General features: G+C 36.8%; 5 protein-coding genes and 2 pseudogenes across 7 annotated transcripts; 6 read left to right on the forward strand and 1 right to left on the reverse strand.

Annotated features, from left to right (window-relative positions):
- Window positions 1-13, forward strand: part of LOC109109300 — a 27365-nt pseudogene extending 27352 nt beyond the window's left edge.
- A 9378-nt stretch (window positions 14-9391) lies between these two features.
- On the forward strand, window positions 9392-128236 carry LOC109109287 (A-kinase anchor protein SPHKAP). 3 transcript variants are annotated; one of them, XM_042774826.1, is made up of 13 exons: window positions 9392-9733; window positions 58289-58379; window positions 84871-84973; window positions 88789-88899; window positions 105592-105651; window positions 106006-106143; window positions 106240-106498; window positions 107868-111219; window positions 112039-112215; window positions 121036-121119; window positions 121540-121586; window positions 126164-126324; window positions 128019-128236. In XM_042774826.1, the coding sequence occupies exons 2-13, from the start codon at window positions 58336-58338 to the stop codon at window positions 128172-128174; spliced, it is 4692 nt and encodes a 1563-aa protein (XP_042630760.1). In that variant the 5' UTR covers window positions 9392-9733; window positions 58289-58335; the 3' UTR covers window positions 128175-128236. The 3 variants fall into 3 exon arrangements, with proteins under 3 accessions (XP_042630760.1, XP_042630759.1, XP_042630761.1); XM_042774825.1 differs by having other exon boundaries at window positions 9393-9733; window positions 126140-126324; XM_042774827.1 differs by lacking the exon at window positions 112039-112215 and having other exon boundaries at window positions 9394-9733; window positions 126140-126324.
- Window positions 128237-130263: 2027 nt separating this feature from the next.
- Window positions 130264-138509, reverse strand: LOC109109684 (annotated as a pseudogene).
- Window positions 138510-139689: 1180 nt separating this feature from the next.
- On the forward strand, window positions 139690-143286 carry LOC109109685 (thiamine transporter 2-like). Its single transcript, XM_019122770.2, has 5 exons — window positions 139690-140036; window positions 140470-141235; window positions 141860-142052; window positions 142179-142320; window positions 143076-143286. The coding sequence occupies exons 1-5, from the start codon at window positions 139890-139892 to the stop codon at window positions 143274-143276; spliced, it is 1449 nt and encodes a 482-aa protein (XP_018978315.2). The 5' UTR covers window positions 139690-139889; the 3' UTR covers window positions 143277-143286.
- Window positions 143287-144358: 1072 nt separating this feature from the next.
- LOC109109294 (interferon regulatory factor 2-binding protein 1-like) lies at window positions 144359-148264 on the forward strand. The gene is made up of 2 exons (XM_042774828.1): window positions 144359-146492; window positions 146908-148264. Exon 1 carries the CDS (start codon window positions 144620-144622, stop codon window positions 146477-146479), a length of 1860 nt encoding a protein of 619 aa, XP_042630762.1. The 5' UTR covers window positions 144359-144619; the 3' UTR covers window positions 146480-146492; window positions 146908-148264.
- A 3704-nt stretch (window positions 148265-151968) lies between these two features.
- LOC109109296 (hepatocyte nuclear factor 3-gamma-like) lies at window positions 151969-156328 on the forward strand. The gene is made up of 2 exons (XM_042774829.1): window positions 151969-152460; window positions 153251-156328. Exons 1-2 carry the CDS (start codon window positions 152389-152391, stop codon window positions 154493-154495), a joined length of 1317 nt encoding a protein of 438 aa, XP_042630763.1. The 5' UTR covers window positions 151969-152388; the 3' UTR covers window positions 154496-156328.
- Window positions 156329-184122: 27794 nt separating this feature from the next.
- LOC109071219 (5'-3' exonuclease PLD3-like) lies at window positions 184123-193693 on the forward strand. Its single transcript, XM_042774830.1, has 12 exons — window positions 184123-184276; window positions 186412-186478; window positions 186659-186710; window positions 188492-188658; window positions 188816-188996; window positions 189080-189197; window positions 189301-189428; window positions 190221-190418; window positions 190570-190709; window positions 191760-191922; window positions 192429-192528; window positions 192622-193693. The coding sequence occupies exons 2-12, from the start codon at window positions 186453-186455 to the stop codon at window positions 192807-192809; spliced, it is 1461 nt and encodes a 486-aa protein (XP_042630764.1). The 5' UTR covers window positions 184123-184276; window positions 186412-186452; the 3' UTR covers window positions 192810-193693.
- The last annotated feature ends 9044 nt before the right edge of the window (window positions 193694-202737 follow it).

Genomic DNA, 202737 nt, shown 5'->3' on the forward strand with positions numbered 1-202737 from the left:
TTTACCAAGCTAAGTTGTGTCTTTTTTATTTACATATATTATCAAAATGCTTCACATTAACGCTTTTTGTCCACTATAAATCAACTGAAAGATTTGCCGCTACTTACGCTTCCATTCTCATGCAGTAGGTGGCGTCAGAGTCCCACAAAACTTGTTTTAATATTCTAGCACTCTTTTTCTCTTCATCTTGTACCTCTAGATGGCACTGCAGTATTGAAGAGTGTGAATGAAATGTGGTATAGCAATCATTTAATCATTCAAATGAATAAAAATATATATATTAATTTGCTTATTTCTGCTGACAGGACTCTTGTGAAGGTGCTGCTGGTGTCAAATAAAAATTGATCGTTCAAAAATGAAAAGCAAAATTGTTACTGAAGGATAATTATAGAATGAGGCTTGAGGCAAGAATCTGACCTTGACAAGACCCTGATGCAGAGCCGGTGATTGTGTGCACAGTCCTGCGTGTAGCAGTAATTGGTAAAAAAATTGGGACCAAAAATTATTCAGGCACTTTGACCTGATCATGTTTTGCTTAAGTGTTATCTGATTTCATCAAGATGAATTTATTGCTGTACCATTTTCTAAACTATAGCGAATAAACTGTGATAATGTGTGACAGGTTGAAGGTGTCTGAATACATTTTGGTTTGACTGTATATATAGCCATATACAATGCCACAAATATGTCAGTTTCTCTAAAATTTTTCAGTGCTTTGGGATTCACTCAATTTTCAAGGAAAATGGTTTTGAATGCATTCAAATACTTTGAATCATTTTTGATTCATTAATAGGAACTGGCTGGGAGTCATTTGTTCATGGAATCTGATTACAGTAGTTTCACTGCATGAATTTTATTCCTTAAAACTCTGACTTTCATTAGAAATCTGAGTCTGGTTGAGCTTTTAATGTTTTTGATTCATTAAAAAGAACTGGCTCAAAGGAGTCATTTTTTAGGGAATACAAACTATGTTAGTTGTACTGTATGATTTTTATTCATTAAAACTTACGTCAATTAATAGTAATTTGCTCGGGGAATCTGACTATACTCTTGTTAAGCTGGATGTCTTTGATTCACTACAAAGAACCGGCTCGTATGAGTCATTTGTTTTTGGAATGTGACTTGGTTAAATTACTAAAAAGAACCGGCTTATAACATTCATTCGTTCATGAATCTAACTATGGTTGAACTGTATGTTTTTGATTTACTAAAAAGAGGCGGCTCATAAGAGTCATTCATCTGGGAATCATTTTGATTCACTAAAAAGAACTGACTCATTCTATAAAGAATCGACTCTGTCTTTTGTTTGGGAATCGGATAACAATAGCCGCACTATAACAATAGCTGTGAAAGAAGAAAACACATTCCAAAATTCCTTTCTTTTTTAAAAATGGAATCATTTCTGGAAAAGCACCTCAGTGTTGAGCAGGGCATGATGGTATTAGTCAAAACAAGCTGTAAATCAGTGGCAGACATCTGCACCATCCGCCCAGCTGATCCGAGGCCGCTGGTGATTCTTGTCAGATTAAACAGTAGCATCTCAGCATATCTACCATCTCTAATGAGCTTTTAGAAAGCAGCAAAGGTTGAATCCTGATATCTGAAAGAAAAAAAAGGGATCAAGAGAATCCCCCTGCCCAGTTCATCTGTATGAACACTGCTGGATCTCCTATCATACCATCAGCCTCAGCAGTGGAGCACTATGACCTGTATCACAACCTCAGAGTCAAAGCGAATGTGTCCATTGCTGATCTGTGAGCAGTGTGAGGTGGTGTTATCAGCACCCCATTCACTTTAATCCCCATACAAACTCATATCAGAGAGAGAGGTGCATTGTGGGTAATGAAATGCTATGTAGCGTTATCAAAGGATTTTAATGCAATAATTAAATGCTAAAAAAACACAAATACCAAATTTATGTATTTTCCTGCATCCTTTTCTTCATGCAATTCAGAATGGCAGCGCAGCTGAAAGGTTTGTTGGAGCTGCGCTCTCTACTGTACAGACATGAATTTACATTTCAGCCTGAGGCTTATTCATTTCAATTTTGGCATGAAAGGGCTTTTCACATTTGCCAAAAATCTAACTTTTTATATGAAAAACAAACAAGCAAGCCCAGCCCACTGTAAGGCATTACTTTCCGTAAAAATTAAGTAATTAGTTGTTTTTTTATGGAGTAACGCCATATTGTGATGCATTACTTTTAAAAGTAACTTTCCCCATAATGGATGTTAGACCTGAGAACAGGAGAAGAAGTTTCTTTTGAAAGCAATTCACATCAAGTTTTGTTCTTTACATGTTTCTTCCACACATTTCAATGCTTGAAGCCATCTGTGCATATTTCAAAAACTCTCATCGCATCCTTGTGCACACAAACAGAGCAAGTGTATTTGCTTAAATTAATTCGGCACATCATCTGACCCTCAGCACCTTACATATGTATTACCTGCCTCCTCTGAAGTCAAGTATAAAATCCCTGCGTGCCCTTGGAACATCGTTTTGAATGTCAGATTCTGATTTCAAATGCATTAATACATTCCTATGAGAAACAAAGCGACAGTGTTGCTGAGAATATAGAGAACTGCACTTGACTAGAACAGACTCATAAATAATTATGTGGTTAGAATATGATTCAGAGTCCAACAAAACAAATTTGTCTTCAGATGCTCAAGCTCACTTGACCTTGAGTTTATAATGCAATGCTAATATATGCAAAGAAAGTGGGATCTTTATTCCGGTGGGAGTCCACCTGACCTTACACTGTGGCCACGTGATCAAGCTTACCACTGACTTTACACTATTCTTTATTTTAAAAGTGACAATGCACATTAATTAACACGAGCACTCATTCCATCATGTAAAGGTTTGAGATTTAGCCATACAGACTCATTTTCACCTGCAGTCCCTCAATATGTCAATATATAACTGTAGTATACCTGCAAATGATGCCTTAGTCATCTGTTCCTAATCTACATTCTGTTGTGAACCCAGTAGCCTTACTTTAAAAACACTTCAGGTTTGTATTGATTTTTCTCATTGTGTGTACCTGAGATCAGAGGAGATGTGGACTTTGATTCTTGTTCTTGATTTATGACTATGAAGGCTATCTTCAGATCCGACGTGTTTAGTCTGTGTAGAGATGACATGGGTGGGCAGTGCATAGATGTTAGGTAAGTTTCTGAAGATATTTTTTCATAAATGTGTGACCATATTCATTACTCACAGAAAGCCTCTGATATTGTTTAGAAGTCACCTCTAAGATAAATACAGAATGTGCGGCAAATTAAAACGACATGATTCTCTAGAGATTAATAAGATATGTTTGTATGGAGTTTTTTTTAACTAGGTAAATATGAATTAGTTTTAAACTTCTAGAAACTGCATGTTTATATATATTAATTGATTTGTTATGTTTTATATCTATCTATCTATCTATCTATCTATCTATCTATCTATCTATCTATCTATCTATCTATCTATCTATCTATTTATTTATTTTTTTCACTTCACAAGGCATTAATTGATGGACTGGAGTGGTGTGGATTTCTTCTGGATTATTGTGATGTTTTTATCAGCTGTTTGGACTCTCATTCTGACGGCACCCATTCACTGCAGAGCAAGTGATGTAATGCTAAGTTTCTCAAAATCTGTTACTATGAAGAAACAAACTCATATACATCTTGGATGGCCTGAGGGTGAGTAATTTTTCATTTTGGGTGAATTATTCCTTTTAAATGAAACAAACTGCCGTTTTATGAGATTTTCCTCTTGGGTCCATGACCTGGAATATGTTCAAGACCCCCGTTGTATTAATATACAAAGCACATATTAACATTAACACCTTAATAAATCACTTTACAGTGACGAAAGCTATTGCTATTTAAAACAAGGATGTTTCAAAAAGAAAACTAACTAATCATTTACCATGTAATTTCTTTAAAATATCTGATATGTACAGAACCCTTTTCCATAGTTTTTCTATATGTAAACTTGTGCTAGACAGCTATGTTTGACCTTAGCATGTGTGTCTTTTGCAGCGTCTCACGCGTAAAAATGCGACACTCGAGTTCAACTTTTCAAAAAGCATCTCAACACCTTGTGTTTGTTCATTACACTGTCATGCGTCTCTATTTTTATCGCAAAATCACATTCTGTGTGAATGGATCCTAAGTCATCTAGAAAATAGAAAATAAAAAAGTAATCATGCCTCGTCTAATCCCAGCAGATTGTGCTTTTTAGTGCAGACTTCTGTTGAAAACACAAAAGGCTAATTAAGCTGTGACCCTGATAGGATGCTTTCAGTGATGTGATGCAGTGAAGGTTTCTTTTCAAGGACACTATGAATGGCCTTTTCCTTTCACATGGAATCAAATTACTAGCAGAAATAATAGGGGTGCCTTAAAGCGATAGCTGATTGGTAAACACTTGAAAGAGTCATGTTATGCTAGCCTTTGTGTTCATTGGTATTAGTGTGAGCTTAAGGTTACAAAACTTTTCTTGTTTTTTTACTTTCTGTGTGCGAATTTGGAAACACTCAGTTGACCTTTTTATGTGATTACAGCACAACTGACATTTCAATCTCACAGACCCTTAGTTCATTATAAACCACCAGGGATAAGCACTCACACCTGGCATCAAGTCATGCAAAAAACCAAACAAACAAAAGAAAAATGTAAGTGGTGTCTCGGGACTACTGTGTGGTTTGAATTTGTATGTACTGCACATGATCTCAGTTAGGGTGACTATGAAAGCCTGTTTCCATCACAGAAACAAGGGAAAAATAATAATAATAATAAATCAGACATTTTTTCTAACAATTTTAAAGAAAAAGTCAGATTTATGAAATACAAACTCAGAATTCTGACTTGTAGTTATGAGTATACATCTTGCAATTGTTTTTGTTTTCGCCATGGAATTAAAAATAAATAAGGTAATTGTGATTTTTTTTAAAATTTAATCTCACTCACAATTCTACTTTATATCGCCTGTGCAAACATAAATATTTACATTTACATTTATGCATTTAGCAGACGCTTTTATCCAAAGCGACTTACAGTTCATTCAGGCTATACATTTGTTTACTTAATGTGTTCCCTGGGAATCAAACCCACAACCTTTTGCACTGCTAATGCAATGCTCTACCACTGAGCCACAGGAAATAAACGTAGGTGTTATAGAACCACATTTTATGTGAAAAAAAAAAATAATAATAATAAAAGCAGAGGTTAAATGTAAAGATGTAGATAGAGGCACCCACTGTAAATGTGTCTTTGGTTGACAGAGATTAACAGGGCAGACTCTGATCTTCACAGCCCACTGAGACAGAAAAACATCTGCTGAATCATGCACACAGTCACTGACATATTCACTCATAGATACACACCTACAGATGACATCAGTGACCTTTTACTCTGAGAGCAGACGAAAGCACACACTCACCGTGTACTACACTTCCTCTGTCCCTCCAGATTATCCATTCTCAAAGCTTCACTGAGCATCTGAGTTGTTCTCCATCGCTGGGGCTTCAGCTGCTTCATTCTGAGAAACAGCACGGCAGAAAAGAGCGAAACAAATTACAATTCTTTGACGAGAACCTTACTTTTCCACATGTTTCTCCGTTCTTCGCAGAGCGTCCTGAAAATATTGTGTTTGATAACAAAATTCTAAAGACATTGTTGGTAAAAGGAAATCGTACTTTTGCTTCACTGCCACAGACGTCATTGTAATTCCCACAGGATGCAGTGTGAGGAGTGGAGATTTTAAACCATTTGCTAGCATTTAAGCACCGAACCCTACTTTTAATCAATCTTCTTAATCAATTGTTATGAAATTGTAAACAACAAAGGGTCAACAACAGTTTGAGTGAAAAGTTATGAACATGAATTTCAGATGGCTTTGTGCCTGTTTTGCTTTAACAGCTCTTGAGCATGAGCTCCATGTCAGCTAACAAAATAAACATGAAATAACAAACCTTAAAAAATAACAGATATACCTTGTGAATTTTAGGACATGACACAAACTTGACAGGTAAGACAGAATATGTCCTCTGTTTTAGATCAGAATTACCTTGTGAATTTTAGGACATGAAGTGAACATTTATCTGGTCAGTTAGCGATTCAGTCTGAATCATACAAACATTCACTTTCAATCGTTTTTTCTCACTTTGTAAAACAATAACACGGCGAGCTAAAGGAGTGCTGAATGAAATGACTATTCACCAACAAAGCCTTCAAACCAAACCTTCAAGCGTTACATCGTTTGCCAGCACTGGACTTTCTTTTGAAGTGTCAACACCTGCACGTATTTTTACTGTTTCCATTACAGAATTTTGAGAGAAAAAAAAAATCTTCAAAATTGTTGAATATGAATATATGGTTTCTTTATTATGTTTTTTAGTCAATACACAAACTTGACAGGTAAGACTGGTTATGTCTTCTGTTTTTGTTTATTTTTTTTTATGGCATTACTTTATATTATATGGTTTTTTGTTCACAAACTTGACAGGTAAGACTGTTGGACCTTTTAAAAAGTGTCAAATATGTTATTTTTATTGTTTGTAAAAAATCTTTTCTTTATTTTGTTGATTTTGAATGAAGTGTTTTTGGAGTTTTGAGATGGTTTGGGGCTTGTTTGAGGTGAAGTGTTCACAGAGTTTGGAGCTGACTGCAGGTGATCGTTTCACTAGATAAACTTCAGGCTGGGACCCTTTTAGGCTGAATTTTGGAAGTAGAAGTCCAGAGAAATCCTAAAATGTTATGCTCAAAAAAACATAATTTCTTTACAACTGAAGAAAGAAAGACATGGACATCTTTGATGACAAGGGGGTGAGTAAATTATCTGTAACTTTTTTGTTCTGGAAGTCAACTACTCCTTTAAGAACAGTGGTCAAGAACAGAAACGCAGGAACACTCGGGTACAATTGAATTTCTTTGTTACTCTCCCGAACTTGATTAACAATGTTTGTGTGTTTATGTCTGGCTTTCAGAACTACCAGACGGGCTCCAGGCACTGCTTCTAATCTTACTGACCGGACTGTCCATCACTGAACTCTGTGTGTGTGTGTGTGTGTGTGTGTGTGTGTGTGTGTTTTTGTTTGTTTGTGTGTGTGTGTGTGTGTGTGTGTGTGTGTGTGTGTGTGTGTGTGTGTGTGTGTGGTTAACTAAGAAAAAAACAAACAAACAAAAAAACATTCTCGGTCATCATTTGTGTTTTATGTGATATAAAACCAGGGTTTTCCAGCTTAAAAAAAGAACTAAAGAGTACCATATAAGTGTGAAAATACAGAAATTTAATCTAAACTGGTATCTTTAAACATGTTGTACCAGGTTTGACATTAGTGTCAAACATCATTGATTCTTGCACGCTTTGAGTTGTGATTGATTGCAGTGTGCCAGGTTTGAATATGGAAATGTAATTTAATTGCTACAATGAATGGAAAAATTTCTGCATATACTGTATATGCATATAAATGTGGAAAAGGGCAGCTTTGTTTTTGTTTTGCGTTCTATTGAAGAAAGCATGCCATGTGGTTTTGGAACAACATGAGGGTGAGTGAATGATGAAAGAATTTTCATTTTTTGCTGTTTGGCGCATTCAGCCTACAATGAAAACATTTACGACTTCAGTAATAAGCATGAGAGCGGAAAATATAAGTATTTTATGAGAGGTTGGATAAGAAATATCCTTCATGCTGCATCACAGCCAAAAGATGGTTGTTAGTAAGCAATTTGTAAACTTCCCCCTAAAATCTCGCACTGTGACAGCGTAAGCAACCGTACACTGCAAGATTAACTCATTACCAAAGATTTCAGTTTGTGTCGGGACTATCTGTTTGGTCAGCCAATAGCAGATGATTTGGTTAACATTTTTTGAAAGCAATGTGGAACTGTACCGCACCATTTTTTTCAGCTGCCTTGATTCCAGAAGTATTTTTTCATTTTCGATTATCACAGAATTGCTGTATCATGATATTATCAGTATTGTGAGCTATGTATTCCTCTGTTTTAAACCATTTCCTTCCATGATTTTAGAGTTCAATGACTGATGTATTTTGTAAAGCATGAGGATTTCAACATGGACTGAAATAGACTGTATGGCCAGTGTCTGCTTGTGAGAGATAAAATACACAGTTTTTCAGTTGAATCTGGTGAATGGATTGTAGAGGAAGAGGTTATGTTGGTATGAAGAGGAGACAGACTGACAGAAAGAGAAACTAAATGGATAAATGAATGGCCTCCCATTGGGACTGGTTTTCCTTTAGGAGAAATTCAGCTGTGTAGAGATTGAAAGACAGCTTGAGTTTTGTGTGTGTTTGTATTTGTGAGTGTGTGTTGGAAAGGTCAGGTGATTCATTTCACACCTGAACGATGCCATTAGCGGAGGGAAAGGTCTTTTCATTCGGCCGCGGACATGAGATCCTTCCCATCAGCCCCTTTATATGCCTGATAACCAGCTAAAAAAAGACATCACTGACGCTGCTTGATGTTGAACGATGGTCTGGTTTAAATATTGTATTCTTACACAGAATATATGGTTTCTTTGGCCCCTTCCCAGTGCCTTGTGTTTATGCGTGAATGTGCATCTGATAGATGAACAAACCTTGACAGGTGCTGAGGCGAAATAATGAATGTTTTCAATAACTGTCAAGATGTGTTTTCTCTTTTTCTCCTCATCCCCCAGTGTTTCTTTCCATTTGTCCCTCGCTCATTCTTAATTTCTCTGCACCTTTTCATAAAGATTTTTATTGATCAGAGCAGAAAAACCTCTTGATAAACAATATTAACCTTAGCTTGTTTGTGCTTTTATGTGGATGTGCTTGTGACACATGCGGATGAATCTTGTATCTGTTGGAACAAATGAACGGCAGGCATGTAATCACATGACCTCACGCTCAAATCTTTGACTTGCTTAAGCCCTGCTTTGCTCGCTATTGATATCACTTCGGTTTTTCACACCCTCTGCGAATCACGTTCAGGAAACCTACGACTTTTACAAACCACAATCATCACCGAGTCAGTTAAAGTGGGTTAAGATGTGTGTGTGTGAGCTGTCCAGCGTATTGATTGTGTATGAGGTCTTGAGTTTGTTTTGCCTGCTCATAATGATGGCAGTGTCAAGGACGTTTGTAGCTAAGAGCTTCAAACTGTGTCCTACTTTGACACTCTAATCCACTTATACAAGTATATGTGAGTGTGAGTGCTCTTTTCTGTGTGGAAGGGGAGTGTTTAGGATGAGGTTAATATGTAGTTGATGTTTATTGCATAATATGATATAATTTGCACTGTGTGTGTGTGTGTGTTGAGCTGAAACATTAGTCTTTCATTCCCTGTGGAGTCCCGGCTGCTAAGCAGCCACTCTCTCACCTCCTCAAAGGGATTAGATCTGCATTACACACACACACACACACACACACACACACACATAACCGCATCGTAACCAAAGCACAACACATGCCGCAATGACAAGAAAACTGATGATTTGCATGCATAACAATTAAAAAAGACATTAATTATGTCAACAGTACCGCCGTGAGACGTAGTTAACACACTATATGCTGCACATGCACACAAACACACTGCAGTAAGAGCACAACCTTTGCTTAAAAACAATGACAGAGAGAGAGTGAAGAAGAAGGAGAGAGGAGGAGAAGACGAAAGCAAATGATCCTGGAGGACTTGAAGGAAAATACACTCGGTTCGTCCCGGTGAGCTGAAGAGAAAGAGTTCGGTTTGATGTAAGTGACAGTCTGGTTCTGCTCATTACCTGCTGCTAGGTGTGTGTGGGAGTTTATTTACAGTCCTTGTGTTTCATTGAGAGATTTTTATGGGGAGGTTTGTCAGAGAATTTTGTGTGACAATGCAGAAGTGTGTGTGTATTGTGAGTCAGTCTGAATAGTGTGACTGAAGTATTGTGTTGGCATTGTTCAGTAATACTGGATTTCCTCAACCAGGATTCTTTAAATTATTGACTTCAGATTCATAAGGCCTTCATGTGCCGTGATGATACAGTTACCATATCTTGTGTGTGTTTAGTTCATAATAGCTTTCAGAACAAAAGCTTTGCATTGTTTTCATAAGGATTGTAGCTCTTTGACCAGCCATGCTGTTTATGCACACACAAATTGTTTGAAAAATGGCCATTGTCTGTACGGTCCCAAAAAGGATTTGGAGACTTAGAACTATATATGAATGTGATTTGCATGAGATTTGTTTTTGGAAAACATGAATACTTTTATTAAAGGGGTCATTGGATGCCCGTTTGATATAAGTAGATTTTTTTAATATATAATATATATTATAACATACTTTGGTTAAAATTTCTCTATGGTAGTGTAAAAAACACCCTTTTAACCCTGTCAAAATGAGCTCTGTTTTCAGTAAGCCGTTCATGTTCATGTAACCCATGTTGCTTTAAATGCTAATGAGCTCTGCTGACCCCGGCCCTCTCTTCTGTGGGGTTAACGAGTAGTACTGTTTACTTTAGCCACAAAACTTGCTAACTAGCGCATTATTAGTTAAGGCGATTTGCAAAGATTCATAATTGCATTCATATTGCATACTCACTTCTTCTGTAGATAAAGCTCAATCATGAATGATTCACGCGAACAAGATGCATTTAAGCAGATCGGGATCGGTGCATTTCCTTCAAAAACGAAAGTAACGTTAATCCTTTGAGTATTGATCCGCTCAGATGTTGGGAGTCGATCCACCATTTCACATTTACAGCTCTGCGTGTTTGCAGCAGGTGTCGATTTGTTAATCTGAGACATTCTTGTCGACACAATGGCGGACAGCTCACAGCTCACTCAGGGCAGGTCTAAGGTAAAACAGACTTGTCAATCAACTATTGTGGGAGGGGCCTGTGCAGAACTACGTCACTCTGACAGGAATCTCAGAACAGCCTGATTTGAGAAAGGGGATTTTAAAATAGGGATTAAAAAAAAAAGAAAAAACCTGGGTGGATTTTTATCATTATAGGATGGATATTTACACACACTTCCAACACACATTTATGTTCAAACAACAACAAAAGTGAATTTTGCATCTGATGACCCCTTTAAGAATGCATTAAATTAAACACAAACGCAAAAATGTTACAAAAGATTTCTATTTCAAATAAATGCTGTTCTTTTGAATTTTTAAATATTAAATTTCATTTTTAATTCTCTTAATTTATTTTTTAATCTGTTGATGGTTGAAATGACATCTATCAAGAAATTAAGTCAATTAATTTTGTCAAATTAAGTCCGTAAAAAAGAATAGGAGGAAAAATTGTGTTATTTCTGATTTAATTCCCCTTGTTTTCTGGGCTGTTTACATTCACCTCAAAACCAACAGATGCCATACAGTTTTTATCCACACAAAGTAAGTCAAAGTCATCTGTTAGAGCTTCAGTGACCATCGCTGTACTTATTCAGACCTATGCATGCTAGCTTTAACTTACACGAGCCGACATACTGACAGCAGTACCAACAGTGTGTGTGATGTCAGATTGGCAGAGTGTGTGACTCGTCTTGGATGTGTTTTCTTTATTTTGATGTGCCCTTTCTGCTGTAATACCCTAACTCCAGGGCTAACAGGATTAGCCTTATAGCTTTACACTGACCTGACTCACTCATCTGGCAATGGAGCAAATACTAATTCTTCATATATGCTTTCTCTCAAACCTGCTTATATTGATATCAGGAGGAAAGAATATTACATTCACATCACATTATATTCTGTACTAATGAATATAATTTATGTTGCGATGAGATAAACTTGAGTCTCATGAATTAAAAACCACAACTGAGATCTCTCATTTGTTTCTCAGAAAGCAATGCCTCATTGGAAATGGAAAAGGCTGTTTATTTCCGTAATCTGATGTATTTCTAAATGAAATGAGAAACAATGAAAGGTGTTCTGCTATCTATAAAAGCTCTGTTTTGTTATTGTAGTTCAACATTTATCCCATATTTTTCGGACAAATGTCTAAGTTGCTAAAATGAAATAAGTCAAAACTCAATTATTGCAGTCTCCTGAGCAGCACAGACCTTCCAGCAATGCAGTTTTTCCCCATCTGGGTTCAGACATTTTTATATTGGGGGAAAAAGTGTGTGTGTGTGTGTGTGTGTGTGTGTGTGTGTGTGTGTGTGTGTGTGTGTGTGTGTGTGTGTGTGTGTGTGTGTGTGTGTGTGTGTGTGTGTGTGTGTGTGTGTGTGGATGAGAGAGATGAGAGTGTTGAGTTCAGATGAAGCTCAGTGAATGAATGGGAGATTGATCAAAGGGAAGTGCAACATAGCGAAAAATCTGGATATAATTGAGAGCAAAATAAAGGTCAAACAGAAAAATCTAATTTTGGGGTCCAATTGTTACTGTAGGTTTATAAAAGTAAAGATTATTACATTTCTTTGTGTTGGAAGTATTTTGAGACAGATAACAGATACATTGAATTTCAGGAGAACATGCTTTTCTCTGCTGTCATAAATCCAAACTATAAGATCCAGACAAATGCAGAAACACCTGCTGGACATTGTTCAGTATCTCCAGTGTCTCGCGACTGTGATGGTCCAGTAAAATGAAGAGGAAGGGAGTAGTAAATACAGAATATCAGTTATTCTTTAGAATGAGGTTCCATTTGTTAACTTTAGTTAACATGAACTAGCTATGTTTCACCATCACCATGTTTTTATGCATTTTGATGTACCTCCTCAGAAACAAGTGATGGAAACGTCAAATTTCGGAAAAAAAGAAAAAAAAAAAAAAAAAGAAAAAGAAAAATCCCTTAATTTGCAAAAAAGTTTTTTCGCTCAGTTGAGGTGGTTTTTCACTTGTACGAATAATGAGAGATGGAAATGCATTTGCCGAAAAAATTGCTCCATGCACATCAAAAAAGTAATGTGACTTTGTGTTATGGGACGGCATAACCTGACTAACCAGCGAACCGATATAGTTGCACAGCATCTGAAATGTTATGTCATTCTTAAATGCCAGAGAAAAGTCTGCTGTTAAAGTATTTCTGTATAATTGCCTCCCAGATCTGTCTTACACGACTGCGTTCCCAAACAGCTGCATCCACACCTGAAAGCAATGACCGCATTTATTGTTTCGTCTGCTTGCTCTGTGATGCAAGTTATTTATTATATATGAAAAATATTTTATTCAGTGGCTTCTCCTACTTTTCTTAGTGATATTTAGTGCCAGTTTATCAGGAATTGGCGTTTTTGTTCTCTTTGACTCGCTGGATGGAAATGCTTATTCGCAAATGTTTCCAGTTTTGCGCATAAGTTAAATTCACAACTTTGGATGGAAACCCAGCTAATGAAAAATATGTCTAAAGCATTTATAATTCTCAGTTAGTTTCAACATTAGTACATTATTCAAATCAAAGTTGTAATTGTTAAAGTTATGGATTTGAGCTAACATGAACTAGCATTTAATAGTTGTATTTCACATTAACATTAATCAAAGATCCATCCTGTATTTCTCATTCTTATTTAAAGTGGTAAAAGCATGGTAAGTGTCCTACTGTGCTTCAACTTCAAATATGACAGTAAAACTTCAGTTACTGTGGTAAAAGCATGGTAAATATAAATATATACTACAAATACAACTTACGTCTTTGAACCTGATATGAATGTGATCAGCTGATCGAAGATCTATGGCAGATAGTGTTTAATCACTCTAGTTGTCAGGTGTGTTCACTTAGTTTAATGCAATGAGATGCAAAGACAGCTTCAGATGACAGATATAATACAGTGAATAAACATAAAGGAGCTAATCTGATTAATAAAGAAGACAGTATAGATTTTATAACAAACATTAAGACAGCATATTTATGACTACTCACCCAACGTGTTTACAAAGAATTCACCCATACAAAACCATTACTGAAATGTGCATTTTTGGTCATTTCTGCAACTCAAAATTTTTGGCAAAAAAATAATTATTTTGTTTTCAGCTGAAATGTTTGGTTTCTGAAATTATGGTGCATCACTGATATCAATATTACTAGCATCAAAGTGGCAGATTGGGCAAGTGTGGCTGATTGGGTGTGTAAGTATGGTTGTTTTTTTTTAAAAGTATGGTTGTTTTTGCCATTTGCCACTTGACAGCAGAGCTCCGGTCAAGGGAAAACCACATCCACTTACTCCACAACTATTATGTATTTTTGTTATATTGAATATTTGTGTGTGTGCCAGTGTCTGTTTGAAAGAGACAGACAGAGTGTTTTGTGAGAGCACAGAGAGGCTAATCCTGTTATCTAGAGAGAGGGGAGCAGGCTATGATTTCTGTTGTGCTATTTGAGAGCTTTTAACTACACATCTCAAGCCCCGCTATTGGTTTACTCTAATGGAATCTCTTTCTCCAAAGGCTTGGTTTTCTTTTACATTAAGTTTGTGTGTGCATTCGCTTTCCAAATGGCCATTTCACAGAGGTAAGGTTCAGAAATAACCCTCATTAATATTGCACCGCTAAACACAAAATGTGCTATAAAATATGTGGGCAGATTTAAAGGGCAAAAGCCTGCCGTGCCAAGCGAGTCAGTTTGCGTGCCTGTGCCAATAGGAGGTGCTTTTCCTGCCGGGTGTCGTGATGGCGACACTGCATTGTGGGGTTTGTGGTCACCATGGTACTGCGAGGCAGTTAGACAAGATAATTACTGAGCAGTGAGCACACTCAGAGGGTTGAAACAATCGACCAATCAGAACGGCCAAAAGATCCCCCATGCCAGTAATTTTCTCTAACAAAAAGAGTTTTTCCCTCCCACACTTTGTTTTCAAGTTGGATTGTTTTTTTGTTTTGTGTGTGTGTGCGTGTTTGTGTGTCTTTATTGTCTTGTAAAATGGGTCATTCTGAGTCTGTATTTTCCTGTTTTGCATAACCAGTGGAATAAAGATAGCCATACGGGCTTTGTAAAGTCATGAGGGTGAGCAAATTTTAGAAGAATTTCAACTGACAAAGCTTGAAATATTTAAGATAATAATTTTAATAAGATTTTTTATTTTATTTTTATGTTTCTCTTACACTCAGCAGTGTTGCATTTGTTTGATAAAAAATACAGTAAAAGCAATAATATTGTGAAATATTATTATTACAAAAAATGCTGTTTTCAATAGACTTTAGAATGTAATTTATTCCTGTGATGCAAAGCTGAATTTTCAGCACCATTACTCCAGTCTTCATTGTCACATGATCCTTCAGAAATCATTCCAATTATTTCAATGTATTATTGGTGCTCAATTATTAATAAAAAAGTTTTTTTTTTTTTTGTTTTTTTTTGGTAATTGGCAGTGCTGAAAACTGTCTGTTTGTTTTTTATCTCCAGGATTCTTTGATGAATAAAAAGTTCAAAAGAGCAACATTTATTTGAAATAGAATTCTCTTATAACATACGTGTGTGTGTGTGTGTGTGTGTGTGTGTGTGTGTGTGTGTGTGTGTGTATGTATGTATATATATATATATATATCACAGTTTACACAAAAATATTAGGCAGCATTGATATCAATGTTTTCAAAATTCAAAATCAGAAATGTTTCTTGAGTTTCTTGAGCTGATTTCAGCATATTAGAATGATTATTAGCATATTAGAATATTAGAATGATTATCAGCATATTAGAATGATTTCTGAAGAATCATGTGACACTGAAGACTGGAGTAATCATGCTGAAAATTCAACTTTGCATCACTGAAATAAAATATATTTTAAATATATCCAAATAGAAAACAACATTGTGATATTTCGTAATATTACTGTTTTATTATTATTATTATTATTAAATAAATGCAGCCTTTGTAAACATAAAAGCCTTCTTTAAAAAACATTAAAAAAAATAAATCCTAATTATTCCAAACTTTTGACCAATAGTGTATGTATCAACTTTTTCGTAATTATGGATTGTGAGCAGAGATAAGGGTGAGAACAGTCAGTGAGTGGAGCGAGTGAAAGTCACAAGCTACTGGATTACTGTGCATGTGTTCGATAGGACGAGAGAGAGGCCGGTGGTGGCAGACCCGTAGAGGCGTCTTATCATCTGTACACAGATGGCCCGTCCAGTCCAACTATCCTCTGTCTCTTCTCGTTTCATCAGTTAGCACCTCTACTCTTCATCCACTGTTTCTCTCCTCTCTCACCCCTCTCCTCTTCTTTACTATGTCCTCTGCAGATAAAAACAACCTGAATTAGCTTCGTCTAAAGCTTGGGACTAGAGGGGATCGACACTGTCAATCTAAAAAGTAGCATACAGTAAGTTTCACAAAAAGTGGTTTGCAATGTATTTAAAATCATATGATAAAATCTACTGTAAGTCACAAATCTAATTTGCATCCACAGCCATTAAATGTCGTCTTTAAAATATGCTGTGTCAGACATGTTCCATCTACCACCATATAGCCAACATATTTGAAAGAATGCATAAGCAAATGAGGTTTGAAAGTAACAACAAATGAGAGCTACAGCGAATAACGACTTGATATAAACCTGTCATCTGAAAATTTGCAAATTAAATGGTCCATTAAGATACATTTATAGTATTTTATTTGTCCTTTTGAGCTGCACTCATCCCCTCCTACTTATATTATATGGAAAACATGGTCAGAATGTTCTTTCACATTTTTCTTATTTCGGTATTTCACAAAAATAAAGTCAGTCATATGGTTTTAGAATTAATGGTTGACAAATATCGGCAAGGCTGAAAATTTGGGCTTTTTTAATCATCAGCATTAGTAAGTTTTTCAGTTTGGCCAATGTGTTGGAAGCAAATTACATTTAGTTCGACAATGCACAGGACTTTTATTTTGACAGTGCTCCCAATTTCCATCTTCATTAGTTTACAGTCTCAGTAAATTATTAAACAAAACTGTTAAATAAAGAACTTAAATGGTATATGAAATAGTATTAAAGTGTTTGGTTTTCTGTTATTAGTAATAATAAATTAATGAATGATTACATTTTAAATGAGTAAATAATGTCAGAAGGTTCATTCTTGGGTGACCTGTACCTTTAAGAGGGTGAAAGGAAGGAAGAGAGCAGGAGAAAGATTGAGAGCTATCAGCCTGTTCAGACTAAAGATATAAGGAGATCTGTTTTTCATTTGATAACATGAAAAATGGAGCTCTAGGTTTGTACTCCTTCTCTCTTTATTGTCCTGCTCAGAGCATGTCTTCATGCTTTACTGCGTCCAATCACGAAACAGGGGTGCTCACCCCTCTGTGAGGTCCTTACATCTGTTCTCTGTCCAGCTGGCTTTTCTGTGCCCCTTAATAGCCAAAGAGCCACCTAAATGCAGGTCAGTTGTGGCACAAAAGGGCAGTCTCAGGCTCAGACAGCATGACAGCACACCACCCACAGACCCTTCACAGCTGATGCCTGCTGCACAATGGAATGGCAAGCACTTTAATTTGGCAAGCTCTAATCTGATTGGCTGACTTTGCGCAGGTTTGTATTAGTTTGCCAGGAAACATCTAATAAAGTTGTGTTTTCAAGCTACAGTACTAATGAGCACTTTGGTGAAATATTCTATCCTATCCTATCATATCTTATTACATTACATTACTACGTACATTACCAGCCAAAAATTTGAAGTCAGTAAGGTTTTTAGTGTTTTTGAGACTCTTGTGCTTATGTTTTAACATGTAATTTATTCCTGTGACGTAAAGCTGATTTTTTTAGCATCATTACTCCAGACTTCAATGTCACATGATCCTTCAGAAACCATTCTAATATTCTGATTTGTTGCACAGGAAACATTTTGTATAATTATAAGTGTTGAAAACAGTTGTGCTGTAAACCATGCTCATTTGTTAAGTGTTCTTGTGTTGTTTTATTCATATGGTACTCAATACAGTAAATAAACCAAATAAACTGCAGACTGGACCAGACTTTATTGTCCAAAGTCTGGCTGCTCAGGGTGCATTCAGAAAAGATGCAGTGATGTCAGCATGTCAGAATAGTTAATTCACTCTTTCCAGTTATAATAGGATTGAGCGTGTAAGCCTGCTGCAACGTATGAGAAAATAGATTTGTGTGTTCATCCTATAAGCCAGAGTATGTTAAAGCCAATGCCAAGGTTCACAATATCATTTTCAACTACCTAGCAAACATCTGGACTAGAGACACAAAATATTGTTTTTTCATTTCATCGGCCTCAATTGCTCATTTCGCCTACGGGTCGAATTAAAACATTTGTGAGCAGTGGTTATAATAAATGACATATTTTTGGGGATTAAGCCCAGTTTTTCTAGTGGCAGGATTCGCGAGATACCCACAGCTTGTGGTATCCGGAGTCTGGCTGCATTTGCACACAGAGTCAGGAAAAATCATATCTTTTTAATCCTTCATTCAATTCAGAAACACATACTCGCAGCTCAATTTCATGGGTTTGGAGAACAAGAATGGCTGCTGCTTAGCCTTACTGATTCATGTAGAGCAGTTCACAGCAGGAAAAATAGAGAGACAACTGAAATTAAACATGTATAATAAATGGTTATGATAAGCGGCAACTCTCTCTCTCTCATGGTGTGTGGTGTGTCTCCTGGTGTGTGAATAGAGCTCCTCTTATGTGTTGAGAATAAAGTACAAGGTAAAGCAATTTCATTTCATTTTGTCTTACAAACCACAAAATGTGCTTCATAAATAAAATCATTCAATTTAGACTGCCTCAATCTTTCCTCATTATTGCACCAATGAAAGTAACTTTTAAAGAAATGGGTTACCTGAAAAAGAACATTCTGTCATTGTGCATGTTTATTTTTAAACCAGAGTTTTTCTTCCGTGGGACACAAAATTAGATCTTTTCCATACAGTGAAAGCAGATTTTGGACCATTTACTTAAAGGGATAGTTCACCAGAAAATGAAAAAATACCCCATAATTTACTCACCATTATAGGTATATATGACTTTCTTCTTTCAGGTATTACAATTGGTGTTATATTAAAAAAATGCCCTAGCTCTTCCAAGCTTTATAATGGCAGTGAATGGTGTTCGAGATTTTGAAGCCCAAAAATTCATTCATAATGCATAAATTCATCCATCCATCATAAAAGTACTTCACACGGCTCCGAGGGATTAATGAAGGCCTTCTGAAGTGATGCTTTGTGTGAGAAAAATATCCATATCTGAAACTTTATAAACCATAATTTCTAACAAAATGAGGATCTGTAAAGAGAAATGTTGGAGGATTTCGATGTAAGCCAAGAGGAGACTGGCTTTCTTTTGCTGTTAAAAAAAACTTGGTTCTCACGTGACTAGCTTCACCTATGTACCTACGTCATCCGCTGGAACACACTCTCTCGTGAACGAGTGTACAACAGTTAGCAGAATCTAGAGATTACAGTTTCTAAAGTTTTTAATGTGGATATTTTCTCACATATATATATATATATATATATATATATATATATATATATATGTTTTCCAACATTTTTATTTGTTTTACTAGGCTTTTCAGGAAGGCGAGCTTTAAAGAAATGGAAACTAAAAGAGAGGCTGCATCCAAAATCGAATTTTCTCTAAATAGGTACTTCTTGTGAACAAGTAATTACTTAATGACCATTAAAAAAAGTATGTCATGTTCTCATTGTCATGCACCATTTGCATTGTGTCACTGCTCTGTTCACATACTGTACTAAGTATATGATTTTGGATGCAGCCAAAGTGTTTCAGGCAGAGGGTGAACAGAAGTGCTGCAGCAATGTACAATATGAGAAAAATATGTTTTTTGAACTTTAAATCAGGTAAATGTATTCTAGTGAACCCCAAAAATAAAATTAGGAGCCTATAAATGAGTATAATATGGAACTTCAAAACAAAAAATTAAGAACCACTTTGTAAAAAATACTTGCATTTAAATACAAGCACAGTGACTGGCTGAATAAACAGGAGAAGGATATAACAAATAAGCAGAAAACAGAACGAGAGTGAAAACAGTGGAATCAGCAGGTGTGAAAGACATTAAAAGCTCATAAGCTTTGAATTGGGAATTTATGGAGCAGAAAGTGAAGTTTAAGAGAAGTGGGCCATCCAATGCACAGCATATGTTCATCATAACTTCATCCTGTTGCTCTATTTTCACATTCTCAATGTATGCTTATCTGATAAAAACAGCCACTGAAAAAAAAAAGGTGAAATAGACAAGTGTGCCATCTTGTTATCTGTATCATTTTTTGAAATTGAAATGCTCTTTACCATTTCTTGCCTTTTCCTAGCAGAGCTATTTCAGTGTTTGTGTTATTAAGTGAAAGGATGGTAGTTAGCATACGCCCATTAATATTCAGCAGCAGAGACCGACTGAGTGACACAGGCCACAGCAATTTCAGTTTCCGTAGAGCTCATCTCAAATGGCCTCAAACCACTGTGCGTGTGTTCATGCACAGAGTGTATTTCACATTTTTGGAGGAAACGTAAGGGCATCTAAAATGTCACTGGTGGAGGGAATGAAAGCTAGCTTTTCTCTGGTTTTACCAGCATGAGATATGAGAATGCTCTTTTACCTGTGAGAGAAGGTTTTGGCTCCTTTTTTCAAAAAAGCAAAAATTCATTATTAAAGCAGAACAGATCGCCAGGAGTCCTTTGGTGTGATGCTGTCTTTTGAACTTTAAGGAAGTAGTTCAGAGTCAATACAGCAGGTGGTGGTGTTCAATTCTGTCTTATAGTGTGTATCCTGCTGTCTTTGATGTAATTATACTGTAATTCTGGTCTATAGAAAGCAAATCAGATCCTTTGGAAGATATTTTGATATGTAATTGAGTGCCTTCCCTTTAGATCTTCATTACGGTAGGATGGGGTTTTCCATTTATGTGGAAACTTTAATTATTTGGCTTTCTTTCACTCTTTGTGTATGTTTGTGTGACTGAGAGATAGGGGAGTTAAACGAGACAGGTGGAGAGGTGAGATCCAATCAATGGCATTTAATTAGAAAGGTATCTGTTGAGAGTGACGTTATAGATCAGACATCTACTGGCGATGCAGATATCAGTGTCACTATGGATACCGACGTTCCCACGGTAGCACGGCCATAAGCCGAGAGAGTCATTGTGGTCAAGTGTTGACTTTCATGCTTGTTTCCATTGATCTGAACACAAGCAGGCCAGTTCAAGCACTTTCACACTCAGACAAAAACAAGGTCACAAAATGACACCGGATGGAAAATGTTACTGCTCTGAGGTGATGTCGCATTTATACAGCTCATTTAAAGTCAGTGCGAAACTTCATTCACAACATTCTGCTTTGTAATCTGGTTTTTCCCAGTCAGTCAGCAAGAAATTGTACCATAGGTTTTGATTTTATCCACAAGGAACCAATTGGATTGGGAGTTTGGTAAACTAAAATAGTTATATTTGGATATTAATTAACATCAAAATCTGAATAGTCTAATGGGTTGTCTTTCAGAGGAAGAGCAGGTTATTACATTTTGATCAAAGATAACAGAAAACTTCTCTTTGTTTTTCTGTAAAGAATCTGATTATGCGCAGTGAGACCAAGAGTGTGTATTAAAGGGGTCATTTGATGCAATTTCAAGTTTTCTTTTCTCTTCGGAGTGTTACAAGCTGTTCGTGCATAGATAAGATCCCTAAAGTTGCAAAGACTAAAGTCTCAAACCCAAAAAGATATTCTTTATAAAAGTACTCAGACTCGTCCGCGCTCTCCTAAATTGCCTTGTTTAAAAACACCCCCACATGTCTACGTCACTGTGTGGGAAGATTTGCATAACACCACCCAAATGTTCACGCAAAGAAAGAAGGCATAACTTTGATTCTCGCTGTAGAATTGTTGTTGCCGCCATGTCATGGAGATGCTGTGTGTTTCGTTGTGAAAGCAAAACTACTTTTTTTGGCCATCCAAAAGAGGACACAACTAGAAATCAGTGGTAGCAGTTTATTTTACAGTCCTGTTCCTCATGTACATACTATGTCCTTATTATAGTAATTACAATAACTATGTAATACCTAAGTACTAACCCTGAACCTACCCCTAAACCTAACCCTACCCCATGTAGTTACCTTGTATTACCAGAACTTTCTTAGATAAATACACTGTAAGTACACTATAAGTACATGTAAGTACGCGTACTGTAAAATAAAGTGCAACCAAATCAGTGTTTAAGTTGTATTTACAACACTGTTCCAGAACAGTTCAACCCAAATATTCAGATGTGTGCAGCGCATTTTACGGAGGACTGTTTGCTGAACCTGAGAAAGCTGTGCACAAAGGCTGTTTCTATAAAGTTGGGCAATTCCAACTTTGCAAGGACATTCTGGCACTTCTGACTCACAGTCTGTAAGTACATTTTCATATTTAAAGAATTTACCACTGATGATTCAAACACAAGTTTTAAGCAGTGTAGAATAGCACTTGTTGTTTGTCATTTTCTCCAATCACAAATGGTTTTATGTTTACGCTGTTCGATACACAATGCAACTCGTAAAAAGACATTATAAGTCATTATAATCAGTAATTATGTCCCCACTGGATGCAACAAATGCCTCGTTTACAATGGGTTTTATTTGTTTTTTTTCTCGTCACGCCGGGACACGGCATCACAGTATGGTAAAGGGTGTAACATTTCCACCACATGCTTGAGGTATTCTGCCAATCACAACGCACTGGATAACTAGCCAATCAGCGTTATCCAGAATGATGAGCTTTGTAAAAATCGATGCGTTTCAGAAAGCCGGGGCATGGAGGAGCAACAATAATGTACAGTACGAAGAAAATCATGTGTTTTAAACCACATAAATACATTGCATTACACCAAATATACAAAATAATGTTCTTTTTAGCAACATCATATGACCCCTTTAAGCAAGAAAACTGTCAATTTTAGAGTTTTGTGTCGACTTTAATGGAAATCTCAAGAGTATTACCATCTTTAAAACTAAAATTAAGACTAAAACTGTTAAAGGTGACATCGAATGCCCCTTTTCCAGAAGTTGGTATGATTCTTTAGGGTCTTCATTAGTTTTTAGTTTAGTTTATTCCTCAACAGTCATGTAAAACAACACCTTTTTACCTTGTCGAAAACAGCTCTGTTCACAGCGACCTGCTTCAGTGCATGTCTCTTTAAATGCTAATGAGCTCTGCTCACTATCTTGTCCCTTGTTCAGAAAGCATTCTGGAGTAAAATGATTCACACAGACATAAACGAATTTAGATGTATTTGGTGCCACATTACCATCAAAAATAAAACTAATCCACTGCGTCCTCAGTGGCTCTGATGCCAAGAGAAAACAAAAACTCTTATGTTCACTTTTACATCCAACTACAAAACTGTTTAGGTTATTTGGGGTTTGACAAAAAACTGGAGTAAATGAATTCTTGTCATTGTAGGATTCTTGTCACTGCTAAGACACATTTATATGCAAACACCATGTAAAAGTGAATTTTGCATCCAATGTTCCCTTTGAAAAAAAAAAAAAACATGTTCGTTACTTGAAAAAAATAAATGTTAACAGAAAATTTATAAAAAAAAAAAAAAAAAATTTTTTTATATATATATATATATATATATATATATATATATATATATATATATATATATATATATATATATATATATATATATATATATATATATATATATATATACAGTGCCCACCATAAGTATTGGAACAGTAAAGACAAAATTGCTTTCTCTGCTCTGAAGTCAAGATATTTGTCACAGAATGTCACATTTTATTATTAGGTCTTTCTACACATACATGTTTTACCAAATAAAAAGGACAGCACTTTTAGAGTTCATCCCACTATTTGATGTGAGCATAAGTATTGGAACAGTTGGATTTAAAAGATTAAAAGCTAATATTTAGTTGCAGATCCCTTGCATGCAATCAGAGCAGTGAGTCTGCAACCCATAGACATCACCAGACTCTTGGTCTTATGCTTTGAAATGTTTTTCCCCAGCCTTTAAAGCAGCCAATTCCAACTGTTGCTTGTTTTGGGGAGTTTCTGTCTTTAGTCTCCTCTTCATCTGGTGAAATTAATATTCAATCTGATTTAAATCTGGAGATTGATTTGGGCAATCTAAGACTTTACATTTCTTTGCCCTGATAAATTCCTTGACTGAACTGGCAGGGTGTTTTGGGTCATTGTCCTGATCTAATATTAAGTGCTTTCTAATGAGTTTGGTGGCATTTTCTTTAATATTTGTAGCCAAGATGATTTTGTACCCTTCCAAATTCATTCTGCTACTGCCATCATACATTAAGTCATCATTAAAATGAAGAGGTCCTGTTCTAGAGACAGCCATGCATGCCCATGCCATGACACCATCTCCACCAAGCTTTACAGATGAGGTTCAGATGAGCTTAGGATCATTTGCAGTTCCCTTTTTTCTCCACACTTTTGTTTTCCAATCACTTAGATAAAGGTTAACCTTTGTCTCATCTGTCCATCAACTCAGTTCCAAAACTCTACTGGCTCACATTTGTGAAGAATCTTGCCTTTCTATTTTTGGTGCTGATCAGAGGTTTGCATCTTGCTGTATATCTTCTGTAATTCTGTGTCAAATTCTCCTGCAGACTGTAGATTGACAGAGCATCACCCCAGCTTTCTGGAGGTTGTATTTTAGGGTTCGTTTTCATAGCTTTTATGATTTGTCTGTCATCAACTGCTGTTGTTTTTCTCAGCCGATCAGGTCATCGTTGGTTGCTGATGTCGCAGGTAGTTTCCAAACTTTTGATTTCTCCATGCCCTTTGTTTTTCCTATAGTTCTAATTGACTTCCTCTTTTCTTTTAGCATCCAAATTGCTTGCTTTTTTTTCAGAGTCGGCATCCTCGTCTTCATACTGGTTTGTGTGTCATCATCGAATGCAAGACTTAGAATGCAGAAGCAATGGATATAACTTATAAGACACATTCCCAGCTTTTAATATCTGAAGAATTAATGCAACAGGACACAGCTGAACACTTAGAAAGACCTGTGAGGCAACTGTTCCTATACTAATGCTCACATCAGATAGGGACATGAAACTCTAAAAGTGCTGATCTCCTTAGCTGGAAAAATATCTTTGTTGAATCACCCGATAATAAACTGTGACATTCTGTAGTTTTGTCTCATATTCATCTTTTAATTAAACTTATTTTATTTTAACTAGTTGCCAAGACATAATTTCTTATTTATTCTTAGTTTAACTTGAAGCACTAAAACATCTAAAACTTAAACAGAAATAAAAACTAGTCAGAACTATAAAGTACTATTTTTAAAAAACAAAAACTAATGAAAATGACAAAAACACAACAAAATTAATACAACTTTACCTAAAAGTAACAAGAAAATGGATAATATGAAAATACTAATATTACTAAAAACCATAGTTATAGTAAAACTATAATTATTATTCACAATGTCTTCAAATCAAACCAGTCTTTTAGTGAGTGAGTGACGTGACATACAGCCAAGTATGGTGACCCATACTCGGAATTCGTACTCTGCATTTAACCCATCCAAAGTGCACACATGAACACACACCAAGAGCAGTGGGCTGCGGTGCCCGGGGAGCAGTTGGAGGTTCTGTGCCTTGCTCAAGGGCACCTCAGTCGTGGTATTGCCGACCCCGAGACTCGAACCCACAACCTTAGGGTTAGGAGTCAAACTCTCTAACCATTAGGCCATGACTTCATCAGTTATACTAAAATAACTCTATAAACTGAAATACTTATTATTATTTATTATTTAATATTTATTATTAGATATTAAACAAATTTCTTAAGAGATATAATAAAATAGATATGGAAATATGATAAACGTTGGCATTTAGTATGTTTGCATAATGTTCATAGCACAGATAATTTGGTTTTGGAATAATCTGGAAAAAATCTGTGAATTGTAATGACTTATAGGTTGGTTTAAGCTATGTTTTTATTTATTAATCTATTTATTTTGAGACATTGTTGAGCTCTGAGTAGCTGTTCAAGTCTTAATTTGCTCTCGATTTTATCTCATTGAACAAACACCTGAAATTAAAGAGATCTTATTTGTGATTTTTACTTTCCTACAGGCAGACCTTCTTAGACCTAAAATGACATACTGACAAGTGAGATAAATGAATGCAGGAAAAGATTGATGGATAGAGTGAGATGTCTGAAAGCAGTGAAATGAAGGAGTAATAATTGCGGGCAAAAACTGGGCGCTAAAAAGCAGGAAGAGGGAGTCCTCTGCGTGTCCTTGTAGTGATATCAGGAGATGGATGAGGGTTAATCAGGGCTCAATAATGAGACATTATTAAGTAATTGAGTCTCACTGATTGACTGAGACCATGGCCTTCTCCATCACCATTATAATCTCTGTCTCAGTCTCTCTCTCACCTGTCTCGCCTTCCTCATTTTGTTTCCCATTCTTCCTGCAATTATACAACAAACTACATCCAGGGGTAATGAGATGTGTAAGTGCAGCCCTCACAAATTTCAGAATTGGAATTCTTTGAAAGCATATTGGAAGTGTGTGTATACATATATATTAGTTCAATTTCAAATCATCTGCAGTACCCACTGCTTTCTCATCTCTCCACCTTGAACCTCAAGAATGGTATTTTTAGAGATTCTGATTCTGATTCTGAATGTCTATTGCATGGCATCTTCTTGTCAAAAACAGCAGTTTATCTCTGAAACAGCTTCATAAAGGCCTTAAATGTGATAGGCTAATATTTAAAACGCAACTTACAGTACATCACATATTTTTCACATTAATTTCTGTAGGTCATCCGTATGTTGGTGATTTTAGAATTTCTATATCGTTTTTGGCTCTGGAATAATAATTCTGATCTTTGTTGACTGCAAACGGTCAATTGGACTTTCTAGTGAAATGCAAAGTAATAAATAGTTGAATAATTTAATTTAAAAATAAAGGCATACACAATGTTAATAATATATAATATATTTATTGCGCAGTGTGAGATTCATTGGTAACAGAACTTTGTGAGATTGTGATGAACAAAGAGTAACAGCTTTTTAGTAGTTATGAGTACCCTTTGTGAGCTTTCTAGGCAATCGATTTAAAACGTAGAACTTTTTTTTTCAGCCACACACGTTGAAAAGTTTTGGGAATGACGTCTGCATATTTTTGCGGGATTCTCTCTTGAAGTAGCAGTGTTTGACATGGTGATAACCATAGCAATAGACGGGACAAAATATATGAAAATGTGCATAAAGACTAGCACACTGTCACGATTTGCTACTGTGCGGGAACATGGAGCCCAGGAGATCAGGAGTACTAAACCAAGGAATTTATTCATATAATGGGAATCACACATAGCACAAGGAGTTGACATAAACAATACCGGACCTAGAAACAGGGAACTGAACACTCTTTAAATACACAGACATTAGGAGCTACCGACTAGACACACCTGGATTCAATCAAAACAAACGGGGAACACCTGGAATGAAATCAACACAATGGGGAACATCAAGGACCAAATAAGGGCATTGAAACATTTGGGAAGCAGAACACAGACAAAAAAAAAGGAACAGAGTCTGACATAATGCCCCCCTCCAGAAGGTGTGTCCTCACGCCATATAACATCCAATGGGGAGGGTGGGTGGGCACTCTGGAGGTCCCTCTAGCAGACACGGAACCTGTTTGGGGCGCCATGGTGGATTTGGGGACTCGGGAGGCCATGGCGGATCTGGATCTTGGGGCTGGAGCCGACACTGGAGTGAGCTCTGGGGCTGGAGCCGACACTGGCGTGAGCTCTGGGGCTGGAGCCGACACTGGCGTGAGCTCTGGGGCTGGAGCCGACACTGGAGCGAGCTCTTTGGGGCTGGAGCCGACACTGGAGCGAGCTCTGGGGCTGGAGCCGACACTGGCACGAGCTCTGGGGCTGGAGCCGACACTGGAGCGAGCTCTGGGGCTGGAGCCGACACTGGCGCGAGCTCTGGGGCTGGAGCCGACACTGGCGTGAGCTCTGGGGCTGGAGCCGACACTGGAGCGAGCTCTGGGGCTGGAGCCGACACTGGAGCGAGCTCTTTGGGCTGGAGCCGACACTGGCGTGAGCTCTGGGGCTGGAGCCGACACTGGAGCGAGCTCTTTGGGCTGGAGCCGACACTGGAGCGAGCTCTGGGGCTGGAGCCGACACTGGCGCGAGCTCTGGGGCTGGAGCCGACACTGGAGCGAGCTCTGGGGCTGGAGCCGACACTGGCGCGAGCTCTGGGGCTGGAGCCGACACTGGCGTGAGCTCTGGGGCTGGAGCCGACACTGGAGCGAGCTCTTTGGGCTGGAGCCGACACTGGCGTGAGCTCTGGGGCTGGAGCCGACACTGGAGCGAGCTCTTTGGGCTGGAGCCGACACTGGAGCAAGCTCTGGGGCTGGAGCCGACACTGGAGCGAGCTCTGGGGCTGGAGCCGACACTGGAGCGAGCTCTTGATGGTGCTCTAGAAGGCACTTATGAGGAGCGGGCACTGGAGTGAGCTGGCAGACTTGCCACATTAACGTCCGGTGGACTTGCCACATTAACGTCCGGCGGGCTTGACTGTGGAACCGCCGGCTGACTTGACTCGGGAACTGCCAGCGTTTCTGGGCTCAGGACAGAGATGGTGCTGGGAGGAGATGGGTGGTCGGAACATTTGGCTGGGTATGTGGAGGTTCCTGGCGAAGGGTGAGCTGGTGAGGCTCGGTGGTTTTCTGGAGGGACTGGATGAGGATCGTTTGGAATTTTTTCTACCTCAAGATTAACCACATTTAAATAAAGGACATGATTAACCAGATCGATCAGGGGAAAACTACTAGTGGGAAGGTCGCAACCGATTATGTCATCATCCAGCCCCAACCAAATAACAGACACAGAGTACAGAGTCGATCCAGCTCACCTGGTTGGAAAGCACTAGTTTTCAGAATAGCAAACAGTGGACATGGATTGAAAAATAATAAGCATAAATCGAAAATTTTATAACAAAATAAAAATATGAACACAAAAACAGAGAAATATATATATATATATATGAATATATTATATATATATATATATATATATATATATATATATATATAATATATATATATAAATATATATATATATATATATATATATATATATATATTAACCAAGGAAAACATGATTTTGTGTGCAAGTTGGGAAATTGCAAGTGTTTTTGCATGCATCTTTTGAAGTATTTTTATATCCGTTTATGTTTATACACTTCATATGTTACTTTATACTCCATAAAACTTTAAAGATACAATAATACTGTTATAAAATATGTATAAGAATGGTTACATTGTTTTGTCAAAGGGAAATAAAAATATTTCCTAATACTGGTGCCGATATGATGGCCTTTAATGACTTGTTTAGTATTTATTTGTCTGTCCATCAGTTCCTTGTAGGAAAAAACCCCTTGTGTGTTTGTCGCAGAGTTTTTAATGACACTACTGCCATATTCTTAAGAGTGTGTGTTGTTGATCATTTGCTGTTCTCCATTCTTAAGGAACACTCACTTTTAAATTGCTTATGCATGTGCACACACACTTTTATCTTGGTGTCTCTGTCAAATATGCAGACATTGGACATCAGCTGACCTTTAACCCTCCAGTTTAGTAACTCTTCAGTGGCATAGCTGTCAGAAAACAATACTACTGAGGAATTTTAAAATCCAGAAATAACATTTCAGATCAGGCCGAATCAAAAATACATTGACATGAGAAAGTAATATTTTGATATGAAATAGAAGAAAGAAATAAGATCCAATTTCTGAAAAATGAGAAGTGTAAATAAAAAAGTGTTCTGTCTGAGTTGGATGGAACATAAATATATTTTCATTTCAATATAGTTAGTATTTTCATATTTCATAGTATTCATCATCTCTCTGACTGATTGCTGTTTTGGCCAGCAGAACAGAAAATGTGTTTAACTTATTTTTCTTTTATTCAGCACTGCCTACATAACTTCTGCTCTACTGATAATCAGGCTGGATTTTGTTTTCTCAGTGTTTAGACTCTGGAAAATGTATCCATTTAATTTTATTTATTTATTTTGTCACAATTAATTTCTTTAATTTTTTTCACTAAGTCCCAATGCAACAGAATCTAGGCTCTGAGCACATTTATGCTTTTACAAATTTTTAATTGTTTTTGAAGGTCTGATGAATTTGTTATGTTTCAACAGTGTTGAATATGTAAATTTCACTAATTTGTCTAATTGTAATTTTGGGGTTGTATTAAAGTCATAATTATAGACTCAATTTTGTCAATTAGCAGAAGCACACATGCACTTTAGGGACATGACTCAGTTGACATTTGATTGACAAGAACATTTATAACAGAATTAGATCAATTAGCTTGACTGAGGTGACAGTAAAACTGAACAGGCCTGTATGAATGTCACTCCCTGTTCATCTCTGATTATTAGTGCTCTAATATTTTTATGAACATATTTATCTTGTGTCATGATTTTAAAATTTCTTCATAATAGTTTGAAGCTCCCAAAAGCTCTTCTTTCCTTGTCAAGATAATTATAGTTGGTGCAGTGTTTTAAGACTGATCTTCCATGCTTTCCCAACTAGTATCTCTGAAATCTGGTTATTGCTGGGATTGAATCACAGGTCTTGTCCAGATTGACTTCCACAAAAACTTTCCCTTGATTTCAGTTTAACATCAGATTAGAACAGGGATAGATTGCTTTACTGGATATGATAAGTGTTTAATAAGCTACAAGATCTAATACAGTCTTCTATAACAATGCTTGTGAATGGAAATTGTTTTGCATATTGGAGATTCATTTGAGAAAATTGACACAAGGAATATTTTAGTAACAGTATGATATTTGAGTCAGAACGGCAGTTACACAAATGCTTTTTTTCTCCCCCTAGCAGGGGTTTTGTAGGTTGGTTTCCAACACCTATAAACTAATAGTATTTAATGATTTTTTTGCCCTGTATAATTGATTCCCAGTTCAGAGTTATATTGGTGGTTTAATGGCAGGTTCCATTGTGACAACTGACCTCATTCCCTGGTGTTGTCACAAAAGGCCAGCATGTGTTCAATGTACTGTATCATTTTCTTGTGCTATAAAGGTGGAAATTTTCAATAGGGTTTTTTTTTTTTTTTTTTTTGTAGAAAATCTTTAATGAATGTGTTTATACAGAAATTGACTTTCAAAAATGGAGTAAAAATTGTGACATCTAGCCCAGTTACAAATGCAGTAATCAGGTTTTGATTGATTTTGTGTGAAATGTCGGATAGAAAGTGTAGTTTTTCTGTTATTAAGGGCTTTTTCATGTTCCCTTTGATTTTCTCAGTGTTGGATTTATTCCACTTGATGTTGGAAATGAAATCAACAGCCTGAGAGAGGGGCCCTGGCTTGGTTTAATAAGTTTTTTTAATGAAGGTAAACTTTAGAAATGGTCGGAAACTTGAAGCTGATGTCTTTCTGTAAGCTTTATTAGAGCTTGACCACTGTGTGGAACATTAGCCTTCTGCATTGCTTCCACATTTGAAATAGTCAGTCTGTATCTTTAGAGTCTCCTGTGCTACTGTTATCAATTACACAGTGACCTTTTCCTGGTTTGTTAACTAGGTGATCGGTGTTGTTACTTTGAAGAATATTTGATGTAAATCGAAGCCATAATGATTAATGTGTTACTAAGGCCTCTCTTGTCAATGTAATTGATTTATTTTCCTGTTCAGTCATTTGTCCCTACACACAGAGACTTTCCTTTTACTTTGAATCTTTCTTCTCACTTTAACTTATCAAAACGCTTGTCTTGGAGCATTCAAATTAGGTATTGAGATCCATAAATTATAGACCTAGGGTTGGGCTATATACCGGTAGACACGGTAGAGATTTTAGACTATAGTCTCTATGAGAGTTACACGCTCACATGATATTGCTGTGCTGGTTGGTCACGAAAACTTATCGTTTGCTGTTTTTAAACATTGTGGTTTTAAGCCGTTGAAACACAATTACCAGTTATTTTTGCCACTTTATAGGCCTTGAACTTGTATGTATCAATATGCCCATCTTTGCAAGTATCCTTGAACACAATAGGTCTTAAGTGAAAGCAAACAGCTGAGAAAGAAAATGTGTAGCAGTATATCAGATCCGGGCAGCTCTTAAAGTGATAGCAGTCTAATGTTCCCGCTGTCTGTCGTTCATGTTTATCAAACAACAAAATAAAGAAAATCTCTTTCTGCTCTTGACTAAATCACTTTTGTAACTTTAATATGAAGAAATATATATTTAATTTACACAGTGAAGAATATGGAGGTTTTTATTTTTTGTGAAGTGACAGTGTTTTTATACATTTGATTACTTTATACAATGTATGTAGCATTTCTTATTTATTTGTTCTACTGTAGTCTTTTTTTCTATTGGTAGTAATTTGTTTCTTATTCGGTTCTTATCACTGACTGTTTACTTGTCTTCGGTGAGCTTGAGTTTTATTATTATTATTATTTAGGCTAGTATTATTTTTAATATTTAATATTATTATTATTATTTAAGTCAGGGCTCTGACTGGGCCATTCAAGAACAGTCACAGAGTTGTTGTGAAGCCACTCCTTCGTGTATATATATATATATATATATATATATATATATATATATATATATATATATATATATATATATATATATATATATATATATATATATTGATATTGACTCTGGTGACAAGAATTATGAAATTTCTATGGTATCAAAAACATTGATATCATAAAGACCTTATTTAAAATAAAAATAACGAGGCTATATTGTGATTTATATTGTTACCGTGAAATAAAATTACGCATATCGTAACCTAAGATTTTGGTCATATTGCCCAATCCTATATAGACCTTCTTCAGAGTAGCACCACATTTATGCTGCCTTCACATGTCATCTGAAATTATCGTAAATATGAGTTTCCTAATCAGAAATTGGACATGAACTCCTTCTAATTTCGTATTTATGACTGGGAAACTCTGAGATAATTTTGATATAAGTTGGGCAGGCTGTAAACTTTATGGCAGAGGGGAGACTGATTGCTATAATGACAGTTGTTTTTTATTAGTTTTTTTAGCAGCTGCATTGCCTTGTCTTGTCGTTTAATTTGTGCTATGTGTTTTATGTTTATTAAAGTATCATGCTGTTAGCAATACATCTGTTTATTAAGTATAAACTCCACCAGTTTCTGGGACTCAGATCCCAAAAGTAAAAACAAACAGTGCTAATAAACACTCGCAATATGCTGTAACACTACTGAAAAAATCATGATCCTAACCTTTATCTCCATACAGAAGTCTCAGTTGGCCAGACAGTGATTCATTTTTTATGAACTGTCAAAATATTGGTGCCCAGAATGCCACGAGCCTGGAGACTGTAGTGTAGAGTGAGTTTTACCTTAAATGTCTGCTATAATTGTGCTTATAAATGGCTGTTGAGATATTATTCACATTTAAAATAGCAGAGGCTTGTGCACTTCATGTGTGAAAAACTATTTGTGTGGCATGTGGAGTTCATGTCTTTGAATGGTGTTCCAAATCAGTATTTTTTAGTTTGTTTCATTTATTATGTGTTCTTGATAGTGGCAAACCGCTTCTGTTTTAAATCACTTGAAGATTATGTAATCGGATGTGTTTTTATGCTGATAATAGGTTGTTCCAGCAATTTGTCATCGTTGCTGATTAATCGGCAAAAACGGTCAACCTCTAGTTCTTGAATGCTGGCTTGGAAGGTACAGTAGCTGCCCATGAAGACAACAGGTTTTTAGAATAGATCTATTATGTTCTTGGCAGTCACCTTTTGGCATGTTTCCACAATTTGGCCATCTAAAATTGAGACACTGTGTACCCTGAAAAATATGTAGAGCAGTTAGTGTATTTTTATCCCTCTGTGCTGTGTACATTTGTCATCTAAATCCTGATATTCATCTGAGAATATCTTTTAAAGGTGATTAAGGTTGTTTTGCCCATTACTGACTCGCTTCTGCTTTGGGCATTTACAAAAGTACCAGGCCCAGACAGCCTCCAGTCTTTCAACTCCTTTAAAGGGATATTTTAAACACTGAAAATATAGCCTACTTTTTTGTGTTACACAGAAGAAAGTTAGTCATACAGTTTTGGAACTCTGTGGCAGTTTTGTAGTAAATGATGACAGAATTTTAATTTTGGGGTGAACTGTCCCTTTAAGGAGAAAAGTGAGGTGTTTGGGGAACAAAGCGCACCTCAGGCACAGAATTGCATTATTGGTGTTGGAGTGCGTTGCTGCAGAGCCAAGAGCAAGAAGGGTTTTTTTTTTAAGCCCTTATGTGGTAAGATAATTAATGATGACAGGAGTTATTATTGGATAATAACAAAAAAGGGCAAAACCCACACCTGTTCTTGAAGGGCAGGATTGATGATCACAGATTTAGCCTGACCATAGCAGAACATGTCTCTCCACAGACTGTTCAATGCACAGCCAATATTTCCCTTGCTGCTAAGCAGCTTGGAAGTAAATTAAGTGTTTGGAAATGTGTATGCCTTTGCCATCAGCGATGGAAGCCTTTGCTCTTTATGCTTTCAAACCTTTACAGCCGTCTACTGATTCAGAACAGCAGCAAATATTCTTTGCTCTATCTCTCATACTTGAGCACACACACACATAGCGTAGAGTGGCTCAGACAGCATGGCCAAAAAATGCTTCTGTGGAAGATGCAACAGTAAAGCAAGGAAAGGTTATATATGAGGACTGGGAGATGGAGGAGAGTTCGGGACTTTTTTGCCATCATAAGCACCCTCGGGAGTACAGGTTTTATGCAGTGTCTCTCTCTCTCTCTCTGTGTGTGTGTGTGTGTACGTACTTAACCATATTTTGGGGACAAATTTGTACTCAAAACTGAGCTAAACCTGACAAAATCTACAAAAACCTCCCCTTGGGGACGTCCTCATTTGTAAAACTGGTATAATTTGTAAAAATGCAGAAAGTTTTCTGTAAGGGGTAGGTTTAGGTGTAGGGCCCTGTTTGACCTCTGTTTGAAAACCTCTTATTTATCCCTATATTTTATCCCTAATTTACTGCTGTTTCTAATCTAATTTACATGATTTTCTTAGGTTCCAGTAATTAACTGGAAATCTCACACAGGTCTGTGAACATTTCAATTTATCGACTGGTTAAATAGGCCTAGTATGATATATAAAAGTGTGAAATGTGGGTTTAAAGAGGGATGGATAAAAAGAGAAGAAACAGGACAGAAAAAACATAAGCAGATTGGAGTGAAGACTACCCAATCTTCCCTTGGGAGCAGATGTCTTCCCGCCCGGTCTCTCACTCTTCTCGTCCTCGTGAGTAATTGCTGTATTTCTGATGTGAAGCCACTGCCACTGTCCTGTTCTCCTTCCTCTTTCTCCTTCCATTTTTCTGCAGTGTGTATTGTACTGTATATCATTTGGTCCTCTCTCGTTCTCTCTGTTCTGATGTTAATCAAACGCTTGAGTCTGCTTCAATAATAATTGGCTGTAATTGCACAGTGTCTAATTCACAGACCGTGAGGCTTCATCTGCATGGTGATTACTCCAATTTCTGAAAGTAAAACATTGATTCCTTCTGTCAGCTGCTTTGTGTGTTAAAAAAGATGACTCCTCTGTGTGATCATGGAAATATGGTCAGATAGCAATTATTTTCCTTTATAGAAATGTGGACATATTAAGTCCAGAAGTCTTGTAAACCAAATTCTAAGGGATCATCACATGTTCTACACAGAGAAGGTGAGCAAATTTAAGATGAATGGGGATTTTAAATAAAAAGAAAAATAATAATAATAATAATAATATTGAAAATAATTATTTTAATAATAGATAGAAAAAAATCTAATTTATTAATTATGCACACTTCAAATGATTTTCTCAGTCTGTATTTGAGTCTTGTTTTCCAGTACAAATATCTAAACATTCTTTAGTCAAGATAAATTTATCTGAGAAATAAAATGACATTAGTTTTTTTTTTTTTTTTTTTTTTTTTTTGAAAAAGCTATTAAAGTTAAGTGAGTTTATGGTTAAAACAAGAAAGTTCTGGGATAAGAAAAACGTAATTCAAGGGGAAAACAAGTTTTTATTTTTATCCCATTGGCAGATATTTTTATGGACAAATGCATTTACTTTTGAGAAGTGGACTAAATCAAACTCACAAAGTATGTTGATTTTCAAAATAACACACAAATCAGTTCCCATCTGTGTCAGTTTGGAACTGGATTTTCAGTTTGGTCATGTCCACTGAAAATGTTCCTAATCCCAGTGCAAGTTGAGTTAAGTAACACTTTGTACAAAAAAATAAAATAATTTTAAAATCATAAAAACCTTTTTTTTTTGATGATTGTTGGTAAGTCGACGGTAGCCATTGACTTTTTTTGTCGCCATATTATGGAAGTCAGTGGCTTCCTTCAACTGTTTGTTACCCACATTATTCACAATATATTTTACAAACAGAAGAAAGAAACTAATACAGGTTTGGAACAACTTAAATTATGACAAATTTCATTTTTTGTCATTATGAGCTATCCCTTTAAGTTGTGGCAAAATAATGTTTTTTTCATTGGCTTATTCCAATTAACCTGATTAAACAAACAGCATGTTATTGTATGTGTATTTGTCACCTTTTGAAGATTCCTCAGAATCAGTCTCTTTCACTTGGGATGCTTCCTATGTAGGGGTAGGGCTGCAAAGGGGTGGAAGATTTCCGGTAAATTTAAAAAAAAAAGGGAAACTTTCCAAAAATCCCTGGAACATTCCAATAAAAAAAAAAAAAATCCTGAAAAGTTTCCAAAATTTACTGGAAATTTTCCACATTTTTGCAACCCTAGTAGGGAGTGTGGGTTTGAACATCTTTCTCTTAACTGGATGTTTTTATATGCTTTCTGAATTGGCTGTTAGCGTCCTGTAAATCATTATTCAGTCTGGTCGGGATCTTAAAAAGGAGAGCTGTTAAAAGTGTTATCTTCTACCCATCTATCGTGGTGGATTTGTTTTTCTGCGTCCTGCCGTTTCTGGTCCCTCAGCTTCCTGTCTCATATGGACGACATTTAAGGCTATTTTCGCTAAGTTACTGTCGCTAAATGTTCCCTCTGCATCTAAAAAGCTATTTTATCAGCATGGCATTTGAGTCTTCCTGTTTGTACTTTTGGGCTTTTACCTCAGCTATTGTAAACATCTCTGCTCTGTAAATGTAGTAGTTATGTTGTGCTGTAGACATCAGTTTATTTTGTTTATGTGTGAGAGAGACTGCTTTATGTATGTGTATAAAAAAAATTCTCCTGACACCATCTCCATCATGTGTAGAAAAGCCTCATGCAGTAATTAGCAGTCGTTCGCGCTCTCATTAGCTGCAGAATCAAACCCTCATGCCTTTATCGAGGCTTTGTTTTCTCATTAAAAACGAGCTGCCTCATATTGAGCTGTATGTTGAGAAACAGTCATAAAGGTCATCATCAGGAGCAGTTAGTCAGTCGTATTGATGTGGTGTTAAAAGACGTCATACTGTAAGCTTAAAAACAAAGTACATTCAAAACTACTCAGATGTCTTAAGTTCACTTTTTATTATTTTATTATTATTTTCAAATTAATGTATCAATTTGGCATAAAAATCCCAGTTTTAAATAAATATTCCAATTTAAGCTTTTGTTTTTTTTTCATTTGTTTTTTTTTTGTGTCTAGTGTTTGTTTGTTATTATTTAGAAATGAAATAGGGGATATTTTTTTTTTTTTAATTTGAGTTGTATCTTGTTTGTCTTTTTTATTTTTTATTTATATTTTCTGTATAATGATTTTTGGTTTTTTAATGGTTTTCAAATGGATTTCTTGAATGCTCCTCCTTTTTGCTGTTGGTTGGACAGACAAATAGTCCCGCCCCCAAACTCACACCATTGGTTGATCCAGTATTGCTGTGTCAAGCAAACTGAGATTCTCAAACTAGCATAACCGCATGTATTTCTATCCTTCATGGTATCTTTTGCACTTGCATCTCCAACTAAGATCTATACGCCTTAATTCCATGAAAATATTTGGCATGTTTTGACAGACATTTGCACAGCTTTTTCCAGCTATGTTGGATTCATGATTGCAGAATGACACTCAGTGTTGAACTGTCCTGACATATTCATGCCTAAACATTCAGACTCTACCTCATTTCTGGTTAATAAACAAGCTGTTTAGCATGCAGGGAATGGTGAAGTGAAAATGCACATTTGATTTCCGCATCTTGCTAAAAAGATCATGTATAATGAACATGTGCAGTCAGAGACTTTCACAGCTGAGCTTTATCAGAACTGAAGGGAGCACCGTGTGTGTGTGTCACGTTTCAAACCTCACATGGACTTCTCTTTGTAATTAGTATGCGAGCACATTGATCTTTTGGGGTCTTGTGGTTCATATGAAAAAATCTCCTTGAATCATTCAAACAGTGAATCTCTCAAAAGAAGTACATGTATAAACCAAGAGATTGGATTTTAGACTGCAATTTTTTACCGCTTATTCTCTCTGTGGGTGTCTCCATCTGTTACACACTCTCAGCCGATCCATCATGCCTGTATATACGTATGCTAAAAGAGCAGCTGAGGTACGGCGTGTCTTAATCAGAGTTTCTCATTAAATATTAGACACATGCTTCACACATTTGGATACACATGGCTGTTTCTTTCCATCAGAGAAGAGCTGCAGATCAAAGACAGAGCTGCAAACCCTACAGCATCTCTGTGCAAGGGCTGCTAATATTTATAGTATTTATAGACCACATCTAAGCACTGCACGTTAAGAATCAGCTTGCTCCCAAATAAAACAAGCTTACTCCTGCCAGCCAAGCATAGTACACACATGCTTTTTTAAATCCCAAAAGCATTCATATCCACACACACACGCACACACTCAATGTACCCAACACCTCTGAATCACTAAACACATTGCCACCTTGTAGTTTGTACGCCGACTGTGACTCAGTCATCCAAAAATAGCCCAGACTCAACGGATGTTACACTTTCCTCTATTTTTGCCCTCAATCCTACTCAGTGAATAACTACATTGCAAGATCCTTTTTTTTCCTTTATGAAATAAAAATGTTCAAAATAGCACCCTTAATGCTATTTTAAAACAGCCAACCTCAAGCAAGTCTCTGCACAATACAAATACAATAATACATCGATATGTTAAAAATAAAATAACAAAATAAAATAAAAATGTTGGTGTTATTATATCGATTTGTATTCTATCGATTATTAATAGTGGGTCATTAATAGTAGTTTATTTTATGGCATGGTACCATCAGAATTTAATTGAACGGAATTGAACCTGTTTTAAAGAAATGAACTTGGATTCAGAGGATTTAAAAAATTCAGAACCATTTCTAAATGGCAGGGGCTGACTATGTTAAAATAGTTAAAATAGCAGGATTTTCTGCTTTTTATACTACTTATTGCAAAAAGTGGCAATAGTGGCAATTACCAATTATCCTCAGTATTATAGTACATTATAAAACAGTATGCAATAATAACTTTCTGAGTGTAAATTTTAATTTTAATTCAAATTTTTAAATGGATGCCACCTTATTGGGACAATAAAGCCAATGCTTTATTTACAACTTTTTGATTATTTACTTCATTTTCATTGAAAATAAATGCTTTTCTGATGTGATTTGACATTTGAAAAAGGAGAAAAAACGTTTGCCAAAATTATTTTGTGAATATTTGTTTATTTTTTATTGAATAGTAACAGTGACAGTGACTAGACATGCAGGCAGGTATGGTGACCCATACTTAGAATTCATGCTCTGCATTTAACCCATCCAAAGTGCACACACACAGCAGTGAACACACACAACACACACAGCAGTTGAACACACATCCGGAGCAGTGGGCAGCCAATTATGCTGCGTCGCCCGGGTAGCAGTTGGGGGATCAGTGCCTTGCTCAAGGGCACCTCAGTCGTGGTATTGCCGGCCGAAGACTCGAACCCACAACCTTAGGGTTAGGAGTCAAAATCTCTAACCACTAGGCCACGACTTGAGTTTGATGACTGTATACAGTTACTATTTTTTCTATGAGTTTGACTGAGGTAAAGGGATGTTTGACAAATAATTTCCTACAAATAAATGAGGATAAGATCGAGTTTATTAAATTTGGGAAGAGACTCCCTGAAAAAGAACTGGTTGAGAGCTATGGTCTATTGTCAAACAACATGCATGGTTTTGTGAAGAACTTACTGTAGGAACAATTTTTGACTGTGATATCCGCTTTAATCGCCAAGTAAACAGTGTTGTGAAAGCATCTCTTTTTTCAGTTGAGGAAGTTATCTAAATTGAAACCTATCCTTTCTACCAAGGATCTGGAACTTGTTATAAAAGCTTTCATTTTCACAAGATTGGATTATTGCAATGCTTTTATTTAGCTCAATTTTTATAACTTATTTTTATTTTGTATTAATTTATATATTTCTCTGTTTTTTTTTTTTTAAATTCCACAAACAAATTGAATGCTTGGACAAAGTGGTCTCCTATAGTTCAAGTAAAGTCCATTAAGGTTTGCAGTTATAAACTAGTCCTTTCTAAATCACAGAAAACAAACTGATATTCATAAACATACTGAAATAAAAGAATGTGAAAAGAGAACAGAAGGAGCAGCAGAAGAGAGATAGAATCGATCTCGGTCCAACTACAGACCAAACAATCGAACCATGTGTGAAAACAGCCTGACTCACTGACATCCAGACACTCAGAACAGATGATCTTTGCCTCTGAGAGCCATTTATCCCTGTAACTAGCACACATTTTACTATTATGTTTACAGACACTTCAGTAGTGCAGTTATAATGTGTTTATTTATGTCTTATTATAGTGTAATAGATGGATGTTCGTCTGCATGATGGATTGAGCTGTCAGAACTATACACTTTATCCACAGATGCATAAATATCGCTCATATACACACATATATATCTCTATAGATATCAATCATTGGGGTATATTCAGCACACAGGTTTGAAGATTGTCATCTGACAGCTGAATTTACTGCTCTGTCAGACTGGCCATCAATCAGGAAGCTACAGCTGTCCGCATATGTTTGCATCTCTGTGGCTCAATGTGTGTGTGTGTGTGTGTGTGTGTGTGTGTGTGTGTGTGTGTGTGTGTGTGTGTGTGTGTGTGTGTGTGTGTGTGTGTGTGTGTGTGTGTGTGTGTGTGTGTGTGTGTGTGTGTGTGTGTGTGTGTGTGTGTGTGTGTGTGTGTGTGTGTGTGTGTGTGTGTGTGTGCAGGTGAAAACTGGATTTTGATTTTCCTTATAGGTCACATTCTCCCTCCTCTTATTATATTTATCGACATACTGATACTGACTGGAAGAAAGAGAAGACCAGAAGAAAAAAAGGAAACTCTGCTCCTAAACTTGATAAAATGCTTTGATTTTACATTGTGCCCCTGAAAGGTTTATGAAATGTAGATGTTTAAGTATAGCTGCATGATTTCAAGCATGCCATTTTCCCATTAAAACTCTCCTGTTTATACCTTATATGCTACTTTGTTTCCTATTCTCTCCTTTCCTTTTTCCTTTCTTCTTTAAGTATCTTATGGTCCATCCATCCGTCCTCAAATACAAATACATTCACGCAATTAAGCAGGCTTTGGGCTGAAATTAACTTCCCTTTCATGATCACAACTGTGCAATCTCCTCTGATTTACTCTGCATGACCAAAAGCTCTGTGATGAAAGAGGCAAACAAGCTCACGGATGTGCACTTGTGTAAATGTGAGGTCAGAAGTGCACTTGAGTCAGAACAGGCTGTATCTGTCACGAGCCATTTATGTTCTGAGAGACCAAATAAATGTAGGGAACATATTGTGAAGTAATTCTCCTTCTTAAAATTATACTTTGCTTTATGACACAAAAGCTGCTTATTATGTTCTTACCAGGGAGGCGAATTAAATTTTGATTTTTTTTATAATAGATCAGTCGATGATGAAAGGCAGTCTGACCTGAAAATAATCCCTGATGATTTGTGTGGAAAAGTCACACAAAACATTAAAAGTAGCTGATTTATTTGAACAAAGTAAAATGAATTAGAAATAGAAACAAAACAGCAGACCGTAGAAAACTTTGTCAGCCAGATTCTGGCTATAGTCTTCTTTGTATTTTTATTTCTAAATACTTTATGCAAAGTACATGTATAGAATATTCAAATGTGAAAGAAGTATGAAACTCTAATATGCATAATAGAAATATGTTTCAATGTGACAAACATACATCATTTAAATATGATAATAAGACATTATGAACATAAACATTTTCAGAGACTTACTGGTGTTCTAAAATAGCTGAATTACTGATTCTGATAGTTCTTGTCTTGTGGCTTTCAAAACCTTTGAAACAATTGGCTCAAAAACCTAAAAATAAGCTGAAGTTGTTTTTCAAACAAATATTGAGTATCTTTTAGAAGAAAATACTATTTCAGTTTTTCTACTTAAAAATGTAATGTTTAATTCAGTGTTGCTTATCATTTCTTTGCAGTTGTTTGTAAAATTTACTGGCAATTTCTGAGAGAAAATTAAAGCTACACCATTTTTTTCTTTGTGTGCATGGTCCAAATAAATAAATGTTAGGGTAATAATTAATGATTTTAATCAACTTTAAATTGTTTTTAAAAATTGGCACAAACTTTTGCAGAATTTAAATCTGTCTACAAAACTTATTCCTGAAAGTTAAGCCTGAATACAAACAATTTTACACACATGTAGTGCAAAACGGCAACAAACTCCCTCATGTTTTTATGTAATAGTGCAGCTATAAATGCCATAAAAAATGCTCTTTAACTAAAACCCACCAGTTAAATATAATAACAGTAGTTTGCTTATTTATACTGGGGTCTGTCTTCTTGTCTCCAGAGCATTGCATGAAATTTCTTTTTATTATTTTTGTTTCCTCCAGAGGATTGCACAACAGTTGCATGATTCTAATAAACTCAGTCTTGCTGGGATGATGATTGGCGGTGTGCAGTTTGTCAGCCATTAAAATGGCAGGCATACAGGTGGAAGGCAAGCGGTTTGTCTGCCGATTCATTTGTAATGATGTTGACTGCATTTAGATTACTTTGAACATTCAGGGTCTCGGATGAATTTACTGATCCAGACACTGGTTCATCTCAGACCCCACAGCATACAGCGAAGAGCTCAGCTGATTCGCTAAGAGTCAGTCCTCTCACAGATGTTAGGCTTGGGTGAGTGTGAGTCAGGTCTCCAGGGAAGCTGAAGCTATTTCAGGCAGTGGACTGGAGCTCATGCCTGCTGCTTACATGGAAATGAAACTCACCTGGGTTATTATTATGTGTGTGAGCATGGAGGACAGACAGTCAGGTGGCTGTTTAGCAGGGTTAAACTGAGCTTTTGATCATCGGCTATAGCAGAGGGAGACCTCTCATCTTCATTTGGCCATTTCAGTGTTTTCCAAGCCATTAAAAGTGAGTTCTGCTCCGCATTAGCCATTGGGAGTATCTAGTGTTTTAAACAGCCAACCGGTTGCTCTTACACAAGAGTTAATGAGAGTCTCCAATTAAGAGCATGTTGACATCAGACAACTTGCTCTGTGCTTTTTAACACTGACATTTTTATTAGATTACATTTATAGACCCACTGCCTATTTGCTGACCACCTGATGCATATTGCACACAAAAATAAAAAAAAATCCCCAGTTTAAAAGCTTCCAGGAGAGCTTTGAAGAATAACTAATCATTGGATCTCCCAACATTTGTCAGGTTAGTGGCATCAAATCTTTAAAAGATATTCTTTTCTGACATGGTTTACACTCAGCAAGTAAACTTAGATTTCTGTAAATTCCGTTTTGTTTGTGTGTCTTTTCCTCTGTTTTTTCCTGTGCAAACAATTGGAAGACTGATGAATCATGTTTTTTTTCTATTGCACTATAATCTGTTTCAACCCACCAACATGTAACAACTGAACTGTGGTTGGTGGTTTAAAACGGCCATCATACAGTATCTCGCTGTCTAAGTGGGTAGTTACTGGCCACAGTAAGCTGCAATATGAAGCTACCAGACTTTGGATCAAAGATATATGAGCATATAGTCATCGAGAAGAAAAAAAGGCAAAGAGTTTATATCATATTATTTATAAAAGCAAGCTATCTGTGGAATGGCAAAGTTTTGCAAAAAATAAAATAAATAAATAAATAAATAAATAAATAATAAATTTAAAAAAATACACTACTGTTTACAGGTTTTAGGTAAGTAAGAGGTTTCGGAATTCTCACTAAGTTTGGATTCATTTGGTCAAAAATACAGTAAAAACTGTAATATTAGGAAAACATAACATAGCTGTGTATGTAAATATATTGTAAAATGTTTCATTGTAAAATTTATTTCTGTGATCAAAGCTGAATTTTCAGCATCATTACTCCATTACTACATGATCCTTCAGAAATCATTCTGATTCGCTGCTCAAGAAACATTTCTGATTATTCTAACATTAGTTATTGCACTGTGAACTGAGATGAACTAACAATGAATGACTGTATTTTCATTAACTAACATTAATAAAGATGAATAAATACTGAATTAAATGTATTGTTCATTGTTTGTTCATGTTAGTTAATACATGTACTGACATTAACTAATGAATCCTTATTGTAAAGTCTTACCGAAATATTGTTCTTTTGGAACATCATAAATGTCTTTTCTGTCACTTTTTTAATCCATTTAATTAAATGTGCCTTTAAAAAAACATTTACTGACTCCAAAATTTTGAACAGTAGTGTGGGTTAGTAGGTTTTTTAGAAGAATTTTTAAGTTTCATCAAGATATGCTTTCAGAAGAAGTGCCTTTATACTGACTTGCCATGTATGGTTACTAGGTCAGTACTCTGGGTTAAGACAAGGATGGAGAAGATTCTGGATGAAGCTAGTCTTGTCGTGATGGGTCAGGAGATCTTATAAAATCCAAAATGATCAAGTGCGTTGGTCAACCACCTAAACCAGCTTGGACCAGTTGTAAACAGTCTATATTCAGTATTTGACCCTGGAGCACAAAACCAGTCTTAAGTTGCTGGGGTATATTTGTAGCAATAGCCAAAAATACATTGTATGGGTAAAAATTTTAAAAAAATTTCTTTTATGCCAAAAAATCATTAGGATAAGTAAAGTTCGTGTTCCATGAAGATATTTTGTCAATTTCCTACTGTAAACATATTAAAACTTAATTTTTGATTAGTAATATGCATTGTTAAGAACTTAATTTAACTTTAAAGGCGATGTTCTCAGTATTTAAATTTTATTCTTATTTTTTTGCACCCTCAGATTCCAAATTTTAACATAGTTGTATCTCAGCTAAATATTGTCCTATCATAACAAACCATACATCAAAGGAAAGCTTATTTGTTCAGCTTTCAGATATTGTCCCCTTGTGGTCCAGGGTCATATAACCAATATACTGACTGGAGCAGAGTCATAACATTAAATAAAGGAGGTTATCTGAGATAGCTATTATTGCATGTTTTACGGAACAATTTACATGAACTCACCAACACACCCTCACAGATCAGAGAGAGTGAGAGGAAGTCAACCCTGATATGTAAACATGTCATTAGCATCGTGTGGCTCGCCCTGCTGGTTGTCAGACCAGACAGCACAAAGGTGTGTGTTTGTGTGTGTGTGTGTGTGATGCAGCTGGGTTTTAATGGAAGCTGACAAATTAATCTTGGTCTGGCGGCAAAGTCTTGACCCATACAAGATCTCTCTGAAGTGTCTCTGAAGTAAAAGATATGAATGACCTTAGACACTTAAAGTAAACATTAATCACATGAGTGTGCCTGAATATCTTCTGTTTATTCTATCCTTTCAAACATACACTCATACATTTGTTCTGACCTTAACATTTCTTGCTTCTCTATCAGTTTTCAAGCTGAAAATATTCAAGTACAGTTCAAAGAATATTCTGAGTATGAAGAGGATAGGAGGGGATAAAAGCGGCAGTGAAAGAAAAGTACAGCACTTAAAATAGCATGCAAGATTTGGTGCGTGTGTGTTTTGTCTTTAAAGGAGGGTCCTTGTCTGCTTTTAAAGGGATATGGTACACTATGGACTGCCACTGCGGTGGAGCAATTAAGAGTGCTCTAATGAATGTTAACGAGTCTAACGAGGCTTAACGAAGGCCAGGGTTTTGGACCCCTGCTGCAGAGCTTGTCAAAACAGGCCCGTGTGGGCAGTCAAGCAGTCAGCTAATGAGCAAACACAATAATAAGTTAATCAATCCAACAAAAACTACACTGAAGAAACGGACAAATATGAGAAACTGAATATACCTGAATGTGTGCGACAAACTCCAAGATGGTGGATGAGAGAAATGTTTATTTTAAAGAATTTTTGTCATTGTTGTTTGATTATGCTAACAAATGCTACCTAAAAATCGTACATGCTGATGCTGATCATTAAAAGGTCCCAAATATCGACTGACAAGTTTTTTTTTTTTTATTATTATTATTGATTTTTTAGTTTGACAGAGGCGAGAAAGCCAGAATCTTCCCCATCTTCAATGCCCTTGGCTTTGCTATATGTACAGAATAATTGACAATGGGCTGTTGAATTATTAGAATATGTGGTGATGGACATCTCAGGTGTGCATTATTTTCTAATAATTCAATAGACCAGAGTCAATTATTCTGCTTATACTGTGGTCTATCTATTGTTCTATCATTCTATTGTTCTGTCTGTCTGTCTGTCTGTCTGTCATTCAATCATTCTATTGTTCTATCGTTCTATGTGTCTGTCTGTCTATCTATCTATCTATCTATCTATCTATCTATCTATCTGTCTGTCTATCTATCTATCTATCTATCTATCTATCTGTCTGTCTGTCTGTCTGTCTGTCTGTCTATCATTCTATCGTTCTATCTATCGTTCTGTCTGTCTGACTGTCTGTCTATCTATCTATGTATTTATCTATCTGTCTGTCTATCTATCTATCTATTGTTCTATCATTCTATTGTTCTGTCTGTCTGTCTATCAATCATTCTATCGTTATATCTATCTATCTATCTAACTATCTATCTGTCTGTCTGTCTGTCTGTCTGTCTATTTGTCTATCTATCTATCTATCTATTGTTCTGTCTGTCTGTCTATCTATCTATCTATCTATCTATTGTTCTATCATTCTATTGTTCTATCATTCTATCTGTCTGTCTGTCTATTGTTATATCTATCTACCTATCTATCTATCTATCTATCTATCTATCTATCTATCTATCTATCTATCTCTCTATCTGTCTGTCTGTCTGTCTGTCTGTCTGTCTGTCTGTTTATCAATCATTCTATCGTTATATCTATCTAACTATCTGTCTGTCTGTTTGTCTATCTATTATTCTATCGTTCTGTCTATCATTCTGTCTGTCTGTCTGTCTATGTATGTATGTATCTATCTATCGATCTATCTATCTATTGTTCTATCATTCTATTGTTCTGTCTGTCTGTCTATCTATCTATCTGTCGTCTGTCTATCATTCAATCGTTCTATCGTTCTATCGTTCTATCTGTATATCTTTCTGTCTAAAGAGCAGAGCTGTATAATATGAAGGTGAAGCAGCATCAGAAGCTGGTTTGATGTAAGGAAAATTGTGTAGGGGGTTGTAGGAGACTAAGAAAGCACAATAACGCTTACATTTACCCAAGGCAAAAAAAAAAAAAAAAAAAGGAGGAATGGAGGAGGATCAAAGTCAAAGGATTCAACAACAACTAGTCTAAGTTCATAAGAAGAGCGAGAGGGCTGAAACTCAGATGAAGAGTAGTTTTCTCTGATAGTGAATGCTCAGATTCCACAGTTTGGCTTAATACTGTACTGCATATGTCAAAGTCTTAATAGAGCAAGTCTGGAAAGTGTAAAGAGGTTCATAACCACTTCAAAACAACAAGACAAATGTGGTCAGAGCAGATTTAGCTTCTTCTGCATAAGACAGAATTTTGTATTGATTGCTTTCCACATACCCAAGTTTAAACCTGAGATCTTATGTGTGTATGTGATCATTTTAGTGTTTGTATTCTTGTCTAGCTGTTCAAAAGGTCATGGATTTTTCAAAATATAGGTCTCGAGCCAAGAAAGGTCATGTTCTAGTAGCCCACGGCACATACACTCACACACACACACACACACTGGCACAAATATACATAATCAATGTAATATAATATAATATAATAATGATTTTTTTTTTCATCAGAAACTGTCATATAAGCACACCCTTCCTCTATCATAACACAACCTGACATTTAACATAACGCCTTCACCTAATAACTGCCTGCTGCTCTTGTGACCAACCGTTTTGCCACAGAGCACATGCTTGAGATAAGAGCAGAGGATGATGGAACATGTGTGTAATGTTCCCCACACACACACACACACACACACACACACACACACACACACACACACACATACACACACAGGACACACACACACAGGACACACATACACACACACAGGACAGGACATATCGCTTCCGCTGACCGAACACACCTGCTGTTTGGCCTGTGAGTCATACAGGAACAAGAAATTATGGAACAGGTCTCCCCTGTCCCATCTGCCTCTCTGGAGGACTGCTGTGTGGATCAAAATTGCATTAACACCTCCACTTACTGTCCCTCCTTCCTCCTGTGTTCACAGTAGCTTGTGACCATACTGCTCTTACTATGTCAGGCTAGTTAATATTGTAGCTACGCTTACTGTGGTTAGTAATGTGCATTGTACTAAGTTAGCAATATACAGTAATTTTACCATGGAATTATGTTTTTATGGGCACACAGCGTCCCTTGCTTATTTTTATAAGGTAGCAACAGCAAAATGACAGTGTTACATTAATTGATAAATAAATAAAAATATATTAAATATATATTAAAAAATACATGATATATTGTTTTTGCCCCCATTTTTTATGAGCTGAACTCAAAGATCTAAGACTTTTTCTATGTACACAAAAGGCCTATTTCTCTCAAATATTGTTCATAAATCTGTCTAAATCTGTGTTAGTGAGCACTTCTCCTTTGCTGAGATAATCCATCCACCTCACAGGTGTGGCATATCAAGATGCTTATTAGACAGCATGATTATTGCACAGGTGTGCCTTAGGCTGGTCACAATAAAAGGCCACTCTAAAATGTGCAGTTTTATCACACAGCACACTGCCACAGATCACAAGTTTTGGGGGAGTGTGCAGTTGGCATGCTGACTGCTGTTGCCCGTGAATTGAATGTTCATTTCTCTACCATAAGCTGTCTCCAAACGCGTTTCAGAGAATTTGGCAGTACATCCAACCGGCCTCAGAACCGCAGACCATGTGTTACCACACCAGCCCAGGACCTCCACATCCAGCATCTTCACCTCCAAGATCATCTGAGACCAACCACCCGGACAGCTGCTGCAAGAATCAGATTGCATAACCAAAGAATTTCTGCACAAACTGTCAGAAACAGAAGCAGGGAAGCTCATCTGCATGCTCGTCATCCTCACCTCATTGGAGAGGTGTTGTCTTCACGGATGAATCCCAGTTTTCACTGTACAGGGCAGATGGCAGACAGCGTGTATGGTGTTGTGTGTGAGCAGTTTGCTGTTGTCAACGTTGTGGATCGAGTGGCCCATGGTGGCGGTGGGGTTATGGTGTGGGCCGGCATAATGGACAGCGAACACAGGTGCATTTTATTGATGGCATTTTGAATTCTCAGAGATACCGTGACAAGATCCTGAGGCCCATTGTTGTGGCATTCATCCACGACCATCACCTCATGTTGCAGCATGATAATGCACAGCCCCATGTTGCAAGGATCTGTACACAATTCCTGGAAGCTGAAAAGATCCCAGTTCTTGCATGGCCAGCATACTCACCGGACATGTCACCCATTGAGCATGTTTGGGATGCTCTGGATTAGGGCTATGATGGTCGTCTTGCCGGTGGCAGTAGACAACCACGGTGGCAACCGACCACTGAGGTGACGTGGTTGTCTACTGCCACCGGCAGTAGTGCACGTGACGTCACACACTCTATAAGAAGCATAATAAGTTTTGTATACAAGTGTAATAACAGTAATAGTTGCAAATTGTTTTATTTAGACTACGTCTATGGTAATTCACAAATTACCTCAAACGCCATACACAGCATTTCCTTTAGATTGGCAGGTGTGAACGCAGGAAAATACAGTTTATGTATTCAGCAAATTAATTTTAACCAAATCGCCGGTCTGGAGCCATCTCCATTCATGTCACCCATCCGTGTTTGTACAAGTTCCCATGATCGCAGACGCCTGTCTGGTCAGGTGTGGCGAGGCTTTCTCCAAACTGACTAAATACAAACGAGACAGCGATAAATGAAATATAACTGTTAGATTATATTATGCTCTCTGCCAGATGTTTCTACGCCTCTCTACAATCCCTCCTCCCTTCTTACTCCTTTTCTTCTGTCTTGCTCCCTACTCCCTTCTGTGTTCTCTTGCTCTACCTCAATGTATGCGCACACATGTATATTTCCTCATGAGTTCAGATGTTCAGACCAGGACGGGGGCTATAGGCCCGAAGGTTATTGAGTTCGGTCTGTCCTTCTGCTCAGAGTTGAGGTATCCTTGGCCAAGTGTGCTCCTAATATGTCCAGAACTTCCTGGCCATTCTTTCATTTTATATAACGTATATTTCTTGGCTTATGTACCACACATGTAATCCATATCTCATTGGATAAACCACTACACCACCCCTTGCAATGCAACTATATTATGTGTGGATTTAATAATAAACGGGGAAGAAGTTTATGAGCAGACTAAAAGGCTTCATGTTCATTTACTTCTTTCCATGAGCTCATGCAAGGACTGAGAATGGTCAGACGGCATCGAAAGATAAAGACAGAATTATGTGTTATTTAACAGTTAACAAGAAATGTGGGAATGATTCCTATTTCAAAGAGAGCGCGTGCAGACAAGGAGTTAATGCTCCACTTGCTTGGCGGCGGAACAGTGAACCGTGTCTACACCGGACTCGACATCGCTGCATCGCAACAGGTTGAGTCTGTCTAGTGTCTACACATGACATTTGAACCCTGTGTCAGTACCTCATAAATAGGACGAGGCAGTTTACTGTTGGGTATTTGTCATGTCGTGTTGTGCTGCATCCAATGTAGCATCACTTGTTATAATGAGTTCTATAGTATTTTGTTGCGCCGCGCCACTCGCGTCCGGTAGACAGGGTGTATTTAACTTTCTTATTTAGGCAACTTTCTTGTTTAACTGTATTATTTCTTTTATATTTATTTTAGTGTTTTGCAGGCTGCGTATTCACTGACGGAAGTGCTAAAATAAACAAGAGCTGACCAGTTGAATCGGGTGTGTGTTAGATGAGTGAGTCAGTGCTGGGCTGCTCCAGGACAGTTTTGAAAACCATTTCAGAGACATGTAGTTTATTTTGCGCTTTGATATGAAAGAATACAGGCTACAGCCAGATATTTTATGTGCGTGCAATTGAAGAGCACGCGATGCAAGGACAGTAGCCTACCGTTTCTGCACTCGTTTGAAAGTGGAGTGTGCGTCTGAAACGTCTCCCATTCACAGTCATTCTGCGACTGAATAAATGCACTTCTTGTCAAGAGAAAAAGTGACAGAATCAGCATTTGTACAGGCGATTAACTCTTTCAGTTTAACGTTTAAATTAATATGTAATTTAATATTATATATTATTATATATTATATAATAATAATATATATCAACACCACGTCACCAGTGGTAGTTGGTCCCATTACCGACGCGGTGGTAAAAATCTGCCACGGTCACAGCCAGGGGTGGCGTTTCCGTATGGCAGGGTGTGGAAGTTGCCATACCCCCAGTCAGGTGTGCCATAAAAAATTATCCAGACTTTATATTTCTATTATAATTTGTTATTATTTTAAATCAGAGGGTTTTACAAATATTTAACCAATGATAAGTATTAAAAAAAGCTTGCCATTGGATCCTCAAGCTCTCAGCGAAACCTCGTAACGTTACCCCGCCTCCACTTTTTCGCAATGCAAGGGTAAATAACTGAAGTTGTTTGAATAGTACAGCATTTTCTTCACTCAAACACTATGTCTGTAAAGGCTAATGTTTTTGTGTGTTTGAAGACCAGAGAAGCAGGTTATTTCCCATCTAGCCCATATACTTTTGTATGTTTTAAATATTCTGTGCATAAGCGGTTAATCGTTTATATTATAAGATTTTGGCCAAGTGTATTAAACAACAAGAAAAACTAAGTGCCCATATAGCATCATAAATGTCATATAACCTGTAAAAGTTGATGAAAGCGTATAATGCGATGCACTTGCCTCAGATGCGGCTGTTCTATTGACAGACAAAACACAGCTCTTCTCATTTGCCTGCTAAAAACCTTGTCAACTCCATTTGAGGTTGTTTTCCATATAATGTTAAGTGCAAGTGTCTGATACATTTTAATATTGTTTTAGGTGTGTTGTACCAACACTGATGACACAGAGCTGTTTAATTACTGACTTTTGTGCTTTTTCATTTTTATTTCCCGTATTTCAGTAGTGTGCCATGGAATTGTTTGCGCTTAATCATCTATATCACCCCCCGCGCCATACCCTATGGTTTTGAGAAACACCGCCACTGGTCACAGCCCTATTCTGGATCGACATATACGACAGCGTGTTCCAGTTCCTGCCAATATCCAGCAACTTCACACAGCCATTGAAGAGGATTGGACCAGCATTCCACAGGCCACAATTAACAACTTAATCAACTCTATGCAAGGAGATGTGTTGCAAATGGGGCAAAAAAAATGGGGGCAAAAACAACACACATTTTCAAATAAATGTGTGCTTATCAATATTTATATATGACTAAATCTGTTTATCTTACCAAGCTATCATGTCTCTTCAAGTGACTTCAGTTAAACTGTTGGATTCAGATGGACTATGAGTGAACTGTGCGTGAACTATCACTTTAAGGATACATATTGTAAACACAGCATCTTACATTTTCTAAAACTGTCGATTTGACCATCTTTAAAGAGTTGAGATCAATAATTCAATCTTCAGATCTTTCACGTCTGTGAAACTGGCAAATACACACACACACACACACACACACATGCATATAGCAGATCACTGAATTCAGTCCTGAATTCAGCGCGCACACACACACACACACACACACACACACACACACACACACACACACACTCACACACACACACACACACACACACACACACACACATACATTGGCTTCTGCAATCAAGCAGACAGTAGATACACATACTCCTTTTATGTGTCAGATCCAAGTAAACAAAGTGCACACACTTGCATGCACAACATAAAATATTTAATGTGTGAGGCTGTGGATTTTCAAAGGTTATGAAACTGATATCCAGACCCTCCAGAGAAATGCTACTCTTTTTTTGCCAGCTTTCAGCATGTATCTTTAGTTTTATGGGATTTTTTTTATTATTTTTTTATTTTTTCTGAGGTTTGAGGATATCAGCTGGAGATATCATGTCTCAGCTGTTAAACTGTCCGATTGATTTTTTTCAGGAAGATGTGTTTTTTCATGTCGAGATTTTCGTTCATCTTCGATTTCTTAAAAGCGGCACTAGAAAAAAGCCTATGGCTTCAGATGCTGCTTTGCTAAAGTGTTTCTTTGAACACAGAAAAATGAGCAATCAATGGAATGAAAGAACATCATTCAGTGTGCATGTGTACAATATATTTCACTCCTTGATTATTCTGTCATGTAATATGTCTGTGAACATATGTATGCATGTGCTAGTGTGTAATTGCTCTCCGCACATTGTCATGCTGTTGGCTCTAATAATCCCTGTGGTTTCACTGCTATTCAGACTGAGAGTAATTGTAATCATTAATGAGTTCATTACATGTGGTCACTTCTGCAGACCAAATCGTCTTTTTGCTGTGGTGAATGTTGTTATAAAACAAGCCTGCTTTTTTAAATGACACACACACACACTTACACTTGCATCAGCTGAGCGCTCCATCTCTTCTCCCGGCAGATTCTTCTTATCTGTTTTTCGTGACTCAAATCTCCTCTCTTTATATATGTACTTCTGATGCTGTTGCTGTGTGCCTCAGTTATAATTAGAGTTGCTTGGCAAAGCTCTTTTCCAAATCTCTAACCCTAAGTACTGAGCTTGTTGAGGAGATGAGTGGTATAAGTGATCTGATTTAAGATATTTAGCTTGGCAGATAATAAAACGGGTGAAAAAAAAAAAAAAGCCATACTGTAGATTTATGGTCCTGTGTGGCCCAATCTGGAGATCAGAAACTTGCAGGAAGTAAACACCTAGCAACCATTCAGAATGCCCTAGAATCTGCAGAGCAGCGCATTTATAAAATATTCTGAAGACCTTAGCAACTGCATAACAGCCACACTTAATATCCTAACATCCTTAACAGCTGCATAGCAACGCCCTGGCAACCATGTAGAACTTTAAATCCTTGAAAACCACCCTCAACATATTAGCATCTTTAGTAACTGCATGGAAATGCCCTGGCAACCACACACAACATATTATCATCCTTAGCAGCTGCCTAGCAACACCTTGACAACTGCATAGTAACATCCTGACAACTATCCTTGAAACTGCATAGCAATTCCCTGGCAATGATCTACAACATCCTAGCATCCTTAGAAACCATAAAGTAACACCTTGACAACCACCCACAACATCTTAGCATACAACATCCTTACTGTCCTTAGCAACTGGTAACAATCACCCACATCATCCTTGAGACCTTAAAAACAACATAGCAACACCCTGGAAACAACCCACAACATCCTAATGTCCTTAGTGCAAAGCAATACCCTGGAAACCACCCACAACATTATAGCATCCTTAGAAACCACATAGCAACACCTTGACAACTACCCACAACATCTCAGCATCCTTAGCAGCTGCATAGCAACACCCTGGCAACCACCCCAAACATCCTAGCTCCTTAGCAACTGAATAACAATCCCCTGGCAAAGATCCTAACATCTTAGCATCCTTAGAAGTTGCATAGCCACATCTAGCAACCACCTACAACATCTTACCATCCATAGAAACTGCATAGCACTGCTTTAGCAACCTCCCACAGGTTTATAGCATCCTTAGAAAATACATAACAACACCCTCATAACCACTAAAACATTTTAGCTCCTTAGCTACTGACTAGCAACCACCTCTAACATAACATAAGTAAAAAAAAAAAAAAAAAAAAAAAAAAAAAAAAAAAAAAACCTCCAATGCTTGAAAACCACCCTCATTATCCTGCCTCCTTAGAAACTGCATAGCACTGCATCATAGCATCCATAGTAACTGCATCACAACACTCTGGCAACCACCCCCAACATCCTAACATCCTTAGCAACTGCATAGCAACATTCTGGCAACTATCCACACATTATTTTATCCTAAGCAACTGCATGGGTATTTTGTAAGAATACACACAGTTATTACACTCGGTACACTTCATAATCAGTCAAATTCACACTATAAAACTCTTCCAGTAAGAGTTTATCATTATGTAAGTGTGTATAAGAAAGCCAATGGTTCATACTGTTCTATTACAGTAAATTTCTAAACTTTGAAACTTTTTAAGTGTGTGTGTGTGTGTGTATTAACAGAAACAAACGTGTGTGTGTGTGAGAGAGAGAGTGAGAGAGAGAGAGAGAGAGAGAGAGAGAGAGAGAGAGAATGAATGTGAGAGCTGGGGAGGTGAGATAAATGCTGTTGGTAATGCTGCATAATGCCATTCAGCTCCATGCCTTGGGCAGTCAGGGAGAGAATGTGGGGAAAAAAAAAAATATCATTACCATTTCATTGCAATTTGTTTGAGCATGTATACTGAAACAGCAACTATGGAGAATATGACTGCGCTGAATGAAATTAACACTGAAGAAAATATGTAGCATGTGTTGTGCGTCTTTAGTTGTGTGACATTGTGCACCTGTAAGTTGTGTTATGCTTTACGCCACATTCAGCAGATTTAGCTGCTTATCTGTACTTCACTAGAGTGTGAACAGTAAAATCAATATTTCACCCATCTTTCCGTCAGCTTAAGATGGATAGAGGCACTCTGGGCTTCAAGCACACTCAGTGCACACACACACACGCACACGCGTCAGTGATTGAAGTGTAGCAGGCTAATGGATTATACACTGTGTCTCTAGACTGGGCTTTAATGAACAATGAATATTATCACTTTCCAGTTCTGTCCATCATGCTCTCTCTTTGTCTTCCCCTCAGATAAACACCGTTGCTGTTGTCGGAAAAGCGACTCAGGTGTTCAAAAGAGAAAAAAACATTAATTCAAAACTGTGCTAGATCTGTCTGTCACAAACTGCCTGAACCATTCCTAATTACCCAGAGTGCTTTGCAGGATGATACAGTTTGAAGATAAGGGTATGTTTCAGTCAGCTTAGTAGTAAGTTCACTATCCGAGGAGTCAGACATTTTAAACCTGTCTTTTTATCAGAGTCATCACTGTGCACTGAGGCGTTCACTCCCTAGAAATTTCCAAAATGCACCACAGCAAATGAGAGGCGGCTGATCACCATAATTCTTCTTTTTCCAAAACAGTATAATTTCTTAAGTTATTAGATGATGAATGCAAGTGTAATTATATGACAAAGCCTTGTTTTTTGTCTTTAAAAGAAATATGTTATTTTAAATATTACATTTGAATAATATTACAATAATTGTTATTTTTATATAGTTATACTAATAAAACAATCGGTGATGTGCTTTTAGCTCGAGGGAGGGAGGGAATGCAAATGCTTGGTTTTTGTGGTGTTAAAATACTCATAAATTTTAGTACACACACATAAAGTGGGGGCGTTTGTGAAGGTATGTGTTTTCTGCTGAAGTTGAGATGAATCCATTCTCACTATGCTGTAAAGCAGCAGTGCAGCACCTGTCATATGACGCCAGGGAAAGCACAGCGCTTAGCGGGGGCCATCTGTTTCACACGCACAACACTCTCTCACATCCAAACCCACCAGTTCACACATACACAACGCAGAGCACAGCCTCGCTTCATGAGAGATGACCCCATTACACTGGACACTTTTAGGAGTTTGAACGTTTATTTGTGGATCAGTAGAGAAAAAATGGATCTTTTTTCCCACAGTACACTGTAAATATGACTTTTCGTTTTACCAGAAAATACTGTTTCAGTCTCTCAAGTTCAAAACATCACATTTAATTCACTGTTACTTGCAGATTTTTTGTGATGCATTGATTAATTGTGATTTCTGAGGGAAAATTGTCTTCACCAGAATTGTTTTAGTGTACAGTGGCCCTAAAAAGTATTGAGTCTGTTGAATGTCAAAGAACAACATTAGGTAAATAGACTGCTTGAGGTCTTAGATAACAAAAAATATTTATTTGAAAGAAACATAGTGCAAGCACACGTATCAAGCCCAACATTTGATAAATAGATGATTTTTAGGTTTTAAATGTTAGTGAAACATGTTCAAGACTCGGTCGGTCACCTGTGTAATTAAAACAAAGATCATTGTAGGTTTACAAAAAATACTATTTTAGTCTTTCTAGTTCAAGATTTCACGTTTTATATGTTACTTGCCGCTTCTTTGTAATTATTTGTGAAATTTATAAAAATAATTCTGAGTGAAAAAGTCCTACAGCTATCTTTTTTCTTTTTTTTATATATATATATATATATACAAATACACATCATAGAGCAGTCATTTATTAACACAGTTATTGGTTTATTATTTGTTGGTCCCTTTGGTTATGAAGTTCCAGCATTTATTAGGGCTATATGATGAATCGTATTTTAATCATGATCATGGTTTCATTTTATTTTGCCATTTGCTTTATCTTGCATTGGTAACAAGTTTCCACACACTTTAATGGTGCAGTTGCCAGATTTCAAGAGGTTAAATAATCCCCTAATCAGAGTTTATTTTTTTTAGTTATTTTTTTTTTTCCCATAAATGTATACATTTTCTGCCCAGTGCTTTAACTAATACACCCAACCTGGCAAACGTGCAAAAAAAAAAAAAAAAGTGTAATGCAGCCAGTCTGTTTTCTTTTTACATGGACATTCATGCAAACTATGAGAGTTGATGTTTTCTTGCAAAAAAAAAGAAAGTCAATAATTGTGATTAATAATTTTTCTTTTATATTTTTGAGCAAAATAATTGTGATCAACTGTTTACCCATTATTATGCAGGCCTAGTATGCTAATAAAACAAATGCTTGAATTATTGACAACTGAATATAATTATCAGCATTGCATATTAAGTTTTAAATTGCCATTAAATGCCATCAGAGACCCCAGAAAGAGGTAAAACTCTCACAGTGAACAATTCATTCTGTGTAATATCTTCCTTTTTTTTCTTTTTCATTCTTTTCAGATCAACCCACATCCTAACCACCACTAAAGACGAGAAGAGAGGCAAACATGCTGGCTAACCTGCTCAATGTCCTCCAAAACTTCACAGAGAGGTACATTCATGATAAATGTTCTTTTTATGTTCAAGATGCTTATGTTACAGTATATAAAAGTGTGCTCAAGGTGCATACTCACACTGGAATAATCCTTAATGAGTGTTTATGATTGTTTCTGTGTAACATTGCTCCCGTTTTGCCTCTTAATCTTTTCTTAATGTTTATTAGACCACGATAAATTGACTGCTCTGCTAGAAAGCTGGATTATATTCCTCTTTGTGCCATTAGGAAATAGTGGCAGCAAGGCGAGTCTACAGAGGATTAGACTCTTTGAGTCACTGTTATAATCAAGTGAATAATCTCCTTCCCTACTGTTCCCGTAAACATGTTCTCATTCACAGAGTGTAGATATTAGTGTATTTTAATGCCTGCTAAAAGGCTTTGGCTGTAAAAAGCAATTTCTGCGCTAGATTAATCTCAGCTATCTGTTTCTGGGTTCTGTGCTGATCATTACTTTATCCGGTTTTTGGATGTTTGTGTGAGCTCACACTGATTTGAACTAGCAAATTTAATCACATAAAACCCTCATTGGATCTGTCTGCTTCATGCCTTTCATGCCTTTAAAAAGCACAAGCTACATTAAGAAATTTGTAACACATTTAGATTAACTCTCATGTTTGGGGACTGATAGACCCCAATACCCATGTGATAACTCAAAGTGTCAGGTTGATGGCTTTATGACTTTTCCTAATCTTAGAGGAACTTATTATATTAAAAAACCTTAATAACATCCATGAAACATCCTCTGTTAAAATGTTGCGTTCATTCTGTCTGGGATTTTAGAGATTTTCATGATTTTCCATATATTGCAGAAATACACCACTGACAATTTTAGAATTGTGTTTTTACTATACATTTTTGCTGGGGGTCAGTTTGCCTGTCATACATATGTGTTTTTAATATTGCCGGTAGTACAGTAAGTGTGTATGTGTGTGTATATACACAAAATGAGACCAAACACCATGGAAATTAATGGGTTATTGCAGTTGTTACACTTACATGACTTTCTATATTCTGTGGATAAAAAAAAAAAAAAAAGTTAATATTTTGAAAAATGTTTATGCTTTTTTCCCATACAAGAAACCATACACTGACGATGGGCTGTTAGATAGATAGATAGATAGATAGATAGATAGATAGATAGATAGATAGATAGATAGATAGATAGATAGATAGATAGATAGATAGATAGATAGATAGATAGATAGATAGATAGATGAGCAGAATAAACATTAAAAAATTCAAAAACATTATAACATCTGACAGATCCCAAACTTTTGACAGGTATATATGTATAATTCTTTATGGGGTCTCTGATACTAGTCAGGAAGTCATTTGCAAACAAACAAGATGGAGAAATTATGTTTGAAAGTTACTTTGGTACATACCCTGGTTGATTTTCTATTCAGTCACATACAGTATTACAGTAATCATAACCCATATGCTGTGTTGTTCCCCTCCATACCTTAAGGGGGCAGTCAAGCTGTTTTTATGCTGCCACCCCTCATGGTAGAGGCATAATAGCAGAGTGGGTGCAGAGAGAGAGAGAGATGAGAATGGAAAGGCCAGCACTTCTGTGTGCCGCAGAGATACGCCATAGACAGCGGCGGGTGGGGGACTGACTGGGTGCTGAGTGTGCAGGTGTAAAAGGACAAGTTGTTTTTTTATCGTATATGCCAGTGTGTTTGTGTATGTAACTGCAGCCTTCAGTTTGAGAGATGGCTGCAATTAAATAAATATTGTCATTGTGAAGTAGGGTGGGTGGGTGTCAGATTGTTTTGTAAGAGAATATTATTCCTGTAATCAAGCATAAGACAAATGTCATGAGTTCTGTCTCTAAATGCCATTTTATGAAGTAATTTCTGTTGCCTCATCAGAAGTGTTTGTATGTTGGGGAATGATGAGATCACTTATGTTGTTGCAAACTTGTAAGACTTTCTATATTCTGTGTCACAAAAAGTACATACTTTTCTATCTATCTATCTATCTATCTATCTATCTATCTATCTATCTATCTATCTATCTATCTATCTATCAAATCTCACACACATATGGTCAAAAGTTTGGAAGAATTAGTTTTTTTTTTTTTGTTTGTTTGTTTTACCAAATATGAATATATATTTATATCATACAGTCTTTTAAAATTCTTCTTTGTTTTCCACAAAAAAAAAAAAAAAAAAAAACAAAAAAAAACAGTTTTAGAACAGCATGAGAGTTGTAAATGATGAGAATTTAAATGAAGGCTCTACTATTTCACACACAACACAATGAAGGTCCTGAAGGTTGCAAGAGTTTGTGAATGGGATGCGAAGGACTAAATATAAGTGTGTGTGTGTGTGTGTGTGTGTGTGTGTGTGTGTGTGTGTGTATTGATAATTAATGAGGGTCAGGGGGGATCTTCACTCTGATTGGGGTCAGAGAGGTAATGAAGAGATGCTGTCATTAGTGTGTGCTCATGAATATGAGTGTTTGGAGGACTTTGTGCATGTATGTAATCAGCCTTCTGTCCGCTGCGTTACCTCAGTCACATGTCCATGTGTGGAGGGGGTCAGGAAGTGAATCTGCATAATGTGGCAAATAAATCCACACTGAGTGAGCATAATTAGGCTACACTCTGTTGTATACTTGAGCTAAAGTTTGAGAGTCTGTGTCGAGAGTCCATAGGTGTGTATTAATGAAAGTGTATAAAAAGCTGTATCCAAAATTGCTTCCTAGCCCATATAAAGTGCATTATATATTGACCATTTTGCTGTGTTGTAGTGTTTTTAATTGCTATATTTTTCTGTAGTGTTTATATATTCTTTTTTTTATTGCAGTTTGTAGAAACTGCTTTGAATTTTACCTTTTTTGTGGCATACCATCCTGCGGCGACCCTGCTGTTTGTACAACAAGTGCTTATTTGATTATGGGATGCTGTTTTTTGCTCTATACCATCCAGCCATGTTTGAGACTCCAGCAGATGTGTATCTGAGATCATCAGACCTGATTACAACAAACAAATGGAGCCCGCAGGACTCGCCAAATCCCCCTCTCACTTTTCCTCTTCTCCTCCTCCTTTGTCATTTTTTGCCCTCACCATGTAGGCTTGAAGCTAGTCTTTGTGTTTTCCATTTTATTTGTGATGTTATGTGTTTATTGATTGGCCAGTAGCGTCTAGACCTGAATTGATTGAGGTCTTTTATGTCTCCATAGTGGGGTTATATTGGAGCAGCATGACTGGTAATGATATTAGCTGGGGTTTAGGTTTGCGGACACTCCCACGCATACAAGCAAACACAAAGAAAAGTCAACTCTTGCTCATGATGCCCCAACAAGAGCTTTGGCAGGAGGCAGGAGACAGTCTGATGTCTGGCAGGTCCTGCAGAGGTCGGTTGTGTTGGCCTACGCTGACTGTTGATTCATATTTTGAGTGGTCTGCTGGCCTGATTCCTGGTCAACAGATAGAGTTTGGAGAGGATAAAGATGCTCTGAGAGATCATTAATGTTAAGCAAAAGTATTTGTAATCTTTCTTCAAAATGTAATAACTTAGTCTACCAACTTTCTTTTTTCAAGGATGTAACTTGAGGCCAAGCAAAACTTAATAGTCGCAACATAGGCTCATTGTAAAAACTGTGCCATTACCAAAATTTTTGCAAAACTCTAAAAAACTTACCTATACATACAATTCACTACAGTTTCCAGCTGAATCAACACTTGTGGCAGTAAAAAAAAAAATCACATACCACTCCAAATGTTTGGCTTTTCAGATGAAGTAAACTTGCTTGGTAGCACACCTTTGCAACTTTTGAAGTGGATGCACATTAAACCTGAAGGCACCTTCTGCGTTTTTGTCTCAAATCTACTCCATGTTTGTTGTTCCTCTTCACAGTGCTGATTCTTCCTCTCCTCCCTCACTTTCTCTCACTCTCTGTTTCTCGTTCTCTCTCTGGTCAGCAAGATAAACTCATGAAACTCAGTTTGAATTTTAATCCGCAACAGTAATGCTTGGATGCTTTTCTAGCAGTCGAGCTTTGGCGTGTAAAGAAAGAGAGAGACATAGAGCAGGGACTGTAACTGTCAACCATGCAAAGTGAGCACAATAGGCATTGTGTAAGCAGTTTCACACAAAACACACAATGGTAAACCCCAACACAAATAAACAACAACAAGGAGATGAAAAGAGCTTATGAAGAAGAGGTTCCAGCAGATTAAATCTATTGCTTCTTTCATATTGGTTTCCTGGCTTATTTTTTGTAATCATTTTGAGTTGTGGTCTGGATAACGTCATGCTGCCGGATCACCAGGTAAAGAGTTTTCTCTACTGGCAGAGCAACCTGCATGCGATTTTAATAAATGATAGAGGCCCCTAAAGCCCAGGATCAGGCCAACGAGGGACATGTGCGTGGAGGAAGTAAAGGCAATGTGGGTACAGTAGAAATTGATGAGCTATTTTTAGACTCTCTCCTGCTTGGCCCTGTGTGACATCTGCAGGTCCTTGTCTGTTAACATCAGTGCTCTCAACTTATGAGACAAGACATCAGCTGATATATTAGAAGAGAGAAATACTGCTCTTACAAGTGCACCAAGTCATGTTTTCCTCATTAAGACACATTTTACACAAAACTCAAGTTGACGGCAGCCATTGACTTTCAGTATGAAAAAAATACTATGGAAGTCAATGGCTACGGTCAACTGTTTAGTTGCCAACATTTTTTCAAATGTCTTCTTTTGTGTTCAGCATCAGAAAGAAACTCATAAAGGTTTGGAACAACATGAGGGTGAGTAAATTATGACAGAATTTTCATTATTGGGTGAACTATAGATATACTGTATATTTACTTGAAATGCAAAATAAAGATACTGTAGTTGAAGACTTGTTTTCTGAGAATTCCAGACTGTTAAGTAAGGTAAAGCTAAACACAAGAATAAATACCTGTCAATAACTTATGTAAACTTGTTTTCGTTGATTTTTTTTTGAGTTTATACATTGGCAGATATTCTTGTTTTAATCATGAACTCACTTCCTTTTGATCAGTTTCTCAGAAAAAAAAAAAAAAAAAAAAAAAGATTTCTTACCTTGGTATTTGGTGCTAATGTATCTTGATTTAAGAAACTTTAGACATTTGCATTGGAAAACAAGAAAAACATATTGAGGAATAAAAAAATATTTTTTGCATTCTTGTTTTAAGTTTTTTGTAAAAAGAGTTAATGGAGATCTGCTGAATGTTGTATTTTGTTGCTAATGCAGCTCAAATTCTGCTACTTAGACAGTTAAATTCAGAGAACATACTGGCATATTCTGTTCCCAGTGTTCAAATGTTCTTTTTAAAAGTCTGAAATTGACCTTTATAAAACCTGATGTGCGCTCACATGAGATGAAGGTTCCAGTTCTATCAGTTGTTAAAAGCATTAAAACACCATATTTTTTCATTGCAGTTCCTATGGAGGCCATTTGTGCCATGACAGAAACTAAATCTCTCACTTTCCCCTCTCTGTTTCTGCTCTTTTGATTCCTGTTACCTGCTGTTTCCATTGCAGGGTTTAATTTATAATTGATTTAAAAGGCGGTCATACATAATTCATTTCTGTTTGCTAATGAGGCCTAAAAGAAATTGACAGATCTAGTTGAGTATTACTTTTCTGCTGGCACACAGTTAATTGACACTCTCAGTGAATATCAGCTCAGGTCTGAACCCTGTTTTATTATTGATAAGAATTGATCAACTTTGATACAGACACCCACGGACAAGTTTGTGTGATGGCAACTTCGGCATAACAGAGTATTGCATTATTGTGGTCAAACATAAGCCCTCTCACTCTCTCTTCCTCTCTCTCTCTCAAGTTAAGCAATAACAACTTTCATTAAGAGTTTATGACAATATTTGGGTGAATGTCAGTAGCAGGTTGATTATTTTACAGTGAGTTGACGTTCATTTAGTGAATTGGTTCTTGGAGAGGTGATGAGAAATTTTCCATTACATATTAAAATTGATCATCTGCTATAGAAAATTGATCTACTACTATAGAATTCAATGTTGATCGACTATTAACATACTGTGAGGGAATAAGGCAGAAGAAACTGCTATTTCTAAATACTAGAACAACTAAAATGCCAAAGCATGTTGTGTTTTGCACCGGCCACACTGCATATCCTTCCAGAGCATCCCAACATTAGGAAAGAGAGCCTGAAGTTTATTTTTAACAAGGTCCCCAATCGTTTCAGCCCGACCTTAACGGATTGCGCAGCACATTTCAGCGCCGATTGTTTTGGGAACCTGTCACAGTGTAATGTAGGCTTTGCATTGGAATGTCTCTTATGAGAGCCATTATTGCCTCTGCAAGAGTCATTAGCACACTATATGTGATGCATTAAAAGACATACGTAGTTGCTTGAGCTCTGTGATGTCCATAAAGGACACTCCATTGATTTCCATCATTCCCTTATTACCTTACGTCAGAGAGGGACGGTTGTTGCAGCATGGGGCAGTGCAAACTATACTTGATCCAACAGCAAACCCACTGTGTGAGAACAGCAATGTGCAATTTGTATAAAGTGATTGGAGAGGTCCAGCACACAGAGAAGTAATGTCTTTCATTTTACTGAGAGATCAAGATATGACATCTTGATTAAAAATGATGGGCTCAAAAAATTAAGGCAAGACACTGCATGTGTCCCCAGTGGGTTGATTACATTAAAAATAGCAAATAAAAAAATTATATTAGTTTTCTGAAATGTTTAAATATGCACATGAGACATATGCAAATATGCACATTTCCAGAACAGAAATCTGAATATTGGATAAAGCCTGGTTCAAAATTCTTGTTTAATTTTGTTGACATATTAAGTTAAAGGTTTTTACAGAGGTGATTTTATCACTGCGTAAATAAGAAAATAATAGCCAGGTTTACGAATAAAATGTTGTTTCTTAATGGGATGAGTTTTTTTGTTATTTAGCATTAAGTTTTTTGGTAATTTATGGTTACTCTGAAGTGTGTGTGTTCTGTAGTGATTGGGTTCCGTAAGGATGATATTACATAAAAATGATAAAGAATCACAATAATCATCAGTTAACATCTTGTGAAGCCAAAAGCCTCATTACGATATTTTAACTTCAAACCGTCACTTTTGGTCAAAATATGAGTCTGTAATCCATAACAAGCTTCCTGCAGTGAAATGGTCCATCCTCTCTTGGCCTCTCACATCAAAATCCACCATATTTGTTTAAAACAGTTTTAGACTCTTTTCGCTTGTAAACGGTGTATGATCTGTGTATACTGTATTTTTCTTCTGATTCAGATGAGATTAATTTATCACTGGAGAAAGCAATATTATGGATAAAGGACTTGTATTTTAGCCGGAGGTAATGGTTTAGGTTAAAAAAAGATACAAACATTTGACTTTACAATACATTAACTGATGCACTGGAGTGGCGTGGATTACTTGTAGGTTACTGTGTTGTTTTTATCTGCTGTTTAGACCCATTCCCATTCACTGCAGAGGATCCACTGATAAGCATTTGATGTAATGCTAAATTTCTCCAAATCTGTCCAATGAAGAAACAAACTCAGGCCTGAGAGTGGGGACCCATTAAAAATTAACCATATGCATGGATAAACTGTTCATCAAATACATGCATTTAGAAAATAGACGGGGTGAAAATAAAATTCATGCTGATTTTAAACCTTGAAGCGTGTTTTTGTTTTAATAGTATGCAGTCTCTCTGTCTTCCTGTGGAACACTGATATAGGTGTGGGTGTGCAGTCTGTGCCAGTGTAATCTAGTGCTTTCTCACACTGGCCAGCAGGACCACAGGAGCTGGCATCTCATAACCGTTTTCATGCCAACTAGTAAAGCATTTAGTATATTTTACTATAGACATAAAAAAAGACTAAAGCAAAAAAATGTATAGACAATCGTTGATATTTAGTTCAAACTGTGGTCCCTGGTGATTCATAAAATGCAAGTCAAGGGCTGGTAATCTGAAAAACAAAAAAGCAGCATATACCCATAGCTCCTGACGAAACATTGAGGTCTTAATATGAAGCAAAATGATAGGTCTGTGCAAGAAACTGAACTCTGTTTATTACTTGCAATCCAGAGCCTCTGGAGTGATGTCTGGTTCGCGAATGAATCATTCTTTAGAACCAGTTATTTTCAGTGAACTGAATCAAGCTGTTTGTACCAAACCGTCCGAAACAGTTTACAAGATCTACAAGTTTCTCGCTTTCAGAAGCTGACAGTAACTCAGACTGGAAACGAGCCAAAATACCGGCGTATATGATCCTCTGATGCTGGTTCCTCCAGTTCCTCCAAAAGTCAAAGAACTGAGCAAACGGTTCTGACTTGGACTGAAGATCGATGAGCTGCTGATATGCGCGTGTATGAACTGAGCACCTTAATGAAATGGGCAAAATTAAAGTTTTTATGGTTTCAGTTTATGTAAAAAACTGAGCTGATGAAGATTAGTTTATTACTGTTTTAAACATGTAAAATATCCACATTTCCAACCATCATTGGGTATTTTAATAATATAATTGTGTATGTGTTATGTTTTTAAGTAAATGAACTGGTGAATCAGTTATTTAAACCAGTTTTATTGAAACGAACCAGTTTGAAAAGAATCAGATTTCCCTGTTTGCCAGAGGCTCTGGATTACAGGTAATAATGTTATAAAAAATGTTCACTTTCTTGCACAGACCCATTGTTTCGCTTCATAAGGCCTCAATACCTCGTCAGGAACCAAAGGAATTAATTTTGTGTTCCTTGATAGGCTTTTTAGTTTTATTTTATGCAGACTTCCATTTTATGAATTACTAAGGTTCCAGCTAAAAACCTTCTTTAAGTTTCTGCTGAGGAATGGATGGCCTGAGGGCGAGTAAATTAACAGCAAGTTTTCATTTTTGGGTGAACTATCCTTTTGTCTTTTAAACCCCAACTTAGCAGGCCAAAAGTTGACAGCGACAAGGAACACAGGCCAGATTTTTTAGAACAGAAATGAGCATAAGTTGTTTATGAGAAATGTATTCTGTAACATAACATTTGATGTGTACGATTTCATTTGAAAACATAAGACATGTTCCCGCTGTTGTGTCAGCCTCGTGGCGTTGTTTTTAGTCCCATTCTAATGATGTGCATTTCAGTCCTATTTCCACAGATCATTAGAATCGCTTCTATATTCCAGGAATGATTGTGGCCGTCTGTGCACCATTATTATAAACAGCAAATTATGCCTCTTTTGTATATGATAATGTCCTCTGATATGCCACTCAGCTATGTCTCAGCTCTAATCCTGATCCATAATTGTTGCATGTATTGCCCTGCCATGCAGGTCGACTGGCATTAAGGAGCGTTAATTGAATCGAGGAAACCAAACACCTGGTATTCCATTTGGTCTGCATGTTAATTAAGGAACATAATTAAGTTGTCTGAAGCATCCGTTGGACTAATTACAAACCTGAGTAATCCCTCTCGTTTGGATGACTACACACACACAAAACAAACAAATACACAAACATTAAGAGATATAGGAAATAACAGATATAAATAATATATATATATATATATATATATATATATATATATATATCTATATATATATATATATATATAAAATATATAATATATATATATATATATATATATATATATATATATATATATATATATAATGTATATATATTTCATTCATTCATGAATTCATGATATAGAACCTGCATATTCCTAAGAAACAAACACCTTTATATATACAGTATATATATATATATAATATATATATATATATATATATATATATATATATATATATATATATATATACTGTATATATAAAGGTGTTTGTTTCTTAGCAATATGCAGGTTCTATATCATGAATTCATGAATGAATGAAAAGGAATGGAGATTTAAAGGACCTGACACAACGCATATTGTTATGCCATATCTGAATGTAAATTATATTTGAGAGCTATAGAGGAGGGAGAGATTTTAAGTGAATAAGTATTAAAGTTTGGGTCTGATCTTCACACAAATGTATTATATGGATCTGCTGTTGATATATTATGACAGTATTTACCGCGTGATATTTATATTGTAGTATGTTGTAGATGGTTAAGAGTGCATATTTTATCTCCCTCATCTTTATGAATGAGTGGATAGAAGTAAAGCACAGGCATTTTTAAATAAGTGTATTTCAGACTTGTTTATAACTAAAAGTCTTGTATAATGTTTAGGAAAGTCATACGGGTTTGTGGCAACATAATGACAGAATTTTAATTTTCGGATGATCTATTCTTTAAGACAATGGGACTTCATCTGTACTGAGAGACAAGGAGTTAGTGACAGACAGGGGAGGATGTTGAGAGAAATGTCAAGTGATGATGAGTGATAGGAAAAGGTTGGAAGTGGAGGAGATTATAATCATAGACAATGGACAGTGAATAAAGATGTAAAACGCACCATGCCAGACAGACATGACGGGTAAGTGATGCTCAGAGAGAGAAGATCTTGGCACAGCAGAATACTGGTCTGAATGGTGACGCTCTCTCACCAGTGGTCTGGAAACACAATCTGTCAGCACAAACTTTCCACCATCGCAAACTCATAAATGCACACGTGATGTTATCATTATGAATACCCTCTTCAAACATGCACACTCTTGGAAAAAAAAATAATTGGTGGAGATTTGTTTAAAAAAAAAACTCACTTTTTGCTAGTAAATTCATTTACATTAATTACAAAGAAATGGCAAGTAAGACATTTAGTTAAATGTGAAATTTTGAAGTATAAAGACTGAAATACACTAAAAAATTTGGTGTAGAAAAAATGTGATTAAATTATACAAATAATCAAATAATTAAAAAGAAACGGAAGAAACAAATTGAGTTAAATGTGACATTTTAATGTAGAAAGACTAAAACAAACAGAATTTTGATGTAGAAACTATTTTTACAGAAATTGGTAGTAAATATTGCAAATAATTTCAAAGAAATGGCAAATAACACGTTTAAATACTGAAATATTATAAAAGAAGCTTTATTTTAACTTTTACAGTATAGGATTTTCTTGTAAAACATACTGCAGTAATCTTTATTTTATTTACAAATTCATTTTTAAAGTGTAGTATTTTTAAAATATATATATATACTTTAATAATTTTTTTTTTTTTTTTTTTTAACTTTTTACAGTTAATGTGTACCTGTGGTATTAGTAGTTTATTTTACAAGTAGTTTCTTTGGAGAATTTATTATTATTATTTTTTTAAGTAGTATTTTCTTGTAAAACATGCAAAACAAAAAATATTTAATCTTCATTTTTATTTACAAAAAAATTTTTCTACAGTGCAATATCACAAAAATTTGTGTAAGATTTGCTTTGAAACTATTTTCACTTAGAAATTGCTAGTAAATTTCACAAATACTTATGAAGAAACTGCAAGTAACACATTAAATAAAATATGACATTTTGAAGAAGAAAGTCTCAAATATGGTTTAAAAATACGGTCTTGTAATTTTCATTTGAAAATTTAAGGTGATAATTAAAAATAGTGTGTATATTTTATTAAAGAAATTGTGGTTCAGTGTTGTATAGAAACTAATAAAACCAAAGAGTTATGTTTTCCTAATTTTTTAAGGAAATTTAAGTAATTTTGAGGAACTTAAGCTGATAAAATTAAGGAAGAAAGGCTACCTATTTATTTTAGGAGAATTAGCTCAATTATCAAGTTTCATTTTGGTGGTGATTGTTAGTTCCCAGCATGCTTTGCATATGGCTAGATATGGAATAATGTCCTAACTGTCTAGCTGTATACAGACTTTTAATTGTACAAGATAACTCAAAATCAAATATAAACAGGCCATACTCAATCACAGACTATGATAATCAACTTAAAATAAATGAGCACATTTCACTAATAATATTTAATTCATTGCATCATAGATTAAATAATTTAGATTTTACATGATTTATTCAGGTAAATTTAATTAAAGAAACCAAGCCTTAAAAACTATTCAAAAATATTATGTTTAATATTGTCACCATATTTTAGTATATTATATAGTACTATAGTACACAATATTTTCAAGTAGATAGCACAACACAATTTTTACAGTGTTCTTTAAAAAAAAAAATCATTTCAATTTTTTTTTTTTTTACAATGTAATATTTTCTTGTAAAACATACTCCAATAATCTTATTTACAACTTCAAAAATCATTTTCAACAGAGCTATCTCACAAGAGCAACTCCCACAAACGTGTTTGCGTTAAAAAGAAAGCAGTGGGGTGTGATTATCATAATCAGCGATGCAGGTTTTAACCATGTGAATTATGAGAGGTAGCTGATGTGCAGGGGACACAGATGCACTTATAAATCCCCACGATTAGAATAACAGCAGCCAGAGTCTCAGTAATTATACTGATCAACTATCCCATTAACGCTAATTACACCCACGTGGGCCAAACCCTGTGTGCCTCCTCCAATAACTCTGCTATTTGTGCGATTACTCTATTGGAGAGCGTGCGGCGGCGTGTGCTGGATGTACTCTTGACAAAGGGCACTCGCTGTCTTTGATGATGTGATAAAAGGCCCTGCTTAGCTGTCTGTGGGATTAGGTGGAAATATCTGTCAATTTAATTTCGTTCTCCAGCTGTATCGTAATCCACACACACACACACACACACACCACTGCATCTCCTGCATCTGTAAACACACTTTGCCCTGACTCATATGCATCCCTCCTAATTAGATGACAGACTCCTGTCTTTACGGCATTAAGATAACACCGGGAATTAGCATATCATTAAGTGACACATGAAATTTGCATGTGATTTGCATAATTCTAATGCGGGCAGTTGTGTGTGCGCTTGTCATAAAACAGCACACATCTGTGTATACGTCACACGGCCTGCCCTTTCCCAAGAGCCCCTGGGCCCTGTGGGTCATGCCACCTATATCCCATAAATATCTCAGTCGGTGTCACATCCCGTCTTCCTCATGTCCTCCTCCTCCGTCTCTTCCCCTATACGGCTGTACTTGTGTTTCTTTTCTTCTGTCTCTGTGTACAGTGGATACTCTCGGTTGATTTCCATAGACCTCTATCTCGCTCTCTTCTAAGTTTCTCGTTTTCACTTATTTCATCAAAGCAGGCTCCTTCACAGTCTTTCGTTTTGGGAAAAGGCTCAAGTGCTTCTCATCTTTGTCTTGACTGATTTCCTGAGGTTTTTAGGCTGAAGCTGTTTAGTGTTCTTTTGCTGTCTGTGTTATTTCGCTCCTCGCTTCATCATCTACACAACATCGTGGCGAAAGTCTTGATAGCACTTTTTAATGTCCAGTCCAATACTTTTTCATGATCCTATACCAGTACTGTTTTTGATTTAGATTAGAATATAAATACCTCATTAACTTGCTAACTGCAGAAGTTAGCCTGTGTGTGTGTGTGTGTGTGTGTGTGTGTGTGTGTGTGTGTGTGTGTGTGTGTGTGTGTGTGTGTGTGTGTGTGTGTGTTTGTGTTTGTGTGTGTGTGTGTGCATACTACTAGAAGTCTCTTATGCTGCTCAAGGCTGCATTTATTTTGATCAAAATTAGAAACAGTAATATTGCGAAATATTATTACAATTTTAAGTAGCTGTTTTCTATTTTAATTTATTTTAAAATGTAATTTATTTCTGTGATCAAAGCTGAATTTTCAGCATCATTACTCCAGTCTTTAGTGTCACATGATTCTTCAGAAATCATTCTAATATGCTGATTTGCTGCTCAGGAACATTTCTTATTATTATCAATGCTGAAAACAGTTTTGCTTCTTAATATTTTTGTGGAAACAGTGATACATTATTATTCAAAAATAAAAAAGAAGAAGAAGAAGAAATAAATGAATACTCTTGTTCATCATGCACACATTAGATACAACATTTCAATGAACAGTGATTCCAGTGAAAATCTTAAACACAACAAACAAACAAAAAAAAGAAAGAAAAGAAGGCGTATGAGTGTAGACATCTTAGTGCTACGTCTGGTAAAATCTTATTTTAAAATCTCAAATTACTAATTACTAATTGTGTACAAGAGTTTCAGTGTTCTTAAAATCTTATACATATTGTTTCTATTTATACACACTACAAGCAGTGTTCCTTTGGAATGTAAATCACAGATTCTTAAACAGAAAAGCAGAAATAATATACAGGCCAAACATTTATCATCACATGTTTGTGAAAAACAGAAAAGTTCTAATGCATAACGACACAAAAGCGCTTATGTGCATGATGATGTGCTTTAAAGCAACATCACTGTTTTGAGTCACAGGTGAGTGTTGCTTCAAAATGGAAAGTTTTGAGCACAAAATGTGACGTGACTGCTGCAGCGGAAGGGAGAGCTTCTGTGAATATAAATATGATGTTCCTCAAATAAAGCTATCAAATGTTTTCAGTTAATCTGGAATATAGAGCCCTAAAACATTTATGGTGCTCTTATAATACTTTGTTGTACTATATGAGCTTAATAGTAACAACCATAATGTAGAGTATCAGACTTCTATTGGCCCTGTCTGGCTGATATCCGATTTGACAAAAAAAAGGTCTATATCATACCAGTATAATAATGAGCATTGGTGCATACCTACTGAAATTTCTACTTAATGAGACAGAGAAATTGATAAAGAATGTAAACAAGATGAGCAGGATTGTGTGTCCATGTTGTAACCCTCAGGCCGGCTCTCTCTGCTCTCATCAAAGTCACAGTGACAGCTGTCAGTTGCCATCATGAGCCCAGCAGGGACAGTTCTAGATAATGCATGTTAAACAGACGGGCGAGAGAGAGAGAGACGTCAAAGTCACGCCCCCTGCTGCCTGTACCACAACGCCGGTTTAGCTGGCTTGCCAGGCAAGTTTCAGTTTAGTTTGCACAAATCCTGGGTTTTAGGTACCATGAAAGTGGCTTGGCTTTTAGCAGCATTCATTGCTATAGTAACCTCCTCCAGGGCAGGTTACTGTATGTTCTGGGTAAGAGATCTCAAACTGAAATAGGACCAATCAGATGTGAGCAATGTGACACATATCTGATGCAAAAAAGTCACTTCCCCAGTTTCTCTTCCTCCAAATTAAAGGTCACTACATAGTAAAAAATACTATCATTATAGCAATTTTAGTTTAACAGTTATTGTAAAGCATTTATTTTAAATGAATATTAATATATACAGATCATATGTAATATACATAAGCTGTAAAATCAATAGATAATACTTTAAAAAATGACTATATGCGACCTTACATGTTTGAGTCACTTTCGCTAAACTATATAAACTAACTTGACAAGTTTCACTTGTGACTGCACTGATAGAGCAAGATCATTTCTTTTATTTGACCTCTTTCATGGACAAGTACTTTCATGTAAATGCATTTAAATTCCTCATATTCTTCAATCTCTTAACCTTTAGCAAAAGAGTTTTGAATTTCACTGGGTCTGTTGCCAGAAATGAATCACACTTGCTCTGTGTTGCAAGGCATGAGATTGGCTGTTCGCCACTGATGTCACACATTCATGTGCACATTCTCCTCAAACTCAGGATCAAAGCCTGAGTTGACAAAGAAAGCTGATGATCAGCATCATGGTACCAACAAACCAAGACTGGAGTGGTTTGGTTTTTTCAACTCAAAACTAATCCTGTAACTCTGAAGTTGTTCAACTACCATCATAGTACAGGCCCCTGATGCATGTCAGTGCTGTATCAGTGTTTGGCCAATAACACTCTTATCAGTCATTAAATAAGCAGTAAATCAAACCAGATGTGTTCAGAATAATGTCAGTAGAGGCTTTGATAAAACATCTGCTGCTTGTATGCCTTCTGCGTAATTTATATTAGAGAATAAAACTGTCACCAATAATGTCATAATAGCACATCCCTAATGAGACAGATTTTCCGGCAGCTTTTTTTGCAGAGTATAAGAATAGTTCACCCAAAAATAAAAAAATCTTCTGAATATTTACCACAATATAGATTAGTTTGTTTCTTCGTGGGTTTTTTCATGTGTGCCGTCAGAATGAGAGTCCAAACAACTGATATGTAAAAACATTTCTTATTATCAGTGTTGAAAACAGTTGTGCTGCTTAATATTTTTTTATTTTTTTTTATTTTTTTGTGGAAACTTATTGTTTTGAACTTACTGTAATATTCATCAAAGAGTACTGAAAAAAAGTATCATGGTTTCCAAAAAAAAGGTAAGCATCAAAAACATCATTGACAATAATAAAAACCATAATAAATAACTGAACACCAATAAAAATCAAATTAGAATGATTTCTTATGGATCATGTGGCACTGAAGACTGGAGTAATGATGCTGAAAATTCAGCTTTACCGTCACTGGAATAAATTACATTTTAAAATATATTGAAATAGAAAAAGGTTAAATGTTAAAAATAGTTCATGATATCTCTAAATTTTTCATCAAACAAATGCAGCCTTGGTGATCATAAGAGACTTTATGAGACTTTCAAAAATATTGAAAAATCTTACTACAAATGTTTGATCATATGTACAGTGCCCATTTTCCTCAAGCTGATATGATTCTTTAGGGCAGGGGTGTCAAACTCAATTCCTGGAGGGCCGGAGCCCTGCAGAGTTTAGATTCAACCCTAATTAAACATGCCTGATCCAACTAATCAAGTCCTTAGGCTTATTTGAAAACTACGTGGTATGTGTGTTAGAGCAGGGTTGGAACAAAACTCTGCAGGGCTCCAGCCCTCCACGAATTGATTTTGACACCTCTGCTTTAGGGTCTTAATTGAAAGTCTGTAACATAGTTTGGTTAAAATTTCTCAATGGTAGTGTAAAACAACACCTTTTTTACCCTGTCAAAAACAGCTCTTTTCAAAGCAAGCCATTTTGTAGTATTTTCCTTTAAATGCAAATGAGCTCTGCTGACCCCGCCCCTCTCTTCTGAGCAGCTCTCAGAGAGACTGTTTACTTTAGCAGCATTCATCAAAACTTGCTAATTAGCATTACTAGGAAAGGCAATTTGCAAAGATTCATTAAAAAACCTTAAACTCAATTATGAAGGTTGATTTGGATTTAGAATGATTCTTGTGAAATTTGTCTTATTTTTGTTGATCGGGGCACATTCCCTTCAAAAACAAACGTAATCCACTACGTATTCAGCGACAGCGGAGTAAATGACGACTGCTATGTTCATTACTACATCCAGGCCCGGTTTCAGAACCAAATCACTGAGGGTGCTTCTGAAAATTGGGAGGGTGCTCACAAATAATATTAATCCTAATTTTTAACTGTATGAAAATAGTATCACCAAATAGGGCTTAATTTCAACGATGTGCAATCTAACATAATAGAGTATGTCCATCACACTGTGATAGGTTAGACTACTGTATGTGCATTTAGACTGCACGTTTTGCTGTGTGAGAGCAAGATATAGAGGTAAAGTTCTCCTCCCCTGTATTTTTTTTTTTTTTTTTATATACCATATAGTTTAGCAATATCACAGGTAGGGTGCTGGTTTTCCCCCAAATATCAGCACGACTGCAAATGTAATGATGATTTTATACTGCGTTTGAATAAACAAGAAGATAATATAAGTAACTTACAGACACAATAGGCTACTTCCTTTTTTGTTCTATTTCGTCAACGAAAATAGTTCCAAACAAAGCCACAGCAGAACTGCTTTGCCTCTCTAAGCAAAATTACCACTAAATTGGACAAAAATGCCCCTGCACAAACAAATTAAATCTATTACGTCTGTTGCTAACAAAGTGTAAATGAATAGAAAGTGTTAATTTTAGGCGCTTTTACAGTGTTGAGCATTATAACCAATACCACACGATTCTGTTGAGCTTAGGAATGCAGTAGCCAATCAGAGGCGTTCAGATGAGTGTGAAAACTGAAACTCATCAGCTTTGTTGAATGTGTGTGCGTTCTCTGACTGAATTCCGCAAATTCTCTCATCATAAACAAAAAGCACAGATGTACATACAATGTAAGTAAGGGATTCATTTCGCAGTGTAGACAGCTTCAGTGATTATAACGATAGTTTTGTTTTATGAGAGTGCAATAGATCAAAGTTAGTGATAATGTCATTTCTGTACATAATTTATTCGCCGTTTGAGTAACCGTGGGAAGGAAACATTATCAATTTCTAATGTTGTAATTAAATGGTAATCACATTAAATACAAATTCAGTCCCATTATACATATTTTACATGACACCCATGTCTGGTTCTTGCCTAAAAAGACAAGTTTATGATGTTTGTATTTAATAGATTTGGCTGCGTTTCGCCTTACACTGGAGTTGGTTCACCCTGCATGCATGAAAGCATGATGAAAATAATATAATTTGAAAGATCGTGTTCATGCATTAATTTTGCAAATTTGTGTATGTGTGTGCAGCTGTCTGTGTGTTTATTGATGGTGAAAATTAATACGCTATTAATCATTTTATCTGAGGGTGATTTCACTATTGTTTGGGGGTGCTTAGCACCCTCAAGCACCCCCGTAGAACCGGGTCTGACTACATCCAACAACAGAACACCTCAATCATTTAGGAGACATTCTCGTCTACATCTGCTCCAGCGGTGAAACAATGGCGGACTGATGACAGTCACTTAGGGTGGAGCTAAGATAAGACGCCAGTCCAGTCTGTGCTGAAATGCTACTGTCAATCAAACTATCGTGGGAGGAGCCTGTCTGTGTGACGTCACAAAGACAGGCATCTGAGATCAGCTGATTTAAGAAAGGGAAAATGATTTAACGAGATAAATAAATAAATAAATAAATAAATAGATAAATAAAGACCTGGTGGATTTTTAGCATTATAGGGTGGTTGTGTACACACACTGCCAACACACATTTTAGTTCAAACAACTTGTAAAAGTGCAAACTTAACATTTTGACTTATAATTTGGAAAAAATAAAAATGGTTAATGTATATGTTGCCCATAAAAACCCATTGTTTTTTTTGTTTTTTTTTTTTTCTATCCAGACAACTTCCTATACGCTGAAGTCAGTCTGCACACAATGTTCCATATTCCGTGTAAGACACTGTTTCATGAGCTGTCGTTTATTATTATGCCTATCTGTCTTCATTTACTATTTACCGGTCTTTTACGAGCACAGTCGCGTTACCGCGTTCTGTTTATCAAATGAAACCGCAGTGACGTAGAGTTCCCCCGCTGTTTTGATAATGCCTGACTGCTCCATAGCCTTATCTAGCATTCACTCCGGTCTGTGAGCAGGTCCCGCGCGCGAGTCTATTAACTAAGAGCAGAGCGCGGCGCGAGCGCTGGAGATTCCTCCGCTGCACTGACTGATTGTGATGACGGGGGACCGGCACGCGCCACAGCGCTCTGGCTTCTTGACACGCAGGATAATATAGGAACATAAGGCTATTTAGTGCTCTTTTTTCTCTCCGTGGAGGAGTGGCAGAAGCCCAGTGCCTTCTGAAAATATTGAGGTAAGTGTGCCCATTTTAACCTTTTCATCATAAATCGTGTAGCACGAGACACTGTGCTTAATATAATAAATCTGAGATCCGATTTTATACTTTAATATGCATCTTAGCAACAGAATTTAACGTTTGGGGGTATTAAAATTAAAAACTCACTTGTACTGAAATGACACGAAAAAGACTTAAATCACTAAACAATAACTGTGCGGGCGCTCGTGTGCGCGCGCTCCATGGGGCATGTACAAGACGTGAAAAAGTGCACAAGCTGCATGATGTGGCGTGGAATGTGCATTTGAATTAGTTTGATTTGCTAGCATTAGAATGTTTTCCCAAAGACTGTTTGTTTAGATTCAAGTGCATTGAGCGCCATGCTGTTTCTTGATTGTTTGCTCACTCCTCCAGAATAAATGTCAAAGGCAATGTAGTAGAATAAGTGATCATGTCTCTCAACAACTGTGCGCAGAAAATAACTCAAGATAAGGTGTCTTTGTAGATAAAATAACCTATTTATCTCAGGTGGCTCGTGACGTCGCGCAGTGCACGCTCGTTTATTGCGCATCTGTTCGCGCGCTGGCTTTAGGGAAACGCGCTCCTTTTGTATTGTTATCTCTTTTTCTTTTGCAGAATAATCCACCGGTTTCACCCTGATAGATATTTGGGCTTGGTTGTCAGTGATTTTGAGGTGTGGGAAGCGCGTAAAGCAGGGGTTCTCCTTTCACCTCAATCTCTGACCAGGATCATTTTAAAACTAACCGTGACAGCGGAATGAATTATTTAAAACGAAGTGTCATTACAATCTTAAACTTCATTAGTCAGATCAAATTAAAGATGCAACGTTCCCCGATTTGAGGGAACAGGTGACAGAGAGAATGAACTGTGGACGGTCACGGCAGCTGCACGAAACAAATCTCGGAAACGTTCACTAACAACTTGACTTTAAAACGTTGCTTTCGTGTACAAGTGCGTCCCATCGCTTACATTTGTTTAGTAAAATGACCGAACTGATGGACCACATGTAAATTGTTTATTCAAACCGACAGATATAACTCAAATATATGTCGTGAAATAATCGTGCTGTCTCTGTGGCAGCTCTAGGCTCTGCAAACAGAATACAAGAGAAAAGATGAGCTGCTCTCCCTTGCATAGCCAATCAGAAAGGTTTACTGCCTGTCAATCATTTTGGATGTTCAGGTTTGTTGACATGTCTTTGGATGCTTGTTTTTTATGGTTGCAGAAATGTGGGCAAGTACATTTATTGTTCATTCAGCGGATGCTTATCAAAATCAAGGGCTCAGTGTCTATAGCGGATGTTAGCCAAGGAGTGACATTACTTCAACTGATGTTTTAATTAATTTATTATTGCTTTGAATGTGTTTTTCCAAGTGTCGATCATTTATGGTGGAAAAACAGCCTATTTTTTAAGCAACTTTAATGTGAAATTCAACCACCAAACCACGTAAATTCACATGAGATCCGGAAGTATATCATATCTCTGCATTTGCATAAAGTTTAACTTTTCTCAGCCTTGTCATGTGCCCACATCCTGTTGCCGAAGGTCACTGTTTGTCATGCCACTGGAAGTCACCAACTCTCATAGAAAACTGAGTTCACTGATGGCGTAAACAAGACTTAAAACAGCATTTGCATTCACTTCCCAAAGCTGTGATTGACAGACTGAGAAAATCGAATGCGCTTTTGACAGGTCATCATGAGCAAAACGCAAATGGGAGTATATATTTAATCGTGTTTTACTTTACGCACCATTACTGTCCTCCGGCTATGAAATGTTTCTAGCATGCTTTTTTGCTGATAAATAATAACGACCCTTCACGTAACCCTCTACACGATTTCCATAAAGACTGGAGCTTCAGTGTAGCTCAGGCCCACGACACATGCAAACACATCAGGCAGCTGCGCTCATGTCCTCAAGGGATAATTTGAGGATTTTTAACATCTGTTTTTATTCAGCTGCAAAGCGATCACAAGTGTGGTGCATTTGATAGCTGTCAAATGGTGTTTATGGGTTTGTGTCATAACCCATTGCATTAGAAGGGGAAAGAGTTCAATCTGACAGGAGCTGCACAAATGAGTGTCTGCTGTCTTGCTAATGCTACAAATAGTAATGGTTTTACAGTAAATTTAGCTTCTGGTTGAGCAATGGGAAAGGATATCACTTGAGGGGACATTTTCTATATGTAACTCATTTAGGACATCATATTACAGATATTTATGTGCAACCAAACAAATGTGTGCAGAGATCCTGTTGTGTAATACAACACATCAATATCAAGGCAAACACTAAGGGGCAGTTCACACAGAATGTGTTTGTTTTTTTGCATTTTAAAATGCTTCTTTGCATTTAAAAACATGAGAAAAAAAATGCAAGGTCTCAATTGTGCCAGACGTGAGTGCAACGGTTAAAGATGTCCATCTGACCTGTGTTTACATAAAAAAAAAAAAAAAAAAAAAATGTAAAAGCAGTGCAATAGAATGCAAAAATGCAACTCTGTATGAACAGCCTCTAAAGGAGAAAATGCAGACTCACCATTAGACTAAAGGAACTGTACTTCACAAGGGAAATTCACTTGCGCCTCTCTGAATATTCCAGGAATTTATCAATATCATCTCATGACATGCTTCATTTGTTTTAGATACGGTATATTCCTGCTGCAAGCTATTTCATAGTGATGGTGAGAAAATCAGCAGTGGCAAAAAGTATAGATGATGCCTAAGCTTTCCACCGTGTCCTAACTAGATGTTGATATGTTACTTTTCCATGTTAATCATAGATTTTATTTTGTGTTTTCTTTTTCTGTGACACCTCACTGATTGTCTCTGTTGCATGTTTGTTTTGTACAATATTAAAATATTATTATTTGCATTTCGGTAAATTTATTTGCATGACTTTAAAGAAGATGAAAAACTTACTTGAGACCTTGAAAATAACGTAAAGGAAACAAGAACGTTCAAACTGATAACAAACATGTTCACAGTTTGTATTCCATGACAAAGACTGTGTCAGTCACTGTGTACCTGTTTTGAATGATGTAAAAAAAAAATTACAATTAAATGCAGAGCACGAATTCTGAGTATGGGTCCACCATACTTGGCTGTATGTCACATCACTTTATTTATTTATTTTATTTTATTTATTTTTAAAGTATATGTGACCCTGGACCACAAAACCAGTCCTAAGTGTCAATTTTTCGAAATTGAGATGTATACATCATCTGAAAGCTGAATAAATAAGTTTTCCATTGATGTATGGTTTGGTAGGATAGGACAATATTAAGCCGAGATGCAACTATTTGAATATCTGAGGGTGCAAAAAAATCAAAATACTGAGCAATTCGCCTTTAAAGTTGTCCAAATCAATTCTTAGCAATGCATATTACTAATCAAAAATTAAGTTTTGATATATTTACGGTAGGAAATTTACAAAATATCTTCATGGAACATGATCTTTACTTGATATCCTAATGACTTTTGGCATAAAAGAAAAATCGATAACAGACAAATTGCTTTTCATGGAAGTCAAACACAATGTTTGAGTCACATAGCCAAAACCGAACAATTATTGACCATAATTAACTAAGAATAACTACGAAAGAGCAGTGTTTTGTCATTAACATGGCAGCCCTGGCTTTTGATCTGCCAAAGTTTCGATGGAAGGGATCTGAAGTATGTTTCTCTTATTTTCATCAGCCAAACTACACATTACGGCAGCACAGTTGCTTGAAGTTGCAGCTCTTTTGAGTGTTTAGTGCTAAAAGATCCCTCAAGGCTCTCGGGTAATCCTTGATTGAGGCCGAAAGGTATTCATAGACATTTTGGATGAACATAGGCTGACATCCCAAGACAACACTTTAGAATGAAGCAGTTAAGCCTTCAGATGCTCAAGTGTTTGCCTTCCTGGATGGAAAGCTTATGTCATTTGCTATCTAACCTTTATGACCTCGAGGAAAGCCCAGCAGTGCCAGTACACAATCCGATAAGTGAGAGAAATAAAAAGAGGAACAAAAACATGTACGTCACAATAGTCGACTAGTAACTGTTTCTGATTTTTTTTTTCTCTTATTTGGACATTTTTAGCTTGCTCACAGCATGCTGTGTTTCAGCTGTTAGACAGTTTGCACGGTATGTAACCCTCTCTGAAATGTTACAACCGTGCACATTCAGACGGATGTCATATCACATGCGTCACGTCTCAAGCTGTTTTTCAGCATTCTGCCATGAGTGTTGTGTTTTAAATCCCTTAAAAGTAGTCCAGACATGGAAAAACATGTCTCTTCCATTCTGTTGCTCTCTAAATTATTTTTGAATGCAAGAACAAGTCTATACACTCCCTGAAAATCAGGTATCATTCAGATAAACCACCAACTAATTGATTTTGTAGTTAGTTGACCATCGCTAATGTGTTTTACAGTCCATTACAGAAGGCACTAGATGGACTTTTGAAATCTCTGATTGAAGATAATAAAGAATAGCTCACATTTTGACTCACATTTAGTTCACACTGACATCAGTTCATCATTTACTGTCATGTCATTTTGACCCCTCTGCGAAACACACAAAAATAAATCTTAGGAGGAAAGTTTTCAAGAAAGTGTATGACAGAAGTATCAGAACTTTTAGATGCTTTTATGTAGTAAAACTGTATTCCTGTAGTCTTAAATTATGTTGCTTCCAAATGTCGCAAATGTTGATTTGATTGATCACATTTTATGATGATTTAATTTAATTAGCAGCTCATTTAATGATCCTTTTCTAGTGATTTTTGCTCTTTGTGAGGTTGACAGTGTTAATCTCCGTCCATTTAAAAGGAAAGGAGCAGGCCAAAATCTCATTTAGCGTTTCACAACTGATAGAAAATAAAATGGCATGAGTTTGGAACAGTATGAGAGTAAATGATGACAGAATCTATATTTCTGAGTAAACTATCCCTCTAAATTGCTTTCACATGCAATTCAGTTGTGATCCCACAATTAACGCTGACCAGGGACCAACTGCTGCTGCCATGAAAATGGAGAGCACACACACACTCTGCAGAGAAAATGTATGAATAAAATCCTGGTTCATTTATAATATAAACAAAAGAGGTTAATTTGTCTGTGTTCAGGGAGAATATGGAGCTCAGAAAGAAATGCTCTGGAGCAGAAGAACATCACTGCACACTGTATGATCTGCATAATGTTGTATTTCTGTCACCTCAGAGTATTGGCCGTGGTGTTTCATCCTTGCTTAATGTATCCCCAGTAGTCAAATAATCCTGACCGATTTAATTAAACAGTCCATGTTATTTTCTTTTCCTTACTTTCACTGTGTCTTTATCTACAAATGTCATTTGATTCATTTTATTCAGGCATCCAGACTTCCAACTTCTAATAATTGCTAACCCATTCTAGCACTTCTTCATTCCTAATTTTTTCTCAGTAAGAAGCAAATAAGAATTTTTGTTATAGAGTGCAACAGTCGGGTTCCGGAAGTGAAAACATTATTTTTGTCTGTAGGGAATTTTTAAAGGGATACTCCACCCCAAAATGAAAATTTTGTCATTAATCACTTACCCCTTACCTCCATGTTGTTCCAAATCCGTAAAGTTTTTGTTCTTATTATGATTTAAGTTTTTTTTGTTTTGGATGGGGAAAGCGTGTGCCTTTGACTTAGAATTAAATAACAGTGTCAAGTTCCAGGAAAGGCATGAAAGTCATTGTCAGAATACTCCATCTGTCATCAGACGTGCAATCTGGGTTATATGAAGCAACGGGAACACTTTTTGTAAGCGAAGAAAAACAGAAAACAAAAACAATAACTTTATTCAATAATTCCTTTGTCAACAGTCTCCTCTGTGTCTCTCCATATCACCGTATGCTGAGTATGATCTTCTGTATCATCCGCGCCACAAGGATGCACTGTTTTCTTTCAAATCAAAGCTAAATACACATAGAAACAGCACATCCGCGTGGCGCGGCTGATACAGAAGAGCATACACAGCATACGGTGATATGGAGAGACATATCTCTCGGATTTCATCCAAAAAATTGTGTTCCAACGACATGGGGGTAAGTGATTAATGACAAAATTTTCTTTTTGGGGTGGAGTAACCCTTTAACAATAACTTACTTTGTAAAACTTTTAATTAAAGACAGACCTACTTTGTGTTTTGAGGTTGGTTAACAATGGTATATGCTTTTGTTGAAGCCATCCATTCATATTATTTCAACTTCTTTTGAAAATAATTGTTTAAAGTTGACCAGAAAATGAAAGTTCTGTCATCATTTAATTACCCTCATGTTGTTTCAAACCTGTGTGTGTTTCTCTTCTGTTGAACACAAAAGAAATATATATTAAATCATTTTGGTAACCAAATAGTTGACGGTAGCCATTGACTTTCATAGTATGAAAAAAATGCCATGGAAGTCAGTGGCTACTGTCAACTGTTTGGCTACCAAAATTCATCAAAATATCTTCTTTTTAATTTTGTGTGTGTGTTCAGCAGAAGAAAGAAACTCTTACAGGTTTGGAATGACCTGAAGGTGATTAAATGATGATCATTTTCATTTTTGGGTGAACTTTCGCTTTAAAAGCGGTGATACTGTACAGAAAATTCCACCATTTAAAGATTCGCTAAAAATACTTAAAAAGTAAAATACTTAAATTTGTGTGTATTTTATAATAAACTTAAAATATATTGTTTCTGTAGATATAATCATCAATTTCAAAAGAATAATGTTTAATATTTAATATTTCTTCATCGTTTGATTGTCATTGGCTCAATGGGATTGTAGTTCCTCCCCTCATTAAGTCTTTTTCCAATTTTCAATTTACTTTTACAATACTTTCTTGCTTCAAGTAAGAGCCAGTGATTTTGTGAATTACCTCATAGCTGGTTGGCTTGGTTCATGACTTATAATGCTTTAACAAAGACTTTTTTGTTTAATCCTGATGGAAGAAATAATGAAAAAATGCTTCTGGAATCAATCCAGCTGAAAAAGTGGAGAGACACTAATGCACTCTGTTGAATTGATGGTGGATTCAGTTGTTGTCTCTCTCTTTTTCCACAGTAATTTCCAATCATCTGCCATGTTTGAGGGTTCTGAGACCGCGGACACACAGGAAGTCAAATCTGAGAGCACCCTTGGGTCCTCTGTCTCCGCCTGCAGGAAGGTGTGTGTGTTGAAACCATGAGCGCAAATGCTTCCAGCTACATGAAAGTTATTTAGTTCGTGTGCAGTAGGTTTCTGGCGCCAGGCACCATGTTCACCATGTGAGCTCTTGTGGTTGAGCACTAGCGAGAATCTCATGCTCCAATCACAGTGTGATTAACATGAAGCCGTACTGATTGGCTGACTGCTCCCACCTGTCCAGGGAACAGAGACTGTGAACATCAGCACTTTTTACTCTGTAGGCAGCTGCACTACAAGTCAGGTTACATTAGCTGATGCTCTGCCAGTGGGAGCGAGAGAAAGGACAGAGAGAGAGACTGAGAGAAACCGGGAGTGTGATAGAGCAAGCAGCATGATTAGTCCAACATCTCCCTTGTCTTCTAGCTCTTTTAACTTTTGTCTCATTCAGCCAAGCGCTTTATTAGTGGATTGGTGTTAAAGGAAAGCGACCCCTGTGGGAGCAGATGCTGGATCAGGGGAAGAGGAAGTTACAATAGCGTGACACTGTACTAATCAGTTTTGTAGCTCTCATAGGAGCTGTTGTGAGATTGAGGTGGATGGGTCATTAATGATGGGAATAGCCCAGGGGTCCACAAACGGACTGGTACGAGGTGACTTTTTTCTAAATGTTTTCCTGCTTTTTTTGTGTGTGTGAATGTGTGTTTTTTTAATCACTGTGCCATAACATCTAGATGCAGTGTTATATTTTTACTGATACTGATTTTTTTTTTTTCTGCTTTTGGACACAAATAAGTAAATAGACAAATTAATACATACATTAAAAAAAAACTAAACCAGTAATATGCATTAATATTTAACAATAACAATCATTAAATAATATTATTATATGTTTACATTTGTTATAATTAAAACAATATAAAAGATAACATTATATATGTTTTTATTATTGTTGTTGTTATTACATATATTTTATATTAGTAGTAACAGTAACAACATGACCTTTAATAATAATAATAATTATTATTATTATTAAAGTAAATGTATAAATTAAAAATAGAAAGGTAGCTAGATAGATTTAAAATCTATGCATTATAATATGCATTTAATAATATTAATTATAATTATTGTTATATTATATAATGTTAATATAATGTAATGTTATATTATATAATGTACTGTATTAATGATTTTATTTTAATAATAAATAATTGCATGATTTGTTATATTATTATTATATTATTTTTATGTGCTACTACTACTAGTACTAATAATAATAATAATAGTTGTTGTTGTTGTTGTTAAATAATTGCTACTTTTAAATAATGCAAATAATAAATAAAAAAATTTTCTTTCGCTTTGTTTTGGGCTATGCCTGATCTGATGTTGCTACTTTAAAGTGTTCTTCTTAAATAAATGTAAAAACTTATTGGTAAACCCAATACTGAAAAAAACATTTAGCTTCTCATTCTAAATAAAACAGGCTGTGTAATTCCGAGGAAGGATTACTGAGAGAGGTCATTTCATTCGGTAATGTGATTAACTTCATTTCTAAATGAAACTACCAAATAAAATAAATACATATTCATCTCTCTCGCGGTTATCCCTTGTGTGCTAATGATTACCCATCTGCCGAAGGTTACCCATTCCTGTAATGGCATATTAGCTCTGTCAGTAGTTTAACCACAGTGAACCGTGACGCAACTGTCCCAGCAACCCTGTCATATGGTGGACTCTGCCAGGAAAACAGTCGGTACAGATGGCACACACAGCAAGGGCAGAGAAAATACACACATGTGCACGCACACAGAAAAGCACACACACAAACACCCACAAACTCTAATTAAACGAAGTAGACGTGCACACACACACTTTTAAATACACACTGAGATAATCAATGCTTACAGCCACAGTGATAATGAAACAAACTGAAGGTTACGTGCTAACAGAAGAGGGTTTGTGTTTGTTTTAGGGGTGTCTCACGTACCAGTAGTAGTGCTAATTCAATTAGAGGGTTTATATTTTTAGCAAACATTTTCGGTTTGTATCTGTCTGTGCTTGAATGAAATAAGCATAAGTTGAGCACATGGTCTACACATATACGTTCACGTAATGAAATATTACATGTTCACCAGGGTTCACTGATAGGCCACACACTCAACTTTTCATTAATAATATATAATAGTCCATTACTGACATGGTTACTTGGCTGTGAAGTTGGTATGTTACACTCTAGTGACAGCATGATTGCCAGAAGTATATATTAAATATTCATATGTAAATGATGATAACAACTTGCTAATCACCACAGTCATGGCTTGCTTGCCCTGATAAGTTAGTATGCTGAGAGTGAGAGACAATTAAGAAATTACATTTGTGATCATATGCTGCAGCAATTCAGCTTATATGCACTGTATTCTATACTAGTAATTAGATGTAGTTTAGTTTTTGGGTCATTTGGACAGAATGGCCTCATAGTAATCCTAGTATTATCATTTATCTTGGGCGAACTGATCAGTAATAAGTGCTAAATACAGGTATAAATGATTTTAAGAAAGTCAAAGCACATTCAGAGGTGATACACGTGGCCACTTCACATTTGGAGTGTAAATGCTAATGTGTCCTGAAGAGTCCCAGAGTCTCATCGGCGAAGAGCTGCTTACTCAAACTAACACATTAACATTGTGCCTACGGATTTAAATGGAGGACTGGGAGTGCTGTTTAAAATAAAATTAGGAAATGAATAATTCAATCATTTAAAATGGAAAAATCCAAATAAGTTAATGTTTAAAAATGAAATTGAGATGTGCAGATAATGTAACTGAAACACTAAAATTTGCAGATAAATGGAAGAGAATTCTGTCAGGAAGCCTGAAGAGTTGAATAATAATGAAGTGGAGGAGACTGAGAAAAATTTAAGAAAGTTCAAATGTTCATATTTTCTATTGTCTGTATTTTATTTGATTCATAATTATGATAAATTGTTTTATTATTATTATTATTATGCACCTGTTTTTAATTATTTTTTTAAAAAATCTGTTTTTAAGACATTTTTAATTTTGCTTGTATTTTCATTTGTAATAAATTTGTTATTAATGGCCAGTATGTCATGTGGATGTGATCTGCTTTATAGAATTAACATTATTTTGTAAAATCACAAACCCATTTAAAAAATAATATTGGTATTTGGATTGTTAAAATGTAAAAAAAAAAAAAAAAAAAAAAAAACTTTCAATATTGTATCAAATTTAAAAAGCTTGGTATCGCCAATCCCTAAACACAACTGACAAATGGATTTTAAGATGTAAAAGTTAAAATTAAGTTATAAGAGTGTTATTTTTTATTACATTTAACTGACTTTTTAAACATGAATTAAAAGTTTTAAATATCTCTGCACATTTGTCAATTTGAAAAGTTTAATTTATAATTTAAATGATTTTACATTAAAAATAATTTATTATTAATTAATGAATAATGAAAAATTAAATTAAAAAAATTTATTGATTCCAGACATTTAAGACTATTTGACATTTAAATGGCACTACTCCATAGTTATAAACTTTCCAGCTAAATACGACTTTTCATTTCAATTCAATCCAAAAAGCATATACATATAGATGCACAAGGCATGTCAGAAATCTAAAAGGTTCTGTAGACCTTTCTTGATGAAATCTGATCACACATGGCAACTTCTCATAATTTATGTGCAGTATTAAGAAAAGTCACCTACAGCACCTTAAAAAGATATTTGAGAGGTTCACCCGATACAGATGTAACCATTGTCCACGAGTTCAAAATGTAATGTTTTTTTTTTTAAATGTTATGCGTCAGTCTGAAAGAAGTGTGTGTTTGTGTCAGGTTTTGTGCAGTAACAGTGTTCTGGATTCGTCGGAGTACTGGCTGAAGAACGATAAGGCGCTCTGCAGAATTGGATTCCTGGAGGACCAGCACGACGGCGGCTGCCCTACAGTGAGTCTCTCTCACGTACCACACGCTCTCATCTACACGCGTATGTCCATACATGTGATTAACATTGTGTGTGTTACAGTGTGGAAGTCCGGTGGCATTTATATTGTGTTCAGCCTCCCGCTGATAAATGTGCTCTTGATTGGGGTGATAATGTGGTATGATGGTGGCTGTGGCTGAATAATATATGCAGTAATTCTCTGAACTGGGAGAATACATTTAGCTGCACTAACTGTAGGATGGGATAATTAGAGTCTAATGACAGATTTTATACCTCACTTTACTTTAATGACAAGTTTCTTCTCTCATGTAAATGACGGATCTGCACCCATCTCACTGTGCATAACATTATGCCATGATCACGCTAGCATTTCTACTCCTTGGGGATGAAACGCTACCTGTCTGATTATCTGCGCAGTGCTAATTTTATGGAAATTCAACACCAGGAATGTTCATTTTTGTAAGGTCTGGAGCATTTTACTAGAATTCAACCAGTTAAAATTATACATTTAGTTTGGGAAATGCAGCTCAATTTAGACTCAGTTCTGTTTGGCTAGAATGCATGCAGTATTTCAACCTGTATTTATTTTGGCAAAGCTACTAAACAGAAACATCATGCCGCCTCAATGATAGCTGTCAGTTTTTTTACTGTAAAAAAAATCCAACCTATTACAGTTAACATCATATGGGCATGATATGAACATCATATCATGTCAACATCATATCAATTTTGTATGTAAGTTTTTTTGTTGTGGAAAAATAAATATTGTTTAGCATTTATCAATGCAAGCAGCTACAAACTGCATTCTTTCGTCATTACGATTTATTTTCAAAGCCCACTATATGACATGGACAATATTCATAAAACTTGAGGCAAACATATTACCTTGATAAATAAATATATTAAACACCATAGTTTAAACATTTACCTCAACGCACAAATCTCAAACATGGTGAGATCAACATATGGATTCTGACGGCTAACTATGGAAGCCCATTTCTGCTACTGAATTTAAAAAATATATTTTAAAAGGTATTTGCAACTTGTTACAGTTCAGACTTTTTTCCTCACAATTTTGACTTTTTTTTCTCTTGGAATTCTGGGTTAACATATCCAGTTTGTTTGTTTGTTTGTTTGTTTGTTTGTTTGTTTGTTTGTTTTGCCACAAAATAAAAAAGGTAACTGCAATTTTTTTATCTCACATTTGTGACATTTTTCAGAAATTCTCAGAATTATTTTGTATTTATACTTTGCACAAGTAAAAACATTGTATTGGTTTTTACTTTAAGGTGCACTAAGTTGTTTTTGTTTGTTTTACTGTAAAAAAAAATAGAACTTGAAATGTACTTCTAAAAAACAATTAAATAACTTACTTTTTTAAACATAAAATTCTTTGTTCAGATGACTTAATTTTGGACAACATTTGGAAAGAACAAATACTTGAGCATCTAAGTAAAGTGAATAAAACAACTTTTTATTAGCAACATGTTTAAGAGTATTATTGTTAAGTACACCCAAAAAATAAATAAATAAATAAATAAAGTGACTCCTCCTACTAAGGCAGTTTTGTTCATGAAACGTTTTTAAATTTGTTAGAAGAACATTATGTTGGATTTTATTACAGTGAAACAGACAAAAAACTACTTAGTGCACCTTTACACCAGTACAATTTTAATTGCTCAAGGTGGGGTTGATGACCGCTAGTTCTGTAGCCAGGAAACCACAACCTGAAATTTGAGATGGCAGAAAATCGCAAAAATTTCCTGTATCAGTGTGCTGCGGTGGTCAGATTGTGACTCCTCCGCCCGCAGGCTCAGGTGCAGTCAGAACAGGTTTCATCAGGGCTGTGCTTTTACTGTGCTGATGTCACACATGATGTTCCTTTAACACAAAAGCTCCACACAGGGAATCAAACCCACACACACCAGCTGGCGCTGAGATACTAATGCCAGCACTGAGTGCAAACGCTACACTCAAGTAGAGAGAGAGAACATGAGAAAGACACACTCTTAAGAATATTCAGGAGATGCATTACCACAACTTAAATTAATGCATGGTTGCAAGTTATTGTGTTGTTCTTATTTTTTTTTTTATTATTTTTTATTTTGGTTTTTGTTGTTTGTTTTTTTGGTTTATGTTGAAGTACTGTTAGTGGTGTATAAAGTACCTGACCGCCAGACTTAAGTAAAAGTATAGATATCTTACTAGAAAATGACTTTGATAGAAGTTAAATTCACTGTATAGAATATTACTTGAGTAAAAGTTTTAAAGTATGTGATGCCTACTCTATTTAAGTATGAAGTTTTTTTTAATATTAATCTTTCTTAAGTATTACAAGTAAAAGTACAAGTAAATGCAAAATAGAAAAGGAGTAAAAAAATATTAAACATGGTTCTATACACAATTTGAGCAGCAAGATTGTGTTCAGTTTTAACTCTTTCTTCCATTTTCTGTCTTTGGGTATGACTCTTTCATTCCGACATAAGAAAGCATTTCAAACAAATATGGAATCTGCATGTGAAGCAGCATGTATTTAGATGTATTTACACAGATATTTAATGTAGCTCAGAGGGGACATGGATGTATTTAACCTGCAGTTACAAATGCATAAATAATGTTTTGTTTTAAACATAAAACGTTGAATATTGATATTTTAAATTTATTTAAAGTGCCCTTATTATGGGTAATGAAAGGTTCATATTTTGGTTTTGGGAGTCCCCAACAACAGGTTGACAAAAAACACTTTCATTGTCTTATATTATGCATTTATTTTTTACCTTATTTGCTCAACGACTCCCTAACGGTTCACTCAATGATTCATTTTTTCCGAACCCCTTATTTGTGTGACGCTAATCTGCAGTGATTGGTCTAATTGGTCTCATTTTCATTTCATCATGCCTGCATTTGTGAGCGCAGTGTTGCTTTGTGTACAGCGTTACCGGGGAAACAGCTATTTTAAGCTCCAAAAGCAGCACCTAGTGGCACAGATTGAATTTGCATTTTCATTGAGACCAATGGGAAAAGACCAACAAGTGTGCAGGCAATATGCTAATGTTTCATGTTGACGTCAACATGAAAGCGGCTTGGGATTCGTTTTAAAACCGACTCACTTCAGTGATTCTGAGTCGACTCTTTCTTTTGAGAGACAATAACTTTACACACGGTGCACTTTCAGATTTAAAACTTTGCCTGATGTTTTTTTATTCACTTAGAGCTGTGTTACACACTGCATGAAAGGTCATTTTCAAAAATCCTTAATATGAGCACTTTGAAACATGAAAATATACTTGAAATGTGAAATTAAAACCGCCAGTAGTTGGCAGCAAGTCACTGTTAATGAGTGAGTCATTGAGATTCAACCGATTCATTCTAATGTATATAAATATATATAAGCAGAAGCAGTATTTTATAGTACTTTACTGATTCTGCTATATGATGCTGGTGCAGTATGTATGTACTGTATCACTTACAACAACAATTCTTCTTCATAGTATTTACTCAAACGTCTCTGAATGTTGTCTATTATTAAAAAGATAGTTAACCCAAAAATGAAAATTCTTTCTTTAGTTATTCACCCTCATGTCATTCTATACCCAAGAGTCTCAAATGTGCTCGTGTGAGAAACGAGAACAAACCTCAGTACAGGCCCGGTTTCAGAACCAAATCACTGAGGGTGCTTCTGAAAATTATGAGGGTGCTCACAAATAATATTAATCCTAATTTTCAACTGTATGAAAATGGTATCACCAAATAGGGCTTAATTTAAACGATGTGCAATCTAAAGTAATAGAGTATGTCCATCACTTTGCAAAAACCAAAAAAAATAAATAAATGCCACTCACACTGTGATAGGTTAGACTACTGTATGTGCATTTTAGACTGCATGTTTTGCTGCATGATAGCAAGATATGGGGGTAAAGTTCTCCTCCCCTGTGTGATTTTTTCTTCTTTTATATACCATATAGTTTAGCAATATCACACGAAGAGTGCTGGTTTTCTCCCAAATATCAGCAAAATGCAATGCAGATGTAATGATTTTATACTGCGTATGAATAAACAAGAAGATAATATAGACACAATAGGCTCTAAATTGGACAAAAATGCCCCTGCACAAACAAATGAAATCTATTATGTCTGTTGCTAACAAAGTGTAAATGAAAAAAAAGTGTTCATTTTAGGCACTTTTACAGTGTTGCGCATTATAACCAATCCCACACGATTCTGTTGAGCTTAGGAATGCAGTAGCCAATCAGAGGCGTTCAGATGAGTGTGAAAACTGAAACTCATCAGCTTTGTTGAATGCGTGCGCGTTCTCTGACTGAATTCGCAAATTCTCTCATCATAAACAACAAAGGGCAGATACCATGTAAGTAAGGGATTCATTTCGCAGTGTAGACAGCTTCAGTGATTATAACAATAGTTTTGTTTTTTGAGAGAGCAATAGATCAAAGTTAGTGATAATGTCATTTCTGTAAATATTTTTTTGCCGTTTGAATAACCGTAGGAAGGAAACATTATCAATTTCTAATGTTTTAATTAAATGGTAACCACATTAAATACAAATTCAGTCCCATTAAACATATTTTACATGACACCCATGTCTGGTTCTTGCCTAAAAAGACAAGTTTATGATGTTTGTATTTAATAGATTTGGCTGCGTTTAGCCTTACCCTGGAGTTGGTTCACCCTGCATGCATGAAAGCATGATGAAAATAATATCATAATTTGAAAGATCATGTTCATGCATTAATTTTGCAAATTTGTGTATGTGCGTGCAGCTGTCTGTGTGTTTATTGATGGTGAAAATTAATACCCTATTAATAATTTTATCTGAGGGTGCTTTTGCTTTTGTTTGGGGGTGCTTAGTAGAACTGCGCCTGCCTCAGTAGTTCTCTCACTCGTCATGCAAACACATTTGAGCTTTTATTTGCCATATTAGTTGTGCTCTATGTGCAGTGATCGATATTTATATCTGAATAAATGCCTAAATTAAATCTGTTTATCATTTAAAGCAATTGTGTTTCCTTTCTCTGAAAGACTCTGATTAAACCAATCAATTCATATGGATTTCTTTTTCGACGTCTTCATGAAGCGTCAAAGTTATGTGAAATGGAATTTCAAGGGACAGGGAAAGGGACAGAAACCTCTCAGGTTTCATTAAAATAATCTTCATTTGTATTTTGGAGATGAACAAAAGTCATATGGGTGTGGAAATAAATTTTTGGGTGAACTTACTTATCATTAATGATTTGACTTAAGATGTTTGAAAAAAGTTTCATACTTGAAATGAATAGGGAACGTATAAAGCCAGTGTAAAGTAGTATAAAAATGACAGCTCTGCTGTTTATCAAAGCCACAGCACACTATCACATCCACACAGCTGCTTTCACTGCCATTATCAGTAATCAGCTGTATATCCTCCACAGCCCACCAGACATGCTGTAATCACTCCATTTTGTTGGTGAAAATGCAGAGGCATGGCCTAATGGCTTTCATGAGGATGACGTTGGTTGAAGCTATACATGCATAAAAAAAGATATTTCCTCTAGCCTGACAAATGTCATTTAAAAAATAAATTTCACATTAACCATTTTAACTTGTTTACACAAAGCATAGGTTCTTTAACCATATAAAATTAGAAATATACATTATCTTTCAATCAGATGAATGGGAATTTTACAACATGTCAAACACTAGAGTAAATACAGAATCATCTTTATTGCAGAAATCATGGTATTTTTCTGTGGTCCTGACATCAAATAATAAGCATATACATTACCATTCAAAGTTTTTTTTTTTTTTTTAAGAAATTCATACGTCTTAAATTCAGCAAGGAGGTATCAAATTAAAGACATTTATAATGTTACAAAAGATTTATTTTTTGAAAATAAGTATTTTGTACTTCCTATTCGTCAAAGAATCCTGAAAAAAATGTATCACAGTTTCCACAAATAATATTAAGCAACAACAGTTTTTAACATTGATACTGTAATAATCAGAAATGTTTCTTGAGCAGCAAATCAGTATATTAGAATGATTTCTGAAGATCATGTGACACTGAAGACTGGAGGAATGATGCTGAAAATTCAGCTTTGTCCTCACAGAAATAAATATTTTCAAATATTTTCAAATAAAAAGTATTTCACAATATTACTGTTTTTAGTGTATTTTTGCTTTAAATAAATGAGATTTATAAAAAAATAAATAAATCAAACAGACCTTTAATTGATAGAGTACTTGCAAAAATACATTGAATTAGCTGGCAGACCACTAGTGTGATAGTGATTTCATGCAGGGTAACAGGTAACAATTTAAGAGCGTCAAGGGGTTTTGTTTAAACCATTCATGACCTTTCCTTGATAATTGAATAGTTTAAGGTGTTAACATGACCTTATACATTGTCACTTCATTATATGTAAGTTCATACATGTAAACGGACTCAATAGCTCTTAGTTCCATTCATGAAATTTTCTAGCTCTTCTCCCTTGTCTTCCTCCTCTGATCCTCTGTTTTCTTTAAGATGAAAAATCCCAAGACATTAGATTTTGTGTAATCTAATGTTTTTCTCTCATCTTCATACTTTTTACAGCAATTAACTTGTGCATTGATCTCTGCTGGACACGGAGGAATCATGCATCCACAAAAACTGTGTGTGAGAAATTAATTTGTCATTCATTCTAATTTAGATTATTAGTTGTCATTTAACAGACAGTTTCAAGTAAAGGAAGAGGACAGAATGGTAATTGGACAGCCAGCCTGGTGTTCGGTGTGTTTCTCAAGAGAAGGACTGAGTTAAATGAGTTAAGAAGCCTCGTTTGTGGGTCACTCATACCTGGGATTAAATATACATCCATTTCATTAGTAGATCAGAAAATAATCAGAAAAGACCCTCCCAGAAATTATCATCCCTGATTAAATTTAGTTTGATTATGATGAATGTTTTTATTGATGATGTGGGTTTGTTTGAGAGGCAGGGGTCAGTGGCAGGCTGGGGTTAGTCAGGAGGCTGTGTCAGGTTATCGTGGAAATGGAATGATATAATTGATAGCTTCAGTCTGTAATTAATCAAGTGCTTTTTTTGTTTGTTTGTTTGTTAGTGTGCAGTTGTGGACAATAGCTAAGAAGGTAGAGAGTGTGTGAGTGTGTGTGTGTGTGTGTGTGTGTGTGTGTGTGTGTGTGTGTGTGTGTGTGTGTGTTTCTCTATTTGTTTGTAGAAGTTCTCACTATATTAAAAGGCTCCTCTTATCTCCCCTTTTTCTTATTCCATCTCTTTTCCCTTTGTCTCATATCCTCTCATTCCATCACCTCTCATCTTCTGTCTTCTTGACTCTTCTCTTGTCACTTCTCTCTTCTCATCTTGTTTGTCTCCTCACCTCTCTTCTTGTTTCCTCTGGTCTAACTTTTTCTTTCCTTTCATTGTCATTTCTTGCCTCTTCTCTTCTTGTCTATTCTTCTCATCTTGTCTCTTCTTCCCAGTTTGTCTCTTCTCGTCTCCTCACATTGTCTTGTCTTTTGTCTTTTCATCTGTTCTCATTGTCTTGTCTCTCACCTATTCTCACCTCTTCTTGTGTCTTCTCATCTAATCTCTTCTCAACTCCACATCTCTCCTTGTCTCTTTTCTTCTTAGCTGTTGTCTCATCTGTCTCTGCTTGTCTCTTCTCATCATCTCCTTGACTCGCCTCGTCTCTTCTCAGGTGTCTTCTTGTCTCTCTTCACTTTTCATCTCACAATGTCTCATCTTTACCATTCTCTTCTCCTCTCTTTTCTTTTTTTATTTTTTCTTATCTTGTTTTTTTTTTGTTTTATCCTTTTATTTTTTTTTTTTTCTTGTTTTTTTTTGTTTTTTTTTTTTTTGTCTTCTTTGTCTCTTTTTTTGTCCTCTTTTTTATGTCTTCATGTCTCTTATCTCTTCTCATCTCCTCACCTTGTCTTGTGTCCTCTTTTTGTGTCTTCATGTCTCTCTTCTTTTCTTTCTCCTTGACTTGTCTTGTGTCCTCTTTTTGTGCCTTCTTGTCTCTTTTCTCGTCTCCCCGCCTTGACTCTTGTCCTCTTTTTATGTCTTCATGTCTCTTATCTCTTCTCATCTCCTTGTGTTGTCTTGTATCCTCTTTTGTGTCTTCATGTCTCCCTATTCTTCTTCTCTCATTGCCTTATCTCATGCCCTTTTCTTGTGTCTTCTTGTCTCTCTTTTCTTCATTCTCCTTGACTTGACTTGTGTCCTCTTCTTGTGCCTTCTTGTCTCTCTTCTCGCCTCCCCGCCTTGTCTCTTGTCCTCTTTTTTATGTCTTCATGTCTCTTGTTTTGTTTATTTTTGTCTTTTTATGTCTGTGGCCTCTGTGTCCCTGGTCGTGTCCTCTTTTTGTGTCTTCATGTCTCTCTTCTCTTCTTGTCTCATTGCCTTAACTCATGTTTTCTTCTTGTGTCTTCTTGTTTCTCTTTCCTTCCCTTCTTGACTCAGCTTGTTTCACTTTTCTCATCTCTTTTCATCTGGTCTGTTTCTTGTCTCTTCTGTTCTCATCTTTTCACCTTGTCTCACCTTTACTCGTGTCTTCTTGTCTCTCTTCTCACCTTGCCTTGTCTTTTCTCTGCACTTCTTGTCTTTCTTCTCTTTTATTTTTTTTTTATTTTTTTTTTGTTTTTTCTATGCTTTTCCTTATTTTTCTTCTTTTTTTCTCCTCGCCTTTTCTTTTCTCATGTCTTCTTGCCTCATCTTTTCTCACTTCACGTCATCACGTCTTTTCCCTTTTTGCTTCTGTTTGACTCCTTTAGTCTCTTCCCACATCTCGTCTGTTCTCATCTCTTCCAGTCTTGTCTCTCTTCTTACATCTCGTCTGTTGCCTCTCTGTTTTCTTGATCTCGTCCCGTTCTCTTCTTGCATTCGATATGGTCATCGTTCCGGGTCTCCGTGCAGCAGAGGCTTGTTACAGAGCCAAGGAGGTTCTTGGAACGCCTCCTGAGAGCTTCAACGCCCTGAGAGACAGACAGATGGTTTGTGGAGGGCACTGTGTGTAGTGTGACATGACAGAGACCATGTGTATCTGTATTTTGACGTGTGTGTATGTCTGTGTATGTTTTGGACCAAAGCTCTGTTTGGTCAAGAGATCACACCCTAACACAGTGATCACTCAGGACAAGTATCGTCTTTTATTCAGACTTTTGTATGTGTTTGTCAGTCCTATCCCATCTGACTGCAGCCAAGCTAACCATGAACCCCATATTCACCTCTTTTTTAAGGTCAGTGATATGACAGCACTTATTTGAAACTCTTATCTGACCCTTAAAGCTGGGCTGAAATGACACCTATCATTATATAAGTCAGTCACAGATGATCTAGGAGACTGTGAAACAGAGAGGAACAGACAAGCTGAGCTTTAGGTCTACTCCTGTGATTGAGGTTTGGTCACTGTTCATTTCTCATATAATTTTTTTTTTCTTTGAGGCCTGATTCTAATCTGAGTAAAAAGGTATTTTTTTGCTTCAAAACCAGACATAATTTAGGTTTATACGACACATTCCATCTTCTCTCTGTCCATTTATAATTTACCAGGTTGTTAATCTCTGCTAGTGGTAGATGCTGTAACTACACCATCTAGACCCATAAAGCATCATTCTCCATTGATGACCTTTCAAAATGAGCTGTTTTTTGTTTGGTTGTAGGTCCAATATATTTGCCACTACACCATACTTCACCAGCCTCTTTGCAAAGCCTGCATTACATTGTGACAGATTCATTAAACATTCTGCACTGAAATGTATTTAAATGTCAATAAATGTTCAATTATTTGATGTCAGAATGTTTGCAGTGACCCGTTTTTGCAGTTTTTGGGGGCTGGAGAGGAAGTGTTCTGAAACACTGATACAGTGATTTATTATACTCAACACTTAAAGGCACAAATTGGTTTGAAAATTGACATTTTGATTAGAAATTTCCTTAGTTGTCCTCAGATCAGATTTTTTTTTTCTGAAATATGCATTTCTATATATAACACCATGTATATTAAATTGTAATATTTTATAGGTGTAGCAATGTTTTTTATACATAAATTCTCATTCTGAAACATACGGAGCCCCGCACATGACATGCAAGAAAAAATAAATAAATTGTGTGCACGATTTACTAATTCATTCCCTCGATGTACTTAACCTTGCACACGATTACTATTCCGTTCCCTCAATTTGCTAAATCGTGCACACAATTTACTAATTTGTTCTCTCGACTTATAAATTGTGTGCACGATTTAGCAAATTAAGGGAACGAATAAGTTAATCGTGCACACAATTTATAAATCGAGGGAACTAAATAGTAACACATGCCAATGTACGGGGCTCCGTAGAAACATGTCCTTAAATAACACTTAAAAAAACAACCTAGTTTAGCAGATAAGCAGTTTTAGACGCTTCAGCAGTAACAGTGTGCAACTTTGGAGAGAAAATACAACTACAGCATAACTTCCTGTGCTCATTTTTCCTTTCCCTAAGCAACAATCAAAAATTTCATGAAATGGAAAGATTCCTCTTTAAACAAAACTTTAAAACAAAATGAGATTTGAGAAAAGAACAGCCTGTTTCTCACGATGATATCTGCATCCGAATGTCAACAATGTGTCCAAGGATTTTAAGACGGGGCTTTAACTGGTTAATGGTTGCTGGCAGATATCGTCTTCAGGATGTGACAGCCATGCGTGGTCATAACCACGGGCACAGATGAATTTGCTTCCTCACTGGGCACCTAGCGAACCAAGGCTTGTTGCCTTGGGCGATGCTCACACACATAAACACACACACACACGTATGTCAGAACCACGAGCATCTGAGTTCTCTGTGACGTAAGCGTCTGTCAAGGGCTCTAATAAATTCAAATGACAGGACACATCACAGGTCTGCCATTGGACAGGAGTGTGTGTTCGTGTGTCTGCTTTTTCACTCCTTCTGTGCCCCATTTAGAGCCTCAGTGGATGTGAAAGCGCAGATCTGTGTGTGAACCCACTCAGTCGGAAATGATAAAGAGTACGTATGCTCTGTTCCAGTAGTGCAATATGGCAACATCTCAAAACAACATCTTTCCACTCCCATGATCCCCAGCTTTGTTCTTTTATCCGTTTCTTTCCATCCCTTTCCATTATTTTCATGTCTCTCTCTCTCTATCTCAGTGGTGTAGCGAGCGGCAAGGTGGCGGCGCATCCCAGCGGAGGTCATTTTTAGCCATGGTGGCAAGTGTGTCCCGTCTCCCCTCTGATGATAATGGGTGAAAAGAGTTTGTCCTTGGCAAGGACGATGCTCAGCCATCTCTGTCCTTCCATCCCTGTCTCGATATCTCATTCCCACAAATTCCTCCTCCACTCTTTCTCGGCCTCCCTCCTCTTTTCTCTCTCTCCCATCTGTCTTGCCGTCTCCCACTCCAGTGAAGAGTGAAATGTTCAAAGTTGTGAGTTGACCTCTGTAACCCAGCAATTTTGAGGATTTGTTCGGCGTGTGCGTATGTGAGACAGTGACAGATCGTCTGAACTAGGGCTGTCATATCATCAAAATATCAGTGATAAAATTATGGGCAGAGAAATTAATTGCAAGCAATAGAAATAGGTACAACTAAACAGTCCTGTAGGTATCTAATAGCACTATGACGTATACAGCATTTATAAATTGAAAAAAGTTATCAAATGTACAAAAGCATTACTTAAATTACTTAAATTACATAAAAATATAATTGTATACTAACGTTTAAAAGTTTGTAGTTAGAAAGTCTCATTCTCACCTAAGCTGCATTTATTTGATTAGAAAAAGAGCAATATTGTGAAATATTGTTACAATTTAAAATAGCTATTTTCTATTTGAATATGTTTTAAAATGTAATTTATTTCTGTGATGCGCAGCTGAATTTTCAGCATCATTACTCCAGTCTTCAGTGTCACTTGATCTTCAGAAATGATTCTAATAAGCTGACTTATGTTGAAAAGAGTTGTGCTGTTTAATATTTATTGTGGACAATAGCTAAGTATAATAGTGATAATATGTTTGAAGTATTTTTTTATTTATTTATTTTTTGGTACTGAATATGCGTAAATAACTCTTGTGCGTGTATTGACAATAAAAAATTGACGAAAAAAGTTTTTAGAAAAAATACTGATGTCAGGTGCATAATTAACAAATGTGACAAAACAAATATTTTTAGGCTTGAAATGATAAAATGATAATTTTAAGAACAGAAGTCAATAATAATAATGAAATTGGTATTGCGTTTGCATATTTCATCCAGCAGACACATTAATATGCATTGGTTTTGAGATGTTAATTAGCACATCATTTATATAGTACTGAAAAATAAATTATTCTCACAGCGGGCAGACTGAGTTTGGGACTTCTTAACAGATATTGTTTTCCCTTCATCAGTACCTTAATTATTGAAGTTCAGTCACAGCTTGGAGTTTCTGAAGGCAAACAGAGCCAGTGATTTCATCAGTTCATTAGAACAGCACATATATTACACATATATATCTACACACACATATATATATTTGGAGGAAAATAACTGTGAGGCTTTTAAGTTCATCATTCTACTTTGTTCTTACCCTCATTAAAATTTACCATAGTTTGGCATTGTTTTAACCATGGTATTTGTAAAAAAAAAATTAAAAAAAATGAAAGACCATGATAAGCATCCTTTAAACCATAGTAAATTTGGGGTAAAAATGGTGTTTTGAAATTGTGTTTTGTTTGTTGGTGCATGTTTTCTGCTGTCTTCCTTATAAATCCTGTCTGGAATGTCGGGGTTGTTAATGTTTGCTTAAGTACCAAGTCATTTGGTGTTCCTGTTCAGGTTTGTAACAGATCTTTCAAAATGCGAGCGTTTAGTCGCAGTCTGGTGCCCTGTGATTGGGATGTAGTATTTACAACAAATGACCAGGATGTGAGAAGCATTTTTAAAGTACTCGATTTGTAGTCTTTGTGGCTTTAACAGGGCATGATTGCACCCACAGAAATCTCTGCTGATTTCCACAGGATTGAAACCTGCACTATTCTCAAAGTTTTATGCTTCTCCCATCCTTTATGTGTTTGTTTATAAAGTGTTTTTGACAGTTTGATTATACTTGCAGCTGAGTGCAGTAATCAACTATGTTTATCACATATTACAACATATAAATCCATTCCATAGAATCACACAGATTTTCTCCCAGAGTCAGCCTATAAAACGCATAATAAAAAAAGTCAGCATATTTCATCTGGGCCTGGTAATAACTTTATTTATACTGGGATTTACACTGACAGCCAGAGACCATCTTATTTGGAGTAGGCTATTAGAATCACATTAATCCTGTATAGGATTCTTAAAAATATAATTACAGAAGTTCTAAACACATCAAAACATAAATATATTTTGGAATTTGGATCAATATATCCTAAATTAAAGCAAATTAAATTTCCCAATGGGCTATGGAAAAACTCCAACTATGGCGGAAAACAAGGCATAGTTTTTTTTTTTGTTTTTGTTTTTACTGTTTTTGTGCATCTTATTGAAAACATAAAGATGCTGAAAGGCTCGTTGGATGTTGCTTATGTTGTTTATGCACATTTTGTGACACTTTCAGGGTTAGTAAAATGTCCAGTGAGTGGCACTAAAAATGTGTTCTGTTTAATGTGAATTTGGCGAAGTATTATAAGACTGGTTGTTTTAAGTATTGTGATAGCTCAGGAACTAAATGTCCAGTGAGTGATGTTAAAATAACATGAAAATAAAGTACCACCTAACCGTGTTAAAGCAAACATGAGAGAAAAACACAATGGCTGAAGCAACCATGCCATTTTAGCTTTCTTCTTCAAGTCTTTGGTCTCTTTTATCATCACTTATGTTTATCATGACTTGTACCCAAGTGCTCCACATCAGTAACCAGGTGAGCTACTGAGCACGTTTACTACATTGGAAATACCATACATACGGAGCAAGGAACCACGTGAAAACCAATATTTTTTAACCAATAATCTGCCCCTTTAATCATAATTTGCGTGAAAAGGAATAAAAAAATGTTACTGCCTCTAGTGTTCATTTCATCTGGAAACTGCAGTGAATTGAATGTTATAGGTATTTTATTGGAGTTTTGCTGAAATGTAGGTAGAAGCACATATTTTTCCAATGAGCCTGGGTGAAAATACCCTTAGCACAGTATGAACAGAAATCGTAAATGGGAAGTTCTCACCATGATACACAAACAAATATATGGTGTGTGTGTGTGTGTGTGTGTGTGTGTGTGTGTGTGTGTGTGTGTGTGTGTGTGTGTGTGTGTGTGTGTGTGAGAGAGAGAGAGAGAGAGAGAGAGAGAGAGAGACATAGAGAGAGAGAGAGAGAGCATCCGGTATGTGGTGTTTAAGTCCACTGAAGTAAATGAATGTTATAGTGTGGTACAGAAATCCAGACAGACAGATGGGCAATCAGACGAGATGTGCAAGAGTACAAGAATGAGCAAGCTGAAGGATTGTGTTCTGTGTTGTGTTAGACAGATGCAAATAGTAAGAGTCTAATTCAGGCTAAGCTGTTAACTCCTGCTTTGTCTCACCTCCTCCATTCCTTTTCCAATTTCATTTAATAAGTAAAGTCATCACCGTAACATCACTATACTCACCTGAAGGATGCATCTCAAATGTGTATCAATATTTTGAGTTTGTTTTTATGTTTATATTTTCCATTTTGTTTTTAATTCTTGATAAATTTTAGTAATTAAGTTGTGTGCTTTTGCCATTGTTAATAGGTCTTGATTTAAAAAAAAAAAAGTTTATGTTTTTTTAGTTTTTTTTTTCGAAGTTCAACTAAATTGGGTGCGGTACAAAATGACCTTATTGGTTTAAATTGATAACATAACCAGTAATAAATATTTTTTCCAAACATGATTTTGCTTTAATTTTTTTTTAAATGCTTTAATCCTAATTAAAAAAAAAAATATTATAATTTTTGTTTAGTTTTTCCTTGCATGTTAATGACATAGAGCAACCATTGTGTCACTTGCTGCATCATATACGAGCTAATTTCCTCTCTGAAAATGGAACCTAGCAACTACTCAGAACACCATAACAGTCTTAGCAACCATTCAGAATAAACGCAAACCAGCACCTTAATATTGTTACAGCATATTAAGCACAATGCATATTATCTTTAAAAAAATCTGATTAGATTTATTTTAAGAATGCACATTGTGTTTTTTTATTTATTTGTTTGTTTAGGCATGTCTGTCAGAAAAAAGCAGTGACTGAGCCACCTATCAGCACCACAATGCATTAATGGTGCCACCTGACAGCTGAGACACTCCAAACCTCCAGCACAAGATCGGTTCTTATGTGAATATGACAGTTCAGGACAATTATGGCAGGTTACTCTCGCTCTCTTGCTGTCATTGTCTATCTTTCAATAGCAGATGCACTCCTCAGGCCAGAACTATTAACATACTTTATACACTTAGTATATAAACCCTTCTGGATGCAATAGGTCATTTACTGTTGCATTAAGAACCAGGAGCTGGAATAAAAGAGATGAAGTGCTACATCTGTGGTACCTGAGGGTGAAATCCATCCTTGCTCAGAGAAACCTACAGATTCCAAAGACATTTGTCACTAATGTGATCTTAAGTGTTTTAAATGGAGTGAAAGAAGAGCACACACACATTCACAAGGACACATTTGAAATAAACATGTGACTAACAACATGATATGCTTTTAAGATAGCGATGAGTCATCAGAATCAGTGTGTGTATGTGTGAGAGTCAGTGTGTCCCCACATTAAAGAACCATTTAAAACTCTCAAAATCAAAATGATGTCAAGTGAATAGAGTGATGTGAGATGAACACAGACAGAAATGAGAGCGAGAAAGCCTTGTTTAACAGTAAAGAGTGATAAATAAATGACATTAAGTGCTGTTCAAGCTGTGTAAACATGAGGGAGAAAGAGACACAGCTTTTTATATGCAATGGCTTAAAGTTACTCAACCTTGTGCCATTCTAAACCTGTAGCTTTTTTGTCAGTGGAACACAAAAAAAGAAATATTTTCCATACAGTGGTAGTTCATAGTGACACAGTTGTCAAACCTGACCAAAAAAAAAAACCTTAAAATTGCCATTAAAATGGTCTGTGTAACACGTACACTGTATTCCAGGTTTTCTGAAGCCCAGCTGTAGCTTTGTGAGAGGAAAATACTAACATTTTAAGGGGTAACTCACCACAGATTATTTAAAATCAATGCTACATGACCAGAAGATACATAGAAAAACGTCAGTGCTTGATCTGATACCCATTGATCTGGTATACAAAAATGTGGATGTTCGATCTATAGAAACTGTGTTTTAACAAAAGCCTGGAGCTATCAAAAGTGCAACTTTCGCTGACAAATGTGCAGGTAACATTGAAAAAACAATACACATTTTTCATTTACATATACTACAGACATTGTATCAAAACAAAACTGGTTGACTTGTCCTTTAAGTCATTATTCACTACATTCAGAGCAAATGTCACTTTTAGGCAATGCTGCAGAAGATTTGACATGTTGTAAATGAAAGTGATGAATATATGGAATGTATCATGACATTCAAAAGCTGCGACAGATGAGAAGATTTCCAGTGCTGCTGTTGTGTGTTTGTGTGCTAAAACGCGTGTACAGATACTTTACTTTTAAGGTATGTGTTTTTTTCTCTAAGCTCAGCCTCTCTTTTCCCAGATTTGCTTCGTAAACCTGGACAGACATACCCCTGATCGGCATGACGACAGCTACGTTAAGGTGGGAGATTCTTCTTGCATGCATATACTGCTATAAAAAACATAGCTTGCTTTGAATGAAAACATCTACGAAATTTTAAACAATGACTAATAAATAGTCTAGTGTTTTGTCATTCCCATTTGGCTTTTTCATTAATATCCAAATAAATATCTACCCCCCTCCATCCTCTCATTTCTAATTCATTTAAAGTTAATAACAAATATATGAATGTCTTACATCATCTCCTAAGTGTACGACATAAACAATGTTTCATCTAATTAAAAAGGGAAATTAGAAACAACACAAATTACAGAGATAATGCAAGCAAAGACCCACATTTATGTGACTTGAATATTAGCATAAATTTCCCCACAGAAACTAGCCTCAGTGTGCCCAGAGCTGCCACGGTTAATTGAGTCTCTCGGAGTGCGGCAACCCAAAGAAAATGAGATTCTGCTTCTCAGCAGCCTAGAGTCACCGGACTCCTGCCAGCATGACCCCAGCCACCCACAGGTAAGATATGAATATAGACCGGAACATCTGAAAGAATTTTACAGCTTACAGTCTGCCTGGTTGAACTGTGTTTATGCTTATGTATGTGTATCTCAGAGCCAGAGAACAGTGGATGTCTGTCTGGTGCACTGTTCCTGTGGGCGCCGCCCAACCCAAACCAACAGTGTCATTTTTGAGATCAACAAATTCCTGATTGGACTACAGTCAGGGCAAGAGAGGCAGAGGCATGGCCGATTGGCTGGTCAGCGCCCTGCTGAAGATGACACCAACCGCTCTGTTTCATCCATAGAAGAAGACTTCCTCACTGCCTCTGAACAGCTTGGGGAAGACAGCGAGGATGACCCATTCAGAAATGGTATCTACCAGTCCACCCAGAAATCCAGTTCCATCCAGAAATCCTGTCAGCAACCTCATTCTAATTCCATATCTTATCTTCTGAATGGTATTTTCTATGTCCCTGTTGCTCACATGTAATGAGAAAACTCAACTTTCACTGCATCTTTCCTCCTGTCCAACTTGTGAATAGATGGAAAATTGCTTGAGTTATGGCTGAAAGAGCATTCAGCCATTTACGTTTTCTTGGTATCTGTGAGCCTGCTTCGATAAGAGTGGCCCTATTTGGAGGACTGTTTGGGAGTGTTTCCACCCTGAGGCTATTTCTTAGTTTAGTAACGCAATGTAGCCCTAGTCACTACCAATGAGATTATGGTTTTCAAAACAATTTGGGCATGTCACATAAATTTGCATCCCTAAATAGCATATAAATAAAGTCTTTAGTTTTGCCTTTGGGAATAATTTGGATCCCGACTTTTGTCTAGGTTGCACTGGTTATAATAATCTTAATCAGAACGGCAATCTCCTATACTTATTTAGATACAAAGTAACCAAGCAACAGCATGGATGCACAAGAACATACAGCAGTGAAACAATTAATTCACTTCAGTCTATGTTAATGAGTATGTGTGTGATAGAGAAAGAGAGACGAACGGGAAGAATACCAAAACATTTTATTAAGGTTGTTTTTGGGAATATGCCATGGAAGACTGTCTAACAAAGAAGCACTGTGCCCAAAATGTCTTGTGCATTTCCATTGTGCATGTCTGAAAGCTTGTTTGTCTTGCGTTATTTTGTGTTACTGCGTTGGCCTCTAACAGTAAGCCAAACCCATGAATGTCTACATGTGGCGATACTCACCCCAAGTCTAATATTAAAGAGACAAGACACACTGGGCTCTGCTGGGCTAATCTATAATTAATCTCTCATATGAAATTAGAAGTAACACTGTGTGAAGGTTATGCTCTCCTCAAAGACAATGTACTATTCATAATCAGATCGGCCCAGATAGAGATCTGCATTTGTATGGTCTTGGTTATGGAAAAGGATTAAAAACAACAGTGTGTTATGAATAGCTCTGACTGGACCCTCACTATATACATTGGACATAGCAGGCGACAGGAGAGGATAAATCTTGTCACTTATTACCTCCTTTCTCAGTTTTGTCCTTTATTTTCACTCACACTTCCTCATACCTTGTTTCTGTCTTTCTGTGACTTATTTCTTACTTGGCCTGTGAATGGGTTTCATTTACATGTGCATTAAATTGGACTTTATGTGTAGGATTATGAAACCGTTTTCAGAGGTCTAACTTTAATCTATTTCCTCTCTCTCTCTGTACCCCCCACCATATTCTTCACCAACCCTGCCACATGTCTTTCTTTCTGCAGATCCTGAGATTTCTATCATGCCCGAGTCGGTTAAGGTGTTGAGAGCAGCCCACGCACAAAGAAGGAGTGAAATAGAGAGAGAGGATAGTGAGGACTCTGAGACCCTATGCACCTCTTCCAACTCCCAAAGGCTTTCAAGAACATATTCCTCCTCCTCAAGAGGCCCACCTGCTACCCCAAAAAAAGTCAATCATCACACCAGCGAGTCAGCCGGTCACTATGCCACCAATCTGGCTGAGTCAGTCCTGCAGGATGCTTTTATTCATTTGTCACAAGACGAACCTTCTTTTGTCACAGAGGCAGCTGTGAGTGTGTCCACCACCTCGCAGCATTCCAGTGAAGAGCCACTGAGGGCTCGAGCCTGCTCTTTTGAACTTCCTAAAATCGTGATTGTCCAGAGTCCTGACAACAGTGAGGAGGTAACAGAGTGGCCAGAAGCTCAGTCACAAGGGACATCAGAGCATGATAGAGTAAACAGTGCCAAAATGAAGCATGGTAGTCACCCCCAGCACAACTCAACAATTGGACATGCCACTAAGCCAGTAGAAATAGCTTTGGCATGTGCTGCGAGTGTCATCGGTACCATTACCACCCCTCAGGTCACAGAACAACTCACACTGGTGTCAGGAGAAGAAGATGAGTATGAGGATGAAGAAGAAGAGAGTGAGACTGAACAAGGGGAGTATTCGTTTTCCTCTGCAGTATGTGGAATGTCTCAGGTTGTTGGCGCCGTAGCCGCAGTAGATCTAGCAGATGACTCTGGGAATAATGACGACTCGACAGATATGTACTCTGCCTCTGTGGGACTTCTGTCAGTTGCCCAAGCTTCAACTGCAGTGCCTCTCCACTGTAGCATTGCAGAGGGCACCAGCGTTGAGGCCTTCAGAGCCAATGTTGCTGAAGTTCTCCTCAGGGAAGCTTCAGCTGTACTCACCCACAGACAAAGTTACTCAAGTGTTGCAAACTTCCTTGAGACCACACAAAACAAAATAGTGGATGGCATCACAAATTCAAGAAGGCCCTATCAGGAGCAACAGGATCTTGATCATTTTACCCAGGAAATATCAGATAATATCTTCCAGTATGCCATTGAGAAGGCTGAGAAAAAAAAAGAGCTTGAGGGTCCAGGAAAAGATGCCCCAAACATTGAGGGTTTCCTCTTGGATTGTGTGAATAATTTGCTCTTTGATGTCTTATGTGTAACATCAAGGAAAATCAGTGACATTTCAAAATATTATATGGGATCGTATGATAGGCAAGAAGGCAGCATCAGCTTTAGGGAATATGAGGCTGATATCTCTGGCAGAGAAGCTTTGAGACAATTACAGCATTTGATTGAGCCAAGCCAGGCTTATAATCATGGCGAGAGGCGAAGCAGTGTGGAGATGTTGTCTGCTCTCATAGGGAAAAGAGAGAGAGAGCAGAAGCATGTACAGGATGAGAGAGAAAATGAGCCAAAACTGAAAGAACCTTACAGACTTAGTCTGAACAGAGTGACTGCCGCTATGGTCATAGAGCAGTCTGAACTGCAAGGACAGCTGGGCAAGATTGACAAGAACGCAGACTCTGTGCTTCCTTCAGCTGAAAGCTCACCACTTCACATGACACGAGGGAGGGCAGGAGGAGAGAGCGAGACCAGGCAGCAGTTTTTATCGTCCTCTTCAGGAGCACTTGTGGCACTTAAAATGGATTCATGTGAGTCCAAAACTCCTGTCACATGCTTCGCTGAAGACTTGGCGACCACAGTGGTCTCCATGGCTACAGAGCTGGCAGCGATATGCCTGGAGAACTCGAGCGGAAAGCAGCCATGGTTCTGTGCTTTAAAGGGTGGATCGGAAGGTCATGAGGGACTGCTTCTGCCCTGCCGCACAGCCGCAGCCCTCCGCCGGAAAGAGACACAAAATGGCACTGCAGTCACCAAGAAACACAGACCTCCACGTCTCAGTGAAATCAAACGTAAAACCGAAGAACAGCCTGAACTCATGGAGCGCCTGGTCAACCGCGTCGTGGACGAAACTGTCAATCTCGACGAACCTACCACCTCTGATCCATTTGCACTCTTTGCATCAGAGGTCACAGCCAGGATAATGAACTGCCCAGAATTGAGTGTGGTGGACACTTCCAAAGCTGGCCAGTCATCTCGCAGCCGCCTCCAGTGTGAGAGATGGAGCAGCAGGGGGAAAGCGTCAAGCTATGAGAGCATTCCAGAGGAGGACGCAGATCCCTCTGGAACTTCAAACACTTTGGGACCCGGAAACAGGCTTGGGTATAATTTAAGCAGAGGTAGCTCTATCTCCAAGCAGTCCAGTTGTGAGAGCATTACGGATGAGTTCTCTCGGTTTATGTTTAACCAGATGGAGACAGAAGGTCGAGAGTTTGACCTTCTACTGGACTACTATGCTGGGAAAAATGCCAGCAGCATCCTTGCAGCAGCTGTTCAGCAAGCTGCCAGTAAAAAAAATGGACACCTCAATGTGCGCACATCATCTTGTCTCTCTAAGCAGTCCAGCACTGAGAGTATCACTGAGGAGTTTTATCGCTTCATGCTGAGAGACATGGATAAAGAGAACAAGGACTATAATTTGACCAAGACCAAAGAGTGGAGTAATAGCCTATTACCCCCATCTCCCAGAACCCCATTTTGTGTCCGTCAGTCTTCTGTTCCTGACAGGAGATCTTCAGATTCCAGACTGAGTGTAAACTCACCCATCAAGGCCAATTCATTTGATGGTTTTGCACGAAACGTACACGGGGACTCGCTCAACATCTATCCAACCAACTCTGTGTCATCAACGGGACTCTGCAAGTCAGACTCATGCTTGTATAAGCGTGGCCAAACGGACCAAATCACAGACATGCTGATTCACGAAACCTGGGCCAGCTCTATAGAGTCTCTTATGCGCAAGAATAAGATAATTGCGGAGCCCTCAGAGGACAGTATGGAGCTCGATTCAGCAGACTCACAGCCACATGTACAGCTCTTTGCTAACCGTCTAGCGGCAGACATCGTAGAGAGTGGCAAATCCCTGCTTGGAGGCCAGCAGGATGGCGTTGTGGCTGCTTGTCATGTTCCAGTTGGAGAAAGGAGACATGGCTTTAAACAGTCTCGTCGTGAAAATTGTGGAAACTGGCCAAGTAGAGAGCATCAAGAAAAAAGCAGTAGCTCTTACAGTTCATCATGTGTGAGGCAAGCATGGCGTGGACAGAGGGAGGTACCCTTGATCCACATTGAACCAGATCAAAGAGAAGAGGCCTCAGAAGACAGGGGGAGGGTTGGGCCCCACCACACAGAAGCACCCCACCAGATCCAGCCACAAAGTGGCAAAGAAAATGAGACAGCAACCAAAAGCAGGTACAGTCTACATAAAAGTACCCACAACCTTTCTTTCAGAGGTTAAGCCTTAATTCTTATAACTGCTCACAGCACAATGTGTGCAAAAGTAAATTCGGGGGAAAAAAAAAAACAAGAGAGAAGGATTGCACAAATGTTAAAGGTCTCATGAACTGCTTTTTTCTAAAATTGTAGTCTACCTTGATTTTACCATGCCAGTGGGAGGGCCAAAGAGGGAATGATGAAGTAGGCACTGGTCTGTGTCTGTGAAGGCAGTCTTGTGCTGATGTATTAACCTTTATTACATAATGAAGAAAAGGAAGTATAGAATGAGTTGTTTTGGCAGCTCGGTTTCAATAAAAGCATTTTTGGACTAACAAGGGTGTTTCAAAACTTCCGTTGTTTTTCTATAGCACAGTGACCTCTTATAGATCATGGAGAATTTTCAATTCATGACTTCTTTTTCAGAAGATAACACAAAACATTTTGCTTCATGTATTGTCACAAATGGTGTTTATATATCCAATTAGCACATCTCTGTAAAGTGGTTCTCCACTGGAACACCCACTTTTACCATCAATTTTCTACCCTGCTAAACAAAAAAATTGGAAATATAGATTTATATACCTTTATACCTATGTTCCCTTGATTTTCACTTTTCTTGTCCCAGGCTCTAGGCAGTGAGAGATACTTTGGGGCAAAGTTAGCAAATGTAATAATAAAGAGCATTTTTACATAGAAGAGATCATCAGCTATACTGCCTCAGGATCAGTCGTCAGGTAGAATTACTGGCTCATTGTGACACTGCAGTTTTGCCATGTGTCGTCTTTACCCCTTCAGCAGTGACAAAGACAGGGCCTCCTCAGTGGCCACAGCGCCCTCTGCAGGTGTGGAGGTGGAGCGACGCTCTCTCAGCGCTAGCAGTGAGGAAAGTGGCTCAGGCAGCTGGGCCCAGATTGCCCCTGAAGACGACCCCCAGGAGGAGACCACCAGTAGCTTTATCCAGCTAAGCGAGGGGTCAGTCTTCCAGTAGACCATCATGCCTTGCTGGACAGTGTGGCTTCTCCATTTGGCTTTTCATTAAGCTACATGTGCTAGATGCAATTCTTGACAGCGCTGGGCACATCCAGAGCGCAGTGTAGCACCCATATGCAAGCCTGCTTCTCTCATCTTTACAGTAGCAATTGATTCCATTAGAGCTCTGATGTGAGTTAAGTATTAAAGCACTTACTTTGCCTTCACTGTATAACTAATATAACAGTTTTGACATATCTTAATTGATATTAATGTTATGTGGCTTTTGTGATTAGTCCTCAGCCAGACACTCACATAATGATGTTATCTTTAAAGTCTGTAGCTGTTAGTGAATGAGATTTGATGGCTTGAAGAGACATGCACATACATAGAGTATTGTAATAAATATAATAAACTTTCCTACTAGATGTTGCTGTCATTCCTGTTATGCAATGCTTTTTGAGCTCTGTATGTTTTAGAAAATGAATATCCTGGTTTTGTAATTTATAGTTTATACCAGATTATCAGTAGTGCTCTGCCTACACTGAGGAACGTAAAAACTTTATTCATTTTAACTTAATTATTTACACAATGGCAAGAAAATAAAGTAAAGATATCTAACAGAACAAAAGGGTGCAAATATGATATTTTAATAAAAAAAAAAAAAAAAAATATATATATATATATATATATAGGCGATTTAGAGTTAGCTTACATGAAGCTGTCAGCTTTGTATATTTGGATATTTTCTTAACCATCTTTTGAGATCCTCATTGTGTTATGTAATAATTTTAACAAGATATGGATTGTTTTATTAACCAGCATCAAATCCTTTGCTAATACATTATAATCAAGTGTTATGTGTTGTTTTTCCACACAATATAATGTTGCTTTGTAGAAGATAATGTCATTAAGAACTTATTACAAAAGTGGAAGCAAAGTTGAGGACATATACTGTGTTGTGTACCATTCTTTTCAGTTGTTTTAGATCATGAAATGTGAATGTGAAATGTCCTTCATCTTCGTCAGAACTCCATTTCCCACTAGCCTTAGCTGCTCATCACTGTTCATTGTATTCAGCTGTCACCACTTACCTTGTTTGCACCTGTCTTTAAATACCCTGGTTGTTCTGTCTTTGTTACGGAGTCCTTGTTGAATGTCACCCTGCGTTTTCCTGGCTCCCTGGTTTTTTCGTTTTCTGATTTGTTGTCTATGTTTCTTGTTTTGGACTGATTACCTGGATGTTGACCATTGCCTGGCTAAGTTTATGATTTTTTGGATTGCCCCAATAAAACACTGCAAATGGATCTACCTGTCTGTGTGCGTTTCGTGACAGAAGGACTCCGTCATGCCTAGATCCAGCGGTTGTGGGATTTCGAATCTGTTCCCCAGCCACCATGGAGGAACGGAGGGGGAGATTCCGGAACTTAACCACCCTTCGTCAAAGGGGGGGAGTGAGGTGGGGGGCCTGGCGCAATTGTTTTTGGACCATGGCAGTCGGGGGGGCTAGGTTATAATGATGCAGCACTGAAAGACTTATTTAACAATTGCCTAGATGATCCTTTGCCTCAATGGGAGATGATGGGGCTGGAGATCCTGGACTTTTGGGGTTTTACTAATTAATTACCTGCACCATCGTGCTCGGTGGGATACATCGGCTGATCCAGCGCCACAGCACAAGATGGCCGCCAGCCTAGCGCCACAGCACAAGATGGCCGCCAGCCTAGCGCCACAGCACAAGATGGCCGCCAGCCCAGCGCCACAGCACAATAATGGCTGCCAGCCCAGCGTCACAGCCCAAGATGGCCGCGGAGACAGTATTAAGTTACTTTTCCAGGATGTGCCAGATCCCAGATTCCCGGGAGTGTTCACATCACGGCCGCTGAGCCAGCGCCAATGGCCAAGATGGCCACCAGTGCAGCACCACAGCACAAGATGGCCGCCAGCCCAGCGCCACAGCACAAGATGGCCGCCAGCCCAGCACCACAGCACAAGATGGCCGCCAGCCCAGCACCACTGCACAGGATGGTCGAATCTACACCTGTGTTGGCAGACAAGATGGTTGACTCAACGCCTGAGTTTTCCGTCAAGGAGCCACCGGCACGCCATCATAGAGGCCGCAGGAGGAGGAGACAGGCGTCTACCGTTCCTCAAAGCCCGGAGGACGTTCCCGAGCGGGCCGCTGCCGTCCAGGAGGACGTTCCCGAGCGGGCCGCTGCCGTCCAGGAGGACGCTCCCGAGCGGGCCGCTGCCGTCCAGGAGGACGTTCCGAGCGGGCCGCTGCCGTCCAGGAGACGTTCCCGAGCGGGCCGCTGCCGTCCAGGAGGACGTTCCCGAGCGGGCCGCTGCCGTCCAGGGAGGACGGGCCGCCGAGGAGGACGTTCCCGAGCCGGCCGCTGTCGTCCAGGTGGACGTGCCCGAGGTTCCCGAGGCGGGGCTCGAGGTGGGTTCTGGAGACCGAGGCGGTGCCCCCGAGGCGGTGGGCCGTGCCCGATGCCGAGGCGGTGCCTTATGCGGTGGCCGAGGTGGTTCCCGATGCAATGCCCGTTGCCGAGGCGGTGCCCGATGCCGATGGCGGTGCCCGAGGCGGTGCCCGATGCCGAGGCGGTGCCTGATGCGGTGGCCTAGGTGGTTCCCGAGGCAATGTCCGATGCCGAGGCGGTGCCCGTTGCCGAGGCGGTGCCCCGAGGCGGTGCCGCGGCGCCCGATGCCGAGGCGGTGCCTGATGCGGTGGCCGAGGTGGTTCCCGTTGCAATGCCCGTTGCCGAGGCGGTGCCCGTTGCCGAGGCGGTGCCCCGTTGCCGAGGCGGTGCCCGGTTGCCGAGGCGGTGCCCGATGCCGAGGCGGTGCCTGATGCGGTGGCCGAGGTGGTTCCCGATGCAATGTCCGATGCCCGAGGCGGTGCCCGTTGCCGAGGCGGTGCCCGATGCGGTGCCCGTTGCCGAGGCGGTGCCCGTTGCGGTGGCCGAGGCGGTTCCCGAGGCGATGCCCGAGGTGAGGCGGTGGCCGAGGCAGAGGCGGTTCCCGATGATTGTTCCCGAGGCCGAGGCGGTGCCCGAGTTTGGTTCCAGAGACCGAGTCCCTCGTGGTTCCCGAGCGGGCCGCTGCCGTCCAGGAGGACGTTCCCGGGGCCGCTGCCGATTAAGGAGGACGTTCCCGAGCGGGGCCGCTGCCGTCCATGGATGGACGTTCCCGAGCGGGCCGCTGCCGTCCAGGTGGACGTTCCCGAGCGGGCCCGCTGCCGTCCAGGAGGACGTTCCCGAGCGGGGCCGCTGTCGTCCAGTGGAGGCGTGCCCGAGGTTCCCGAGGCGGGGCTCGAGGTGGGTTCTGGAGACCGAGGCTGTGCCCGATGCCGAGGCGGTGCCTGATGCGGTGGGCCGAGGTGGTTCCCGATGCAATGTCCAATGGCCGAGGCGGTGCCCGTTGCCGAGGCGGTGCCCCGTTGCCGAGGCGGTGGCCCGATGCCGAGGCTATGCCCGAGCCGAGGCGGTGCCTGATGCGGTGGCCGAGGTTGGTTCCCGATGCAATGCCCGTTGCCGAGGCGGTGCCCGATGCGCAGGCGAGGTCGTGCCCGAGGCGGTGCCCGATGCCGAGGCGAGGGTGCCTGATGCGGTGGCCGAGGCGGTGCCGGAGGCGGTGCCCGAGGCCGTTCCGCAGGTCGAGGCGGTGCCCGATGTTGTTCCAGAGACCAAGGTGGTGCCCGAGTTGCTTCCCAGAGACCGAGGCGGTGCCCGATGCGCAGGCCGAGGTCGTTCCCGAGGCGGTGGCCGATGCGCAGGCCGAGGTCGTTCCTGAGGTGGTGTCCGATGCGGAGACCGTTCCCGAGGCGGTGTCCTGGTCCGATGCCGTTCTTGAGGCCGTTCCTGAGACCGTTCCCGAGGCGGTGTCCTGGTCCGATGCCGTTCCTGAGACCGTTCCCGAGGCGGTGTCCTGGTCCGATGCCGTTCCTGAGGCCGTTCTTGAGGCCGTTCCTGAGGCCGTTCCTGAGGCCGTTCCCGAGGCGGTGTCCGGGTCCGATGCCGTTTCCTGAGGCCATTCCAGAGGCGGTGGATGTTCCGGAGGCCGATGCGGGGCCCAAGATGGCTCCGGAGGCGATACCCGTGTCCAAGGCCGTTCCCGAGGCGGTGCCCTTGTCTGAGGTCGTTCCTGATGCCGTTCCCAATGCCGTGACCGGGCCATCGCCACAGCCTGCTCCTTACTGGCTCCCCCCGATTGGCAGGTTCCCGTTCGGGCCACTCAAATGGCGAATTCCTCCCTGGCCGTCTGCACAACGAGAATGGACTGATCCCCGTGGCCACCTGAACTGCCTGGCCCCTCGTGGTCCCCTGAACTTTCGAGTCCACCGTGGCCACCTGAACTGCCTGGCCCCTCGTGGTCCCCTGAACTTTCGGGTCCACCGTGGCCACCTGAACTGCCTGGTCCCTCGTGGTCCCCTGAACTTTCGGGTCCACCGTGGCCACCTGAACTGCCTGGTCCCTCGTGGTCCCCTGAACTTTCGGGTCCACCGTGGCCACCTGAACTGCCTGGTCCCTCGTGGTCCCCTGAACTTTCGGGTCCACCGTGGCCACCTGAACTGCCTGGTCCCTCGTGGTCCCCTGAACTTTCGGGTCCACCGTGGCCCCCTGATCTGACCAAGCCACCTGGGCTACCAGCGGAGCCATCGCTGCCGGTCCCAGTTCCCCTACACGGGCCTGGCCCGCCATCCCTCCCCCTGTTCTGCCTCCACCAGTCCACCTCCCTCCTGGTCTCTTTGTTTTGTGCTTATTTGGTTCTGAGGAGCATCTGGAAGCTGCTCCTTAGAGGGGGGGTAGTGTCACGGTGTCTGTTCTGTGTCTCCCTGGGTGGTCACTAGAGGTCTCACTTCCCCTTATTGTCATCTTCGTCAGAACTTCATTTCCCACTAGCCTTAGCTGCTCATCACTGTTCATTGTATTCAGCTGTCACCACTTACCTTGTTTGCACCTGTCTTTAAATACCCTGGTTGTTCTGTCTTTGTTACGGAGTCCTTGTTGAATGTCACCCTGCGTTTTCCTGGTTCCCTGGTTTTTCGTGTTTCTGATGTTGTCTATGTTTCTTGTTTTGGACTGATTACCTGGATGTTGACCATTGCCTGGCTAAGTTTATGATTTTTGGATTGCCCCAATAAAACACTGCAAATGGATCTACCTGTCTGTGTGCGTTTCGTCTTTGTAGAAGATAATGTCAATAAGAACTTATTACAAAAGTGGAAGCAAAGTTGAATTTATTTGAAACCTTTTGATCGGAGAAGTGAAAACAAAATGAAGAAACACCTGACATATGTCCATAAATAAATTGCCCATTTTTTATGTTATTTACAGTATATGCTGAAATCTACTCAAATAAGAAAAGCAATTCATTTAAACCAGGGTTACAGTGGTTAACTAAAAAACATATTTGTTACTTGACATTAAATAAGCCTTGACTAAAAAAAAAAAATGTTTTATTATTTCAGGTAGTTGCCAAGGCAGCAGTTCTCATTTTCATTTAGTTTAACATGATGTACTAACTCAAATTAAAGTGAAATGCATTTGAATTAAAACTATGTAAACACATAAAAATCACAAAAACACAATAAAATAACTAAAAATTTAATGAAAAATGTAAAAATAAAAACAAAAGCAAAATATAATTTAAGCTTATAATGACGCTATATAGAACTATAATTATAAAATAGTATATCATAGTATAAAATAGGATATCGTAGTATCTCACTGATACTAAAATGGCACTGATTTAAACTTAACTGTGATATTGAGATACAACTAATATGATTTCCATCTTCAAATTGTGAGTTTAATATTTCATGCTATGTATTAAGCTATATTTGAGAGACATGAAAATGATCTGCGTAACAGGAATGACCTATTTGTTTTCACATCTGTCTATTTCCTTCCATACACACACACACACACACACGTATAAACACACCCTAAGCCAGTGCCTGAGGTAGTGTAACTCTCAGAAGTGAGAGAGATTTCATTTGCGAGTCTAGTCCAGCACAGCTGTGTGAGTAAATGGCTCTGACAGCATGACTGGAGTCTGGAGCAGAGCTTTCGCCCAAAGACTCTGCAGCCAGTGCTTAAAGTCCTGACAGGATGTGCCTCGCACTGACAGGCAGGTGCCATATGTCACATCCTGTTGATTCTAGAATGAAAAGGATGTAATGGGTGTGTGAGTCCCTCTTGCTGATTGAATCATGCCCAGCCTGCCACGCTCACCAACACTTCCTAACCTGCGCCAACTCAACGCCATCCTCACTTACCCGAGTCTGGGTATCCGGCCATTCGCCTCCATCTGGCTTTAACCCCCACTTCATTGTCTTTCCGCCCTGTCCAAGGGAAAGGTTACTCTCTGCTTGTTCTCCCGGCTGTTGCCGGTATGGGCACAGGTGTCTCACGTTCATAGTCATCAGCTGGCAGTGAGTTGCCGGTGATGTCCATGCTAATGAATCTCATGCTAATGTTCATGCCTACTCCAAGCCCCACTGCTGTCCACAGCTTAGTGCTCATCGCTGAGAAAATAAGTAGCTTCTGCATTGTTCGCACCCTTAAAGGTCCAACAAGAGGAAACATAGAAAGAGAAAGAGCACCAGTCAAAATTTGGAACACTTTTTAAGACTTTTTAATGTTGCTGAAAGAAGCCAAGGCTGCATTTATATGATCAATAAAAACAGTAATATTGTGGAATATTATTATAATAAAAAAAATTAAGTTTTCTATTTGAATATAGTATTTTAAAATGTATTATTTCCTGTGATGCATCATTACTCCAGTCTTCAGTGTCACATGATCCTTCAGAAATCATTCTAATATACTGATTTAATGTGCAAGAAACATTTCTGATTATTATCAATGTTAAAAACAGTTTTGTTTGAGGCAAGAAATAAATTGATACTATTATTTAGCAAGGATGCATTAAATTGATGAAAAGTGACAGTAAAGACTTTTATAATGTTACAAAAGATTCTATTTCAGATAAATGCTGTTCTTCTGAACTTTCATTAAAGAATACTATTTTGTGTGTGTGTGTGTGTGCGTGTGCGTGCGTGCGTGCATGCGTGTGTGTGTGCGTGCGTGTGTGTGTGTGCGTGTGTGTGTGTGATTTCGACAAAAAAATATTAACCTATTAAATCCAAAAATTTTCCCAGACATGAAAATATCCAAAGGACGTGTACTTAGTAACCCTTTGAAATAATCAGTTATAATTGTATTTATTTATTTATTTTATTTTATTTTTATTTAATTTTTTTGAAAAGTGTGTGGAAAATTGTGTTTTATGGTCAGTCACAGTTGTGACCGGTGGGATAATGTGTATACTGAATTAATACATTTCTGCAGTCACAAATTTTTTTTTATATGTCTTAGCCCAGCTATTTTAAACAGTTTGATCACATTCTAGGGTTACTATTATACATAAAGAAAAACTTATACAACACTGTACAACCATCAGCATGTTTCAAAATTATTACTTTATTTTAAAATATATCATCAAATTTTAATATTAGTGCTACCAGTATAACAACATCAATATTGTAACTTATTTGAAACATTTGAACTTTTCATTTAGTGCAGTATTTTGTCATTGCAACATTTTAGTGCAACCCTCACTAACAACTGCAATTGGATTTATATTGTATACTACCTAAATTCACTGTTATCCCACCAGTCAATATTGTGACCATCGACATGTTTACTCAAAAAAACTGAATTATTGTGAATTCATATATTAATACTAGACACCTTAAAGATAACGTGGACCAAAAATCTTTGTCATATCTTTGTTAACATACTTTACTAGCCTTTCGTTTTGGAGCTTCTCATGGTGCAAACCAGAATTAAACTGCTCTGGTCATGTGACAGTTTGCACTAACCATCACTGCACATATTTGGTTGAGACCCTTTATTTTTTCCATATTTGCAGGAAATGCACTAAAACATCAGCCAGTAAGGTTTTTAGAGCTTTTTAAATGAAAACCTTTTTTACGGTCACTATTGTGACCGATGGGATTTTAAACTGTTTTCAACATTGATATAAATTCGCATTATTAATAATTGAGGGCCAATAATAATTGAGCAGAAATTTAGCATATGTGACCCTGGACCACAAAACAAGTCATAAAGGTAAATTTTTTGAAATTGAGATTTATACATCATCTGAAAGCTGAATAATACGTTTTCCACTGATGTATGGTTTGTTAGGACCGGACAGTATTTGGGCCGAGATACAACTATTTGAACATCTGGAATCTGAGGGTGCAAAAAAAAATTTTTTTTTAAAAAATCTAAATATTGAGAAAATCGCCTTTCGAGTTGTCCAGATGAAGTTCTTAACAATGCATATTACTAATCAAAAATAAGGTCTTCATGGAACCTAATCTTTATTTAATATCCTAATAATATTTGCCATAAAAGAAAAATCAATAATTTTGACCCATACAATGTATTTTTGGCTATTGCTACAAATATACCCCAGCGACTTAAGACTGGTTTTGTGCTCCAGGGTCACATTTTGGAATGATTTCGGAAGGATCATGTGACACTGAACACTGGAGTAATGATGCTGAAAATTCAGCTTTGCCGTTGCAAGAATAACATTTAAAATGTATTCAAATAGAAAACAGCTCTTTTAAAATGTAAAAATATTTCACAATATTATTTTTGTTGTTGTTGTTTATCAAATCAGTGCAACTTTGATGAGCGTAAAAAGCATTCAAAAACATTAAAAAGTCATAATTATTCCAAACCTTTGACTGGTAGTGTACATGTACACATTTATCTTTTTATGTGCATGTCTGTGTTTCAGAAATGGAAACAGCAGTGCTTCTAGTCTGGGATTGGCAGACCTGGAGGGCTTTCTAGACTATTCCATCTCCAGCAACCTAATCAGGTATCCAACAGCAACACACTAACTGCGGCACGCTTAGAGAAACTTGCTCAGAGCAGCAGAGCTAATGGCTGTCAAGCACTCATCCATAACCCAGAGCGCTGTCCAAACCTTACATCTGCAGCTCCCCTCCTGAGGATATGGCCACAGTTAGAGGACAAGAAATTTGGGTCAAACTTGAATCACATTCTGTCATATTAAAACGATAGCTGCTTCGACAAGTATGTAAATGTGCTCAGTTTGCCGTGTCTGGGAACGTTCTCAAACATGGGCAGTTGCAATGGGCTTTGTCGCCAAAAGCCTTCAGTCATTTATTATTTTGAGCTCTTATTAGATGAGTGGCCCCTGAAAGGCTGTATGAGGCGACTGGAACATGGCCAGCATTGCTCTGTACAGCATGATAATGATAGTGTCTCTGTTCAGTGAGGAGAGAGAGAGGAAGGCGTCACACTGTCAGGATCAGACGGACGGTGAGTGATACGTCCTCTTACAACCCTCTGCATGCACGCATACATATTTGAATGCAAGATCATTCATGGCTGGAACTTCACAACTGTGTTTGGAGTTGAAAGGAAATCATGCTATCACTGCTCTTCACACTTCTGCACTAATGTATTCAGTGTGAATCCGTTTGCATTTCTCATTTTCTGTCAGTCTGATCTCTTCTATAAATGTTACATGTTGTTCTCGAGAGTGAACTTCATGTTATTTCTCTGTGAATGAGGATTTTAGATTTTTAAGGGGCACCAGAGGCTCACTTGGTGCCCTTGATGAGGTACATTTTTGTAACTTTAGTTGTTCTTCATGCAAATGTGAGATAGGATAGTCTCTAGAACTTGGTTTTGGGAGTTACTGAATGTAATTATTCAAATGCACTTGGCTCTGAAGTCTGAGGGGGCAGCATGAGTGGGCAGAACGCTTCTGAGCCAAAAGTTAACATGTTGGACCGCATTGCAATAGGCTGCGAGATTAGTCAAAATAAAACCAGCATCACGCAAAGGCTGTGAATGAATTAAATCAATATATTTGCTATGTGTTTCAGAGTGAAGCATGGCACTGTGTTGCTTTACACATGAGCAGCTCGTGATCTGCAGGTGTTTGCAGCATCTCAGTGTGGCTCGCTTCACAGTAAATGCTGCTCCACATGAAGCCATCTCTGCATCAGCTCTGAGTTTGGGTCATTTAACGTGTCTTTGGGAACACAACATGTGCCAACCATCTTCCCATGCTTGAGAAGCACTTCAGCAGTTGTCAACAAAGAGGAGCTTTAAGAGCTCCCTGCAGTTTTCTGCCAAAGCAAAAGCTTGATGCTTTGACATTTGAAAATGACGAAAGAGCCATAAATATTAGCATTGTAATTTTACACTGTAAAAAAAAATAGATATATATTCTATTATATTGTTTTCCTTAAATACTTTTTAATGACAATCAAATGTTAGGAAAGTAAGATTAATTTTACTAATTATATAATATTAATAATAATAATTATTATTATTATTATTAATATTATTATTGTTGTGTCATACTATGCGTTCCTACAAACAAGGAAACCTGGAGTGTGTTTTAATTGCATTTTAAATAGCAATTTTTATCAGACAACGTGCAGTTCTATTTTTCTGCCCAAGTCGTGCAGCTTTACATTGCAGTGTTTGAAAAATCAAAGGGCTATAATGTTGAAACTTTTCAAGATATCGATCACTTACAGCTGTGCTTCATGTTGAATTCAAGTAAGAGTATGCGTTTTAACGGAAAAAAAAAGTGTTATCATAGAAAGTATGGTTGACATTTTCATAAATGGTTCTCATTTCCATAAAGATCCATAAAGTGTAGTGTATAGATCCAAAAAGACTGAACATCACCAAATTTAATTTAAAAAGATTGGCTTGTAGGGAAAAGTATTTTATTTAAAATTGCAGAATGCACAAAAGAGTAAGGTCAGAAATGTTTTATTTTTTATTTATTGGGGAACTAATATTACTTTTTAACCTGTTTTATTAACATTATTTCTAATGGTCTAAGAATAGACCACTGGAGAACCCACATATGTCAACCTCTGATCTAAATAGCCTAATAGTGGAAAGTGTCCTACTGGTGTGCTATAAATTATTACAGGAGAAATATATATCCTCTTTTTTAGATCATCTCAGTTTCTACTCTTCTGTTTCTTAGGCTCTGCCTAAAATTGTGCAGCACAGCTCTTTGAGCACTCAGGGTTTTGAAAAAGCAAAGCATTAGACTCACTGCACATATTTTTTGCCAGCACAAATGTGGTACTGTATAGCCCTGTTGTGATTCATATGATCCTGCTCGTGACCTTTATGCATTCCTCTCTCTGCTGTTTATTTGATTGGCCTTTAATATTTGACCTCTCTATCTGGGTAACAGCTACAGTACATGTGCTCTCGTCTCTTGAATCAGCATACAGTCTTACTGCAGCAGCATTGCTTGCCCTCTGCCCCTCTTCGCTCAGTGTGCTTCTAGTTTTTGGCAGACGGACAGATGCTCTCAAGTCTAAAGAGAGAGAGAGAGAGCGAAAGAGACTTTTGTATTGCCAGCACAAACTCACACCTCACAAATGACTCATTCACATGCAGGAGAACAAAAGAGACGTTCAGACACAGGAGCTGACAGGCAAAGCATCATCCTGCTGGGAGAGGGATGGAGGGATGAGGAGAGAGTCTTAAAATGGGAAGATGTGTGATAGTGCAAGAAAACAGAGGACAGATTCATTTTGGAACAGATCTTTACGTTCACAGAGCGCTGAGGAGGATGATAGATATGCCATGATGAAATAAATATTACTGAGGTGAATAAAAAGAAAGAACAGTTTGAATTGCTTTTAAAGAGATAACCTAAAAAACAAGAAAAATGTTCAAACTCGAGAAAAGTGGGAGGGAGAAGAGATTAGCCCACCTTTCCATTATCGGTGAGACAGTGGACTGTGTGAATGTTAAGCCCCACTCTCTTCATTTCCCGTGAGCTCTTTATTATTCACACTGATCCACATTCGTAAAGAACTCGACCTGCCGTAAATTTTGATTTTATAATTTGAATTTGAAATGCATAAGTACTAGGGGTGTAAATGTAATTTCATCACAATATGATCTGACATCAGTTCTATTAGCCAGTGATACTGCTGCATATTTGCTGATAGTTACGACGAAACATACCATAATTTGTTTAGATTCAGGGTCTACAATCAAGATAATCAAGACAATCATTATTATGATAAACTAAAATAAAATCATAAAAAATTGTTACTTTGTTAAAATTAAATAAATGTTAACTGCAATAAAATTAAATACTAAAACTAATATTTTGTCACTTTTAGTTTTTATTAACAGTTTGATATTTTTTATATTTTTGTTGGTTTTAATAATGTTGATGTACTAGAATAAAAAACTAAAACTGAAATAAAAATGAATAAAACAATATAGACATTAAAACAATTTAGACATTAAAAAATAAAAATTATACAACAAAAACACAACAAAATTATTAAAACAAACAAAAAACTAAAAATGAAAATAAAATATAAAAAAATGAAAACTATAACAAACTTAATAAAAACTATAATAGTATCTCAATGATTCTAAAATACTAATTATGTGCCTTTTTTACAATGCAAATTTTTCATTTAAATAAAATCTCAGAAAATTGCAAAGCCTGTATCATAATTGGTACATCCACAAAAAAAATATAAAAATATTGTTACTAAAATGTGATTAAAAACCTGATTCATATTATACAAAATTTATACAAAATAATAAAATAAATATAGTTCAAAAAGTGAAACAAAAAAAACTTCTAGGAGTTTATTATTATGAAAAATGTACAAAAATACTATTTTTAAAATTGATATGCAATAAATATTTTTGCAAAAGATGTTTTACTCTAAAACTGAGTAAATTAACTCTTTCCCCACCAGCATTTTTGAAAAAAGTTGCCAGCCACCGGCAGCAATTTTGATGATTTTCACTCAAATTTGATGGTCTCCAGTATATTTTGCTGTTTTAGTATTTGAATATGCAATACACCAAAATTAAGATCAGAGACTCTGCTTTTAAACATAAAAATCTGTTTTATTCTAGCTTAAAACATTCTTTTTTATCAATATCTTGAATATAGGTAGGTTTCATAAAAAATGCATAATTTTGAGCAAAAAGGTGAGAAAATCTCATTTTTATCAAATACTACATCTGGATAATATTCAGTATGATTATCAAAGCATAAATCCAGTAAATTGCTTCCATCAACACCTCCAAAGCTTGCACAGCCACATACCACTTCCTGGATCAACATTTTACTCCGTAACATTATGCAGTTTTCATTTATATGCTGTCTATTGCTGATGATCACATTATTTTTTTATAAAAGAGATCACTTGTTTCTCCGTCCTGTTCTTTTGTTTATGTTCAGGAGGTTTTGTACTCATTCAGAAGATGTGTAATAGCGCCCCCAAGTGTATAACAGTGAAAACACGAAAAGCCGTAAAAACTTGTCTTTAGCAGGGAAGCATTTTCTTGTAAAAGACGAGATAACTCGATAATGGCAGGGAAAGAGTTAAAGTTATAAATCTAACAAGATGTGTTCCAAATTTGGTTGATTCCTCAAAAATTAGCTTTTTATAGATTTTGTTTGGGTGCAGTACCAAACATTTCCACTAGATGATAATTACTTCCCATTATTTTCCAATGCTGTATTTTTGACTGCGAACAGTTCGTGTAACTACTTTTTTTAGTGTTCACATAGCAAGTGCCAAAACTTTTAACAAGTTTCGAACCATGCCAATGAAGTAAAAACAAAAAATTAAAATATTAAAATAAAATTTTTCAATCTAAAAATGACCAAATAGAACCAGAGGGTTGAAAGATGCATGTTTGTTGGAGCACATTTCTACACCAGCAACTGTTTTTCTTGCCTTTCCAGTTGATTCTGCTTGCAAAATATTAGATCTACACAAATCTACAGAGTTACATGCACAGAAGTGGCTGAAAGTGAGCGGTCTGGTTTTGTCTCACAGAAGTCACGTCGGGTCTGTCCACAGCCGGCAGCAGCTGTCAGCGGGAGCTCCTGGTGCTGAACTTTGACATGGATTCAGAGTGTGTGGATGGAGAACTGAGAGCGACGCTGCAGTGGATCGCTGCGTCTGAGCTCGGCGTGCCAGCACTCTACTTCAGAAAGACTCAGGAGCACAATCTCGCTAAGGTGAGGACCAATGGAGGTCATGCGTTTGTCAGAATAACTAACCAGGTCCAAGCAAGAATCTATGCTACACAGATTTCAGCGCTTCTCATGCGTAAAGTTCTCCAGTCTATCCATGTTTTGATTATAATTTGATTATAGTGACAGCTAGCAATAAGAGTTTAATACTCTGAGCTGTGGTTAACTGAGTAAACACTGCTTACATTTTACAATATTTAAATCCATCCTGCAGAATCAGAACAGAACATTCTAAATAAATGACTGTGAAATCCATCTGGGACATTATTCTCATGTTACTGATGAAAACAAACATGAATGCAGTTAGGTCATGTGACTACAATGTTGCATTATACAATTTCAAAACATTTTAACAGTGCACAGATAACACTGTTTTTAGAGAAAGTGTAGTGTAGTGCATGGAGGTGGTGTTTTGAGCCCTTCAAAGGAATGAGCCCTTCGTCACTGCGTCCTTCATCAAAGCTCTAGGGGTGTAGAGCTGTGCAGTTTGTGGTCCTAAAACCTGAAAAACAATTAGCATGGATCCTCTCTGGAATTTCTAATGGGTTTTAAGAATAGGAGTTTTCGATTTGTGAGTAAAATAAGGTTTGTGGTTAACATCACTTGAGGAGACTTTCACATTTTGTTCAACAACACAAATTACACACAGTCATACCATAAACATGCATTTTGAAGCCAAAGTTGATGCTGTTTTTTATCATTTATTGCTTATAAATGATAAAAGAATTCAGGTGTCACATTCTATATATAGAATTCAGGTGTCACATTCTAAGTGCCACAGGTGTATAAAATTGAGCACCTAGATATGTGCAAACATACAGTATGTATATAAAAAAGGAGTTGTTCTGAAGAGCTCAATGAGATCAAGTGAGGAGAGTCTGGGTTTGTTAGATACCAGGAGAATGTTTCCTGCCTGACTGCATTGCTTACGAGACATTGTTGTCACTACAGCTGCTCGAGTGTGGAGAAAATGGTGCACAGTGCACAGCATATGGAAATATGCTATTACGAGACAGTCCGTCAGCAGCCAAAATGGCTTCATAATTATGACTGTTTAGATTTTTGGGGGTTAAAAAAAGAAAGAAGAAGTGATTGGATTTTTATCATTGTAAGGTGGTTGTTTCCACACACTGCAAAGGCACATTTATAAGCAAACACCATGTAAAAGTGAATTTTGCAATCGATGTCCCCCTTAAAGTCCCTGTTGGTGTAATGGTCAGGTGTCTCAATAGTTTTGTCCATATAGTGTATTTTTCCTTCATTTGTTCTGCATGGCTTTGCCAATTATATATAGTTGGTGTATGCATATGCATAAATATGCATGTATGTTACTGCTAACATGTATGCTTCATAACAAAACTGATGTGTACATTTTAAAATTGAATAAAAAGTTAATCACAAAAAAAGCATAATTGTATAATACATGATAATTATCATTAACTAAAACTGAAAAAAGCATTTTCATTACTTAAAACTAAAATGAAAAGACATTTGTTCATATTTTCTTACATAATAGATTTTTTTTTACAACAAAAAAACATTACTTTAAAATAAAGTGAGAAATAAAATCGAATTCAAAATATCAAGGAAACTAAAACAACACTGGTATAACTGCAGTGACTGTTGATGAAGATGATCACGGCTCATGAAGAACTGAACAGCGTGTGTTTGTTTCTCAGTTCCACAGAGTGGTGCAGTTGGCGGGTCAGAAGGCTTGGCGTGTTGGTGACTTGTTCAGCGCTGTGGCTCAGTTCTGTCAGCTCCACCAGGACCTGGAGCACAGAGGACGGCCCGTGCCCAGCCTGTTCGACTGGATACTGAAGACCAAGCGCTAGAGCGCCACCCTTCGATGCACCAGGAGCTGGAGACACCACATGTCCATCCTGTGCTAGCACACGTATATAGTCTGGAGCCAGTGTGAAAACACCAAACACCAATCCCATTTGAGCCGCTAATAGACCCTCACACAACCAAACAGTTTATTGACTATTAGATCCCACAAACTCATCCATGACTGTACATCAGCACGTTTTTCTAGAGCTCAGCTGTGAAACGCTTGTTTATCACAGGATAGCAAGGTTTACAAGACACCCGCACGCATTAATGGCTCCCAATCCCAAGATCCTTAGCATGAGGCTTCCTTAGTTCCCAACTTGCCCTCTCTGACCACCAGCACATCCACATTTGGTATCCTTAAAATTCACAGCTGAGCTTGCCTAAACCTTTATTCCTATACCTCCTTCTCCATCACACATGTATTTGTCTTTGCTAGATCACAGGAATTATGGGATATACTGTAGGAAGAAATGCCTTGTCCATAAATATGTGCTTGAGATGCACATTCGCATAGATAGTGATATAAAAATATTTCCCTTTAAATTACGCATGTTCCTGTCTTTAGGCGCACGCAATGTTAGATCCACCGGTCACCAGCCAGCGCTGGTTAGAGGAACATGCTTTAAAACGACCAATCAGCCTTGACGTTTTGTAGCTTGCTGATTTTTACTGTACAACAAACCCGTTTCAAATGCACAACGTGACTTTTTATCAAGAATAACGGACATGCGAGCTCTGGTGTAGGGATTTAAAGATATTTAAATGTTTGTATTTAAAGTCAAATATAGTGAGATCCCATTCCAAACACACTTTGTTGTTTTAAGTTTACATTAGCGAACCCGTTCGGTCATTTTATTGAACCTCTGAGACTGAATTCTATGTTTAGTTTTGTGTGACTACTGTTATTTAAGAGAGTTTATTTTGGCTAGATGTAAATAGTCTAGACTGTGAGCTACTGTACCTTTCGGCTGCAAATGGAATTTTCAGTTTTTGTGTTTTATGATCGCAAAGACACGCAGACAGACAGGATCACAGCACTGAAAGTCTCACCAGACTACTGTAAAAGTTCCAATATAGAGTATATTTAAAGTACAAGTACAGTTTTGTCACGTAAAAGTTTTCTCCACATTAGTAACAAAATAGTAATGTGTTTTAATATCAGCGTTGAAGGCACACAACTGTATCCAGTCTGTCACGGTATACCTGAATGTATTTATCTTTTCAAAATAAAATTTGCGTACGGTGAGTTTGATGTCAGCAGCCTTTATTTGAGCGATTTCAAAGTGTTTGAATAAATGAGATTATATACACACTCAGGCAGCTGTTAAAGGAATAGTGCACCCAAAAATGAAAAGTTGCTGAACATTTACTCACCCTCAGGCTGTCTGAGATGTAGATGAGTTTGAAGCGGTGATTTAAAGTTAAAACACCTTGATGGATTTGTTTCTTAGGAACACACAGCTCTTCACTTAATTAATGTATCAGAGTCTTGTTGGTTATTGTGACATTTTTATGGACTCTCATTCTGACGGCACCCATTCACTGCAGAGCATCCATTGGTGAGCAAGTGATGGAATGCAACATTTCTCCAAATCTGTTCTTATGAAGAAACAAACTCATCTATATCTTGAATGGCCTGAGGGTGAGTACTTTTTTAGCAAATTTTCATATTTGGTTGAACTATTCTTTTAACCTAAAAAGGAGATATTCCAGGATAAATACACCAGAAACTAATTGTGATTTAATATAGTAAGTCTTAATATTGAATAACTGACAAAGTTTGTACAAGCAAAGACTATAGAGCAACAGTTCTCCCGTTGACTGCCATAAAATACCATCATTTTTGATTTAACAAACAGATATGAATCAAAATAATTTTTTTGTGATAACTGACCACATGAGTTTAACTTGTATTTGACCCAGAATATATAGAAAACGAATGGCAAAAATAATGTTGGGAACATTTTAGCCCTTTATATAATGCATTATAAAAGTATTTAATTACATGATCTCATGAATAATCACAGGTATGATAAATTATAACACTTATCTATTTAGCACTACACCTATAAAAATAATTATGCATTCAAATATGACAAACAACCAATTTTAGACACATAAAATTATCTGCAAATATTATAATGCATTTTAAATTTGCTTACAGTTATTCATGAAAGATATAATGCATCACAACATGTATTATGAATACCTTTATAATGCATTATATGTAAAGGCTTCAAGTAAAGTGTCACCATAATGTCCTCCACACTTACATGTTCTCTGTGAACTGAAATACTACAGCAGTGTGACAAGATATCACAATATCTTAATCAATACACACAATATCTTAATCAAAAGAGGTGCGGGCGTACTGTAAGCTCAGAGTTCAGGCCGCTCTCTCAGTGCCAGATCCTGCAGGTGTTGTCTTTACTGCCTGCAGAAAGATTGACAACAAGGCATGAAATTACTGACGTATGATTACTTTTGTGGATTTATGAGTGTTACGCAGGTGCGTGTAATTGCCTGTAATGATGGTGTCTCCCTCATAGTTGAAAGCGCAGGAGAAGATCTCATCAGAATGTCCCTCCAGCGCCTGCAAACAAGCTCCAGTGTTCGCATACCACACACGAGCCGTCTTATCCACGCTCGCCGTCAAAGCACAGCTCCCCTGCGGATTAAAACACACCTACGGCGAGAAAGAGGGAGAAAATAAAAAGCAAATTATATTTCTGTCTTTTGTCATGGTAATGAGTCGGGTCTGCGATACATCATATTCTATCATGAAACAATTACTTTTTGTTTTGCATATGGAACATCCAATTTCAACATGCAGGAGAAAAACGGGAGGAGAAAGACCACGCTGGACAGAGAGAAAGACAGCTGAACTGAATTTGACCTGCGTTGGTATGACAGGCGTTTTATTATAGCGCTGAAGAACCGAGTGTGTATGTGCGTGCTTGAGTTATCACCTTCATACAGGAAATGGAAATATTCTGATGATGACAGTCAGGAGGGGGATGGAAAAGAAAGGAGGGGATATTAAGGCAAGATGGTTTAAGGATAGGACTGAGAAAAGAAGAAATGAAGAGAGCAATAAGAATGCAAATGGCTGTATGAATATGCAGAGAAGATGACGAACGACAGGCGGGATGCTGGGATGGAGGCAAGAGGGCAGAACGGGTGGATATAAACAGGAAGGGACCTAGACAGGAAATGGCAGGAAATGAGCACCTTAGCAGACCAAGAAAGATCCTGAGCGAAGAGATACGAGAGGATTATTGAGTCTGAAGCTGGAGTGACAGGCCGAGGATGGAGAGATAATGTGATTTCTTACCTTTGATATCTCTCCTTTATGGCCCTCTAATTGACACAAACATTGGAAGGTTTCTGCGCTGAACACTCTTGATGTACCTGCGCACAAAAACCCATGATCAGACTCGATTATAGAAGAATCTCACGAAAACATGTCCTGGTCACAAAATCAGTTAGATGTGAGTGGGGTAAGATGTGCCACTTTCTGCTTCAAGTTGGCATGAAATCTATTTTGTACAGAGCCCCGCACATGACATCGGAGATAAAATATATATAACATGGCCACGAATTAAGAATTTGTTCCCAAGACTGGTTTACTTGTGGCCATGATTTACTAATTTGTTCCCTCACAGAAACAGTAAAATGTGGCCACGACTTACTAAATCTACGGAAACCGATTAGTAAATAATGGCCGTGAATTAACAAGGTGTGGGAACATGTTCTTTTTGTTCCTGCATGTCATGTGCAGAACTCTGTAATTTTGTGAATGCATCTTAAAGACCTTTCTTTGAGGGATTCATCTATGCATGTTTCATTTATATTAACAAAAATGACCTTGTAATTTGTAATCAAAATATCATACGTCAATCTTCTGGTAAAAACAAAAGACTTCTCTTTCCAATCATTTAGTTCACTCAAACCAGCCCCTCCACAATCAACTGCAACTCACATTTATTTTTTTAACTCAATGCAAAATCCAATCAACAACCAATGAATGTCACCATGTCCCCACTCTAATTTTCTTCTTTTTTTAATAATCCATTACACTCGGATCAACGTCACAGTAAACAAGATCTGTCATGACTTTAAGTTGTCCTCCAGGCAAAGAGAAATGTAAAACTAATATTTCTAATTATATTTCAGAATGTCTGCTATCACCTGGAATTCATAAGGGTAAATTGTCATATTAGTTTCATTATATGGTAATAGAATTATATGGTAATGCATGAAAACAAAAAACAATTCCCCTTATATATTATATAGCATCTATATTAATAACATCTTTTATAAACAGGCAGAACAAAGGCTTTGATTTTTCTTAACATTTGAATATAGTGAAATAATATTTTTGTTAAAAAGTAAAGATTAATAATATTTATAGTAGTATTCCTGTATATTGTGGCAAAGCTATTACTGTAAGTTGAGACACCGACACACACACACATATATAATACATATGATGGATATTGTGAGTCTGAATCAGATGTCTCACCATCAGCAGAGGCCGTAGCGATCAGTTGACCAGCGTAGTTAAAACACACATCCAACACTTCATCATTATGACCCAAGAGAGTAGCCAGACACTGACCGCTGTCTGCGTCCCACACCTACACACACAAACACACACAACCTGTTATATCACACACGCAAACCACACCACGACCTGAAATAACCTCACAAACACACTGCGTATTAGCCAGATTGAGTGAATTCCATTAGAAAGCGCCCTGCTCTCATGAAGTGTGAGTGCTGTGAAGGGTGCAGTGTGTGCAAAATAAAAGAGTTCAGTCGTGTACCGTGTAAACATAGTTTCAGAACTTGCAAAAATGTCTTGTTCCAGATTTACTGTCTGGAACCTTGCTACATAAATATATAAATATAAACTAATAACCAAATTCATTTTTATTTAGCATGCTATCACACTGTTTCTGATGCAACCGACAAACACTAAGAAGGGAAAACTAAATTTGGATGCAAAATCATTATGAACAGACCTCAGGGGAAAAATCATAATTTAAGAGGCTCTTTTATGAGACAGAAGGAGAATTACAGAGTGAAGAGAGACAGAAACCTTGCAGGTTTTATCCAGAGATGCCGTGACGATGAGGGAACTGAACGCAACTGATTTCTCCTCGGTGACCTGTGAGAATGTGAACTTTGCTAGAAGAGACAGACAAAATACACAATGCCATTAGGCTGTGTGGAAAGTCAAGTCACATTTATTCAGGGCTTCTAATTTGCACACATTAAGGACTTAAGAAGGTCTTAAATCAGAGCAGAAAAGTTGTGGTATTAAATGTATTTTTCTCTAAACAACCTTAAATTAAGATATATAATTACTTCAAAATGAAGATAGTTGACTTGTTTTCTGAGAAATTCCACACAATTAAGTGAGTTTACGCTATAAACAAAAACAAGTATCTCTCAGTGAGGTATGAAAATTAGTTTTCCTTGATTTTTTTGAGCCCATAAATTGGCAGATTTGTTCTTGTTTTAATCATAAACTCACTTCATTTTGATCAATTTCTCAGAAAACAAGACTTCTTATCTTGTTATTTTGCTTCTCAATGTATCTTAATTTAAGAAACTTTAAGCATTTGCACTGTAAAACAAGACAAAAATACAGAGGAAGAACAGCATTTTGACGTGTGTGTGTGTGTGTGTGTGTGTGTGTGTGTGTGTGTGTGTGTGTGTGTGTTTGTGTGTTTGTGAGTGTATGTGTGTGTGTGTGGTGTGTGTGTTGTGCGCGTGCGTGTGTGTGTGTGTGCGGTGTGTGTGCGTGTGTGTGCGTGTGTGCGTGTGTGTGTGTGCGCGCGTGTGCGTGTATGTGTGTGTATGTGTGTGTGTGTGTGTGTGTGTGTGTATGTGTGTGTGTGTGTGTGTGTGTGTGTGAGATCAATAGTTAAGGTAAAAGTTATTTCCATATTATAGTTAAGTTTTAATTAATTTAATTCATTTTTGTGAATTAAATGAATTAAAGAGTAATTGAGATCTGTTCAGAACATTCAAACTCTTGCTTATACAACTCATTTTGAGCTCCCTAGACAATTACATTTAGAGAACATATTAATGTATTAAAGTTGGAGCCTAAATTTTCTTTACTTGGTCTTAAAAAAGTCTTAAATTAACTTTAATAAAACCCTGTTAACTGTAAAGCTCTTTTCATTACACACATCAATTCAACGCAACTTCACAGAAAGTCAAATTGTTATGTCTATAATGCCTTAGATTTAGGGATGGGCACTATGAGAATATATAAGAATGACACGACTGATTTAGATCTTGCTGTTTTCTTCTATTTATAGTGTTGTCTATATCAGAGCTGCAGTGACATGTCTGTGCATTCAAGGCAATGAAGAGATTTAAAAATTGGCTGTTGTGGTATTGTAGTGAAAAGGAAGGTAAAACATGAACTTTAATGTATACACCAACATGCCAGAAGAAATGTCCCACAGAATGGCAGTGTGGTCAAGTGACCCCATGACCAAATGATCGCCCATTGTGTTAAAGGAGAGAGAGATGATCTCGGCGAAGTGACCCTGAGAAAGTGTTGAATAGAGAAACACTGTGAGTGGAGAGAGGAAGCTTTAATAGAAAGGCAGCCTTTTTAACTTAATATGAATTTCCCCAATTCATCGGTAAGAACTCACTGAGCTGTTTATAATTTAGATTCATAGAGAATAATTAGAGAGTTAATTACACAGGACACACACACACACATAACTGCTCAGGGTGTCTACAGATATGAAAAAGTTAAGTTTAAGACTTTTTAAGATCATTTTAATACCACCTTATGTAAAATTTAAGACCAAACCTGTGACGGAAATACACATTATATTACATACATATGTTAAATATTTAATGTGTTTAATGTAAATATCATCTCTGTCAAAAATGCTACTTGTAATTATGATAGACAGTGAACTTTTCATATCAGCGGACAATATCCCATATAAATTATCCCCATAAACACATGATGCATCTGTTTGTATTCGGCACACACTGCTATTCGACTAAACAAAGTGGAATGCCTGAATTATCCCATAAATGGTCCTAATGACAGATTTGATGACAAATCCATTAATAAACACTGGCATGGATGAATTTTCACTGATCACTGGAAAGAAATCATTAAAGATCCTGTAGGAGATGAGCACACGAGGGGGAAAATGATGAAGCAGGATGTATGATGAACAATAATGCAGAAAAACCACAGGATGAGACATACTGCCAATGTGGACACCTCTTTCCCACTCTCAACATCCCATAATTTAGCCGTGGTGTCCATGCTGCCCGTAGCAACCAAGATACTCTGAGGGCTGAAGGCCAAGCAGACCTAATAGTAGGCACACACAGAACATAGAGACAGTATTTGAGATTCATCAACCAAATTCCAAAAGCACAATATAAATGCACAGGGTTCTGCCCCATTTGGCATCCTAAGTCAAACCCCTAGACATAATTTGTTCAACATACTTAATTTGGCACCCCTTAAGAGATGGGACCCTACATTTGGATATATGTAGCCTAAAGAGTTGAATGGCTTTGGTCAGTTTCACCAACCATTTCGTTTTCAGTTAAACAAACGTGTTCTTAGCACTCACACTCTCATTGACCTTCAAAGTGGATTGGATCTCATTTTGGTCCACTTTAGATAACTTTCCATTTACACTATTGTCTTTTGGAATCCAATTTACGCCCCCTAAAATTGTGTGTTAAAAGTCCTGTACTTCTTTTTAAATTACTAGAAAGAAATAAAAACTATACCCCAAAAAAATCAATGAACATCCAAACAAACAGAGAATCAGACACATGCATTAATGGATTACAATTCTTCAAAGAAGTTTAAGTTCAAGCATGCATTATTGCTTCTAAGGGACAGCATTTCAGTCCTAGATGTCTTAATGGTATAGTTCTCCCAAATATGAACAATCTGTCATTATTTACCCTCGTGTCATTTCAAACTTGTATGACTTTCTTTTTCTTCTGTGGAACTTAAAAAGCGATATGTTGGTAACCAAAAAGGTTTGGTCCCCATTGACATCCACTGTATGGACAGAAAATATAACAGAAGTCAGTGGGTACCGAAACTTGGTATTCGTTTGGTTGGTAGTGTGTTCGTTTCACAGTATTCCTGACATTCCAGACCTATTTGTTTTCATTTCTTCTGTGGAACACAAATTTTGCAGAATGTCCTGGCAAATGTTTTCTATATAAAGTGAATTGGGAGAGAGCTGTCGAGCTTCAAAAAGGGCAACAGACATAAAAGCATATTACTCACGCTATATTTCTAGTCTTTCACAGCCTTTGTGGGAGGAACAGACTAAAAATTAAATGGTTTAAATCACATACACTGAAACATATCAAGACACACTGCGCCGGGTTTGAAGTCAATGACATCAGTTGGTCTCTGTGTGTCTCATGCCAGGATATATCTCCTCAAAAAGGAAAGCCATACAGGTCTGGAACGACATGAGAGTGAGTAAATGAGGACAGAATTATCATTTTGGGGTGAACTGTTCTTTAAACTGCTGAGACTGAGAGTGAATTGAGGGAGAAAACTGTGAGAATGCAAACGTACGATTTCTGCTGTGTGCCCTCTAAATGTGTAGAAACACTTTCCTGTTTCAGCACTCCACAATTTGCAGGTCTTGTCAAAGGAGCCTGTGGCAACCTTGTCTCTGAGAGAGAAAACAAGAGAAAGCGAGAGAGAGAAAAGGACAAGGGCTCCTGTTATGACTCAAAGTGACAAATAGTCCCATTGTAATAACAACACCAGTTACCCAGCAGTGCCCTAACCCTGCAGAAAGAGACGGTGAGGGCTATTTACAAAAAAAAAAGAGAAAGATGAAGGGTAAACCATTCTGAACGATTCAGGGCATAAGTGATCAAATGCGCAAGAGCCGTGCTGGTTACCCGTAAGGGTTGTTGAAGGCGATGGCGTACACAATGTTCCTGTGGCCCTCCAAAGTGTGCAGCTCCTCTCCGGATGCAGTGTCCCATAATTTACAAGTCCTGTCATAGCTTCCGGTTATAAAACTGCAAACAGATGAAAAGTTAAGGAGAGAGGCAGAATTAGAGGAAGGGAAGGGAGGGAGGGGAGGGGAAGCAGGCATGTGAACACAGCTGATAAACTCACCTCGATCCTGATTTATTGAAGGCTACATTCGTTAGGGGCAAGTTGTGAGCCTGAAGTGCCTGTAGAGCAGTGGTCTCCAACCCTGCTCCTGGAGAGCTACCGTCCTACAGATTTCAGCTCCAACCCCAATCAAACACACCTGAAGCAGCTAATCAAGGTGTTCAGGGCTACTTGATAATTACAGACAGGTGTTTTGGAGCAGGGTTGGAACTGAAGTCTGCAGTATGGTAGCTCTCCAGGAGCAGGGTTGGAGATCCCTGCTGTAGAGGAAGACAGAGAAGACGAACAGAGAGGGGAGATGCACTTAACCACATTTACTCATTTCAGATCTATAAGCATGACTGTGTGATTTCCATACATAATTACTATGGCTTTGATGCACAAAAACAGCAGTTTACCCTCTGCTGCCACCTAGTGGGTAATATCGATGTGAGATTTGTTGATCAGAGTAAATGTCGTTGAAAAAAGCATTTAATTCGGCTATTTAGTGTATTTATAATTGTGATGGTAATAAACAAAAGCAGCAGAATGGAAGTTTGGACAAATAATGATGTAATGTTCAATAATTTATTATCATGGATTCTTCACAAGTCTTTTAGACAGTCGTGCTGTGTAACAAATGAATTAATAAAAGTACAAATGGCATGTCTCTCAGTTATAAGAGGGAATATAAAAAGTACATGTATAATAAATATAAAAGAAGTAGCAACATGCTGTTTAAAGGAATAGTTCACCCAAAAATTATTATTATTATTATTATTTTTTTTGTTCATCAGAACAGATTTGGAGAAATTTAGCATTCTGTCACTTGGGGTATTTTGGGGTGTTTTCACTAGTAAAGTGTGCTCTTTACTATGTAAGAGTACATTTCTCTCCTGATTCAGATGAGACAACTTTTTTACTAGACAAATGGATAGAGGACTAGTTTGAAATTAAAATGTCTTAAGTATGGATTGGTTTCTTACAAACATGCAGCTTTTCACTTCACGAGACATTAACTGATGGACTGGAGTGGTGATGATTACTTGTAGGTCATTGTGATGTTTTTATCAGCTGTTTGGTCTCTCATTCTGACGGCACCCATTCACTGCAGAGGATCCATTAATGAGCAAGTGATGAAATTGGTCAGTATTTACCCTGAAAAGGTAGAACCTGCGGTCATCCTTTTGGCCAACTTTCTCTTGTAGTTTGCAGATCAGGACTTTCACCTGCTCAGCACAGGATGAGGTGATGAGAGGTTCAGCTGCTCTAATGTCTGACAGTAACTCATTCACATCAGTGCTAGAGAAGGAAAATGTTTGTCACATAAATAGCTAGTCAGTTAATCATCCGGTAGTTCAATGAGTGAACTAGTTTGCAAGTCATACTCTGGAGTCAAGTTCAACAGATCGATGGATTTTGTCCTTAGCTGCCCCCCTTTCTCACGGTCTGCGTGTGTGTTTTTTTTATTTTTTTTTTTTTTTCTCAACATAACGTTTTAGCGCATTGGTTAATTAATGGTTAATTATGATCAAAGAATGATCAAATTTTGCACTTTCAGGGAAATATGATAATGTTTTGTAGTAATCATTTAAATCTGACTAATTTTCTAATTGTTTATTGCAAATTAACATCTCAGAAAAATTTTATGGGATTTCAAATCGGAAAATATGACTTTTTGTTATGAAACAGGGCATAATGTTCATGTCTTCTGTAGAGGACACCAGGACAAACATTATGTTATCAGGCGTTTTGAGGAAACACAAGTCAATGCGGAACTCCCATTATTACACTTTTATTACTCCCATTATTACACTTCTTTTTTGTTTCTTTTTCTTTTTTATTAAATAGTCTGAAACCTAAACACTGATTGGTGAATTAAAAAATAAAACATTGTTTTTCATGTCTATTTTTTATTATTATTATTATCATTATTATTATTATTATTATAACTTAGTCTCTGCGTTCTCTACAAATTACATAGCATAAAATATTAACAAAATATATTTTTTCCAAAAAAATAACATTTTAAATCTTATGGTCCAACCCATGTAAATGTAAATGTAATATTCACAAAACTTTTTTGTGGTTCTCAGGAGTATATTGACGACACAAAATTGTATTTTTAATTTTATGGTTCTGAAATTTTAATTTTATATGTATATAAACCCTGATCATATAGCTGTAGTTTGTTTGTTTGTTGTTTATGTAAAGTTGCTTTGAAATGATATGTATTGTAAAAAGCGCTATACAAATAAACTTGAATTAATACGGGTTAAATAACTTGAATCAGTATTCGATTTATTTTACTTTTTGTCAACACACATATACCCACACACCAACAATCAGGGCTTATACACGTACACAGAAAGATCAAAGTCTCCATTATAAACTTAAATATATTCCTTGATTCCCACCTTCATTTACAGCTCCTTATGAGGAAATCAGGGACTGGACTTGGCTCACAGCAATAACACCAACAGATACACCAGACCAACAGCTCCTTGACCTAAAATAAGAGACATAATCTTGTGGTAGTGAAAATACAGACAGGCAGATAAGAATGAATTTCTGGAGGAAAATGAAGAGGTCAGACTGGGTCTTCCCCACTGTTTTGCTCTCTCTTTATGGTTTCTTTGCCAACTGCAGACCAGCAGAGCCTTTCCTTACTCCTTACTTGGTGGGACCCAAAAACATCTCAGAGGAAGTGGTGAGTGTTGTTTTGTTTTTCTTCTTCTTCATGTTTTCATGTTGGCTTAATTGCTCAGAGAGGTAACAGTACAATTTACACCATAATATACTGAGCATTTAGTGTGGCAAATACTCTGGTTACAATGGGAATGATAAATGAATGTTTAGTATTGACTGGATTTTGTTTTATTTAATTACAATAGGTGCCCTTGAAAACATATTTCCTTAACCAAACCTTTCTCTGGGCTGAAAAATAATAATAACATCTGTTTTAAAACTTCAGAATCTTAAAATTTAACTAGAACTATAGTAAAGATATTGGCTAACTGCACTGATGCTCCAGTGATTACTATAATAATGATGCCTCACTCATGCTACACGTGCCTTGTGAGTCTTATAGCTGCGCTGATTTCAAATCATTACCTAAACATTTATTTTTTCCACTCATCCAGGTGACAAACTACCTGTTCCCCATCTGGACGTACTCATATCTGGCTGTGCTCTGCCCAGTCTTCCTACTGACAGACTTACTTAGATACAAACCTCTAATAGTAACTCAAGGTCTTTTTCTTGTCACAAATTACATACTTCTGTGCTTTGCTACCAGTTTAAGTGCTCTGACCTACCTACAGTTCAACTTTGCAATGGTCACCTCCACCGAAGTGGCCTATTTCTCATATATCTACAGCGTCATTCCTCCCGAACACTACCAACGAGCCACGGGGTACGTTCGCAGTGCCATGCTGACGGGATATACCTTTGGAGCCACATTAGGACAGCTATTAATTTCACTGGCTGACACAAGCTACTTCCATGTAAACGCTATTAATCTTGGTATAATGTCAGTGGCTTTCTGTATTTCTTTGGGCCTGCCGATGCCTCAGCATGGAATGTTTTTTAAGAAGAAGGCGGAGGTGTATACGGACACACTGAATGAGGTTACAGATACATTTGGGGGAGAAACGGATCTTAGAAAGCAGGCAACAGGAACATGCTGCGATTGGGGAAGCATTAAAATCTCTGGAATACAAATGTGGGAGAGTCTCAAAGAGTCCTACTCCTCCAGAAGCCTGGTGCAGTGGTCCCTGTGGTGGGCTTTGGCTACAGCTGGATATGGACAGGTTTTTAACTACGTTCAGTTGATGTGGGACCACATTGAGCCCTCCACTACATCCTCTGTGTATAATGGAGGAGTAGAGGCGGTCTGCACACTTGTAGGTGAGGCATTTTGTAGAGTATTTTAGCTATGCCTTTAAGAGTGTGGAGAACCTTTTGCGGAGAGGGTTTTTATTGATGTTTGTTGTTTGTTCTTTGTTGAAAAGATGATGATAATGATGATTTTTTTTTTTTAGTATTATTGTTTTTTAGAGTCAAAGACTTCATTAACCATAAACACTATCAAAAGTGTAATAAATCCTTTATCTTTATAGTGAAGCATATCGTTATATGACTAGCTGAACCAATCCTGCTTTATCCGCAAATCATGTTGAATCCTCATGTGCGCTGCACAGAAGACTCCTAACGCATAATTGTGATGCAGTTTTCATAGGAATTCAGCAGCCCAGTAATGAGTGGGGAAAGATCATTTAAGCAATTACAACAGTAGGGGGTTGGTTAGTAGGCACTTTAATTAAAGCAGAAGAGAATGTCTCTCAGTTTTGATGCCTTGACAAGAACATTCAAAAAAAGGCAACATAAATGAATTCTGAGTGCAACACAGGAAAAAAAATGCAGTCTAAATGCATGTCCCCGATTTAACTGTTGCCTTATGTCGTGCCTCTTCTTTGTTCACAGGGTTAGCATCTCCCTTATTGTGATTCATGCTGTGATTGCTGCTTTCAGGTGCAGCGGCAGCTTTCTCTGTGGGTTATATCAGAGTACAGTGGGGCGTGTGGGGCGAGCTCTCGCTGGGTGTTTTCTCTGCCATAGGAGCAGGGTGTGTCTTTCTCATGGGCCTCACTAACAATATCTGGCTGTCTTATGCAGGATACGCTATCTTTAAAGCATCATACATGTTCCTCATCACAGTCACAATGTAAGTTAGTCATTACACAATGTACATAGGGAGCAAGCATAAGGTTTCTATATGTATAAATATATATAAATTCATATTTTTTTCCATGACTAACTTTTTCCTTATTCTTTTCCCCTTGTTGCTGGAGTTTCAGATAGCTGTTAACCTCTCTATGGAATGTTATGCTCTAACTTTTGGCATTAACACTTTTTTTGCTCTTACACTTCAAACTATACTTACTGCTATTGTGGTGGACAATTCAGCCCTGGGACTGGACATTGAGACACAAGTAAGCTCTCACTACACTGAACCAAAGTCCCTTTAAGAGGTATTCTATAGTCTTTGACTGAACTTAATGAAATATAAGCCTACATGAAAAAAAAATACATGTACATATATATATATATATATATATATATATATATATATATATAATATATATAATATATATATATATATATATATATATATATATATATATATGATTATATATATATATATAATTATTAATATTAATTGAACAGTTTACTGGAATTTTTTTTTTTTATTATTATTTTTTTATGGAACAGTTTATTGACAACCTTGAGACAATAACCTTGAGACAATAATTTTTATTTATTTATTTTTAAGTTTGCATTTGATGGAGATTCTGATATTTATATGGCCAAAATGTAAGATGAAATTCTGAAAAATTGTAAATCAGTGACATCTTTATAACGGTATAACAGCCTACTTACATAAAATGCATATAAATATCAGTTGTCACTCTGTATCTCCCAATAATATGTATAATAAAAAAATACATATGAACTGCAACCACTACTTGACCTGAATGTTACAGTTACAGTAAAACTATAAACTATCAATCGGATAGCAGAAAACATGAAGTAGATTGTGTACTTTTAAGTTTTTGAACATTATGATAATTTAGATGTATCAAATCGTACACTAGATTTTAAGAAAGTGATAGAAATCATAACATGAAGGCATTCAGATGTGGAATGTTTGAATTAACCTGTTAGTGTCTGATTGAATGTGTTACAGTTTCTTGTATATGGAGGTTACTACAGCACCATCTCTGTGCTCTTCCTCGTGCAAGGCTTGCACACAATTTGTGAGCATTACCGCAAATCTCCAGAAGAAACCAATACAGACCAACCACCTGCTACCACTCTGGAGGATAAATATGGATCAGACAGTCGGGATCTTGGTCCACAAAATGTGTACAAACAATCAGCATTTTAAGTATATATATATATATATATATATATATATATATATATATAATATATATATATATATATATATATATATATATATATATATATATATATATATATATATATATATATATATATATATATATATATATGTATATATATATATATATATATCACAGTGTTTGTTGTTGTTGTTAATGCTGTTATTAGGCTACAGAAAAAAAACTGTATTGTAAGTGGTTGTGTATTGTATAATTATTTATTCGCCCAGTGTATTTGCATAGACTGTTCTGTGATATCATTTCCTGTTTACGATTTAAAAACGTATGCAAATCTATGTTTAAAATAAGTACTCACTTTGCATATATTTACCAAAATCTACAATTCAAATAAAATATTAAAAAATAATAAGACGTTTCTTGTGTTAATTAGGTAACATTAAGCCTTATAAAAAAATACAAAATAAAAAAAAGTATCACAAGTCCATATATCATAAGTACATTATAAACAGAATTAAAATGTCAAACAAATAAACAGAAGAACAACACTAACTGCGGCTACACGGAACGTCATTTCTGTAATACTATAACTCCGGAAGTTTTTGAAACACGCAGTTGGGAATAGCGGATGTGACGTCAACTATTTGTAAAATGGGAATTGCAGTCTCGTAACCTTTTGCAAGAACATGTTGCCGTTTCACATTTAATATTTAATATTGCTAGTCTGGTTACAAGTGTTTTGACTAAGCAATGATTATTACAATGATGTTTTATGATCAAAAAATAATAAGTAAATAAATAAATAAATAAATAAAGGAGCCAATAAAAGTCATTATAGTTTATATAGTTTATAATAAAATTATAATAAATATATTCTATATAGAGCAGAGAAAATGTTGCTAAAATAAATGCATACTAATCATTTCCGCGATAAACATAATTAAATAAGTTATATTTTAAACATATGCTGGAAGCCTCACAATAAAAAAAAAAAAAAAAAAAAAAAAAAAAAAAAAAAAGATTATGTGATATCCGATGCCTTTCTTTCAGAATTATTTTACAAATAAAGGACTTTCTTTGGGCAAAAGCATTACGAGGGAAGAGCGCGTTCGGTTGCACAAAACTACACTTCCCACAATTCCGCGGGTCAGAGTTGCGTAACTTTCGGAACGTCTTCCAGGAGAAACTCTGCGGCCCAGACGATTTGGCAGAAACATCAAACACCTCGATTCTGAATGACACAAAATCCAACGGAGTTGCATAAACTCGCCCGTAACGAGGAAATAGTCGACCTCAAGCGCTCGGAGGCTGGCTGTGAAAGAGATTCAGGGTGGATTTGAGAACGCAAGATCGCGAGGGCCTATCAAATATGTCCTCTTCCTCGCAGGCGTCTTCCAGGCGGCAATGGTGCTACCTTTGCGACCTGCCGAAGATGCCGTGGGCCATGATTTGGGACTTCAGCGAGGCCGTGTGCAGAGGCTGCGTGAATTACGAGGGCGCGGACAGAATAGAGCTGCTGATCGACGCGGCGCGGCAGCTCAAGCGAACACATGTGATGCAGGACGGCAGATCCCCGGGTCCGCAGCCCGGCGGTAAACACGCTCCCGCTGGTAAGGAGGCTCCTATGGAGACCGGCAGACCGCCCTCCGAGCGATATGAACGGGGAAGGGGAGAATACGTGTCCGCCAGGCTGCCCAACGGGCTTCCCAGACTGGAGGATGGAGGTCCGCCTGAGGTTAGTAGACAGAGTCCTACCGCCAGGAGGACTTTAGTGGGGGCTGTGCCACCCAATTTAATGGCGCAAGGGCTTGTCGGAGCCCCTCACGGCCTGCTGGCTGCCATGCCTGGTCTGAACGCCCGAGCTGGCGGCCCCCCCTTGACCATTTCCGGCCCCATGTTGAACGAGCTCAGCAAAAGACAGGCCATAAGCATGGGGATGAATGTAGGTGTGGCATCTTTCATGAGCCCAGAATTCGAAAAGGAGCTCAAAGAGAAGCAGAGGACTGCCGAAGCCCTTGGTGAGCTTTCTGAAAGTGTGCGGAACCGTGCCGAAGACTGGGCGGGACGCCCCAAACACATGCGCGAGGCCTTGCACACCCTTTCTGGCTGCACCCCGTTCAATGTGCGCTTTAAGAAAGACCACGGCCTGCTGGGAAGGGTGTTCGCTTTTGACGCCAAGCTGATGGTTGAGTTTGAGCTAAAGGTCTTCATTGAGTATCCATGCGGATCCGGTAACGTGTTCTCCAGCGTCTTAGCGCTGGTCAAGCAGATGTTCCACGACTCTCAGAAAGACACCGGCAAGGTCATTAACTCTGGGTACAAATACGTGGAGTATGAGAAAAGGCACGGCACCGGCGACTGGCGCCTCCTGTCGGAGCTGCTCAGCGATGGAGTGCGGGCGTTCAAAGATGCTCCGGCCCCAGAATCCCTCCCGCAGCCTTACCTGGACCCCAGCTGCTCCATGTTGCCCAGCGCGCTCTGCCACATCGGACGTCCAATGCAGCCAAGAGTGCGCAGACGCAAAGCCTCTCCCGAGCCGGACGGCACCGAGAGGATGACCTCTGAGGAGATGCGCCAGCATTGGTCGCTTACCGCATATCCCGGCTTGCCTGGCCACATGCCCGCAACCTCGCTAGCCAGTGTGGGACAGCCTCCAGAGGGCATGGGGGCGCATGGTAGTGACCCCTCGCCCATCTCGGCGCTCATGAGTGTGGCCGACAATGTCGGCACGGCCACCCAGTCCCCTAAAGATGCTCCAGGCAGCAGCGGTGGCCACTCAGCCAACGCAGGGCGTCAGAACAGCGCAAGCCCTTCACCCGCAGGCAGTCAGCGGCGGCTGGCGTCCCGCAACGGAGAGCCATCGGCGGGCAGTAGCACAGGAGGATTGACCACGACAGTCACCACATCCCTCTCTGACCAGGGCACCGTTATGGGAGGCGAAGGCTCAGGAGGAGGCAGCAGCGGCGGCGCCCCTCTGTGCTGCACCATCTGCCACGAGCGCCTGGAGGACACACACTTCGTCCAGTGTCCGTCGGTGCCCGGGCACAAGTTCTGCTTCCCTTGCACTCGGGACTTCATCTGCAGACAGGGCTCAGGGAATGAGGTGTACTGCCCCAGTGGAGAGAAGTGCCCCCTCGTGGGCTCCAACGTGCCGTGGGCCTTCATGCAAGGCGAGATCTCCACGATCCTGGCGGGCGATGTGAAGGTGAAGAAGGAAAGAGACCCCTAACGGCCAGCAGGAGGTTTGATAACATGCTTTTATTATATGGTTAAGAACTTTCTATTCATAAAAGAATCCTGGAGAATGGTTTCCACAAAAATATGAAGCAGCCCAACTGTTTTCAATACTGATGATAATAAGAAATGCTTCTTGAGAAGCAGATCAGCATATTAGAATGATTTCTGAAGGATTATGTGACACTGAAGACTGAAAAATCAGCTTTGCATCACATTAATAAATACATCTTATCATATTTTCACATAGAAAACAGTAATGATATTTCAGAATATTACTGATTTTACTATATTTTTGATTTTAAAAAATGCAGCCTTGGTGAAAATTTTCACAAATATTGAATTTGACCATATCCAAACTTTTGAATGATATTGTGTGTGTGTGTATGTAATATATTGTGTATATTAATGCCTCCCCAACAGAACTCAAACCTCACTCTGAGGGAGGTGCGATCCTGAGCCCTGAAGATGCTGGCGGTGATCGCGTGGCCCACAGCACTGAAGAGACGGCTGCTGGCGGGCGGGTCCTCTTCCTCCATCCACCCAGGTCTCCTCTTGCCTTTCGCTGTCTTTCAATCCTCCTTTTCCTTCCCTCCACTGTCTCTGTTTTGGCTGAGACGATGGAGAATACAGCCATTTTTCTCCTTCGAGATGCCCACGTATTAAACCCTCCAGCACTTATTTCAGATTTGTTGGCCCGCGTCGATTCTTCAGCAGCGCTTTAAGAACTTTCAGTCTGCAAACCAAAACCAGGTTCACCTACCGAGTTGTACTGACTATGAGAAGAAAAGAAAAAAACATTTCAAAGATCCGGTGGGGTGATTTCCCAGAATGTGCTTCAAACCACCAGACAGATGCAGATTGTACGGCGGGAAGCTTGTTTGGAAACGCAGCTTCCTTTACAATCACACGACTACAGGCCCACTCTTGTCTTTGCTGTCGTCTATGCTGCATAAAACTGTTAAATAGTCCAGGAATATTACTAAGTGCTAAAAGCCCTTCAGATTGCTTCTTGATACAGCATGTATATTAGATAGCTTTATGTTTTTTACTCCGTGTAGATTGTATGAGAATTATCCCTTTCAATGGTTATAGATGTGCAATCTCTAGATTTGATACTATGTTGCTTTATGTACCACTAAGTCTTTGAATGAATAGAAAACCAAAGATAGACATGCTGAATATAGTCATATCATATGATGCTATAACATATATTTTGTGGTAAAATGGTTTTGTGGATTTCGTCAGATAACAAGGACAGATATGGGGAAAGTTTTACATTGGGAACTTATATTTAAACCTTAATGGGTAGACACACAATAGATTTTTATTACAAGTAAGCAGATCACTATATTTTCTATTGTAACCCATTGGCTTTTAAATCCTTGCAGTTGATGTTATATATATATGACTATAGATCCACTCTGTTTTTTTTTTGTTTGTTTGTTTTTACAAGTTTATGGTCCAGATTGTTTTCTTTCCATTTTTACATGTCAAAGGTTTTAATGTAAAAGATTTGAAAGTGCCAGCGTCTATTAGACATGTAGACTTGTTATAAAACAGCCCCGAACATATTTGGACACTTCCAGATATTTTTGGAACCACTGTAGGTTTGGTTCTCCATATTGTCTTGACATGTCTTCAGTCTTGCTTTATGAAATTTGAAAATATATGACTAAATATATGTATGCACAAGTACTGTTCTGTAAGACTTTTGTTTAATCCGCATTTATGTTACAGCTTAAATTGTATTTAAATTAAAAGATTGACTTTTCACAAACCCTTAAAAGCTATTACTGTTCATTTTAATTCTTAGTTCTTCACTCATTTTACTGATGCAAATGTTGACAAAAGTATGGGTTTTTTTTTGCTATTCAGTATAGTATATAGTTGTTTTTAAACATCTGAATATGTCTTGCAGTGGGACTTTAGCTAAATGTTATTGTTCAGATTGAGTTTCTTTATTCTAGACTAAAGTTTTATTTATTTTTTGGCCAGAAAAGTGAGTTCATTGTTAGCTGATCCAACCCTTCAAATGATTTTAATGGGTGTATTCAGGTTTACTAGTAATAATTTCTTTGACTTGCATAAAACAAAAATTTAATTTCACTTTTAGCTTAACTGGCAACATATTTTTACAGTATAGTTGACTTGGGTAACCAGTGTTTTGTATAAACAGTGTGACCCTATAAAAGGTGGAACTGCGCTGGACTTTGAACTGGTCATTAGGAAAGTGTGATTCTGTGTAAAGCTCACTGGGTTGTTTTTATACAAACTGGAGACTCAAAAACTGTTCAAGGTTAGAGCATGATTGCGTTCTTTGCTGTGATTGTGTTGGGAAAGGGTATGATTTCAAACGTCTCAGTTTAGATTTATTTATAGTATTGTCCGGCATATGTGATGTTTTACAGTTAGCAGTTAAACCAAATGACTATTAGATCTGTGACTGACTGCAATGTAATGTCAAATGGCAGGGTTATTATTTACTAAACTTCTACTAAACTGATTTTAATATTATACATTTTAAATTATTGCTAGAGAAACAGTTCTCATTTTCATTTAGTTTAACATTAAGCTAATAACAAAAACACGCAACGAAATTACTAAAAATGTAACAATTAAAATGAAAAGGGGGGCTACCGTAGTATATAAATAAAACTGAAATAGCACTGCTTGAAGAAAATCTCGTTGGTTTTTCTCAGGGATTCGTGAAGGTCATCTTTGCTGTAATGCTAAGCTGTGTCCAGCAGATGGAAATATTCTACCAACATATTGCAACAGAAAGACACTTTTTTTATCGGATGATTTAGTAAACACAAGTTGGTAAGCGGTGGAATTAAATGCTAAACAAAAAGTAATGTTCAGTAAATAGCATAAGTGTCATTACACCTCATGGAACTGGACAGAATTTATAAAGTCAGGAGCTATACATATTTTTTTTAAAATGCCAAGAACACAATGGGGCAATACTTTTAGACTTAAAACAGCATTTCTAACATTTTAATGCATTTTGGAACCTGTACAACCCACAAAGAACGCTGTGTGTAATTCTACAGATATACGTTCCTATAGAATTATCGAAAATACAGCCTATGTTATAACAGAATCGAATTTGCATCCTCGGCGTAATTATTGGCCAAATCATTGATCAGATGTGGAACAAGTGATTAATGGATTTCAGCAAGCAATAAACAAACAAAGAATAATAAAAGAATAATTATTAGCCTACCTAAAATCAGACATAGCCTACAAAAGAACACCCGTTGTGAACAAAAAGTGTGTTTAATGGTGTTTAATGAGCATTGTACAGTGATGGCCGACTTCAAACTATATATTGGCTATTTCTTGTCTGGTGAACACTTCCTGCCTGAAATCTACATGTTATTTAAAGGCTTCCATGTGAATTCTCCTTGTTAGACTATCATTAATGACTCACTGCTGTTTGACTCCTCAAAAGCCTTAAGACACGTTTCTAATATTCTGCTTCCTCCATTAGCGTCAGCCATTAAGACTATTGTTATCCAATTATAGAGGTGTTAATGAACGATGCGCCGCTAAGACAGCAGGAGGATGTTCAGATGTGTGTTCCTCAAGACACTGCAGCGATCACTGAGAAGACAAGCGTGCCGAACACTAGACAGACACGTTTGCACGTTCAAGACATCTTTTTGTATTTCATTTTTGATCGTGCACCCACAGGCATATGAATTATTAGAGGAACTTTTGCAGTGAAAAATAGTCGCAAACAGTCTGATGTGAAGCCGTGGTTTACAGTGAATTTATAACAGCTTTAAGGGGGGTTTATAAAGAAATTAAATAGCTTAATTCTGTGAATTTTAGTATAATAGCTAACTCTTTTAGATAGGCATTTGGTGCCACAAGGGTTGTGGGAACATCCCATAAAGTTGCATTTTGGGGGTCAGGTCTCTCCTAATCCTGTCGACCCCCCGTCAGTTGATCAATTACATCTCCATTCATTAGCCATTAGGAAATGCATTGACATTGTGATGTTCCTGTCTGCGCCTAACAACAGATGTGTATTCACACAGCCTCCTACAGTCGCGCGGGTCATTTCAAGCCAAGAAAAGTTTGTTCACATTGATATTTTGTGGGACAAAAAGTCTTATAAATTCGAATCCGCGCTTGTGCACGTTTAAACTCGTAAATAATGTGTTTTTATTTTATTACTTTTTTTTTACAAAAAAATAATGTAATTTTAATTAATTTCGTTATTTTTATGGAATTAATTGTTATATGATTAAAACGAAAATAAAATATTCGGAAAGGCGGTTTTTTCGCTTTGCATTTGAATCATATTCTGATCAACAATCAAATCGGTGTAGCCTATTTTGATTCTGTTGCATTTTACCTTTTAGTTTTTGAACGCACACACGAGAAAAGACGGCATGAGGTCATCTTTTTAAATCTCGAGAATTAATCAGCGTCCATCGCTCACTGTGACCGAGCTGAAAGTGATAGCCGAGGGGATTTAACAACTTTAAAACTGGCACCTAGATTACTGATGCGGACCCCCGCCGTGATGAGTTTAAGCCCTGATGAGTTTATACCACCCTGAACACATCACTGATGACAGAACAAGCATTAAATGATCGACTGATGACGACAAATCAGAAGAAAGACTAGTCGAACCTGACGCGAGAATAAAGCCGAAGAACTTCATAACCGTATCTATCTATCTATCTATCTATCTATCTATCTATCTATCTATCTATCTATCTATCTATCACTAGACTGACAGACGTCTATTATTATTATTTATAAAACGGATAGTTCCGGTCCTTGATTCTGATTGGTTGCGCCGCGTTCGAAGCCGTTGTAAATTACTCTACAAACATACACATTTGTTTACTTCTGTGTGTTGCTTGGGAACCACTTTGTTGGAACCACAACTGTTTCTGAGGAACTACATTGTTTGGTGGAAGAACACTGTTTTTATTAATATCATTACGCTTTGTTTGCTCTGTTTTATTCTGTGAAACCGTACTACGTATATGGAATAACAGTTTAATAAAAGCAATAAGCCCCGTGAAGCCGTGGTTTACAGTGAATTTATAATAGCTTCAAGGGGGGGTTATAAATTCACTGTAAACCACGGCTTCTAGGGCTTGTTGCTTTAATAACCCCAAATTACACAGAAGCGCTTCACTCACTGTTTAATGCTGCTCAGAGGCGGCTCAAACGCGTTTACACAGCAAATGCACCTTTCAGTACGTTGGGCTGATGTAGGACAGAGTGGGCATAATTTAATCTAGTTTTTACGAGAATTTTGAGCAGCCTGACTTGTAAGTTACAGCAGAGTCCCTTCTCCATTTCGTTCAATTCTATTCATTTTCATTGTAGGCCTAAAGTTGTCTGGGATGACAATTGAGATGGACGCGTCGGCCGGCCAATATACAGAACAGCAGGGGGCAGGGGAGACCTTTAGGGACGTCTTCCTGAGTCCCGGGGCCTGCTGGGCGGTCCCTCACCTGCGCGTGTTTAAAGCCTGAGGTGAGGCTTTCCTGCATTACTCACCACAGAGACCTGACGCAGTCTCCACGACAGCTCGCCTCTGGACTTCTCAGGATTACTTGAAAATGTTTACGGGTCTTGCCACGCAAAAAAAACGGAGTGAACTAAGTTAACTAATCATGAGAAAACAACTAATTGATCCACAGGACTGAAGACAACAACTAACTAAATATTTAAAACTGTTTATTACAGTTTATGCTGTAAAATTACGTGGAATCACACAAGTGTGTTGTCTTGTGGGACGTTTGTTTTTATTTTATTTGTATTTTTTTTTTTTTTAAGAAAACCTCTAAAAAAAAGCGAGACTATTTTAATGTACGCTTAGTCTCCTGTCAGTATCGCGCTTTTCACGAGTTACAACTTTATTTGGGGATGTTGAGCTCCGTGAAGATGGAATCTCATGAAATTCCGGAATGGAATGCTTTCTACAGTGAGGCAAGTGAGGTGAGTTCGAGAAAATCTCCAGTATGCTTTTATTTAGATAATAAAGTACATATGTTATTAGATAGATAGATAGATAGATAGATAGATAGATAGATAGATAGATAGATAGATAGATAGATAGATAGATAGATAGATAGATAGATAGATAGATAGATAGATAGAAAATAATATATGAAATAACAAGTAAATGTTTGGACAATAAAATGAGTCATTGTTGTAATATTTTCATGTTAAAAGTACTTTAATAACAACATTATATTTAATTTATCTTTCGATTTCATTTTGATTTTAATTTCACGTTACAGTCTCGTGTTCCCATTTTTCATTTGAGTAGATCCATCAGAAAACTTTCTTTGTGAATTCTGTGAAACATAATAATTCGTTCATTAATTCAATTCATAATTGCATTTACTGTTAATTATGTGCACAGCCAATTTGTGACAGCAAACATTACGCGAGTTTTGAATTGTTATTTTTTTAGTCGTTTAATTCTATTTTTGAAATTCATTCTAATAATTCTGACGAGTTTTAAAAACACAGACTCATAATGTCAGTTTAACTAATTGTTAGTTTTATATGTAAAACGAAATGCAGTGCAAAATTCTTTATTTATTTACAATTTACTTATAATATAACAAAGTTAGAATGTATTATAGTTTGGCATTAACTTTATAATATAGAAGCCTATAGGCTTGTGTGCATATGTTTATAAACTGCAACAATTTTGTTTTGTATTTACTAATTTTGTTTGCTGATGACAAACATTAATGTCCTGTGTTTTTTCCTTTAGATGTACTCCTCTCCGAGCGCCATGAACTCAGTGAGCAGCTTGAACAGCTACATAAATCTGAACTCGGCCTGTTCCACATCCAGCATGAATATGGGTTATCCCAGCGCAGGTCTCAACAGCAGCCCATTGAGCAGCATGGGTGGAGGCCCCAGCCACATGAGCTTGTCCCCGGTCAGCTCCTCTCTGAACCACAGTTCTCTGACCCAGCTGGGCTCTTCTGCCTCCTCCCTGGGTCCCCTCTCGCATTACCAAAGCATGGGTCAGCCAATGTCCCAGATCAGCTACCCCTCTCCTACCTCTCTCAACCGGACTAAGGAGATGCCCAAGCCTTACCGACGCTCGCTGACCCATGCCAAGCCACCGTACTCCTACATATCCCTCATCACGATGGCCATCCAACAGTCCAACAGCAAGATGCTGACGCTCAACGAAATCTACCAGTGGATCATGGATCTGTTCCCGTACTACCGCGAGAACCAGCAGCGCTGGCAGAACTCCATCCGCCACTCTCTGTCCTTCAACGATTGCTTCGTCAAAGTGGCACGTTCCCCCGACAAGCCCGGCAAGGGCTCCTACTGGGCACTTCATCCCAATTCCGGGAACATGTTTGAGAACGGCTGCTATCTGCGTCGCCAGAAACGCTTCAAGCTGGAAGAAAAATCTGGCAAAAAGAGCTCGGCGAAGTCTCAGGAGGGCAGCAGCGCCAAGGGCGGCCACAGTGGTGAGGGGATTCAAGAGGAGCACAGTCCCGCCACCGGCTCGGAAGGTGCCGACTCTGCCCATTCCGACAGCTCCCATGCCTCAGAGGAGCAACAGAGGAGCCTGGTGCAGATGGATTGCCCGTCTCAAGCCCCCAACCTTTCGCACAGCTCGCCAGTGCCAATTCCATCTTCAGTGTCCTCCTCCATGCCCCCGTCCAGCTCGCACCTGCACTCTCAGGGAATGGGCGGCAGCCCTCACCTGTTGGCCAGCCCGATGCAGCACCTGGATCTGCAGAACGACCCACTGAAGTCCATGGACCCCCACTACAACTTCAACCATCCGTTCTCCATCACCAACCTCATGTCCAACGAGCAGAAGATGGACCTCAAGTCGTACCAGGACCAGGTGATGGCTTATAACAGCTACACCACAGCTTCTCCGGTGGCCACCAAACAGATCTATGACAGTGCAGGTCCATCCGCCATTGACTCTGGTGCGTACTACCAGACCCTCTACAGCAGGTCTGTCCTCAATGCCTCCTAATGTGTTTACAAGCCATTTGAACCCTACAGACTCTTAATGGCAGGATTCTTACATCTTCAACACAGAGCTTGCTTTGCCATTGATAACTAAGCTTCAGTTCCTGCACTCTTAAAAATAAACGGGGGTTTTCACAGTGATGCCACAGAAGAACCATTTCTGCTTCCTTAAAGAACCTTTCAGCGAACAGTTCTTAGAAGAACCATTTTTCTCAGTGTGAAGAATCGGATGATTGGTTGCCTGCAGCCTCAAGGTTCTTCACGGACCCATGCCAATAAATAACCTTTATTTTTAAGAATGTGCTGAGAAATGTGCTTTTACCAGAACCAAGGATCGAGTTCCAATGCTTTTTATTTTCCAGAAACTAATTTAATTTACATATATTCGGGAACTAAAGGTTTTGGTTTTGGATGTAACACAGAAGATGTATACAAATGATGCCACGTGTATATAGTGTTTGGGGGAAGCAGGAGACAGGCATTTATTTATGAAGGGAAGAATTTAATATATCATGTATGATTTTGTGTTGTGAAGTTACGTTAACAATGTGATAATAAGAGGATGTGAGCGTGATTGCGGAAGCGTTTGAGTTCAGGTTACTGCTGTGAGCAGGTGTTACTGTGTTACAGGAAAACTCTCCTGTTTTGTGTTACAGCATAACGCATGTTCAGTTGAAGTGCACTAACATACAGTGTACATGTACGGAGAGTGTGTATCAATATGCTTGTCCCTTAGACGAGCTGAAGAAATTCATTTTTACACTTGGCCATGAAGTCATTTTGTACATTCTGAAGAGTTTTGTGTTAAGTATATATAGAGATAAAAGTTTGACAAAGACGGATAAAACTGTGGTAAATCCAACTATTTGTTTTACAGACTTCCCTTTCTAGGAATAAAGGCTAACGTTCATGAAAAAGAGGTTGAAGATGTTTCGCTGTTATTCTAGAGTGCCTTATGGTCTGCTCAGCTTAACTGAAGCTGTTAGTAAGATCAGCAGACAATGCACTAAGGGCCATTTCCATACAATACTTGCACTAGTGACCTCTCTGTTCTTCACTGCTGGGGAGGGGTGAGATCGTTTTGTTACAACAATGCTTTGTAACTACCTTTTTTATCAGAAAATCATACAGACCCTATTGAATTTGCCATGATGTATTTTTGTAAGATCTCGTCATTTAAAAATCTCCCTCTGAGATTTCAAAGCAGTTTTAATAATAAAAACTTTGTCTCAAGCCATCATGTCATAAATACATTTCTTGCAAGTCTTTTTGAAATTTGTAAGAAAGCAGGTCAGAATTGATGTTCTTGTACTGTTTTGTTTATTTAAACCCAGCTTTTTGGCCTTTGGGCTTAAAAGATAAGTGTCTTAATATATATATATTGCTTTATTTGGTTAATTGTTTCATGGTATGTTCTTTTCTTATTAAAATAACTCACATATCCTTTGGAGTTCTTTTCATTATTACATATTCTTAAAGTGAAAATGTGACTATTGAAAACGTTCAAATGTTTTTATAAATATATAATGCATTGATAAATCTAAACTAAAACAAAAGCAGTTATTTTTAGAACAACTGATTCTTAGACATGAAAAGTGTACTTTTATAGGTTTTGTGTAAATTGTTGTAGTTTGTATTATGCCTAAAAATACCACGCTAAATCAAATCAAGTGAAAACAGGACATTGACAGAAAGAGTGAGCAAAATAGTACCTTATTTGCCCCTAAGAGGTTCATTTAGTACCCTAAGTTGCTAATATGCATCTTTTAGTGATAGATAAGGAACAAAGGTGGCCGTTTTCTGTTGTTCCCCTGCACTTTTTTTTTTTTTTTTTTTTAGCAAAAATAATCAATATAAGCAGTTCTGTTCATTGCGCAACTAGAGAATAATGTAGAATTATAAGAGGTGGACATATAATTTAGCCCATTTAAGACCAGTTTTGTATATTTTGCCCCATTTTGAAATTTGAGATCAACATGATTGCATAAACATGTGGAGTTAATGCAGCTTCACTGTTATGCTGATGAAATCATTTGTAATGAAAACTTTTGTATTTTGTATTAAACAAAAGTGGACCCACTGTATGTCTAAATAAAACAATTCACAATCTAAAAGGGTGACATTTCGAAGACCCTTACTATAAAATGAGCATGAGAAATATAATAACCACACTGCAGACATGTTCCATCTGCCAGGATAATAACCCTATCATGTTTTATTGTCTCAAGAGCATCCGGCAATGAATCATTTATACCTCACGATCCAAAAAAAGTTATCAGAATCATTTTTAAACATGCATTCAATTGTGTTCTTTCTGTTTTGGTGTGAAAAATCCCACCCTGTCTCTTTTTGTCTCGTTACTTCTCTCTTGTGAGATTGATGGCAGCAGAACTCTGAAGCCACGGTTCTGCTCAGTGTTTTTTGCTTTATCACAGAGAGCTGTGAAACCATTCTCTCTTGTCACGTCACTCTGGAGAGCTTTTTCAAAGGTATAGTAGATCGCATGCAAAGGCGAGGGAAGGATGAAAGATAGACAGGGCTGGAGAAAGAGAGAGAATGTAAAGTAGACTCTGCCCTGGGTCTCCTGGTGGGAATCTATACTGGTTATTTCTTCATGAGAAACACAAAGGGACCTTGCTGCTAGGGCTCTAGCCTGATAAGATACGCCAATACGCCACTGATATGGTTTCCATGGTGACACAATGGCAAATTAAGAACAAGGAACAGAGGCCCTTCCCATCATGACTAAACTGGAACATACTTTTTCCTTTGTGACCTTTGTTTCAGTCTTAAAAGGACAGTTCATTACAAAATACACACTCTAATGTTGGTCCAAACCTGTATGACTTTCTTTCTTCTGCACAGCTGTTTTCGTCGAAAGTCAATAGAGTCCCAAACAACATTGGGACATTTTCAAAATATGTCCCTTTGGGTCCCTCGGATGATATAAAAAGTCATACAGGTTTGGAACGACATGAGGGTGAGCAAATTATGACAGAATTTTCATTTTAGGTGAACTGTCCCTTTAAAAGCAATGACATAAATAGAAAGCCTTTTAGAAAAAGAAGTAAACTTTATTATACTCTTTATTTTGAGTACTTTTTACACAGGGGGTGGGGGGGTATATAAAAGTTTTCTAAGGGCGTAATGTGTGTTTTGGGAATTAGTTGCATGTTATTTGGAATTGTTTTATAGTTAGTATGTATATTAAATGCGATTAGTTTAACTTGAGACTGCTTTTTTGTCCCACTTAAGTGCATCTTTACATGTAATTTCATAATTATGTCTATATTGTGTTTGAAATATGGTTAAAGTCTGTTGCTGAATGTACTGACAAGCATTAATGGTAAACTGAAATATACTTTGATGTCAATTTTATTGAAAATTTGTATGCATGACATACAAGTTTCAGTAGAAACTGCATTAAAAAATAACATTTAAATTTGCTTATAATGATGAAGCTGCAATTTAGAATATGTAAAATGTATAAACTTTAAATGTAATATTGAATAACACACAACAGTTAAAATTATAATCTTTACATGTGCTTTAGTATGTTAGTCAACACATCAAAATAAGTGTACTCCTTTAAAGCCTGACTAAAGATTATTAAAACATGATTTCAAAAACACTTTAAATAAAACTTTTAATTTGACATTATTACAAAGTGCACTTTTTAAAAGTGAAAGTGTCTCTCTTTAAGTGCACTAAGGTGTCCTTTTATTTAATTAATATATTATCTGAAAGTACTGATTTTTTTAGAAATATACAACTATGATTTGAAGCACACTCCAAGTGCACATTCGATACTATTAAGTGCACTTCTTTTTCACAAGCAAGATTAATGATCACAACAATATTAGCCCTAATAGTGTCATACAACAAACCACTATGTGTTTTCATTTGCACGGGTGTTTTTAAAGTGCAACAGGTGCTACAGAGTACTTGTGGAAAACCATGGCACTTGTGGCGTCTGTCTTTTACTGGACACTGTGAAGGTAAATAATAACTTCCGTTCTTAGTGTATTAATCCTGGCTGTTATGAGCCATATTCTGCTGATAGGACACCAGATGCTGATAAGAGACATTTATGTATAAAATCACTTTCATCTCTATTGCTTCCTTAGTCTTGCCACATTTCTGATTAGCTCTATCCTTTTTTTTCTTTTTTTTTCTCAAGAATGTGCAAAACTGTTAACCTTCATGTTGTGTTCTGGTTTCAAAATATGTTCTTTTAGGTTGCACAGATAAAATAAAATGTCATACAGGTTTGGAACAACATGAGGGTGAGCAAATTCTGACAAAATTTTCATTTTGGGTGAACTGTCCCTTTAAACAAAACATTTGTTTGCATTATTGACACATTATTTTATTATTTAACACCTTAAATCTGCTTTGATACAATCTATATTGTATAAAGCCCTATGAATAAAGGTGACTTGACTTGACTGGTTATTTTTTGTTTATCCAGAAAATTCTAGTTAATGCTATTGCATTGGACTAAAACATACTGCCTTTGCTAACACAGGGTATAAAATCTTTCCCCTCCAAAAAAGGATAATTTTTGTACTTTTTTAGGATTTTTTCCTACTTTGTCACACTAGTGGTGTTCCCGGTCAAAAATGACCAGCATACAAAAAAATTGCTTATAAATTTTTCATTATGCTCTAAAAATCTTTAATCTTCCAGGTAAAAAATTACCAAACTTTTAAACATTGCTTGTTCATGACTCATTTTGCTATATTATCACCATAACTTATATTTTTTTTACTTTTATTTTTATTTTTGAAACTAATTGATCGTAGGCCTCAGTTTTTGAGCAATTATTGCTAAAATTATTCACAAATAATGCTTTTTTTCACTCAAAACCTGAGGTGCGTTAGCTCAGTTCACTGAAGCCTATCAGTCAGTTCCAAAAAGAAATACGAAACCTGCGCTAATTGAAATAAAACAAAGATTTGGTTATAATATTGCATAATGAGAACCATTTTTGAAAGGTCAGTCATATTTGACTGGGTACACCAATTAGGTAAAAATTTTTAGAACTGCACAAGGTTTAAAAGGGCCAGAAATGGGCAGAGTGAGAAAACTCAAACAGAAAGAAGGGAATAAGGAAAAGGAGAGCTAATATATGAGCTTGGTCATCCCAGAAGATGTGCTATGCAAATGACGAGTGCAGCATCCTTAACTGTATCCTGTAGGAGAGGCGTGTTTTGTTGACTTTAGCGGGCGTTCTTTAAAGACGTGTTCATGCGCCTCACTGAGCAACAACCTGTTCAAGCCACAGGCGATTGCTTAGGTGTCAGGTTTTTTCAAGGTGTGCCCTGAGGCGGATGGATTTAAACTTTCTTTTCTTCTTTTTCTTTTTTTTTTTTTTCTTTATGGGTGCTGACGTTTGAGTCATTTATGATGATAACAGAGCCATTTGCATTTTAGTCATTAAGAGTCTGCCAGAATGACATTCATTTGAAGCATTTGCATATCAATAAAATGTACTTTTTCTGGAATGGAAAGTAGAAAGTGACTTTATTAGCGTGAATGACTGGTAAATGTTGTGGTTTGCCAGTCACTTTTTTTTTTTTTATCTAATCGAGAATGAAACCAAATAATCAAGTTGGGTGGGACCAAATGTAAAACTTTTAGAATTAGTCATTGAAAAACGCATTCTGATAACGCTTCCCAGTATTGCGTGTGCCTTCATTGGTAATTTTGTCTATGTTGTCTTACTACATGTATTTTTGCTTCAAACCATCCATAAGCTATTTTGAGCACAAGTTACTGTCACTCCATTCACTCTCGGGTTTCGTGAAGAAACTGAGCCAGCAAAAGAACATAAACAAGAGAGGGAAAGAGCGAGCGTGTGTCACAGGGAGCATTCATAGTGTGCAGGTTAGAGGCAGATAAAGGGCTGGACTTTGCTCTATGGCATGCTGCGGGTGAAGGTAAAATGGCTGCTGATTAGGCCAGACAGAGACAACGACAGCCGAACAGCGTGATTAAATTTTACTTTCAGAGGCAGATTGATCTTGGCTTGATCACTGTGTCAACAAAACAGAGACCTGCTGTTCTGGTCACGGTGTAGGCCTCATAGCCGCAGTCAGTTCATACTACCTTGAACGCACACATTAGAGCCTAGAGTCCTAGCTATACTTAAATGCTCTGAATCCGTCACATATAGCTGTGCTTTAATATTCTCTTCCTATATCAACTTCCTTAGTAAAAAAAAAAATAATAATTATATAGATATTATTTCATATTTTGGTAAAAGCAAGAAAGGTCATTTGAACACATTTGATTTGAGAGTTTTTATGTACTTGCTCAATGATGTCATTTCGTTAACTTTTAACCAAACTATCTTCTAGTGTAGCTTTAATAGCATGCAAAGTGTACTTAGATGGTCTAAATTAAATTTTAATTGCATATTTAACAAGTATTCGACAGACCTTTAATAAAGAATAAAATAAAAAACAATCTCAAAAATAATGCTTATTTAGTAAGTGCATGCTTTTCACCCCTGGGTTTAATCAGGTCAGTCTAAATGAGTACATTTTTTATGTGTGCGATGACTTTCTGGTGTTAAAATAGACCAAACCATGTTGAAACTACTCTTTTGTGTTAAAGAAAAGAGGTTTATATGGTCTAAAAGTCACAGAGAGAAGGCTGTGATACGTGTGAGTGTGTATTAGTGCTTTGGTGATTTACGAGGCCATGGATGGTGCTTGTCAAGTCAGGCTGTGTTGTCTTTCGGTCTAGTCAAGACCTGATCTGTCCCCTTTTGTCCACATGGACCCCAGATGTGGACAGACATTCCTGTTGAGTTCATTCCCATAGTGTCTTCAAACATACACACAAACCTCACCTTTGACCTTTAAAAACACTTTCGAGATCGAATAACTTGACTGAATTGATAAAGGCTCTTCCAAAAACCTTTGACTAGTTCTAAACGTTTCAATTATCTGCACTGTTGAATCTCCATATTAGGATTGCTCATTTTTTGGTCATATTAGTTTTTTTTACTAAATATCCAAAAAAAAAAAAAAAGTGTTCAATAGCAACATATTATCATCTTCCACACCTCCATAAGTAATAAAAACTTTCTCATCGGAGTGATAGTGTCGAGAGTATGCTGAGGTTAGTGGGTCTTAACTAAAAGTGTTAGAGTGGAGTTTGACCAGAAGACCGCAGCTAAATGACTGTCGGTCATAACACAAACATAAAATATGGCTGACTGATAACAGGCAGGTGCAGACATATTGTGTTGAATTGTCTGCTGATGCAAGACACGCCTCCTCTTCCTTGCTTACTGTTCCGTCACAGGCTCCGCCCCCTCATGTATGACATCATCCACCATGAATACTCATTCAGGCATGTCAGTGATCTAATCAGTTATTCATCATGTTAATAGCTACACTGTAAGTGTCCTCTGCATTCCTCTAGAAACAAGTTTAATAAGCAGCTACAATACCTTTACTTTCTACTTAACAAAACACAAACTATTCTTAACCAATTTTTACTTACCTAATATGAGTTTTTTATATATATAAATTTTATTGACAGCAGCATATGTTGCATGAGAAGTGTGAAGTTTTCAGTTTTGCAGTTATGATGTTGCGATTATGAGGTATGAGGGAGGTTTGTGTTTTGTGTGTGTATTTATTTGTTTATTTTTTTATTTTTTTGTTTAGTTTGTTTTTTTCATTTTAATTATGCAAAAATGTGTAAATGTTTAATCTACATTCTTCTTTAAAGGCAGAACTGATATTTTACTTACTGTTTTTTTATTTATCAAAAGTTAATTATTTCTAACCAAATAAAAATAAATGTAAAAATGCACATGAATTAATTATGCTCTATATATATATAATATCTATATATATATATATATATATATATATATATATATATATATATTATATTTATATATATATATATATAAAGTGTATTAATGAATAAAGACCATTAAGCTTTTAATTTGACAAAAAATTATAAAACAGTTTCTGCAGCCATGTATAATATTTTTTTTTTATTTACTTTAGCATACTTTTTTTACACAGCTGTGTTGGTCATCATTCTGTGCCATAAGTAGCTATTTAATGTGATATATATATATATAATATATATATATATATATATATATATATCACATTAAAGTACTTATTGGTATGATTCTTTTGCCATACAATATTGCCAAAGCATTTTAAACAAAATAAGTAATGATGAGAAAAAGTAATACTCAATGTAACAATAACAAATAATGAAATATTAATATAAATAAAATAAAATAAATATATAATAAATAATAATAGTTTTATTATTTTAGTTTTATTATTTTAATAGTTTTTTTTGTAAATAAGTACTATTTTAATAGATTTTTAAGTAAAAAATTTAAGTACTAAAGTCTTTTGTATTTCTTCATTTAAGTTAACGTCTTTGAAAGCAGTTTCTCGTTTCCATTTATCGCCCGAGGGAAATGCAAAGAAACATCTCAGTCTTTGTAGTGTATCAGCTTGTCTCGGGCAATTGAGTGGTGTGTTGAATTGAGAGCCTTCTTGCCTGTGGCCACAACTGCTCTTGACAATTATATTTGGAGCAAAGCATCACACCTCACTGAAGATGGTAAACATCTCTGGTGAAAGTATTTCAAGCGCCACCAAGTTCTCACCCCCCTCAGGCTTCCCAACCCCTGCCACAGTCACGTTACTGGGGGAAGGTGGGGGGGGGGTTGTTTTTTGTGCCCTGCCAATCTCAGGTTCCCCTCGTTTGCACCAATTAGCAATGACAGGAACCCAGCTGGGCTAAATTAATGGTCCGCCAGCACCCTCCTCTCCTTATAGCAGTGCGAGGGTCTAAAAACAACACCCGCGTGTGAGAAAGAGAGAATCACATCATTCACTAGCCGTAGCACTGGAATGTGTCGAATACTTCCCTTCCTCATACACTCACACATTCTCTCATGTCTGCTCTCATACACACATCTGTACATTCCACTCACACACACACACACACACACACACATCCCTTCACGTGGGCATTTCTAGTATATTTATCTAAGAATAAATTCAAACACACATTCTCTTTATGTTCACCAGAAACTGTAATAGATCATTCTCTGAGGCTGCATTTGTCCCTTACATCAGATCAAATATCTTGTAGGTTCCTCTCAGTCTTAAGACTGTGACATTCTGTCTCAAAACCTTTTTTAAATTAATCTTACTTAAAGAGTAAATGACTTCCATCACTTACTCGCCTTCATGTCATTCCAAACCTGTATGGTTTCTTTATCTCTGGAACTTAAAAGAAGTTATTTTGAAGAACGTTAGGGTCCAGTTACCACTGAACCCCACTTTCATTTTATGCACACACACACACACACACACACACAAAACAACATTTAGACATTTCTCAAAATATCTTCTTTTATGTTTCACAAAACAAAGAAAGTCATACAATTTTGGAACAATGTCAGGGTGAGAAAATGATCACAAAATCTTTATTTTTGGGTGAACTATCACTTTAACTACAACAGGTAAGCCTGAAGTGTTAAACAATATACATGTCCAGACATCAGACTTGGCTCTTTTCACTTAGATCAGGATATACAATGCAAAATTGATAATTACAATGCAAATTTAAATGAAAATTAAACTGAGTAACAAAGAACAACCGGTAACACTTACAATATGGCCATTTGTTAACTACATTATTTAATGTGAACTTACAATGAAAAATACTTTCAAAGTAATCTTAGTTCATGTTAATTCATATGAAATCTAAATTATTATTATTTTAGTATTATTAAAACAAAAGTTTCTGTTAATAATCGAGCTAACAGGAACTAACAATGAACAGTTATATTTTTATTAACAAACATTAATAAAGCATTAACTAATATTAATTAATGTTTCTTTATAGTAAAGTGTCACTATATAAGAACACTTACACAAAAAGGGCAATAGTTTAAAAAAATGCAATAGAAAATGACAGTTCAGCACAGATTTAAACATTTTTTAATGAAAATGGGATACGTCTATCCATCCATTCATTCTCCAAACCAGTTATCCTCTGTAAGGTCATAGAAATGGCCAAAAGGGTATGATAAACAGTATACTCAATTCACATTCTCACATGCACTCAACTCACACTTCTAATGTGTAAAAAAGGCATGATCAAACTCATTAGTGTTCTTGTTAGCATTACTCAACCCTGGCAGTTCACTTTATTTTGCAGACGACCACCGCTCAAAATTTCCTCCCGAAAATCTAAGTGTAGTAAATTTAATCTAAACCAAAATCTAAATTGCACAGTTATGCAACAGGGTGGTAAAATACCTGTCAATGTTTTAATGGGTGTAGGTTCCCCCCCGACCTGGAGTTTTTTCCTCTCCTTCCTCGCTTTTTCCATCTATCTGTTTTTAGGCTGCTGGGGTCCATAAACAGCCGTGGCTGGAGCACAGGCAGAGGGATGAATAGAGGTAATGTCCAGCAGCTCATTTCTATGAGCGTGATACACAAATGTCTTATTCCACAAGTTTTTACAGTTTTTGAACAAAATGTTAATAGTTTTTGCCTGTGCAAAACGTACCATCTTACTTATCATGATGTGGAGGGATTGCCAGGGCATTGCTAAGATGTTCTGAGTGATTGTTAGCATGTTGCTATATGGTTGCTAGGGTCTTCTGGGTGGTTGCTAGGGTGTTTAGGCTCAAGGCAAAAGAAATAACTTTTGTTCCCCTATCTGGAGTGAAATTTAGATGGTTTGGGCTGAATCAATCACACACCCCTATTTGAGGTTTTAAAGATTCAATCCAGAAAATCTGAAATATTTGTAACTATTTTATGGTTTGGTGAATTAATGGTTAATTCATATGAATACAAATACTTTCATTTGTATGTTTTCATATGAGCTTCATATATATATATATATATATATATATATATATATATATATATATATATATATATATATATATATATATATATAGCAATGGATATGATGGAGACATAAACAGGCCTTTGAACAAATTAAAACTTGTTGTTGTAATATTTTATTAATTATTATTAATTATATTTTCAGTGTAGCTAACTTTACTAGCTACTAGAAGGGTTGCGTTTAGCATAGCTTAACTTAAAAAAAATTGGTGTAGGGTTTACTCTGCAACCATTTTCACTCAGAAATTGCTAGTAAATTTCACAAAGAATTACAAAGAAACTGCAAGTAACACTGAATTAAATGTAGAATTTAGTAGAAAGACTGAAATGCTATCTTCATGCAATTTTGTTTGATTTACAACTTGAAAAAAAAACATTTACAGTGTAGACTGAGGACAAGTTATGTACCAAAGTTTAATACTTAGAGTAAAAGGGATTGAATTGTTTGTTATCATCTGCCTGGTGAAGAATCAATAGAAAAGGTACAAAAAACATCAAAATGACTTGGCTACCAGCCGATATTTAATGGTTAGGGGTTGTTTGCCTTCGCAAGCTGTGCTGAAAATGCTTTTCCCTGGTTCTGATTTTAAGCATTCACATGTTCTTAAGCCAGTGCTCGTGTTATAATAGGAAGACACCTTATAAAACAGCACTAGTGTCGCACAGAGACTGTTGGATTTCCGCGGCCATGCAGGCAAACAGCGGCGCAGTGTTGAGCGTAACGTGTGCATTTATCATGTTCTCCTAAGAGCATCCCCTCCTCACCATCATCATCAATGGGGCCTTCTTCTTAATGAAGTCTGCTCCTAAAATACCTGTTCTCTTCCCCTGTCCTGCTCTCGCTGGCCGCTGTCTAAACAAACAAGATGAGAGTCTTTTTTGAACCTTCCAAACACGCTCATTTTAAATCGGCCTGCTGCAGGCATCACAGGTGATATTTATAAACACCTCAAAAGCTGCTTTTTTCTTGAAAGGTGGAAAGCATCTGACCGAACGAATGCGAGTCTGTCTGTCCCCCTCTCTTTCTCTCTTTTGCATTCATGCCAGATAGGACCAGACCACTGGGGTAACTTTCCTGGCTCTGCAGGGCCCCGGACAATCGCTTCTTTCATTGAGGGCAAAAAAATTCGGCCCCTGGCTCCTTCCTTGCCGTTAGGCCGCAGGGAGAATGTCTCTAGCTCTCACTCTCTCCAGCGCCCGCCTTCACAAAGCTACCTTTTACAGGTTTATATTTAGCCTCCTTCTTCACCGCTGTCCATTTCTTAGGTGCGGGTAGTTGTGTAGAGTAAAATTAAAAACATTTCTAGGTACGCAAAAAACCATTTGGAAAAAGGTGGAGAGTGTGAGAGCGGAAAACAGGGGCCAGGAGTGATGGTTTTCCTCGGTAGTTCCCGTAAACGAGCTGTGTACTTTATTCAAATGAAGGAAAGGTGAAGGCCAGAAAAAGATGATAAACAGAGAAAGGGATAAGATGAAAAAATAGTTAGTGGGAATATCAAAACTCTTTCAATCTTGAGCCTTCTTCAGGCAAATTGAAGACGTACATGCATGATGTGAGCGCATGCATCAGTCATTGTGTAGGTTGAATAGTGCTGGCGGCGGGAGGACGGTTTGCTCTGTAGATTAACGCCGGAGCTACAATGTTAGCAGAAGCACAGCTGTGTTCTTCTCTGTTGTATTTGCAACTCTGTCTTGCTTCCTGTTTTTTTTCTTTTTTCAAGAACTTGCGAGGATTTTCACCGAGCTAACAATGTGTGCTCATTCATGACTCATGGCTGCTTAAACTTCACTCAACCTTTTAGCCTTCTTCTGTTGTGCTCTCTTTCTCTGCCTCGTTTTCTATATCTTTTGGTCTTTTTCTCTTGTAATTAGAAGTAGTCTTGTAATTTTATTTAGCCAAAGTCAGCCAGTCGCTCAATTCAGTGCTTTTTTTTATTATTATTTAAGTGGACACACATTCCAAAATGAATGAATAGCTAAATGGATACTGACCTCTTTCAATTAATTGCTACACGACTCAACAATTTTCCCATTGGTCACTCCACCAAAAAATAAATAAATAAATAAATAAATAAATAAATAAATAAAATTGTATATATATATATATATATATATATATTATATATATATATATATATATATATATATAATTTTAATATAATATTCCAGTCTTTTTTTGTATTCTTATATAATTTATATTGAAATATATAATATATACATATATATTTTTATGAAATTATTATTATATAAATTATTATATGAATGTTCCAGCATCAATTTTAATTATTATTATTTTATTTTTATATTGGTATATAACAACTTTCATTTAAGAATCATATTATAATGAAATATGGCCAAAAAAGGGAAAAGAATGTATAAAAACTGGTGTTTTTTAATCATAAAAGCACAAACAGTCATTCAATTCAGTGCTTTTTATTTTATTTTTATTTATTTTTTTTTTTTAAGTGGACACACATTCCAAAATGAATGAATAGCTAAATGGATACTGACCTCTTTCAATTAATTGCTACATGACTCAACAATTTTCCCATTGGTCACTCCACCAAAAAATAAATAAATAATATATATATAATTTTCATATAATATTCCATCATCATTATTTCACTATTATTTAACGTGTGTGTGTGAGTGTGTGCATATATATATTTTATTTATTAATTTTTTTTAATCAATTTTATTTATTATTATTTTATTTTTATATTGGTATATATAAACTTATATTTAAGAATCATATAATAATGAAATATGGCCAGAAAAGGGAAAAGAATGTATAAATCCAGTGTTTTTAAATCATAAAAGCACAAACAACTGTGTTTTGCTTGCATTGAATGGGTGCGGTGTGCTTGACACCTCTGCCCGAGTGTGAGTTTGCGTGTGAGTGTTTGTGCGCGAGACAGAGAGCGAGTGTGTGCGAGTGTGTGACAGCGGCTGGATGCTGTACGTTCACTGTAGTGCGGCACACACTGCTCTGGTCTGTCTGGCTCTCAGAGTGCTTTCATTCGTCCGGTGGCCGGGGGGAGACGGAATTAGTGATACAGCGGGTGATTTTTCACTGCTCCAAACCAAATAAATAACACCGGCTCATTCACTGTTCTCTCTCCTCACTCTCTGTCTCGCTTTCTCTTTCTATCTGTCATGCAGACATTCCACACTGAAAAAATCCTTCCCACTCAAAACATAAATAGATGAACAAATAGGAAAGGATAAATAGTGTTTTAATGTGTGGGTCAGTTCAGTTTAACAGGCTTTGCTCAGGGCCTCCATACTTCAGCTGTCCTGACGCTAACTTTCCAGCAGCACTTTTAGAGGAAGTATTCTTACCTGCCTGAAAAACACTAATGGCCAAGCTGCGTTCTTGCCATTCATTTTAACAGATGATGAATAGGACAGAAATATATTTTGGCCATGCTGGCGTCAAGAAGTATTTGAATGCGTAAGCCACGGTTAAAATGTCCGAATGTCAACATAAGCATCATGTGAACATGATCCAAAAAGTCTAAATGCTTTTTGCCCTTATTTTGATCATTTGATCAATATTTTTATTATTTAAAGCCCAAGGAAATATATTGCGCAGCAAGTGTCTTTTTTAAATTAATGGCCATCAGATTGATGTTTTTGTGACAGTTGTACTTATGGAAATATCTTAAATGTGAGCTGAATGCATAGTTTTACACTCACGTCAATTCAAATACACTTTAATGTCATTTTAATTGAAACTTGCCATGTAATATATGTCATATGTAATTGAAATGATAATGTAATGATAATAAAATATCAACTTACAACGTTATTAAAATTGTAATCAAGTGTTTACATGTGCTTCAATATGTTAACACAGCAAAATAAGTGTACTTCTTTAAAGCTTGACAAAAGATTATTAAAACAATGATTTAAAATGTAAAACTTTTCATTTGACACTATTACAAAGTGCACTTCTTATAAGCGTGCTAGGAAACAGTTATATGAACACACATTTTTATTCGGCGAGAGGTTGGAAAGGCAGCGTCGAAGAGCAGGTCTGCACAGCGACATCCTCAGACAGTTTCCTTCAAAACATCCGCTCCATGAATTAGACATCTTATTTACCTCCCCGGCCCTGTGCTGCAGGCCTCTGGCTCTCCAGATCCTCAGCTCAGCTTCATTTGGAAGAAAAAAACCCCGGTGTGCTGCTGCGTCTCCCTCCCCCAAACCTACTGGGTTCAACACACTGTCTTTTGTACAGTGCACCTATGTAACGAAAGCAAATAAATAGATTGGAGCCTCATTTACATCAGTGAATGTTGGTTGGAAGGAAAAGAAATGATGATTGCAAATAGCTACTGGATACAATTTTTGCTAAATTATAGTCCTAGAACAATTTTTATTGTTCAGTGGTTGCTCTTTTATAGCTCCGTAAACTTAAATAAATGAGTTATGTATAATTGCGGTAACACTTTACAATAAGGTTCTAAAAGTTAACATTAGTTTACTACAGTAGTCCATATATAAAAATACTTCTAAAGTCATTCTTATTTGTTGATAATGTTCGTTCTTTATTAACATTACTTATTTCAACATTTACTAATACATTATTTCAATTAAAAGTTGTGGTATTATTTATTTTATATATTATTTATTTGGACCTGAGCTAACTAACAATATAAATATATTAATATTATAATAATAATAATATATATATATAATAATATAATATATATATATATATATATATATATATATATATATAATATATATATATATATATATATATATATATATGCAACAAATATAAAATGCTAATTGTTAGTAATATTAGTGACATCTTTTTAGTAATTTTGTTTGTTTTTGTCATTTTTTATTATTATCTGAAAAAAGTTGTTATTTTTATTAATTTTTTTTAGTTAACATTCATTTTATTTCAAGTAACATTTTTTTTTAATAGTTTTCATTTTAGTTTTAGTTAACTAAAGTTAATAACCCTGCTAAGGGGTCCATATTCACTGTACATTTCTGTAACTTTACTTGAAAAAATCTTGCAAACATATTGCCTCAAAAAAAATCTAGTTAAGGAGACTTAGTATATTCAAGTTTCCATAAATTGGCTTCAAAGTAAACTTTGACATATTGAGCAAACTTAGATTTTTCTGAGGCAATAAGTTTGCAAGATAAGATTTTTTTAAGTAATGTTAACAAATTTAAATTTACACTGTACATCAGTTCATTCAAATATTAAAATATCTTGAGAGAAATACAGTAAAAATGTATAGAGCTATAAAAATAACTAATAGTCTTGTTGATAGTTTTTGTCTTGGAAGAATGTATTGAGCCATTTTTGAGTTAAATTTTAGATCTCTGAGATTTGATCGCAGATTTTGATATTATGGCAAATCTGAGCAGTCATTGAGATTTCTTCTGAATTTTAGTATGAAAGTCTGTTTTCAGGAGAAGCATTTGAGAAGCAGGAGATTTCAGTCTCTCGACAAACCATTGAGAAGTTAAATAGATTTCATCTGTGGTTTTTCTTCTTTTGAAGATTGGTAAAGACAATCAGAACTGATTGAAAAAGTGACGGTTCGGATTTCATGACGTATGAATGCTGTGTTTCTCATTGTTCTCTATTCTTTTTCTCATTATCCAAAACGTGTCTGACTGTTTCTGTCTACTTCTCTAATAGGGAAATATGTTTGTCCGCACCTGGCTGTCTGACTGTAGTGCTGTGGTTTAGGTGGTTGGCCGATACAGCACTTCTCTGTGTGGTTAATGGATAACCGCCTCAGCCGGGCGCCATGATGAAACGTTGACATTTCCCTTCGATTATTCATCCGCCCCTTTGTTCGGAGTGTTTGCTAATGGCCTGGGCTCTGGGCGGAGTGCTCTGGAGATGGAGAGACAAGAGGAGGAGGGTGAGAGAGAGAGGGGTATCTGAGGCACACCCCACTGTTTGTTCGTCATGTTTGCTCAATATGGCGTGTGGGTGTAGGGTCTTCGGGACCAGAGTGACCTGCACTGTGCTCGTTGGAGCACTAGCCGTGACCCTTGGATTGCGGGACGCTAAACATGCATGTTATTATTACCACTGCACAGAAATTTAGGTCAATCTAAGGACACAAGATATCATGTGGGTGTTACTTGAATTGGGTAACTCTCACAATAACATAATTATATTTCATCCCTAAAATCACAAGGAAAAACAAAATGTAAATGATCATTTTTATAAATAAAACATTTTCTTTTTCTTTTTTTCTTAGATTTTTTTTTCTCATTATTGTCAAACTGTGATTCTCATTATAGGTTCTCATTCTGTAAAACAGTAAAAAATCTAAAAATTGATATTCAAACTCTTACTTAGAGATAAAAAATTAAATTAATAAAACTAAAATAAAACAGACTGTTTATTCTGGGACTCGTTATTTTTAGAATTTTGTTTTCATTAAATTAATACATCTGGCCATTTTACTTCTGAGGTTTTTTTTGTTTGTTTGTTTGTTTGTTTTTTGTAGTTTCCATTATTGGTAAATAGTGATTCTCCTTAGGTTCTCACTACTGTAAAACAGTAATATTTTACTGCATTAAAGTGAAAAAAAAATTATTAAAAATATCTACTAATAGTAAATATATAAAGGCGCTACAATCAATTGCTATGTTAAATAAATACTTAATACTAAATACAGTTTAAATTATATATATATTTTAAATTACATATAAGAATATTTATTTTTATTATTTATTTATTTGTTTGCATTGAAAAATATGAGAATTGTTCAGGATAGGGAGGAAAGTGCTGAATTTCAATATAAATAATATCAGAAAATGTTAGTATTAAAATATGCTTTGTTTTTCTTTATGCAAATGTAAACATTTAACTTCTTTTGATTTGGGGTGAAATTTGATGACAAATGTCATGAGATTCACCTGAATACCAACTTATATCCCCTTAATTTTGCAACACAAAAGTAAGCTATTTTTCTCTGAATATGCAAGACTAACTAAAAGAATAACAGTAAACAGTAAAACTATCGGTGCTACAAACCAGTGTGTTTTTAATTACAATACATTACAATAATATGACAATGAATACCAGCTTACAATATCAGGCAGTTTAATCAGATGATTTGATGACAAATGGCCGCACCATTCCTACGTTAAAAATAAGGTGGCTAGAGAGTGAAATATTGCTCTTTATGCATATGCATTATCAGTGATCAGGATTTCATGGAGAGGTTTTAGTGTCAGGTTTCTTCTCTTCATGTTGGTTTTAGAGTTCTTAACTGGAGCAAACAATGTAGTGTTTCTAATTGTTCTCCAGTCTTATCAGCAGAAGGGTGGAGTCCTAAGAGGAATGAAGAAGGGATGTAGAGAGAGATCACTCAGGTAAATACAATGCCTGACCACTCCAAAGAAACAGAGGGGATTGAGAGAGAAGAGAAACGAGAATGGTGGGTCAGGCTGTAGCTATTGTATCGTCTATTTGCTCACCCAGCAGGCAGGCAGATGCACTGACACCTGAGCAGTTGATTAGATGTAGCAGACAGAACTGCTGCTGCCGGAGACAATGATGGAAGCAGAATGTGTGCTGCTGAAAAAAAAAGAAGAAAAAAAAGGCTGGCTTTTCATAACCAAGAGCATGAATACCATGCGTTTGTCATGAAGATGAGGCTCGTAACAGAATGTGAATGAATAAAAACAGGAGGCACTCTGTTGTGGCAGTGATCCAATCAGGAACAATCAGCATTTGATTGCTTAATGTATGTTGTTAGATCCTAAAATGATTTGCTGTGGATACTTAATGAGTTCTCATTTATGTGTAATTTAAATTTCAGTATCTCAGATGTTTCTCCTAATAATCAAAACTGACATTAAGAAAAGCTTTAGAGTTTTTGGGACAGATAGTGTGCTCTGGTTCATTAGTTCATACTGAGATACTGACACTTTACAATAAGGTTAACATTAGTTAACTTTAGTTCATGTTTAATCTTTAGTTAACTCTAGTTAACTACCAGTGTGCAATATACTGGAGAAAAAAAAAATTGATGTAGAAACCAAGAACTGCTAAAAAAAAAAAAAATCACAAATTACTACTAAATGGCATTTCGCTGCAATTTTTTTTTTCAAAAATGGGTGCATTGGTGACTTAAATTACTAAGTTAAAGTACTAAGCTGATGCTTGTATAACTTAGAAAATTGTTGTTTTTTAATATTTTTTTTTTTTTTTAATATTGTGGGAAAATATGTTTTGATGTGTTTTTTTTATTAACATATTGAATTAAACTTAAAATTTTGAAGTAAAAAAAAAAATATGAAATAGCATTTTGTAAAATGTATCCAATATGTATCCAATCTTTGTTTTAATTACAACTTTGGAAAATCTTCCTTTAAGTGTTTGTAACATTACTTTAATCTTAACATTTGGTGAATAACTGTTCATTGTTAGTTCATTTTAATAATGTATTAGTAAATGTTGGAATTAACCTGAATTGAGATTAAGAAATGTTTTAGAAGTATTTTTCATTGTTAGTTTATGCAATGGAATCTTATTGTAAAGTGTTACTGAGATATTTTATGCAAATCATAACAGATTTTGAGTAATCACTGAGACATACGTGAGATTACAAAGGTGATGTTTTTACTCTTAGTAGACTTCTCCATTTAATCTCATTGGTGTGTAAAATAACAACTATGGCATTAAAGTGATCTTATTTATGATTTATCTTTTTATATATGTAGTCTTTTCTAATTCTCATGGGATTTTGATGAATAAGTAAATGAGTAAAGCAAAATAACAGTATATAGTGTGTGCAGTATGTGCTTTAGAGAAGGACCCGCACCTGGCCGGGGAGTGCGAGCGAGAGAGGAGGGCAGCTTTAAAGCTTTTACCACTGTGCAAACAGTAGGCTGATTGCTTTTAATGGGATCAACTAGAGGCCTCTGTGAGAGTCAGCCCTGCCCTGACCAACACCGGGATGTCGGGTAAATGTAAGCTCACTTCTCATTACTGCTCTTGAAAGGCCCGTGTAATCCAGCACACGTAAATGCAAACACACATCCACTCTCAGGAGCACAGACACCTTTGTGATGGGACGGTTGAGAGCAGAACAGCTGAAGAACACACTGACGAAAACCTGTAATGCCCTTAGACGGCAGAGACAATAGATTTCAACTTTTTCTTGTTGTTATTTGAAAGTCACTTCAGGGTTTTTATAGTTTACTAATACTAAAAACATTAAAAATTTGTTACTTTAAATAAATTAAAATAAACTTTAACTTAAAATAAAATAAAATAAAAAAAAAAAATTCAATTTTCATTTAGTTTAACTTAATGTACTAAAATAATGCAAATCAAAACAGAAACGAATGCATGGATTGTAAAAACCAATGACAATTATAAAAGCAAATAAAAAATTACTAACACTTCAACTAAAATGAAAACAGAAAATATACAAATAAAACCTAATTCAAAGTATTAATAAAAACTAGTAGCTCTATACCATACTTTCAATCTTAATATATGGAATTATTCCATCATAAAAATAGGAATTATTTTATGTTCAAAACTATGATCATCCAAGCACAGAGTGAAATAATAAACAATTTTAATATTTATTTTATATGTAATTTTTCACCACAACTTTTTTCATAAATGTTATCAAAAGTTTACGTTCTAGAAAATAAAGCCAAATCAAGGTACTGTAAATAACACTTGTAAGCAAAATATTTTACAGTTTTATTGTACATATTTTCTATTGTGACAAATTATAGTATGTGAAAAGTTTATTGTGGATATTTAGGTTAAATAAAATGCTAACTATGAAATTAGCTTTAAAGGGATACTCCACCCAAAAATGAAAATTTTGTCATTAATCACTTACCCCCATATCGATCCAAACCCGTAAAGTTTCATTCGTCTTCGGAACACAATTTAAGATATTTTGGATGAAAACAGGGAGGCTTGAGACTGTCCCATAGACTGCCAAATAAATAACAGTGTCAAGGTCCAGGAAAGTATGAAAAGCATCATAAGAATACTCCATCTGCCATCAGTGATTCAACCTTAACGTTATGAAGTGACGAGAATACTTTTTGTACATGAATAAAACAAAAATAATGACTTTATTTAACAATTCCTCTCCTCTGTGTCTCTCCAAATCAGTGTAGCACCATTTTGGCAAATCTGAGCAGTACGCAGGCGGCGTATGCTCTTCTTTGTCAGTCGCGACACAAGGATACATTTTCTACAATTCTATATTTGTGCTTTGGTTTGAAAGAAAACAGCGCATCTTGTGGCGTGGGTGGCACAGAAGAGTGTAGGCTGCCTGCGTACTGCTCAGATTTGCCAAAATGGTGCTATGCTGAATTGTGGTGAAACAGAGGAGACAAATTGTTAAATAAAGTTGTTATTTTTGTTTTATTCTTGTACAAAAAGTATTGTCGTCACTTCATAACGTTACGGTTGAATCACTGATGGCAGATGGACTATTCTGACGATGCTTTTCATACTTTCCTGGACCTTGACACTGTTATTTATTTGGCAGTCTATGGGACAGTCACAAGCCGGTTTTCATCCAAAATATCTTAAATTGTGTTCCAAAGACGAACAAAACTTTTACGGGTATGGAATGACATGGGGGTAAGTGAATAATGACAAAATGTTCATTTTGGGGTGAAGTATCCCTTTAAGGACTTCTTATATTCTAAAAATGTAATTTACATCAGTCATTTGCATTACAGAATGAAATTAAACAAAAAGCATTTGAGATGAGATGGAACTTACACAAAAAAAATTAAAAAAAATCTGTGATATACTGTCCACTGTTTGACAGAGTTAGTTGACAAATTGTTGTTGTCAGCTAGTTTATTTAATTTGACATTGTTGACCACCAGAGTAAAAATGGCCCATAGTTGAAGAAAAAAACATAAATGTCATATAAAGCATATAAACATCATATACGTTATACGCTTTTTTAATTTGATGCACAGGATCGATCATCACTGGGACAGAACCTGATGATACAGATGGATGATGTTAACCAGGAAGGTCTCCAGATATCTACATGTCCAGAGGATCAAAGTGAGACTCTGAAACATTGAGCCAGACCCACTGAGTTTTGTCAGTTTTGAGACAGAGGCATCCGACTCTTTCATAGCCTGTACAATCCCATGTTCTCCTCCTCTTCTCTCAGTGCTACACGAATGAAGGCCATCAGCTGGAACGAGTCGTGATGCATTATATGACCAAGTGATGAGTCTGTGTTTGATCAGAGGCAGGTTCCTGTATGGCGAAACCAAAGAGAGAAGCGCTGAGCTAACACAGAGAGTTTGGCTGAGGATCAGCACGCAGTTATGACTTAAAGGATCTAAAAACCACCAAATCATTGATCTTTCTTTTACTCATATTTGACTAAGTGTATTGCATTCGGCTTTGTTAACCAAGGAAGTTTCAAATCAAACATAGTTTAAAAGTTCTGCACTTAAAGGGATATTTCACCCAAGAAAATCTCCATCCTCATCTCATTCCAAACCAGATTTTATTGGTTCTGTTCAAATTCTAGTTTCTGAAGGCCAGCCTTTGAAGAGTCAGTTTCCAGAGTATATTTCTACACGGAAACACAGGCTGTTCTTCTCTGAAAGTTCTTGATAATCTATTGATTGCTCGGTCCATTTAAATGTGACTCACCTGTGACTCACCGCATACGCCACTGCAGAGCTGGAACTAATGCAAATGACACATTTCAAGTTATTTCTGACGTGCAATGTGCAAAGCATGCAAATAAGGGTTCGTAAACTACATTTTATTGTGCGACCCCTGGTTCAGGTAAGTGTTCTCTTGAGCATTTATTGTGAAAGTTAGAGAGGTTAAGAGGTGCTTGTGTCATCCACTGTGGACAAATAAAACTCTTTCAGTCCCCACTCACAGGCCTGGCCCAAAGCCAACTGATAACACAGTCACATACCATCTTTATTAATGATTGGTCAAGTCCCGGGCCGGAGCACGAACCCCCCGGCAGGTAAAATGAAGGATATTTCCGTAATGACCACATCTGAGCTCCACCCAACAAAAGCAATGCATTCTAACACTGCAATGACAACATTCCTTCAGGAACTAAAGAAAGCAGACAGAAAAAAAAGCTTTATAAGGAAGCTTACATCACCAATTATGGAATGAAATGCACTCTAACATCTTGATAACATTAGTTAATTAGTTAACATGCAGCATGACAACTATAAAACACAAATTATGTTGAAAATTGGGAATTTTTTATGGGTCTGTCAGGTATTTTAAAGACCAATTCTCACTATTAACTAGCATGCATATTGCTTACATATTGGTTGTTTATTAGTAATTATAAATGCATGAAGCTCCACCCCTAAACATAACAGTCAGTGAAGCAAATACATACAAATAAGCTACCAGTTTACTAGAGTTGCGTATTGTCATGAGATTGTGTTGGTTTTGGCAGATCCCCGGCTCAGCAGCTGCACTCCGACCCGAAACCTTAACCACTGTACGGCGAGGCCCTGACCGATGGCCTGCTGTGAGTCTGCAGCCTCCAAACTCAGCTGTGTCTGTTGTGCAGGAGGAAATGTTGGTTAATGAGTAGCCTGTGCTGAGTCGTGGCCCTCTGCTACAGGTGTGGGGGCCAAGGACAGCAGCTGATAAGACTAGACATGACCAGGAGAGGGGGAAGAGAGAACAACCGCAAAACAGAGGGAGGACTGGAGGAGGTGTTGCGGAGATATCAATGAGCTGGCGTTACTAAGAGATGAGCCTGGATTCATCAGCATATAACGGTATCTGGCCCACTTCTACATGCCTTTTACACTATACAGCTGCTGGATTGGAGATTGGAGAAGTATTTTAACACTGAAAAAATTATACATCACTTTTAAGCAACCAGGTAGATAAGAGGGCTAAAAGGAAAAGCGTTAGGCCAGATGCAAAGCGGAGTGCCTGCAACCCACTGAGCCACGACTATAATCATTAGCATGACTTTAAGTACCTTCTATGAAACGGTTACTGCATAACAAAAATATTAAGAACATGAAACATTAATGAAAGGGTGTTTCTTCAACTAAAGGCACTTTTAGCCCTGTTAACCTATATATAGATATATCTTAGTATACACTTTCATATTTCATATAAACTCCCTCCACATCTTCAATTATGTTTTGGAAATTTGGAAGATTTTTAGTTCTGTTTTATGATAAGAGTGGAATCTTTCCCATAGAGCTTAAAATAAACAAACTTAACAAATCTGCATTTTACATTTATTAAATAGTTTTTTATTTGGTTACTAACAATGTACAACAGTAAACATACATCAATCACAGAAAAATCTTCTGAAACTTGTTAAAACTTCACCCACATCATGGAAATTACATTTAACTAATTTATTTTTATTTATTTATTTATTTTTCTATTTTTTGAAAAGAGAGTTCAAAGAAACACATGATATCTCATGGACTTTAAAATTAAAAAAAAAAAAAAAAAACCTACAGATAAAAAATTTTACTATATATATATATATATATATATATATATATATATATATATATATATATATATATATATATATATTTTATATATTATATATATATTTGTATTTTTTTATTTTTATTTTTTGTCTAACATTGTCCAACAGTGAACATGCCTGCTTTACACCATTTTTTTTTTTTCTGAAACTGAAGTCAGAGGAGCCCAAATTCAATCTCAGGTCGCCCAAAGCCCTATATTGCCACTGTATGTCGCATGCTGCTGTTCTTACGTTTTGAGCAGTTTTGAAAATGAGCTCCTTTGTCCTGCTAAGGCTGATTTAATAGCTTGCATTTAATCCTAAACTCACAAAGTTGTTGCTATATCATGTATTTAGCACAACTGGAGCTGTTGATCAGTTTGATAATGCATGCGATGGCTGTGGCAGGTACCTCTGACCTTTGAAATCTGACTTTAAATGTGTGTATTGTGTGCATTTAACACTGATTCCACCTTAATTTCAATTGCACTCTGCAGGTTTTTGAAGTCTGCATGGCTCTGTTGCTCAATCATGGCTTATCACACTGTGTCATGGAGTGTGAGTGGGCCACACACTGATGACTGGATCAATAAGCAGGTTCCTGCAGGTCCACCTCTTCCCGCACACCGTCCTTGTTCGACCAGGCAGTGTAATGAGTTACTTATGCCACTCTGCACCTTCAAACCCCCATTAACCAATCCCCCATACCCCTGATCCCCTCCTCCACACTGTGTCGAACCTTGTTGTTCTAGTATTCTTCACCCGGGTGAAAAATGTTTTTATATTCTTTTTCTCTCTTGTTTTTTTGTTGTTTTTTTTTTTCTCACTAATACTGGGATCAGCAGGCCCACATTGTATGATCCTGCCAAAATTCGTTTAGAAAATACAGTCATTGTATACAGGACTGAACTGAACTGTGAAGTGAAAGGCAATTTTCAGTAAGTCAACTCAATCAATTTCAGTTCAATTTAATTAGGTCAAAGGGGTTTGGTTGATAAAAAAAGTTTGTGGATCCCTGAGAGAAGTGGGTTATCATAGCTGTCTTCAGGTTTTTTAATCTGTGTGCTTCATTTCCATTCAGTTTTATTCAATTCATTTCATTATAATTCAGTTCACTGAGAGAAACCTCAAGGGGTAACACTTTACAAAAGACTATATGAATCGGATCATTCAGCATCAGAAACTATAACTCTCTCAATCAAGATCTGATTCAAGCAATTTTTTACCCGTGAGAACCGGACTGTGAAGACAAGCCGGGATGAATCTGTATTGGTAAGGGCGAGGTCTGCCAGAGGCGGGTGTGTACAGCTTGTGTCTGGAGTATGTGACTTTGACAATGGTCGGCTCAGAGCCTCAGGATTGCAAACCGCATCCTGGTCAGAAATGATGCAGGTGGCCAATGCACCAACCTGACGTGCAGGTTATTTCACAGAGAGTACTTCAGAACAAAAACGAGGGCTGGTTACTTTCACCACATGTTTCAAAAGATGAATGAAATATGTGATTCAATGCTGACTCATAAAATGAACAGCTATATTATATTATGTTAATATAGTATATTAATTATTATATATTATATTAATTACCAGACTTTTTTACTATAGTAAACCATGTCAGATGGGGGAGTAACCTTTATTACACATATCCCAGTCATTCATTCTTTCACTTTTATGTTTATCAGTTGTTCCTTTTGTACAATTGTTTATTAACCAGGAATCTTTATCTGCATATGATCAAAAGGTTTGGCACTTTGCCACAGTTTATGACTCCGGGTGTGTCTTGGTTACTTCCGTGTTTGGGGGGTCACAGATGTTGCTTTCTCTCTTTTCCCTGATCCTGGCAGAGAAAAAAAAATCATCCGAAGACAAACAGGCAAAGGTGAAGAGTTTGCCGAAGCTTACACATATGACAATACATGCCTACAATGACTCTCAGTCAACATTTACACCTCTGTGTGTGTGTGTGTGTGTGTGTGTGTGTGTGTGTGTGTGTGTGTGTGTGTGTGTGTGTGTGTGTACGTGTGATTTTCACGTTCATATCACCCGACCACACATATTCAAGTCTCTATTGTGGAAGAATGAGAACATACATGTGACATTTATCAGAAATACAGCGCCAGAGAGCAAATACTGGCCTGTTTTCGTTCTCTCTCCACGTTTGAAGGAGATTTCCAATGGCAGGGTGGATGGGGACTTATTTCCCAATAAAGTGTGTTTTTAAAGTCTCCTTTCATCTGGCAGGAAATTGCATAAGTTTTGTGGGATTATGAGAGGCAGGTTTACAACACAAGTTTCATTTTAGAACAGGTAAAAGCAAATGGGCAAGTGGGAAATGACTAACCTGGGTTTATGATGTGTACAGGTGAGCGAAACCTGAGAATAGAGGAGAACACTGCCATTATGACGTACACTGTATTAAAAGAGCGGCGCGTGGGATAAACAGTCATGACATGGTCAAAGGGAATTGAAATATCACTTAAACTGCTCACATTTTCACGAGAACAGTCAATAAAATGTTCAGTTTGTGTCTAAAATGCAGAAAAACAAACATAGCTTTTGTGAATACATGTTCTTAATCCTCAGTTCTTGTAAATCTACCTTTTTGAAGTGTCTTCTTGCATGCTAATGAAGAAACCTGTTGTAATGTACACACACCATTCGCTCTGATACAAACAGACATGAGATGGTTAACTTATAGCAGTAACAACCGCAAAGAGAACAACCTATTACATCCCTGTATATTATAAGGAGCCTTGACAGAAAGTGATTGTTTAAAATATATATATATTTATATATAATAGATATATAATATAAACATATATATATATATATATATATATATATATGATATATATATATTCTTAATGCATTGCTTATAATATAATATTATATTTCAATATCTATGTCTATGAAAAAAAATGATCTTGTTATTTTCAGTTCCTGGAAAAACTGCACAAGAACATATGAACATGACCGTATCCAATTAAAAGAGGATGTGGGGTCATAAAAATGTAGCAATATGTTCTTGAAGTTGATGGGTGGGCATTATTATGATCCACTACATGACGCACTTTTATCTTTTCTAAGAAAAGAAGAATTTAGACAAAATATTTTAGACAAAATACACAATATAATTTTTGTTAAACAATTAAACAGATATAATTATTCTCTATCAGGGAGCTGTAAGGGTTGAAACAGCAGAAAGCTCACACAATTATTATTACAATAGTGTGTGTGTGTGTGTGTGTGTGTGTGTGTGTGTGTGTGTGTGTGTGTGTGTGTGTGTGTGTGTGTGTGTGTTTGTGACATATCAGGACACAATTTTGTATAATGTATAATGAGAGGGTGACTTATGAGGACATAACCCATGTCCCCATTTTTCAAAATGCTTATAAACCATACAGAATGAGTTTTTTTTTTTTTTTGAGAAAGTAAAAATGCACAAAGTTTCCTGTAAGGGGTAGGGTTAGGTGTAGGGTTGGTGTAGGGCAATAGCACATACAGTTTGTACAGTGCCTATGGGATGTCCCCACAATTCACAAAAACAAACGTGTGTGTGTGCGTGTGTGTGCTTTAAGAACATTTTTCACATTTCTAACGGATAAAAACATATATTCTTGGTTATGTGAACGTTAAGAGAAACCATTAAGGAAACATTCTATTTTAGAATTTTGAAAACATTAAGGCAATGTTACTTTTGAATGTTTTCTAAAGTAAGTAATAATGTTAAAACAAACTCACACTTTTAAGACGTTTTCAGAGAAAAAAAAAAAAAGATTCATGCACGATGTAGCCTAGGCTATAACATTTTTGTGCTGACATTTTGCAAACGTTATTAAAGATCGGACAAGTCACGTAACTGGAAGAACGTTTGTTCATAAGCAAAACGTTCCCTGCTACCTGGAAGCCTGGATGTTAAACTCATCCGTTAATGTCAGTGCAGTAAGGTGGAGGTTTTTTTAAGGACAGACACCTGACTGCATCCTGGACAGGCGGCAGGTTCCTGAATCCTGGCTCTCCCCTAACCGCCGCAGGGCAGATATACCGGTCCGAGCGCACTCACCTGCGACACACGACGACACCTGTTTGCTCGTTTAATGAATCATGTTAATATTGGGCCGCTTATAATGTGACTTCTTCCAAGGATATATAGCCTAGGCTAATTCAAAATTTCTGACTTTAAATATTGAGAAAAAATGATTTTGGCATGAATGAAGTCCTGAGACTTTCATCAAATATAATTAATTGACCTCCGAAAATTAGGTTTCTGTGGTTCCATTTCATAAACACAGCCTACATGTGGGCATAGTTTTGTCTGCCACCTTTATGATGAAGTATTACTTCAAGAAATCAAGAAATAAAATAAATAATTAAACGTTTGTTCTCACCTCACCGCATTATTTTAGCATCGTAATCTAAATTCAGTGCAAATTAAATGTAGCGCCATGTCGCCCTCTGCTGGAGACAAACACACATGACATCATAAATAGACTGTCACCTGTTGATCGTCGTTTTACACCTACGAGCTTTCAGCAGGGCAGATGTTTTTTGTTTGTTTGTATTTATTTATTTATTTATTTATTTATTTTTATGGTCCAGAAGTCAAAAGTGTTTCTTTAAGCATAAATGCATTTGATTAATTTACTTAAAACATTAATTATTTAAAATTATTAATTTTAAAGTCTATCTATCTATCTATCTATCTATCTATCTATCTATCTATCTATCTATCTATCTATCTATCTATCTATCTAAGTCTATCTATCTATTTGTTTAAAAAATATACATTCGTGTTAATTGATGAAAGGTGTTGGAATTATAATTATTATTAAATAATTATAATTAATTTACGTAAAATAGATTTTGATTTACTAGTCATTATGTGTTTAAACACTTAAAATACAGTAACATAATTTAAATTAGACGGGGTTGTTTTTATGTAGGTTAACTTGAAATGTTCTAAATAAAATCATGTGGTAGCTACATGCATAAATAAATAAACTGAGGAAGATAGGAGAGAAGTTGGAGATGTTGTGATTATTATGATTGTAATAACAGTTTACCGATGCCCTATTGTTTCTGGTGCCTCTAAGAAACCCGTTTTCATCAACATAACCTTTATAAAACTGAAGTGAATTTTTACAGTCTACGTCACTCTCATGGCGTTCACCCATAGGTTACTAGATCACGTGACTCTTCCAGTGCAGGCTGCTCGCTGTTTACGCCGATTACACCTCGTTACTGTTAACAGAGCGCGCGCCTGTATTCGTCTGTAAACCGAGCTCACTAACAGCTGATCACCGCTGTGTCTCTGACGGAATGGTTTGCTTTGTGAGCTGTTAGATCACAGGTATGTCCTTCATCTCCTATAGCTCTTCTAACATGTCCTTGAACTTTTAAAAAGCTGCGCATTCAGTATGCAACAACTACAAACGTGTTACTATTGTGTACAATACACTTACGGAAGCAGAAACCGACCATGGCTGTGTGTCAGACACTAGTGAGCTGCCTATCTGTACGACTTTTTGGGGAGCATAGGCACGCTATCTTGATAACCAGCTCACATGGGTTAGAGATACCGTTTATCAGGCAGGTTACTGTATATACAGTAAGTTACACCAGTCGACAATGTTGCAGTGTATTTGTAATTTTTAAGATGGCATTCACAACTCTTAGTTAAAATGTTGTTTCACCCAGAAATGTTTTGTCATGAGTTACTCATCCTCGTGCTGTTCCAAACCTGTTTGACTTGCTTGCTTTGTAGGGCAAATGATCCTTTTAAGGTTGCATAGATACTATTTTTTTATATGATAGAAGTATCTTCAGTACTTCTTAGTGCACATGATTAGACTCATGTGAGGAGGACTCATTTTGCACAAGACACTGTCTTCTCATTTACCCACAGTCATGGACTACAGCAGAAGAGTGTCTGGGAGAGTGAAACATATGGCCTTTTGTATTTTTTTTTTATTTATTGATTTATTTATTTATTTAATTTATCAGGTGCTTTTATCAACAGCAACTTGCAAACAATTAAAAGTGTCAGGCGCTTCTTCGTCCATATTAACCCTGTAAAGCCTGACATGTGAAATAATAATGTCAACAATAATAATGTAAACAACTTATTGAACCATTAGACAAAATATAAAAGAAAAGCGTAATATATATAAATATATATATATATATATATATATATATATATATATATATATATATATATATATATATATATATATATATATATATATAAATTTTAGTTTAATACTGTTCAGCTGGGATTTTATGTCTCATTTAGTGTGATGTAGTCGAAGTAAGGAGCTAAATTTGGTGCAGTTTTTATTAATATGGCCAAGAAGTAAAATAAAATTCTGATAGCTTTTAATGTAAATCATTGCGATCTTTATAACAGAATTTCAGACTACTTACATAAAATATACATATCAGTTGTCACTCTTTATATCGTCCAATAATATGTCTTAAGATGAATTTTATTTGCTTATTTTTATGATCAAATGATCTGTAGTTTTTATTGTGGAGGCCAAACATAATGCAATGCAGTGATGATTGAGAGATGGACAAATAAACGTTCCTCAAACGCCTGATGTATCATATTTTATATATTTTAACATGATTTTTCAAAAAAAAAATGTTTTTGGATAATCAAGTAAACTTAAGTTACTTCAGTCCAGTAATTGTTCATCTTGAAATATTACTAAGAATATAAAAGATATTCCTATGTTTACTTAATAAAAATCAGTTCAGATTAGCCTACACAGCAAAAAGACACAAGCTAAAGGTGGACGTTTGTAGAATTATACTAAAAGATCTTTTACTTACTAAAAATGTGTGAACTATGAAGCAGAGGACAGAAGGCATGTAGTAGATGGGGTGTAACAGGTTTTCCGGCAAAGTTTTGATCATGCTGGTAATTTAAAGGCCTTTGAAATTCATGGTCTTTAAGGGGTTAACTATTATAATGGACTATGAAAATTGATTAATTAAGCCATTCACACAATGATTTGTACACTATGAGTGTGTTAAATAAAACAGTTTTTTTTTTCCTGCATTTCCTGCTCCTGTCAACAAGGTTCAATAACTAGATCAGGAAGCTCAGTCACATGACACTCTGCTCATGACTCTCATAACCTGCACAGCATCTACAGTTTCCTTGCGTCTTCAAAAACACTTCCACTTTTACATCAGATGATATCCCGGAGTGCCCGCTGCGTGTGAAAAATTTGCCAAGCTCATCAAGACTCACGCGTCAGTCTCCTGACTGTTCAGTCTGTAACCACTAACACTGACGTCTGGCTCTTTCGGTATAATGAGCTGGCAAAAAGCCTGTTTCTATAGAAGTGCTGGACTCGGGAGACAGAACAAAGAATGGCACAAACACATACACAAACGCTCACCATCATCCAGTCCACATGCATACATAAACACTGATTCCCCAGAACCAGACTGACTCATATTTCATTTTTTTAGGTTTTGTATTTCCTCCCAATGCGCTGGTGAGCCTCGACACAATGAAGTCAGATATACCATACGAAAAGGTAGGTTGATTACTGATTTCTTCATTTCAATTATATAGAATTGATTGTGATTCTTATATGCTCCTTAAATTCACTTATTGTTTAAGAGTTATCTAGTGGTTTTAATTTATTAATTCATGTGCAAACTTAAGATGCTATGTTTGATTAACTGCAATTCTTTTTGTTTTCATGTCTTGATCGATGGTCAATGTGGAGCTAAGCAGAGGAGAAACACATCTTGGCTCACAAAAGGTAGTAAATCAATCTATCCTGATGTTGGCTGTGAACTAGGGCTGCACGATATATCGTTTCAGCGTCGATGTGCACATCCGCGATGTTTAGTGATCGTTAATCTGTATGGGCCAGGTACCAGGGTTCCAAACGCAGGTGATTCTTGGATCAATTGCAAAGGTTAACCAAGTGTTTTAGGTCCAGTCGGTTTAAACATTCAAGCGATTTTAAACCATTTGAGCACAAGAAGTAGATGCACACGAACACTGAATTCTATTTACGTCATCTCTTTGTGCCTGAAATGACACTTACGCGCAAAATTATGTCAAAATGCATGTCTCTGCAAGTATGCTTGTAAATACAGTTGCTTATGGCAGATTTATTAGATTTAATTAATACAGTGAAGACTATGCAGTGTTATTTTACATTTGATTATTAAATTTCTGTACCTGAATAGTGAAAACTTTTAGACTTACCTGAAAAATATAAAGCACTACTCTGAGTGGTGTTAAAATGCTAAAAAAAAAAAAAAAAACACATCACAACATTATAATGTACAGTGTGAACAAAATGCTAAAGAGTGAATTTTAAATTCTTTTTAAAGATCAACTTTAAGTAAGCATTAGATGACAACAAAGGTAATCTGCATGTAAAAATAAGACATGAGCATGCATAATTAACCCTAATAAGCTTTTTAAGCCTTTTGTTTTCTTTAATAAAAATGGTTTCAAAATTTGTTCAAAATGTTTTTTTTTTTCACTAAATGGATTTTATTTGATTTGAGTCTAAGTGGTTATAAAAAGTCACACATTGGCTGTTCATAGTCAAAATTTATCAGAATTTTTTTCTAATATGTGTTGAATGAAATGTATATATCAGCCACAATGTTGAACAAACACACACAGAAATAAAGAGGTAAGACTGTAAAACATTCGAAAGTGCAAAAGATTTACACACACACACTCTTACAGAAACTTCAATAATGACACTTTTAAAATAATAACAAACATACATATACACCTAACTTCGACATATAATAGTTGGATAAAGTCTGAACAAATATCCAAATGTATATTTTCTAAGCTTAAAATCTAGAATTCTTGCACAGCGAGTGGATGCAAAGCATAATCTGATATGAAGTCATGTTATTTAGATTTTTTCACCAGAAGTCTAATATTCAAATCCATGATACATTCTCATATTTTCTTTGTTTCATCTTATAAATTATAGAAATGGAAATAAACTTCTAGAAGATTTTTACTCTAGTGTAGTTCTAAAAAAATGTGTATTTGGTAATAGAAATGATGGTGAACTGGAGAAATGTACACACAAAAAAGATCTAAATGACCTAAAATCACAAAAGATTTACATAATTTTATTGTTAGTACTATAAAGAAATTAGTTTATATGATTTATTTAAAAAAAAAAAAAAAAGTTACAGAAATTACCAGCCAATGTGTGAATTGAAATCTGTTCAATGTCAGCTGATGAATGTCCAGTATCAATACTGATAAATCAAAAAGTAATGTTTAATATCAGCCAGTAACAGATTTGGTACCAATATATTTTGTATAACTACTGTCAGGTACATTGTACCACATTTTCACTCCATGTCAATGATAAAATAATTTGCTCCAATCATATAACATTCAATTATTTCATGAGAATATCTGTGTAATGACCTGGATAATGATCATGACATGATTGATGAGTTTGTTTTGATGATGACGGGTAACTGTACCTTATTCCTTATGTCTCTATCATTGCCCGGAGGTTTTAAACGTATCCATCTCTGTGTTTAGTATTACAGGTGTCTGATCTTCCTCACCTGTTTAACCACAATACTGCTGATACTCCTGTCACTCCAAACACTGCTTGTTCCCATCGCAACATCCTCCTCCTCCTCCTCAAAATCATCTGGACAGCAGGAGCACCTTCTAATCAGAGAAACCTGTACTGATCCCTGCAGGTAGACGCCCACCTATGGGACTTTATTCGGGTCACACATTTCTGTGTGTTTCAGTGGTTCACTGGTAAACGAGGTTAACCACAGCACACGGTTTCACAGCTGCACACTCAAAGAAGTCTGCATTTATAGCTTTGTTGCCCATGTGTGTCATTTACAGGATTGTCTTAGTGGAGAGTATTCCTGAGGGATTGGTGTTTAACTCCTCAACCACTCATCAGTCCATATATGAAGCCTGGCTCAACCTCATATCTGGTGCTCAAAGCAGTCTGGACATCGCCTCCTTCTACTGGACTCTCACCAATAACGACACGCACACACACGAGGACACAGCTAAGCAGGTTTGGATGTGACGTTTACTGACTTCTCACTGAATAATAAGCTGTGTTAGTGACGTCTTACCCAGGTGATCTGTTCATTCTAGGGTGAGCAGATTCTGGAGGAACTAGGGCAGCTCTCGGGGAAAGTGTCTGTCCGAATTGCAGTCGATAAAACATCAGAGAAAAAACCCATGAATGACATTAATTTCCTGACTGGTTCTGGTTAGTCAACTTGACTTTGACATATTCAACATCCACACAAAAATAACAGCGTATATCAGCTCAGGCGTAAACATTATATTAAATAACGCCTCACTTCCTGCAGGAGCTGATGTACGGATGGTGAATATGCGAGAGCTGACGTCGGGTGTGCTTCATACTAAATTCTGGATCGTGGACAAGAAGCACATTTACATAGGAAGCGCCAATATGGACTGGAGGTCACTAACACAGGTCAGACATAATTTTTGTCATTTTTTTTTCAAGGGTTACTTACTTTAATTGCAACATGGTTTAATTTCAGTATTTGGGATTTTTTGCTTCCTCACCTACTCGTACATGCCTCATATAGTAGAAATAATTACGCTACCGTTCAAATGTATATTTTATGTAAAGAAAACTTATATTCAGCAGAAATGCTTTAAAATGATCAAAAAAGTCAGTAACGATGTAATGTAACAACAAAAAACATTCTATTTCAAATAAATGCTGTTCTTTTGAACTTTCTGTTCATCAGAAATCCTGAAAATATGTATCACGATTTTCATGAAAATATTAAGCAGCTCAAGTGTTTGTGATAATAAATCAGAAATGTTTCTCGAGCTGCAAATCAGCATATTAGAATGATTTCTGAAGATCATGTGACACTGAAGACTGGAGTAATGATCCTGAAAATACAGATTTGATCACAGAAATAAATTACATTTTAAAATATATTCCAACAGAAAACGGTTATTTAAAATTGTACTAATATTTCACAATATTACTGTTTTTACTGTATTTTTTTAATTAAATAAATGCATCTTCGGTGAGCATAAAAAACAATATAAATCTTACTCACCCCAAACCTTTGAATGGTGTTGAATAAAAACATTTTAATACAGGAGGAAAGATGTGCTGCTAATACTTTTCTAAGTACTTTCAACCACCCAGAAATAGCACCAATACTCCATCTATTTCACATCTCCATGGGATCGCAGTGGTATCTTGTATGTTTTATGTGTCTGATATGTTGATTCTGCTCAGGTGAAGGAGTTGGGTGCGGTTGTGTATGACTGCAGCTGTCTTGCTAATGATCTTGGGAAGATCTTCGAGGCTTATTGGTACCTAAATCAGACCGAGACCGTTCCTGCACACTGGCCCCAAAAATACTCCACCCTGTACAACAAGGACACACCCATGCAGCTGTCACTCAATGGGACCGATGCCAGCGTCTATCTATCAGTAAGAGAGATCCAGCACACTGGGAATAAAGCAAAGACAAAGCTTCTTTTGGAATTTTTGTGGCTTATGTTGTTCCTTGTTCTGGTGGTGTTTGGTGAGCTGATTGCAGTTTTGTTTGGCATTATTGAGGAAGTTTTCCTCTCTCTCACAGAGCTCTCCTCCTTCACTGTGCGCCGAGGGCCGGACTCCAGACCTGCAGTCTGTCCTCAGTGTGATTGCTGATGCCCAGCAGTTCGTCTACATCGCTGTGATGAACTTTCTCCCCACTATGGAGTACTCCAGCCACAAAAGGTCTGTGGTATATATTTCCTGCCTCCTTCTTCACGCATATGTTTCATAACCAAGCAGCCTAAAGCCACCTGTCTTCATTATGAAATCTGCTTATCATAGGATTTTTGAACCATTTATTTTAACTGGCATATCATGAGGAAGCTCAAAAGTTCCTCCCCAGTCCAAAAAAGTTTTCTTGCATCTAAAAAAAAAATATTATTATAACAACAGTTTGGTTTTTTGCATCATTGATATACTATTATATATGGAAGCCTGTTTCTGCCACTGAATAAAAAATAAAGAAAGGTTATCTGACTTTTTTCACAGAATTGTGAGATATAAACTTGCAATTGCGAGTTATAGAGTCAGTATTTTTCTTGCAAGTCTGACTTTTTTTTCACAATTCTGACTTATATAATAATACACAATTGCGAGTAAAAGTCCAATTTTTTTGGAGGGGGGGCTGATATGTTGTCAGATTTTTTTTCTCTGAGAAAAAAAGGCAGAACTGTGAGTTTATATCTCGCAGTTCTGACTTTATTTCTCAGAATTGCATGTTTATAACTCAATTATGACTTTTGAACTCACAATTGGCAGTTTATATCATGCAATTCTGAGAAAAGAAAAGTCTGAATTGCGAGTTTGTATGACGCAATTATAAGAAGTTATAAATTATAAAAATTATAATTAAATTATAGTCAGTTAATTAAAATTTTTTAAAAAGTCTGAATCGTGAGATAAAAAGTCGCAATGACCTTTTTTATTTTTTATTCAGTGGCAGAAATGGGCTTCCATAATTATAGTTAATATTCATTAATATTGTTAATATTTTGAATTTGATTTTATTTTTATATTTTCTGTTTTCATTTAGTTGAAGTTTCATAATTTTGCGTTTTTTTTGCATTTTGGGCCTCCCAGTCCAAGTGAAGCAATAAAAGACCATATAGTTCATTTAGAAGTTCACAGGAGCAAAACTGTCTCAGTCTGCATGGAGTTGCACATTTTTAACCTTCAAAATATACCTCTGTACTGCCCATCACGTTTAACCCTGGCTCTCCCTGATCTCTGCAGGTACTGGGCGGATATCGATACCCAGCTGCGGCGCGTGGCTTATGAGCGTAATGTTCGTGTGCGTCTGCTGATCAGTTGTTGGGAAAATACCAACCCCATCATGTTCCCTTTCCTCCGCTCGCTAGCTTCCTTACAGGACAAGAGCAAGCTGGACATTCAAGTGGTGAGTGCCGTCACATTTGTGTTGCACTGCATAGACACTACCCTCCAAAAGTTTGGGGTTGCCAGAGATTTTTTATGTTTGAAAGAACACTTAGCAAGGCTGCATTTATTTGATCAAAAACACAGTTAAAACACTAATATTGTGAAATATTATTACAATTACAGTAACTGTTTGAATATGTTTTAAAATGTAATTTATTCCTGTGATCAAAGCTGTATTTTCAGCATCATTACTCCAGTCTTCACTGTCACATGATCCTTCAGAAATCATTTTAATATACTGATCTGCTGCCGGAGAAACATTATTATCAGTGTTGAAAACTGAGGACTTTTTGATGAATAGAAAGCAATAGAATTAGAATAGAATTTTATAACAATTAGAATAGGCATTTCTAACCATGTGGAAATTGTGATCAATTAAATGTGGCCTTTCAAAATAAAGCATTCATTTATATGAAAAAAATGTCTGATATAAATTAATAAAAAAATAATTTTTTCCCCTCACAGAGAATTTTTACTGTGCCTTCCGACCCTCGACAGAAACACATTCCCTATGCCAGAGTCAACCACAACAAGTACATGGTCACAGATAAGGTTGCTTATATAGGTACGGCTCACTGCTTAAACATCTAAACCCTTTACAGATTGTCTTCTAAAAACTTGGTCTCATTATCTTATTTCCTGCCTCCGTACTTTCCAGGCACGTCTAACTGGTCAGGGGACTACTTTGTGAACACCGCTGGATCTGCATTAGTGGTGAACCAGACTTCAGCTCAGTCCACAAGCCCCACAGTCCAGGAGCAGCTGCAGGCAGTGTTCGAGAGAGACTGGGACTCTCCGTACAGCACTGACATCAACCACAGAACCAACCGCAAAGTCGTTTGCTAGACCAGGCTTTGTGCCTGTGCTGTGGCCTTCACCCTGCAGGGGGCGCTGGAGAGTGCAAAACTCTGTTAAATGGCATTTGGTGGAGGATAGTTTTCAGGGCATGTACAGTATACAGAGTTCTGCTCCATTTCTGAGTTCTAAAATACCAGCTTGCCCGTCCATCTTACATTGGGCTACTTTTGCACTCATAAAAACATTTTTTTTTTTCAATAATGATGTCACTCTCACCTCTGACCAGTTGCATATATTTTGCACAAAATGACAATGCAATGAAATACCTCTTAACAGAAACACTTTCCTGTTAATTGATTATTTTAAACATAGTTTTAGCATTGATTCAGTGTATTGTTCATAGCTGCTTTTTCTTTCTAAAGTGATTTCAGTTGCTGCATTTAAAAATCAGATGTGACTCAAAGAAGCAGGGTTATTGAATTAATAACCAATCTATTGTCATGAAAGTCTCTGAAGGCATTCTTGCATGTCTGGACGGATTTGTTGTCATGTCACCACTACTTGACTGTTTTCATTCACTCACACCACACATGAGTTTTTACCTCAGGATGTGTTTTTTTTTAATGATCTAAAAATCTGGAAGTGAAAATGTCACTGCGTCATTACCAGACATCATCATAAAGGGGAATAGTGAGCAGTAATGAGGGATGTGTGAGTCAATTTGAAGCTTTTATAACCTTTTTGATTTTGAAAATACGCACACTTTATTGGGTGTGAACATTAAAACATTTAAGGGAGGTTTTTCTTGTTTTTTCCAAATTTAGATTTTGAATTTTACATTTCAGAATTTTACATTTAGTGTCTCTTTCATTGGGAGCTGCGTGTTTTATGAAAGTGTAAACTGTTACAAATAAACACTTGATATAATGCAACTGTTTTCTAGTCATTTCTAAGTCATTTTACATTGTTTTGTGATTCGATTAGTATTGCAACATTCTTGTAGTAGCATAGAATTTTTATGTGATTCTGAAAATAATTATGGATGCTCCTGGACTTACTGCAAACAATGCATTTCTAAAGGCAATTTCAGGTTATTTCAGATGGTTTAGGAGGGACAAGAAGTGTAACACATGCCACGAAAACAAATCAAATCATAAGCGCACACCCTTTTAACACACAGTCGCTGAAATTAATGCCTGGGCATTAGAAACTTGTTGATTTTCAGTATTTAAGTACAGCATGTATACTTCATTTTGCATATTTGTTACAAATGTTAAAAAATATATATACAGTTCATTCGAGATTAATAATCTTCTGTCCAGCACATAACTTGACACCAGAGGGCAGTATGTAAATCTGACACCTGCAGGCCTGTTAGAAATAGCTTTAACAACGATTTTTAGTACTTGATCATTTGTACAATCCAGTTAAAAAGTATACAGAACAAAAAAAAAAAACAATGTTTAACTTATTTTCTTTTCTTTCTTTTTTAATGTTCTACGTACCATTTTATTGCAACGTAATTCTTTTCAGAATGAGTTTAATTGTATTGAATGTGCACTTCAAATCTTAAGTGTATTTTAAAATACTTGCAGACAATATTGATGAAATAAAAGGCAACTAAAGTTTACTTATGTGTATGTCTTTATATACACTTTTCAAAAGTGCACTTTGTAAAGATTAACATTTTAATAATCTTAGTTTATAATATATTATACTAAAATAATTGTAGTGTAGTGTATTATGCAATATTTCTTGTAAGGTTAATATATTTTAAATTAAAGAAATTGCAATTTTATCATTACAAATGTGTAATTATAAATATATTTTGAAAATATGACATACAATTTTCAGTGGAACCATAACCAATATTTTCAGAATCAGTATTTTCACAAGTATGCGACAAAATGTAAAAGAAAATAGAAGTAATTATTAAATTACATGCAAAGATGTACTGAAGTCCTTCTTAAAAGGATTCAAAAACTCTTTTGATGTCAACTTAATATCAATTTAATCTATAATACAATGTTAATAACACGCGATTAAGTGTCTGTTAAATTCAGTTCAAACATTGCATTGAGTTCACACTTATATTATTTTATATTGTATATTATGTCCTTAATAAATATCCTTTTTTAAAGTATTTTAAAGTGAATTTTTTTTTCACCGTTGATATTTACCCAGATGTAATCGTTTGAACTCCCGGCCTGCTGAGAGGGTGATGCTACACCCTATATCATATCATTTCAGACAAGTTTTAAATGGTTGAAACTGTTTATATTAAGGCCACAGATGAAAATAATTCTGTGACCGTAACTAGAGCGACCTGTTTATTTTGCTTCAGAGCATAGCCCACCGTGCCACTGTACGTGGTCAGTCAGGGTGTGTCTGTGAGCTGAGGGTCACTGCAAGGACGTCCTGTGTTTATACACAAGAGGAGCATGTTACCCTCCTCTTTAAATTGGTTGTGATGTAACAATTACTGCTATGATTTCATTGAAACCTTTGGACCTCCGTGAGCTCTTAGAGATCCCAGGATTGACTATTTTCCCGTAATTTCAGTCAAAACAGAAGATGTGTGTGGGGCTCATCAGCTTCTTTGCTGTGTCTACTGTCCACCTCAATAAAGAAACAAGTCACTACTAGTATTATGAGATTATTTCTGGAATAAATTCCCACTCCAAGTTCCAGACCACTGTGAATCTGTATATTTACACATACACAACCAGTCAAAATTTTGGAACAATTAAGATTTCTTTTAATGAAAGATGTTTCTTATGCTCAGCAAGTGTGCATTTATTTGGTCAAAATACTCCAAAAACAGTAAAGCTTTTAAATGTTATTCAAATTTAAAATAGTCGTTTTCTATGTTAATATATTGTAAAATGTTATTTATTCTTGTGATTATTGTAGAAATGTTTGGGGTGAGTAAGATTAAAAATATTTTTTTTATTATTTTATTCAGCAATAAGGATACATTAAATTGATCAAAGTGACAGTAAAGACATCTATAAGATTTCTATTTCAAACAAATGCCATTCTTTTGAACTTTCATCGAAAATCCATTGAAAATTGTTTCCATGAAAATATTAAGCAGCAAAATGTTTTCAACATTGATAATAATAATAAAAAAATTGTCTTGAGCAGCAAATCAGCACATAAAAATGTTAAGCAAAACTCTTTTCAACATTGATAATAAAAAACATTATTAATAATTGATCACCATTAATAACTGAGCACTAAATTAGTATTAAATTAGTAGTCTAATATATTGTGTATATTTCATTATTTGTTTTTAATCTTCTTTTTTTATTCTTCTTCTTTTTTTTTTTGTATATTTCATTATTTGTATTTAATTTTTTCTTATTTTTTTGCACAGTCTAAAAAGAGTATGCCAGACTTACATTTCACTGCTTGTTGTATGCCATATAACTTGTACGTGACAAATAAAATCTTGAATCTTGAATCTAAATACAAATATTATGGACATATTATGTATTTGAGAGTCGATATATGTATACTGATATATTATGCCCTCCAGTATTTTAAGCTGATTTAATATGTACATGTGCTTTATGCTAATATTAAATGACATTATTCATCTAGCGGACACATAATTTTTTTCGTGATTTACAGAACATTTTACGATTCCTTTCATTCCTGTATTAAAATACCCAGAGTTAAGTGCCCCAGGGCACAACTTCTGGGGTTTGAATTTGGGTTCTCGACCATTTCGTCATCTGCTGTATTTTATTGGGGGACTGTAGCTTTCTGTGTGTGTGACTGTGAAATCTCTTGCACTTTAATTACCATCCGGACATCAGTCAGAGGAGATCCCCAAACCCCACAGGCTCAAACTCTGCCTGGACAGCATGAGTGTGTGTGTGTGTGTGTGTGTGTGTGTGTGTGTGTGTGTGTGTGTGTGTGTGTGTGCGTGTGCGTGTGCGTGTGCGTGTGTGTGTGTGTGTGTGTTCTGGAGAGAGTGGGTGTGTGTGCCACCCACGGGAAGATGGGTGGAAGTGTGATGTGGTCATACACCCTCAAAATGCTAGATTAGAGATTCTAATCTAAATTGGTGGTCTAATTGAGGTGTATACTTTTGATAAATGATATACACTACCAGTCAGAAGTTTGGAATAATTATGATTTGTTTTTAAATTTGTTTTTAAAATTAAAAGTATCTCATCAAGTCTGCATTAATTTGACTAAAAACACAACAAATTCTGAAATATTATTACAATATAAAATAACTCTCTTGTTTTATCAGAAAACATTTCAAAATGTAATTTCCTGCGATGCAATATTAGAATAAATATATCAGCATATTAGCATGATTTGTGAAAGGATCATGTGATACTGAAGACTGGAGTAATGATGCTTAAAAAATTCAGCTTTGATCACAGGAATAAATTACATTTTACAATACATTAAAATAGAAAACATTTATTTTCATTTGTAAAAATATTTCACAATATTACTGCTTTAACTGTATCTTTGATCAAATAAATGCAGCCTTGGTGAGCAAAGGAGACTTTTGACTTTTGTATTACTTCATTGTTTATTTATCTATTATTCATAACTAACCAGTTACATTTTTGTCTGATTTCATGAATATCAATGAGAACGGACCGAAAGCCAGCTTTTATGAAGACATGAAAGTAGCTGTTTCTAGTAAATATGTATTAGGAATAAACATTTAATCATATGTTTTAAAGATATATACTGGAAGAACATATTGAATAAAATGATTTTTAGAAAATATTGTAATACAAAACAATTGTTCATTTGGAACATTTCACTTTTGGTATGGATCTGTGCCATTGCTACTGTAAATAAATTAACCTGTTAAATAAATGCATTTGCTGTATATACAGTCCTTAGTGTTTTTTAGTGAGTGAGCTTCAGTTTACAGATGAAGGCTATAAAGACTTGCTTTCAACAAAGTGGAGCAAAGCTATAAATAACCCTTTGATTCAGATTCTTTTCATAAGTAATCTTTGAACATTTGAACAGTTAAACAGCATACTTTCTTGTGGAAAGAGATTGTGTTTTTATGGTCTGCACAGCAGATGAAGTATAGATTAAGCATTTTAGCGTAGTTAAAAGGCTTTGAGTTCAACACAGTAGAATGATAAAGTTTTATGGCATTGGTATTAATTAAGCTGATGTATAAATGTCTTACTGAGGCCTTTACTCAGGTTTAGTTGTTGTATGAGGTAGTCATGGTTTTTTTTTTTTTTTTTTTTGTCAAACTGTTATTCACTGAGCATGAATTATGAATATGTTTACTAACACCATATCTCAAAAGAAATACCATGAGCCTGGAGCCTGTGGTTCTAATGAGTTAAAAATGAAGATTATTCAAGCTTCCTCATCCAGAAAATGGATTAAAAGGGAGGCTGTTGGTTTATAATCTGCCACATGCATTTTTGGACTGTTACAAAATGTCTTTAGTTTCACCTTGGATGAAGAAACCCATAACCTCATAAAAAATATTATTGTCATTATTGTCATAATTAGGCAATAAGTTACAAAAAGCCATGCTTTACATAGTGAAAAAAAGTATATAAAATAAGTGTGCTTAAATATGCACTTATAGTGTATTCAATCCTTAAAAGAATGTTTCTTAAAAACTGTACATGCAGATAATTTTAGTTTTTAATAAAATTATGTACTCTTAAGTGCCTTAAGTGAAGGCTTTTCATTACTGTTTCTTAACACACATATGTAGTTTTTTTTGGTTAATTTTAAAATTATGTATTATTGATTCACTATGAAGTGCTTTAAAGAAGTACACTTATTTTGATGTGTTGACTAACATACTAAAGCACATGGAAAGTACTTGATTGTAATTCTAACTGTATATCATTTGATATTACATTTAAAGTTAATAATATTAATATTAAATGTAATAAATTGCGATATAAAGATGTACTTAAGTCTTACTTAAGTGGGTCAGAAAACGTTCAACTGCATTTAATAAACAGGGTTGGGAAGGTTACTTTTAAAATGTTTTTTTACTACAGATTACAAAATAGATGCTTTAAAATGTATTTTGTAATATATTTCATTAGATTACTCAAGTTTAGTAACTTAATCTAAATACTTTGGAATACTTAAGGTGAGGGGCATATTAATTTTGATATCTTGTTTCTCTGTTAACCACCTCTAAATAAAAATGGGTGCATTTAAATCAATTATCATTTCTAAAGCTAAAATTATAATGTTTTAAATATATCATTTTGAACATTGACATTTGAAATAATGGGGCGGGGGGTTATGTTTATATATGTTTAATTATGTTTAAATATGAAACTAAAAATGCTGAGTTAATGAATGAGTCATGGAATCATTTGATTCGTTCAAAAAGACTGATTCATTAAGGAATGAAGCAAGTGATTTTATTAATGTAAATGAATCATTCTCTCTGCCGATTGGTTCAAAACACAGAAGGCAGTGGTTAACACAAAGCCTACATATTTTTCACAAGTTGTTATAAACATAAATAAACAGCACATAATACAGCATATGCCTCTGAAGACACTTCCTTTTTTAAAACAATTTTAACATATTGTGCCAAAGGTCTAGATTTAGTCCCTTCCATGTCAACTAATGTTCATCTTTGGTGTCAAAGCTGCTTGTATATTGAATAACTGGAATTCTGATTTGGCCAGTCAGGACTAGTTCTATTTTCATGTGGAAATATCATTTGACAGCCCATCTTTCATGAATGTAGGCCCTTGCCTCTTTGATCTGAGAATCAGTGGCAGTGAAGGAAGTGCAGAGGTGTGCTGGCAGTGATGCCTATCTGGGCCTGTTTGTGACTGTGAGTGAGGGAATGTGTTTTTCTTTTAGTTATATTGTGGGAGCTGTTGAGCTCTGTCTGACAGAAGCCCTGATAGCTGTTTCTCACTAAGCCTGATAACAAGGCCCTGTTGGGCCGGGACTAAATGCACAGCACTGATGAACAAAAGACAGGAGCTTTAGTCAGGGGGCCACAAACTGCTGACTCTCAGCGCCAGCTAATGCAGTCCATCCATCGCTTTTTTTCTCCACTGCATTCTCGTTCACTTTTGACACCAACATGCCCCCCAACAAAGAATCCCAAATTCACACCCTCTGTGTCTACTTCCGAGCGACCCCCTCCTGTATCGGTTTGCCCTCTCTTCCCAACTCAGTGAGCGTCTCCGCTTCATGCTCTCTGGAAGTGATCTGCTCACAGCACTGGCCCGAGGTCTGACCCGTATCAGTGGTGCGTGGGATGCGTGTATCTTGTCTTCTGCCATGTGTGAGTGTCTGCGAGGGATCTTCCGTGTCGCCTGGACACCCTCTTCAGACGCAGGTGGGTTTGCTGACATAACACCCCTCGTGAAAAAGAAGTGTGCTTAACTGTACTGAATGTGCACAAGTAGTGTGTTTCGACTCTTAACCTATTTTTAAAACTGCACTTGTAGGTAATATAATATCTGCAAGTGCAAATAAAAGACCGTTTAAGAGCACTTAAAGAAAAACACTTAAGTACACTTACTATTAAGTACATTTTAAATCATTATATTTTAATAATCTTTTGTTGTGCTTATTTCAATGTGTTGACTAATATACTAAAGCACATGTAAAGTACTCGATTCTAATTGAACTATAGTGTGTTATTTGATATTACATTAAAAGTTAATATATTTTAAATGTCCTAGTATAAGTGACTTTATCATTACAAATGTTTAATTATATAGATTTTAAATACATGACATACAAGTTTCAACAGAAATTACATTCATTTATATTTTAGTTTCCTATGAACGCTTGTCAGTACATTTGGCAGTATGCTTTAACCATATTTCAAAGACAATAGAACTATTTATGAAATTACATTTAAAGTTGTACTTAAGTCATACTTAAAAAAAGAATCAAAAAGAACTTGTGTGTGTATATTAACTAATTGCAGTTAATATACATTTAAACTATACACTTGTATAATTGTAAATAACATTTAATTAAGTATCAAAAACATTGCATTCAGTTCACAATTAAGCATTTTCTTTTTAAAGTATATTATGTGCAGAATTGTACTTTTTTTTTTGCATGTCATATATTCGCCATGATAAGAGTCAATTCAGTTACTGTGTGAAGGATCATTAGTTCAGTGTTATTTTGTTACTTACATAACTTTTAATGCGCTTGTAAATGAACATGAGATTTAGAGTAGATACAGGTGTCATTACTGTTTTAATGGTGTTTTGTTTGAGAAATGAGGTTTGAAGCGTGTGTTGTAGGTGTCATTAGTGTATAACATGCATTAATTATAGCAAACTTATTCTATAGACTGGAAGTTGAAAACTGTGGTTATATAAGTTTCATGTCTCTTATAAGCTCACTTAAGTGGATCCAGTGTTATACTGTTAGATCTGGATCAGAAGTTGCTTTGGTGGCATTTTCAGACTTCTCCTTAAATCAGACCAGTTCCTCTTTTTGTCTCATTAGAACACATTTTCATTTAACATGCAAGCAAGTGCATGTCTGGAAACATTACATTCAGTTCACAGTTAAGTACATTATCTGCATAATAAGTTCTCTTTTTAAAAGTGTGCTAAAGTGCATTTCTTTTACAAGTGTGGTCGAGCTCAAACACCTTAACGTCACTAATTATAACCTGGTTACACAATGACAAGAAAATCAACAGAAAATAAAGAGCTGAAGCTAGCTAATTAGCTTATTAATTAGTTAAGCTAAAGTTAATTTAATTTTGAAACTGGTTAAATTATTATACTATTTTTTTGTAATTACATCAAAATAGGATGTTTTTGAAAATGACAATCCAATAATTAACACAAAACATCTAATACTTACTGATGTTTGGGTTGTTTTCCTGCTAAAAATGATGTCACTTCCTGGTGGACAATGTCATTAAGCATCTGGCTTTTTAGTTAAGCTGATATTAAAAATGGCTAAGATGAAAAATGAAACTGAGGACAGCTAATAACTAATAATAATCCATTATTTATCAACTGCCTGTTTTCATGTCAGAAGAGTACAACAAAAATGGCAATGTCTGCTCAAAACAGAGCTTTGGAATGATTCCGTTATTTCAATTATTTAATATTATCACCTCTGTTTTTACTTGATTGTGATGAAGTACCAATTAATAATCCAAATTTTAGATTCATTTATTTAATCTGCTCTGCAGTTTGTCAGCTATAATGTAGTTTTAAAAGGAAGTGTTTTGAGATGGCAGATTTTTTTCTTTCAAATATTTATAACATCTTGAGAAAGAAAGGAAGTATGTCAGATGTTTGCTTCTTTTGAACAGGAATTCATGAATCAATGTCGGAAACTTAAGATATGGTAGAAAATTGAAAATCCCTCTCTTTTGCTTTGTCTGTTAGTCCATAAGCGTCACATGACATCTACACCCAGCTGTCTGCTCTAGATCCTCGGCTGTCTATTCAGCTGATAGGTGCATTCACTAATAAACTGGTCACTTCACCTTGTGTCAGGAAAGCCGTCCCAGCTCGTTCGAATGCCTATCTTTCCCATTATGCAGCTTATCATACTTTTATGTAATGAAGCAATACAGGCATTACAACAATGTGAACACCCCAGCTGCCGGGTGCCCGGCTACAGGCTTTAAGTGCTATTTTGACCCTGTCAATCCACTGCGTCACGCTGGGGACATAATGAATTTTGGCAGCATCTTGTTTGGGCACCACCCCGGCTCAGTTTCAACATGGGCAAGTTGCCAAAAAAACAAGCAGACACACCTCACTTTACTTGTGCGAGCGTTATCCTTGAGTGTTAAGCCCGAGACAGACCTCAAAAAAGTGAAACTGTAATTTTCCCTAAGAACAAAAACATAGGCCTGCTATTCCGTCTTGTTCAAAAATACCTCATCGCAACTTCTTTTTACTTTTCCAGATGTTTGGATTTTGCTTGTTTGAGTAGAGATTTGTTTGTTGCTGTTTCACAGTAAAGCTGCATTCAG

Source organism: Cyprinus carpio, chromosome A18 (assembly GCF_018340385.1).
Source record: "Cyprinus carpio isolate SPL01 chromosome A18, ASM1834038v1, whole genome shotgun sequence".
Lineage (NCBI taxonomy): Eukaryota > Metazoa > Chordata > Actinopteri > Cypriniformes > Cyprinidae > Cyprinus > Cyprinus carpio.

What these genes read in the sequence shown, in the direction of transcription:
- LOC109071219 (XM_042774830.1), top strand. Translation starts at nt 186,453, where the DNA reads ATGAAGTCAGATATACCATACGAAAA. An exon ending in ATGCCAGCGTCTATCTATCA is followed by an intron (nt 190,419 to 190,569) that starts GTAAGAGAGATC and finishes TCTCTCTCACAG; the next exon opens with AGCTCTCCTCCTTCACTGTG. An exon ending in GCAAGCTGGACATTCAAGTG is followed by an intron (nt 191,923 to 192,428) that starts GTGAGTGCCGTC and finishes TTCCCCTCACAG; the next exon opens with AGAATTTTTACTGTGCCTTC.
- LOC109109685 (XM_019122770.2), top strand. Translation starts at nt 139,890, where the DNA reads ATGAATTTCTGGAGGAAAATGAAGAGGTCAGACTGGGTCTTCCCCACT. An exon ending in AAAACATCTCAGAGGAAGTG is followed by an intron (nt 140,037 to 140,469) that starts GTGAGTGTTGTT and finishes CCACTCATCCAG; the next exon opens with GTGACAAACTACCTGTTCCC. An exon ending in TTCCTCATCACAGTCACAAT is followed by an intron (nt 142,053 to 142,178) that starts GTAAGTTAGTCA and finishes CTTGTTGCTGGA; the next exon opens with GTTTCAGATAGCTGTTAACC.
- LOC109109294 (XM_042774828.1), top strand. Translation starts at nt 144,620, where the DNA reads ATGTCCTCTTCCTCGCAGGCGTCTTCCAGGCGGCAATGGTGCTACCTT.
- LOC109109296 (XM_042774829.1), top strand. Translation starts at nt 152,389, where the DNA reads ATGTTGAGCTCCGTGAAGATGGAATCTCATGAAATTCCGGAATGGAAT. An exon ending in TCTACAGTGAGGCAAGTGAG is followed by an intron (nt 152,461 to 153,250) that starts GTGAGTTCGAGA and finishes TTTTTCCTTTAG; the next exon opens with ATGTACTCCTCTCCGAGCGC.
- LOC109109287 (XM_042774825.1), top strand. Translation starts at nt 58,336, where the DNA reads ATGCTGGCTAACCTGCTCAATGTCCTCCAAAACTTCACAGAGAG. An exon ending in ATGACGACAGCTACGTTAAG is followed by an intron (nt 105,652 to 106,005) that starts GTGGGAGATTCT and finishes ATTTCCCCACAG; the next exon opens with AAACTAGCCTCAGTGTGCCC. An exon ending in CTGTCAGGATCAGACGGACG is followed by an intron (nt 121,587 to 126,139) that starts GTGAGTGATACG and finishes TTTGTCTCACAG; the next exon opens with AAGTCACGTCGGGTCTGTCC.